Source organism: Cynocephalus volans, chromosome 8 (assembly GCF_027409185.1).
Source record: "Cynocephalus volans isolate mCynVol1 chromosome 8, mCynVol1.pri, whole genome shotgun sequence".
Taxonomy (NCBI): Eukaryota; Metazoa; Chordata; class Mammalia; order Dermoptera; family Cynocephalidae; genus Cynocephalus; species Cynocephalus volans.
The window spans coordinates 15,085,519-15,373,876 of record NC_084467.1 but is presented as its reverse complement, the minus strand read 5'-3'; the positions used below and the strand labels follow the sequence as shown (position 1 = coordinate 15,373,876).

The following is a 288,358-nucleotide window of genomic DNA, read 5'->3' as shown; positions in this document are numbered from 1 at the left end:
AAGAATTCCAACAAACTTGGAATAATTAGGGCAACTAGTGTGGACGTTAATGCACAACATAAAATCTCTTTATACTGGCACCATTGCTCATTCACCATAAAGCAGAACTCACTGGGTGACAAGTCCCACCCACACGCATGGAGATGTTTACTGTCACGTTTGTAAATATGAACAGACACTCCAGTACCACCAGAAATGTGGATAAACACACAAAATGGAGGAGGCCAGCATAATCAAATAAAAGGGATTGGGGGGAGGGATGACCCAGAAAAAATAAATGTAACTTAGGGAACAGAAGATAATTTTTTTAAGTCTTTAATTGCTACTCTCAGAAAGACTCAAGAAAATATCGCATCTATAAAATGACAACAGGAAGTTATGTTAAAACAGTCATTGGATACCAAGAAAGAGCTCTTAGAAATTTTTTTTTAAAAAATGATGATTGCTGAAATTTTGAAAATATCAAGGAAAAGTTGGAAGAAAATTCTCAGAAAGTAGATGAAAAAGACTATAAAAGAGAAAATGTAATGAAAAAGAGAAGAGACTCAGAGGATCGATCCGAGAAGTCCAACAGTCAACTGATAGGAAATCCAAAAAGAGAGAAGAAAGCAAAGGAAATTGTCAAAGAAACATGAGAATTTCCCAGAGCAGAAGACTAAGCCCTCAGGTTGAACAACCCCACTGAGTGCCTAGCAAAACAGATGGGGAAAAGATTCATGGCCAGCCACATCACTGTAGAATTTTAGAACACTACAGGTGAAGAAAGGAACCGAAAAGCTTCCAGAGATAGGGGTGGAAATAGAAAAGTTATCTTCAGAGGAAAAAGAATCAGCTTGGCATCAGACTTACCATCATCACCCCCGGATGGTAGAAGGCAACAGAGAAATAACTTCCAAGTCCTAAGAGAAATTGCTTTTAGTCTAGAGCAGGGGTCAGCAAACTTTTTCTGTAAAGAACCTCTGTCACGGCTACTCAACTTTGCCAACATAGTATGACAGCAACCATAGAGCATATGTAATGAATGTGCATGGTTGTGTCCCAATAAAACTTCATTTACAAAAACAAGCTGCCTGCAGGATTTGGTCCATGGGCCAGTTTGCCAAGCCCTGATCGAGCATCATACATTCAGTGAAAATATGACGCAGCCAAGTTATTTTGGGACATGGAAGGACTTAGAAGTTTGTCTTTTTTTTTTTTTTCATAGAAAACTATCTGAGTCCACCAGCATAAGGTAAGCTAAGGTGAAGACGTGAAATCCAAAATCATTGGATCCAATCCACAAAGATAATAAAAAAGACGTCCCAGAATGAATAGTAGCTGTGCCTGATGGAAATCTAATGCCAGTCTGAGTCTCCTTTTAATTCAGAGAGGACATCCTGACAGAGCGCAGCCGACTGGACCCTAAGGATGAGGTCCTGTACATCCACGTAATTACCTCCAAATCACCAAGGCTTCAGTGGGTTGCCTGCCCATTTTAGTTCTGATGACTCCGTCCTGGGTCAGCCTGTGCTCTGAGATGTGCTACCTCATCCACGATGACTACGCCCATTCTGCCCCTGGTGATCGCTGCCTCCTGGCTGTGCCAACCTGGGCATCCCTCAACCCTACTGAAAGAATTTCAGCTGCAGCCCCTCCCACCAGCATCCTTGGCCAAGAAAGAGAAGTCCAGAACAAGCTTTTTAAAAATTATTATGCTCCCTTCACCAACCTGGTTCTCAAAGTGAGGGTAATAAGAGAAGAATCTGGGCCCCCTCAGGGGGATAGTGAGAGGGTGGGTGAGATAGAAACGATCAGGAGTTCATGCTCTTAAACATTGTTTCACTCCTTCCTCCACATTAATGTGCTGGAGTCTGGCTTTCCGTGACATGTGATGAATTCACCAGCCCAAGAAACCGTAGACCCACAGGGGCTGCCCAAATTAGCACACGGAATTGCAGGATCTTGGGCCAGGGCACCCATAAGTAATAAAGTTAACCTGACCCAAAATTTTATTCTTGGTGGGGGAGTCTCAACATCTATTCCCACAATTTCTTCCCAGATTTTTGATAATGTAAATCCGCAAATTCTTCAATTCTTTCTGGTTTTATTCTAAAAATCCTAAGCTTAAGCTCACCATTTATTCACACATGCATTATTCATCAAATACTTAAGTGCCTACTTGGTGCCCAGTGTTGTTCCAGCACCAGGGGCAGAGCAGTGAACAAGACAGAGTTTCTTCCCTCAAGGAATCCACATTCTATTAAGGGTGAACAAAAGAAATAAACGAAGAAAGGTGACATGTAATATGTCAGGTGGTGCCAGGGATGATAAGTATTTCCCTCTTTAATTAACTTAATATTGTCAAAGCAAACATCTCATCATGAGGCCTCCCCATTGTTGTATGTCAGCATCACCCAGACCTCTAAACTTTGCCCTTGGTGGGCAGATGGCTGTTCAATGACTGTGGGTGCGTACCATGGACAGCTAGTGTGCCACATCACAGTCCCATCTTTGCCCAGTAACCTACCGCAGATTCCCATTTCCCTCAGGGCCTATTGTCAGCAACCCTCATCCCAGCACCAATTTCCATATCAGTTAAAGTTCTTTGGTTGCAGACTACTGGGACATATTCCGGCTAACTAAAGCCAAAAAGAAATTTGGTGAAAGGAAGTGGAATAACTCATGAAACAGAAGGAAGAGCCTATCCGTAGGCCTTGGAAAGAGCAGGACCCAAGGAGTCTCAGTAGTAAGACGTCATGAGTAGTCTCTTTAAAGGACACTAAGGACAGAATGGCTCTGCTCCAGCTGCCTTAAGCTAGAGCATCACTCTGCTGAAGATACAGAGTCCCAGGAGAGAGTCTGATTGGCTGGCTTGGGTCATGTGCCTGCCTTTGGGGGTGGGGCCTCATTGTGACTGGCAGTTACAACAGGATCATATAGAATGAGGGATTTTCACAAAGGAAAAGTGGGGTGATGATATCAAAGGAGGGGAAAAGGGTTACTGAGCAGGGGCAAGCAAAGATGTCCACAGGACTTCTGAACATGTGGGTCTCTGTACCCACAGCTCCTACTACTTTTCCTTCCTTGACCATCAGCTGAACCCTGTTCATCCTTCTGGGGCCAGTTCAGGTGACAGCTCCTCTGCACGTCTCCTTGAAGGGCCTCCAGGAAGAATTACTGGTCCTCCCCTCTGTGACTCTGTTATAGACAGTCACACTTGCTTACCTGTGCCCACTGGGATCAGCGCTGAGTCTTTTCATCTTTTCAATCAACACAGTGTTGGAAACAGAAGTGTTTGCTAAATTGAAGGTGTTAAATTCTTTTCTCTCTCTTTAAGGACTTGGTAACTATTAATTTGCACCTGTTTTGAGCATCTCCAGGCAACACTGAGGTGTTTGCTGCTGTTCTGGCAGTTTCTCTACGATTTTTGGCAGTTCATTTATTTGTGTCATAAGATTTGCTGGGAGCACCTGGGCTGGCTTGCTTTGTTTTTGAGATTTGCTCTTTGTTTTTGAATCTTATCTTGCTGGTTTTTCGTCCTATGATTGTCATTTCTCTTTGTTTAAGGGAATTCAATTGTTCATTTTGTGTTCTGGCTGACAGAGAGACACCCTGGGCAATACTCTTGCTATGCTGATTTCCTGGATATCACTTATATATCTTCCAAAAACTTATGACAGCAAAATTTGTATCCCTAGATTAACACTCCAAGGCTTAGAGCAAATGTCTCCAGAATTGCCTAAATTCAGTGGAGGTTCTTCTGGATTTTTCTCTGGGAATAGTTTCAGCTCCACAATTTTATTGAACTGGTTTGAATTTGTTTTTTTCTCCCCAACCTCACGATAGTGGGTTCTTTCCCTCATCCCACCTCCAATTTAATAGGCATTTCTGGATTTACTGCAGGTGGTTCTAGAAAGGCCCTTGTTTCTGGAAACACAGTAGTGAAAGGAACATGCTCTGATCGCTTCTGCAGTATCCATTCACCCTCTTAACATGTTCCTAACAGAACCCGGATTTTGGTTAGGGGAACCACCTCTTCCATATTGCATAGCAATTGTGCAATTGGATAAAATATGCCCCTTCCCCAGATCCAAGGGTGGGCCCTGAAGGATAACTCAATCAGCTTCCCTCTTATACTCTTTGCAACAAAGATTGGGCTAGGTTGGTCATATCAAAAAAAAGTCAAAGGGAGTGGAGGTGAAGATGGCGGAAGAGGAGATCTGCCTGCCGCTCTTCCGCCACGAGTAGAAGCAGCCTGAGGCCCACGCCAGATGCAGCTGTAGCAGAATCGGTGCAAAGGAATAGCTTCGAAAGGGTGTCTTTACCCTGCTGAGAACCGGGAATCTTGCCCCAATCCACGCGCATGACCCACAGGTGCGCCGCAACCGGCGTCGCAGCCGCAGCCACAGACGTGGAAACATGGAGGCCTGAGCTGGTGTGTGTCACCCCAGGCTGCAGCGGTGACCATGGCTTCTGACACCCACCCGCCGGTCCCTGGAGCTGGAAGCGAATCAACCCGTGGCGAGACAGAGAGACGTCCAGCGGGAGAGGCAGAAGCTCCATGGAGACCACACGCCCTGCAGGGCCGCCACTACGTGATCCAACAGGTAGGCTTCACTGCCGCCACCCAGCTTCATTCCCAGCCCAGCCCAGTGCACACAGAGCGGGGAGACGTCCTGCAGGGGAGGCGGGAACTCCACAGGGTCCACGTTGCTGCCACGCAATCCAGCAGCAGGTAGGCTTCACCACTGCCACCCGGCTCCATCCCAAGCCCGGCCTAGTGTGCACAGAGCAGGGAGACATCCTGCAGGGGAAGGGGAAGCTCTGCAGAGACCACACGCTCTGCGGTGCCTCGGTGCATCCCAGCAGCCCAGACCAGAGCGCATGGAACAGGGAATCACTGAGCTAGCAGATACCAAATTGGCAACCACAGCAACATCTTAGTCAGTCAATAGTGTCATACCTGTGGACTGTGAAACCCCCTGCCACAATGAATAAACATCAAAGAAAAGATACCAGAAATATGAAAAATCAAGAAAGTACACCACCAAAAGTTAATAAATCTCAAGCTCTAGATCCTATAGAACAAGAAGCCCTTGAAATGACTGACAAGGAATTTCGAGTGATAATTCTAAGGAAACTGAATGAGATACAAGAAAACTCAGCTAGACATCATGATGAAATGAGGAAAAGTATACAGGACCTAAAAGAGGAAATGTACAAGGAAATAAATGCCCTGAAAAAAAATGTAGCAGAACTTGCCAAACTGAAGAAGTTATTCAGCAAAATAAAAAACACAACGGACAGCTTAACCAACAGGCTTGTGGAAGTTGAAGAGAGAACCTCTGAACTTGAAGATGGGCTGTTTGAAATAACACAAGCAGACAAAAAAAAGAAAAAAGAATGAAAGGCATTGAAGAAAATCTGAGAGAGATATCAGACAACCTTAAGCACTCAAATATCCGAGTCATGGGTATTCCAGAAGGGGAGGAAAATGGAGATTCCATTGAAAACATATTCAAAAAAATAGTGGCAGAAAACTTCCCAGGTATAGGAAAAATCACAGATCTTCAGATCCAGGAAGCTCAATGATCTCCTAACGTATTCAACCCAAAAAGGTCTTCTCCAAGACATGTTATAGTCAAATTGGCAAAACCCAAAGACAAAGAGAGAGTCTTAAAAGCTGCAAGAGAGAAGCGTCAAATCACCTACAAGGGAGCCCCAATCAGGCTAACATCAGACTTTTCATCACAAACCCTAAAAGCTAGAAAGGAATGGGATGATATTTTCAAAATACTAAAAGACAGAGATTGCCAGCCAAGAATACTCTACCCTGCAAGGCTATCCTTCCGAAATGAGGGGCAAATAGTATATTTCTCAGACAAACAAAAACTGCAGGAGTTCACCACCACACAACCACCCTTACAAGAAATTCTCAAGGGAGTTCTGGGTTTGGTTCCTGAAAAATAACTACCACTGCCATAAAAACCCAAGAAAAATCAAAACCCACTAGTATAATAAAAATGGCATTCATGAAGAGAAAACAAACAAACAAAAAGGCTATCTACAACCTAAGGAACCAGCAAACACAGAAAACAAACACTAAATCAGAAAGCAGGGAACAAAAGACACCTAAGACAACCAAACAACAATCAACAAAATGCTAGGAATAAATCAACACTATTCAATAACAACTCTTAATGTAAAAGGCTTAAATTCCCCAATCAAAAGACACAGACTGGCTGACTGGATTAAAAAGGAGGACCCAACTATATGCTGCCTACAAGAGACCCACCTCACCCCTAAAGACTCACATAGACTAAGAGTGAAAGGATGGAAAAAGATTTACCATGCAAACAGAAAAGAAAAACGAGCTGGAGTAGCTATTCTTATATCTGACAAAGTAGACTTTAAACTAAAAACCATAAAAAGAGACAATGAGGGACACTATGTAATGATGAAAGGACTGATCCATGAAGAAGACATAACGATCATAAATATGTACTCACCCAATGTTGGAGCTGCCAGATTTATAAAACAAACTCTATTAGACCTAAAGAAGGAAATAGACACTAATACCATAATAGCAGGGGACCAGAACACCCCACTGTCATTATTAGACAGATCTTCTAGGCAAAGAATCAGCAGAGAAACACAAGATCTAAACAATACTCTAGACCAATTGGACTTGGCAGATATCTACAGAACATTCCATCCAACAACCTCAGAATATTCATTCTTCTCATCAGCACATGGATCATTCTCCAGGATAGATCACATATTAGGTCACAAATCAAGTCTCAACAAATTCAAAAAAATTGGAATTATCTCATGTATTTTCTCAGACCACAATGGATTAAAACCAGAAATCATTAACAAACAAAACTCTGGAAACTATACAAACACATGGAAATTAAACAGCATTCTACTTAATGACATATGGGTCCAAGAAGAAATCAAGCAGGAAATCAAAAAATTTATTGAAACTAATGAAAATAATGATACATCATATCAAAACCTGTGGAATACTGCAAAAGCAGTATTAAGGGGGAAATTTATTTCATTAAATGCTCACCTCAGAAGAATGGAAAGATGGCAAGTGAGCAACCTAACACTTCACCTTAAAGATCTAGAAAAACAAGAACAATGCAAACCTAAAGTTAACAGACGGAAAGAAATCATTAAGATCAGAGCAGAACTTAATGAAATTGAAACCCAAAAAACAGTACAAAAGATCAATGAATCAAAAAGTTGGTTTTTTGAAAAGATAAATAAAATTGACAAACCATTAGCATGACTAACAAAAAAAAAGAAGAGAGAAGACTCAAATAACAAAAATTAGAAATGAAAAAGGTGATATTTCAACGGATTCATCTGAAATACAAGGAATCATTCGAGACAACCATAAACAACTATACGCCAACAAGTTTGAAAATCTGGAGGAAATGGATAAATTTCTGGACACACACAAGCTCCCAAAACTGAGCCATGAAGATATAGAAAATCTGAACAGACCAATAACAATAAAGGAGATTGAAGCTGTTATCAGAAAACTCCCAACAAAGAAAAGCCCAGGACCAGATGGATTCACAGCAGAATTTCAAAGAGGAATTGACGCTGATTCTTTACAAACTATTCCAAAAGATTGAAACAGACGCAAGTCTCCCAAACTCTTTCTATGAAGCAAACATCATCCTGATACCAAAACCAGGTAAAGATATAACCAAAAAAGAAAACTACAGGCCGATATCCTTGATGAATATAGATGCAAAAATCCTCACTAAAATACTAGCAAACAGAATACAGCAACACATACATAAAATTATTCACCACGATCAAGTGGGATTCATCCCAGGGATGCAAGGTTGGTTCAACATAAGCAAATCAATAAATGTGATACACCATATTAATAAAATCAAACACAAGGACCATATGATCATCTCTATAGATGCTGAAAAGGCATTTGATAAAATTCAAACCTCATTCATGACAAAGACCCTCTATAAGTTAGGTATAGATGGAAAGTATCTCAACATAATCAAAGCCATATATGATAAACCCACCGCCAATATCATCCTGAATGGGGAAAAGCTGAAAGCTTTTCCTTTAAGAACAGGAACTAGACAAGGATGCCCACTCTCACCACTCCTATTCAACATAGTGTTGGAAGTACTAGCCAGAGCAATCAGAGAAGAGAAGGAAATAAAGGGCATACAGATTGGAAAAGATAAAGTCAAACTGTCCCTGTTTGCAGATGACATGATCCTATATATCAAACAGCCTAAAGCCTCTACAAAAAAATTCTTGGAGTTGATAAATGATTTCAGCACAGTAGCAGGATACAAAATCAACACACAAAAATCAGTAGCATTTCTATTCTCCAATAGTGAACATGCAGAAAGAAAAATCAAGAAAGCCTGCCCATTTACAATAGCCACCAAAAAAATAAAATACTAAGAATTGAGTTAACCAAGGATGTGAAAAATCTCTATAATGAGAACTACAAACCACTGCTGAGAGAAATTAGAGAGGATACAAGAAGATGGAAAGATATCCCATGCTCTTGGATTGGAAGAATCAACATAGTGAAAATGTCCATACTACCCAAAGTGATATACAAATTCAATGCAATCCCCATCAAAATTCCAATGACATTTTTCTCAGAAATGGAAAGAACTATCCAGACATTTATATGGAATGACAAAAGACCACGCATAGCCAAAGCAATGCTGAGCAAAAAAAATAAAGCTGGAGGCATAACACTACCTGACTTTAAACTATACTACAAAGCTATAATAACCAAAACAGTATGGTACTGGCATAAAAACAGACACACTGATCAATGGAATAGAATAGAGAATCCAGAAATCAACCCACACACCTACAGCTATCTGATCTTTGACAAAGGCACCAAGCCTATACACTGGGGAAGAGACTGCCTCTTTAGCAAATGGTGCTGAGAGAACTGGATATCCATATGCAGGAGAATGAAACTAGACCCACACCTTTCACCATACACTAAAGTCAACTCAAAATGGATTAAAGAATTAAATATAAACCCTGAAACAATAAAACTTCTTAAAGAAAACATAGGAGAGACACTTCAGGAAATAGGACTGGACACAGACTTCATGAATACGACCCCAAAAGCACGGGCAACCAAAGGAAAAATAAACAAATGGGATTATATCAAACTAAAGAGCTTCTGCACAGCAAAAGAAACAATTAACAGAGTTAAAAGACAACCAACAGAGTGGGAGAAAATATTTGCAAAATATACATCTGACAAAGGATTAATATCCAGAATATATAAGGAACTCAAACAACTTTACAAGAAAAAACAAGCAACCCAATTAAAAAATGGGCAAAAGAGCTAAGTAGGCATTTCTCTAAGGAAGATATACAAATGGCCAACAGACATATGAAAAAATGCTCAACATCACTCAGCATCCAGGAAATGCAAATCAAAACCACACTGAGATACCATCTAACCCCAGTTAGGATGGCTAAAATCCAAAAGACTATGAACGATAAATGCTAGTGAGGTTGTGGAGAAAAAGGAACTCTCATCCATTGTTGGTGGGAATGCAAAATGGTGCAGCCTCTATGGAAAATGGTATGGAGGTTTCTCAAACAATTGCAGATAGATCTGCCATATGACACAGCTATCCCACTTCTGGGAATATACCCAGAGGAATGGAAATCATCAAGTCGAAGGGATACCTGTTCCCCAGTGTTCATCGCAGCACTCTTTACAATAGCCAAGAGTTGGAACCAGCCCAAATGTCCATCATCAGATGAGTGGATACGGAAAATGTGGTACATCTACACAATGGAATACTACTCAGCTATAAAAACGAATGAAATACTGCCATTTGCAACAACATAGATGGACCTTGAGAGAATTATATTAAGTGAAACAAGTCAGGCACAGAAAGAGAAATACCACATGTTCTCACTTATTGGTGGGAGCTAAAAATAAATAAATAAATTCACACACACACACACACACACACACACACACAAACGGGGGAGGGGGGGAGACATAACAAGTACATTTCCTTGAAGTTGATACGACAAGCAAAGAGAAAGGACATTGTTGGGAGGGAGGGGGGAGAGGGAGGAGGGAGGGAGGTTTCAGTGATGGGGAGCAATAATCAACCACATTGTATATCGACAAAATAAAATTAAGAAAAATAAATAAATAAATAAATAAATAAAGCAAAACTGTATGACTTTTGAAAGACAACATAGGAGAAAAATCTTCATAACATTTAGGTAGGCAAAGATTTCTTAAGCAGGAAACAAAGAGCACAAATTATTAAATAAAAAAATTGGTAAATTACATTCAGATTAAAAATTTGTTCTCATTAAAAGAAACCATTAAGAGATTTAGAAAGGCAGCACAGAATTTAAAAAAAAAAAAAAAAAAAAACGCCAAAGACTTTCGTGCAGTGACTGGGAAGTTGTGTCTCCTCTGTTTCCTCCAGTGTGAGTGAGGCAGCAGGAGGCCTTGTGGCACAGGCAGCCCTCTTCCAACCGTGAGAGAAGCCAGCCTCAGAACAAAGTTGATAGTGGGAGAGTGCAGGATAGAAAGAACTGCAAAGGAAACAGAGCCAGAGCCGTGATTCAGCCACACCTGAAATCTATTGTACCTCCAGAATCTTCGTTGACTGGAGCCAACGGGACATTTCATTATTTAATGTAGGAAAATTGGTTCTTTTGTTACTTGCAATGGAAACACCAATATATAAAGATACATTGTCATAGGGCCGACCCTGTGGTGCACTCGGGAGAGCGCAGCGCTGGGAGTGCAGCGGCGGTCCTGCCGCAGGTTCGGATCCTATATAGGGATGGCCGGTGCACTCACTGGCTGAGCGCGGTGCAGCTGGTCACAAAAACAAAACAAAACAAAACAAAAAAAGATACATTGTCATATAAAAAGTCACTTAACAAATACATGTATCTTCTTTCCTTTACTCATTCAGCAAACATTACCGGGCACTTATTATGTGCTAAGCATGGGAGATACAATGATAGCTTAGAATCTGCAGAGAGAGCTAATATAATAGTCATCAAATTTTTTTTAATGCTCATAAACTATGATGAGTGCTATGAGGGAAAAGAACAGGATGCCTTAGGAGCATGAAATAGATTTCTGTGGCAGAGACAACAAAGATTCCTTGGTTATTGGGAGAGTATTACTAGCATGAACACAGCAGACCAGGTAGGAACTACAGTTCCCAGTGTCCTTTGCATCTGAGTGAAGTCACATGATTAGTTCTTACTAGTGGAACGTGAGAAGTGATGGCTATGGCTTCCAGGCTGAAATGGCTGCAAAATAGATGTGTCCTCGCCACCTTCTCTCTTCTCCTGTTTGCTGGTGGATGTCAGTGTGACTTTGGAAGCCACAAGCTGATGATGGAAAAGCCTTCATCAACCTGGATCCCTGAAAGCCTGCATGGGAAATGGCCCCCTCCCCCATCTCTACCCTTGCCAACCCTCACTGTACTGTTCCATGAAAGAGAAATAAGTGTGTGTTAAGTCACTGAAGCTTGGGGCATTGTGATAGCCACAGCATGATCTTAACTGATAGGACTTCTTTGATGAAGTGATGTTAGTGCTGAGATGGGAAGGAGTGTGCTGGGTGAAAAGCAGAGCATGGGGCACAGCATTCCAGGCAGCTGTGCCAGGCCAGGAAGGAGCATGGTGCATAGGAGGATTTAAAAGAAAGCGGGTGTGTACAACTACCACGTGTCATGCACTGTGCTGGGCAAGTCGCTGAACCACTCCCCAGCATCTGTGCAGCAGTGTGGCTCCCTTCCTCTCTGCTTGCCTTTTGCCTCGGCAGTTACTCTTTTTGAGGGCTTGATGGGTTACTTAACGATTTTCAGATATACTTTATGTGTGTGCATGTACCAAGCACTGAGTGTGCATTAATCTCAGAGAGGCTAACTTACTCAAGGTCAAAGGACTTGGAAGTGGCAGAACTGGGACTTGAACTCAGGTCTGTTTGTCCACATTTTGTGCATGTTATCATGGTATGTCAATGTATGGCATATTACCTCCTGCTATTGGCTGTCTGTAAATATGGGGATTCATAAAAGTCTTGGAATATATCCCCTGGAAATATACCCAACATAGGTGTATTTGATTTAATTGGAAGCAAAGCAAATCAACATATTTACTGGCTGCCTATTAATTGCAAAGCCTTGTGCTCAATGTGAAGAGGAAACAAAGAAACAGAGAGGCAGGAGACCCAAATTCTACCTCCCACTCAGCCACTAACTCCCCGAGTGGCTTTCAGCAAATTTCTGTCTCTCTCTAGGCCTGTTTTCCACTTATACACTGTGAGGGGTTTGGATGACATGATCTCAAAGGCCTCTTCAGGCCTGATGCACCAAAGGCCTGTAAATAGAAGCCAGTTCTCACTTTGACAAAGCATGTTTCACTGCCCTGCTCCTTTGATGCTGCCTAATAACCCCCTGTACTTCTCTGCTTGTAGCTTCATCCCCTCATCCACTGGTTCCCATGGAATGACAGGAAGATCGATTGTGATTTTTGCTTTGTGATGGTTCCTGTTCAGTGTGATGGCCTCTCTCACATCCATTCTACCTTCATTCCTTGTATGGAAAAAGGGGACGGGACAGACCCCAAGTCCAGTCTCAGGAGGTAGGTTCTGATTAGGGTCAGCCATGAGGGGCTTACCACCTTCTTTGCCATCTTGACTGGCCCTGGTAGTCCAGATCTAAGCCAACCAGCACTTGCCATTTGCCCAAGCACTGGGATTGGACCAGTCAGAACAGGATCTAAGACGAGCCAGTTAGGGCTCTTGTTGAGGGCTGAGGGAGAAGTCTCTCTCCTGAATGAGAACAAGGAAGCAGGTAGCCCCAGGAAGACACTGGCTGCTGCTCATATCACTACCATAAGCAAAACCAAATTCAGAATAAAGAAGACAAATCCAGCACATGGAAGAGAGCAGAGGCAAGTGGAGGATTCCAGAGAAGTTGAACCTGAGTCTTGATCAAACCTTGCCTGAAGGTTTGACTCTGATTCACTTACTTGAGCCAAAATTCTTTCTAATATTTAAACCATTCTTTTTTTTTTTTTTTCCTGCTCCTTACAATCATTAGAAAGTAAGGTCTGAGAAAACAAGTGAACTGTCTTGCCTGCCCAGTACCCAGAACAACACCTCACACACAGTAAGTGCTCAATAATATTTACTGAATGAATGAATAAGGGGAAAGTAAGCTGACTGGTGCTGTTAATGACATGGGCGTTAGGAGCCCCTCATGTCTAAACACAGGGCTACCTCTATGAAACATTGTTCCTGCCATCACGATGCTTCTAGGGTAATCATGGTGAGAAATGTCCTCACCCATCCCGTGCCAAAGGATGGACACAGAGACACGAGGTACAGCAAAGCCAGACTTTAATAACAGCCTTGCAAGGCCAGGTGCCCGCGAATGGGACAGGCACATGGGAAAGGGCTGCAGCAAGCAATTTATTCCCTAGGATGTAAGTCCCTCCCCCCAGTTCCTCATTGTCTGAGAGTACCACGGGGTGCACAATCTTCTCAGATGACACCTAAGATTTATTACCCCAATTTATTACCCCCCTGTAAGAAATTTCTTTGTCTGAGGGCTCAGGACAAGCCCACGAAAAAGGCCCGCTTGAGCCCTGTGAAGAGAGAAATACCAGGGAATGAAGAAAACAATGGGGGCTAGCAACAAATTACCTTCTCAAGGAGAGCCTAATCTGTTCAGCAACCCTCCCAGAATGGGCTGGACCAGTCAGACAACCTTCGGGCTGGGCCTGAATCAGTTAAAACACCCTCAGATCAGTCATTTCTGAAAATGAATCCCTTAGATTATTTTCTTACAATCATCAACATGTGTATAAGTCAGGGGTTGGCAAACCACAGCCCCTGGCCCAAATCCAGCCTGCTACCTGTTTTTACAAATAAAGTTTTATTGGAACATGGTTATGCCCTTTGTTTGCATATTGTCTATGGCTGCTCTTAAGCTACAAGGGCAGAGCTGAGTAGCACAACAGTAGTACGATACGGCTCATAAAGGCTTAAAACATGTACTATCTGGTCATTTACAGAAGTCTGGAACCCCCGGTATAAGTCATTTTGAAGCTATCCCTGAAGACAGTGCCTTTCCTATCAGTCTTGGATAAATTGCTTAATGGCCACAAATTTCTCCCATGCCAGTATCTAGGCTCCTTTGCAATATGACTTTGTCACTCCTCCCCTTCAGAGGTGGAATCTATTTTTCCAGCCCCTTGCAACTGGACTGGCTTTGAGACTTGCTATAACCAATCAAATGTGGCAGAAAGTGTTATCGTAGTGGGTTCTAGGACATGGGCTTCAAGAGGTGAGGCTGCTTCTGCCTTTGTGCTCTTGGAATGCCCAGAAGCCCCAGTAAGGAAGCCAGGCACGCCAAGAGGAGGATGAGTTGTCACATCTCTCATCCTAGAGGAGGAAGAGCAGGAAGGTGCCCCAGTCCACAGCTGCACCAACCACCAGACATGGGAGTGAGATCATCTTGGCCCTTCCAGCCCAACTGGCCCTCTAGCTAATGACAGCCGCCTGAGCAAGTCCAGGAGGCACCGGCAAAGGAACCACACCACCAACCCCCAGAATTGCTGTTGCTTTAAGCCACTGTGTTTTGGGATGGCTTATCACCAGCGACAGACAACTAGCACCCAGCCTCTTTCAAGTCTAGGATCTCCTTGCTGAGAATCCCACCAGGGCCAGGGCCATGGTGCGAGTGTGACGTAGAACTGCCTGGGCTCCTGCAGGTTCTCGCGTGCTATCCTCTCCCCTCGCAGGTGAGGAAGCAGAGGCCCAGGGGTGCATGCGCCAGCAGAGAGCCGGTAATCTCATCTCCCACCTCCCCATATGGGATTCTTCCTCCACCCTGTGTCTCAAGCTCCCTGGATTCTGAAGAAGTGGCTTCCCTGTGTATCTGGTAAAGTCAGATGACAGGTTCCAGGAAGAGAAGAAGCTTGCAGAGTTGAAGGAAATCCAGGCCAGGAACCAAAGAAGCCCCAAGGGTTGGGTTCTAAGTGCCCAGGTGCAGGACAGAGCTGCAGGCCTGGGAAGACCCAGGCAAAAATGGGCAGAGGAGGCAGCTGAGATCGGCTTCAGTCATCCGTGGAACTAGACACCAACATCCAGGACCCTGGACCTTGGGAGCATTAGAACGAGCAGAGGGCATCAGGCCTGTCCCTAAACTCACCACTGGGAGGAGCATGGAGCCACAGCATCTGACCCTGGCTTCTGACCCATCCTGTGAACTTGGTAGCCATGTGGCCTTGGCAGGTTACTTCCTCAGAAGGACTGAGCTCAATTTCATCATCTGTAAAACAGAAATACAGTACCCACTTCGCGGGGTCATGGTGAAGGTTAAGTGTAGAGTTCCTAGTACAATGTGGGAGGTGCTATAAGATAGTGGTGATCACTGCCACCAGCACCACCCCGGATGCAGGCAAGAGGAGGTCATGCCCTAGGCCCCCTGCTATGTGGCCTCCTCTAGGGACCCCGTATGTCACACACACACAAACACTAAATTTATTGAAAGGCCCATGAGTGCCTCTGTGCCCTTACCAGCACTCAGCCCCAGGACGGTGCAATCCCCAACCTTAAAAATTCGCTGTAGTGACTAACGCCACTCAGGCCCCCGGTGGACCACTTCCTCACATCTCTTGCTCTGTCTGTGTCCTAAAAACAAAAGGCAACTGCATGAAAATATCATGAAAGCTGGTGGACTGTGCTGTTGCCACATCGGCAAGGGACACTGCTTCACAGAGAGGATGTGAGTAGCAGGAGCACTTGGGGATTAATTCATTCGTGGGATCCTTTCTTCCAAAAAGTGTGAATGCACTAGGTTCTTGCATAACAAAGTATCACTTTCCGCAAGCTCCAAACATCCATTTTCTTCTGTCTGTTTCCAATCCACAGGTCTGGAGGTGCTGGTGACTTAAGGGGGTATTCACCAGGGTTTCTCAGGTGACTAAAGAGCATATGGCAATATCAAACAACGCCTATTACTCATAAATGTATTTAATGGAGGTCTACACATAATGTGTCATGATAGTAACTCACTACATTGAACACTCGAATTGTGAACAGCTTTATTTTTATCAAAATATTTGGCAAGATGTGATTCAATTTCAACAAAAAACTTAAAAAGTCAACTTTATCCAAATAATTTTATTTACAATTTTTTATATTCTCTTGCTATCATTTGTGTTTTGCCTTTTCATTTTAACAGAGCATTTAAAATATTTTCAAAGAAAAATATCTTTTCGAAAACATATATTAAATAATTTTAAGTTTTTGTCTTTAGATTCACTTTGTCTCTTAAAAAATATAGTTAGATTTTGTACACCTAAAATGCAATTACATTTTTAAAAAGTCATCATTACTGTCAGAGAAACACAAGTTATATGAAAACTTGATTATAACATGATTGGGGATTTTGCTGAAATGAAAACAAGAAAAACAAATTTTATGAAATAAGTCTGTAATAATTTAGGAAAGACATATGTCTTTATTTTATAACACATTCAAACATTGCCAGCCCATCAACAGAACACACAGACATAAGATATAATAACCAAACTCAATCAACTTGGACATATATCTGAATTTCAGTCATATAAAAACTGTGGCTTTCCATATATTCTTTATTTTGTGGTTAGGAAAATATATTTAGATAGAAGGAAAAAACGTGCTTTATTTCCCAGTTTGTCAGCTTGATTGATAACTTTTCAATCTTAAGACACACGGCTTGAGGGCCCCACATGGTCTCCTGCCCCAGGCCCCACAAATGTTAGGGGCGAGCCCAACCACCCAACTAGAACAGGTTCTTAAAGCCCCTGAGAAAGGAGGATTTCCAAGAAGAAAGGGGCTTTGTGGGGGAGGTCCCAAAATCTGTGTTACCTGGTATTCCTGCTGCTGACAGCACCAGCAATAGTAATAACCATCACACTTCACAGGCTCCTATTCTGAGCACACTGCAGGTGTTATTAACTTTCCCAGCAACGTTAGGAGATGGACACTGTCATTATCCCCATCACACAAGGGAAGAAACAGGGACTGCGGGAGGTTAGGTCACTTGCCCAAGAGTACCCAGTTAGCCAGTGGTAAAGCCAGGCTGCCTGATCCCAGAGTCCATAGTGTCATCTCAACCATGAGGCTATGTCACTCGGGAGCAAAGGAGCCCCTCACAGTGGCCTACACATCCCCGCAGACACACACGCACCTATACTCACAAGCATCCCAGCAAAACTCACAGGTGCTCAGGCTGCCTGTACCTGCCGATGGTGGGCACTTGCTCTTCTGGCCTCCCCGCCCACACTGGCCTCCCTCCACTGTCCTCACCTCCTCTCTGGGCTTGGTGAAGGGGGGTGCCCCTATAGACTCATCACCCCACCCCAGGCTCCACTGCCCCGGTCACCTGATGCGTGGGGAGCACCAGGGGCCGCGCCATCCTCGACTCTGCAGATCCCTGCCCATCGGTCTTCTTCCTTGCTGGAGTCCCTCCTATCCGTTCTCCTCTCAGCAGCCAGGACCGTCTTTTCCAAACACAGACATGAGGAGATCATCTCTTTGCTTAAAACCTCACACTGGCATTCCATTTCTCCCTGGATAAAGACCAACCAAGCCCAGGTATACCATTTCACGAGGACGTTGGTGACTTTGTAAAAGATGACAACAGACTCACGCCATGGATTCTTGTCCTATACTCTCCATTATGGGTGGGAGAACCCAACTGTGTGACAACACCTGTACAAAGCCTATTCCCAGTGGAGGGACAAATCTACCTGGCCTTTGGCTGCCCACTGAGTCTCCCTACTATAAGGGAGCAATACCCCCAGGCCTTCACCTCCATTCTGCAGACTCTAGGCCACCTACTCACCAGGCTCAAGCAAAGGCTTATGTGGGGCAAATGAGAGGTTGAGGTCCCAAAGTCAGCTTCCCAGCAAATCATGCTCTTCCAGGCCCACCCACCACTAGCCTCAGCTTCCTTTCAGCCTTCCCTGGCTGCCACCTCCCTCGGACCACAGGGCCTTTGCACAAGCTGTCCCTCTATTTAAACTCTTTCTCCTTCCCTCTTCACCTAGTTAACTTCTTGAGATCCCTGCTCAGTCATTTCTTCCACAGAGAAGCCCTCCCTGACCCCCTGCCCAGATCAGATGCCCCGTGAAACACTCTCATAGTTGTGGAACTTTCTGTCAAGCTACTTTTCCCTATTTATAAGTATCCATTCAGTATGTAATAATATCTAACATCTGACATCTGTCTCCCCCACTGGACTATAAGCTCCATGAGGGCAGGAACCACACTTGGTATTGCTGTCCAGTGTATCCCCAGCACATAACGGGTCCTCAATATAGATTATTGGCTGAAAAAGCAGTTAATCCTTCCAGTAATAAGTTATCTCACCTCGTTCAGAGAGGTCTGTAGGATCCTTAAAGCTCCAAGGGCAGCCACACAGGCTGTGTGACAAGAAGTGATGTGACGAAGCAGATTAGGGCTCTCAGCACGGCACCTGCAGCAGTGTGGGAACTTATTGTATGGTGGTCATTTGTTTTGCCATTTTTATGGTTAGGATGATGATGATGATGATGATGACAATGATGACAATGATGACTTCTAAGACAGGTCTACACCTAGAGAAAGAAGACACTGCTGAGAGGCTGGCTCTGTTTCCTCCACTTACCTCTACCCAACACACTCCATTCTGAAAGTTAAAATAAATAATCGCATCGAAATGCTGGGAGCCCTGGCCCAGCTGCGTGTCGTGCCCCAGTGAGTGTCTGATCTGGGACAGCAGCTGCCTCCTCTGTGGCCAGGTCAGGGAGGAGGAAAGGAGGGACCTGATGTTTATGGGTTCCTCTTATGGGCAAGGCCTCCTGCAAAAGGCTTTACACAGTTCATTTCCTTTTCATCTGGTCTGCGATCCTGGAAGGTCAGTCTAATTATCTCCATTTTATGGATGACGAAGCTGGGCTCAGAGAGGTGACGGGACTGGACGAGATCACACAGCCCCTAAGTGGAGTAGCTAACACTCGAGTCCTGGTCTTGCTGGTGCTTTCCACCACATGGTGCCGATGGCGTGAAAACCATGAAACCAACTACCCCTCCCGAATGTCTGAAACTGTCCTCCAAGTCCAAGTCCTACCAACACCCAGCTTCAACCCTCAGCTGGGAGCACCTCCATCCAGAAGCCTGCCTGGCTTTCCCTGCCTGGCTCTGGCCCTACAGTCCTCAGTGAGGGCCCTGTATTGGCCAGGCCAGGATTCAAAATGGGTCACAAAAGGGATCATCTCAGGAACCTGGCCCTTCCTGGGAAACACCCCTTAAGCCGCCTGCCACAGGAATGGCTGTGGACCAGACCTCCCCGGAAATCAAAGCTAATTTTCAGTTGTTTAGGAGGTAGGTCCTCAGTGACTCACTGTTTGGGCTCTCATCACCCAGGCCAGGAGCCAGGGGCTGCCAGGAGGTGCCCTCATTAACATCAAAAGGAAACAGTGAACAGAAGTCTCCCTTCTCAGGAGACCATGAGTCACAGCTGCTGGATGATCCTGGGCAGGTGGGTTCCCCTCTCTGGGCCCTTCTTCCCCCAGGTCTTCTGTAAAGTGGGTGAGAGCCAGCGTGAGAGTCCCAGGAATTGTCAGCAGGAACTGAATGCGAGGGGCAGGAGCAGGTGTTTACTGGGCTTTTCTCTTATGTTAAAACCTTTCATCCCAAATCACTGCCCAGGGATTCCTGCCCCTCAGTCCTCCCTTCCCTACTCCAAGGTGACACCTCCCCAGGGACTCTATCCTCTGCCTGGGTGGGGTCAGGAAATTTGTGTCGGGATTCCTTCTTCGCTGCGGTGTGAGATCCAGCCTCAGAATGTCCAGTCTCCTCTCCCGGAAAGGAGGCTGACACCAGGCCCCAAATCAGCTCCTGATACCTGAGGATGGTCAAGCTCACGGCCACAACATGATCTTTGTCATGGGTCCTTTCCTTCATATAAAAATACGTTAAAAATTAAATTTTATGACTGCATTGATATGAAGACAAATATAATCCAGGCTGGATTACACTCATTTTTCTGATTTTACAAGAAATTAAAACATTTTGGGGAGACCCTGTAAGTATCATGGGTGTTAGGGACTGCACTTCCCATGCCTGATGGATCAATTGGCCCTGGTTAACCTGGTTAACCCTGGTTAAGCCCTTTGGGCTGTCTGGGCTCAAATTCAAGCTCAGCACTTACACTCGTGCCTCAGTTTCCTCTTCTGTACAATGGGGATGCTTGTAGCGCTGGTGTCTTAGGGCCCTTTGAGGCTTGTTGCAGCCATGCTTGTGGGAGGCTTGGTGCTTGCCTGGCACACAGTAGGCACTCACTGAGCTCACACAGCTTGGTTGCATTTGGGCTTCCCATGCTCTTGTGAAGGAGGCAAGGTGGGATGCCTTCTATCCCCATAATACAGACTGGAAAACTGAGGTTCCAAGTAAGGGAAAAGACCTGCCCCAGGCCACGTAATAAGTGGTGGAACCAGGACTCCCAGGCCACAGATCCAGCAGCTCCCAGGCCTTGAATGTCGATGGAAATTGATAGTCAAGTTATCCCACTCACAGCCCAGAAACAGGGAGAGCAGGGGAGGGGAGCTGCAGGCCAGGGCAGGGGCATCTTGCCTCTGGTTTTGCCAGAGCGGAAACTCGGAAACAGGACAGACTTGGCCTTGGCATTCCCAGGCCATGAGAACTGCTGTTTCTCAGCCTCCCTGGGCTTCAGTCGCTGCATCAGTGAAGTAGGGATTAGGAAAAGCTACCAAGGATGAAAAGCACTGGCACAGCCCCGGTTCACAGGTCAGTCAACGGCAGGTGGTATGATGATTTTTGGAAAAGGGTAGGTGATGGGAAGGGCATGAGGAGAAAGAGCCACAAGATTGCCCCCCACTGCCCACACTGCCTGGAAGTAGAGCCACAGGCCCCAGCTGGCCCCTCCCCCGGGGGCTTGGCCACAGTGTCAGATCTGAAAGAATCATTACATCACTGGGCACTTAGGGGTTAATGATGGGGAGTGGACAGGACCTGGGTATTTAACTAATTGGGAGGCGCCCTGAGATCACAGGCGCCCCTGCACGCTTCCTCCTGCTGCGGCAGCTCCTCTGCCCCCTGCTCACCTCCCCTCCCCCAGGATGAAGCCTCCCCCTGTCCTGACCTTCCTTTGCCTCCTGGGTAAGTGACCTTCATGACTTCAGCCTTCACCGCCCCCCCACCCCAACCCCGTCTGACAACCCTGAACTCCCTGGATGCCCCTGAGGCTGGCCCTGCAGAGGGCGTGATGGGTACCAAATGCTGAAGGTCACCCCCTTCCTGCCACCAGGGTGATCCTGAGGCCAGTTCTGCCTGAGCCAGCAGTGGCGGGAGGAGAGGAGGAGAATGCAGCGTGGGGGGCGGGGGCATGGGAGAGGGGCTGGCAGGGATCCCAAACAGCACACACAGGGCTCCCTCACCACCCTGGCTTCCAATTTGGGCTCCAATTTGCGGCCATGAGCAGCTGCCCCGTTGCTGAATCAGGATCCAGAGGAACTCGGGGAGGTCCATGGAGGTGGTTAGGAAACATGTCTAGTGGCATCTGATGAGACTTGCAGGGGGCAGAGCGCTCCTGGCACAGACAGAGGCTGACGCCTGGGGAGATGATGGAGATCCCTTGGGAGGGATTTGAAGAGCCAATGGGGAGCCCCCAGCAGGGGTGAGCATGTGATATACCAGGAGACAGTGGAGGGGAGTGGGACGGCCATTGGGTGGGCTGACATGCTGGGGGTGAGGACTAGGGGATTAAGGTGCAAAGGATCTCACTGGTGATATTATGACTTCCTATCATGACTGTGATTCGGAGTGGGGTGCTTTGGGGAAGTGAGCTTAACTGGACAATTGGACAGGTGTCTGGAATCAGATTCAAGGGGACCTCAGGGGAAGGTAGCTGCAGAAGGTGGGGCCTTGAGGGATCTGGTGGCCTCCCTGCAGTGGCCCTGGCTGGCGGGAACCTGGTCCAGTTTGGGTTGATGATTGAGAAGATGACGGGGAAGCCGGCGCTGCAGTACAATGACTACGGCTGCTACTGCGGCATCGGCGGCTCCCACTGGCCGGTGGACCCAACCGACTGGTGAGGTCCAGCAGGGGGACCTTCCTGGGGGATGGAGGAGCTGGAGGGAGCGTCCTGCAAGGAGGGAGGATCTGGGCACCTAGAACGTGGGGGCTGACCTCTCCTTTGAGCACCCTTGGGCCCTGGGCCCCCGGTCCAGCCTGTAGGCTCACAGGCCCCTGCAGGTCGACTGTGACCCTCACAGGTGCTGCCACGCCCACGACTGCTGCTACGGGCGTCTGGAGAAGCTGGGCTGTGACCCCAAAATGGAGAAGTATATTTTCTCTATCAATGAGCATAGCATCTTCTGTGGTAAGTGGACAGCCCTGGAGTGACCTGAACACCCGAAAGGGAGGGAGTGGCAGCTTAAGACAGGAACCCCCTCCTGATGGTGACCTTGGGCCTCATTGGAGCCAGAGCCTGGGCTGGAGGTATGGGGTTTTCCACCATCACGGAACAGTGGAGAGGCCCAGATGCCCACCTGCGCCGGCGCTTGCAAAGCCTGTGCCCATCAGTGCAGCCCCTGCTCCTGACTCAGCCCCGGGCGCTTCCTCCCCACCCACAGCCACAGCTACCTCCCAGCTCCAGCCTCTAGAGAGAGAAGCAGACCCCCCTCCACCCCCTGCCCCCCAATGAGTCAGAGCGCCAGGAGCTGGACTCACACACTCCTCCCCAGGGCCTGGGCAGGAGCTAAAGGTGAGGTCCTTAGGACACAGCAAGCTGGAACTTTGATTTGGGACAGCAGACCCTGTTCCCAAAGGCTGGTTCCCCCCAGTAGGGTGTCACCTGGGCCCATTTGCTCAACTTTGCCACATCTGATGCCCACTTGGACCAATTAGTTTCCCCCCGGTCCCCAGCCCGGGGAAGCAGCCCAAACCAAGTGAGAGTGCGGAGGGAGCCCAGAGCAGGGAAGCAAGCAGCCTGGAGAGATGGAAGGGCTCAGCAGGTGTGGGGTGCAGGGAGCAACCTGGGAGGTCAGAGGAGAAGACACAGTCAGATCTCTAAGGTCTGTCCAGGGGAGGGGCAGAGCCAGGAGCAGAACTACCCAGGCAGAGTTGGCTCACAGTTTCTTGCTCCTGCAGCCACCCACTCAGCAGGACAGCTTTGTCAGGTAGTGAGTTCCCTGTGACTGGGGTTCATGCAAGGCCAGGAGGGCACTGAGAGGATAAGTGAGGGGAGGAGTCAGGTGGGTGGGGACACAAGCTCTGGATTCTACGCAGGGCTTCACCTACCCACTCTGTGACTTTGTGCAAGTGACATAACCCCTGGAAAGCCTCTACTTCCTCATCTATAAAACACAGGTAATCACGCCCACTTCCCCAGCTCAGTCCATCCAGCTCCCAGCACGAACCCCCTAAAGAGGCTAACTGACACCACATTAAGCCCCTTCCAGCTCTTAGTTTTGCTGAAATAGCAGACACGGACTGAACCTTGATGGGAAATGAAGGCTGACCTGGACTGAGGTGTGAGATATACTCATGGGGACAAAAGGAGCCAGAGCCCCAGAGTCAGCTGCAGCAGGGAGAGGAGGAAGATGGGCCCCCTGTGCCCACCGAGGTGATGCCAGCCAGGGTGGATGTATGCCAGCCAGGGTGGCTGACTCCCACACTGGGCATGGGCAGAAACATGGGCTCTGTCCACTCCAGTGGGGACAGGCAGAGGGCCCTGAGCAAACCCCAAGCTTTGGTCTCAGTGGCCTCCCTCCTGGGCACAGGCTGTGCTGGGGCACACACATGCCACCTGGGATTGAGCTGCTGTCATTTCACAGCTTCCCTCTCTGCTTGGTGGCTGCAATCCACCATCAGTGAAAAGGAGTTGCCTGGAAACCCCCTGGGCTGGGGCAAGTGACAGTGCACCAGATGGCCTCCCTGGGGCAGGAGAGGGCCAAGGGCGAAGGAGGGACAAATGGGCCTTCCCAGTGTCCTGGGCAGCAGTGTGCCCTGCCCTTGTCTCTCACCTATTCCTGAAACACCCCCTATGAGCATGGGCTCCCATCAGAATAGGGTTGAGAATGTGGACCAGGAGCTGTCCCATCAGTGTCTGAGTGTGAGAGTCCTGAGCCTCCATGGTCCCTGACTCACCTTGTCCCATCCAGCCGGCAAAACCGCCTGCCAGTGGCAGACTTGCGAGTGTGACAAGAGGGCTGCACTCTGCTTTCGCCAAAACCTGGACACCTACGACCGCAAATATGCCCATTACCCCAACAAGCTGTGCACCGGACCCACCCCACCCTGCTAAGGCTGTGCTCAGCCTCCTCCCGCGTGGGGCTGTTGAGTCCCAGGCCTGGGGAACACTGGCACCAAAGGCCCACCCTCTGGAAAACTGCTTTCCTGCAAACCCATCCTTCCCTCAGAGTCCCATACCATGGCCTTGGCCATCACCAGCTTCCCAGGCCACACCAGGAAGAGCCCTGCCCCAGGAGCACAGGACCCTCCAGCACCCAGAAGACTATAAGCCACCCCTGGGATCTCAGTTCCACTTCTGAATAAGTGAATAATGCTTATCTATAATTCTAATATTCTTTGATTATCAGATTCTATCATTCTAGAATTTAATTAGTTTAGTTTCATTCTTTCATTCATTCGTATTTTTTGAGCAACTGCCATGTGCCAGCAACGTACGAAGCACTGGGATACAGTAGGAACAAATCTGATGTGGGTGGCCCTGCCTACCATTTCAAAGTTAAGTCCTTTTAATTTTCCATAAGAGTGAGTTTCTGTGATTCTCTTCTAACATTGTACAATCTTATCCAAAACAATAATGGCAATCTCTAGAAGGGATAATTCTGGCCATTAGGCTTAATGTGAGAAGCATGAAAAATACCAACCTAAAAGTATTGTCCCTGCTATGTCATCAGGCTTCCAAATCCCTCAGATCGGTTAAGGCAGAAAAGCAGCTATAGATCACCTTATCCAACCCCCTTCTCTGACAGACAGGCATCTGGGGGCCAGAGAGGGGACATTCCACCTGAGGGGGTATCCTCACCCCAGGCCTTTCATTTCTTCATGAAGTTGGCATCAGCCACTGACACTCTGGTGTGGCCACGTTAACCAGACCTTCTAGTTGTCATCTTGGAAAGAACAGAGTGCCAGGGCAAGTCAGCTGTGAGGACGCACAGCTGGGTCAAGCTCCTGATCCAGGGACAGGAGGAAAGTGTTCAACATCATGAACCGACTCCGACCTCCCAACTCTGGAGCCATGAAGAATTTAACACACCGAAGGATTCCCACTCCGGAAGCAAAACACTCGGGCAGATTTTACTCCTCAGTACAGATGTGATATCTCCATTCTCTATAAGATGCTAATGCAATCTACAGGCTTGGGACGAGCCTAATCAATGAAACAATGCACCGCACAGGGCGAAGCTCACAGCAGACGCTCAGTAAGTGTTCACTGCCTTCGTCTTTTCCATGGCGCGTGTACAACACTGAGGACTTTGAGGGCAGGAGGGAGCGCGAGGAAATCAAAGGGATGCTTCATCGTGAACTTTAAAAGAAAGGCGGTAGGCGTGTGCAATTTGCTGATGTAACTGACTCAGATCCTCAGCAAAGAATCCCCAGAAGACCATGTCTTAAAGCAAAAATGGACTGTGTAGGGGAAGAGTGTGACCCTCACTTGTCGGGAAAAGTGGTCCTCAGGCGCCCTCTGGTGTCCACATTGTTCAAGGAGGTTGTAAGGCCTTCTTTGATCCTCTCTAGGCGTATTTATTATTGAAAATGCCAGGGGACCAATTTCACTAGCCCAGAAGCACACTTTGTCCACCTGATGAAGGGAAATCCAGGTTTAAGCCAAATTTGGGTTTCGCCGAGTGGTGCTGCTGCAGAAATAGAAAGCATAGGAAGAAGTTGTTGATTTGGATGGGATGGACAGAGGTTAGGTTCTGGGCATAATGGATTCAAGGTACCAATGGGACAAGTACCTGGTGATCTTATAGTTGTATAACTGACCAACAAAGTGAAAACTGGAAGTTAGGGACAAGACTCCAGTGCAGCCTGTTGTGATCCCTGGCGCCCTCTTCTCCATCTATCCCCCCCACCCCCCCCCAACCAAGGCTGTGAGCCCTTTGGCCACAGACCTGTCTTGTCCTTTGCTTTCCCAGGGCTCAATAAATATTCGATGAATGAATCAAGGGGTCTGTCTAAATTCCATTTGCATGTGTGTGTATCTATAGTACAAACACTTGATTTCCAGCTTCAGACTTGTGAAAAGGATTGAAAAAAGGAAAGGAGACCCCTGAACTTGAAGTCAGAGGTTTGAGGTACAGACCTTTGCTCTGCAGCTCAGCAGCAGCAGGTGTGCTTAAGTGCCTCGCTACTCAGCGCAGCCCATGGCAGCAGCAGCAGCACCAGGGACCTTGTTAGACAAGCACAATCATGGACCTGACCCCAGACCTGCTGAATCAGAATCTATAAGTTAACAAGACTCCAGGTGATTCGTGTGCACTTAAAATCTACGTGCTAATCAATGGTCACATGCTCAGTCTCTGCATCTGTGAAGTGGAATGATGACATTTCCCTGGCTTGGTGGTTGCTGTGAGGTTTAAGTTAGCATGAATAAAAGTACACAAATAATGCCTAGCACAAAATGTGCATTCATATTCTATGGATAAATGAATGACAGTCATAACAACAATAATAGCTAACATTTATTAAGCACTTAGCATTTACCAGGTACTGTTCTAAATTTATGCATACTAATTCATTGAATGTATGAATGAGGCAAGGGGGCTACATCAGGGCTGGGGAGGGGACACTGTTACCTAAATGTTTCATAGCTTGCTTCTCCAATTTTGATAACAGGATTTGAATTGTTTTTGCTTTTGTTTCTACTTAACCCCTAACAAAAGCTATGCATGAAACACTCAGTTAAATAATTTGTAGAATAAGTGATTAGAAATCACATTGAAATTCCTGAGTTAACTGAATGAAGAATCTGATTATGATTTCATGGACATTTGTCTGCTTCTTGGGTGTTTTTTGCAGTGTCACCACTGGAAAGCTGCATACTTTATTAAAGTTCATTGTTTCCTTCAAAAAGTTTTATACAAACTTTGCAATAAGTTCTATACAAACTTTGCTTCTGGATGCTGGAAAAAGAAACCAATCAGATATGGTCAACTGGCAGACAGACATCAGTTCTACACTGGTGAGGACTGTGACAGAGCTCAGAAGAGTATCAGGACCAATGGTTCTTAAGCCCTTCATCCTTCATCCTGTCTTCACCCTATCCACATATGCCAGCTTCTGTTTCCCACAGCTTGATTTCTGTCATGTCACTCCTCTGCCCTTGAACCATCTGTGGCTCCCCATTGTTTTTGGTGGCTGGCAGGTACTGGGATCCGAACCCTTAACCTTGGTGTTATCAGCACCATGCTGTAAGCAGGTGAGCTCACCAGCCAGTCCCTCGTGGCTCCCCATTGTCCACCAGCCCCTGATATTCAATGTTTGATATCATCTGCTTTTCCAGACTTTTATCTAGCCATACCTATTTAACTATGTTCTTCATCGCTCCCAAGACATGCCTACTGCTTCCCGCCTTCACACCTTTATGTAATAGCTTCCCTCTACCTGAAAGCTTCCCTGTTCACAGGCTCATCACTATGCTAAAATCCATGTGCTTTAAGTGCATCTCAGCTGCCACCTTCTCCATGATGCTTTTCCAGCTAGAGCAGATTTCACCCTCCTCTCACTGTCCATGTGCTTTTACCTGTCCTAGCACTGCTTACCCCAGTTATTTGGGTTCTTGTAAGGTAGAAGAAAACTTTCCTGGGTTCAAATCCTGCCTTTACTACCAATCTGTGACCTTGAGCCGGTTATTTATTCCTTAGTGTGTAAACTATCAGCTTTGTGGGCTGGTTTTAAGGTATAAATGGGACAAGGAACTCAAAGTGCCTGCCTGGTGCATTACAGATGCTCTGTCTATGCTAGGCCATGTTCCATATTTTTTGCTGCCCCTTTTGCATTCATCACACAGTAAATGCTAAATAAGTACCTGTGCAGCTGAATCCATGGGCACAGGATAATGGGAATTATTTTAGAGAAGTGGCATCATACATATGATAAATACTACACTGATTTATTTGAATAGCCTCTTGGCTCACTACCATCTGAGTGCTCTGCATTTATCTAAATGGACACCTGTTTGAAAATCATGAACCTTTGGTGCCCCTGAGCTGATGTCCCCCAGAGTCAAAGAGGTAAAGCTGGCTGATGAGATGGTGCAGGGCCACTATCTGTAATGTTCCCAGGTCAGAATGCTCACAGAGGCCAATTCCAGACACCGGAATTGCAGTCAGGCTGGGCTCAGTACACCTGATCTTTAGAATTCATTCAGCAAGCACTACATTACTTCTCCAGGAGCAAAAGGCACACAAGAAGTATTCGAAGAAAGAAGTTCTGAGTCTTTCTCCAAACTAATTCCATATTATTAATAAATTCTGTCCTAAACACCTGGAACATCCCCCTCCAGGGTTTTGCTTATGCGGGTCCTCCCTCTTTCTGCATCCTGTCTCCCCTTTCATGCCTGGTCTACGTATCACTTCCTCCACCAAGCCTTCCTTGATTTCTCTGCTGACAGATACACAGTTACACTTTCATTCCTGGACTGGAAGCTTTCTGAGGTCAGGGTCCATGCCTGTTTCAATGCCAGAAATAAAGACCCATACACAGTGGAGGTTCGGTAAATGTTGGATGGATTCTTGGATATTTGGATGGGTGAATGAATTGAATAAAAACTGAATTACCTCAAAATGCACAAGTCCCTCTACCATAGGGAGGTTCAGACAAGTTTCTCCAAGAAAGAGGGAAATGTTTCCTCCTGTCAAGGCAGAATCTATGAAGGGGCAGGACTGGTCTTCATCCTTTTCAATCAAAAAAGTTCTAAATCTGCATCTCTATGGTCTGAGAGTGCCCATGCCAGCAGTCCAGCCAAAACCATTTGGAGCAGAGCATGTTAATTATATTGCACCCCAAGCCACGCCTACTGTGCCTTAGTGGGAAAGGGAAAGTGCAAGAGAAAGGCTGAGCGCTTGTGGGGGTGCCCTGCTGACGGTAACTCTGAACTCCTGCGTTTTCAACCGGGCTTTCTCTGAAGCAACCACAGCAGTTACCAGGAAACACACAAGCACAACCACTTCTCCTGCCTGGTCTGAGAATACTTCTCTGTCCTTAAAGACTCATCCAGTCTCCAGACAGGACCTCACAGCTCACCTAGCCCAACTGCTTCCTGGGCAGGAAGCCCCTGTAAGCCTTAGCAAGTGGCCACCTGGCCCCAGCTGAATCCCTAAATAAAATTAAGGAGGCCACAAAAGTTTTTCAGTGGGGGGCAGCACATAAATTGGGACATCACTTTGGTCCCTAGCAGGATCTTTCTGAGAGAACCTCAGTTGGGTTAGCAGGGTCTGGAATCTGGGCCTCACAGGTTCAGGAACCAGATGTTTATCCACCCAGAGATGACCAATGGGTCTCTCAGTTGTGGATTGAGGCTAAAATCACACAGGAAGACAGTTTAAGTGACCATGGGAGAATTTCCTTGTCAGTAGCTGAAATAGTCTCTTCTTTTGTCCAGGGAACCATCCTACTCCAGACTCTTTTGGTACCAAGGTACCAGGGCACCAATTCAGAAGGCTGCTCCTTGAGTATAAAATTAAGAACAAGAGTGAGAGTCTCAAGGTCAAAATCATGAGGACACAGTAAGGTCTGGTGAGCCATCCCCTGTCACCTCTCGAATGACTGACCAGGGCTGGGGGCACTGAGGGATTCCCCTGCTCCCTCTGGTTTTCTGTGGCCACTGTCCTCCTTCCCCTCTGTGTACCTCTTCTAGTTGAGTCCGTGTCCCAGTCACTGTCCACGTGTGCCTGGGAGAGTAAGTCTCCTTCCAGAATGGGGTCAAACCAACCCTCAGAATTCTAGAGGAACCAAGGTGGCAGCTGACAAACAATTGCTCCATATTTAGACAACTCTAAGTTATCAGAGATGTTCTTAAACATCAGGCAGAAATCTTAAATGCTCAGTTTTTTAAAAAATGGCTCTGCTAGTGTGTGCAGTGGCTGTTCTCACCTGCCCCAATGCTAAAATCTGCTGTTTTAAGCTCAGTCAAATCCTAAATCACTAAACAACTAAAACAATCAATCCAACACACACAATGTTCCATGCAAAGGTCTCTAAAATAGACATTTCCCAGCATGCTCTCTTGATATCTCTCGTCCACGCAAACAGTGGTCAGATATTGATAAAAACATGAAACTTTGTTTTTTAACTAGAATTTATTGGTATACAAAACTCCATTTCATAGATAAAGTGGCACATCTTTGCAGCTTCTATTGCACCAAGTATTGAAGATAAAAACAAAAAAGAAGAAACATTTGGTTTTGAAAACACTGCAAATAGCCAAGTACAGTACTTTGGTAAATAAAAAATAAAATGGTTCACATAAACACAATCTGTGGAAAGAAAAATTCTACAGGAAAGGAATGACAGACACCAGACAATGGTCACATTTCTCACCATCCAGCTCCATAGATAAGGCAAGACTTGCTAAGTCTATGGATCATGACCCCATGGAGGTCTTAAAGTATCTCCAGACTGAAGCTAGAACATGTATAGTGCAATTAGAAAAAAGAGAAGGCCCCTTCTCTACAGACACACTCCCTCCTTCATAGAGGGGACTGAGGCAAGCACACCAGCACTTCTATATCAGAAAGGAAGCAGGCAGATGTCAAGTCTGACTCCTGGCTCTTTTCTTTTCTATAAGCTTAGCGCTGGTGAAGGATGCTGGAAGAGGAGCCGGGGAGGCCAAGGGTCCTTCCTGCCATGGAAGATGAACCATAACAGTGGAAAGATGTGGAGACTCACACCAGCATTGCTCAAGTTTTGGTCAAGGGACCTGCCAGGGGATCAAACCACAGGCTGAGGTCTGTGACTGAGTTCACATGATTGTCATGGACGGCCAGCACCAGGGACCTGCCGGATGCTGACATGCAAAGGACTGGAGCTAGACCGTCGAGGTTCCATCCACTGATCATTACTTGCCAGGGTGATCAGCACAGTGAGCAGAAGCAGCTCTGCTTCACGGGTATGCCTTGCCTAAAATAAATTCACTACGCAAAAGTTCCTGCTTTTATGAAAAGATATTCTTTACACTGGTACCAGCCCCTTGTCAAGCAACTCTGCGAGGATCCCGAACATTTTAATTGAGCTACAAAGTAGCCCTAAAGAGACTAGTTCAATAGAGAGACTCTAGAGCGCAACAGCTCAGAACAAACAGTTAAGAGCCTGCGGTGTTTCAAGGGAATTTTACCTCAGGACAGGAGAAGACCAAGCCATCCACAGACACGGCTCTTTCCTGTGAACCCCGCCTCAGTGGGGCACAGTGAGTTACACGCTGTACACGCACCTGCAGACTGGTGCTCGGTATTATCTCCACTTTCCAGAAATGACCGATTTTCCCATTTCTACTATGTGACGGCAGACTTGTTATAATTTAAATATGCCATCTAGATCTTCAATTCGATGATGTCAATGGAAAAATGCAATTTGCTTTAGAGTCAGAAAAATACACCTTGTCAAAAGTGCCATTATTAAATCGCCTCAGAACAACTGTGAGAAGGCCCCAGAGTTTTAGCAACACCTGTTCTGAAAGCTGAGATGAATGAAAGTATAAATAATGAGAACGGCAAGACAGGAAAAGTACATCAGACTCTGAACCTAAAGATCTGATAGACAGAGCCTTGAGGTAAAAAGTGAAGAACTATGCATCTACCCAAAACAGGAGAGAGAGGGCCACCAGTGAGACACACCAAAGTCAAAGAGCTCCATTGTCCTCCCACCTGCAAAGATCCCTTGCTCAGAGTGACTTTTAGTCAACTCTGACGAGGAATACAAGCTTCCTTTTACCAACGGGCTACTTGAGTTGAGCATTTCACAGAGGTAAACTGATAGCATTCTATGTTGACCCAGTAAAACCCAGGCAGAGTCTAGAGAGTTTCTCAGAATGAGAGAAATTGCACATTGACTACAGGGATTCATACGAGTACAGTTCAATGCCAAGGTCCATCTGATACCACCTACAGAACACGTGAGCAGCTCTCTGCCCAACTGAACATGGCCCTCCTCCCACCCCCCGACAATCATCTTCACATTGTAAAAGTTCCCCAGTGAAACAGGGCCACGCACTGTAAATCATCCACTTGAAGGTTCCCTCTAAGCCCAGCTCTAGCTGCCCCACAAAGGAGACTCCACTTCACAAGCCCTCAGAAGCCAGATGGGGTTGAAAGTGTCTTTAGAGCTTATAAAAGAAATTACAGATGACTAGAACTAACACTTAAGGTTCTTCTCTCTGCCACAATTTCTCAACTAGAATTTGCTCCTGATAGCATTATTAAAAAATTAAATATACACATACATTCTATCTTTCTAATATCTCCTGGTGACAACTATATTATCTAGAAGTCGTGGTTCTATGTTGTTTAATATAGCTACTTCTCTAGTTCAAAGCTGTTGCCACGAAAATTTTATTTCTTATTTTCACCTTTAAAAAATTCTTTTTTAAAACCCATAAAACCTTTATGTACAGTTTACAAGACCAGTAAGCAGCTATGGACCACTGCTCCCTCCCCATTTTTCTCCTGGCCTCACTACAAACTGAGATGATCGCATGTAACACAAATCTCTACCAGCAAGGACATAACACAGAGGCTGAGACAGATTCAGTTCCTAATATAGAGTTCACATAAGTAACTGTATTAGGGTAACAGTTACTGGCAATAGTCATCCCAGGACTAATCATACTGGGCCTCCATTTTGGCTGCCAATGAAGTAATTTTCAAGTGCCCACTCTAAGGCAACTAAGTATATGAATTCCATCTACCTCACACTTCAGTGAGACTGAGGCAGTAAAGCCTGAACTCAAACACTTAGCTAAAGATATCACTGAAGTTGAATGCATGTACCCCATTCCTAATAAAACAGTAAACAGATCAATTGTAACTAGAAAGCTGTGAAACGGTAATAAATTACTGAAGCCATTTGATGAGTTTTTAAAACCACTGTATTATACCCCAGAAATGCTGAAGCCTACTATCAGAATTAGGTAATTTATAAATAAATGCTCCCAATACTCTTTAATAACTTTTTAGCAGCATCTAAAACTTTTAACACCCAATAGGGTTCAAGGCCACCTTCATCAACCAAGTAAATAAAGCAGTTCTACTACTTCTGACAATGGGTCTCCCTTCAGCTACTTGTGACCCCAGACTCAGGTTCTGATACACAGTCTTGATCTTTCTGAGAGGATCTGGTCTTATGCACTCACACAGTGCAAAGACAAGAAAGAGTGTTCATTCAGAAAAGCTCAGCCAGTCAGGAATCTGCCCAGAGTTGAAAGCCAAGGGAACACTAGATTCTAACGCATTGGATCCCATCCCTTAGAGTGAGTCAAGCAACAGAGACCCTTCACTTGTTTGGACTGAGTACTGGAGCTTCAAACTCAGGACTCTGAGACGTGGAAAGAAAAACTGCTAAATATTACAATGTTCTATACCCAGGAGGAAGCCCAAACCACGATGTCCTGGGAGCAATTCCAAGAAACTACCGATACTCCAACCACAAAAAGTCAAAGTCAAACAAATGAAAAAGTAAAACATATCATTAAAACTGATGACAGCAAACAGCCTGCTGATAGAGACAATTCACTGAATCCAGGGCCTACCCAGACAATGATATGTCTATATATGTCAAAACTTTTATAGTTTTCTCTTCACCTCTGAATTTTTATAATCTTGAAGTTTGAGGAGAGTGGGAAACAACTAATAATTTACCTTTTGATATTATTTGTCTAAATTTGATATTATTAGTTTCCCAAAAGGCAAAGACTGTCCAAGATTGGCTACCTCACACATTACAGTTTTAAAGTTCACATCCACCCAATTCGGTTTTAAGAATAACATCTCTCCACTGCCCAAATCTGTCTATTTCACAACTGTGGATCATTCAAAGGCCTTAGCCAAAGTACATTCTCTTCTCTTCTGGTCTAACCTAAGTCACTGACAACTTCTGGCAGGTGCTGGAAAGCTTTCCCAACACTGAAATCCCAAACAGGGAAAAAGAAATGAATGAAAATATTATGGGATTTCATTTCTACAATACTTAGAAAATTTAGCAACCTATGAGGTCAAGTTACCATTTATTTCTCGGAAGCATCTTTCTAAGTCTAGAACAGTAGGGTAGAAAATGCAGTTATTTAAAATGAGAACATGAAAAACCTTAGATACACATATTCTTCCAGTTGTCCTATAACAGCAAGTAACTCTTTAGACTCTTCCTAGGCAAAAACCCAGGAATCCCCTGATTTCTCCCTTTACAGCTACAATTTCTGCTCTACAATCAGAATTCCAGAATTATATTAAAAAAACAGTCTTCCCATTATCAACGGACAAGTACTAAAAACACTGTAGACCTTCCAGCCAAGCCCAGACCTAATTAACAGTCAGGTGCATTTATCTTATGGCTTGAGTGCAAATGAACCAGCAACACCTGTATCCCATCTGAAATAACATCAGGATCAGGAAGGAGAGAAATGTAGTTTAATTTCCACCCTGACTATAGATCACAACCCTCGTATCATATTACCTTGGGAAAACACTTCCTGAATCATTTTCTGAGTAAGTTGTATTAGAAGAAAATTAAACCTAAACACATTCCTGAGTTGGAGATCATTTATAAACTACCCTATATGTTAGTATCAGTTTGAAAATGAAAAAGAAACTAAGAAAACTTGTCATTCTGAATTTCTTACAATTACTCTAAACTACTTCATGAACAATTACAGCAAAACTCACCCCAAGTATAAGGGAAAGATCCCAGGGTCACCGAACTCTGATTTTCAAGGCAAATAAAGCCACACTTAAAAGGATTTTCCTGACCTAACTGTCCATTCCTCAAACTCAGTATTTTCAGTTTGTATTACAGAATATGAATGGCTTCACTGTACTTTCATAAAAAACACATCACTAACAAAACTTTGAACAAAAAAGAGGCAGCCTGAAGGAAACTAACTCGGTGGGAGTGCTTGTGTGTGGGTTTTATTGGTTGTGTTTCGTTGTGTAAAAAGGACGGCCTCACTGGAAGCCTGGTGTGCGGCGCTCCACTTTCCATCTGCTTCTCACGGCTCCCGGGAGGCCAGAGTCAGATGTTGAGAGCAGCAAAGGTCTTCACCAAGGTGACCTGCGTGTTCGCATCTGCTTCGCTCCTGTTGTTGTCCCGGTGGCTGCTCCTACTCTCCAGGGCTTTGTGACGATGTCTCTCCTCCTGTCGTTTCTTCTTCTCCAGCCGCTGCTGCTCTCTCCTCTGTCTGTTTGTGATCTGAAAGAGAAGACTGCTGTGGTGAGCCAGCCAGGACAGTTGTCTCAAGCTGCCGCCTGCTGGAAAGAAATGCTGGGCTGACAGATGCAAAGGGCACAGAATGCTTTTCAGCAAGAACAGAGAAAACTGGCCTAAAAGACCAAAAATGATTTACTTTCTATTACTGCTCAAATTTACATTTAAATTTATATCCCCTTGCTGAACTAGCAAACAAAATCAATTCCATTCTCCTCATAAACCAACTCAAAATGACCTAAAAAAAAAAAAAAAAGACCCCTGGTTCAGCAAGAAATAACACTCAAACATGCCAGAGGACACCTTTCTCTACATAATTTAATGCCCCAGATAATTCTAACAAAATTCTCGGAGGCTTATTACCTGTGGCTTTTTACATTAGGTGGCATTTGGAGCTCAGAACTCTTTGATGAAAGTCGTAAAATGAATTCCAAATTCAGTAAATGAATGGTGTCACATATTACTTATGGGACTGGAGGGGAGGCGGTAGGGAGGGAGATGTACCTCTCTGGGAAGCACTTGACGATTTACCAAAGCCCTAAAAAGATTAATATATCCATACCCTTTAGCCTGTTAATTCCTCTTCTGGAACTCTGTCCAAGAAAATAATGCAAAACACAAAGATTTGTAAACAAAGTTGTACACTGTAGATGATGGCATTCATATAAACGGTAGATTAGCATGGGAAGGACCACAAGTACAGTAATGTTAGGTGAGAAAAGGAGGCTTTGTTCACGGAGGACGATTTCAGGGTACACTTCCTTCCAACTGTCACTACGTACACCAAACAGGACAAGCGAGGTCTTCATTCTGCCTCTTTGATATACCTTTATGCATGCCCCACATTCTCCACAACAACTACCTCTATAAATCAAAAGGAGAATACACACTAAAATGAATTTCAAGTTCCCAGAACTTCCACAGAATTACAGCAGCCCACCATTTGCCCTTTTGACCCCATCCTTCATACCTTTGGGACTTGGTTTTTATTTGCTTTGTTTTCTTCACTAGGGCTGGCCCGCGCCTTATTGTTTTCAGTCTTGCCTTCATTTAAGCCCTGATTTCCAAAGATTCTGGAGCCACTGCCACCCTCATCCCATAAAGGGCCACACTGCTTCGCCACTCGGCCACTCGGCTCGAGATTCTCCTCTGCATCTTCCAAAGAAAGATATTTTGATTAAAATTGGGAACCTAAGGGAGTTATACAATGTGATTACTATGTTAACTGACTCCAAAATTACCTGGGTCCCTAGGTCACTACATTTGGGAAGCAAGTTTCCTTGAGACAAAATTCTAATTTTCAAGTCAATACAGCAGGAAATATAGGGGGAAAATGATCAGTAAAATTTAGAAGATAAATTTTAAAATAACCTGTTGACCAGCCTTATGATTAGCTTCCCACCAGCAGAGTGCTTTATTAGATAAGCCACTTTTTAGCATGAATTTTCAGGGGGAAATCTTTCATTCGCACACAAAATCCATAAAAGAAATGGACTCTAAAGCTGTGCTATCCAGTACAGTAGCCATTAGCCACATATGGCTATTACATTTAAATTAATTAAAATTAAATAAAACGTAACGTGGCTCCCCAGTCTCAATATCCACACGTCAAGTACACACCATACTGAAAAGTAAAGACACTGTACAGTGCTGTTTAAAGTCACTAAGACCAAGTTACTTACAGCTTTCTAAGAAGGCACAGCAAATATATAAAATAGATAATAAAATACCCAATCACATGGAGAACTATAATGCCAGGAACAGTATCGGGTACATAATACCTGGCATTAAATGTTTACTGATAACATTTAAATAAATGACTTGAGAAATTAACAGAATGTTACATCTTTTTTCCTTCCTCTGAGTCACAAAATAAAACTCAGTTCAAGTAACAAAAAATTCTGAATTATCACCAGTTGATAGATGTTAGTAATCTCAATATTTCCATCATAAAAAAAAAAAAAAAAGATTTCTCTCTCCATTTTATTTCAGTTATCATTTTGGTTTTCTAAGGGGATTGTTATTTCCAAAAGGATAGTCTTCCCTGACACCCTCCATCTCTCCAACACTGGGTTAGGTGGCCTTCTCAGGCACTACCTAGCACCCTGAACCCCCACTCCATTACGTACTATTATGTCACTTTACCTGTCTCCACTATCCCTCACCCACCCCCCAAAATATACTCTCCCAGAGGCAGGGCCAGGATCTACTTAAAAATGCTTGCATATGAAAGGTGCTCAGTAAACAATTGCCGAATGAACTGAATAAATGACAATACAATTACTACCTGTGACTTGATTAAAAATAAATATTTGGAAAAATCACCAACATAATCATTTTGAAGGCTTATAGATATCAGTCATGGACTTACTATTTCCTTTCCCTTGGTTCATCTGAAGCATGGCAATTATTGCAGAATCAATATTATAATTTTCAGCTTCCAGGTTCTGAACTATTAAATTAAAATCCTATCCAAAAAAAAGAAAAACACTTCAAACTCTGCATATATTTTTCTACCTAGCTCTACTTTACGATCTGATAACACAAGACAAAATAATGAGAATTGACATAAGGTTTCAAAACCTTTTCCATTTAGAAAATGTCAATTTTCAATAAGGTTGGTCACCTGAAATAACCGTTTAATATACGTTTATAAAAGAAGTCCCTGTATAAAAATGCACTTTTACTAGTGCAAGCACTAGTCAGACAAAATTAAATCCACATACTTCTTTAGGATTTTGAGCAGTAGGGGGTAAAGTCTGGCAAACAAGAGGGAAACGAATAAACAGCTCTCATTAAGTCATATCACATAACCTAGTCAAAGTACAAATCTCACGGACTTATTTTGGTCCATCAGGTGTTGGCATGCTAGCGTGCTGGTACAAAACTCGCCAGTAAACTGGGCAAAGCAACACCTGTTTATAAATCATTGTTGCATGACACAAATACTAACTGAACATCCAGTTGCATTGCAAACTTTCTGGACAGCGTCTTCTACTTCATCTCTCAGGTCGTCTTCAAAGTCAACTCCCTTTGTCTTCATCTTTTCTCTTTTACTTGATTCACCTTGACGAAGCATCTGAAACTAAAGGAAATACAGAATAATAATCACGGAACTCTAGCAAACTATGTTCAGAATCTTCAACATAGGAAGACACTAATCTCAAAACATTCAATTATATGGGGGAAAGATTCTAGAAACAATCTTAAGACAACAGCAATGACTGGGCCAAATGTCACTCACACATTGAGATTCCAGGCCACAACAGAAGAATTAAAAAGAAAGGCCCAAGAGATGGGATGAATTGCTCAGTAAGAACAGCATTAGAGCTCTTATGGTTTCTAGATACCTACATTTTGGCAAAGACTGCTGACTCTGATTTGTCTCAGCTGATTTTCAAAGCTGTGAGCTTGGCAACAGAAGAGGACCCTCTACACTTACACCTAATCAGCTTTTGCAGAACAATGCTTGTCTTGAAGAAACATACATACAACTTTCATCGGTTCCCAGGCCCTATTTGCTCATCATAAAGCTTTAGGGTCCTGAAGCTCCTGTCCCAAAGGTATGAAGGATGGGGTCATCTTAACCTTGGGTGCATACCACCACACTCAAGGGAAACTGTCAATCCGAATTCTAAAGCCACAAAGATCAGTTCACTTTGACTCCAGGAGGACTTTCCAACCTGAGCCTAAATCAGAAAAGCTAAAATCATGCCTCTGTGGCTATTCAACCACCATCTCCTCCTGCTTCCCATTAATACAGGGAAATGGGTAAGTAGGCAAAGACATTTCTATTTTTTGCACATAAAAATATAAATAGAGTGCAGCAATGTGCAGTATATGCCTTAGAATGTTAATACAAAGCAATCTATTATAAAATTATACCCTAACAATATGGCAATGAATATCAACAAGAGTCTCCAACCCAATAATTTCACAGCTTTGGAATTTAGCCAAAGGAAATAATGTCAAATATAGAAAGGATTTAGGTAAAAGTGCTCATAACAGTCTTACTTATAGTGGTGAACAACTGGAAACAACCTAAAGGTTTTACAGTATAGGTACGGTTAAATAGCGTACATCCATAGAATGACATCTTCATTCCCATTAAAGTAAGGAACACAATAAGGATTTTCACTTTCACCATTATTAACATACAACATTTTGGAGGTAATAGCCAGTGCAATTAGCCAAAATTATTAAAAGTATAAAATTAAAAAGAAAAAAAAGTAATCATTTTTTGCAGATGACATAATTCTATACCTGAAAAAAACCCAACAGAATTAAGAAAAAAACTACCATGAACAGAAAGAATTCTGGCAAATCATATATTTGATAAGAAACTAGTATCCAGAATATCTGAAGAACTCTTACAACTCAAAAACAAAAAGACAACCAAATTTGAAAATAGGCAAAGGACTTGAATAGACATTTCTCCAAAGATACACAAACAGCCAAAAAGCATATTGAAAGATGTTCAACATCATTAGTCATTAAGAAAATGCAAATCAAAACCACAAGATACTAGGATGACCATAAAAAAAGAGAAAGAAAAATAACAAGTGTTGGAGAAAATGCAGAGAAAGTGGGACCCTCACATATTGCTGGTACAGCTGTTGAAGAAAACAATTTGGCAGTTCCTCAATAAGTTAAATTTAGAATTACCATATGACCCGGCAATTCCACTACTAGGTCTATCCCAAAAGATGGAAAACAACCACTCAAACCAATACTGTCCACAAATACTCACAGCAGCACTATTCCCAATAGCCAAAAGGTGGGAACAACTTACATTCATCCCTTTATGATGAATGGATACACAAAATGTGATATATCCACACAATGGATTATTATTCAGCCTAAAACAGAATAAAGTACTGATGTACGCTACAACATGGATGAATATTGAAAATGTTATGCTAAGAGAAAGAAGCCAAGATAGTAAAGGTCACATAATTGTATGATTCATTCATATGAAATGTCCTAAATAGGTAAATCTATAGAGACGGAAGGCAGATCAGAGGTGGCTGGGGGAGAAGGGAAATAGGGAGTGATGGGGTTTTCTTTGGGGATAATAAAAATGTTTGAGAGCTAGACAGAGGAAGTGTTTGCACAACACTGCCGGGGTACTGAGTGCCAGTGAATTGTGTACTTTAAAATGGTTAATTTTATGTTATCTGAATTTTATTTAAAAAATTTTTTTTAAAAGAATTCTATAGGATATCTGTAGTTAACATTTTGTTAATAGCCCTCAAATACAAATGATAACCAGCTAGGAAATATAAAGGAAAAAAGATCTTTTCCTTACAATAGGAACAAAAATCATAAAACACTTAAGAATAAACGCAACAAAAAAATAGACAAGACCTATATGAAGAAAATGTTCCTACGGACTGCACAAAAAAGTCAAACAAATAAAAAAGCTTACCAGGTTCTTGGCTAGGAAGACTCAACATCATAAAGATGTCAGTTTTTCCTTAAATAAATCTATTAATTTAATGAGACCCCAATTTTTAAAAAAACAAAAGAATTACTTTTTAATTAGACATACTGATTCTACAATTTTTTTTGAAAGAGTATATAGGAAATTGTAAGAAAGAAAATTAATATGAGTGAAAAATTCAACCATGTTTTAAAACATACTCTTATAACACAATGAGGTATCAACACATGAACAGACAAATCAGTGGAACAGAACCAAATATCTAGAAATAGACCCAAATACACATGGGAATTTACTATATGGAAGAAAAAAGTGGCATTTTAAATCAGTGGAGAAAAGATGTGTAATGAATAAATGGTTTGAGTACAAGTAGATAACCATAAGGAAAACACAGAGGATTCATTCATACCCATAAATAAATATAAATTCCAAACAGAGCCAAGATTTAATTAAAACAAACAAACAAACAAAAACTATGAAAGTACTAGAATAAATTACTGGAGAAGTCTTTTCAACCTCAGAGTGGGAAAGACCTTCCTAGTTATGACCCAAAACCCAAAAGGCATAAGAAAATATTGATAAATTTAACCATATAAAAAATCTAAAATTCTTTCACAGCAAAGACCACAGGAGAAAGAGCAAAAAGACAAATGACTGTGAAAAAATATTTACAATTCATATCACGAACAGAGGCTGAGTTCCCTAATATATAAAAAGCTCCTACAAATCATTAAGACAACTTAATAGGAAGAAATGGTGGGCAAAGAAAATGAATAAAGTTCACAAAAAGGAAATACAGATACATGTTAAAGATGGAGAAAGATGTGTACAGTGACTAATAAGAGAAATGCAAGTCAAAACGATGTTAATTTTTTCCCTGACATAACTTGGTAACATGATGTGTCGGCGAACATAAGCAAGAGTGTAAATTGGTAAAACCTTCGCAGAAAGTGATTCGGCAACACCTGTCAAAATCCGTTGATGGAGCAAGGACTTTTAGGAATTTATACCATAGACACACACATATGAAAAGAAGGAATGCATAAGACACTGCACTTTGTAATAGCAAAAGTTTGAAAGCTACCCAAAAGTCCATCGATAAGGGACTGGTCAAACATGTTATAATGCAACCATACAACAGAATATTATGCAGCCTTTAAAAAAGATATAGGAAGTGCCTTATGTACTGCTAAAAACTGAACTCTTAAGACACATTAAATTTAAAAAGCACAGTGCAGGAGGTATGTGTAGGAAATGTAAGATGCTACCAGTGGGGTGGGGAGAGTATAAAAACAGCAAAAGTGGAATACATGCACATACACATATTTTCTTGATATGTAAAATATCTTTAGAAGATTTTTTGATATACTGATACCACTGATTGCATCTAGGGAGAGGAACAGTGTGGCTAAAGGGTAAGAGACTGACTTTTGGGTGTACATCGTCATATATTTTGAATTCTGACCCATGGACAAATATGACCTACTCAAGAAATAAAATTGTTTAAAAAATGATGGCTTCAGAAACTGTAAAAACATGAGAAAAGCCTTATGCAATAATGTTAATTTTAAAAAGCAGGAAACAAAGCTATATAAATAATACAATCCCAACCATTTTTTAATGCATTAAATGACTGAAAGGAAATCTACCAAAACACTAAACGAAATTTTTATACCCAGGTAGCTGACTTGGTGTTCCTTTTATTTTCTTCTTTACCTTTTCTATAGTTTCCAAATTTCAGATAAGACACATGGATTAATTTCAAAACATAAAGGTAATTTTTAAAATGTATATTTTTATATGCATATAATAATAGCTCTTAGCTGTTAAGGAAAGAAAAAGAATGACAAGCAATATTATCTGTCACTTTCACCTAAGCTAAAAAATAAAAGATATTTAAAAATCAAGTCTACATATTTTTAAAGCCAATTCTCCAGGGGGGAAAAAAAAATAAAAATCACTGGTTTATAGCTCCAGGGCATACAGCTCTCATCCTGCTTTCTGTAGGGCTAACAATACAGAAGAAAACCAAGGCCTCACTCACATCAGTCTGGAGATGGGCGGGAGCTTCTGAATTGTCATTGATCCTCCGAACGCTGTCATAGTGTTCTCCATACCGATATGCAATGTGTAACTCCCTCCCATTGCTTTTATCTGTACCACGAATCTGCACACAAAAGAAAGGAAGATGCCAATGAGGATTTGGACAGTGTCAACTTCTGGAGAGAAAACACTTGCCTAGTCTGCCCAGGAAGCCCAGTCAATAGGCTCTACATAGACACTAATAGGGAATATGACTGGGATATGTCATAAGCAATTTCTGAATTATCTTCCTTCCACCCCTGTATGCTACAATGTGCTTACTTCATATGTAACTATATGGCAATAAATCCATATGAAAACACATTCAAAAACCAGGGGCAGATTTACAATGAGATTAAATAAGTTTAAGTTTCAGGAGTTTTTAGTACCTCTTAGCAGATCCAGATTTGTTGAGCTTGAAGATTAAACAATTTGGGGGCCCTCTTTGGGAAAAAGAATGCAAAATTACAAATATAAAATTGCTGGAACCTCCCCCAAGACCTTGAAAGGAAGCCATACAAATGAGGGGCCTAACATATTCATTAGCTTTACAGTAAATCCACCCCTATTGTTAAAACAAAAATAGCATTTCCCATCAATTTCCACATAATGAGAAATATTATCAACAACAAACCTAAAATCTCCCATTTACATCAATTTCAAAACAAAATTATATATAGTAAAGCAGTACTACTGCACTGTACACCTTGGAAACATCATTCACAAGGTACTCTATGTGAATGGTACCCCCAGAGAACAACACAAGAATGGGGTTCCTTGGAGTCATGCACTATAAAAGCCCTAGGGTCTGGTCTGTGTACATCCCCAAAAAACCACCATCTCCACAGAAATTCTAAAGAAATTCTGACTCTGTCCCTTAGAAAGCCCAGTACTGTCTCTCTGTTGAAATTCCAAAACATCAGCATCTCCTTGTTTTTGTTGAAAGACACAGGTAGTAAGATACTACCATTAATTTAAGCACTATCTGTGATCTTAAAACACAGCAAAAACCATGGAACAAACAGGAACCACACAGGTCTAGACATCAGAACAGTGGGAGTTTTCTCCAGGAGAATATCTAGGTCTACTGCAGACAGTCTAGTTTGGAAACATACAAAATAGAGATAGCACCATTTGTCTCCCAGTACTCTTCTACTGGGAAAGGAAATGGTTTATTAGAGTCTTTGAATGACATAATCCCTAAAGCATTTACATACTTAATAATAATTATTATTATAATAATACACATCATGAATAGAAAAAAATAACTGCAAAAATAGTCACCAAATTGTTAACTGTGATTTTCATGGGGAGATTACAAAGGACTTTCTCTTTCTACATTATAAACATCTAGATTGTTCACAGGAGCACACATTCCATTTGTAACCAGGAAAAAAAATGTAGGTTTCAGTATCTCCATGTTCTAAGTATAAGCCAACTCATTATTAATGCTCTTACCCATGACAGCAGCAACCAAAACAGTTTCAATTCTTAAATTTATAAGAAGCGTCACTGGGGTGGGGGCACATAGGGGAGATCCAATAGAAATAAAATACATTTACTTAAAATATATATATATATACTTCCAATGTTCAGCAATTTACAAGAGAGAACACTACAGAAATAAATTTGAAAAAAAAATTCTAACTATGCAGAATTATCTTCCACAACTACCTAAGTAATCAAGAAACATTAAAAAAAAAAAAAAGAAAGAAAGAAAGAAAATCAATGGAGGAAAAGGTGGGCAATAGTTACTGAGTTGGCACTGAGTATTTTCCTTCAAGATTAGGGTTATTATGCTCTATATTCGAATGATTTTGATGACTTCTGCTAAACAGTATAAGTTTAATGACAAAAAATTGGAACAAAGGGGTAACCAGTATTCTTGACTCAAAGATCATCCTTAGGAAGAGAAAGTCCACTGAAAATATAATAGCTTTACTTGGTGCCACTATCTGGCAATACTGACCAAAGAACACACACAGATATTGTTTCACTCTTTCTTATTATTTCCCTGTAAGACAAAATTCTTCACCAACCCATAGACTATCTAATAATTTTGTTAAAAGAACATTGTGCCAGACACAAAAGGCTGCATACTTCCATTTATATGACATTCTGGAAAGGCAAAACTGTAAGAGACAAATCAGATTGTGGTTATAAGAGGCTAGGGATGGGGAGAGGAGACTAGTGACTACAAAGGGCATTAGGTTAACTTTTGCAGTAGTGGAACTATTCTGTATGTTGACAGTGGTGATGGTTACATGACTGTGTGCGTCAAAACAGAATTGTACACCTGAAAGGGGTGAATTTTGCTATATGTAAATTTTATCTCTATAAACCTGACCTTTTTTTTTTTTTTTTTTATGAGCAGGCTATAAGCAATTTACAAAGGAGTTTATGCAGGAGGCATATGAAAAAAGTCATTTTCACCTTTATAATGATATAAAAGTATAGGGAGACATAAGTGTGTATATATTCATATGCATAGATGTGTTTAAGATGTGTGTAAAAACATCTTTCCAGTTGTGCATGCATGTTTGTACAGCTAAGTATATGTGTGTGAATGACAAGAATACACACTAAAATGTCAACAGCAATAATTTCTGGGTAGTGTGACTCTGGGTGATTTTTACATGCTTTTATGGGCTTTTCTGAATTTTCAAACTTTTCTACAATTAACACATTTTAACTTTCTAATTTAAAAAAGTTAGAAATGGGGGAGAAGAAGTGAGGGAATAGAAATCACATGTCCAATCTTTCGGAGCTGATATACAAAGTGACAAGCAGAACTCTGAATTCGAGGAGGAAGAGTAAGGAGGTGGTAGCCTGTACATACTTTCAGACTGACCTTTGATCTTCCATACTCCAGAACATTTGGTTTGATGGACTGCTTGGTAGATTAGATTAATTTAGGATGCCAAAGTCAAAGAAAGGTGAAAAGAGTTGGATGGACAGCTACTTCACAACAGGAAAAAGAAAGAACTAGATGGCTTAATAATGTGTCTGTCACCCTACAGCACAAACTTAGCAGGAAACCCATTGGAACCATTACAGTATAGCCGAGCAAAGCACAGAAATACAGCTTGACATCCTAGGCCATGAAATAAATTTTCCTGTTCAGAACATACTTTTCAGCAATGGCAATTATGATGAATTTGGTCTGTTTCCCTCCCCTAAAAAGCACAAAAAGCCGCCAGTGGAGAGTGCAGTTTGCTCACATGAGGTTTTATTTAAACATGTGAGGCAACAACAGACTGTTAGGGATGAGTAGACTGGAACAGGCATGTCCAAGGAGGTGAAATGCAGCCCCTGCCGCCAGCCAGTCATGGAGCCAGCCCAACACCCTGCCCGCAATCAGATCCTGGAGGTCTTGAGAGATGGCTGGGCCAGCCCCACCCCTGCCCACAACCAGATCCTAGAAACCACGTGTATTCTTAGGAGTGTGTGACATCCGCTCATGTCCTTCACCCAATTTCTGCTCTAATCCATTTTTAAGAGTTCTTTTTGCAATAAGGATGTTAATCTTTGTGTGTTTAAAAAAAAAAAAAAGTAGAGAGTAGAATAATGGTTACCAGGGGCTGGGAGGGGTGGAGATGGGGGAGAAGATTAGGAGTGAACAGATCAGCACAAAACTATGCTATCTACCCTAAGTGAATCATTGTGCAGGATATGCATGTATTGAAGCAACATACTGAACCCCACAAAAACAAATATAAATAAAATTGAATTAAAAAAAATTTTTTTTAAGGTGCACAAATACTTATGGGAATGGGCATACTTCAAAACTAGAATTTGTATGCACCAATCTTTTATATTCTCACTTAGATATTTTCATGAAATTACCTAAAGTATTTCCATATTAGGCTCTCTGTCTCCAAATTATACATTTAACTGATTCAGTAACATTTACAGCATTTTTAAAGATTTCTGAATTATACTCCAGCCTCCCTTTGTACATGGCATAGGGATTAATTCCAAACCACAAGATTCCTGTCATTAGGCTCCCAGTCCAAGTTACTTTATACAGTTCAATATTGCAGGTCAAGCACCATCATGTTAGGATATCCCCAAAGCTAATTTATAAATAAGAGCTTAAGATAAATTCTTCAACAGGTGACCTACCTGCCACAATGGGGCATTAAGTTGATGAATCACCACATTCAATTGATGATTTCTTGCAAAGGCTACAATTGCATCATTGCCAGCAAAAGTACCAGGCTTTGCCAAACTGGCCACTGCATGGAGATAAGAAAGAAAAATGGAGTCTTTATAGTGGAAAACTCCAAATGCAAACATGGATTGGTATTTATTTAATTCCAAATAATGAGAAAAAAGAGTATACATCTGAAAAGTCCATTTAGTTTGTCAGAGTCTAGAAATTCAGCTGGTTGAACAATACAAACTGCTACTCATAAGGGCACTAATCATTCATCAAAAAAAGGATCCATTGGGGAGGGAGAAGGGAGGGAGGTTTTGGTGATGGGGAGCAATAATCAGCTACAATGTATATCGACAAAATAAAATTTTAAAAAAATAAAAATAAAAAAAAAAATTAAAAAAAAAAAGGATCCATTTAATCATTTCTTCAATAAATATTTGCTGAGTATTTCCTATATGCCTAACCATATAAGAGACACTGGAAATGTAATAATAAACACAGTTATCATAACACCTTGCTTTAATAAATGCTTATTATATATGTGTCAAGCACTACTCTACTCACTTCTCATAGATTATCACTTTTAATTTTCAAAATAACCCTCTAAAGAAGCATTATTATGCATGCCATTTTATAGATGAGGAAACTGAGGTGCAGAATAGTCACCACTGTGCCCAAGGTCACAGAGCCAGTACTCAGTGGAACTCAGATTTCACCCAGGCAGCCTAACTTCGAGCCCTGGCTCTTGGCCATTCCATCAGTTTGCCTTCCAGGAGTTTACAACCAGTGGGGGGAGGCAAACAACGAAAAGATGAAGACAGGCAGATGCATAAGCTGAGAAGGGGATATATAGTAAAGAATTTGGCTTCTATCCCCAGCTCCTGGGAGGTGATCACTAAACTTCTGGAATTTCCAAAGGTGACAGGAGTCTTCGTTACTCATGGTGGTCCCCTCCACCACACTTGATCCTAGCCATGTGCTATAAGTCCCTTTCCATTTAAACAAGCAATCAACAACCCTCCCCCCCCCCCAAAAAAAAAAAAACCACTCTGGACACCAAAGTTGGGATGAGCCTCCCTGGTTGATAATACTCTGTGTGTACTGTGTACTTTCACACACAAGATGCCAGGAGAATAATATGTCCTGAGGACTACAAAAGTTTCATGTTAGAAACCTTACCAGACTGCCCTATGTGTCTCTTCCTTTGGCTAATTTTGATGTGTCCTTTTCCTGTAATAAATTGTAACTGTTAATATGATAGCTCTCAGTGAGTTTTGCAAGTCTTTCTGGCAAATTATCAAACCTGAGGGTAGTTTTGGGAAACTCCAAACTTGCAGATGGTGTCAGAAGTGAAGAAGTCTTACAAGGACTGCAACCTCAAACTCTGCAGTTTGGCTGACTCCAGGTTGTGAGCATAAGCCAGTGTGGTAGTGGGGATGGGAGGTAAAGTGTATCAGATAAACTTCTCAACTGACACAACTAAGCTGATACCCAAAGGACAAGCAGCAGTTAGAGGAGAAATGGAGATGATGTTCCAAGTAGAGGCAAAAGAGAGACTATGGACTACGCAGTATGGTGGGAACTTAGAATGCTGAGACAGTGTGGAGGGAGTGAAAAAATGTGGAGAGAAATTTCAAGAAATGAGGGTAGAGAAATAAAATCACAGACCACAAGGGCTGAAGAGTTTGAACTCTATCTTGAGGTCACTGGGAAGCCGCCAACAGGTTTTAGATAGAGGAAAAACACATTTAGATCACCATTCTGGCTGCAATATGGAAAACAGACTGAAGAGGTCAAGAGACAATGAAACCAGTACAAACAGTACTGAGGAAATCCAAGCAAATGTCCACAGAGGCCGGGTTTTATGAGGGAGTAGCAGTGAGAGAAAAACTACCGAGGCAGCAGTGACAAGAGTAGTGAATGACTGGTTATAACGAGGGAGGGGGGTGAACATTAAGAATACTCAGGTTTCTGATCTGAATATTTGTATAATCAGGGAGAAACAGGTTGTCAATTCTCTGAAGTCACAGTCTGAAGGAAAAGAAGAATCTTAAAGGTACAGCCAGATGGAAGTGTACCCGGGTCCTCAACAGTTCAGTGCGCCATTCATTTACTCATTCAACAAATACTTTATGAATGCCTATCAGATGCCAGATGCTGACACATTGAGAAACAAAGACAGAGTCCCTGCCCTCACGAATCTCAGAGAATAACCAGACAGACAGACAATAAAAACAGGTAACTATGTTAAGAGTGACAAATACAGCAAGTCTGGCCTTCAACTGACACACAAGGAGCATGGGCAGACTTCTAGGTTACTTCTCATTTCTGCTCTGGCAGTCAAAGCCACTTCTCACGCTGATGCTCAGATTCTTACGCAGCACCAACCATCAGGCATGCACAGTGACATTTCAAGAAAACACCTATCCACGGTACATCTAAAGGGATCATCATGTTGGCAACTGAAGATTTGGATTCTCTGTCCTGCCACACCCCCAAACACATGACCTTCACTCAAGATGTTCAAAGTGGAATTTCACATCACAAACTAAAACCCATTTCACCCAAAATGATACTTTAACTGAATCAATGACACAATTCATTTTATACAGCACTAAATTATAAAATTTGTTCTATTATACACACTCATATACATTTAATTTGTAAACTGCTGACTATGTATAAACTGTGTCTATCTGCTAGACAAAAAGTGATTATTGGAAGAGGGACCACTAGAACTCAGTGCCTAGTATAAACTACCCAGTGTAAGTTTTGCTGCTGTGTGTCTGGTGCCTAATGAATGAGTTCTTTCCTAGTGAGAGATGCAAAAGGCTTTGGGATCACTAAGAGCCTCCTTCCCAAATGTACTCCTGCTGCCCTCTGTCTTGCTAACAGTACAGCTACCTAGCCACTCCCCAAATAGAAACTTCAGAATCACCTTGTCTCCTTCCTCTCCCCTCCTCATCTCCAATGAGTCCTGTCAATTTACTGGCAAACTGTGCCCTGGTGGGCCCTACTCATTATCCTCAGTAGCTCCCTTGGTGGAGACTCTCCTTTTCTCTCATCTGGCCAATGTGGAGAGCCTTCTAACTAGTCCTTCCCTTCTCAGTCTCTCTCCCCATCCATTCTCAACACAGCCTCCAGTGTTAGCTCTCTAAAACCCAGAAACGATTCCATCTCTCTCCTGATAAGAGACTGATATGAGCCCTGTGATGAAAATGCTATTTGTAAAACAAATACATCAGCACCTGCCATAGTAGATCCTCAGTAAACATTTGTTGAAATTAAAGTTTAAAAGCTCATATTTTCTTACTAGATTTGTGCCTATTAAATAGAAACTAAAATCACTAACTGACTTGCCTCAAAGAATACAGGTTGTTTTTGAGTTTTTGGTGAGAATTTAACATGACTTTATTGACTTTTCTGTTTATAAACATAACACACAATCATTTAAAAGACAGAAAAATCTCTGGCTATCACATCTTGGGCATGAGCGGTGATGGACAGCTTTGTACCCCATGAATATTCATAACCAATAAAAAATAAATAAACAGTAATATAAACAGAAGCCAATCTAAAATATCCGTAGTCTCACTGTATTAGTCTGTTTTGTGTTCCTTATAACAAAATACCTGAAACTGGGTGATTTATAAAGAAAAACAACATTTATTGCTTACAGTTTCTGAAACTAAGAAGTCCAATGTCCATCTGAGGGTGGTGACAGTGACCCAGGGGTCTCACATTGCAAGATGGTGGAAGCAGAGAGAAAGAGAGACAGAATCTCCTCTTCTTTTAAAGCCCTGAGAACCATGCCCTTGACCACCATTTTTAATCCATTCACTAGGGCATGGTCCTACAATCCAATCACCTCTTCAAGGCCCCAACTTTACAATTACCATAACAGGATTTCCCATCCTCTTAACAGTCACAATGGGGGCCAAGTTTCTAATACATAAAACTTGGAGGACACAATTCAAGCTTCAATGAGTTTTGGGGGGACATAATTCAATCCACTACATTCCGCCCCTGGCCCCTCCAAAACTCATGTGGAAATTTGATCCCCAACGTGGCAGTCTTGGAAAGTGATTGAGTCATGGGAGTGGATCCCTCATAAATGGATTAATGCTCTCCCTGGAGGAGGGGAGATTAATGAGTGAGTTCTCGCTCTATTAGTTCCTGCGAGAGCTTGTTGTTTTAAAAGACCCTGGCGCCTTCTTTCTTTATCTTGCTTCCTCTCTCACCATGTGATCTGCTTGTACCCACCAGCTGCCTGCTGCTTTTCCGCCATGAGTAGAAGCAGCCTGAGGCCCGTGCCAGATGCAGCTGTCCCAGAATCGTAAGCCAAATAAACTTCTTTCCTTTATAAATCACCCAGTTCTGTGTGTTCTGTTATAAGCAACACAAAACGGACTAATATACCCACCATCCCCAGATGGCTAATACTTCAGAGCTTATTTTAATTTTATCTAATCTTCACAAAAATCCTATGAGATAGATGCTTTTATTATCTCCCTTTTATAAAAGAAGTTTAAAGAAAGCAAGTGATTTCTGAAAAATAAGTGTAGCTAAGAATTAACCACAAAATGTCAGTATCATTCCAGATTTTTCCTACTGTTTCTGTGTGTGTAAACCTTTTAAAAATGGTATCAGTATACACATACTATTTTCCAGCCTGATTCTCCCATCCTACTGAATAGGAAGCCATGAATAGCGTTTCAAGTCAATCAACATCATCATTTTTATTAAGGGCAAATACATCTTGATCTATTGATTCCCAACTGCCTAGCATGCCACCTACTACAGAGTAAGCAAATTAATATTTGTTGAACAAGTGAATGCCATAATTTATATAAACAAACCCTGTCTTGGAGAGTGGGGGATGCAGATGGACTTAATTACCCAATGCATTACTCCTGAAGGATCCAGTGTCCCACGGTGAACCTACCATGCTTCTCAAAAGGAATGTCATCTTCTACAAATGGTTCAAAATCTTCCCGCTGCTTTATCATGTAGTCCACTGTTTCTTGTCGGTGCTTCAGATGATTTCGTGAGTGTCCCTCCAATTGATCACCAAGAGCTCTGAACAGGCAATTGCTGTCAAAACAAAAGTGTTGGTCAAGACTTTTCAAAAGCGAACTTGGTTCATCTAAAACAATGATGCTTTGTGCCAGGCCATCTCATAGAAATCTTTTATGTACAGGAGAGGTAAAGCTTCAACTCCTAACAGGCCAGTACTCCTCCCAAACCCTGCAGGGAGAGCACTAGGGCAGATATTCAACCACATTACCTTCTTGAGAGGCAACAACTGTTACCCACTTACCAGCTGGGCCTCAGCCATTTCAACAAGAGGAGTTGGTGATACACTAACCACCAGACCTTATAGGCCATTCCACACCTAAGGGCTATGATTCCCAGATCCCCTTCCAAAATGATGTCATAGCTGCTGCCTCTCTTTTGAAACAAGTTTCACTACAGCTGCCCAGCTACGTAACTATCCATTTACCAAAGAGTACCCAAAAGATGGCAATTTGTCAAGCTCCCAGCACAAGTCAATACCCTGTTTGAGTCCTAAGAACATAGTGGAGAAAGCCACAAGCAGGAAAGCACTTGGACGACAAACAGTTGTACTACAGAAAGACGCTTCTCCCCTTGCCACCTCAGCTGTCACCCTTGGCCCAATGATGCCATTGTTATTCCTGCCAAATGAAAACCTTAAACACTGTACTTTGTTTATATTAAATTAAAATGCTGGCAATAAACTAATAGAGTTATCTTTACCTTCAAATCCCTCAAAAACTTCTAAAATTCCAAACTGTATCACAAACACAGAGACCCAGATACACAGAGACTGAAACAAGACAAACACAATCTGGTATCCTCAAAACTAAGGAAATAAAACCATTCTGGAGCCAAACAGTTGCCCAGTTTCAAACCAAACTGTTTACTCTTCCAAATGAAAAACCATGATATTCTAATTCCAAAATATAAACTCATCACTTTCAGAAGGATTTCAGACCTAAATGTGGAGAAAAAGGTTTTTGTTTTTCAACTCAGAAAAGTGAGTTTTCAATAGGAAGTTATAGAAAGAAAGGAATCTAAAGTATAATGTATAAGGATTTATACTTATTTATTTATTTATTTATTTTGCAGGGGAGAGGGAGAATGTAAGACAGATTCTATAAATTAGAAACTAAAAAGCTCTGCATCAGTCTGGGACAAGATTTTAGTAGGAGCTGGAATATAGGGTTCTATACACTAGACTGAGGTGTCTGTTGCTAAAATCTTAACAATGGCAGTCTTTTTTCAACCCTAGGAAAAAAAGGAAGCTATGGATAAAACGTTTTTAATTTTAAGCTTTTCTCTCAAACTTTTCTGAAACCTTTACCATGTGCCACCACTAGCCTATTCTTAAATCTAGTTTAAGAGGTGTAACTTAGTACAAAATGCGTATTTAGTTATTTTACATTTAACATGTTCACAGTATTGTAACATGCTTGCTAAGAATTTTTAGTAACATGGGCAAATGTTCTCCATATAAGCAAAAAAGTAGGTTTAAAACTGTATACACTAGGGGCCGGCCCGTGGCTCACTCGGGAGAGTGTGGTGCTGATAACACCAAGGCCACGGGTTAAGATCCCCTTACCGGTCATCTTTAAAAAAAAAAAAAAAAAAAAAACTGTATACACTGCACACACACAAATGTATGCAAAGAAAAAACACGGAAACCACTTAAACAGTTCTCACAATGTGCCAGGAACTGTTCTAAACACTTTACATGTATGAAATGTGCTTAGTCCTCACAACTCTGAGACAGGTACTGTTACTGCCCCCAAGAGTAATTTGTCCAGGGTCACAAAACTAGTAGGTGGTGGACCCAGAATTACAACCCAGGCAATTCAGCTCTAGCATGCACCCTCACTCAAATGTCAACACCAAAATGTCAGCAGTAGTTATCTCTAGATAATAGAATTAGGAGTTAATTGTTAAGTCTATTTTAATATACTTTTCTATATTTACCAAACTTTCTCTGAGCCCACTAAAAACAAGTCAAGAATGACTGAAATCACTTCTTTTTCTGATAGGGTTACAAGGTAGTGACACAGGAAATATGAGAAACACTACAGTGACCTAGGTTCCCTTAGGGAACCCAGCAAGAACACTCAAGATACTCGAGAACAAAGCACTAGTGCCCAAAGGACCTCTAAGGAGATCTGGGCTGTTTCCTGTGTCCATACCCTCACCAGAGCACTACAGCAGAGCTTCTCAGCTTCCAGACTACTGACATTTGGGGATAATTCCTTATTGGGGAGGCTGCCCTGTGCACTGTAGGATGTTTAGGAGCATACTTGGCCTCTACCCACTAGCTGCCAGCATACTACCACCTCCCTCCCCACTGGTTGTGACAACCAAAAATGGCTCCAAACACTGCCAAATGTCCCCTGGGGGGCAAATAATCATCCCCACTTGAGAACCGCTGCCCTTTAGGGATATCTGTCAGGACTTGAGTTTGAGTTTACGAAAAACAGCCAATTACATAAGCAGCATGTGAGGGTTTTGAGTGCTCAATAATTCAGAATGAGACAATACCGTAATCCAGATGCCAAAAAAAAAAAAAAAAAAAGAATGGGCTCTTAGCCTGCAGTAAGAGTAGTAAACGTGCAGAAAAAGGAGGGGGTGAGGGGTTGTTCTATTCTTTGAAGTCAAACCACAGCTAGAGTACTGGGTACCACTCTCAAAGTCTGATCCCTGACTAGGAACATCAGCATCACCTCAGAACTTAGAAATGAAAATTCTGGGGCCCCACCCCTACTGAATCAGACACTCTGGGGCTGGGCCCAGCAATTTAGTCCTTCCAGGAGTTTTAACTAGCACTCCAGGTGAGGCTGTTACGTGGCTAACGTTTGAGAAACACTAGTCTAGAATCTAGACTCTAAATCAGCAGTTCTCAATTATGGCTGTACATTAGAATCACCTGTGGAACTTTTAAAACCACTGTAGCTGATCCAGGGGAAAGCGTAGGTGCTACATTTTTTCAAAAGTTCCTCCCAGGTGATTCTAACCAGGGTTGAAAACCAATGAGCTAAGCACAAAAGACAGGGCTGCTCTACAGGTGATAATGGGCACTAATGGATAATTAGACACGATGATTTGTGAATACCTTTCCACCACTAAGATTCTATGACGTTAAAAACAAAATAAAAATAAAACTACTTGTTTGTGAAAGGGATAAATAGCTAAAATTAGTGACTCTTCAATGTTTTAATTTTAAAACACTACTAACTGGTAATGTAATTAAAATACAACTGGACATTGATCAGAGTACTAATATTGTACTGTCTAATCCAATTACAGATTCTTTTTACACTTATAGCCAGTCATATTTTTAAGGACATCGAGGTTAGATTGTTTCTTTCCTGTTTTGAAAATGAATCCAGTTTATGTGGGTGCATCCTCCAGACAGCAGGCCAAGTACAAGGTGGTCCATGACTCATTACAAAACCCCACAAGTAGCTCCCTTTTAATCTATGCTAAACTGACAACACATGGAAAGGCTACATTAGAGGACACAAGCTAATTCATCCTCAAGCCCCCATAGGTTCCAGAACGCTACAAGTACCATTTTGCCAGCAATGAACATGCCTATAGCCCGATGCTATCTTAGGCATTGCAATCACACCAAAATGGAAAGAGGGAAAACTGGAGACTATCGATTTTTTTTTTTATAGTACCATAACCATTATATTTTACCCTGAGAGTACTTAAATATTAATAAAGAATCTGTTGATACCTGCCAATCCATCACATACACAGGAAACACCATCTGTTGTAGTAATAAAGCCTGTCATTGTCACATTTAAAAGGGCCATGTAAAGCTACACGACTACGTCAATTGTATTGTTAAAGCAATAGCTATGCTAATTGTATGGCTAGGCATTGTAGGGTTACAGCAATTCATAACTAAAGCCAAAACGTTTCATTATTTTAGTTATACTAAGTTTCCATTTGTATTTTCAGGGCTAGGGCTCAGACCCTTCAAACCCATTGTACAGACTGGGTCACCAGACCTCTCACATGCCAGGTTGGGTCATAGACCTCTCACATGCAGGTCCATACTAGGTAATTGGAAAGATCCCGGGAGCCACTGGCAGACTACACGAGTTCAGTCCTCAACAGTAGCAGTAGAAGCAGCAGTGGCCTCTTGGAGGGTCCCGGGGGCACTGACAACAACAGCTTGCAGCAACAGCCTCCAGCAGCAGTAGCGGCCTCCCTGGGGCATATCAGAGGCGGGGGACACCCTAGATCAGAGCCACTCCTCCTTTATTCTTAAGTCCATAACCCAGGACACTTGGGCACACATGCACAGTTACATTAGACAATAACCAAGGAACACCTGGGTGCATGTGCATATTTACATCAAATGCTCAGCAAGATTCCAAACATCTGAAGGGCGCTGACCATTTTCCTATATTTTCCCAACAGGCCACAATACTAAAGAGGGTTGAACCATCTCATTTACCCTGTCCACCTCATGGTACCCAGGTGAAGAACTTGTGAACAGAAGGGGGTTACCTTCATGGAGCCCCACAAAAGGAAATATTATCATTTTATCTAGCATTATCCAAAGAATAGGGACCTCAGAAGTGAGAGACAGGGAGCTGACAGGTTAGCTGAATTGGTTAGAGCGCAGCCTTAGAACACCAAGGTCAGGGGTTCAGATGCCCATACCCACCAGCCACATTACAAAAAAAGAAAAGTAAGACACACACGGATTTCAGTCAAGCTGGCCTCTGCAGCTTCATGGTCCCTTAATTCTACTCTGTACCCTATATTCCTGTCATCCTAAACAACTTGCAGATCTCCCCAAAACAATGTGTTCCTGTGCCTTTGCATATACTACTCTTCAGACTGGAATGTTCTCTTGGCATACTCCTATTGGTCCTTCATGACCCAGAGTATGACCTCCTCTGAGAGGCATCTAGAACAGTGTATTCGATGAATATTTACTGAGTGAATGAGAAGGCCTTCCTGACCACTTCAGGGAGTGTTGGCCACTTCCTTTTCAATTGTACCACTATAATCAGTCACTGTCACTAAGACTACATCAAACTGTATTTTAATTATCTATATCATCTGTTGTCAAAGTGTGGTCCAGAGAACCAGGGAGGTGGGAAGTTCTCTGAGATCCTTTCCGGGTACCCATGAGTTCAAAACTAAGATGTTATTTACCTTTTTCATTCTCATTCTCTCATAAGTGTACAGTGTAGTTTTCCAGAGGCTACCTGATATATGATGTTATCACTCTGATAACTAATGGAATGTGTCTGTGTAGTCTTGTGTTTTAAAAATTTGTTTTGCTTTCTAATATAGTAAATACTGATAGCTATAACCCATATAAACAAAAGCTCTCTCGGTTCCTCTGTAATTTTTAAGATTGCAAAGAGGTCCTAAGACCAAAATGTCTGAGACCAACTGCTATGTTTCTCCCTTACTAAACTATAAGCTCCTTAAGGACCTTAGTCATAAATGTATTCCCAGCACCTTACTCAAGCAATGTGTGCTGAATTAACTAAAGAAGTAGGCTTTCTTTGGGGGGAGTGGGGGAGGGGATAGACAGTACCCCCCCCCCAAAGTTTCCCTACCCTTATGAAAGCCCCCTCAAGATTGTGCAATTCCGTGTGCTCTGATTCCTGCTCATAAGCAACGTTCTGTTGAGTACTTCAGTGTCCTGGACACTGTGACATTGAAAACATGCCTCATACAGCAGACCCAAGCAATCCAATCATTTGCAAGCAACAGCCCCACCCCCAATTCCACTGTATTCAACCAGTATTTTGATTTATACAGCAGTGTCTTGTGCTTATGCTTGGGCTACCTGGCCTCCCTTATATTTCTATCGTTTACTCAGCAAAACTGTACTGAATGCCTGCTGTGTACCAGGCACGGTGCTAGAAGATGGTGAATAATGGCAATCAAGCTCTAACAGCACCCTATGCACATACATCAAGGCAGGAGAGTGTGGTGAACTCTTTTTGAACAGACAGAAATCCAATTTGCTTGAAGCATTGAGCATATACTGTCTAGGAAAGGTGGGAAAAGTAAATTCGAGCAAGTTCATAAAGTCTTAATCAATAAATTACAATGTAGCGTGGAATCAAAAAAACATGTTCTTCCACAATATCTAAGGAGATTCTGTATGCTCTTGAGTTTCATCTTATTCTTCCCTCTGCCTGTCCTGAGCAGTCAAATAAAGGGAGGAAAAAAAACAAGAGCCAGGCTGTGATTAACATCACCTCTGTCAGAGTGACACACCTGGCAATGAGACCTCCTTTTGCCTGCTCCTGCCATGGGGATGCTAACTGTTCTCCTTCCCTGTCCCCTCCTCTTTTCCTTCTTCCAATCATGCTCCCGGATCCATATCCCCTTTCTTGAAGCTACTTTTCCTTCCCTTCCCTCATTCTGGCCCCCACTTATTTATCCCGTGTCCCCTAAAAACGCTGGACCTGGATTCCTGCCCAAGCCCCAAGCAAGCTTGGTAAAGCACCTTTGCTTACAGAGAAGAAACTGAGGCCCATGAAGTAAGACTCAGAGACGCTGCTTTCGGCTCAGTTAACAACAGGCCCTCCCAGACCTAAGTTCACGAATGTTAAAGGGGACAGTACCCAACGGTAAGGACTCAAAGATGACAAAGCGTCATACCAAGTGGGGATCACGCCTCTTTCTATGTATCTTATCGGCATTATGACCGCTCTTCGAAGGACTGGCTCGACCTCAGGTCTCAGCTTACATGTCACCTTTCAGAGAGACCTTCCCAGCCACCAATCCAAAGTGGGCCAGTGTCCGTTCTCAGGACCCACTTTCTACGTCCCTCGCGCGCTGCCACGACTAGGACCATCTGGGGTCACCGCGAGCGTCCGGGGCCGAGGGGCCTCGCCCGCTTCGCTCGCCGCTGGCCCCCCGCCCTCAGAGCAGCGGCTGGCTCGCAAGAGACGCTCGGGACGCCCGAATGAACGGACGGACGGGAGCGGGCGACGGTCGCCAGGCCATGGCCGGCGCGTCCCCCGGCGCCGCCTCCCGCGCTCCCGGCCCGCCTCACCCGTCCCCCGGCACCTCCCGCAGCTTCAGCCCCAGGGCCTGCAGCTGGTTGGCGAAGCTGACGAACTCCTCCTCGCCGCCGCCGCCGCCGCCGGACTCTGGCCGGTTCCGCCGCTCCTTGGCCAGGGCCCGGCGCGCCGCCCGCTCGTCCCGCTTGCGTTCGGCCTCGGCTTTCCGGCTGCCGCTGCCCGGCCGGCTCTTCGCCGCCTGCTTTCGGGACATGGCCTCGGCCCCGCGGCCCGCAGCGACAAGAGCGAAAGCCGCAGGACCGCCGAGCGGCCGCCCCCGGGGCCGAGAAGGCAAAGCGGCGCGGGCGACGGAGCCCCGGAGACGGCAACGCGGCCACCGCGCCTGCGCTGGGCACCCCGGTCACGTGACGGGACTCCGCGCCCCCTCCTCCTCCGGGAGGGGCTCGGCGGGCAGGCATCATAGAGAGAGGCGGGGAGAGCTAGAGAAGCACCCATCTTTCTCTCTTCTAGTCTTCCCCCTAGCGGTGGGTGGTACTCACGTGAGGAGCAGAGACGGAAGCTGGAAAAGGTCAAGGAGAGAATCGGGGTATGTTAGTGGAAGAGTGGAAGATGACAGCAGCAGCAAAAGTTAGAAAAGGCAGGAAACTGATAAAAACTTAACTCTAGCTGTGAGCCTCCGGTTGGGATAGGCACTTTTACGTAGCTCATTCTTGTTTGATTATCCCCATATTACAGGAAACTGAACCCGAGAGATGAAGTAATTGCAAGATCACACAGCTGAGAGGCAGACCTATGTCCTGGCCCCAAAGCCCACACACTGTTTATTTAATCCTGCCCTTCGCCGTCTCTCCACCTTCCCTCGTAACTCAAGGGAGAGGTAGCCCCTCTGTCCAAGATTACAGGCTGCTCTAGTCATCTTGACTCCATTCTAGGGTGACCAACCTGGATTTGCCTGAACTAAGGGTTTTCCTGGGGTGCAGGACTTTCGGTTTTAAAACTGAGACAGTCCTGGGAAAATCGGGATGGTTGGTCACCCTAATCCACACGCACATGCTCTGGAACCTAACTCCATCAGCAACCCCTCTTCTCCTTCATCCTGGCTCCTCTTGCTTACCCCTCTCTCTTCCCACAGTAATGCTGCTTTTTCCTCCTTTTAGACCCTCTAACAGTCTCTTTCACCAGCTCTAGGAATGTTCCTAATGTTTCTACCTTCAATAATCTTATTTTCTCATTCTAACTACAAGTTTTTCTTTGGCAATAGCCTCCCCTTCCTCAGTTTCAATTTAGCATCTCTACTTACCATCCATATGCAAATAACTGTCACTTCAGGTCCTGTATTAGGTGCCAGGTGTAACACTGAACCAGAGAGACATGACGATTGTCCTCAGGGAGCCCAGAGTCCAGCGGGGGTTATAAGCAAGGACCGAGAAATTTCAATACTGCAGGACAAATGTTATCAGGAGGAGGTACAGGTTGCCATGGGGAAAAAGTGAGAAGTGGAATGAAAAATGCAAAAAGGCTCCCCAGAAGATCTGAGTTCTAAGCTGAAGCTTAAGGATGAGTTGAACTTGGCCAGACGAAAAAAGTTCACAGCAGAGGGGGTTGTGTCTCTGACACCAGAGCTCAGTTTTGAGGAACAGAAGAGAGTTCAATCTGACAAGAGAACAGGACTTGAGCCATGAGGTAGGAAATGGAAGGAAGGGCCAGATCTGGCAGGATCTTGCAGGCCATTGGAAAACATTTAATCTCCCTAGCTTCCTTTTCCTCATCTGTAAAATGGGAATAATGACGGTGAACACCAAATGCAATTGTAGTGATAATAATGATCAACTTTCATGGTGTTTACTGTGTGCCAGGCTCTATTCTAATAGCTTTATAAATACTATCTTATCTAGTCATTACAACAACCCAATGAAATATGTACCATATTTATCTCGACTTTATAGATGAGAAAACTGAGGTGCAGAGAAGTTAAGTAGCTCGCCCAAAGTCACACAGCTAGCACATGGCAAAGCCAGGATTTGCAGCCAGGCCACCTGATTCTGGAGTGTCCTTAACCACTGTATTATTCTACACATGTAACTTTTCATAAACTGCAAAATACTCTACACAGTACATGAATTGATTTCATTATTAACTTCCTTACACTTCCCATATTTGTTGCTGATAGTCTTTCTACCATCTGTCTCATATGGCTATCGTCTGATTTTCTATTTAACTCTCTCTGCATTAACGTGGATCGCAAAGATTTAGAGCCTGATAGGCCTGCATTTCTGTCCCAGTTTCACCTTAGGTAGATATTTAATTTTGAACCTCAGTTCTCTATTTTGTAAAATGATAATAACATAAGAATGGAAGGGAGAGTTGTAAAGATTGAATAAAAAGGTAAAGCCCTGAGCATGCAGTAAATACCCACTTAATGACGTTATTTGAATTATTCTTCTGATTGTGGAAATCTGATGGGCTCAGGAGCCAAGACTGACATTCCAAAGTTCAGAAACCAGGGAAGAAGAGTTTGTCACCACCAAACATGTGGAAATGCAGAATGCAAACGTGCTGAGAGAAATGCAAACGCTTGCCTTTCTTGCAAAAATCTTTGCTTGCATAAGCCCTTAGCCTTTCAGCCCATGCGTAGAATTTTGAATGAGTTAGTTTCTCTTCTCTCAGCAGAGGCCTGTGTTAGACAGTGTCTCTCTTTACATACAAATCAATACTGCTTATAAATTATATCTAAAGGCCAAAGGGAAGGAGTACTTGTGAATAGAATAAATGCTCTGCCAGCTTCACCAGAGTTAACTAAAAGACTCATCAAACCTCATTGGGTAGCATTTAGTACAAATTAGTAAAAAGTGTGGCTAACAAAATTTTAGTGAAGAAATGCAGCTTTAGGACTTTCAAGAACATACCATCAAGGGTGTGGATAAATGAGAACGCTTACACACTGCTTTGGGGAGGTAAATTATTCTAGCCACTTTGGAGGGCAATTCAGCTGTATTTGGTATCATTTTATACGCCCATTGCCTACATCTCATTATCTCTCCTAAAAATAGAAATACCACATCTCGTTATGTATCCTAGAGCAAATCCTGTGCATATGCACTAGGATATATGTCCAAGGATGTTTAACATAACTGTGTAAAAACACATAGTTAGGTACAACCTAAATATCCATCAATAGGAAGATGGCTTCTTAAATTATGGAACAGCCATCTATGAAATACTATTTAACAGTTTAAAAGAATGAGGTGGAGAGGAAACAAGGTAGGTCCCAATGAATTCCCATGGATGGCTCGCCTAGGCATGTGGTGGAATGAAACAGCATGTGGTCGAATGAAACAGCATGTGGCAGAATGATCCATTCTGTGTAGCCTCTATGTAAAACATAATGACAACATAAAACAAAATGGAAGAACTATATGTTTTCTACACATATAGATGCCTGCTTAAATATGTAGAAAATTGTCAGGAAAGATACATACCAAATTGATAAGAGCAAGGAGGAAGAAAAGAGTGAAAGCAACCTTATCTTTATTTTATATGTATTTTTAAAACAAGGGTGGTGTGTTCATGTAGCATGTGCATAATTAAATTAATAGCATCATTTTTACTCGACTAACAAAATCTATTCTTTCCTTCAAACTAAAGTCCTATAGAGTTCTTTTTGGGGACCTGTCTTATCAGCTAACACAATTGTGTAATAAACGTTGCTTTCCCCTAGAAATGGATATTTCCAAAGTCTTTAAGAGTTCTCAGCATCTTGCTCTCTTGCTCCTCACACAAATCACCCCTGATCAATCTTGATTTTATTGTTCATTAGCTCTTCTCATGTGGACAGGTTTCTCTAACAAAATTAAATGTCAGCTCAGCCACGTTCCAACTGTCACAGATCATTACTAGAATTTGAATTGATGATAGATAGTTCACTCTACTCGATGGACATAGGGGACATATGTAAACATCACATAATCAGTCAGGACAAAGAGCATCCCCGCACCCCCCCCCCCTCCCACCACCACCCAGACTCACTCTGAGAATGAACCTGGCACAGGATGGGTGCTCTTGCAGGGTCTCTGAGAAGGACGAGTTCAGGGTGGGGAGTCTCTGGTACCAAGGCCAGGTCTTTAAGTTTGTCATTTGTAGCTAATGTTGTGAGAATGCAACATGGTATGATTATCTTCTGTGACAGTCTCCTCGTGTTGGAGTGAGCAGGACTGAAGCCACGTTGGAGCCTAAAACCACCTGGGCCATGGGAAAATTTTAAAAGACAGAGGTTTTTGTTTCCTCCTCTCTTTCTTCCTATTGCCTAACTTTCTCATCTTGCTTGCTAGTAGAAGAACAAGGCTTTTGGAAGCTAATCAAGACCTTGCAAAACTAACTTTTTTTTTTTTTTTTTTTTTTTTTGGTGGCTTGCAGAGTTCTGGGAACAGATGTCTGCAAGTTGACTGTGGGTGCTAGCAAGGAATCAAAATCCTGCAGGACCTTAAGATAACGTCAAGGGCAAGAACAGAAACCAAATGGAACCTTGGTGAGAATGTGCATGTGGTCCCTTCCAGGCCCCCTCATCTTCCTGCTTTTCACTCCCCTCTTCTCACCCCTTGAAACCTGTCAGTAAATCTGAGCTTGGGAGAGGTTAGGCCTGAATAAAGCTGCCTTCCCTTTTCACCAGCACTTGACTTTTGAGTCGCTTATTTCTGTTTGGAGGCAGACTTGGGTTCGGTAACACGAATAGGCCATGGGGAAGAATGTCATTCAACAAAAATCTCTCTCTCCTGTTGTTCTGTGTTTCTGCTGCTGCTGTTGTTAATGTTGTTGTTGTTGGGGGCACATGTGTTTGCATATGCACACGCACTTGGAGCGTTGTGACTCCTGTGTCTTTTTCTGTTTGTGGATCCTGAAGGTGGCTGGTCACCCTCTGTGTGCCTCTGTCTGTCCCACTTTCCCTCTCTGGCTTTGTCCTCTTTCTCTGGATCTCCAGTGCCTCTTTTGTCTCACCCACTTAGCACACGGTAGGCCAAAAATAAAGAGTTTTGGAGTGGTCATCTGGAGAATGAGAAAACAGTCCTGCTGCTTCTCCAAATCATTCCAAGGTATTGATATCACAACCTAGCAAAGCACCTCATACCATAAATGTTAGTCCTCTTCTTTTTCTCTCCCTTACTTCTTTTTTTTCTACCTTCCCACTGCCCATTCTCTCCACTTTCCATCAGATGGCTGTAAAACCGAAATATACTACATACACTAAATTATCTATATACGTAAAATGAAGAGTTTAATATCCTCTATTGTTACTTTTTCTAGCAACTACAAAGTTGCTAGCAACCTACCACAAAAGAACATTTTACATTGCTCTCAAGGGGAACGAATAAAAGACATGAGTTTTTGTCTGTATGTGTCCCTCACTGAATTTTATCAATGGCCCTTAATGGGGAAAAATGGTCATAGGGTGCAAGTGGGAGAGTCATTCAATGAAGCTGCAGAATTTATCTTTACAGCTCTGTAGCAATTTGCTTGGTGTCCCTGTGCCAAAGATCCTAATTGCCCACAGTGTTTGTTGTAATCGCCATCCTGTATAAACTAACTACCTACAACTGCAATCTCAGCACCTATGCCAGGCCGGCCCTGTGGCGCAAGTGAACTAACCAGGCAGGCAAAGGGAAGTGGAGGTCTGTTCCGTTGGACACACAAGAGGGCAGCAGAAAGACATGTTTTGTGATTTGGGGATTGATTGCTGTCAACTTGACTTTCCAGCAAGTCTAAAGGAATTGAAGGCTTGTAGACCAGAAAAGGACATTGGAAATGATCTTAGTCCAACTCTGCTATTTTATAGATGGAGAGACTGAGGCCCCAAGGAGTTAAGTGGGGTCTGTTGGTCACATGAGCTGGTTAGGAGCAGAGAACACAGCCCTCCCATCATCCCACACCAGTGCCGTTCTGTACTACCACTCCTCCAGCCCCTTCCCCAAGGTGAACTCAACAACTTTCTCTCTTTTCTCTCAAAAATGCCCATGGAGATTATTCTGATATGAAAAATATATTTTCATGATTGAAAATGCAAGAAGACATTAAAGGATAAAAAAAAGAAAACAAAATCACCCGTATTCCCACTCTCAACAATAATAATTTTTCCCATTTTGGTATATTGGGTTGAACCATATGAAATTGCTGATATTTGACCATTTTTAACCTACAAAACTGACAATTTCGTGTGGTTTAACCTAATATTTCCTCCCACCTTTTCTCCATGATGAACATAGAACCATTTTTAAATACACAACTGAGATGGTACTATATGTATATATGTGTGTGTGTGTCTTTAAAACCTGCTTTTTAAATGAAATATTAGCAATTACACATATGTATAGAGAATAATGCCATGTGCACTCGTATGCCTAACACTCTTTTTTTTTTTTTTTTTTTTTTTTTTTAAAGATGACCGGTAAGGGGATCTTAACCCTTGACTTGGTGTTGTGAGCACCACGCTCAGCCAGTGAGCGAACCGGCCATCCGTATATGGGATCCGAACCCGGGGCCTTGGTGTTATCAGCACCGCACTCTCCCGAGTGAGCCACGGGCCGGCCCTGCCTAACACTCTTCTCTTCAGAAATAAAATGTCACATATACAATGTCTCTATGTCTCGACTCCCCTCACCAACAGAAACCCCCTCCCTGTCACCTTGAAGTGACATGCCCTTGGTGTTTGTCACACCTAAGTGTGTATCAATAAACAATATGAAGTATTGTTTGGCATTTTTAACTGTATATAAATGAGATCAAAGTGGGAGTATCTTCTGTGACTTTTATTCTTTACTAAACATTATGTATTTTTTGGAATTTATCCATGTGGATAAACACAGCTTTTGTTCACTCGTTTTTGATTTTTTGCTGTTAAATATTCAGATTTTCTATCTCTCTCTCCACTAGACAGTTCTCCTCCATGGTGGGGACTCTGTCTCAGTTATCCATGGCACTCAAGAGGCCCCATAAGCAGGTGTTGAGCGGAATGGACAAGTGCAGGAAGTGAAAAGCTGAGAACCACCGTGCTAGAAAAGCCTGGACTCTTCTGCTGGGTACTCAAGGCAGACAGCACTCCCATGTATGGGAGAGGCAGACATCAGCCAAACATTTCATGGTCCTGTCACCTCTCAAGTGCCAGACCTTGGGTGCTAGGGCATCCCATCCAGAACTTCAGGAGAGGGCGGGAGCATCAGGAAAAGCTTCCAGGGGATCCAGAATCCATTTCTGAAAGATGATTAGGTCCCTTTCACGATGACAACCAAAAGCCCACCTTTTTAGGTAAAGGCATTTACATGTTCTCAGGATCCTTTGGTTATACAAGGATATGTCAAAAACTTCATGAAAGTATTTGTAATATCTTTCAATTCTATTTTCCACTAACTTTTTGAAGTACTCTCATACTTATAAAACCAAGTTTTCCAGACCATTAAAATGTATGATTGGCAGGAAATGGCATTGCTGGAGGCTTAAAACATAGACATCCAAAATTGCAATTCCTTTAGTAGTAAAAATCTACCTACCCCTGATGTGTTTAAAGTTTACCTGTGGAAGGCTTGGTCCTGGTCCGGTGATGAGAGCCCTGTTGCACTTGCTGTGAGAAAGGTAAGGGGATCCAAACGCTTGACCTTGGTGTTATAATTCTCTAACCAACTGAGAACTTCAAAGAGTTTTTGTTTATGTGGATTATAGCTATCAATATTTACCATTTTAGAAATCAAAACAGAAGTTTCAAGAAAGTTATTAATTCATTTCAAAATAATACACTAATTACATGTTCACATAAACAGCATTTCTATTTAATAATAAAAATTATGGAGAATGAAATAAATAAAAATAAAGTTTGCCTGTAACTAAACTATAAGATACAGGCATAATAGTATCAATGAAGTAGCAATGAAGCATAGTGGCAAGAGGTTTGGGGCTCTGAAATCAGATGGAACTCTGATTCCAGAATCCTGGCTATTCCACTCTGGGTTTTTTTGTTGTCATTTGTATGTTTTTTAAATTTATTTTATTTATTGAATCAAGATTGATTATACATATTTTGGGGGTTCAACACTGAGATATGTTGATCAAATCAATATTACTAGCATATATATTGTTACAAATCTTAATTATTCTTTATGTCCCTTGTCCAATTTCTCCCCATCCCCCTTTCCCTCCCCCCTCCCCCCTCTAATTACCCTAGATTTCCTCTCTCCTGAAAGAATAATGGTTACTCTGTTGATTTGTTGCCTAGATGATCTGTCCAATGCTGAGGGGTGTGATCAGGACCCCCAATATCATCATAGAGCAGATGCTTCTTCTGTCACTCTGAAATTGGCTTTGTGGAAAGAGACATCCTCTTCTACTCTTTATCTCTGCGGGTGACTCTTATTGTGTCAATGCACTCCAGTGATTGGCGGACCATCAGTGTGGTGGTTGGAGCGTCTAGTCACTTTCAGGGCACTGGCTATTCCACTTTCTAAACGTGGGACCCTGTGTAAATTATATCACCTTGTTCAATGTCTGCCTCTTCATCTGCAAAATAGATACTAAAGCCTACCTTGCAAGTTGTTGGGTGTAAACTGCCTGGTATACAGTGTGTATCCTGTAAGTGGGAGCAATTCATGTTAGCAGGCTGGGTTGACAGGGAACTGCCTTTGAGTATTGAAGATGGACATGGTTGTTGAGAAAGAATGAACTCTTCATAGTCGTGAAAACCCTGCATCTCACCATGACTGCTGCTGCAAGTCACTGGTCCTGTGTAGCAGCTGGGAATCTCTGTTCTCAGCTCCCCCTCAAGAACTTGCCTGTCCTGTGAAGAAGACATATCTCCCAACATCCCAGGAGGCTGCTTCAGTTCCTTGTCCATTTCACTTCTTGAAGGAGAGGGGGGGAATAAAAGGATATGTACTAGTGAAGTTCAGGAGAGACCCAGACCTAGAAATAGGATCTTTCAAAAAGTGGAAGGTTCCCAAGCCCACCCTAAAGTCCCCATGAAATTTCCAGATGCGAAAGCATAAACTCACAAGCATCCTGAAAGGAGGGGAAATCTGGTGTTTCCTCCACCTGCCACTCCCCAGGCAAACACCTCTATTTTTTTCAGTTAGAAGAAAAAAGAATGGACCCCCTTGGAGTAAATCTATTCAAAGAAACGTGCATTTAAATTTTGTATTTACAGTTAATCACAATATCACACACACATATACACACACTTTATTTAAATTTGCCTTTATTTTAACTTACGCAGTAAAGCTGCTGGGATTTCTCCACTTTGCTGGTGAAAAATAAACCATGCTTCAAAAAAGTGCACACCATTTTACTCAATGCCTAGTCTCAAAAATAATTATTCCAGCATTTACAAGGGTCTTCAAAAAGTTCATGGAAGGATTTGCATTATCTCTCAATTCTACTTTTCCACGAACTTTTTGAAGTAGCCTCACATTATCATGGGGAAAGTGATAGACAAACTAAATGTCCACCACTAGGGGATTTTTCAAATAAACTAGGATGTTGCCATACCATAGAAAAATCATTAACTATTCAAAATAGGAGGTGATAGAGTAAATGAGACAGAATAATGTATACACTGTGTTATTGGGTGAAAAAAGAAGTGTGCAAAGAGGAAAGCCTCCCATTGCTGTAGAAAGACAGACACACAGAATGAAAGAATATATATAAAAGTGGTGAGATGATTAGGCTCTAATCAACTTTGGACTCCAGCAAATGGAAGTGATTTTTACTTTGTTTGCATTTTTGCATGTTTGTATTTTTCTAAATTTCAGACATTGTATATTTAGTACAATGGTAATAAGAAAAGTATCCCAAAGAGATGTGAGCAGCCCTTAGAACACCTGGTTCTTTGTTCTAAGCCTGTTCCCTAAACTTCCCTCAGCACCAGAACTCACACGGCCGAGGCTGGAGCAACCTCTCATGGGGAAACGTCAAATATTTCACTCTCTAGCAGCCAACCCTGACTTTGATTCATGCCAAGTATGTCGCTTGTGACAACATCTAAGCATATTCATTGGTACCAGGAATTGGTACTGCTGCCATACTCATGGGCTTGGCTTGCCCAGAAAGAAAATAGGAAAGTACAAACTCAGATGTTTTTAAGAAAAACGTTGAGGACTGCTCCTTGGGGACCCTCTACTCATGCTTACAACTGTGACATTGGCATTGCTGTGGCATCAGGAATTTGAGATGGGCTGGCCATCGTGTAGGTGGCTGGGTCACTTTAATTATAGGCTAAAGAAAGCTATCAGCACTTTGCTATGAACCTAGAACCTGCTTTGCTTCCTTCTAATTGAGACAGAAAGGACAAAGCCACCTGTGCCATTGTGAGTTCAGTCTCTACTCTATATTGTTTGTACTTGTCAGGAGTTTTGCAGTCGTGAAATTGTAGCCAGGCTGGTCTCCTTCCTGAATGATGGTAGTTTACAGAGCTGGTGAGAGCAATGCATTTGGGAACAGGTCAACTGATAATGTAAAAGTGTCAAAATAAGTCATATGACATGCCCTTCCCCAACACACATTTGAGTACTCTCTCCAGCTTTAACATCAACACCTACAGGAAGCCTTCCAGGGTTTCACAAGCTACCCTTAGACCAAGGACTACCGTCTCTCTATCCCTAGATCAGTTCCTGACACTTGAGAGTCTATGAATGAATGAGTAAATGAATACGTGACTGATATGTGAATGAATGAATGTAAAAGTTAATAAATGAATGCATCTGCCACAACAGCACTTTGTAGATATACCTTCTCATTTATTTCACAAAAAATTACTGAGGATTTACTCTGTGCTGGGTTCTGTGATACCAAAGTGAAAAAGACAGATAAGGTCCCTGCTTTCAGGGAGTTTATATTCTAACCATGGAGATAGTCAATACACAAGAAAACAGATGTGTGCACATGATTTCAGATGGTGAGAGCACTATGAAGAAAACACACCAGGGCATATAAAAAGAATGTTACATACCCTGGGGGTGCACTGTGGTTGGAAGATAAGGGGAGCAGGGAAGGCCTTTTGAGAAGGTGGCACTTGAGCTCTGCCTTGAATAACTGTGAAAGCACTTCTTGGGGCAAGTCCAATGTCACCTTTCTCTTGAGTGGGAGGAGGGGGCTATGTCTTATTCATCACTGTGAGCCAACAGGACACAGTGACAAGCACAAGGGATTTGCAACAAGACTATCTGGGTTCAAATCCTGCCTCCACCACTTAATAGCTATGAACTTTGGGTAAGTTACTTAAGTATTGGAGCATCAGCTTTCCCATCCAAAAATGGGGAGGATAATGATAATAATACTAATAACCTAATACCTTTATAAAAGAGATGGCTAGCTGTCCATCAAAAATGCATGCTTCCCCTTCCATAGTGCAAAGTTGTTGCTAAAAGGCAGCTGCCTACCCTGGATTCCACTTTCCAGCCCTCTTGCACCCAGATGCAGACATGGGATGAGTTTTTGCCACTGGGATGTGAGCAGAAGTAACGTGTGTCACTTCCAGGCCTGGATCCCTGAGTCCCCACATGGAGGAAAACCATCCATTAACTAGGAACACCCTCATTGGACTTTTAAGTGAGAGAAAAACCAACTTCTATTGTAGTAAGCCTCTGAAATTTTAGGGTTTTTGAAATTTTATCATCTAGTATTACACTATTTAATACAACCTTAAAGTGTGAAAATTGAATGATGTGCCATGCAGTGTCTAGTCAAAGTGGCCACCAGTGGTTGCTTGCAGAAAATAACTGAGTACAAGGCTTTGAATCCTTTTAAATCAGCCTCATGAGATTCTGACCCCCTGGCCCCTCTCACCTTTCCAGAAGGGGATGGTTTTTATTGAACCAGGTATTTATTTCTGGGAAGGTTAGTGACTATAGAAAGAGGAACAATAGGCTAGAATCACTAAGAGTCCCTGCGACCTTGCAGACTTTCCTTGCAGACTTTTGTGTCATGAAGAGACACTGATTTGCCTGGGGATACAAGAAGAGAGAATCTGCACAGCAAAGTAATCTCTCTTTCTTTGAGCCCAGAGTTTGCAGCTGAGCTTGAAAATCAAGAGCTTCCCCCAGGATTTAAAACATCCTTTCTCTCTCTCCTTCCTCTTCCTCTAGGTCAGTTCTGCTATGATGAGGTCTTTGCAAGCCTCTTAGTTCACAGGCATCTAAGAGGGAAGAAGAGAACTATATGCTTCTTGTTTTCATCCACTTGAAAAAGAAATAATAAATATAAAGCTCTTAGCACAGCAAATGGCACATCATAGGAATTCAACAGATGGGCCTCCTTTAGCTCACTCTATGCTCACCATCAGCTATGACATGATCGATAGCTTGTCTCAGCCCATAGTCAAAATGACCCAACTGGTGTTAATTAACCTCACCAGACAAATAAGAAAACAGAGGCTCGGGGAGGTCCAATATGTAGCATTACTGTGTTGATAAATATCTGGTACACAAGTTTTATCTAATTTAATTCTCACAACCATATAGAGAATGCATAACATTGGTATTATTATCCCCACTTTGTAGATGAGAAAACTGAGGCTCAAATTATGTAGGTAACTTTCATTCTTTGACAAACATGTTTGAGTCCTTTGTGTGCCGGGCTCCGTGCTGGTGTTCTGGGGAACCACAATGAGCAACCCAGACATATTCCTTGCTCTCACAGAGCTCACAGTCTGATGTGAGAGACAGATAAAGAGGCAATTTCACGTATGATGAGTTAAAAGATCCAAGCAAGCCCAGGATGTTATGGGAGCAAAGAGCTGGGGCCATCTAAGTCAGAACTGGGGAGAGGAGGAGAGACTGAAGTATTTTAATTTACATTAGGTATAAAATAAAATATGACTGGTGGATAGGATTTAGCTAAAATGGGTGAAAGAAAGTGAGCTGAAATGCCGGGTACTGTTCAAGCTTTATTAAAGGAAGAAAATCTGCTGGGCTGTGGTCAAAGTAGCAGACAGCCCAGGGCTGCCCTGAAAAGGGGAAAGCACCAGGTGTTGGGAGTGGTAGAGCTTATATAGTGTGCCAAGGGCTGGCTGATACCATCAAGGAGGGTCATTATGCTAATGGGGTTTGGGGTGGAGAACTGCATCCTTGCAGAAGCAAAAGGGGTTTCTGGAGTCAGGAGGCTTCTCCTAAAGGAAGAGGGGGAGGGAAAGGTAGGGGGGAGGGATGGGGAGGGGGGAGGGGGGTGGGCGGTACCATTTTGTACTTGGGCTTGTCTAAAGTGGCACTGGTTATGTTGCAGATCTATTAATGAGCACCATGAAAGAACATTCCAAGAATAGGGAACCACTGGGGAAGCTTCATCCTCGGTATCCAAGTGTGAATTTCTGTTTATTCTGTCTGGGAATTATTGGGCTTCTTGTGTCTGTGAAGAGACGTGTCCTTATCCATGGAAAATTTTTAATCGGTACCTTCAGATATAACCTGTGCTCCATTCTCTTTCTCCTTCGGGACTCTAATTAATGTTAAATTAGACCTTCTATATCACTTACCTCTCCTACATTTCCTACCTTTTTCACTCCCTGTGCTTTATTCTGGAGATTTTCTTTTGACCTGTTTCATAGTTCAGTGCTATTAATTCTTTCTTTAGCTGTGTCTAATATAACATTAAAAACCATCCATTGCATTCTTAGTTTTGGTTCTTATATTTTTCAGTTCTAGAATTTCTATTCAGTTCCTTTTTTAAGTCTGTTATATCAATTTTTATTACTTTTCTGTTTCCTGACTAAATCTTCCAGCTTTGTTTGTTTCTCCTTGAATGTAGTAAGTGTAATTGTTTTATTATTGGTTTCTGATCAGTCTAACAATAGTAGTCCTTATGGATCTGTTTCTGTTGTCAGTTGTTTCTGTTGACTCTTGCTCATGGTGTCTTGTCTTTTCATATGCCTAAATATCTTTCATTGCTTATTGGATATTGTATTTTTAAACTTATTTGTTAAAATAATTTGAGGCCTGGAATGATGTTTTGTTCTTCCAAAGAGGATTTTCACTAGCTTATGTCAAACACTTGAGGCTGCTAACCATCCTGGACTATTCAGCTAGATTCAAAAGATTGAGGTTTTCTGGGTCACCCCCATAACTCAAAGACCAGCTGCAGTCCAAGCAAGAGCTGGTTCACTTCCATTTTACCCTTCATCCCAGGTATAGCCTTGCTGAGTGTCAACTAAAGATAGGAATGGTCTACCAGAATCCCTGCCCTTCATGGGATTCAAAATCCTACTTTAATTCCCTCTCAGATCTCTAACTCTGAGAGACTGCCAAAAGTGCACCTCAATCTTTCAGCTGCCTATTTGATATGAGCAAATGTTAGTGGGCAAACGTGACCCTGAGTGTGGAGCTCATCTCTCTGGGGTCTTGTCTTTCCCTGCATCTCAGCCAGTATTCGTCACTGTCTTGTTAGCCACCACTGGGTCACATGGCCATGCCTAGAAAGAAGAGAACCTGTTTGTTATTTTTTAGTCTGGGAATATTGCCACCCAAAGAAAATTTGTTACGAAGTGGAGAATGGGTATTGGGCAGTCATCAAAGTACGTCTACTGAAAAGCTAATGAAGCTTAAGCTTCAGGATATCTTGTTTGTCAGGCCCCATCCAAAGCCCTATACCTAATTTTACATACTTAGTTTTATATTCTTTTTCTTAATTTCCTCCCCGCCCCCAAATTTCAAAAATTTCAGGTTCCACAAAACCTGCATCTACCCGTAGGCATGTAGCAGTGCCTGCACACATGCCAAAGCCCACATTCTACTCATTACTTTGAATTTTTCTGGTTGTAGTGGGAGACAGGGTGAAAAGTATGGTAGATTGCCCAAGTCAAGTACACGCTGCCAAGAGATTCCTCCAGGATTCACAGTTATGCTTTTTTCAACTGGGATAAGGATCTGGGAAACAGTGTTATTCTAATAAAATAATTATTATTATTATAATTTTTTAAAGTGCCAACTACATGCCAGGCACTATGCTAGTAGCTTTCCCATATGTTTTTTCAATTAATTCTTACTACAACTCTTTGTGGCTCATAAGGGTTGATAATTGTCCAAGGTCACAAGGTCTGCAAGTGGCCAAATTAGGATATTAACTTAATATTACACTTTCCCATGCTTTCCACTACACTATGGCTAAATGTTTCATAAGGGCTTTGGACCCTTGTAAGATTGCAAGATTTAGCAAATTATTAAGTATTATTTTTGTTTATATGAAATTCAAATTTAACTGGCTGTCCTGTATTTAGTCTGGCAACCCCACCTTTTACAGGTAGTTACTAGTGCCATAAAATGAGGAGTGCATAAACTCTGTGTACATATATTTCAAAAGTTACACAAGATAAAGTACGTAGAGTTCCTGGATCTCAAAGAGGCTTAACCCCTTGATGCTGGGCGTCAAGAAGTCTAGGGTTGTAGTCCTGGCTGGATGACGAGGAAAGTCATTCTCTCTGTCTGGGCTCAGCTTCCCCTTCTGTAAGATTAGGCTGCTCTGACCATCACTCAGGATCCTGCAACGTCAGTGTCCTCTGGCAGCCTGTCAACTCCGTCATTTCCACATGTGAAGAAAGGGACTTTTCCTGCCAGGAAAGGCTCCTCAGCTGGGGTTTCCCTTTGGCTGCTTTCAGAGACTAGGATTACTTTGGTTGTTGCTGGCGACCACATGGTGAAAAGCTGGACTGTCTTCAGCTGCAATGAAACCACAGCCGAGTTTCTGAAAACTGTGTTCTGCTCGCATTTACTTCCGCAAGACGCTCTGCCTAAAAAGAGGAGATGAGGGTTCATGATCCCATAAGTTTGGGAAATGATATAATACCTACCCCCATGCGTTCCTCGGCAATTCAAACCCATGCGTTTGTGTAAGAAGAAATGCAGTAGTGAGTCCTGTTCAATTTGACTCACACCCCCGCATTCTCCAGGCCTTCCCAGTGGAACTTCTGGTTTGCAAAACATCCCACACCATGGTGCTTTCATGGGACTTGCTTTGTGACAGTGAGCTGCAAGAACTCGAGTGGCCGGGGTGCCACAGGTCTCGACCATGTCCCCCCTCCTCCTCCCACCCTATTTTCTTCCCCTTTTTCCTCTCCCCCTCCCTCCCAACTGCTCCACAACAATATCTTAGAATGTTAAAAAAAATTTAATTAATTAATTAATTTTTTAAAAAGAAAGAACTCAGGCTGATGTTGGTATGGTATGTCTAAGATAACAGTCAATACTGAGCCCCTACTCCAGGGTTAAGTGACCATAAATCAGATGAACTTGGAATTCAGAGAAATCCAGCATAGCTTTTCTTTTAACACTTAACTTGTTTGCTATATGAAAACAGATGCATTATTATTATTATTATTATCATAATTAGCTCCCACATATGAGTGAGAACCTACGGTATTTCTCTTTCTGTGCCTGGCTTACTTTGCTAAGTGAAATAAGCCAGGCACAGAAAAAGAAATACTGCAGGTAGACTTGGATCCAGAGAAGGAAGGTATGAATGAATCCCTGTTCTACCACTCCCAGCTGTGTGACCTTGGGCACATGCCCTAACCATCCTGAATCTTGGATTCCATACCTAACACTTGTATGTGGGAACTAAAAATAATAATAATAAATAATTAATTAACAATAAATCTAACTTTTAGAAGGAGAGAGTAGAACTGTGGTTACTAGAGGTGGGTAAGGGGAGGGGAAGAGGGGATAGTGGGAGGTTGGTTAATAGACACAAAATTACATGTAGATATGAAAAATAAATTCTACTGGTGTATAGTCAAGCTAGGCATCTATCATTAACAATAATTTACTGCATCTTATCAAATAGCTAGAAGAGAGGAGATCGAATGTTCACATCACAAAGAAATGATTAAGTATTGTAATGATGAATATGCTAACTACCCTGATGTGATCATCACACATTGTATACACATATTGAAATATAACTCTGTACCTCATAAACATATATAATCAATGTTTTAATAAAAAAAGGAAGAAAGAAAGAAAATGGATGGAGAACCTGGGAACTGCATAAGGCAATCAAGTGCAGTTAGGCACGGAACATAGACTTGGACCCAGCTGTGTGACCCAGCTGTGTGACCTTGGGCACGTGCCTTAACCTTCCTGAATCTTAGATTCCATACCTAACACTCAGCAACAGTGATACCTCCCACATAAGAGTAAACGAGGTACTATATGAGAATGCCTTGCAGACATCTGACCCTTAGAGGTGTTCATTGTATGTCTATTAATCCGAGCAAGTTGAAAAAAAGAAACAGAAGTATCCCCATATTGGTAAGATTAGAAATGACTGGGATCACAGCCAGGCATGGAGAATTGATGGGGGACAGACACAGGATGTCCTCATATGCATAGGGCAAGGCAGATCAAAGAAAGGAAAGTTAAAGAAGCAAAATATGGGCAAATGGGACAGCATGGGGCCCAACTAAGGCCTCCCAGGACACAAGAAAGAGCCATGAAAGACCCATTCATGGGTCAGGTTTCTCTTTGGGCTCCAGCAAATTAGACAATACCTACCTTCTTCACTGTCAAATGTGAGGATAAAATGAGATTTTATATGTGACAGGGTTTTATTGGACTCTTGTAAAGTATTAAGTATAGATAAGATTTAAAAGTAAGAAACAGAAAGATTGTATGTGAATCAAAGTCAGTGTTTATGTCATAGATGATCATTGAACTCCCTAACAATCAGGTATAAGAATGCTCATTCTCTAAATCAGCTAATGAGCTCCATCTGCCTGGCTGCTGGAAATTCCATCTCAGTCACGTTTTGGGTGGCCTTCCTTTCTCTGGGCCTGTGCACAAGTCCTTGGGAACTTGCGCAGCCTAAAAGACGCAGGGAGAGACCCTCTCTGATCGTTAACCCACACTGGACTCTGCTAGGTCCGTCATCCTAGCTGACCTTGAAGGTGGCATTTCTGCTGCCTTGGAGCCAAGCCTGAGCACAGGACATCTTTGCCCAGACCAGTGGTGTCTGTGACTGGGTTCAAAACTCCCTCAGTGGGGAGTAGAACTCTTGGGCAGAGGAAGGAGGAGCCTCTGATTTAAGGGGGCCTGGAAACTCCTGCTCCTGGCCAACTTCTTGGGATGAGAGAGCAAAGATTGTCTACCATTATGAGAATAAAAATACAAATTAATGTCTCAGGAAATTATAACATAGATACAAGTAGTATGTTCTTCACACTCAAAGTATGATTTAAGGTTAGCTTGGATTGAGTTCTATTTTATTTTAGATCTATGTTCTTATTTTTAGTAAGAGATCCATTTGGTTTTCAAGCAAACTGTGCCTCTGGCAGAAAACTCGCACTATCAACCACATGCTCTGACCTAAATCCCACCGACAACTGGATGAAGGTCTCCCCAATGTCTGGCTCAATTGTTTTAGGAAGCAAATACATGTCTTGAAGATAAATGGGTAATGCTAATTTTGTAGGGTAAAGACAGTCCCCACAGAAGATTCACAAAGAAAGGAAAATATTCCAAGCCCTACCCCTCGTACCCTCACACCCTCACTCTGGCATTCTTTCTCACATTTGGAAAATATTCTCTCTCTCTCTTTCCTCCTCTTTTCAGTCGTGGCTGTTTATCTTAGAGCACATGATCACCATCAAAGATAAACCAAACACCCCTGATGATTTCTTCTGTGATGCAGAAGAAAGCCTGGGGCCCAGACTACAAATTAGGACTTGACTCTGAGATGGAAATAAATCTGCTTGAGATCTCTGTGCAGAGGAGTGTGGCTTGATTGCTGCTGAAATGGCTTTATGCTTTTCTATGAGAGAGAAGGAAAATCAAGGTGTTGGAAGAGAGAGAGAAGGTGGGTATCAGGCCTCACCATCAGCTTCGCATAAGCACAGCCATGTCATCCTCTTCCTCACCCTGACACCTCCCTTTCTCTTAAGGAAAGTGCTTTCTGAGAAAAACCGGCTTTTGTGCAAAACAGAATCTTGTACAGAACAGGAAAACCGCAGAGCTGTTGCGAAGTGCTGAATGCTCAGAATAGCTACCAAACCCCTTCCCCTAATTCAAGCCCTCTAAAAACCTCTATTAGTCTGTATGGAAGCTGGAACTGATCTTTCAGTCTCCCCTCCAGGTTCGCTAGAAATAAATTCCCTGATGTGGTGAGCGTTTGGCTCTGAGTCCTTTGATCCCTTCGTCTCGCCGACCTAACACTGGGTAGAGATTGTTCTCAGGAAAAACACTAATACTCTGTATTGTCGAAGCTGGCAACAAACTCGCCATCCAGTGTGGCTCAGAGGAAAATGCAAATGCATAGAAAAAGGTCTGAAAGTGAACACCAAACTGACAAAAAAAAGCTACCCCTACAGAGGGGACTGGGATTGGGGCCAAGGAGAAGTTGGTAAATATGATTAAGGAGAAGTTAGGCTTCCCTGTAGTGTATTAAATATTATAATGAATATATATTCATGCAGTACTTGTGTAATTAAAATTAATGTTTAAAAGTTTATCTAAAAAAGCAAATAGGTAAGATTTGAAGACAAATTCTGGATTTGAGACTTGCCTTTTCCACTTGGAGATGTTTAGCCATTCTTTATTGAACGATTTTTATATACCAGACACCGAGTGTTGCAAAGATGAATAGAAAGAGCTACTGTCCTAAAATTTAGGATCACAACTAATCTAAGTCTCAATTTACTTGTTTCTACAGTGGGTATGATCATTTCTACTTCACAGGATTGTCAAGAATATGAAGTGAAAGTATAGAGATAGGTCCTATTAACTGTAACATACAAATGCTCAGTACATGTTTATTGCAAGCCTTACTCAAAAGAAGGTTTGAAGCAGTAACTTATTAACTCCTTTCTCTTTTTAAAAAATTTGATAACCTTTTGAAACAATCACAAATTTACCAAAGTGTTAGAATGGGGTACTGATAAATATTTAACAATTGTCTGTCCAGGGCAAAAATGGCCTGAATTGTAACATTTGCCAGTTTCCATGGTGTAAACACTCCTTCCCATCACAGGAAATTTCAAGCTGTCGCGGAATGCAGAGTTGGGAAGATATAAGCATAACTGGTTCCAGCACGCCATTGACAAAAAGAACTTTTTTTCCTGAACCATTTGAGAGTAAGTTGCCAATCTGGTACATCATCTCCAAATACTATAGTATGTATTTTCCACAAACAGTGACATTCCACAATTCCATACAACCACAATAATCCAAAGCAAACAAACAAAAATCAGAAAATTAACACTCTCTAATCCAGAGACCCCATGTAAATCTCACCAATTGTCCCCAAAATATCCTTTATAGCAAAAAGATCCAGTTCAGAATCACATATTGCATTTAGTTGTAAAGTCTCTTTAGAACACTTAAAACTGGAGCAGTTCCTCCGTTTTTCCTTGACTCTCATGACCCCAACATTTTTGAAGAATGATGTTTGTTTTTATTAAAGTCTGCCAGGCTTTTCCACTGTGAAGTTATTCTTTTTCCTTTTGTAATCAGTAAGTATTGTGTAGAAAGGTACTTTGAAACTATGTAAATACCCCGTTCCTTGTGACATTTTCAACTGACTCCTTTATTAATTTATATCTATATAGACTCATGGTCTCCTATTTTATTCCATGAGGTTGAGGCTGTTATTACCATCACTTATTTTGACACCAAATTATCCCTGATTTGGACAGTGGGACATAACTCTTTGAGCACTTCCTTACTTTGTGGCACAACGTGTTTCAGATTTATCCTGTATTGCCTCCGCTCCAGCCTTGGAATCAGCCATTTTTCTGAGATGTCCTAGTTCCTTGGACTCCAGAATAGTATTTAGAACGAAGATCTGGGCTGGATAGTTGTGCTTATTGCTGTGGGGATGTCACAGCTCCCAGGCCACAGTGGACAGAGATAAGAAATGTATATCTACATTTACTGCTACATCCACCCATCTACATACATTGAAAGACGTAAGTTCACACCCAGACCTTCAATTCCAATCAGAATCACAGTTACTTCGAGTTTTCTCCCTTTCTGTACTTGTATTTTACTTCTCCAATAGTGAAAAATTAAGTCCATTTTTTAATACTTTTAAAAAATTTTTAATTTATCAATCTACAATGTAGTTGATTTTCATGTCCCTTTACCAAGTCCATTTTTTAAATTGAGATATAATTCGTATACCATAAAATTCAATTATTTGATGTGTACAATTCTGGGTTTTGGTACATTTGCAAGATTATGTAACCGTCACCATCTAGAATATTTTTGTCACCCCAAAAAGAAACCCTGAACAGTCACTTCCCAAATCCCTTCTCCCTAATCCACTGATCCCCCAGCATCCATAATCCGTCTTCTGACTCTATGTATTTGCCTATTCTGGACATTATAAATGGGATCATACAATATGTGGCCTTTTGTGGCTGCCTTTCTTCCCTTAGTATAATGTTTTCAGATTTATCCATGTGGTAGCATGCGCATACTTCATTCATTTTTATAGCTGAATAATATTCTATTTTATGATTATATGACATTTTGTTTATTCATTCATCAGTTGACAGACATGGGTTGTTTCCAATTTTTGGCTCTCATGAATAAAGCTTCTATGAGCATCCATATTCAAGTTTTTATATGGACATATGTTTTCAGTTCTCTTGAGTACACGTCTAGGAATGGAATTGCTGAGTCATATGGTAATTCTATGTTTAACTTTTTGAGGAATTGTTAAAATGTTTCCCAAAGTGATAGCATGATTTTACTTTCCCACCAGGAATATATGAGGTTTCCAATCACTCCACACTTTCCCCAGAACCTGTTATTGCCTGTCTCTTTGATTACAGTCATTTTAGTGGGTGTAAAGTGATATCTCATTGTGGTTTTGGTTTGCATTTCTCTAATGACTAATTGTACTGAGCATTTTTTTATGTGTTTATTGGTCATTTATATATCTTCTTTGGAGAAATGTTCGTTCAAATTCTTTACTCATTTTTTAATTGAGTTATTTATCTTTTACAGCTGAATTGTAAGAGTTTGTTATATATTCTGGATACTAGGCCCTTATCATATGTAGAATTTACAAATATTTTCTTCCATTCTCTGGGTTGTCTTCACTTTTGTGAGTATCTTTGAAGCACAAAAGTTTTTAATTTTGATGAAGTCATTTTATCTATTTTTTCTTCAGTTGCTTGTCCTTTAATGTGTCATATCTTAGAAACCATTACCTAATCCAAGGTCATGAAGACTTACACCTATGTTTCCCTCTAGGAATGATATGATTTTAACTTTTATATTTTGGTAATTGATCCATTTTAAGTTAATTTTGGAATATGGTATCCAACTTCATTCTTTTGCATGTGGATATCTAATTGTTCCAGCCCCATTTGTTGAAGAGACTATTATTATTCCATTAAGTTGTTTTAGCAACATTGACAAAAATCAGTTGACATAAATGCATTGCTTATTTCTGGACTTTCAATTCTATTCAATTACTCTGTAGGTCTATTCTTATACCAGTGCCACATACTTTACTGTACCTTACTGAAGGTTACTGTAGCTTTGGAGTAAGTTTTGAAACTGTGAACTGTGTCTTCCAGCTTCATTCTTCTATATCAAAATAGTGTTAGCTATTCTGAGTCCCTTGAATTTTCATGTGAATTTTAAGACCAGTTTGTCATTTTCTGGAAAAAAAAAAAAAAAAAAGCCAGCTAGGTTTTTGATAGGAATTGCTTTGAATTGGTAGATTAATTTGGGGAATATTGACATTTTAACAATATTAAGTCTTTCAATCCATAAACACAGGATACCTTTCTATTTATTTAGATTTACTTTAATTTCTTTCAACCGTGTTTCGTAGTTTTCAGAATAAACATTTTGCACGTCTTCTGTTAAATTTATTCCTAAGTATTTTATTCTTGTGATGCTATTGCAAATAAAATTATTTTCTCATTTCATTTTTGTATTATTTCTTTCTAATGTATAAAAATAGAATTGATTTTTATGTATTGATCTTATAACCTGAGTCTTGCTGAACTCACTCATTAGCTCTAATGTGTTGGGGGGACTGCGGTATATGCCTCGGGATAGTCTATATAAAAGATTATGTCATCTGCAAATAAAAATAGTTTCACTTCTTCCTTCTTAATCTGAATGCTTGCTTGCGTGCGTGTGTGCGTGCATATGTGTGTGCGCATACGTTCTTTCTTTCTTTCTACCTAACTGCCCTGTTTAGAACTTCCAGGATAATGTTGAATAGAAACAGCAATAGTGGACATCTTTGTCTTTCTCCTCATCTTAGGGAGAGAGCTTTCAATCTTTCACTATCAAGTATGACCCTATCTCTGGCTTTTTCATAGATGACCTTTATCAAGTTTAGGAAGTTCCCTTCTATTCCTAGTCTCTTGGGTGTTTTGATTATAAAACTGTATTGGGTTTTGCAAAATGCTTTTTCTGAAGCTATTGAGATGATCATGTGGTTTATGTCCTTTTCTATTAAAATGGTGTGTCCCATTAATTGATTTTTGTATGTTGAACCAACCTTGCATTCCTGGCATAAATTCCACCTGGTTACAGTGTGTAATCCTTTTTATATACTGCTGAACTCAGTTTAATATTTGTTTGTTGAGGATTTTTGCATTTATATTCATAAGGAATATTGGCCTGTAGTTTACTTTTGTTTTGCTTTGCTTTGCTTGTAATGCCTTTGTCTGGTTTGGGTATTCAGTAATACTGGCCTCAAAATATGAGTTGGGAAGTAGTCCCTCCCCATCTATTTTTTGGATGAGTTTGTGAAGGATTGGTGTTAACTCTTCTTTAAACATTTGATAGAATTCATCAGCAAAGCTATCTGATTCTAGGCTTTTCTTTGTGAGAAGTTTTTTGATTACTAATTTAATCTCCTTGCCTGTTATAGGTCTATTCAGGTTTTCTATTTCTTCTTGAGTCAGTTTGGTAACACGTATCTTTCCAGGAGATTGTCCATTTCACCTAAGTTACCTAATTTTTTGGTATACAATTGTTCATAGTGTAATGCATTTTATTTCTGTGAGGTCAATAGTAATGTCTCCTTTTTAATTCATTGTTTTAGTAATTTAGGTCTTCTCTCTTTTTATCTTGGACAGTCCAGCTAAGGTTTGTCAATTCTGTTGATCTTGTCAATGAAACCTCTGTTGGTTTCATTGATTTTTTTTGTATTGTTTTTCTATCCTCTATTTCATTTACTTCCACTCTAATTTTTATTATTTCCTTCCTTCTCCTTTTTTTTGGGTTTAGTTTCTTCCCTCTCATCCTGCTCCTTGTCCTCATCTCCATCTTCTTCCTCCTCTTCTTTTGCTTCTTGAAGTAGAAGTTTAGGTTATTGATTTGAGATCTTTCTTCCTGTTTAATATAGATGTTTGCAGCTATAAATTTCCCTCTAATGGCTGCTTTAGATACATACTATCAGTTTTAGTATGGTGTGGTTTTGTTTTCATTCATCCCAAACTATCTCATTTCTCCTGTAATTTTTTTTGACTCATTGGTTATTTAGGAATGTGCTGTTTAATTACCACATTGTTGTGAATTTCCTAAATTTTCTTCTATTATTGATTTCTAATTTTATTCCATTGTGGTCAGAGAACATAACTTATATGATATCAATCCTTTTAAATTTATTCAGACTTGTTTTATGGCCTAGCATATGGTCTATTCTAGAAAATATTTCATGTGACCCTGAGAAGAATATACATTCTGTTGTTCTTGGGTGGAGGTTTCCATGGGTATGGTTTGGTCTAATTGCTTTTTAGTGCTATTCAAATCTTCTATTTCCTTGTTGATGTTCTGTCTATTTATTCCATTCATTATTGAAAGTGGGACTTTGAAGTCTTCAATTATCATTGTTGGATTGTCTATTTCTCCCTTCAGTTCTGACAGTTTTTGCTTCCTGCATTTTGGGGCTCTGTTGTTATTGCATATATGTTTATAATTGTTATAACTTCTTATTAGATTGACCCTTTTATCTTTATAAAATATCCCTTTTCTCTAGTAAAAATAGTTGTATTAAACTCTAATTGGTCTGATATTAATATAGCCATTCTAGCTCTATTTTATTTACTATTTTATGATACATTTTTCCATTTTTCCATCCTTTTACCATCAATCTATTTGTGTCCTTGAATCTAAATTGAATCTCTTATAGACCACATATTGTTGGATTATATTTTTTATCCAGTCCTTCAGTTTCTACTTTTTACTTGGAGTACTTAATCAATTTACATTTAATGTAGTTACTGATAATGTAGGATTTACATCTGCCATTTTGCTATTTGTTTTCTATGTGCCATGTCTTTTTTGTTTCTCTATTCCTCTATTACTACTTTCTTTTGTGTTAAGTAGATATTTTCAGTGTAATGTTTTAACTCCCTTGTCATTTCTTTCACTATATATATTTAGTTATTTTCTTAGCAGTTGCCCTAGAGACTACAATTAACATCACAATTTATTATCACCTAGTTCAGATTAATACTAACATTATGCACATCAACACAAACTTATAATTATTTATGCAGTTATCTTTTAAATCAGATTAGAGAAAAAAGAGTTACAAATAAAAAATTCAATTTTATTGCCATTTATTTTTACCTATGTAACTACCTTTACTGGTGTTCTTTATTTCTTTATGTGAATTCAAGTATCAGTGTACTTTCTTTTCAGCCTGAAGGATTCCCTTTGGTATTTTTGTAAGGGAGGTCTACCAGAGATGAATTCACTGAATTTTTGTTTTGTTTGTTTAATCTGGGAATGTCTTAATTTCTCCTTCAGGTTTGAAGGATAGTTTTGCTGGGCATAGAATTCTTGCTTACCAAGTCTTTTTCTCCCAGTACTTGAAACGTACTGTACATTGCATTGCCTTCTGGCCTCCATGGTTTCTAATGAGAAATCAGATGTCAGTATTTGTTGAAGATTCTTTATATTTGATGAAGAGAATCTCTCTTGCTGCTTTCAAGATTTCTCTCTGTATTTGGCTTTTGAAAAATTGATTATGATGTGTCTAGGTGTAAAACTCTGAGTTTTTCCTTGTTGGAATTCACTGAGTTTCTTAGATGTGTAGATTATAGTTTTTCATCAAATTTGGAAAATTGTTTTTTCAAAAAATTTTTTATGCCCCTTTCTTCTTTTTCCTTCTGGGACTCCCATTATTCATATATTGGTAATTTTATGATATCCCACAGCTCTCTGAGGATCTATTCTTTTTTCTTTCTGTTTCTATAACTGGATAATCTCAACTGATCTATTATCAAGTTCACTGATTCTTTCTTTCACCTGCTCAAATCTGCTATTGAGCCTCTCTCGTGAATTTTTCATTTCAGTTAGTATACTTTCTAGTGCTGGGATTTTTATTTCGTTCTTTTTTATAATCTCTACCTTTATATTTATATTCTCTATTTGGTAACACATTGTTCTAATGCTTTTCTCTATTTCTTTAGTCATGTTTTCCTTTAGTTCTTTGATTATATTTTAAATAGTTGATTTAAAGTCTTTGTCTATTAAGTTCAACATCTGGGATTTTTTCAGGGAAGGATTCTATTTTTTTTTTTTTCCTACCTTTTTTTTCCCATCTGGCCTTGTATGGGCCATACTTTCTTTTTTATTTGTATGTCTCATAAATTTTTGTTGAAATCTGGACATTTTAAATAACATAATATTGCAATTCTGGGTATTGAATTGCTCTGCCTCTCCAGGATTTGTTGTTGTTGTGGCTGTTTTTCATTGTTACTGCTTGTTTTGTTATTACTGTTTATTTTGTGACTTTTCTGGGCCAATTCTGTGAAGTCGGTATTCTTTGTTGTGTGTGGTCATTGAAGTCTTTCCTTGGTAAGCTTAGTGGTCAGCCAATAATTGGACAGAGATTTCCTTAAACACCAGGAACTTATAAGTCTCTCAGTCTTTGCCAAGGAGCTCTGTGTGTGTGCTCGGGCATGCCTTCAACATTCAGCCAGATAGCTGACAAATCTTAGTTGTCATCTTCTTAGTCTTCATTTCCTGCTTGTGCAGAGCCTCAAGGCCAGACAGAAATAAGAACTTAGGGTCTTCCCAGGTTATTCCTGAGCACATGCATAGCCCTTAGTGTGCTCACAGCCTTATACATGCATGTGGTTTTCAGATTCCCAGTAATATGTCAGAGCTTTTCATAGCCTTTATGAATATCTCATTCTCCAGTTTTTCCTTTTAAGCTTTTTGATTAGTCTATTATTTCCACCAACTTTTGTCTACTACCACAGGCAACCACAAAGTTAAATAATTCCCTCTGAATGTCTCTGACAAATGCCTCTGGAGAAAAGGCTTTTCACACTGGACTAACTCCAAGTCAGGACAAATAAAGACAGCCTTGCAAATGGGGTCTTCCAGTAAACCACCAGACTAGTCAAATAATGACAATTCTCTGAGAATGACACTTTGAAGGAGTTCCAACCCCATTGTGTCCCCTCCAGTGGCTGCCTGCCTGCAGGTTTTCATTTTCCATTATGGGCTGTTGGTTTTCATCACTACCACGGAGCCAGAGAGTGGGTGATGGCAATAGCATGAGTTAAAAGTTAAAATACAATTGAGCTTGCTGTTCTCACTAAGATTCAGCAGTTTTTCTTGAATAAATGCTCCCTATATTGCTGTAAGCCATTGGCCAGTTTCCAGAGTTCTGAAAAAGTTTATTCTCACTATTTTTGTCTGCTTTCTTCTTTGTTTTATGGAGGAGAGATTTTACAGAGGTCCTTACTCTGACATTTTCACTGACCTTATCTTGGTCCCATGATTTTTAATATATTTACTTATGTGATTGATCCCCATATGTCACAAATCTCCCATGTATGACCCCACCTCAACCCTGTGCAGATGTCCTACCCATCCTACTCAGGCTCTGATATCCCATGCTGGGATGTCCTTTTCACCCTGCTGGGCTCTGACACCACACTCTCAGTCACCGTCACACAGACACCCTCCTCCCCTTGGGCTCTGATAACACACGCCAGGTTATACCTTGCACAGATGCCCTCCTCCCCATGCTGGACTTTTTGTGCCAGGCTGCTTGTGTGTGTCAACACCCTCCCTTCCCCACTTCAAGCCATTGCAGCTTTCCACCCCACCCTCTACCAGTGCAAATGCCTGCTTTGCTCTGCCCCACCTAATGGTTTTAGGACTAAATTGTTCAGGAAGAGAAAGGAAAGGGAAACAGTTTTCTTTTTTAGACAAGGAAACTAAGAGTTGGAGTAGCTAATGAATTGTTCAAGGACACACAATAAGTGAGGGCAGGGTCAGGAATAGATCCAGATCAACTAACTCAATAATTCTATTTCTTTCCTTTATAATAGCTAAAAACAATGACTATTATTGATTGAACACTTTCAGGTCATTCAGATCTCAGCTTAACTGTCACTTCCTGAGCCCACCCAATCTAAACAGCCACTCGGTCACTTATGACCATATCACCCTGTTTTAATTCTCTTTATTACCTTCATCACTAACTGACATTTTTCTTTACTTGTTGACTTATTTATCTCCAAGCTCCAAGAGCAGGGACTGTGTCTTGTTCATCACTGTGTCCTCAATACCTATCCCAATGGCTGCTTCATAGTTGGTGCTCAATATATATATTTGTTGGATAAATGAACAAACCATGTGCTAGTTGTCATGAGAGAGGACCAAAGAGGTTAAGTAATTTTTCTAAGGTTACATGCTAGCAATGGCTATATTAGTTAGATTAAGTTTCTGCAAGTGGCAGTAACAGAATCCCAAATTTTAACTAGGCACCATGTTTGCTAGATAAAAACTATATTTCCCACTCTGCTTTGCAGCTAAGTGTGGCCATATGATTAAGCTCTGGTCAATAGGATGTAAATGCAATTGGTCTGTCCAGCTTCTGAGAAGCATCCTTAATGGGAGACCCAGTGCTCTTTTACTTCCCCTTTTCTCCTTTCTGCAGGCTGGAATGCAGACCTGGACAGCCATCTTGGAGTATGAGGTGAACTCGGGAATGGCAGCCACTCAAGGTAGGGCAAGAAGATAGGAGCCTAGATCTTTGACCCTGAGGAGTGCCATACCAGCCCTGGATCACCAACTGAGTCTCTGTGGGATAGAAAAATGAACACTCTTATGGACTGAATTGTGTCCCCCCAAAATCCATATGTTGAAGCCCTAACCTCCAATGTGACTATAATTGGAGACAGATTTTTTAAAGAGGCAATTAAGGTTAAATGAGGTCATAAGGGTGAGTCCCTGATCACATAAAACTGGTGTCCTCATAAGAAGAGGAAGAGACACCAGAGCCGTCTCTCTTTCTGTGTGCACAGAGGACAGACCATGTGAGGACACAGCAAGAAGGTGGCCATCTGCAAGCCAGGGAGAGAGACCTCCCGGAAACCAACACTGAGTGGTACCTTGATCTTGAACTTCTAGCCTCCAGAACCATGAGAAAATTAATTGCTGTTGTTTAAGGCATCCAGTCTGTAGTACTTCGTAATGGCAGCCCTAACAAACTAATACAGCTTCTCTATCTTGTCTAATTCCTTGTCATTTCGCATTTTGCCCCCAAGGAGGGTGATGGCTGTTCGACAGCCAAAGGAAAATGTGGTCTACCACAGAGATACATATAGCTAGCTATAGACTAATTGTTCACCAACAAATATTTATTAAGTACCTACTAGGTGCCCAGCTCTAGGCATTTAAGATATGTGAGTGGACCAACAAGACAATGATTCCTGCCCTCTGAGTAGGCAACAAGTAGATTGAGTTTTGTGGGGACAGGGGAGGAACAAGAGTTTAGTCTTGAACAAGCTGAGTTTGGGATGTCAGTCAAACACCCCAGTGGGCACAGGAATGGACAATCAAAAGTAAATATAATAAATACAGGAATTATATAGTATGTTGAAGGTGATGACTATGAGGGGGAAACCTAGAGAAGGTTAAGTGGGACGGGAGTCTGGGGTGGAGAAGAAAGTTTGTTCTAATAAGTGGGGTAGTCAGCGTAGGGTTCGTTGACTAGATGACACTTAAACAAAAACTTGAAAGGTACCTGGGGGAGCAGCGTTTCAGGCCGAGGGAAGAGCTAAAACAAAGGCCCTGAGTTTGAAGTAGGGAACAGTGTGCAGAAATGTGGCAAGAAGGGAGAAAACAAGGGCTGGCCAATTAGCTCAGTTGGTTACAGCATGGTGTTGATAACAGCAAGGTCCAGGGTTCGATCCCTGTACCAGCCAGCCTACAGGAAAAAAAAAAAAGATAAAACACAAGAGAGGCAAAAAAAAAAAAACTATGAGCCAGATAGTAAAGCAATATTGTAAAAAGAAGAGAGAAAACAGTGGAAGATAAGGTCAGCGAGATAATAGGGCCAGCTCCCTTACAGCCTTGTAGACCATTGTGGGGACTTTGGCTTTTATTTAGAGTGACCTTAGGGGGGTCCTGCCCCATGCCCAGGAGGAAGGAATGCTGCACAGAGAGGCCAAGAAATTGAACAAACAGGCTTGCTGGGTTTCCCCACCCATTCTGTTAGGGTTAGATCATACCCTTTTTGTCCAATCACATTTCTACATGGTTGTCCATGCTTCAATCAGACTTTCATAATGAAGCTTCCATAAAAACCCAAAGAACAAGGTTTGGGAAGCTTCCACATAGCTGCATACTTGGAAGTTCTTGGAGGAATTTTCCCAGGGAGACCATAGAAACCCCACCCCCTCCCCTCACCCCTTGCCCTATGCATCTGAATCCTCTGTCATAACCTTTATAGTAAACCAGTAATCGTAAGTATTTCCCTGAGTTCTGTGAGCTGCTCTAGCAAATTAATCGAACCCAAAGAGGGGCTCATGGGAACCCTGATTTATAGTCAGTCAGTCAGAAGCACAAGTAAAATAAACTGGGGCTTGTGACGGGCATAGGAAGTGGGGGGCAGTCTTGGGGACTGAGCCCTCAGCCTGTGGGATCTGATACTATCTCCAAGTAGATAGTGCTGGAGTTGAATTAGAGGACACCCAGGTGGTGTACACTGGAGAATTGTTTGGTGTGCAGGGCAGGGTGGGGGCACAGGGAAACCACATATTTGATCACAGAAGCCTTCTGTGTTGATTGTTGCTGAGTAAGTGTGTAGCAAAAACACCTTGGTTTGCTTATTCCGACATATATGCAAACTGCTGTCCAAAGTATACAAAGAACTCTAGAAACTCAACAATTAAAAAAAAAAGAACAATCGTATTGAAAAATGGGCCAAAGATCTCAACAGACACCTCACTAAAGAAGGTATACAGGACTGGTCGGTTAGCTCAGTTTGTTAGCACACAGTGTTATAACACCGAGGTCAAGGGTTCCAATCCCTGTACCAGGCAGCTGCCAAAAAAAAAAAAAAAAGCAGAAGATATATGGATGGCAAATAAGCCTATGAACAGATGCTCCACCTCATATGCTATCAGGGAATTGCAAATTAAAACAATGATATATCACTACACACCTATTAAAATGGCTAAGACCAGCACACTGACAACTCCAAGTGCTGCTGAGGACGTGAAGTGCCATAGATTGGATGCCCCCCTACCCCCAGCCTCACTGAAGCTTAAATCCCCCTAGTAATTGCTGAGAGTGGGAAATCCTATTACAGCAATTGAAAGTTGGGGCCTTGAAGAGGTGATTAGATTGTAGGACCCCACTATAGTGAATGGATTGATGATGGTGGTCAGGGGTGTGGTTCTGAGGACTTTAAAAGGAAAGCACATGAGGAACTCTCTCTCTCTGCTCTGCCATTTTCTGCTATGTGAGACTCCTGGGTCACCGCCGCCACTGCCAAGACCCTCACCAGATGTGTTCCCTGAACTGTGGACTTCCCAGCCTTCAAAACTGGGATAAATTTCATTTTCTTTATGAATTACCCATTTCCAAGTATTTTATTATAAACAACAGAAATGGACAAATAATGCATGGAGTAATGGGATCTCTCATTCACTGGTGGGGATGCGAAATGGTACAGCCACTTTGGAAGACAGTTTGCTGGTTTCTTACACAACTAAACATACTCTTCCCACATGATCCAGCAATTGTGCCCCTTGGTATTTACCCAAAGGAGCTGAAAACCTATGTCCACACAAAAATCTGCCTATAGATGTTCTTTGTGGCTTTATTCATAATTGCCCAAACTTGGAAGCCACCAAGATGTCCTTGAGCAGGTGAATGAATAAACTGGTACACCCAGATGATGGAATATTATTCAGCGCTAAAAAGAAATGATCTATCAAGCCATGAAAAGACCTGGAGGAAACTTCAATGCATCTTACTAAGCAAAAGAAGCCTATCTGCAAATGCTACATGCTGTCTAATTCCCACTGTGTGAAGTCCTGGAAAAGGCAGAGCTATGAAGACAGTAAAAGATGAGAGGTTGCCAGCGGTTGGTGAGAGGGGGCTGAGCAGGTGAAGCACAAAGGATTTTTATGGCAGTGAAACTACTCTGTATGACCCTACAGTCGTGGATGCATGTCATTCTACATTCGTCCAAACCCACAGAATATACAGCACCAAGAGTGAACCCTACTGTAAACTATGGACTTTGGATGATAATGGTGCGTCAGTGTAGGTTCATCAGTTGTAATAAATGTACCACTCTGGTGAGGCATGTTGATAACAGTGGAGGCTGTGCATGTGTGGGGGCAGGGGGCATCTGGGAAATCTCTGTACCTTCTTCTTAATTTGGTTATAAACCTAAAACTGCTCTTACAAATAAAGTCTTGTTTAAGGGAGGGGGAAGGCTGCCAGTAGATTGGATTTTGTGGGGATTTGGGGGAGATCAGAAATTCAGGTTTAGACGTGTTGAGTTTGAGATGTCAATCAGACATCCAAGGGGAGATGTAGGCAGTTGGATATACAAATCTGGAGCTCAGGAGCAAGCTTCAGGGCTGGAGACATAAATTTGGGGGTTGTTGGCATATAGGTGATACATAAACCATGAGATGGATGAGATTCCCAAGGAAGTGAGTGCAGGAGAAGTGAAGAGGACCAGGGCCTGAGACCCAGGACACTCCAACAAGAATAAGTCAGGGAGATAAGGAAGATCAACCAAGTTGACTGAGAAGAAGTCACTGGTGAGATAAGAGAAAAAGATAGTGTCCTGGGAGTCAAGCAAAGAGAGGAGGGAGTGGTAAAGAGGGCAAAGGCTGCTCCTGGTCCATATGGAAATTAAGGACGAAGGATTGCCCATTGGATTTAGCAACACGGAGCCTTGGTGAAATGGTGGGGATGAAAGCCTGACTCAGCAGGCTTAAAGGACAAGAGGACTGTATACCTAAAATGTGTGTTTCAGTGTATATATCTTCTGCCTCAAATTTTTTTTTTTAAAAAAACTGTAAACAAATATTACATATGAGGGTACTTCAAAAGTTCATGGAATAATCGTATTATCTGTCAGTGTTTGGGTACTAAAGGGAATGAGCTAGAAGGATAGGAAGTGGTGGGTAGAGAGTTGGACGTATGAAATTGATATAGTGGCTTATTGACACCAAAAAAAAGTGATCGTGGCAGCAAGGGGCTGAGGTCGAGTGGAGGTCAAGATCATTGGAGGAGAGGTGGTCAAGAACTGAGAGGCCTGGGGCTTGGAAGGATCATCCATGCATGAAATCATCACAAACTAAGGCTGGAGTCAGGGGAGAAAGCCATAGTGAAACAGGCAATGAAGGAGAATGAGCCAGAAGTTAGCAGAAGACAGTGACAATGAGGGGAGGTGGGACGTACAAGCTGATGGCATGAGGGTCAAAGCTGAGGGCTATAGGAGGCGGGGAGGAGGAAGGATCTGTACGTGGCAATAAGAGGCGAGGAGGACACCTGCCCCACCTCGGGCCCCACGGTACAAGGTCTGCAGGAGGAAAGCAGCCACCTCTAGAGAGGGCAGCAAGCCAAGCAGGTTCCTGTGAGAGCCAGAGAGTGAAGGGAACTCCTGGAAAGAGGTCAAGAGGGAGGGTGACAATCGACCATGAACTCCAGCGGGCACAGTGGAAGGTTGTCGGAGTCCTAGAGGTTGTTGCCAAACATCAGGATAAAGGGCCTGACAAAGTGAGTCCTGGAGGCTCAAGGCAGATCATGGTGGTGAGGCTGGAGGGATAGGGAGGACGGGGCATGTGGGGCTCCCTCTTTGCCCCTGAGGGTACATGATCACTCTCATGCCTTGTGGCCAAGGGAGGATTTAACTCAGAGTGCTGTGCTCCATGCTGACCCCCTTGAGAAAACTGCTCCCAGCGGGGAGGCAGGGTTATACCAAGCATGGTCCCCTCTTCACCCCAGATAACAGGGGTAGAAGACCCAGGGCAGGGAGATCTCAGCCTCATTCGAGGCTTCCTCTGGACCCTGAATAATACAGAAAAGCTACCATGGTGAGAAACTCTTATGCGTGAAGCACTGTGCTAGGTGCTTGACACACATTATCTCCAAGCCTCATGCAATTCTGTAAAGTAGACAATATTATCCCCTTCTTACAGGTGAAGAAACTGAGGTCAGGAGAACAGCCAAACAGAGATGGGGAGCAGCCTTATCAAGGAGGCAGTGTGGTGTAGTGGTTAGAATGTCGGCTCAGGAGCCAGACTCCCTGGATTGCATCAGGATGCCACTTACTAGTCATGTTATTGAACTTAATCCCTCTGTGATTAAGTTTTCTCACCCATAGAGTAGAAATCATATTAATTTCCTAGGCATGATATGAGTCAGACCACCTATGGACTTCTCAGTCACATGAGCCAACAAATGCCCTTTCTTTGAGTTGAATTTTCTGGCTCTTCTGACCAAAAGACTCCAGACACAAACACTACTTTGATCTCTTCTAGGCAGATGAGGAAACCAAAAATCAGTAAGGTTAATTTGGTTGCTCAAAGAGGCACAGCTAAGATTTGAACACAGGTCTTTCTGACATGCCAGTCTACCCAAAAACTGCCTTCCCACCCTCCCCTCAAAGACCATGTGCTCAGGACCCTCTATTATTTCTAGTTATGTGTCTTCCTTCCAGGGGGACTCTGCAAAGGCAAGAACTGGACATTTTGGAGAAAAGAGAGGCCACTTTGGCAGCCTCTTGACCTTGGGCAGATCTACCCTAAAGAGTAGTTTAATAGATCACAGGCCATGCTTGGGAGTACTAATTTTCACATGGTCCAGTGGTCCAGATCCCAGGTTTGTGCTCTCAGGAATGTGGCAAGCAGAGGACAGGTGGACAGACGTTCTCAAATAGCACATGTTGTCTCAATGCATTAGTATTCAGGACAGCATGAGTCAAAGGAGGTGGAAGCCCAGGGGTTTACTCTTGAGAAAGCCAGAGGATGCCAGGTTACATGCACACCTTCTGCCTACCCCCATCTCACTTTCCTATATCTTCCAATTCTTCCCCTAATTTTCTTTTCTTCTTTTTTTCTACCTTTACTTCTTCCACAATTGGAAACCATTGGAATTGTTTACAAGAAATATATACAAGTGAAATATAAATACAAAAATTGAACATCAGACATCAGGACCAGGTAAACCATAAACTAGAATAGGAAGTATAGACTAAGGGGTTGGGGATGGAATGGAGCAGCACATGCCAAGTGTGATATTTCACACTTAATTATGGTGGAGCTTCCTGGTGGCCAAAGCAAAAATAGGAAACAGAGTCAATTATGTAGTTCGGAATATCTGAGTAGTGTGGATGTACACAATCTGCCACCAGAGGAAGCAAAAAGCCTTTTCCAGCACTTAGCCCCAAAAGAAAATTTTCACATGGTATATATTGGCCACACTAAATGCCATCGTAAACAATGTTCCTGGCCATGTTCTTGAATGTAAATCAGTAACAGGTTTCATAACCCTATTTTTTGGAGCATCCTTTGGAGAAAGCCAACAGAATAGCCCCAAAATACAGCCATCAAATCAGATGGGTTGACCATCTGGTAGTTTAAGATGACAGTGTCTGACGAGACCCTGACTTCAGGTGTTCTGATGTGTCAGCAGAAGGAGGATCCATCTACTCTCATGATTAAATAAATGCAGCTCCTCCTAAAACTCCTCTTTTTCAGGGCTCAACTCTTAGTCCAAACAAATGGTGGGGCAGGGAGGAAGTGACAGACTAACAGGTACAAAACTGTGCTATCTACCCTAAGGGAATCATTGTGCAGTATATGCATGTATTGAAGCAACACACTGTACCCCACAAATATGTACAAGTAAATGTAAAAAATTTTAATTTTTTAAAAATAAAAATAAAAATAATTCCTTTTTTAAAAACTAAATTTGTTATTAAAAGTCTAATGACAAAAAAAAAAAGCAAAAAACAAACATACACATGGAGGATGAGGGAAAGAGGTACAGAAGGTGAAGGTAAAGACATCTCTCAACGTGCAAGATAATCCATCTCCACCAAGTGGGGCCAGGTGTGCCCCACTAGGGGCCTGGAGCAGGTGCAAAGGTGGGGCTCCCTTTGCCCACCAGCTTAGCCTCTTGGAGTAGGAGCAGTTAAGAATGGGATCTTCAAGAAATGCTAGATGTGTCCCAGGAGTTGGTCAGAAACCAAGAGACCAATCAGAAGAAGGTCAAAGAAATTCAAGCCAAAGTCTGAACCAGAGCTTAGCCAAAGAGATAGGGGTGGGAGAACAAGAAAGTTGAAAGATAGAAGTGAGAAATGAATCTAGACCCCAGAATCATTCCAAATTCAAAGAAAATGTGGTCTTCGGGGTTTGTTATCAGATTTCTACAGCCTTAAGGGTAGATGCACCGAAATAATTTTGAACCAGACAAAAGTGGTTTCTTGTATTGCTCATTAGCTGATAGTTCCAACCTTCATGGCTAACTCAGTTTCATAAACTACTCAGCATAGATCCAAGTTTGGGACCTGACCAAGTCAAAGAGGCAGATAGAGAAGATAACACACATATTGCAACTTTGAAAGGGCCAAAAATGAAAAGCGCATGTCCAAGGATGTTCATCCCAGGACTGTTGATAACAATGAAAAACTGAAACAACCTAAATATTCAACTCATGGGAATCAATGAATTAAGATATGATACATTCATATGATAGAATACTATACAACCTTCATGAATGATTGAGAATTTGTTTATGAATATGGAAAGAGATGTACTGATAAACTATTAAGTAAAAATATAGATTACCAAAACATAAATTGTAGGTTCCCATTTTAGTTGGGAGAAATAACATATCCGTGGAGATGCACAGAAAAAAGTCTGAAAGCAAATACCCAAAGTTAAAACTCACTGTCTGTGGGCTGTGAGATCACTGATTACTGATGGCTTTTCTTTTTATTCATCACTAATTCTGGTTTGATGGTTTGGATTTTGTTTTTGTTTTTGTTTTTTGGCGGGGGGGGGGAGATTCAATCAACATAGATTTTCTTACATAATTATTTTTAAAAAGCAGGAAAATAAAACAAGGTACAGTTTCCAACTTCCCACAGTTCAGGCCTGAGGCATTCACTGTCTTTCTTGCATTATCATTATTTTCTTATTATTGTCATTTTGGTTCCAGATCCCATTCCTCTGTCTCCCTCGAAATCCACACTCAGACACACATATTCTTTCAGGTGATGGGGGTATAGATGGTGGAGTTCTTGGAAGCACAGAGGTGAGAATTCTATGACAAGACTGTGACCTAAGACTGTTGCTAGCCAGCCCAGGGTGAGGAGGAGCAGGGAGCAATGGGGCATTTGGCTGGGACCTGGATCTCTGCAGCCACTGGAGTGTGGGGTAAAAGTGGGCTGACCAAGGACAGAGGCCAGTGATGAAGTGACAGTTTGATCTCATGACTCATGACATTGCTGCTCCCTGACTCCTTTCCCAGTGAACTGGATGTAAGGCCTGAAGCTCAGATCAGAAATGTCTTCGGAAGGGCGTGGGTCTGTGGTTATGTTCGTGGTGTAATTTCCAAGTGATCCCTCTTGACAAAACTGGCTCCAGCTTCCCCACTTGCAGCTGGGCGTGAAATTATACCCACACTCGAGGATGTGCTTCTCAAACTTGAGTCTACATAACCCCTGGAAGCCACTAGATAGAAGAAACAGCATTTCAAATGAAAAAAAAAAAAAAAAAGAGTTTTACTGAAAATTAATGAGTTCATATTGTACAGCAATTAAAACAGACAAATGCATTTTTTTTTTTTTTTCTAAAAGATGACCGGTAAGGGGATCTTAACCCTGGACTTGGTGTTGTCAGCACCACGCTCACCCAGTGAGCCAACCGGCCGTCCCTATGTGGGATCCGAACCCGTGGCCTTGGTGTTATCAGCACCACACTCTACCGGGTGAGCCACGGGCCAGCCCAGACAGACAAATACATTTTATTTGGAGATTTGGAAGGGTTCATTTACGTTTGGGGATTCTAATGTTACAACAAGCACAAATATTACATGAAGTGGAAGGTGAAACCTAGATGAATTTAACATTTTAAGGCTCCAGAGACATTTTCTATGTCCTCCGGGATAGATCTGCTTCAGGCTCTGCCCCAGACCCTGCCCACATTCACTTCTCTTTAAGAAGCACTGGCTGAACAGATCACCAAAGTGTCTTATCTGGCGTCTCTGGAAGGATCGATAACACTCAGATCGGTTACAACTCGAGGTGCATAAGTTAGCAAGCCTCCCCCGAGCAGGTCTTAATGGCGGTGGGGGGACTGAAGTGATCTTCTGTATTTTCCTGAGCTGTTATTGTTTCCATTTTATCATATTAAAAACCCAGCTTCAATGAAGTTGAAATTCTTGCCCAAGGCCACCCAGCTAGTAAAGGAACAGGAGCCGTATTTCCAGCTATAAAGTCAGTGCAAATAATAATAAAGGTAAGGCACCTTTAAGAAACAAAGTTGTTCCCAAACAGAGATGGTAGAATGAGGACATGAGAGGAGACCGTGTTAACTGCAGTCATTTCTCAGGGGTAGTAGGAAAATGAACTTTCGCGTTCTACTTTACATATTTACAAATACTGTAATATTTGGATTGTTGCAAGCAATATGTTTTGTTTTGTTTTTTAACTCATTGTTTTGGCATTAACAACCAATATGGTTTCTTAATGGTGGTTGCCCAACAAGTCAAAAGGTTATTTTTGAGACACTAACCCCCAAAAACTTTCCTTGGTCTGATGTTAACCTCACCCAGCTACCTTCTAATAATTTGGCTTCCCAGGGAGCTGGCTAGTAGAGATGAGGGCACTGGCCAAGCTGAGATATCTGTGTTGTCCATCTGCTTTGTATTTCTTGTTATAGGTAAATGTGGCTCAACAAGTTTGTTCTCTTCCCATCTGAAACCCTTCCTAGGGTCTAGCAAACAGAAGGAAACGTTATATAATGCAAGTCAGAGCAGAGGAAAAAAACAGTCTCTTAGCATAGTAACATACAGGCATTAGGTCACCCTTGGCTGTGTACAAAGTCTGATTGTCGCATCAACGCCTGACCTTTTGTCAGAGAGCAAGTAAGGCCGTCTTTTCTTCTTCATCCATTGCTGTGTTACTCAGAAGTGTTTCACTTGCAAGAGACAGAAATCTAATTTGAACCGACCTAAGAATAAAAATCAGGTAGATTTTATAGGCTAACGCAGTTGAAAAATCCAAAGATAGACCCCTGGCTTCAGGCACAGTTGGATCCAGGTATTCAGACAATGTCATCGGGCCTTTGAGTGACTCTTTCCTCATCTGTCTTTTGCTGACTTTACCCTTGGGCAGGTTCTTTGCACGCTGTGGTCCTGGCAGCTCCAGGGTTCTATCCTCCAGTTTGGAAACCCAGCAGAAAGAAAAACTTCTCTCTAAGAGTTCCAACAGAAGTCCCAGAATTTCATCTCATTGGCTTGGTTAAGGTCACACGTCTCTGCCCAAACCGATCGCTGCAGCCAGCAGGGTGATAGATGCTGACTGGTCTGCCCTGATTCACATCAGCTCTGTCCTCCCACAGAGCCTGAGTAGGAGACCAATCCCACCAGAGCCACACAGAATGACAGTGGAGAGTGGCAGTGGCCCAAAATGAAAACAGGCCACTGTTACCCCAAAAAAGGAAACAGATGCTGGACATGGGGGAGAAAATGATGCCCAGTGCTAGATCTGAGGCCCCCTTCAGCTTGATCTGGGGAAAACATGATGTAAGGAAGTAACTGTCAAGTTGAAGGTTGAGGAGAAGAAATGGGATGGCATGGTGTGGTGACTGGGCTTCAGAGACAGAGGGGGAGGGGTGACGCAAGCACTGTTCTCCAAAGGAGAAAGCCTCGGTCAGGCTGGCAACTCCAGGACAGAGGGTGGCTCACAGCAGCTCTCCTAGGGTGAGGGTGATACAGGATGTGCTCAGTTTCCCTGGGCTCAGGCTTCAGGACACATCTCTGGGTTTCCAGCCACTCCCTGAGGTCTCCAGCCCCCTCCTCTAGGCCCTCCCCTGGAGGAAAGTCACTGTTGCCAGTTAGACCAATTTTCAGCACCAGCTTGGGGAAAATGAGACCACAAGGGGCTGGCTTATGAAAATCCAATGGCTGAGCATGCTCAATGGGGATCACAGAACATTCTTGAATATGTCTGGTGCATGTGACAGTATTTGACCAATGAACATGCTCCAGGAAGAGACCGACTGAACATGTACAAGACTAAATATTACATAACTGGGACCACCCCCTTAACTGAATATTCATTAGATAGAGAAACTATAAAAGCTGAATTCCAGCCAAAGGGATTCAGGGCTGTTTCTCACTTTTCTTGAGGCAACCCGCACTTGGCTAGCTGAGCTGTGCGTGCTTTACTTCGTATCAAACTTACTTTCAGCCAGCGGCTGCTCACTCTCTTTAGCCAGCCTGCATTCCATACTGAACTTTAAGTGTTTTTCTTGCTTTTGTGTTAGACTTGGCGTGGGCCCTGCTCAGTGTCTGGAGCTGTGCCGCACTCTCTCTGTGGAACCGGTATTTCTTATCTGTTACACTAAACCTGTTCTCACTGTCTACTGTGACTCTGCCCTTGAATCCTCTCCTGTGGTGCAGTCAAGAACCTGATAAGAGGACGGGGTGGGTTGAGGCTGACTATTGGGCCCCCCGGACCCTACCTCCGACATCAAAGGGAAGAGCCAAATCAGGAGAGCTGCACTCTGCGTGGCCCTCGACAGGTGGCGTGAGCAGCCGAGGACCCCTCAGCATGTCCTCCTGGATTCACAGGGACAGGATATGATATTTTTGGTGGGGGGACATGGATATGCCACCCCACCCTTGTGACATTCAGGGAAAGGTAAGAGGGTCACATTTGCTTCTCTGCCATGCTGTTGGTGCTGCCAGTTCCACAGGATTCCTGGCAGCTTGTGCCAGCTGCCTAGAGGCTGATTGTGCCCACACGAGCTGATGAGCTTGAGGTTCACGAGACTGGGAACCCGACCTTGGACACTGGTAGATTTTACGAGGTCCTGCCCCTGTGGAAGTCTGCTTGGCAGGCAGCAGGCCAGCCTGCCCTGATCACACCTCATCCTTGCTTCCAGGACTTCTTTACAGGACTGAACCAAGATTCCAGGAAATCCCTGGCACAGGGCTTGGCTCAGAGTAGGCCCAAATAAATGGCAGCTGTCCTTATTACCACTGGGTACACATCATGCCTAGCACACAACAAACGGCACCTATTGTTAGGCACGTGAAGTGCAGAGCGGGGCATCGATGAGATGCTCGGGAATCAGTACGGAACTGAGCACAGCAGCAGGTACTACTTACCTGTGGGCTGTTTTTGTTTTTGTTTTTCTGTGTTTAGCTGGGCTTTCTCCTCTTCCACTCAGAAGAAATTTCTCATCGCTTCTGTCTTCTTCAGAAGGCCATGTGCTTGCAAATGTGCTCAAAGTACAAGCAAACTTTTTCCCACTGATGCTGACATCCAAGAGATGGATCTAAGACCCATCTGTGGTGGCGTTTCTCAAAGTGGGGTCCCCCAGTCTACCTATATCAGAATCAGGAGGATGTTTGTTAACTGTGTGGATTTCAGATCCCATCCAGACCTGTTGAATCCGCATTTTAAAAGGGCTGGGCCGGAGTGGGAGAGATTCTGATGCATCCCACAGACTCATGAGCCATGGTCCTGTGGGCACTTACCAGGCACCTGGCCCCAGCAGGAAAGTCCTGATTCTAGGCCCTGCCCCCTTTGGCTCTTTTATCAGGCAATTCAAAGTCTCTAAGCCCACAAGTTACTGATTAACCCTAGGTTTCAAGAAAATAAATAATAATAACTGTAGGGACAATATAAGCCAAGAAACAAGCTGGGCAGCCCTGGGAGAAAGTAGTGCCAGACAGCTATTGTCAACGCGCCTGGCAAGAGTGAAAAGGAGGCTCGAAATGTCCAGCACAGAGTCAGCCTCCATCCAAGTCCCTGTCAATGTCCAGGTGCTGAGCAGCCGCGTGCCACAGGTTCCCGTGCCCAGAATGGCCTGTGATCAGGGCCCACAGCAGCCCCAGCCCATGTCTACAGGAGCCACCGCCACCGCCACAGTGGACCCCCCTGGGAACAATCATGGCTCTGTGGAGGGTGACCTGGAGTGCCTGGTGTGTCGGGAGTGCTACACCTGTGCCCGGTGGCCCAAGCTGCTGGGCTGCCAGCACGCCTTCTGCACAGTCTGCCTGAAGCTCCTGCTATGTGTGCAGGACGACATCTGGTCCATCACCTGCCCGTTGTGCCGCATGGTCACCGCTGTCCCCGGGGGTCTCATCTGCAGCCTGCAGGACCAGGAGGTGGTAGTGGGGCGGCTGGCCCAGCCACGCCCGGAGGTGCAGCTCTGTCCTCAGGGGTTGGTGGATCCTGCCACCTCAGCCACAGTGTACCCCAACTTGGCAGGAGGGAATGGGCAGGACACGGTGAGTGCCAACCGCGTGGCAGCCCGGCGCCTGGCCGCACACCTGTTCCTGCTGGTCTTGCTCATTGTCCTCATCCTGCCCTTCATCTACCCGGGTGTCATCAGGTGGCTGCTCTCCTTCATCCTCGCCCTGGCCCTGCTGATGTCCATCCTCTTCTGCTGCCACCCCAGCAGCCAGGGCAGCCGCCAGTCCTGGTCCAGGACTCTCTTCTGCAGAGAGCAGAAACCCAGCCAGATCTCTTCCATTGCCTGAGGGCCCTCTGCCCAGGGAGCCCCTGCAGCCCTCTGCCTCTTGGATTCCATGACTTTCACAATGAACAGGGTAAGCAGCTCTGAACCCAAGACTGGCTCCATTGGGAGATTACATGCCAGCTGCACGCTCAAGCCAAAGCCAGAATGACCATCATGGGTCAAGGACTACATGACTGGACAATAAGCTTATGCCAGCCATTGGCATAGTACAGATAAACTATTTGGGGAATGGGACAGGGAGGAGGCACAAACTACTCGAATGTGACAAGAGGGGCCTCCTGCTCCTCTCATTCCAGTGCTCCTGGTTTTCTGTATGTAACTTCAAGAAAGAATTACAATATTGACCCTGTTGCAGAACAAATAGAACCAGAGCTCCTTTTTTTTTTTTTTTTTGGCAATTTAGTTAGCTAGTTTGGTTTGTTTTTTGTGTTTGGTTTGGTTTGGTTTTGGTTTATTTTGTTTTTTGTGTTTGGGGCAGTTTGTTCACGTCTGGCTGTTACACATTTTTCCTCCTAGGAAGTCGGAGCCCACGGGAAATCCTCCTGTGCTTTCTCCAGTGCTGCCCATCTCATGCCCACCCCCAGCACACCAAAGGTCCTGGTGGTCTGGGTCTCCCATGGAGTTGACTGCAGGGTTGGAGGGAGAGAGCCCGTGTGGACAGATGGTACTTCTGATGCTGCAGGGGGAGTCACACATTTAGCTGGCAGAGTAGGGGAGGGGTGGGTAGACTGGGGTGGGAATCGCGCCCAGCATGCCCACCAGGATTTCCCAGCTGTGTGCCATCAGAGCCTGACTTAACAGAAAATCTTGGGGTTATGAGGACTGCCCCCCACACACGGCAGGTACAGCTGCCTGTGTGATGCACAGTCCACACTGTGGAACTGGATCTCTGTGGGCGTGGCTTTCCATGTTATTGCATCTCAAGTTCCATGTGAGCTTTTGTCATAAAGATAAAAGGCCCCATAAATGCAACAGTCCTCATCAATAACCCCACCCTTCCCACCTCATTCTGAGAGTCACAATCATCTGAAAGTCTTTTGGGTCTTCTCTTGACCATTTCTGCTTCTTAATGTAAGGGAGGCATCTGCCAGAGGGTATGACTTTCCACGGTTGTGAGGGTCAGGGCTCTCCCAGGAATCTCTGAGGGAGTGCAGGGGCATGGAGGGTGGAAAATGGCCCATTATTTCCTTGCAAAGGCCCCATAATAGAGAAATAAACTTGAAACCTCAGAGGGGCTCACCGGGCACGGTTCATTGTCCTTCCCTGTTCTGCCCCCTTTCCTCCTGGTGTGATGACAGTTACACTGTGCCTTTTGTCAGGGAGGGATGAGAAAACTCTGCCACTGGAGCATGGGGGGTTAACCCCAGATCCGTGGCTGTGTGTTGTGGAGCAAGGTCTTTTGCCACTCTGGGCTTCATTTTCCCCCAAATGAGCTAGTTGGACTGAATTATTTCTAAAAACCCCTGAAGTCCCAAGAGCTGCTGGGCCCCAGAACAATAGATATGGTTCATATCCCATGTAGACCCATACAGAGAGAAATCAAAATATGCGTATGTAACTAGCTGGTCCTAAAATCTGGATGCCTTCTGTTTTTCTTAGAAGGTATTTCCAGGGCAACTCTGACGGCCGTGCCACTGGTGTAGGTATGCATGCACCCATGCTTTTGAGCTAGGCCAAGAGGGCCCAAAGAACACCCTGTCTCCCAAGGCTCAGTAGATGAAGAGGATGGCCAGCATTTCCTGAGCTGGCCTCAGGCATGTGCAGTTTGGGATGGCTGCCCCTAGGACAGGGAAAGAACATTCTCTCCCCACTCACTCCTCCACTCCCATTTTACCTAGTTCTTGGACACTTCACTAAGAAGAAAACCTCCACCAAGGTTTCAGTTGCTAATGATAGCACCTTTTCTACCATAATAATGGTGGGTGCATGTTTATTCAATACATGCCAAGCATTGCATTGACTGCTTTATATGCATTGTCTACTTGACTCTTCATAACAACCTTATGAAGTAGAGAACATTATTACCCCTCTCTTACAGAGGAGAAGACTGAGGATCAGAGAGGTGAATTCACCTGCCTAAGGTTGCACAGCCAGTCAATACCAGAGCTCCCTGGGGAATGAACCCAGGGCTCTTTCTGCCTCATCAAGCTGCCTCCTTTGTGTGCAGCTCCAAAACAACCAGGAGGCTGATCACCACTTGTGGTCATGTGAGAGCTTCCATGGAGGACAGGCAACCAAGTTCAGGAGCCTCCAAATTCCAAGGTCAGGAGATCAGAGAGGCCAGAGAATTCCAGAACCCATCATCTATGCTAAAGGAAAGAAAAGAGAATGATAAAAGTGGGATGGATCTCCTGTAGACTTTTACCACCCAGCTCCAGCCTCCCCTGCAGGGGGCTATGCTGGCAGGAACACTGGAGTCCCAGGTTTGAGACTCCACGTGTCCCATCCTTGCCCTTAAGCAAGTCGCTTTACTTCCCTGAACCTCATGAGGTTCCCTATAACAATGAGCCTCCTGTCATCATTCCTGGCACATGGTAGGCCCCCAACCAATGTGCCCTCTGTGCACCTGGGCAAAGGTGTCTGACACTGCTATCACCACTCCCTTTGAAGCCTAGCTGGTCCCAATCTTCTTCTGGCCCCTGGCAGTGTGGGGGCAGAGAGCACCAGAGGCCAGAATCAGCCCAGGCTGGCCTGGAAGGGAGCAGAGGTAGAAGAAACCAGAGAACCAGCCCAGGGTTCAAAGCCAAGCTCTGCCCCAGCGTGTGACAGGAGGAAGTCACACTTACTAAGCTGTCTGAGCCTTCTTTTGCTCACCTGTAAGGTGGGGGAGGATGGCACACATTCCAGGGCCTTTGTGAGGATTCAAGGTGTTACTGGATGAGAATCCAGTGTCCTGGCAGGAACTGCCTTTATCATCAATCACCGACCCCCTTGAGTGAATGGGGCCTGTTCAGCGTAATAGCAGCAGGAGGCTGGCCTTGACGATGGAGTGGAGAAACCAGTCCAGAGCGGGGAGCATTATCCAGGGCAGGCCATTCCGGTGGAGATGCTTGTGCTTACATCCTAAGAGGAAGTCCTGAAGATGGAGAGGAACTGTAGGGCAAGGCCACATTCCATCCCCATCCGACCCATCTCCCTGTTCAGTGCCCTTGGCGTCAGACATATCTGGTTTGAATTCCAGCTTCGCCACTTATGAGTCATCTTATCTCCCTGAATCTCAGGTTGTTTACCCATGAAACAGAGGTTATAATATATATCTCATAGGGTTGCTAGGGGATTAGTAAAATAATCCATGGTTGTGCACTTAGGAACATAAGGAAGTAAAGAAGAGGGGGAGGAAGAAAGAGAAAGAGAAAGAGATGGAATTGAGTTCTAGAAAGCCCTAGCAGGAGAACAGACTCATTTATTAAAGCCTGGGCGCTAGAATTTATCTCCTCCGTTATCAGCTTCAGCACCAGCTGCATTCTCAACATCAATCTAATAACAATAACCGCTGACATTATTTGAATTCACTGTGCAAAGTGCATTACATATATTATGACATATGCTGTAAAGCAGGTACTATTATTTCTGCCACATTACCAGTGGGGACACTGAGGCACAGAGAGGTTAAGTAACTTGCTCAAGATTACACAGTGAGGCGAAGAGTAGATTGCAGGAGTCTAATCCAGAGCTTGGGTTTGAGTCACGTTGCTGTACCAGATGAAACATTCCTGGCACACCACTAGTGCTCAAGGTATATGGGCCCTCTATCCCTAAGGGTAAAGAATTAGGAAGAGCCGGCATGCCCTCGTTTGGTTATAGCTTCAGGATTTAGTGGGTGCTTGGGGCGCAGTGTTGTGGGAGCCCACCTGTCCTCTCCCCCACAGCCACTTCCTTACCTCACTTTGTAGTCCTTATTCATTGCTGAGGCTCCCTGTTCATTGTTGGAACCTCTTTTCCAATGACTGCAGGAAGTTTTCAGCCTTCGCTAAAACAATTAATTCTTTGTGGCAAAACAGAGTGTTTCTAGAAATGAAGGAATTTCCTGTAATTTCTCCGACTGTGGGAACAGCATAGGGTACTTTATTAGTCCGTTTATGTTGCTTATAACAAAATACCTGAAACTGGGTGATTTATAAAGAAAATGAAATTTATTGCTTACAGTTTCTGAGGCTGGGAAGTCCAAAGTCCATCTGGTGGTGGCAACAGTGACCCAGGGGTCTTACATTGCAAGATGGTGTAAACAGAGACAGCAGAGAGAGAGACAGACAGACAGACTCTCCTCCTCTTTTAAAGCCCTCAGAACCACACCCCTGACCGCCATTTCTAATCCATTCACTACTGCAGGGTCCTACAATCCAATCACATCTTCGAGTCGCCACCTTTCCATCACCATAATAGGATTTCCCACCCTCTTAAAAGTCACAGTGGGGGCTAAGTTTCTAGTACATAAAACTTGGGGGACACAATTCAAGCTTCAGTGAGTTTTGGGGGGACATAATTCAATCCACTACAGGCACATTGAAAACAAAAAACAACAACAACAACAACAAAAAAAAAACAACACCCCAGATCCAAGCCCTTGAATCTTCCCAGAGATGTTTTTAGGAACTTTATGTTCTCTGAGTATCTTGAAATCACTTTTATAAAGCGGAGGAGGGGGAGCTGTGTGTATCTCTGGGGTCAGTACAGAGCTCTCTGAAGAATCCAAAACACCATTCAATAAATATTTGTTGAGGGTGTGTTCTGTGCCAGGTACTGAACACGGTATTCAATCTTATTGGATGAGGAAGGAAAACTAATACATGCCGAGTACCTGCTATGGGTTGAATTTTGTCCCCCAAAAAAGATATGCTGGGGTTCTGACCTTCAATACCTCAAAATGTGACCTTATTTGGAAACAGGGTTGTTACAGAGGTAATCAATTTAAAATGAGGTCATTAGCGTGGGTCTTAATCCAGGGTAACTGGTGTCATTATAAAAAGGGGAAATGTGGACAGACAGACCTGCACAGAGGGAAGATGTGAAGACACACAGCAGGAACGCTGTGTGACAGTAAAGACAGGGATCGGGTGATGTGTCTACAAGCCAAAGGATGCCAAAGGTCGCCAGCAAACCACGAGGAGCAAGGGCAGAGGCCTGGAACAGAGTATCCCTCATCGCCCTCAGAAGAACCAACCCTGTTGACACCTTGAGCTCAGACTTCTGGCCTCCAGAACTGTGTGAGACCAGACATTTCTATGGTTGCAGCCACTCCATTTGTGGCACTTGCTATGGCAACCCTGGCAAACCAATATAGCACCTATTCTGTGCCTGTGCTTACACTGTGCCCATTAAGCTGGGCTACTTCGAATTCAGCTAAATAACTTGCCCAGAATCTTACCCTGTCAGGCTCAACATCAAGTCTGATTGACTCCCAAGACTAGGTCTTACTTTCTTCTCCCATTTTGTGGATGGGAAATTGAGGCTTCTGTAATTTCCACCAAAATATCTAATATGTCATAGCTAGAGTTGGAATCAGAGCTTACAGTTCCTAAATTACCTTTAGTCTTTGCAACAACCATGTGAGAATTGCCGAATTATTACCCCCTTGTCACATATTGAAGAGTGAAAACCCAGGGTGCGAAGGCATTTGCCCAAGGTCACATGCAAGTGGATGAGGTACCAAAATTTGCACTGACTCTTTTGGACTCCAAAGCTCCGTCCGCACTTCCCAGTGCTCCACGCTGCTCTCAGCACCCTGCACTAAGAAGCAGGCAAGCCTGTCTTTCAGGACACTTGAGGTATCCACCACAAGAGCCTGTGTTCAAAGAAGACAGGACTATATAGGTGGGCAATTGTCTTCTATTTTTTCTTTGACTGTCTTGTATTCAGCTGCCCCTACTCCCCCATCTCCCTTACCGAGGAAACTGCCCTCTGCCCCGTGTCTAATCTTGTTGAAGGGAGAGTTCCACCAGCAACCACTGCACCAGTGGGGGCCCCTGATTCTTCCTCTTCCCACCGCCCTGTTTCACCTGAGGCTGTCACATGCTCCAAGTCATTCCAGTCAGATGCTCTTTTCCAGAACTTTGAATGTGGAGCTAGTGGTGCAAGGAGGAACAAATGTCAGCAGCAACAGACCAGATAATCCCCACAGCTCTGGCCCTTCAGCCTCTGATTGACACAGTGAAGCCTCAGGTTCCTTCCCTAGAATTATTATTTACTTATTCATTTTTGTCTTCGAATAGCCAGAATCAGTTTCTGTTGCTTGCAACCAATATCTCTGACCTAATACAGGAGCTGTCCAGGACTCTAGCTGCTGAAAAATCCCACCATGAGCCCCAGCCCTTCCAGACCGGGCAAGATGCAACAGCACGGGCCAGGTAGCCAGCAGCCTTCACACACATATCCCCACCCCCATGAGAGCCAGCCTGACCTTGTGGTGAGGCTGCCCTGGTGTCAGGCCCAGGAGGGAGGTGCCTGAGTCCACTCTGCCCAGTGGTGGGAGTACCCTTGTATTGTGCTGGGCATTTAACACATCATCTCATTGAGTCAACACAAAACCCTTCTTCAGGTAGGAAACAGAAGCATAGAGAATGTCAGTTACTTGCCTGAGTGGCAGAGCTAGGAATTGAAACCTGAGGACTTCCTTAATCACTGCACCTACCACCCGCCTCCCAGACCAGCTCTTTTCCTTCCTTCCTCACCTTCCCCCACCCCCATTAGAATGAGCCATGGAAAAGAGCAGGGCCCTCAGTCAGGACAGATCTGAGCTCAAAACCAATTTCCACCATTTACTCTCTGTGTGTTCTTAGGTATAGTATATGCCTTCCCTGAACCCCAGTTTTTCCTTGTTTGGACAGATCCTCAAACAAAGGAAAATGTTGTTTGCAAAAGAATGAGGGGCTTGGGCAGACAGATAATAGTTGGTCACCCTGCAGAGAACCTATGAGAGCAGCAGGTATGTGAGCCAATCCCCACTCCTACAGCCTGATTAGAGGTGAACCATCTACCTGATCGGGGCTCTCCTAGGGGGGCCTGCCTCATCCCACCCAATCTCAGTCCAAGTGGGTTCTGGTGGTAATAATACCATATTAGCCTTTCGGTGGGGAAGGATGTATCCCAAACCTGCCAAACAGAGCATCACACCCCCTGGCTACAGGGTTTGGTTCAAGGCTAAGCTAATGACAGCTCTACCCAGGAATCTCGCTAGCGCTATGTGGAGGAAGTGTTCTCTCTGCCAGAGTTGCTAAGCTGGTAGAATGTTCATCTAGGCTTTCTGGCGATCATCTTTCCACCCCATGGGGAGGATTTTCCTATGGGTGAAGCCAACCCAGAGGAAAGCAGAGTCCAGTGATAGAGGTTTCTGATCATATTATTTGAGCACCTAGATCTGGCCACGCCTGAAACCTGACTTTCCTCTGGACTTCTCAGTGGATACACAAGCTAATAAATTCCCTTTCTTTGTTTAAACCATTTTGAGCTGGTTGTTTCAGTTGCAAGCTAAGGAGGCCTGACTCATGTGTGGGTACTGAGTTACAAGGTCATGTGGAATGAAAGCTGGGCAGCCAATACGGAGCCATGTGCATGCCCAAGGTAGGACTCTGGATGACAGAGAGACTAATGAATCTGACCCATAGAGGCAGACATTTGGGAGGCCACATGGTCTTGGAGAGGCAAAGAGAGAGGCCTCAGGTCCTGACTCACAAATCACCAGTCGCAGTGAGGGCTGGCTGTTTGCCATTCCTGTCCTCCTTCTCCATGAGATCCTGCAATTTTTAAAAAATATTCCTCCCTTTAAATGAGCTAGCTACCCAGAGAATTTTGATAGATACCTCCCATCCCTTCCCCAACACAGGACCTGGTGCACAGTGGGGCCTCTGTTGAATGTAAAATGGAAGAGTCTCTCCAGGCAGGACATGGTACATTGAGACAGGACATGGGATGTGAAGCCCTAGGGAAAGCATGAGGGAGGGAGTGCGGGAACCCAGGGCAAGCCTCAGGAAGGATAGGCAAACCGGCTGGGCCTTGAAGCAAGGGTTTGATTTGAATAGCCAGAAAGAACAGGGAGAATGAGGCATTTCAGCAGCAGGAATAGTGGGAAAAAACGTCAAGGCTGGAAAGCAAACCACATATGTGGGGGCAGAGAGTGGACCAGTCTGAGTAGGGGATGTGTCAGGGGAGCAGAGTACACCGCCTGGGCCTGATCGTCGGGGTCCTGTATGCCTGGCTGGTGAGGTCCACTATGCACATGGAGGGCTTGGCGTGGGTGTGCTCAGAGTTCCCCAGCAGCCCCAAAACTCTGAAAATGCAGTAGCAGACCCTTGCTGGCAGACCCTGAGGTGCATGAAAAAGACGTGTCTACTGGAGGCGAACATGGTGGGGAGTGGGAGTCCAGGGGAGAAAGTGCCAAGAGTTCTGGGCAGTCACTCTACCTTGGATACCAAACCAACTCCCTCGGTGTTTTCCTTCTAGACTCTGGTCTCCAACAGCATCCATCCCTGTGTGACAGGGATGCAGGACAGTTTCAAATGGTACTAATAGTGATATTCATTCATTCATTCATTCATTCGATAAATACTTATTGAGTACCTACCATATACTAGGCATTGGGTTAGGTCCTAGAGAGACAAGGGTCAACAGGACGGAAGCCCTCTGGCCTCACTGACCTTACACTGGGCAGACACTGAGGGCTGCCTGCTCAACAGCCCTTCCACCCTCTGCCCTAAGAGAAATCTGATTTTGTCTGGGCAGCAATATGTCCAACCAACGCTGGCAGGAACAATCTCTGTTCTGGGCCCATCATCTAGAGGGCTCCACTCTGGCCCTCATCCAGTCATGCTCATCTCAATGGAGAGGAGTCTCCAAGGCCAAGAGAATGTCCCCCTGATCCCCCCTCTGGGTACCTGGTACCCCCAACTTCCTTGTCCCAGCAGCCCAGGGCCACTTCCAGCCCGCAGGAGTAAGGGTGCAGCTGGTATGCACACTCCTGGGTTCAAGGAGTGGCCAAGAGGCAGCTGTTTGTGGCCTGGATGTATGGCTGGAGCGTCCACACACCTGTGTGTGGTTTGGGATGGAGCTGAGGATGGGAAGGGAAGGAAAGCGGGCAGTGAGCCAGGGGCCACAGAGGGCACGGGACTCCAAAGAGCTAAAGGATTCTAAATTCAAACCTGGTCTTCCAGGTGATTTTGAAGGTGTATCTGTCAAGGTGGGAGGTTAAGACATGTTTCACTGATCATTTTGTGCTCTTGCCCTGAGCTCCACAAATGTTAGGACTGGCCTGTTCCCACCCACAGGGTCCGAGCCAATCCCCTGTGCCAGACCTTTGCTTTCCCAGACTCCTTTGCAGCCAGGGGTGGCTGTGGGATCCAGACCTGATACCAGCAAGGGCACTTCTGGGAAATGAAGGAAGGCTCATGAGGAGAGCCCCCTTTTCTCTCTTCTTTCCTGCTTTTGAACAAATGCTGAAGGATATGACGCTCACAGCCGAGGGAGCCATCCTGAACCACAGGATGACAGAGTGAAGGACAAAGCCAATGTGCTGAGGGCGATCAGAGAAGGGAAGAGCCAATGATGGCTGGCATCGTCAGCGTCATTGATCTGAGACTCACAGTCAACACATGACTGTGTTGGTCAGTGTTTGAGACTCACAGCAGTGACTGGCCAGCCTAATGGAAACATGCATTCTAATGACTAGTGAAAGACACCAGTCTGGCCACCTCACGAGGAGGATCCTCCTATAGGCGAAGCCATCCCAGAGGAAACTAAGAATTATTTTGCCAGATCAGCATATCACTTTTACTTCCCCCCCCCAAATCATCTCACTTTGTTTAATGTTTTAAAAGGAGATATATCACTGCCATCAACAAAATCCATGATCATTTGCCATTACAGAGAGTAGTAAGAATATATAAATGAAATCAATACTGAAAATAAATTTTAAAAAATAGGTAACACTACATGCGATGGGGTATCCTAGATTGGATTCTGGGACAGTAAAAGGACATAGTGGAAAAACTGGTAAATAATGTCTATACTTCAAAAAGGGTAATGCATCAATACTGGTTCTCAGCCTTGACAAATGTATCACGGTTATATGATTTGCTAACACTGGAGGAGACAGGATGAAGGGTACATGATTCTTAGATAAGAACTCTCCATACTCTGCAACTTTTCTGTCAACCTAAAAGGCTTCCAAAACACAAGTTTGCTAAATAAATAAATAACAATGATTCAATCCTAAAACAATATTTTATTTATTTATTTATTTTACTATTATTTTATTTTATTTTATTTTTTGACTAGTAAGGGGATCTTAACCCTTGACTTGGTGTTGTCAGCACCACGCTCTCCCAAGTGAGCTAACCAGCCATCCCTATACATAGGATCCAAACCCATGGCCTTGGTGTTATCAGCACCACACTCTCCCAAGTGGGCCATGGGCCGGCCCCCTAAAACAATATTTTAGCTAGGCAAAGGCTGTGAGCTGAGGCCTGTTTTCCCTTCATTAAAAAGGAAGAGTAGCAAATGTTGGAGGAGCTCTGGACATGCAACAGCATCAAACTGTGTTCTCAACAAAATAAAGATTGAAAGAAATAACTTTCTCACTGTGTGATTCAAGGTGATTTGATGAAAGTTCTTGTACCAGCTAAAGGCATCTCACATACCATCAGTGATATGGATCTCACACACTAGAAAATATCAGACTGGGGGCAAAGCATTCATAGATAAGAAACAGGTCGAGGTCATCACCCAGGGCTCCGTGTAAGAGATAAGGCAGGGCACTATAAAATTATTACCTAACCCATGAGAACAATGAGGAAAAAATATTAACCCGAATGGCTTTAACGCCAAAACCCTGCCACTTAGCCCTGCCAATTCCAATTGAGGGTCTAATTAACACAAAGTTGTTCAGTTCTATGGGTCAAAGATGCCATACACTCAGCAATGTAACATCCACAATTGCCTTCCCCTGAGGGAGTGTTCAGTCCCTCCCCATGGGGGCCCTGCTTATTTATGAGTGTGGTTAGGAAATACATGACCATAAATGGCTTTCTGGATCATTCAGTCTCAAGTTCAGCACAACAGCATCATAAGGATGATCTAGGGGAAGGAATGTGGGGCTGCCTTCAGTGACATCACTCCCAGGACTCAGTTCCAGTCAACAAACCCCAGGCCAGGCCAGGCCCCGCCTAGGTCTTAGAAGCACAGACCTCAGTGAGACATAGCAAAAGAGGCTTCTCCTACTGGTGATCCATCATTCACAGCTCATCTAAATATCTTTGAACCTTATCCATATTTTGGCCTAGAGAGGGGCGGGATAGCAGAATCAGCCAGACCTGAGTTCAAATCCTGGATCTTCTACTTTGTAGCTCAGTGACAGTGGCCAAGTTATTTACCTCTCTGAGCCTCGGTTCCTTCTTGTGGAGCTAATATAGTATATACTGCACAGGATTAAATGATACAAAGTATGTATGCAAAGCATGTAAAGCCAGCCACAAGGACAGTATTCCCTAAAGAGTATTCATGGTTATTTCTATAATTTCTGGAAGAACTGAATCCAAAAATTTAGTTGTTCCAAACCTGACTGATCATCAAAATCACCAGGAGAGTTTGTTAAAAATACAAATTCCTAGGCTCTCATACCCCTGAGAAATTCTAAATTGGGTAGGTCTGGGACAGGAACCAATAACCTCTGCCTCCATTATATATTTTTATAATGCCTAGCCCATAGTAGCTATTCAACAAATACAGGCACCTTCCCCAGCCTGGGCTACACAGCAGCCTCTGTGCACTCTTGCCCCTCTGTCCTCCACAGGTAAACAGTGGGATCCTTTTAAAAGGTTAGATCATGTCAATTCAGTGCCTAAAACCCTCTGCAACTCTCCATCCATAGTCCTTACAGAGTAGACAAGGCCCTACATCAGTGATTCCTGACCCTAGGAACACATTAAAAATACCTGGTGGTCTTGTGAAAAATACCTACGCCTGGGCCAATCCTACACCAATGGAATCAGAATCTCTGGGGGTGGGGCCCAAGTAGTACTACTTGATAAATTACAGGATACCCAGTTGTGTTTGAATTTCAGAATCACAACGAGTAATTATTTAGTATGTGTATGACCTGTGCAATATTGGGACATACTCATATTAAAAAATTATTCCCCGTACCGGCCAGCTGCCAAAAAAGAAAAAATGTACTCGTTGTGTATCTGAAATTCAAATATGACAGAGTATCCTGTATTTTTGTTTGATAAATCTGGCAACCCTAGGCCCAAGCATCAGCATTTTTAAAAAGCTCAAGGTGACATGGCCCCCGCTACCTCTCCGACGTCATCTCGCCTACCGCTCTTCCCCAGCTCTCTCCACTCCGGTCTCCTGCCTTTTCCTTAAATGTGCCAACCACACTCCCACCTCAACGCCTTTGCAGTTGCTGGGTGTGCCCTGGATGCTCTGCCCCCATAACCGATGGCTTCCTGTCACCTCAAAGGTCACCAGCAAGTGCTCCCTGACCACCTTATCCCTCCCTGCTTTACTTTTCTTTATAACACTTATCACCACCTAATGGATTGATATCTCTTTGTTTATTGCCCATCTCCCCTCTTCCTATCCCCCCAACTGGAATGATTTTGCTGAAAAGACTTTGGTTCTTTCCCTCGCCGTATCTGCAACGCCTAGAACCCCACCCACCAGTTACTCAATAAATTCCGAGTGAATTAGCCAATGGTTATTAAAAGGTTTCCCCTTCCAACAAAACCCCCTAAACATTCCTTTCGGGGAGAGTTGATAAGACATCTTATTAGAAGTATCTTTACAGAGAATATTAGCAGCTAATTTTTATCATGTATCCTGGGTGCCAATCACTGTTCAAAGCACTTTAACTATACATACTCACTTAATCCTCACAACAACTCTTGAAGGTTGTGGGAGCTATAATTATCCTGATTTTACAGATGAGGCAACTAAATTCTTAAATGGCCAATACCAAACCTAAAAAAAATATCTCGAAGGCATACACCAAAAGGGGCGAACATATTTTCTCCACCTTTCCTACCTGTAGCCTTGATTGTGGGATTAGGGCCTATGTGCAGTGGGGTGACTGGGATGATGGTGGGTGGTGGGCAACAGCTCCAACCGGCCCAATATCTGGAGGCAAGTGTGTTCAACACAGGGTCTCTAACCCAATCAGAGACAGGACAAAGCCACTGCGCACAGCAGCGCCTGGTCCCACAAAGCCAACCTGGTTGGAAGGGGCAGGCAGACATTATGTGAAGAAGAGGCTGGAAATTTTCTGTGGTCATCCACTTCAATATGGTCATTATTCCATCTTGACAAGGCCCACATGCTCAGATATAACACCTTATGCCTCCGAAGCCTGCACTATAGACCCATTAGTAACCTTATAGGTGTGTAGCGCTGCTCTTCTCGGCTGCTAATTGGCCAGTGGGGAGATGGGGAGATGGGGAGACAGAGGCTAGCGCATTCCACAAGGTGCATGAGTCACAGGCTCTGGGCAGGAACGCAGGCCTCTGATTCCTGTCCAGTACCTTTTCTACCATAGTACTAGGCTGTCTTCAGCCAGAGAAATAGCAATCGCCTTTGAGGTCTCAATGATTCATGTTGCTGCTCTGACACTCATTAGCTCTGTGGCTTCTGCACTGCCCTGACCTAAACCTCAGTTTTCTCCTCTGCAGAATGGGAGTGATGAGAATTCATAGCGTTGCTAGGTAACAAGAGGAACAAGATCCATTCATTCATTCATTAAGTGATTCTGAGCACCTACAGAGTGCTAGACACAATCCCTGGTGCTGAGCACACACAGGAGAGGACAAGGTAGCCAAGACCCCCACTCATCATATACTTCATGGTTGGAAAGATTTCAATGGTCTCTTCTCTGCCAGCCCTCCTTTCGCCAGGCTGAAAGGCAATCTTTGATTCCACCCTCTGGAGTGTACTCTCTGAGGGAGGGACACATCTTGTTCCCTGCTGTATTTCCAGGGCCTAAACAGTGCACACACTGGCATACAGTAGGTGCTTGATAAATATTTGGTGAATGAATAAATGGATGCCCCCAAAGCTTAAAGGGGTTTCATATTTGCTGCAGTGAAATGAACACTGAGTTAGGAAAAAGGGAACTAATGTATTGACTCCTACTTTAGGTTAGGTAGTCTCCAGATCAAGACCCGGGTTCTAGTCCAGCTCTACGCCTAACTCCCTGTGTGACCTCCGGGCAGGGCAGAGAAGGGACACTGTGCAGGCCAACTCTGTGCCAAACACAGGGGCAGGCTCTGGAGTCAGGTACTCAGGTTCTTACCCTCTTCTTCCTAGCGGGTGGTCTTGGGGAAATCGCTTCTCTCTGAGCCTCAGTTTACCGAACTGTAAAATCCACTCAAAAGTTAGTTGCAGTGATCCTTCCTTCCAATAACTACAGACAGCAGGGTGAAGACATGGCACGCCTGTAAGAGGAGGGGCCTGGGCTTTTCTCCAGAGTCGACTGTAAGCGCCCAGGGCTGTAGTGGCAGGGAGAGGGGGTGAGGGGCGCCTGGACGCGCAAGGGGAGGCATAGTGACCTTGGCCAAGACCCTTTCCTCTCCGGCCCAAACCAGCGTCCTCACTTATCGAGGACGCGGCGGGGGGACCTCTACAGGCTCAGAGCTTTTCTCTCCTGGGGCTTTTAAATTCTAGTGGGGGAGGCAGACCATAAACTGCCAAACAGGAAAATGAACAAAATAATTTCGTAGAGGGATAATGCCGTGATTAATTTAAATTTTAATGCCGTGATTAAAATACAACAGGACTGGACGCCTAATGTGTGATTTCATAGCCCTTAGAACAGTATCTGGCACATAGTAGGTGCTCAGTAAATTTTTCAATGACTGAATGTGCTGGGCGATCAGAGAAGATTCACAGATGCCATCCCAAATAGAAACCAGAATGGAAAGCCGGAAAGAGAAACGAGAAAAGGTAGGTCTGGGGACAGAAAGTCCCAGGCTCGGAGCCTCCAGTGCCCCGGCGCTGAGACTGGACTACACAGCGTCAGAGAAACCGAAAGAATCGAGGCGATCACGGGTGTGTCAATGCTCTGTCAGTTTCAAGGTGGTGCGTGCCCGTGCGGGGAGGCTGTTTAACTTCACATAACCTGATTTCGAAGATTCCCACCCAAGTCGCCTTTGGGGCCCTGCGCTCTCGGGCCCTCGGGCCCGGCTCTTGGCGAGCAGCCTCTGCAGAGTCCCACCCTGGAGGGCCCGTCCCCGCGCCTCGCTGCTTCCGGGAGGGCGCACGTGCCTCCTGATGCCAGCCCCTCTGTCGCGGTGGGCGGCGGCGGTGGCACGAGCCGCGCTCCCGACGCGGGGCCGCACGGCCGGCAGCCACCAGGCGCGCTCCAGGCGGGAGGCGCAGGCGGCGGGACCGGCCGGAGCAGGCGCGGGGCGGCCGGGCCGGAGCGAGGCCGCGGGCGGGAGGGGAGGGCGGGGCGGGGCGGGAGGGAAGGGGAGGGCGGGGCGGGCGGGAGGAGCCACCGCCGCCTGCGCCACCGCCGCCGCCGCCTCCAGGTAAGGGGGCAGGGGAGCCGCCAGATCGCGGTAGCGCTCACCCCGCCGGGCCACTCCCCGCCGCCGGCCCCACGCGGGGACTTCCCGGAGCTAGTCCGGCCCCGCGGGCCCTTTGCCCTCCACGCGTGCGGGGCACCGGACCCACCAGGAAGTGCCCGCGCGCTGCCCCGGCGCTGGCTGTTCTGGGTCAAGCCTGCCCGGTGGTGGGTGGTTTCTTTTCAGAGCCGGAAGTGCTGTTGGAAACTATGGAGGGCGGCAAATAGGGAAACTGAGGCCGAGCGGAGCACCCAGGCTTCTCCCGCCTCCCAGCTCGGGGCTCTGAGCCTGTAGAGGTCCCCCCGCCGCGTCCTCGATAAGTGAGGACGCTGGTCTGGGCCGGAGAGGAAAGGGTCTTGGCCAAGGTCACTGTGCCTCCCCTTGTGCGTCAAGGCGCCCCTCACCCCCTCTACCTGCCCCTACAGCCCTGGGCGCTTACAGTCGACTCTGGAGAAAAGCCCAGGCCCCTCCTCTTACAGGCGGGCCATGTCTTCCCCCTGCTGTCTGTAGTTATTGGAAGGAAGGATTACTGCAACTAACTTTTGAGTGGATTTTACAGTTCGGTAAACTGAGGCTCAGAGAGAAGCGATTTCCCCAAGACCACACCGCTAGGAAGAAGAGGGTAAGAACCTGAGTACCCGACTCCAGAGCCTGCCCCTGTGTTTGGCACAGAGTTGGCCTGCACAATGTCCCTTCTCTGCCCTGCCCAGAGGTCACACAGGGAGTTAGGCGTAGAGCTGGACTAGAACCCGGGTCTTGATCTGGAGACTGCCTAACCTAAAGTAGGAGTCAACACATTAGTTCTCTTTTTCCTAACTCAGTGTTCATTTCACTACAGCAAATATGAAACCCCTTTAAGCTTTGGGGGCATCCATTCATTCATTCACCAAATATTTATCCAGCACCTACTGTATGCCAGTGTGTGCACTGTTTAGGCCCTGGAAATACAGCAGGGAACAAGATGTGTCCCTTTCTCAGAGAATACACTTCAGAGGGTGGAATCAAAGATTGCCTTTCAGCCTGGCGAAAGGAGGGCTGGCAGAGAAGAGACCATTGAAATCTTTCCAACCAGGTATATAACGAGGGCAGAAGGAGATGGGACCTTAGGGTGTGGTGTCAGAACAGCCTGAAGCCCTCTGAGCTATCAGCCCTCATGGGCCTCATTCAAGATCTTTCTGCCAGCCTGAGTTTTCCCACCCAGGATTTGGGGGGCAGGGGTAGGTGGCTAGAATGTTTCAAAGGAAGCCCTGCACTAACCTCAGAGCCTGGAGAGCAGGGCTGGAAACCTGGCACTGCTACTTCCTAGCTGTGTGACCTAGGGTATGTCACTCCACCTCTCTGGGCCTCTGTTTCCTTATACAGCAGGTATCATAATACCTCCTAGCATTGATGAAACTGTCAAAGTGCTTCATAAATGGTAAGGCACAATCCAAAGTGTGGCCTCTATCAGAGGCTTTGCCAAATCAGAAGGTAGGAAGGGCATGTTTATTTAGAGCTTATTTTGATTATTATTTATCTCATGACTGTTGATAACCTAGTATCACTACCAATAAAGACATGTAAGAGGTAGATGGGGGTGAGGAGGCTGAGGCTCCCTGCCCTGGTCCAGAAGTGGAATGCTCGTGTCACAGCATTTCACTTTTTACAACCCCTGCAGCCTCACATGCAGCATCATACAGAGGCAGGCTCACGTGCTAGCTTTAACTGAAGAGTCGGGCAAGTTACGTGACCTCTCTGTGCCTCAATTTTCTCATTTGTAAAATACCTGTCTCTAAGGTTGTCCTGAGGATTAAAGGAGCTGAAGCCACAAAGGGTCTTGTGCAGTGTCTGGCACTGTGGGAGCCTTTTTAGTTTTTAGGCCAATGTCCAAATAGTGGTCATACAGGCACAGTTGACTGATTAAGTTAGCTCAGTGCATAGCTCAGCGTGTAGCTCTCACAAGGGGTCCAGGCTGGAGAATGTCTCAGAAGGCTCAAACCATCCTTCCCTATACTGATGCCACTGGGCTATGAAGGCTGAACTGGCCACCCTGGCTGGCCAGTGAGGGACTGGAGAAATACCACCAGGTGGTTTATCATTGTGTCCTGTTAGGACATGCATGTTTTGTAAACACTGCTGTACATTATATATAGGACTGTTGATGAGGAGCAGGGCCTTGCTTCCTTGAATGTGTGAGCAGGCAGAAGGGGGCTTGAGGGGAATGCAATCCACTTGCCACTTTGCTGTCCTGCACTCGGCAGCCAGCCCCATCCGATTGTGCCACCTCTGCTTAAAACCCTGCTGTGGCTTCCCGTTTTCTTAGAGAAAGAGCAGAAACCTTTAATATGGACTAGAAGGCCCTGCACCTACACCTGGTCTGTACCTCCGGCAGCATTTTGGAGCACTTTATCAATAGCCCTCTGGGCCCCAGGCATGCTGCCCTCCCTCCTCGGGGCCTTTGCACATGCTCTGCTAGGCCACTCCTCCTCCCTGGCTTCCTTTTCTCTGGTTAACACCTCCTCATTCTGATTGTAGCCCTACCCAGACTTGCATTCCAAATGCCCCAAGCTACAAGATGTCCCCAAGAATGTCAGCAGTTAATCACAGGTGGAATTATACGCTCATCACTGGGATTAATTTCTGCCTCTACCCTATATACCACTCCAACTGTAACCCCCATGACTGGGTCTGAATTTGCTCAGTAGGTGCTTACTAATGAAATCTGTCTTCAGGGAGGACCTCTCAAGCAAATTGGGGACCTCGCTTTATATGAAATTGTATTGTCCTTTATCACAAAAGTATGCTGAGGTCATTTCTCAGTTGTGGGAGAGACATTCATTCATTCATTCACTCATTCATTCAATTAGCACATAGAGGGATTAAGCACCTCCTCTGCTGGGTGCTGCTCTAGGATACATCAGAGAACATGACACAAAGGCCACTGCCCTCATGGAGCTTTCTCTAGTGAGAAATAAACAAATAAACCTGTAATGCTTTGTCAGGTGATGGTTAATTTAGTAAAGAAAAATCACGCAGGGTTGGGTGGGAAGCTGGAAATGGGGGGGGGGGGAGGCGGGGCTGGCTGTTTTGGACCTGAATGAACAGCCAAAGTACTGATGCCCTGACTCTTCTGGTCAGGGAGAAAGGCATATAGCAACCAGCTGTTATGGCTGAGAAGAGATGGGGGGGGCCCCAGATGAAGCCTTGCGTATCAGAGGTGGAGGCCCCACAGCTAGACAAATCCAGGAAGGCATGTGGCAGCCCCCAAGCCCCCTTAGGTTTGAAGTCACTCAGGCCCTGGGGAAGCATCCTAAGACTGCCACATGCCAGTTGTGTGACCTCCACGTCTGTGAGCCTCAGTTTCCTCATCTGTACAATGGGGACGGTTATCTCTCATAAAGTTATTGTAAGGCTAAAATGGAATCATGAGAGCAAGCCTGCAGAAATCTTAGCTGATTTTATTATTAAACTGTGCTTTTGAAAAAGAGCACCACTTGGACATGGGGACCAGACTCAGAACAGCATGGGCTGAGGCCCGAGGTGGGAATCTCAGCATGGGCTGGAGGCAATGGAGTTCACCTTCAAGGAAAACGAAGTAGGAAAGTCTGGTTAGGCCCATCCCAGGGGATTGAGGGCTGGCTGAGAAGAGGGGTATTACCCTGTGGACAGAGGGGAGCTAGTGAGATTTATCAGATTTGGTGGTTTTCAAATTGTGCTTGAAATCTTTTTGACCACCTCAGGGTGTGAACAAGACCAAAGAGAAGCAAAGAATCATCTTAGTTAAGGTGGCTGGTCTGTGGGCTGTGACCCAGCCACATGTTTAAGTACCACATTACTCGTCCAGTGACCTTGACCTTAATATCTCAGGGCCTCTCCATCCCCATCTGTAAAATGGAGATAATGGCACCTGCCTTGTGGGATTGTTGGGAGGTGACGAGATGATATCTAGAAAGGGCTGGCACGTGGTTAATATTTACTAAGCATTTACTGTTACAATGTTTTTAATTTTTTAACTTCTTATTTGTGATAAAATATACATACCAGAAAATTTACCATCTTAACAATTTTAAGTGTATAATTCAGTAATGTTAAGGATATTCACATCATTGTGCAACAAATCTCAAGAACTTTTCGGTTTGCAAACCTGAAACTCCATAGCATTCAGCAGCAGCTCCTACTCTCTGTCTCTGTGAATTTGACTACTCCTGATACCTCATATAAGGGGAATAATACAGTATTTGTCTTTTTGTGACTGGCTTATTCCATCATGTCTTCAAGGATCATTCATGTTATGTGTCAGAATGTCCTTCTTTTTTGAAGGCTGACTAATGTTCCACTGTGTGTCTGTACCACATTGTGTTTATCCATTCCTCCGTCTATGGGCATTTAGGTTGCTTCCACCTTTGGCTATTGCAAATAATGCTGCGGTGAACATGAGTGTGCAAATATCTTTTTGAGACCCTGCTTTATCGCTTCTCGGCCTTTTGGCTAAGATCAAGTGTTGAGACCCTGCTTTCAATTCTTTTGGATATATGCCCAGAAGCAGTATTGCAGGATCCTTTACTGTTCTAATTTGAAGATGGGGTGTTGAGGGCTCCCCACTGTATCTCCTCTTGCCCACCAGGGTAAGAGAAGTCCCTGGGGCCCTGGGGCACAGTTTGAAAACCCATGCGTCAAATGAACCGCTGCAGACTTTGTCATGTTCCCCCTTCCTTCCCAGGCAAATTTGCCTCTTGAATTATTTTTTAATTATCCCAAGTGGAAACCAGGATTCATTCAACAAATGTTTGTAAATGTCTACTATGCTTATATGTGGACAGAGAGAGAGAGATGATAAGTAATAAATGCAAACAAGAAAATGCTATAGTATGTTGGACAGTGGCAGGTTCTATGGACAGAGCCAAGCAGCCGGGTAAAAGGGGCTGGGATGGGAGGCTGGGATGGGGGGGTTTCACTGAGGTTTGTGATTTGAGCAAACACGGGAAGGAGGTGAGGGAGTCGGCCATGCAGTGACCTGGGGGAAGAGCATTCCTGGCAGAGGGAACAGCCATGAGTTGGGAGTGTGCCTGGTGGGTCAAGGAGCAGCGGGGAGCAGCAACAGTGAGGGGGAGGGAAGGGAAGGAGGGCAGAGGGGCCACGGGGGCCAGATTGACTGTGGGTGAGAAGGGAGTCATCGGAGGGTTTGGAGCAGAGGAGAGACGTGATCTGAGTTCCGTTTGAGATGGAACTGTCTGGATGCTGGATGGTGAATTGCTAGGGGTGAGGGCAGGAAGAAGCAAGAGACTGGTGAGGAGGCTCCTGCCATGAGCCATGTGAGACACGATGGTGAGTTGTACCAGGGTGCTAGCAGGGAAGTAATGGCTGGCCACGACATCCTGCATCCTCTAGGCTGCTGAAATGAGGGTGGGACAGGAACTTTCCTTCCATGCCAACATCTCTTTTTTCTACTAGTCTATAATGTGAATGTCCAAAAATCCTCTGGGTTCTATGTTGGAACCGTTGCCACGGAGACCTCCTGAGAAGCCTCATTACCTCTGGCTTCCAATTTGACTTCCAGAGAGAGGAAGAATGGAGAGTAGAAAGGAGAATGGAAGAATAGAGATAGAATGAATGGATTTCCCTCTTAAAATGCTGGAGGGAAGAGGGGATAGACTGGGTCTGCCTAGAATCCTCCCTTCTAGGAGCATCTCAAGAGTGTCTTGTTTGGGGGGTCTGTGTGTATGTGTGTGTGCATTTTACCTTTTTACCTTTCAGCTGCAATCTTTACAGTTTCTGGCCAAAGGATAGTGCTGTAGCTCTATGTGTTGTAAAGGATTTCTTCAGCCAAATGCTTTGCCTTCTCCTTGGCTCCAGAACAGTTAGTCTTCAGTCTTCCCCTGACACTGTAGCAGTCCCTCTATTAATCCTTATGTTATTGCACTGCAGAATTATTTAAAAATTCAACTGTGACCAGAAAAGAGAGGAAGAGAACTATCCCTCACCCCACCCCCCAACACACACACAAACACATTCATATCAACTTTGGCCTTGACTTTCACTGACTGCTGCAATGGGACAAAAGGCCACAGCTGTCTGGCATGTAAATAAAAACAAGAAGTTCATTCTTGCATGTGATCATCTAAAGGCCCAGGTCATGCAGTTTTAAGGACAATTTAAAGGAATTTCAAGGATGACATTGACCATATTCAATTTTCTCCTCGGTGCTGACTGTAGAATTTTTCATCTCCTTAAGAAGAAATCTCTCTGTACCATTTATGGTACTAGTCAACAAATATTCATTGAGTACCCACTGTGGGTGCTTATGGAACTGAGGACAGATATTTGTGGAATGACTCACTATTCTAACTTCTGACAAAAATGACTCAGTCAGCATTTTGTTTGGTGCTGAATAATGTGACTGGCTAGACAAAAGTCATAATTGTAGAGCACCAGAATGAGGTCTCATTCCAGAATAAGCCCTATCCATCCCGGGTCTGGGCTTTGCCATCTAGCTATGGGCATGGGTTTGCCCTGGTTGTTCTCACTCTGCATATGTTGTTTCCTGAGAGTTTGTGCTCTTCTAAGTCTTTCTTGGACTTCCTTGCTGTTGTCACAGTGCTCCTCCCCCCATCTGAGACTCCTGAGCCCCAGGGTGCTGCTGGACCAGCCCTGTGCACATTAGATGACCCCAGAGTACAGAGGTAGTGCTGGCCCTGACCAGCAGGGTCTTTTTCTCACTGCAAGAATCCAGCACTCTCTCTTGGAATCAGCTGAGCTTCTCAGACACACTCGAGACTCTCAGTTTAACTTCAGATCAAGGGGTGGAGGTACCCGAGAACTAGTATACACAGTTCAGGTGGTACATCCCCACCCCATAGCTGTCACCACACTTGCTCAGCTAGAATAGTCTAGGGGCCCAGCACATCCAACTAGACAATTCATAGAGTTGAAACATGTACCCCTCCATCCCACCATCACAGGTAGCTGAGAACTAACTCTGTGTGTTGCACCAACCCTTGTCCATTTTGTTACTAACAAGACCTGTTCGTCAAATGAATGGGACTTAACTATAACTCTCAGCCCCCCTGGCTTGTCTGGGCCACATGGGGCCAGGGCTTTCTTAGATGAAACACTCACCTTCTAAGGCTCAAGAGGCAGAATTGTTGTTTTCAATTAAAGTTACTTTTTTCCATTATAAAAGTACCAATAAGCTCATAACAGAAAATACTAAAAATACTGAAAAATAGAACGCAAACCAGTCACCTCTAATCCTTCATCCCCACCACCAAGAGCCAATGATCATGAACATTTTGATGTCATTCCTTCTGATCTTTTTGCTATGTGAAACATTTCTTAAAAACTGGAATCATATTGTGTATCCAGTGGTATGCTGGAAAACCACCTCACTAGAAAAAAAAATCCCTGATTTATAGCATTTGCCAATTCCTGTGGTGTAAATACTCCCACTGTGCCAATTTCAGGTTACCAGCATCACTGGACGCAGAGTTGGGAGGAGAGGCACAGAATTGGTTCTCACCAGCCAGTATGAGCTGGCTTCAGCACACCATGTTGTAATTTTAAATTATATCTATTTTCTTCTCATTTTAAAATCAATACTTACTCATTATTGAGGATTCACAAAACAAACATATAAAGAAAAAAATTAAAATCATCCAGAATCCAACCCCCTTCCTTTAGAGTCAGCCACTGTCAGCATCCTGGTGCATGTCCAACAGTCCCCTCTCTATGGATAGAGACATATACAAAACAATGTTCTAGAGAGTTCAAAAGCAATACATATTTATGGCAGAAAATTTAGGAAATACAGGAAGGTCTCTGATATCTCCTATTTCAGAGATCATTTTGGAAGATGTTTTTCCAGTCACTTTTCTTATCTGTACCTTTTTGATATGATTGGACTCATAATTTGAATATCCTAGTCTTTAGACACAATACAGGCACATTCTCATGCCCCAGAGGAAGGTGACGTCCAGGGTGCAGTGGGGGGAATCCCTTTTCTCACCCATCATAAGGGTCAGAGAAAAGCATGAGTTTATTTAATCAAAGTTTTATGTGACACAGGAGCCTTCCGAATAAAGACCCAAAGATACAGGGGAAAACTATTCATTTTTATGCTTAGTTTCGATGAAGGGTAGACAGCAGTGTAGAAATATAACTGGACAAAAAGGGTCTGATCTAATGCTAACAGACTGAAAAGAGAAACCCAGCAAAGCCTGTTCAGATTCTTCTTGGCCTCTCTGCTGTAGCATTTCTTCCGCCCTGGCATGAGGCAGGACCCCTCTGGAATGAGGGTCTTAGGACCTGCTGTTGGTTGGACAGGGTAGGTCAGAGAATTTCTTTATGGCCAGCTCCTAGACAGAAAGGTGGGGGGCATTGAAAGTAACACTTCTAGTTTTTATGGCTGGCTTTGGGGAAATGGGGCTTCTAGTTTCTGTGACCCACCTGGAGGAAGAGGAACTCTGGTTTCTGTGACTCACTTTGGGAGAGAATATGAGGCGGGAGACAGATGAGCAGAAGGTCAGAGGGACCTTGATTCTGAGGCTGCCCCTGAGGCCATCCAGTGTCCTTTAATTCAAAGTATTCAGCATGCCAAAGCGCCATACTCTGGTGTAACATTTTCTGAGCCCCAACAAGGGGAAGGACATCATCACTGATAACTTATTAAAAGCCCCACTGAGAGTTTAAGAGGCAAAAAATAACATTCCTGCTCCCTGGTATTGAAAATGGCCATAAGGATGAAGCTCAAATTATTTGATGTTTTGGGGGCTGGTTTGGGGCTGTGGGACATCCCTGGGTAGTTCCAGAAGCTTGGCCCCTGTTCGTGTCCCTTTCTCGTGTGATGCATCATTGGAGTGTGAGAGCAGGAGTGCCCTTAGGGAGAGAAAGAGCCAGGAAAATCCAGCTCTTGCTTAAGCCTAAAAACTAGTTCATTCATTCATTCATATAACCGGTGTTTTCTGAGCCCCCACTCCTGGTTGGGCACCGGGATACAGATGTGAAGGAGATACGGTGCCTGCCCTCTGGTGTGCCTCCCGGGCAAATCTCGGAGCTGGATGCAGTAAGGACAGCTCAGGTACAAAATGTTAGAACAGGGACATTAAGTGAGATGATCCATGTAGGGCTGTGCCTGGCACATGGTGAGTGCTCAGTACGTGGTAGCTGCCTGCTGCCCTGCTCAGACAGGCGTCCCAGGGAGGGGAGTGAAGGAAAGCACATCTCAGGAGCCTGGGCTAACCAGCGGCTCCCTCTCTCCCATGGGTGTCCTCCAGCTCCCAGGCCCTGTGGACCCACAGGCTGGTTTTTCTGGTTTGCTCCCCCAGGGCAATTTGCATATTTCTCTGAAGAACCATCAAGAAGCTGAACAGCCCGTCATTGGACTTAGAGAGAGGGGAGGCCCACGGCTGTTTCTCGAAATCTGGGTAAGTATTATTTAAGGTTTCTCTTTCTTCAGAACCCTCATCATTATTTAAAATATCTTATTTCCAAGATTACCTATTTGTCCGTGTCCCTCACTGGAATGTAATCTCTCTGATGGGGGGGTCTTTGTCTGTCTTAGTCATCGATGTAGAAGGTGCAATACCTGTTTATTAAATTAGTTAACTAGTTAAGAGATTTTTTTTACACTTTACTTAGACCTTGAGAAAAGGTCTTTAAAATTCTACAGAGATAATCCCACTGCTTTATATTTTTTTAATTTTTTATTGTAAAATAATTACAGACTCACAGAAGTTGCAAATATAGTACCGAGAGGTCCTATGTACCACCCCTGCTCAGCTCCCCACATGGCCATGGCCCTTACAATTAAGTCTAAACCCCTTACCTGGCTGGCAGGTTAGCTTAGCTGGTTACAGCGCAGCTTTGTAATACCAAGGTCATGGTATTACAGATCCCCAAACAGGCCAGCCACCAAAAAAAATACATAAACTCCTTACCCAGACAACTTGGCTGTGCATAGTGGTGACCTTGGCAGCTTCTACTCCAACGTCATTTCTCCCCCACCCCTCCAGGCCTACTCATTGTCCAGGCCCTGGCTACACTGAGCATCTTTTGGGTTCTTCAGAAGCATCATCTCTCTTCTACCTCTGGGTCTTGCCATGTACTGTCCCCTCGGCCCAGAACATGCCCTTCCTACCCACCCCACCCCTGTCTGGCTCACTCCTATTTATTCTTCAGGTCTCAGCTTAACTGTCACCTCCAGGAAGGCAGACTGGGTTCAGGGTCCCCTCTTTGTATCCAACTGTCTCTTGTGTTTCCCCCTTTGTGACATTTGTCCCACTGGTTTTTCATCATCTAATTCACTTGTCTGTCTCTACCACCGGACTGTTTCCTCTGCTGGAATACCCTCTCCCATCCATCGAGGGACTGTCTCCCTGACTTCCTTTGGGCTCTGCCAGAATGACACCTTTCCTCCAGAATGACACCTTTAGTCCACACACAGTAGTTACCCCCTCCTACCCCCTCACTTCATATCCCCCTCACCCCGCCTAATTGTTCTTCCTGATGACTACTTCCTGACCGAATGTTTGCTTATTTATTTAGTGGGCTGTTGAGGGCATGGATCCTGCAGCCAGACCTCCTGAGTGTGAGTCTTGGTTCCACCACTTATTAGCTCTGTGACCCTGACCAACTTCCTTAGGTTATTTTATCATTATGCACTGTATTATTGCCTGTCTCCCCCCCAGAATGTAAGCCCCTTGAGAGCAGAGAATTTGTCACTTTTGTCCCCGATCTGCTCCAAGGCCCAGAACAGGGCATCCTACATCATACACCTTTCTTCATTCATCCAGCAAGTATTTGTTGAAGGCCTATAGCAATCCAGAGGTACAGCCTGAAAAAACAAGAAGCAGCTTACATTCTATTTGTAAGGTAAACCAATCAATTCAAAATATTATTTTAGATAGGAACAAGTAGTATTAAAATACTACTTATTTTAATACCGGGATAGCAGGGCAGAGGTACTCTTGCCTGGGTGGTAGGGAAGGTCTCTCAGAGGAGGTGACATTCAGGCTGAGGCCAGAATGAAGTGAAGGTCAGGGGAAGGGTGTTCCAGGCAAAGACCAGGATGGGGGAAGGACTAACTTGCATATTTAACAGCAGAGAGACAGCCAGTGTGGCTGTGGTATAGTAAATAAGGCGGGCGTGGGGGCACTAGATGGAGTTCACAGGCAGCAGGGACCAGATCGTACAGGCCTTTGTAGACCATCATACAGGAATTGGGATTTATCCTGCTGTGATGCAAAGCCTTTGGAGGCTTTTCAACAGGGGAGTGGCATGATTGGTACATGTGACAAAAAGCCCACTTGGGCTACTGTATACAGAATGCAGTGTAGGGGATCAAGAGTGTATTGCGTTGAATGAATGAGTGAATTTGGCCCGAGCTGAGCTTTTTGTGCCTAAAGTACATCCCCACTTCCCTGCAGTTAGAAGCCTGTTTATTCTTGAGCTAAGACCTGATGTGAGGCTCCCCAGTTACCACCCCAATAAAATAGCATCTTGGGCTCCTCTGGGTAATGAGGTGCAATTAGCGCAGCCTCCAAATGGCAGGTAGAGTTGGTTAAATGTAGTGGAAATCATTAAGACGGCTGACATCATGGCTGGGTGCTGCCCTCTGTTCCTGGTTTGTGCCGTCACTGTTTGTCCACCACCATGGTCTGGGCTGATCCTCTGAGCCAGGAAAATCCACTGAGAATCTCAAACTTGGATTCCTGGAGCAACCATTGAGGCCGGTCTTGCTGGGTGACTTTGGGAAAGGTCTTAACCTCTCTGGGCCTCAATTTCTCCATCTGAAATAAGGGAGAGATGTTCCCTGTGCTGGTGTCAAGGAGAGAGCTCGAGGTTTGGAGTCAAAAGTCTGCTTTGGATCTCATCACTTACTTACTGTGTAACTTTGAAAAAATAGCTTGGCCTTTCTGAGCCTGCTCCCCAGTTGTAGGAGGTAATCGTGATGATTCACGTCCTACTCAACTTTACATGATAGTTGTGAGAATGAAACAGATTGGAAGGCACTTTGCAAACCATTACATGCTGTAAAAATGCGGGTTTGTTGCTTTTAACTACCTCAGGGTTGTTTTGAAAGCAAAAGAAATATTAGTCGTGGACAGACTTTTAAATAACTCCTCTACAGAAGTAATATTTTGAGAACAGAAATTTTTATTGCTCAGCTAGATGGGATCAAACTTATAGACCAAGAATAGTCTGGAGTGTGGTTATTAGACTAGAAAGCTCTCAGCAGTATGACAAGGATTTAATACAGAGGTGTTGGCCAAGAGCTCTGGCTTTGGGCTCTCTCGGTGTGCCGTTTACTGGCTGTGTGACCTAGGCCCAGTTACTTTCCTCTGAGCCTGTGTCCTCATTTGCAACTTGGACACTATGGTCGCACCTGCCTGCAGAGTTGGCTGAGACACTCCTGTTAAAATTGCAGCCCCAGTGCCCAGCACCTGAAGACAGCTCAGTGAAATTAGGTCTTATTATTTATTGTGCCTTTTATGAGCCAGGCACTGTGCTTAGCATCTTGTTTGTTGATTTTATGCATTTATTTCCATAACAAACATTTGTATAGTATGAGCCCTGTGCCAGGCTCTGGTCTAAGCACTTTACAAATACCGATGACCCACATGGGCTACGTCATTTACTGCTAACACAGCTCTTCCATTCAGGTACTGTATGGTCTCATGTAGGTGAGGAAATCTAAGTGCAGGGAGGTTGATCTGCCCGAGTCATACCTCTTGGATGGAGGTGCTTGGATTCATGCCCATGTCTGTCTGCTCCTGAGCCTGCGTTCATGTCCTTCACTCCCTGTAGTCGAGGCTGGCACCTTCTTTGTCCCCTTACTTGTGGTCACCTCCAGGGCCCTTCCTGCTCCTTGGATGCCTGCCTTGGCTTGTCTCTCCTCTCCTCTCTCCCCACTTTCTCTTCCCTTTCCTTCTCCCCTATCTCCCCCTGGGGAGACCTCCTTTCCTTCTTCCTTCCTTTCATTGAGGTACACCACACACAAGTGCACAAATCTTACAGCTCAGTTCATTGTTAAACGTATTTACACCCATGTAACCACCACCCAGGACTAGATAGAGAACATTTCCATCCCCCCAAAGCCTCTCTTGCACCCTTTCTGAGCCAGTGCTCCCTCCCCCAGGTAACCTCTCTTCTAACTTCTTTCACCATACATTGGGTTTACCTGTCCTTCAACTTCATATAAGCAGAATTCTGCAGGATGTCGTCTCCTTGAATGGCTTTCTGCATCTCATTTTGTCTGTGAGATTCATTCATGCTGTAGTTAGCTGGAATTCATTCTTTTTCATTGCTGTGTAATGTTCCATGGTGTGAATATGACACCGTTTATCCATTCTACTGTGAGGGACATGCAGGTTGTTACTAGTTTGGGGCTATTGCGAATGAAGCTGCTATGAACTTTCATGTGCGTGTCTTTCAGTGGACGTAAGCCCTCATTTCTCAGGAATGGAATTGGGGGCGCCTAGGGAAAGTCTATGTTTAGCATTAATAGATACTGCCAAACCATTCTCCAAATGATTGTACCAACTTACACTCCCATCAGCAGCATGGAAATTTCTATGTGCTCTTTCTCCTCACCAGCACTTGGTATTGTCGGTCTTTTTAGTTCTAGCCACTCTGACAGGTGAGTGGAAGTATCTCACTGGGGTTTTAATTAACATTTTTCTGATGACTAGTGATGTTGAACACCTTGTCATATACTTGTTGGCCATTGCAATCTCTTTATGAAGAATCTATTCAAGTCTTTCACTCATGTTTTAATTTAATTTCTTTCTTTTTCTTAATGATTTGTAGAAGTCATTTATATGCTATGAGCACAAATCCTTTCTTGGTATATGTATTATAAACCTCTCCTTTTGCCCCAGTATGTATGGTGTGTGTTTTCACAGTCTTAAAGGAAATGAATAGAAGTTCTTCATTTTATTGAAGCCCAATTATTGGACTTTCTTTTATGGTTTATCATTTTTGTGTCCTGTTTTAGTAACCTTTGCCTACCCCAGGAAGCATGTCTCAACTGGAATTTTTTCCTGCAGGCCGGGAATGGCCACATGGAACAGGTTGGCCGAGCCAGCTGTGGAGGGGCAGCCGCCTCTGCCCACAGGCCGGGAGCTGACTGAGGCCAACCGCTTTGCCTATGCCGCCCTCTGTGGCATCTCCCTGTCCCAGCTATTTCCAGAACCTGAGCAAAGGTGAGTTCTTTTGTCTCACAGAGGGAAGACCATGCTGCTTCAGGGAGACTATTAATAACTGCCCAGGGACCTGCCTGGTATTATAGGACAATACCTAGTCATTGTCCTTGCCTTTAAGGAACTCACAATCGGGTAGGGATGTAAGACATCCCCTCATTCAGTTATTCACTCATTTATACCTTCACCAAGCATTTTTTTTTAGCACCTACTGTGTGCCAGGCACAATTCGAAGTACACAGAGGGTATATGTGATTAACACAAATGAGAGTGATGCCCTACCTTCCCTCAAGTAGACACAGTTGAGTAGGGGGATAAGATCTTTACTCACTCGTGAAACATGCATTTGTTGAGCAGCTACTATGTGCTCGGTGTCATGCATGGCCCTATGGAGGAAACAAAGCAGAGTAAGGACTGGCTCCTGTCCCCAAGGTGCTTACGTCTCAGCAAGGTCACCCACGTGGCTGATTGTAGGAACAGACAGACACAGAAGAGTAAGTGCCCTGATGGGTTGAAACAGGGTGTCATGGGAGCCGAAGAACAACAAGTTTAATGACAGTGTTATATTTAATGTCTGTCATTGCCGATATCTACCATGTGTGTGTTTCAATCACGTATTCGGAGTCAGAATAGCAGAATTGTCAAGAGCATGGGCTGTGGCTTAAAGGATTCAAGAGGGCAGGGTTTGGAGGCAGGAGGAGACCAGTTAGGAGGCTGAAGGGGGAACTGGGTCAGTGAGTGACGAGGGGACGAAAGGCACAGATGGGACAGACTTTTCTCAGGGAGAATGGAGTCGACTTGAGAACAGGTTGAATGTTGGGGGTGGGGCAGAGGGAGGATCTCACTATGGCTCCAAAGGTTTAGGCAGGGAGAAGACCTAGGAGGACAAAGATATTACTAGGACAGGAAGCAATGGGCTGGGGGCTGGAGATAAGTGTCTGCAGTGTTTTTGAGACACCCATCCCCTACTCTCACTCAGTAGTCTTGTGCATGCGAGTAAACTTCCCTCATGCCTTGGGTCTTAGCCATTTGGGGTTTTGGAGTTTTATTTATCTTTGTCTCTCTACTAGACTGAACACTTGAGCACATTCACCTTCTTGAGGGTCACCTCCGGGAACCCTTACCTCACCTGCCCCCCAGACAGGGGTGTTCCTCCACCTGTATGCCCAGTGACCCTTCGCAGCAACCACCACACTGCCCTGGAACTCTTCCCGTACTCACCACCCCTCCTGTTTGAGCTCCTGGAGGGCAGGAACTGCCTTGTTCATCCCTGAGTCTTCAGTGCCTTGCCCACAGCTCAGTGTAGCAGACACTCGACAAAGGTTCATGAAAAGAAGGTGCGGATAAATGCTGGCTTTATTAGCAAGGAGACATCCCGTAAGCGTTGGACTCAGATCCAGATTCAAATTCTAACTCTTACCACTTTCCAGTTGTATGTGACCTTGGCAGATTATTTAACTTCCCTAAGCATCAGTCTCTTCATCTGTAGAATGGGGCTAATAATACCCACCCTACAGGGTGCTTTCGAGAATTAAATGAGATGATGTAGGTAAGGCACACATCACAGTGCCAGGCCCATAGTAGGTGCTTCATAAATGGTAGTGGTTGCTTGCTGACTCTGTGACTTACTTCTTTGCCCCAGTGTACTCATCCGGAAAATGAAGATACTACTGGAACTTACTCCTACCAGTCAGGGTGTTTTTGACTGCAAATAACAAAATGTGATACTAAAACAGATTTAAACAACAGGAGATTTATTTTTTTTACTTAAGCAGAAATCCAAAGGTAGATAGTTCCACAGATGATTTCGTGCCTCAAAAGGCCTTTGGGTTGGCTTCTCTGCAGTTCTCTTGGCCTTTCCCTCCTGATCACAAAATAGCTGCTGCAGCTCCATCCATCACACCCTCAAAGGACAAGGCCCAAGGCAGGAGGGAGGAGACGGCAGGGAGTCTCCTCAAGTCTCTCATCAGGGAGCAGCTCTTTCCCAGAATACTCAGAAAAGTCTTCCTTTTGTGTCACTGGCCAGATCCAGTCGCATGCCCAAGCCTCAGCTGTAAGAGAGCCTAGGAAAAACTAAAGGCATTTGCCCTTTGCAACCTCCACCATGGGAGATTAGTTTTGCTGGCCTGGAAGAAATAGCCAGTATTGTCTGCAACAGCTTCAGAGAGGGTACTTGTAGGAGGGTACATGTCGATGACCCCTGCAGAGCCTGGCACAGAGCTCCTGCCAAACAAATGTTGTGTGCTCTCATTATTAATAATGAAACCCCTACCTGATAAACCAGCACATAGCCAGGGAAGAGCTCTGTGTACTTCGTTTCCATAAACAAATATTTATGAACCTGGGCTGTGTTCCAGGCACCACCCAGGAGGGCACATAGGGAAGGAAGTTATTGCCCTGTGTCCCCCCCCCACCCCCACCCCACGTCCAAGTCTTGTTCTAAGCACAGGCAGTTGTTGCCTAGCCATAAGCACCTGCCTTGGGGTGTTTCCTTCTTGAATGTTCCCGATTCATTATGCTAGTTTTTTCCTTGTGGTTGGTCTCAGTTTTTTGAGGCACAAAACATTTTTTTTTTAATCTCAGTCTTTTATTTATTTTTATTTATTTATTATTTTGGGGGGTGGCTGGCCAGTATGGGGAACCGAAACCTTGATCTTGGCATTACAAGGCTGTGTCCTAACCAACTGAGCTAACTGGCCAGACTAAAACCCCAATCTTTTTATTTTTATTTTTATTTTTTTTCACAGTGGAGCAAAGCTTTATTATAAGTGCATCAATTGCAGGAAAGTCTTCATGAAGACACAAATCCACACTTGTTCAGCATGTGAGTGTTCACACTGGAGAAAATCCTTATGATTGCAGTGATTTGGGGAAATCTTTTGGCCACAAGTACAGCCTCATCAAACATCAGTAATTCACACTTAGGCAAAGTCTTTTGAGTGCATCGAATGTGGGAAATTCTTTAGTTGTATCTCTGACTTTATTTCACACCAGAGGGTTCACACTGGCAAAAGGGCTTTTGTGTGCAGTAAATGTGGGAAAGACTTCATCAGAACCTCCTACCTTGTTTGGCACCAAAAAGTTCACACTGGGGAAAGGCCACATGAATACAGTGAATGTGGGAAAGCCTTGAGTTCCCACCTCATTTGGCACCGGAAAATTCATGGTGCGAGAAGGCTTTAGAAGTGCTTTCAACACCACAGGACTCACCAATCAGTTGTTGAACCTCGTATACCTGAACCTTCACTCAAGGGAGGTAACTTATAAGTGCCAGGTGTGTGGGAAGCTTTCAGGAGCTATGTTGCACGCTCTGACCTGCTCAGGTTCCTTTTTAGAGTTACGTCACCGTCAGTACCTATAGCTGAAACATCTACCAGCTTAGTCACCCCAACATCCTCAGGGAAGGCAAAACTTTGTACTTTCTCTCCAATTTCTGGAAGGACTCATGAGAAACCTGAGTTCAGTGGGGGTCCTCCTTTCCTCCTCTCTTACTGGTATAAGAGGACATGACCCATCTTTAGCCAAGAGGACCTGAGCTTTGTTCTGCTGGTAGCTTACAGAGGTTTACTTTCTTCATGGACATTGTAGGTCTCACATGATACTTGTGATAGATTTTTCCAGCCTCCAAGTCACCCAGCCTGGGAAAGCACTTGCCTCATGTTGCTCTGGTGAAAGCTCAATCTTTTGAAAGCCTAGATATGCTGTTGGTTTCAATAAACATCTTTAGAAACCACTCTGGTGGTTTGGGGACATAAAAGCAAACCTCTAAAATATTTATTTCTTATTCATGCTGTAAACATCTCTGATGCTGTTTCCTACAATTAATTCTATTAATTAAACATGGGGTAGAGCTGAGGTTGGAAAACTTCTACCAAAGGCTACATATTTTAAGTTTGCAGGCCAGGGAGTCTCTGTCACAGTTACTCAGCTTTGCTGCTGTAACCCAAAAGCTGCCGGAGAGAGTGTGTAAAGGAATGGGTGTAGCTGGGTTCCAGTAAAACTTTATTTACAAATCTGGGCTGCAAGCTGGGTTTGGCCCCTGAGCTACAAGTTCGCTAACCCCTGGTGAATGCAAGGAGCTTTGGACTAGGAGTCAGGAAGCCTGGATTCCAGATGAGGCTTTGCCACTTCCCTACTGTGAGACCCTGGATACCTGCAGCCCAGCTGCTACATCCGTGAAGTGGGGTCAGATGAAAGGGGATGTGTGATGCCCCTGCTTAGTGGGTGTCCAGTGCATTGTGAATGCTCAGTAATGTGAGCACTGGGGAGGGGCAGTCTCTGCAGGGAGTGAGCATGGCCTTTGGGGTCTGAGAGATGTAGGTTTGAACCTGGAGCTGTCACTTAACCTTCTGGATCTGGGTTTCCTTATCTCTTGAATGGGGATAAAATAGCACCTCCCTCCCTGGTGGGGTTGCGGTGAGAAGTAACCAACGGTGTGTATAAAGCATTCAGCACAGAGACTGATAGATAGTTGCTCTGCAGTTGTTATCTGTGACATTGGTGCTGTTGATTTTCATGTATTTCAACTTGACCACCGACCATATTAGTAGTAATTATCAAGCCCTGCCTATCTAAAGGCCTACTCATTAGTTGATAAATTGCTGTCCTGGCACTTTATACATAACTAGTTACTCCGTCGAACAACCCTATGAAATATGAGGGGACTTCAAAAAGCTTGTGGAAAAATTGCATTAAAGGATGAAAATAAAAAATATAAACTTTATTTCTGAACATAAGCTCCATTAAGTTGAAGATACTTTTGTAAGGGGTGATACCAGCCATTTAGTCCATCCCTAAAGAACTGAGGGTCCTGGGAATTTAACCATGTCAATGAGTCTTTTTTACATTATTAAAGGAAAAACGGGTGCCCTTTAAAGATTACTTGAGGGCCGAGCCCGTGGCGCACTCGGTAGAGTGCTGCGCTGGGAGCGCGGCGACGCTCCCGCCGCGGGTTCGGATCCTATATAGGAATGACCGGTGCACTCACTGGTTGAGTGCCGGTCACGAAAAAACGACAAAAAAAAAAAAAAAAGATTACTTGAGATTAGGAAACAAAAAGAAGTCAGAAGGAGCCAAATCAGGACTGTAAGGTGGACAGCTAATGATTTCCCATCCAAACTCTCACAAAATTCCCCTTGTTTGACAGGAGGAATGAGCAGGAACATTGTCATGGTGGTGAAGGACTCTCTGGTGAAGCTTCCCCAGGCATTTTTCTACTAAAGCTTTGGCTAACTTTCTTCAGACACTCTCATAATAAGCAGATGTTCTCATTCTTCAACCCTCCAGAAAGTCAACAAGCAAAATGCCTTGAGCATTCCAAAGAAGTGTTGCCATGATCTTTGCTCTTTTTTTGCACCTCTCGGTAGCCACAGCTTTGCTTGTGCTTTGTCTTCAGGACGGTACTGGTAAAGCCATGTATCATTTCCTGTTACAAGTCTTCGAAGAAATGCTTCAGAATCTCAATCCCACTTGTTTAAAATTTCCATTGAGAGCTCTGCTCCTGTCTGCAGGTGATCTGGGCACAACAGTTCTGGCAGCCATCAAGTGGAAAGATTGCTCAACGGTCAGAATCGTGTAAGCTGAACCAGTTGAGATGTCTGTGGGGTTGGCTGTTGTTTCTGCTGCTAATCCTCAGTCCTCTTCCATTAGGGCATGAGCAAGATTAATTTTTTTCCTCACAAACTGATGTGATGTTCTGCCACTACAGGCTTCACCTTCAACATCTTCTTGTCCCTTCTTAAAACAAGTTGTCCATTTGTAAGCTGCTGATGTCTTTGGGGCATTGTCTCCATGAACTTTTTGTAAAGCATCAAGGATTCCACCATTCTTCCACCCAAGCTCCATCATAAATTTGATGTTTATTCTTGCTTCAATTCTAACGGAATTCTTACTGCTGTGATAGGGGCTCTTTTAAAACTGATGTCTTATCCTTCTTAGTGCCTCAAACTAGATCCTGGTCAGACGTGTTGTAAGTCACTACAAGTTTATTTTGGTGCAAAAAAAATCTGCAATCCATGCATAGCTTTCTCATAATACACACTTTCCATGAACACTTTGAAGACCCCTTCGTAGGTTTCATCATTCTTGCCACTGCTTTACAGATAGAGAAACTGAGGCACAGAGAAGTGAAGTAACTTGTCCAAGGTCACACAACTAGTGGCAGAAGTAGGATTTGAGCCAGAGTCTGTGCTCTTTCCCCCTGCTCTTTTTTATGAGATGCTCCTTTGCATCCAAGACTTTCTTCATGGACAGCAGTGCCAGGCATGCTTGGTCCTGAGCCCTTTCTGCATCTAAATTTACCCCTAAGTAACATGCAATTCACTTAGTCATCCCCTGCCCCCCACATGCACCCATACACCACCAGCATAATCCCAGGAGACTGCAGTGGGGTAAATTATAATAACTGTAATAGTAGTAGCTAACATTTATTGAGGGTTTACCAGTACCAGGCACTGTTACCATGTGATTTAATTTTCCCAACTAATCTGTGAGGCACCTGCATTTTACAGCAGAGGAAAATGAAGCTAAGAGAAGTGACACAAGGACACAAAGCCAGTCAACAAGGGAGCCAGGCCTCCCCCAAGCAGCTGGACTACAGAGTCTGACTCTTAATCCTGTTCCCCACCACCTCCCTTTGTTACCTTGTACATGAAAATAGTGATGCTAGCCAACATTAGCTGAACATCTATTACATGCCAAGCCCTGCTCTGGGTGCTTTATATGTATCATCTCATTTAATCCTCAACCAACCTTGTGAAGTTAGTCTCCTAAACCCATTTTGCAGATAAGGACACTGAGGCACAGAAAGGTCAAGTTTCTTTTCCAAGGTGCTGTGCCTCTCAGATCCCCCTTCAGGAATGAAGGAACCCCTGCCCCCACTGCTACCTCCACCCCGGCTGCCAGGAGGACTGCAGGCACAGCCCTGAGCTGTCTGTCCCCTTTGGGACCTACCTCAGCTGAAGAGAGCCACCTTGGCCCAGGCTCTGCTCCCTCCCTGTAGTACCTGCGTCCAGTGACTGGCCCGACCCTCTCATCCCACTGGGGGCAACTCCAGAGGGTCACCGAATCTTCAGAACCCCCAAAGCGTGTGCTGAGGCTTCCCTTGCAGCTACATCACTGCTCAGCTGCACCCTCTGCCCAGCCCTGCTTCCTGCCTTCCCTCCCACAGGTGTTGGTCTCCAGGGGAGCCCTAATAATCTCCATTTCAGAGCAGCTTCCCAGCACCCAACCATAACAGTAGAGAGGATTTGGAGCTGAGCTCTTCACCAGTCCCATCAGCAGCCCTGGCCTTGGAGGGCTCTCCACTTGGGCTTTGGCAGCAACAGCTCTAAGGAATGGGGTGGGTGGGCTGCATGGTGCAAGGGCTGGGGGACTCCTGAGGTCGCCCCCAGCACCAGGGAGCTCTGCTTGCTTCTGGGAAGCCTGCGCCACTCCATCTGGTCACAGTCCCTACAGAGTGCAGGACACGGTGCTGGAACCCCAAGGCAGTGTGGTTTGCACCTCCTAATTGACCCCCCTGCTCTATATACCCCCGCCCACCCATCACCCACCTCCCTCTCACATCACAGAGGGTGGCTCTGCATCAGAAATCTGACATAGACACTGTCGAAGTCCCCAAATGCCCTGTGCTCCCTGTGTCTCAACTCAAGAGGTTCCTTCTTTTCTAGAGCAGCACCCCCCACCAGGGGACTCCTGCACGACCCCACTCAAATGCCTGCTGTGGACAGAGACCCCCAGTGGCAGTGCACATCCTCTTCACTTCCTCCACTTCTGCAGTGGCTGACTTTTTTCCAGAAAGCACCTCCTTGGTGATTTCCAAGAGCAGCAACTTAACTCCTCTGAGAAGCCTCTCCTGGTCACTGCCCATCACCTCTACAGGTGGATTTGGGGTTCCCTCTCTGGGCTGCATAGGGCTTGATTCCTGCCTCTGCCCTGGCGTATCACAGATCGCACGGTACCAGGATCCTTCAGTCACGTGTGTGACTCCGCCGCTGAGTCCTCATTAGAGACCGCGTCTCTTCAGCTTTGATTCTCAGTCCCCAGCATAGCCCAGGCCCAGGGCACAGGGTCAGTAACTGCCCGGTGCTTTCATCCCTGTGGCTTATCAGCCACTTTGGTAAAAGTTTTGGTGGGACAAGAAACTAAAATCCCCATCACCTACAATTAGGTTTCGACTCTGCATTTCACGGATCACAGTGGTGTGTGTGCCGGCTGTTCACACCTGTGGCCACAGCTCATCTCAACTTGCCAGTGGCCTTAGGAGGCCGAGTTCCGAGAAGCCCCAGGATCTAAGGCATATCTCTCTTTCAGCTCCTTCTGCACGGAGTTTGTGGCGGGCCTGGTGAAGTGGCTGGAGTTGTCCGAAGCCGTCTTGCCAACCATGACTGCTTTTGCCAGCGGCCTGGGGGGCGAGGGAACAGACGTGTTTGCTCAGATTTTATTGAAGGACCCCATCTTGAAGGGCGACCCATCCATGATCACGCAGGTATGCCTCACATGGGTGGCGGCTGCCAGGGACAGTAGAGCAAATCCTTTCCTTCCAAAACCACTCTGAAAATTGTTTCTAGTGGGGTGGGGTGGTTGAAAGATAAAACGTTGCATTATAATATCATATTAGGATGCTGATCATGGCTGATGTTAAATTATCATTATTGAATATTTACTATCAACTCAATGTTCATATACTGCATATTATGTGCTAGTACCCTTTACTAAAATTAACATTTTATTCTCAAAGGAACTTTATAAGGTAGGTAGTCTGATCAACCCCCATTTTAGAGATGAGAAAAACTGAGGCACAGAGAGAGTAAGTAACTTGCCCAAGGTCACACAGCTGATAAGTGGCAAGGCCAGGATTTAAACGATGGCTGTCAAACTCCAGAGCTGTGTTCTACTAAACTATGATGCCTCTTTTCAGAATCAGCAGCTTTGCTGTGTGCCCTGGGGCATGTCACTCACCTGTTCTGTGTGCAGTTCAAGCAGACAAAAGCTTATGGCACGGGCTACTGGTGGGCAAGTGTGTAGATTTAAAACAGCTCCTTCCCCTCCTTTGCAAGTATTTCACCACCTGAAGTTCTCGCATATTTATTTACTTCTTTGCTTACTTGTGCATTATTTGGCTCACCACTAGAGTATAGGGCGGAGGTTTTTTGTCTGTCTTGATCTCCCACTTGGCAGGAGTCAATAGATATTTGTCCAATAAGTTGGCTGATTGCACGTCAACGTATCACTGATTCCTGTTACCTTTTCCCACAGGATCTTCTGAGCTTCTCACTCAAGGATGGTAAGTGATTTTCTAAGCTCTGGAAATTGTGGGTGCCCATCTTTGCCCTCAGCCAGTGAAGCCAGTGATGGGTGCTGCCGCCTGTGACCAGGTGCCCCGTGGCCTTTTTGGCACGAGCAAGGAAAGGGAGCCAGTATCATCGGTGAGCTGGTGAGCTCTTCGTGCCAAGCGCTGTGCAGTGCTTCTTAGCATTTATGTCATTTGTTCCTCACAGTGGCCCTGTGTTTACCTCCTAAGTAGCTCTTGAATCTGGCCCCTTCCCCATCTCCACCCAGCACCCTGGTCTAAGCCACTGTCACCCCTCCTGGATGTCAGCAGGAGTCTCCTCGCTGGTCTTCCACCACCACCGCGGCCAGCAGTCTGCTTGCCACCCTGCCACTTGAGTGCTCTTTCCCAGTCCCTGCTGACCATGCTCTCTCCCTGCATAAAACCCACTGGCAGCTCCCACTGCCCTCAGGAGAAACACCAACCCCTCAGACGGGGTTCTCGAGGCCCTAGTGGGCTGGCCCCTGCCCCTGCCTCCAGCCTCATCCATTGATACAGCCACCCCGCTCAGTGTGGCTCTGACCATCCCAGCCCCCTTGCAGCTCCCGAGAGCACAGTGCTTTCTGCACCGTGGGTCTTTACACATGCCCTGCCCCAACTGGAGAACTCTCTCCCCCCCTTGCCTCCTTACCTGCTACTTTCCCTTCATCCCTCATTCTGTCATCACTTCCCTGGGGAAAGCTTCCTGGCCTCCTGACTGGGACCCTCCCTGGCACCGTGCCGACCACGGTTGCAGTTGTACACCCTGTGATGCTATGCAATAACTGGCTTCCCCACCAGACCACAGGCCCCAGGCGGGCAGGGTCTGTGTCTGGGGTTGTTCATTTCCAGGGCCTAACACAGCACCTGGCACATAGCACACACTCAGTAAATATCTGGTGAATAAATTAATAAGATAGATCTTATTGTCCCATTTCATGGATAAAGAAATCGGCTCAGAGAGGTTAAGCAATTTACCCAAAGTTGCACAGTAAATGGCAATGTGGAATTCCACCTGTGTTAGTGTCCTAGGGCTGCCGTAACAAGTCACTACAAACTGGGTAGCTTAAAACAACAGAAATTCATTCTCTCACGGTTCTGTGGTCCAGAAGTCTAAAATCAAGGTGTCAACAGGGTCACGCTCCCTCTGAAAGTGGTAGGGGAGAATCGTTTGTGCTCTTTCAGCTCTGATAGCTCCAAGCATGGCTGGGCTTGTGGCTGCGTCACTTCAGTCTTTGCCTTCGTCTTCCTGTGGCCTTCTCTCCCTTCTTCTCTCCTCTGTGTCTCTTTTTTTGTTTTTCTATATATTTTTTGGAAACATAGTTGATTATACGTATCTGTGAGGTACAGTGTTGACTATCAATACCTGTGTGCAATATATGATACTCGAATCAGGATAATTACTATATTTATCATTACACAGTGTAATCATTTTTTGTAGCCCTTTACCAATTTCTCACTAACCCCTCCTCCCCCTCCCCCTTTCCCACCCCCAGTGGTCTCAGTTCCATTCTCTCCTTTTGAAAGTTCAACAAAGTATGGTGATTGTTGTCTCTTTCTTTCTTTCTTTTTTTGTTCATTTACTTTTTTTAGCTCCCACTTATGAATGAGGACATGCAGTATTTTTCTGTCTGTGCCTGACTTATTTCACTTAACACAATTTTCTCTAAGTTCATCCATGTTGCTGCAAATAGCAAAATTTCATTCTTTTTTATGGCAGAGTAGTATTCCATTGTGTATATATACCAAATTTTCCTTATCCAGTCATCTATCAATGGACATTTAGGGTGGTTCCAAATCTTGGCTATTGCAAATAGAGCTGCAATAAACATGGGAGTACAACATGATGATTTCCGCTCCTTGAGGTATATACCCAACACTTGAATTGCTGGATCGTGTGGCAGTTCTATATGTAGTTGTTTGAGGAACCTCCATCCTGTTTTCCATAATGGCTTCCAGTACATGCTGTTTTGGTTATTATAGCTTTGTGGTATAATTTGAAGTCAGGTAGTGTTATGCCTCCAACTTTGCTTTTTTGCTCAGGATTGCTTTGGCTATTTGTGGTCTTTTGTTTATCCATATGAATCTTAGGATTGTTTTTTCTGTTTCTGTGAGGAATGTCATTGGTATTTTGATGGGGATTGCATTGAATCCGTAGATCGCTTTTGGTAGTGTGGACATTTTCACAATGTTTATTCTTCCAATCCAAGAGCATGGAATGTCTTTGCATCTTTTTGTGTTCATTTTAACTTCCTTCAGCAGTGATTTGTAGTTCTCTTTGTAGAGATCTTTCACCTCCTTGGATAAATTGATTCCTAGGTATTTTAATTTTTTGGTGAATATTGCAAATGAGCTTGCTTTCTTGATTTCTTTTTCTGCTAGTTCATTATTGGGATATACAAACACTACTGATTTTTGTGTGTTGATTTTGAATCTTGCAACTTTACTGAAATCATTTATCAGCTCTAAGAGTTTTTTAGTAGAGTCTTTAGGTTTTACTATATATAGGGTCATATAATCTATAAACACGGACAGTTTGACTTCATCTTTTCCATGGATGCCCTTTATTTTTTTCTCTTGCCTGATTGCTCTGGCTAATACTTCCAATACTATGTTAAATAGGAATGGTGACAGTGGGCATCTTTGTCTTGTTCCTGTTCTTAAGGAAAAGCCTTTGGCTTTTTAGCTCCTTTCCTCATTTTTTAATTGGCTTACTTGTTCAATATTTAAGCTTTCAGCTTTTCCCCGTTCAGGATGATATTGGTGGTGGGTTTGTCATATGTGGCTTTTATTGTGTTGAGATGCTTGCCTTCTATACCTAATTTTCTGATAGTCTTTATCATGAAGGATGTTGAATCTTGTCAAATGCTTTTTCTGCTTCTACTGAGACAATCATATGGTTTTTGTCCTCGATTTTGTTGATGTGGTGTATCACATTTATTGACTTATGTACAGTGAACTATCCTTGCCTTCCTGGGGTGAATCCCAATTGATCATGATGTGTAATTTTTTTGATGTGCTGCTGGATTCTGATTGCTAATATTTTGTTGAGGATTTTTGTGTCTGTGTTCATCAGAGATATTGGCCTGTAGTTTTCTGTTTTTTGTTGTATCTTTGTGAGATTTTAGTATCAGGGTAATGCTGGCCTCATAGAATGAGTTTGGGAGATGGCCTGTTTCAATTTTTTGGAATAGTTTGAAGGCAATTGGTATTAATTCCTTTTAAAGGTCTGGTAGAATTCAGCAGTAAAGCCATCTAATCCTGGGCTTTTCTTTGTTGGGATACTGTTGATTACTGCTTCAATCTCATTGCTTGTTATTGGTCTGTTCGGGTTTTCTATTTCTTCTTGGTTCAGCCTGGTAGTTTGTATGTATCCAGAAATTTATCCATTTCCTCCAAGTTTTCAAATTTGTTGGAGTACAGTTGTATATAATAGTCTCTAATGATTCTTTGTATTTCCGTGGAATTGGTTGTAATGTCTCCTTTTCCATTTCTGATTTTTGTTATTTGGGTCTTCTTTTTTTGTTGTTCACTAATGGTTTTGTCTATTTTGTTTGTCTTCTCAAAAAACTAACTTTTTGTTTCATTGATCTTTCATATCATTTTTTGGGTCTCTATTTCATTTAGTCCTGCTCTGATCTTATTATTTCCTTACATCTACCGATTTGGAGATTGGATTGTTCTTGTTTTTCTCATTCTTTGAGGTGTAGTATTAGGTAGTTTATTTGAAATCTTTCTATTCTGATGTAAGCATTTATTGCAATAAGCCTCCCTGTTAGTACTGCTTTTGTAATATTTCACAGGTTTTGATATGATGTGTCTTCATTTTCATTCATTTTGAAAATTTTTTTATTTCCTCCATAATTTCTTTTTGGACCCATAGGTCATTCAGGAGCATATTGTTTAATTTACATTTTTTTGTGTAGTTTCCAGAGTTTCACTTGTTCTTGATTTCTAGTTTTAATCTGTTGTGATCTAAAAAGGTACTTGAAATGATTTCAATTTTTTAAAATTTTTTGAGACTTGATTTGTGACCTAACATATGGTCTATCTTACTGTATTAGTCCATTTCTATTGCTTATAACAAAATACCTGGAACTGGGTAATTTGTAAAGAAACAATATTTATTGCTTACAGTTTTGGAGGCTGGGAAATCCAAAGTGCAGGGAACACATCTGGTGAGGGCCTTGTTCATGGTGACAGTGACACAGGAGTCTCACATGCAGAATCTGGTGGAGCAGAGAGAGAGACTAACCTCCTCACTCACTCTCTTTTCAAAGCCACCAGAACCACTCCCATTCCAAGAACAGATCAATCCATACTAGGGTACAGTTGTCACAATCCAATCACCTCTTCAAGGCCCCACCTTTCTATTGCCATAGTAGGATTTCTTACCCTTTTAACAGCCAGAGTGGGGATGAAGCTTCTAATACATAAAACTTGGGGGACACAATTCAATCCATATCACCTTAAGAATGTTCCACATGCTGATGAAAAGAATGTATATTCTGTAGTTGTTGCATGAAATGTTCTGTAGATATCTGCCAGGTCCAATTAGTCTAAAGCTTAGTGTAAATCCTGTGTTTCTCTGTTGATTTGTTGCCTAGATGGTCTTTCCAATGCTGAGAGAGGGGTGTTCAGGTCCCGTACTGTTATCATATTGGGGTCTGTTTCTTTCTTTAGGTCTAACAGTGTTTATATATCTGGGTGCTCTGGTGTTGGGTGCATATATATTTATGATTGTTATGTCTTCTTGCTGGATAGATCCCTTTATACAGTGGCCTCTTTGTCTCTTTTGGTGGTTTTTGGTTTAAAGTCTATTTTATCTGATATAAGAATAGCTACTCCTCATTTTTGGTTTCCATTAGCATAGTATATCTTCTTCCATCCCTTTGCTATTAGTCTGTGTGTGTCTTTACAGGTGAGGTGAGACTCTTGAAGACATCGTATAGTTGAGTCTAGCTTTTTAATCCGTCTGTGTATTTTGAGTGGGGAGTTTAATCCATTTACTTTTAGAGTTGTTATTGAAAGGTGTTGTCTTACTCCTGGCATTTTATCAATTTTGGTTGCATGTGTTAAATATCTTTTGTTCCTTTCTTCCCCTTTTATCATTTGTCTTTGATATTTTTTGGTTTTTTGAGATAGTAAGGTTTAGTTATTTTCTCTTTCTCATTTGCATTTTTGTTCTCCCAGTGGGTTTTGTTCTTTCTTGCATATTTGTGGTACTGAATATCATTTTTTGGATTCCAGATGCAGGACTCCCTTGAAGATGTCTTGTAGGGTTGGTCGTGTGATGGTGAACTCCCACAGTTTTTGTTTGGAAAAATATACTATTTCTCCCTCATTTCTAAAGGATAGCCTTGCTGAGTATAGTACTCTTGGCTGGCAGTTTTTTTCTTTTAGTATTTAGAATATATCATCCCATTTTCTTCTGGTGTATAGAGTTTCTGTTTAGAAGTCTGCTGGTAGTCTGATGGGAGCTCCCTTATAGGTCACTTAACACTTTTTCTTGCTGCTTTTAGGATTCTCTCTTTGTCTTTGAGCTTGCCAGTTTGACTATAATGTGTCTCAGAGAGGATCTTTTTGGATTGAATATGTTTGGGGATCTTTGAGTCTTCTGTATCTTAAGGTCCATGTCTCTCCCTATACCTGGGTAGTTTTCTGTTATTATTTTGGTGAATAGGTTTTCCATGCCTTTCCCTTTCTCCTCCCCTTCAGGGGTACCCATGATTTAGATGTTTGTATGCTTAAGAGAGAATGCTAACTCTCTTAGATTTTCTTTTTTTTTAATTCTTTGTTCTTTTTTTATCTGCCTGGGTTATTCAAAAAGAACATCTTTGAGATCAGAAATTCTTTCTTCTGCTTGCTCTAACCTGTTTCTTAAGTTCTTGGTTGTGTTTTCATTTTGTTGAATGAATCCTTCAGTTCCAGGAGTTCTGCTACATTCTTTCTTAAGGTATTAATCTCTTTGTAAATTTCCTCTTTCTTATCCTGGATATTTTTTCTCATTTCATTATGTTGTCTTAGTCTTCTCATATCTCAGTGAGTTTCCTTAAGATTGTTTCTTGGAATTCCTTCTCAAGGGATTCCTGCTATGTAGGGTCTGATATTTGAGAATTTCTGTATTCTTTTGGTGGTGTCCTATTCTTGGGTTTTTGTATTTCTAGTATTTCTACATTGATGTCCGGTTATCTGGTAGAGCAGCTGCTTCTTCTATTACTCTAGAGTACACTTTGAGGAGAGAGACTTCCTCTTCTTTTTCCAGCCTCCACTGGTGACTCTCTTGTGTCAATACAGTTGAGTGGTTGGTGGGCCACCTGCATGGTAGCCATGGCTACTACTGTGGCAGCAAGCCACCCTGTGGCAGCAGTAGCTGTGGTGCACCACCCATGTGGAAGAAGTGTTTGTGGTGTGCTCCTGCCTTCTCTCAGGTGGGGGGCTGCCTGTGGCTCCTGCCTAGGTCCCCAGACATGCACCTGTCTTCTGTATTCTGTTGAGCAGCGGAGGCTGCCTGCAGCCCCTCCTCTGTGTGTCTCTTACAAGGACACTTATATAGGAGGATCTCATCTTGAGATTTAACTTAATCACATTTGCAGAGACCTTTTTCAAAATAAGGTTACATTCACAGTTTCCAGGATATGGCTATATCTCTTGGAGGGCCACCATTCCACCCACTATACCACCCCAGGGTGTTTTCCATTAAACCACTATACAAGCTGCCTCATGTGCACTTTTCCACCTTCCCAGCCCCCATCCAACTTCTTCCCATCTCCTCTTCTGCCTGGGCTCCACTATTATTGCATATGTGGCTGCTTATATTTTCTAAACTGGGGAGAGGTTTGGGCACAAAGACTTCTGATGTTTATTCTGACAGCAATCAGGGGGAGGGAACACAAAATGGAAAATGAAATCCCTAACAACCTCTAAACCATGTAACAGAGAAACTTGAGCCTGGCTCCCCTTTGGATTCCTGCTAGTGGGAGGAGGAGGAAGAGCAGGAGTACAGGCAGGAAAGAGCCACTGAGGAAGGGTAGTGGGCAGCAGTGCAGTGGTGGTGGGGCCTGGGGCCAGTGAGGAGGCTTTGGTGAGCTGGACCAGGGAGGAGAGCAGGATGGATTTCAGCTGGGCAGGTGTGAGGCCCCACAGCAACCTCAATGGGGGCAGCAGAAAGAGTCGGAGTAGGGGCTGCCCCAGGGGTCATTCTGAGAAAGAGACAGCAGAATTGTTGAGTAGATTAGGGGATGGAGGAGCGAGGACTCAGAAGTGACATCTCAACTCTGGAATTCCAGTTGCCCTATGCCAGCTGCAAGGGCGTCAGGCTTCTGTCTCCAGAATCTTGACATTTATCTCCAGTGACTCTTTTATGGAAGGTGGTGAGCAGAGACCCTGAAAGAGTAGGGAGCTGGGACTTCCTCAAGCCCTCACAACAGGTCCTATGAACTGTTTTCTCATGCTTGCTTGCTAAGAAATGTCTGTTTAGTACAATTACTGTCTGCTGGAGTGGCAGAGCATGTAGGTCACACTACTTTCGGCTTCTTGTTATGAAAATAATAAATCTCCTTTACTTTTTTAAAAAAGGACTCCTACCCCCTTGCTACTCCCAGTGTGATTCCTGGACCAACAGCATCGGTGTCCCTGGGAGCTTTGTTAGAAATGCAGAATCTCAGGTCCCACCCAGCCCCGCAGAGTCCGATTCTGTGTGTTAACCAAGAGCCTGGGCAATTCCCACGCACTTACAGTCTGAAAAGTGCTGCTCTAAGGCGCACCTGCAAAGTATAATTTGGGAACTACTCTATCTAAAGAAAATATTTTAACTCCATATGTTAGAGCTGAATGGGACTTCAGGGGGTGATTTGGGTGCGCCTCTGCTTTCAGGCCAGCAGGATATTCAGTAACAGTTCTGTTTAGCAGAGGAGGCAAGTGGCAGGCCTCCAAGGGAGTGGTGGAATCAGCCTGGGGACACAGCGTTCACAGCATATTCTGTCTACACACCCTGAAGCTTACATTCTCAGGGCTGTGCAATCTCAGGAGTGCTCACATATTTCATGAAAGAGTGATTATATCACTTTTTTTAACCAAAGTAAAGGAAGAATAATAACGTCTGATCCTCTTGGGCTCTCTTGGAGAGAGAGGTCAAGTTTGCATGGTCATCTGGGGCTCGAGTTGCTGTAGAGCAGGGCAGCAGCACCTCAGCACATGGAATCTAATTTTATGATCATTGTAGCAACAAAGCCACCCTCTGCTGAGGACTTGCTATGTGCCAGGCATGGTGCTAAGGGCTTGTGCAGTTAACCCTCTCAGCTGCCAGTGAGGTGGTTAAGACTCCCATTTTGCAGACCTGACACACTTGCATGATCAGTTTTACAGGTGGAGAGATTAAGGCCCAGAGAGGGCAAGGGGTTTTCCTGGAGACACACAGTGGCAGAGGTAGACTGGGAGTCAGAAGTAGGTGTCCGGTCCCCTGGGCCAGCACTTTGTCCCATCGCCTCTTCATTAGGTAGCAGGAGAAGCTGCCCTTGCTGCTGAGTCTCCGGAACTTTCTCTGTTTCCTCACCCAGACAGTCATGTACATCCTGCTGTCACTTCCTGCCCCTCCACTTGCAAACCACAAACCATCCCGAGCACACGTGGGCACCTAGAACACCTTAACTTACCCCTGTCTGCTGTGATTGACCTTGGAACTGCCTCTTGCAGAATAACTGAGTGCGTTTAAAACAGCCTGTCTTAGGTCATTGTCTGGTGCTTCATGCCCGCCCAGGGACATTCTCGTAGGCAGCATCTAAACCAGCATTGCCTTTTACATTTCTGTTGAGAATAACCACCACTTATGAGGCACTTATTCAATGCTAGTGCCCTTCCCTGTCCCTTGTCAATCATTGTTTCAGTTTACCCTCACAGCTGTCCTTTAAGGTGGGTGTTCCCACTTAACAGATGAGCATACTGAGGCTCAAAGAGGTGACGTAACTTGCCTGAGCTGGGAAGTGGCAGAGAGTGACACTCTAAAACAAGTGCTGTTAACCAGAACCTTAGCAGACTTTACCCACGAGGATAGGGGAATATGAAGGCATCCGTACAGGAATATAATAATATCTCATGTCTAAATAATACCAGTCTCTGATAAGATCTTCAGGTTGCCTTGGGTTTGTCTGATAGCCCCACCAGGTGCCAGCAGCTAAGAACAGAACAGCTTCAGTGGCACAGCGGGACCATGGTGGGAACAGGTGCTAGGGCTCAAAACGTTCCCAGAGGTCAGAGGTATGTAGACCTAGACCACCCTCTCATCATATAGATGAGGAAACTGAGGCCCAGAGAGGGGAGTAGCTTGCTAACTGTTGTCATGTCTGACCACTTTAACCATACTAACAAATAACCAAAGACCAAGAATGCAGAGCCCTTTGGGGGTCAGCCTGCCTAGGTGTTAAAAATTCAAGCTGTACCCTTAGAACTGTGTGACACGTGTCCTGTATGTAGGAAGAGCGTAAATGTTGAGGACTCTACCAGGCAAACCCAAGCCCTGAGGCCTCTGCAAGCAACAGATTAGCAGTGACAGCCAGCTCCATGACCAGTGGACATTCTAAAGACCACACCTGAACCAGGAATGTGGTAGTCTTCATACCATATCTGTAAATTGTATCAACCAAAAAAAATAGTAGATGGATTTAGGAATCACATAAGAAACCCCAACCCGTAATATTAGTGAAATGAGTGCTTCTCTTCTCTAAATTTAAAGTTAGTATCTATAGATGGAATTGTATCTACAGCCAAATGCTTCTTATTCCTGAATTGAGAGTGATAATTTTAAAGTGTGAAACTTAATTGTATGGGTTTCCCCCCACCTGAGTAGAGTCAGTTCTTTAAAGTCTAGCTAGGGCCCTGCTATCTGTCAGGTTGCTTTATGATAGATGTTTCCACCTCCTTCTCCAATCTCTACCCCACCATTAGTGTATTTTACAGTAAATACAGTGGAATCAGAAAAAAAATCAAGCTCTACCTTGGCAAATTACTGAATGGCTCTGTGCCTCAGTTTCCTTAGTATCCAATGAGAATAACGGTAGTCTTTACCTTGTAGATAGCAGTGAGGATGACATGAGATAATTAAGGTAAAGTGCCCTGCATGGAGCTGGCATACAGGAAGCAGGCTGTGGGTGTTGCTGTGGTGATGGTGGTTAAGGACAAAATGGGAAAGCCCAGGGAATCAGGAAACCGGATTCTCATCCTGTCTCTGAGACTCTTGTTGTGTGACTTTGATCAAGTCACTTATCCTCTCTAAACTGCAATTTCAAATATAAATAAGGGTCAAGAGCCAGATCCTTCTTAAAAATAAATAATTTTTTTAAACTGCTTTGGTTCTAAGGATCATGTAAGTACAAGGTTGGAGTCATAGATGAGCCAGTTGTCCAAGTCCTTTTCCACAAGCTTCAGGAGGGCAGGGCCCTTGTCTGGCCTGTTTACCATCATATCCCAGCATCTACAACACTAACAGCCACAGCCACATGGTGCGAGGGAGGGAGGAAGGGAGGGGTGGATGGGTGGATGGATGGGTAGATGGATGGATGGGTGGATGGGTGGATGGGTGGATGGGTGGATGGGTGGGTGGGTGGATGGGTGGGCGGATGGGTGGGCGGATGGATGGATGGATGGATGGGTAGATGGATGGATGGGTGGATGGGTGGATGGGTGGATGGGTGGGTGGATGGATGGATGGGTGGATGGGTGGGTGGGCGGATGGGTGGGCGGATGGGTGGGCGGATGGATGGATGGGTGGATGGATGGGTGGATGGATGGATGGGTGGATGGGTGGATGGGTGGATGGGTGGATGGGTGGGTGGGTGGATGGGTGGGTGGGTGGATGGGTGGGCGGATGGGTGGGCGGATGGGTGGGCGGATGTGTGGATGGATGGATGGATGGATGGATGGATGGGCAGATGGATGGATGGATGGATGGATGGGTGGATGGATGGATGGGTGGGTGGGTGGGTGGATGGGTGGGTGGATGGGTGGATGGATGGGTGGATGGGTGGATGGGTGGATGGATGGGTGGATGGGCTTTCTTTAGAGAAAAAACTTAGCTACTGAGCAGGATGGTTTGTCTGACTGTCTTTCTTCTGCAGAGATTGATGGGGTGAGAGCACAGAGCAGAGGAGGGGGCTGTCTGTGCTGTTGAGTTTCTCCCTGTGTGTGAGGTGGGCTTATTAGTTATAGAATCAGCCCAGGAAATCAACACAAAAAGCTGCCTTCCTCAGAACTTCCTGGAAGGATGACCTTTACTGACAGTTTTGGGATCTTAGTCACAGGATCATGCCATATTGGCAGCTGGGTGGAATTTTTTGTGTGCGCTGATCATTTTCTTCTCCTCATCTCGTAGTGACCTGTTAAGCTCTTTGCCCACATGACTGAAAAAATAAGTCTTTTATATGATGAAGGTTAAACTGAATCTGAGCTGATAACTTTCTCAACCTTGGCAGTATTGACATTTGGGGTGGATAATTCTTTGGGTGCGCTGTCCTGCCCGTTGTAGGATGTCTAGTGACACCCTTGGCCTCTACCTATTAGATGCCAGTAGCACTTCCTGAGTTGTGGGAACCAAAAATGTCTCCAGACATTGCCGTATGTCCTCTAGGGGGCAAAACCAAAAATTTGGCCATTTCAAGTGGGGCCAGTTTATTTGCATTTAGTAATTTTTATAAGTTTCTAGTTATTCTTCTAGGCTCCCTTCATAGATTGTGAATTATTATATAGTATTTAATTCTCAGATAACTGCTGTGGTAGGTACTGTTATCCCCACTTACAGGGGAGAAAATTAAAGCTCAGGGGGTTGGGTGAGTAGCCCAGGGTTATGTTTTAAAGTAAATTTCAAAATTCCATTTAAGACAAAGTGAATCTCACTGTGAGCTCTGTACTGGTGCTTGGGAAGCTTAAACTGAATCGTGATTTTTGCTCTCTGTACTTGAGTCCAAAGGGAAGATCAATTCTGGGCCATGGAACGTGAGGAGGTGCATGCACGTGAGGCACAGCAACCTTCACCTCAAACCCGGCCCAAGTTACTGCCCTGGTCTTTATTACCGGAGTGCAAACCCTACCTCCCTGATGAATCAGAAGGCTTTGAGATGTTAGTCTTTGGTGATGGTGAAATGCAAGTATTGTTACCTGGTTGGTGGGTTCTCCGTCAGCATCCTTGGGATTCGTACAATTTACTATCAGTATCGAAACAGCCTGGTTCATCCATTTGGCAAGTAAGAACTGAACGCCTACTGTGTGTGCCTGGCCCTGTGCAAGGCACTGGGAATAATTCTAAGAGCTGATATTCATGGAGTGCCCACCGTATGTCAGGGTCTGAGCTAAGTGCTTTTTGTACGGGTTCTAATTCGTTTAAACCCCGTAACAACCCTAGGAAGTAGGTGCTAGTACTGTCCCCATTTTACAGAAGGGGAAACTGCAGCATAGAGAATGAAATAACCTGCCCAAGGTCAGGCAGCTGGAAAGTGACGGGTCAGGATTTGAACCCAGGTAGTGCGGCTCCAGAGTCTACCTGGTAACTGCTCTTCTGCTTCCCACATGGAGATAAATTGAGACCTCATCCCTGTCACTGACGTTAAGAGGGTTTGATGATACAGTGTGGTTTTTCCTTCATATAAAAAATTCACTTAGGGTTAAAATGGGGATAAGTCACAAATATTCTAGAATAAATGCTTGATTAGAAAAGGTGGTAAACCGAGGGATGGTGGCCGGTGGGGAGGAGAGGTAAGCAGTTGTGTGGGCGTGGCCTGTGAGGTGTGTCCTCAGACCCCAGGGAGAAGAGGGACGAGGAGCCCCTCTCCTGACACGGCAGCAGGCAGCTCACAGCCTCGCCCCTGCCTCCCCTGCTCAGAGAGTGGCTTCTTAGCCCTGCTTACCAGAGCAGATGGAAGAAACATGACTGTTTACCATAGGAAGAGTAGTGTCAGCTGCCATTTACTGAGTACTTACTGTGTCCCGGGCGCTGTCCAGACTCACCACGTGCATCCTTTTATTGCACCTCAGCAAAAGCTATGTTAAAAAGGCATTCTTGTTCCCATTTTACAGATGAAGAAACTGAGGCTCGGAGAACTTAAGAGACTTACCTGAAGCTTTTTACCTAGTAGGTAGTCAGATGAACATTCAAACCCAGGTCTCTGTGACAAAGGCTGAAGTTTTTGCCTCTGGGTTCCTTTTCTTTATTCCCTTCCAATGGTAAGGGGTAGATCATGATCTCTCTCCAAAGGTCAGGGCTGTCCCTGAGGCTCTCCCAGCAGGCACAAGGTCAGCTCCAGGCCCACCATCCTGGCTCCATACTCAGAGGTGGAGCCATTACAAAGAACAGAGCTAGTTCCATCCTGACAGCAAGAGGCTATAGGGAAGGCAGCCTGGGGATGCACCTGGCATTTAGTGCCAAGCTCCAGGTGCTGCCCATCCTTTTATGCCCAGGACGGTGCTGGATAATGAAGTGCAAAGTGTAGTAGCTTCTGTGTTGAGAGAGGCCAGCAGGGGAAGGAGCCCAGAGTGTGGGTTCCAGCTCTGAATCGGTTATGAACACATGGCTCCAAATCTGTTATGAAGCTCTGGACATGCCGCTTGCTCCTCCTGAACCAAGTGGACCAGTTGCGCTCCAAGGGCTCCCACAGTGTGGTTGTATGTCTGGGGTGGGCACCAGGGCTGTCCCACAGTTCTGCGTGGCTGGCACACTTCTGCCCCCTGGTGGCAGAGCCAAGATTCCTGGGGCCCCCACCCCCCGACTTTCTGAAAAACAAGTCACCCGGGTGATGTGTCACTTTTAGGTGCACCTGTGGCCCATGGCCTAGGGCTGTCCTGGGATTATATGTATACCCCATGTGCACAGAAGACAGAATTAACAGCTGGCCATTTGGGGTTCTCTTGGAGCCCCAAACTCAATCAAGAGTAGGGAATTTGCCTTTTAAAGACAACCACAGTGGAATGGGCAGAAATGTTGGTATCAGATCATCCTGGATGGTGATCCCAACTCCACCGCTCTTGACCTTGAGATAGTTATGAAACTATCTCTGCACATAAGCCATTCTGACCATCTCAGACTGGGAGGAGGTCATTGCAGGAAGAGAGCCAGCTCTGCTTCAGAATCACCAGGGGGGCTTGTTAAAACTACACGTTCCTGAGCCCCACCCCATACCTCCTGTGCGTGGGGCTGGAACCCGAATTTTCCTGAGCTCCCTTGTGACCTTTATGCTCCCTAAAGTTAAAGAACCACTGTCCCATTGTGAGTCCCAAGACTCCACGTCACCATGACACTTTGGGGCTATTTCAAGTCCATTTGACCTTGGACTTTTGAAGGTTCTTCCCTATAAGGCTGACCCTTAGATCGCTGAACTGGAGAGGTCCACAGGAGACCAGCTCCTCCAGCCTCAGTCCTTCAGGTTGGTTTTCAAAAGCACTGGCCCAGGCACTGGACAGGAATTGAGCAGGTCTCAGGAGCAGTGTGGGGGATGGTGCAGTCCCAGCACCCAGTGCTGTGCAAGGGGCTCAGGGGCATCTGTGGCTAGACTGCCCACTTCACTTCCCACCCGCTGGGCAAAACTGGGTGAGTAAGCTCTGTGCACCTCCTTTCCTCTTTGAGCTACTAACAGTACCCGCCTCCTTGCATGGTTGTGAGGATTCAGTAAACCAATACCTGAGAGGATGTGGCACTGAATCTGACCTAGAGAGAGCAGTAGATAAATGAAGCCTCCAGATTAATATGATTATTCATCGTAGGATGTTCCTGCCCAAAGGAAATAGAAAACTCATCTAGCATGATCACCCTCTCCTATTTTGGACCTCTCCCAACAGGGCTCCTTTCATTCGTGCATTCATTTCTGCAAATGGTCCATTATAGCTCATAGAAAGATTATTAAACCTCTGCCTTGTTTCAGGCCCAGGCCTAGGTGCTAGGGACACACAGTGAATTTGGAGCTTATATTCTGGAGGGGGAAACAGACAATAACGAAATAGGCAAATAAAAAAAAGTAGTTTTAAATGGTGATAAGAAGAAGAGATAATTCATGGTAAAAGAATAGAAAGCAGGGGAGTGGAGTCAGGGAGGGCTTCTCTGAAGAGGTGACATTTGAGGATGGAATTGAGTGAGAGCAGATCTAGGAGAGAATGCTCCAGGCATTGTCAAAACTCTGGCATTTGAGAGTAACTCACTGCTGTAAGAGAAGACCCCACCCAGAGGAGGAGGGAGGCCTTGACCAGTTAATCCACCCTCTTCCCCTTACCTCCTGGGGGATCTGGACTTGGAGGCTACTGGCTATGGGGAGTAAGTCTCAGGTGGAGGTAGGAAGCAGGAAGAGGTCTTTTGTGTGGCTTGGAGCAGGTGGGCACAGCAGAACCCGGGCAGGCAAGGGGAACTTCAGTCAGTTAATGAGCCAGCACATCTTAGTTGCGTACCTGTTAACTGCTAAGCATCGTCCCAGGCACTGGGAGACAGCAAGGGACCAGGAAAAGTGTCCTGCCCTTGTGGGACTGACCTGCTGGGGACAGCCAGACAATAACCCTATCCACAGATGTGACAGTGATAGGGGACAGGGTAATTGGGACAGGGTGACTGGGGGACAAGCTTCCCAGGTAGTGAGGACAGCCACCACGAAGGCCCTGAGGCAGGCATGAGCTTGTCTTCTTGGCAGGACAGGTGCTGGTGCATGAAGCAGGAAGGGGTAGAAGGTGAGCTGGGAGAGGGTGGCAGGAAGGGACCAGATAATGTAGTCTTCAGACTAGAGGGAGAAATGTGGATTTTATTCTAAGTGCATTGGGGAGCCATCAGAGAGTTTTAAGCCAGGGAGGGAACACAGTCAGACTGATGATTTCAAAGGATGCCACTGGCTGCTGTGTGGCAAATGGGGCAAGAGCAGAAGATGAGAAACCCGTGAGATGGCCGGTGGTCGAAGAGTGGTGGCAGTCACTGTGGCGGTGGCAGCGATGGCAGCAGAGATGGAGCAAAGTGGTCAGACCCGGGATCTGTTTTGGAGGTGCAGCTGTCAGCATTAGCTGGTGGATTGGATGTCAGGATGGGAGAATGAAAAGACTCAAGGACAAAGCTCAAGCTTTTGGCCCCTAGGTGGTTGGGGTGCACAATAGACAGGCCCTCCAGGGGTGAGCTGGCCACCTGGCAAGATGGCAGTAGAACTAAGACCAGAGAGCTCCAGCATCCTAGGTAGCCCGGGACTCATGCCCCTATCCCACTATTCTTTCGGAGAGGAGATTCTCTCCTAGAGCCTCCAGAAAGAACACATCTTAAACCATCTGCCTTAAATAGAAACAGAACCTCAGCTCTGAGACCAGCAGTCCAGCCACCAAGGTCCTCAAATGACCCTCACACAAGGCTGAGATACAGAGCCCCATGCCTGAGATTAGCATGGAAATGTTAATCACCTATGCACCTGGCAACCTGTATTCTAGAAGGTGAATCACTGCAGCCTTGACCGATGGAGTTTGTATTAGCGACTAATTATAATTGCCACCAATTAATCATCATGGAGCAAGGAACTCCTTTGTCCTTGGAGCTTTAATTGACCTAGTAACCCCAAAAAACAACATGCTGTTGTCTGTTCCCTGGCACGCAGACTGTTTGTCATCCAGGAGGTGGCAAAGGGCAGTTGGGCAGATGCCAGCAGACCCAGGAGACCATGGCTTGCTCTGAGGAAGGACCCTGTGTCAAGGAAGGAACTGATTTCTTTTGCAGATGCTGAAACCTCAAACTTGAAGACTTCAGGGGCTATGCCATGTTGAACAGTCCCTCACGTGGAAACCTGAGGCCAGGGAAAGGAGAGTCTCATATACCAGGACTCAGGAAACCTTATTTTTGACAAGCGTCTCAGATAATCCTGATGGGCAGCTGGATTTGGGAACTAGCATTTTAGACAACTCTCAGGGCCCATACACACAAGGAAGGTTGGTGCAGAGTAGCTGAATGCTGAGTCCTTGTGACTTTCTCTCTGTCAGAATGATCCCATTTGGAAGCCTGTCATAGTACTTGAGTCATATAGAATGTGTGACCTAAAAGTCAGAACAGTTTATTCATTTGTTCATTCACTGACTAAACATTGAGCTCCTACTATGTGCCATGCCCCAGGTAGGTGCCTGGGGTTGGATATACAGATGAGCAAACTTATAGTCTGTTAAACGGATACAGACAAGTGCAATAAAACAGGAAAGATGCTGAGAAGGAGGCCTGCATAAGGGACTGCAGACCCCTGAAGGAAGGAGTGATCCAGAGAGGGGTCAGAGAGGAGGTAATGTTTGAGCCACTTCTCGGGGGAAAATAAAAGTTCAAGGCTTAGGTGATAGACAGAATAGTGGCCTCCCCAAAGATGTCCCCATCCTGATCCCTGAAACCTGTGAATATGTTACATGGCAAAAGAGACTTCGTAGATGTGATTAAGTTCACATCTTGAGATGGGGGGATTATCCTAGACTATCCAGGTAGGCCCAGTGTAATCACATTATAAGAGGAAAACAGGAAGATCTAAGTCACAGTAAGAGATGTGGCCCCTGGAGCAGAGTTGGAGTGATTGGAGAGAGGCGCCATGAGTTAGGGACTGCAGGCAGCCTCTAGAAGCTGGAAAAGGCAAGGAAACACATTCTCTCCCAGAGCCTTCAGAAGGAACATAGTCTTGCTGACACCCTGATTTCAGGATATCTGGCCTCCAAACTGTCAGATAATAAATTTGTGTTGTCTTAAGCCACTAAGTCTGGTAATTTGTTAACAGCAGCCATAGGAAACAAATACAGCCGACTTGGCATGAAGCTCTGTTTTAAGTGATTTATGTTTATTATGCCAGAAAACTCTAGATCAAAGAGGTTAGGTGGTCCAAGTCCCCTTAGATAGCAAGTAGCAGATGGGGGATTAAAACTGAGACTGTCCGATTTGAGAGATGCTCTCTTAGCCACTGGAAGGCAGAGACTTTCTTCGCTGGCATCCGGCAAAATTAAAGGCACACAGGTGCGACACAGCCTGGCATGCCGGGGACCAAGGGAGGGTGTTGAGGAAGGGTGGGAGATGATGAGAGATGACCCCCACATGCCAGGCTACCAGGCATGGAATGGGTTCTGTAGACAGAGATGTGATGGAAGCGGAGGAGCCAGTGAAGATTTGCTTGGCGTGGGCCACTGAAGAGGTGCCGAGGGCCTGAGCCAGCCAGGCGCTGTGGATGTGAAGAAACGAGATACAGTAGAGACGTTGTTAGATAAAATCGAACAGACTCAGAGGCATTGCATGTGAGGGATGAGGGACAGGGAGGACCACAGGGGCTCCCCGTCCCCTGGCTTGGGTGGCTGGGTGGTGGTGTGTTCTGAGGTCACCCAAGAGGAGACCCAGAGAGTTCTTATGCCATTCTGGGGCCCATTGTCTGGCAGACGGGTTGGGATTTGACAGCTTAGGCTGGGAATAGAATCTGGGGCACTTTGCATAGGATCCTGTCTACTCTTGTGCTGCCTGAAGACACGAGTCCTTTCATCAGGGTTGGTTCATTTTACCCCTTTCAGATCCCCCATTCCTTCCCAACCAGATGTTAACATAGTCTAACAAACTGCTGGGCTATATATAAAGTTTAGACGGACACTTTTGGTTAAATTTTGATAGGTTAATTTTTCCAGGTATAAAGTTAACCCAAGTTTATTATAGATAATTTTGAAAAAAAAAAAAATCATATGTGACATATTTCCTTCACTTTTTTTTCTTATGCAGTGTTTTGTTTTGTTTTGTTTTTTCTTAGTTGGGACCCTATGGCATATCAAGTCAATCTTCTACTCATTTTTAAAATGTATTTCATTGCATAAACATTTCTTTTTCAAACGTTATTACAAACTTTTCTTGGGAATCATTTTTTATGGCCTCACAGTTTTCCCACCGGATGGGAAATTCTCTGATGTTATAAATTCTCTGATGTTAACTAATTCTCTGATGTTATAAATCTCCAGATTGTGTCCAATTTCATGTTTTAAATGCAGCAGTAGCACCTCTGTTCATTAAATATTGTCTGTATTTAGGGTTGTTTTCTTAAAATTAGAATTCCAGAAATGGAATTCCTGGGGCAAAGGAGAAGCACATTTTTTTTTTTAAGTTTTTAATACATATTGTCAAGTTGACCTTAAGAATGTCTATACCAGTGTGTGCTCCCACCGGCAGTGTCTTTTAAGTCATTTTTGGTACCCATTTTTATCATCTCCTTAATAGCTGTGGGGTTTAAAAAACTGATCTTTGCTCACTTGGCTGATAAGAAATACCAGTTTGCTTTTGATTAGCATTTTTAAGAGTTGTGTCGTATTCTGTCCAGGAAGCTGTGCTGTTGTTTCATTGGGTCGCTCCCGTGGGTTTGTGCATTGAGGATGTTTCCAGCGTTTGGTTTTTGTCAATTGCACTCTGTTAACATCTCTGTGTGTAAATCCTAAACTGATTCTTTGCCTGTGTTGTTTCTCTCTTTTGAGGGCGCTATGATGCCCGGGCCAGAGTCCTCGTTTGCCACATAACCTCCCTGCTCCAAATGCCATTGGAAGAACTAGATTTCCTTGAAGAGACGTTTCTTGAAAGCCTGAAGGAAACCAAAGAAGAGGAATCTGAGTAAGAGAGCCCGGCAACCCCTGTCAGGGACTGAGGAATTCCACTTGCGTTCACCTCGCAGATCACAGAGCCCCTTTCTGCCCCCATTAAGAGGTGGTACGGTAAGGTAGAAGGATCGCTGGATGAAGGGTCCCAGCTGTGTGGCCTTAGCAAGTCACTCACTCTCTCTGGGCCTCAGTCCCCATTTGGAAGAAGAGGGGATTGAATGGATGATTGCTAAGAGCTGTGAATCTGTGACTTTAATATCCCGTGGCCCTGTGAATCTGTGACTTTAATATCCTGTTCCACCTCAGACTATTGTGACACCATGTCCATGGGCCCGAGTATCTGGGTTCAGATCCCACGTCTGACCCCCACCTGCTGTTTGACCTTGGGCAGATGGCCTACCTGTAAGCTGCAGTATTCTTATCTGTAAAATGGGAATAAAGCTAGCACCCTCCCAGAGTCACTGGGAAAAATGAGTGCGATCATATTGTAAAATGCTTGGCCCAGGGATGTCATGTAGCAAGTGTCAGTAGACATGAGGCCTCCCTCCCCCCACATGCTCCTGTATCCATCAGCCGTAGAGTGCCTTTGCTATCTATATACGGTCAAGAGTACATAGAAGAAAGTAATCCTGGTAATAGCCAGAGCTCAGCTCTTTGCAATACACCTTATACAGGATCTAATCCCATAGCAATAAATCAATCCTAGTTCACAGCCTTATTACAGGCTCCTGGCACCTGTCACGTCTCCCCAGCTCTGGGTTTTGTTTAGCTGCAATGGCTTTCTTTGAGCAGCCAGGTTGCACCAGAATAGCTGAGCTGGGAATTTAATCCTCAAGCCAAGTTCAGAGCCAGAGCCACCCTCGTGCCTGGGTTTGAGAGGCAAAGGGAAGGGGTGTTTCCTTGAGAAAGGAGGAAACTTGGTCTGTTGAAATAACCTGAAAACGTACTTGTTTTGACTCGCAGTAAAGGAATATCTGGACCCAGACCAATTACCGCCATCATAGGGGCTGCCCGGGTTCTTTGGATATATTAGAAATTTGTAGGGTCTTTTGTGCTTTGAAATTAAGGAAATTCTCAGTTATTGTTTGGAAATCTTAATAACACAAAGAAATATATTACCAAGAGGATTTGTTCTTATAATACTGGTAATGCCAGATCAGGGAAGATGTCAACCAGAAGTCCTAACACAGCCCAGCTCTGCCACCGGCCAGCCTTTGCAATCTTGGGCAAGTTACTTAACTTCTTTGGGCCTCAGTTTCCTCACCTGCAAAATGGGGATGACAGTGTTTTTGTTTGTTTATTGTATTTTTTGGTGGCTGGCCGGTAAGGGGATCTAAACCCTTGACCTGGGTGTTATAACACTGTGCTCTAACCAGCTAACTGGCCAGCCAAAATGGGAATGAAGCTAGCACCCTCCTCATAGGATTCTTGTGGTGCTCAAATGAGTTCATACACGTAAAGTGCTTCAAGAAGGCCTGGGTCAGAATAACTAGTCCATAAATACCATTACATGCTGCTGTTAACAGTGTTATTACACTCGTGTCATTATTATATATAGATCCTTTCCCCAGAAAAATTCTTGACATGTGTAATTATTTATTCAATTTTAGGGACTTTGCACAACCCTCAGATTCTATCCATGGTCTACGGAAGGATCTGAGACATGGGGAAAGCGTAGCCACTGTTCAGGGGACCTGGTTCTCAGTTTGATTCCGCTACGAACTCTCTGCGTGGCCTCCGGCACGTTGCTTTCCCTCTCTGGGCACCAGCATCAGTTTTCACCTGTACTTAGGGAATCAAATTGTATGTAGATTGCTTTTAACTGTAAGGCTTTGTGTTTCTGGGAGGTAAGCTCATCACTGACACTCTGAGGCGATCCTTTGCAGTTGGGGTTCAGGGTGCAATGTACCACCCCTCTGATCTTGGGTCCCCCATTTGAGCCCTGAAGCCATCCACGCTGCCCTCACTTTTTTAATGACTTCACCACTCTGTGCCTCAGTTTCTTCATCTCTAACATGGGGGTAATGATAGATCTGCATCATAGGGTTGTTGAGAGGATTAAGTTAGTTAACACATATCAAAAGCTTGGAGCAGCTCCTGGCACATCGTAGGGTCTGAGTAAATCTTAGCTAATGTGCTGCTGGAGGTTGATACAGCATTGTCAACATCTGACTTTTATTGAGTGCCTACTAGATGCAGGACAAGATGCCACCTCTTTTGATCCTCATAACAATTCCCTAGGGTTTCACACGTAAAGAAACAAATCAGAAGATGACATAATTCACCCGAGGTCACATGCCAGTCAGCGGCATCATCTGATTCAACCACCATATGCAGTCTGAATGTCACTTACCGTATCCCTCAAGGCCTGCTTCACAATCCCAGGTTCCCCTGCTAATTCTGAAGAAAGCTGTAAAGATGATACAAAAGACAGACCTTGTCTGTCAACCTGAGAAAGTGATTTAAAAAAAAAAAAAAAAAAGGTGGTGGTGGTGAGGACAGGGAACACCCTCTCATGGGAGATAAGATGGCCGTGAGTGAAATTATTTTGGGGTCCATGAGACGGGCAGTAGAGGTGTCTTGCTCTTCACGAGGCATCTTTGGCTCCAGCCTGAGATTTGGCCCAAATCTGCAGTGTGGCTTCGTTCTCCGTCTTTGGGAGGCTGACGTGGAACACCAATTCAAGTTCATTTCTGGCTTTCCAGAATGTGATGAGTGTGGGATTATCTGATAGTTTGGGTTGCCACCATGTCTAATCAGTGGGCAAAGTCAGTCCTAGGAACAAGGCTGTCATTTGGATGTCGTGGTCTCTGAATTTTCACTTCCAGGGAAAAAGGAAGGAAGCATTCATTACACATGTGAGTCAGAGCTAAATCGCCCCTTGTGCTTTAGGTGTTGAAATCTAATCAGGTAATTGAAGTAATTGCAGGAGTAGAATGCTGTGATAATTAACACCTGGACAAGCTATTCATTTTATGTACAAAACAATTATTAAGAACATGCAAATACTTAAATGAATAGGGAAGTAGATTGGCCATTCAAATAAATGTTTAGGAATGAAAGCCTTAACTAAGTAACTTTAGGAAAAATATCTTCTTTTTGAATCAAAAAGTGTTTATAAACATTTAAATAATAATACAAAGCAGAATACTGGAGATTAGAGCTTATCATCCATCTAATCTATGTAAAATTGATTGATATACTAGCAGTCATGCATTTACATAAAACAGCCTGAAAGGACTGTATTTACTTTTTAGGTATTTTATTCCATTTAGGCCATGAGTCTTCCATCAAACTCAGCGGAAAAGTGTCATAGATGTGCAGATGTCGCAGGAACAATCTAGAAGCAGATGATGCCGAGAAACGTCAGTGGCATTAACTCAAGAATTTGACTATGTTCTTAATAATAAGTCTGTAGTAATCATGAACATTTTTTAACATTTCCAATTTGTCCTAATATCCTAGAGTTTCCATTTTGATGGCTATTAGCCTCTATTCTGCATATTCTCATTTAGCCAAAAATATCCACTCTGTGCCCCTCTGGTTTTCCTAGATGTGGACAGTGAACGGCAGGCTTTATCTCTGCAGCAAAGTGATCACCTCCAATCCTGTTGGAATAATTAGGCTCTGTTCAAGAACATTTTCTGAGCAACCCCCAGGTTCCAAGCCTAGGGCAAGCTGCTGAGGGGGAAGAGCTGGAAATGGCTTGGTCTGTGCCCTGAAGGTTTATCCCAGTGATTTGCAACCTTGAGATACACAGAATCCCTGTAGAACCTTGTTGCAGATTCAGATCCTCACCCTCACGCCCAGAGATTCTGGCCGGGGAAGCTTCATTTTTAGCAGGTCGCCTTCTTGATACAGATGCCCACCCTTTGAAAATCACTGGTCTAGAATTCCAGGATATGGTAGAAGAGTGTTTGAGGGGCCCAGAGTCAGGGCATTTTAGCAACCTTGGGGCTTAGGGCAGCCTTCCTGGAGGAGGCGTCACTCATCAGCTAACTCTTAACAGACGAATAATGTTGAACCAGGCACAGGAAGGTGAGAAGGTCCCTGGTGGCCAAGGGCCAGAAGGCACACGGGTACTGAGGCGTAGGGCAGGGTGCCTGCAAGCAGATCAGTGTTCCTGGAGGGTAAAGTGTAAGTTAGGGAGTGATGAGAGATGAAACTGCAGAAGGAGGCAGGGGCCAGGACACAGAGGGCCTGAGTGTCATGCTGGGGAGGTGACACCATCCCGAAGGCAGGAGAGAGGGAGGCAGGCAGTCCAGGTTATCTTCTCCTGCTGGACTTGGGGTGCTATCTCCTCACCCTTCCATGGGCGTTTAACATGTACATTTCCTAGGTGAGAAAATCGAGGCTCAGAATAGTTGGATGACGCAGCAAGATCATGGCAGAGCTAGGTTCAAACACCTCATCCCCAATTTCCAGACTATTTCCCAGTCGGTGTTTGTTGAATCAAGATACTGCTGACTCACAGAGCCATGTCGCCTGTCCCGTTGTGTGTTCCTGTTGCATGCTGTCAGTAGCTTGAATTTTTTTCTCAGGCTTTGAACTCTGCCGAAAACTGATAACTTTCCAGCCTTACAGTCTGAACTGAATTAAGAGTCGATTCAGGGTTAAAGCAATTAAGGGTCAAAGTATATCCCAGCCTGTGTTTAGGAGGAAATAATTTAATAACAAAAGGAATGAAAACAGCAACGAATGTGGAACAATTAGTCTGCCCATCACTGTGTGTGGATCGTCTCATTTAGTCCTCACAGTACCCCTGGGAATTAAGTACTATTATCCCCATCTGTTGAATGAGGAAACTCAGACATGACAAGTAATTTGTGCATGTCACAAAGTTAGTAAGTGGAGGATACATCAGGATAGGCTAGATTTTGCCGTTGTGACAAATGACCTCTGAATCTCAATGGCTTAACAGCATCGAAGGTGTATTGTTCATACTGCACGTCCATGGCACAGTGGCTGTGGCTTTAGTCCACACTGTCTTGGTTCTGGGTCCCAGGGCGGGATAACTGAGTATTCGGTGAAGGTCATATAGTCTACCACAGCAGCAGAGGTAGGAGCCAGGCCTGTGTTTACAGGGTTCGAATCCTGACATCAGACCCCCTCGCTTTTATCCCCGTCCTGCCTTCTACTTTGCTGGAATCATATAGTTCAGCCTCATTCCACGACGCTGATGACATGACTTTTAATCATGGAAAACCAGCGCCCGTGGTGTGCACAGAGATTTTTATCATTGATTTCCACTTCCCTGTGAGAAGTGCTGTGCTTTACCCCCAGGAGGTACTTAGGAAAACAGTGTGCTGAAGTGAGCTGGCAGGGATGCAAAAAGCAGGGCAGATCCCCACATGCCCACCTCAAGTCCCATTTCTTGTAGATGTCTGGAGACTGAGCTGTTTCTTAATGTATGGTTCATGAGGAAGGGGATGGGAAGGGAACAGGTATCAGCTGAGCCGTACACTGTTCTGCTCACAGATACACAGCACCCAGAGTGCCAGCACTATCTGTAGTTTTTTGAGAAACCGCCTTACTGTTTTTCATAATTGCTGTTCTATTTACATTCCCACCAGCGATGTGTAAGAGTTCCCCTTTCTCCACATCCTCGCCAGCTTTTGTCATTTTCGGTCTTTTGGATGATAGCCATTCTAGATATATACAATGATCATGGGTCAATTAAGAGACAAGTAGATTAGAGCTTACCAGAAACGGGGGGGGGGGGGTTGGGTGGGTAATGAGAAGTGATTGCTTAATGGGTCTAGAGTCTACGTTTAGAATGACGAGTAAGTTTTGGAAATAGATAGACGTAGTGGTTACACAGTATTGTGAATGTAATTAATTCCACACAATTGCATGTTTAAAAATGCTTAAAATGGCAATCCTTGTGTATGTTTTACCGCAATTTTTTTTTAAATGGGGAAAAAATATATACCAGGGTACTTCAAAGAGTTGGTGGGAAAATAGAATTAAAAGATAATGTGAATCTTTCCATGAACTTTTTGAAGCACCCTCATACACTGATGACATTGAAACAACCTATAAAAACAGATAGAACTAATCTAAGCTGTTAGGAGTGGGGACAGTGGTCACTCTTGGGAGGAGTGACTAGAAAGGACCGCAAGAGGGTTTCAGGGGTGCAGATGCTGCTCAGTTTGTTGATCTGGCAGTTGCTGTTTAGTTTGTGCAAATTCATCCAGTTCTACACTTCTGTGTATGTCTCAAACTTCAAAAAAAAAAAGTTTTAAATAAAGCAACAAAATGAATCATAAAAAAAAGTGCCAGCACATTGCCCATTCTCAGTAAACATTTATTGATTGAATAGATAAAGAAGTGAATTTAATCTTTACAGAAAAGCAACCTTATGAGGTCAATGTTATTATCCCCATTTCACAAAAGAGGAAACTGAGGCTCAGGGAGATGCAGTGTCATCATAACCACAGCCATGATTTTGTTTGGCACTTTCGGTGTGCCGACCATGGTGCTAAATGCCTGACGGTCTCTTAATTGACCCCACAGCCCTTAACTCATTTATAATATGGGGACAATAATAATTCCACTTCTTAAGATAAAGTCAGGGGAAGAGCCAAGCATGGTAACTGGCACAGAGGAAGTGCTCTATAAATAGTAACCTTATATTATCAGCCTCATTTGCTATCACTCGCACTGAGCTACTGTCCAAACTCCAGCAGTTCAGAGTCCACACTGGGTGACCGCTCCGTCCCGCCCTCGCCTCCCACCCTGCTCCTGAGCACCTGAAAGTGGCTGAACATCCGACAGGAAAATTGGGCTTCGTGATTCCTGAGCACCCACAACGACGCTCAGGATTCACCTGACCCCAATTCACTCTAAATGTTTTCCTTTTGCCATTTTATAGTGTTTCAATTTCAAGGCTGAATGAGTCTCACTATTGCTCCAAGGCCAAGGTCTCCCATGCAGATATTCCTCTAACACATCTTTCAAATGATCGTTCTGAAGGAAATTGGTTTCCAAATGTCCCAGAGGGAGGTGGGGTCATGGGGCAGGGTGAGGAGGAGGGAGGGAAGCGGGGAGGGGATGGAGTCTGTGACCCTGTTTTGTACTCGTTCCGGGTCCATCTGTTTAAAGATATTTTTTATGCTTCTCTTACTATTACTATCATTTTTTTTTTTTTTTTTTTTTTTTTGTCTTTTCATTATTCAAATCGCAACCCTGTTAGGATGGATTTGTTGGGTAAGTAGCACATCCTACACACTGAGATTCCCTGTCTGGGTTTTGGAATGTTTCCAGCTGTTTTAAACCATGGATGGGCCGAGGGTGACTGCCGTACCTTACTCTGCATGACAGAGTACCTCAGGCAGCATTGACCCCAACGGGGTTGGTGAGGCGGGGAGGTCTCAAGGGATCCTGGGCACAGCTGGACCCAGAGACCAACCTCTTCTCTCCCAGAATGGCCGAGGCATCCCGGAAGAAGAAAGAAAATCGGAGGAAGTGGAAGCGTTATCTCCTAATAGGCCTGGCGACTGTCGGAGGCGGGACAGTGATCGGTAAGGCCAGCTGGAGATGGTGGCACGTGGGCCAGAGCCGTGCGGAGGGAGAGTGGAGAGTGCAGGGGGATCGGCAGGGAGGTGGCCACTGGCACGTGGTAGGTGCTCAGTAAATGTCCTCATTAGCACTGTTAGAAGCTTCCATGGAAGGAAGTGGGCAGCTGATGGGGTAAGAACCCATCAAGCCACGTCCTCACTCCCACCTTTACCCACCGTGGGCTGCTTTCCCTGCAGGTGTGACCGGGGGTCTAGCTGCCCCCCTTGTTGCTGCTGGAGCCGCGACAATCATTGGCAGTGCCGGGGCAGCAGCTCTGGGCTCGGTGGCCGGCATAGCTGTCATGACCTCGCTCTTCGGTGCAGCTGGAGCTGGCTTGACAGGTAAGGTTCAAAAAGAATGGTGAGTGGGGAGGGGTTTTCACCCAGGTGGCCCATCTGCTAGAGGATACACTCAGATGCCCACCACTGGGGGCTCCCTGGAAAACAGAGTGGCTGTCTCTCACTCTGGGGCCCAGCCCTGCCAGAACTTGCAGCAGGTTTCACAGAGAGCTGGGCCAGTAGCTCAGCATGGGTCAGGGTAAGGGCCAAGTTGGAAAAACTGGCTTTTTCTTCATGCACCTTGTGTGTTCTTCCTGAGACAGACTCTGATCGCACCTGCTTCCACCGTCCAGCAGTTCCCAGGCATGCCATCTCAGAGAGGCCTAGGCTCCCTTGTGTTTAGAGAGAACATGGCCCCCTTCATTTGCCAGCATTACCTGGGGCAGTTTTGCCCAATCCTATGCATCAACAGCCCCTCCAGTCACACACAGAGCGTCCTGTTCAATTTCCCAAGTAGAGAGAGCATCGCTGCCCACATTGAGAAATCTTGGTCCATTGGATCCACTTTTACTGAAAGGAATTTATTATAGCCCTGAAGTGTGTGGGCAGGAAACGAGATACAGAACCACCCAAGTCAGCATGGAGCAGCGTTTAAGATCCTGGGCTTGGAATTCAAACACCAGCTCTGCCACTCTGGGGCTGGCCAGCCGTGGGCTGCTTTTTAACTCTCTTCTGTAATAGGGGACAATAATGGCACCTACCTTAATGCGTTCAAGAATGAAATGCATTTGTCGAAGGGCAGGCACGCAGTCGGTGTTTACTGTGTGAGTGTGTGAGCACAGACAGCCGCTCTGACCAATGTTCCCAGGACCCCAGTCACCTCCATTCTCCTTCTCATGTCTGGGGCTTTAGGATACAAGATGAAGAAGCGTGTCGGGGCCATTGAAGAGTTCACATTCCTGCCTCTGACGGAGGGCAGGCAGCTGCACATCACCATCGCTGTCACCGGGTGGCTTGCGTCTGGCCAATACCGTGAGCACCAGAAATAGAGAAGGATGTGGAGGCGGGTGGGCGTTGGCTGAGCTGGGCCTGCTGCTGTGGGCCAGACCCTGGGTTAGGTTCTTGCCTGCCTGTGTCTCTAGGGAGTGTGCATGGGGAGCCCCATTTTGCAGAGGAGGAAACCGAGGCTTAGAGAGGTCAGGTGACTTTATCTCACATCCATCCACCCACCCATTCACCTATATCTATCCATCCACCTATCCATCCACCCATCCATCCAGCAGTATTTATAGAGTACTGTACTTACTAGGTGCCAGCCACTGAGCCAGGCCCTGGGAATGCAGCACAGTCATGGCCTCTGCTCCCATGGAACATACGGTTCAAGACAGAAGACAGACCAAGTAATTACAGGGCAGCATTATGGATGGCCCAATAGGTGAAGCACAGGGTGTTTCTGGGGAAGGTTCCTGGAGGAAGTGACATTCAGGCTAAGGGCTGGCTGGAAGTTAGCCTGGCAAAGAAGGAGCAAAAAGCATATAGCCAGCAAAGGGGCAGCATGTGCAAAGGCCCAGTGGTGCAGAAGAACCAGAAAGAACACAGGACGCTGCAGCAGGGAGCCAGAAGGCAGGAGCGCAGGCAGGGCCAGCATGTGAGCTATGGCACAGAGTTCAAATTTGTCCTCAGAGCGAGTGGAAGATAGCAAAGGACTTTAAACATGTGGGTAAGGGATCTGTCTTAGCCATGTGACCTCCAGCAAGTGACCTAACTTCTCTGTACCTGAGCTACTTCTACTTCATTTCTAAAGTGGAACAAATTATTCCTGCCTTTTAGGGTTGCCACGAAGATGAAATTAACCTAGATAATGCATGGAAGACACCTGGTTTCTACTTGGCATTCCACAAACATGACTCTCCTTTGCTGTTCTAATTTGAACATGCATGTTTTAGGGGATTCTAACCAGGATGGCATTGAGGACTCACACGCAGTCCACTTCCTGCCTGGCTCACTTCTGCAAGTGCCCAGTGTGGGGCTCGACAAATAGTTCATTGCTTAGAGAGAGGGCAGGGTGAGCCAGGGAATCCTGAACATCCCAACCCAATCACCAGGCACACATGCCAAGCAAATGATAGAGAATAAAGCAGGTGAGAAAATGTTGAGAGGTGTTACCAAGCATGTTGGTGTGTGACCGCCAGGCCTCATCCCCACACAGAAGGTCTCTAATCTTAACTGACACCTGGCTCCTGTCTAAACTGAGTCAGGCCTTCTGCCCGCACAGTAAGAACTAGAAATGTGCAGCCTCCTTGCTCCTGCCATCTACCCTCTGAGGCATGGGCTGGTCTTATCCTGATTTGTTGAAGAGGAAACCTGGAGAGGCTGTGGGGCAGTGAGTGGCAGGTGCAGGATTCGAACCCAGGTCTCCTGGCCCAAAGTTGAGGGTTTCTTTTCTTTTCATTACACCCACCATTCTACAGGCAGGAAGGAACAGGAGCAAGAGTCTAAGAAAAGGAATTCGCAATTCTGACCAGTATGGAAAGCAAATCCCTTATCTTTGTTTTACCCCCATTTGCTCAGTTGGCTCCAGGTCAAAAGTCAGGTTCATCTGGGGTCAAGGAAATAGTCTTCTTTGTTCTCCAGCAGTCTAGGACAGTGTGGTACCCAAGCAGAGGGGTGGTTAAAAGAAATATAACCAAACTAGAGAAAGTTCAGGAGGAAAAAAAGTCACCCATTGCTGTCTCCTTGACCGCCAGGAAAGAAGCCTCTCTGTCATCACTGGTTGGCATGGACATGTAATGGGAACAGCTGGACTTTCTTCAGCCCACCCTTTTTAATCATGATTATGTATAATAATGATAACAGCTTTGTAGCCAACCGCTGGCCATGAGCCAGGTGCTCACCCATGCACCTTGCATGCAGCAGCTCACTAGTTCCCTAGCACCCCCATTTTACAGATGAGGAAACTGAGGCTGATAAGGGCTGCCCAGGGTCACCCAGCTGGTCAGCAGCAGGGGCAGGATTCACCCCATTCTGTCTGGCTCCACAGCTCATGTTCTTTGTCAGCACTTTACAGTTCATATAACGCTTTTCATGCAGTGTCTCACCTGACCCCCACCACACCCGGTGGGCAACATGCCTTCCTGTGAGTAACGCAGGCAGGAAGCTGCCGAGCTGGGTCCAGAGCCCGGGTCACATCACGTCGAGCCCAAACTCCCCCCATTCTGCACCTGCTGCCTCTCTCAGGGCTGGCTGCCACCTTATCCATAATTAGAGGCCATTGATCCCTGAGTTGTTGCAGAGCTGAGTCAGGTCCCTGCAGAGGGAGACAGAGCCACCGCATGGTTGTCTTTGTGTCAACAGAGCACCCTGCTGGTGAGGATGAGGGCTTTGGGTCAGGAAGGAGGAGGCGTGTAGTTGATGTTCAAAACCTGAAGGCTCTAGGAAGTTGGCTGCACCCACCCATTCATTCATCGTGTTTGTGTGAGTGCTTACTATGCACCGCATGACCAGGCTTTGGGATTGTGGTGCTGGGCAGAACAGACTGTAGGAGAGACATACGTCCAACAAGGATGCAGAAATAAACGTGTAATTACAGACTGTGATGAGAACTTAGGATGAGAAAGTGCAGGAGCTTTTGCCCTGTCAGAAGGGCCGGGAATCCTTCCCTGTGCACTTCCTGTGATTGAACTGGAATCTCAAGGACAAGTAAGAGTGAACTGGGGGAACTGATGTAAGATCCAGGAGCTATTGGAGGGTTTTAGGCAGGGTGGGAGGAGATTTCTGTTTTGAAAAGGTCATTTGAGCCACAGGCAGAAATGGATGGAGGCCAGACGGGGGCCCTCTGAGCTCCTATCTGAAGGCAGAGGGTGGAGGCAGGCAGTCCGGGTGATCCTTTCCTGCTCGACATTGGCACTGTGGGGTGCTGACTCATCATCCTTCCACGGGTCATTTAACACTTACATTTCCTAGGTGAGAAACTGAGGCTCAGAAAAAGAGCTGGGCTCAAGTGCCTCTTCCCCCACTTGCCAGACTATTCCCAGTTGGTGCTTGTTGAATCAACATGCTGCTGACTCACAGAGCTTGTCCTGTTACATGTTCTGGTCCCATAGCATGTTTTGTCCCATTGCATGTTCTTGTCCCATTGCATGTTCCTATTGTATGTTGTCAGCAGCTTAATGCCGGAAGTACTGCAGGGTAAGAGAAAATAATACTCTACATAGATAGTAGTTCAAACACTTAATTCTTACCACTACCCTATGACGGGAGATAGATATTAATCTCACTTCCCAGATAAGCAGAGTGAGGTTCAAGGTGGGAGAGTAATGTGCCCAAGGTCAGCCAGCTATGAACGAATGCAGGAGGCTGGGATTTGGACTCCTGCCTGCTGACCCTGGGGCACAGTGCTCCATCTGCCCTGTGACAGCAGCTGCTCACTAGCAGGTGGGCCTTTTGTCCTCCCCACAAGGATGAGTGTTCCCCTGTCGCTGCCTGTCTGGAGTAGTGGGGTGAGATGTCCTCTACCACAGACAGGAGAGACCCCACCTACCTGTGTTCTCCCCAGGCACCTTCAGTGCCCCATGGGCTGCCCTGTCCCGTAGCCGTGAACAGTATTGCCTGGCCTGGGAGGCCAAGTACCTGATGGAGCTTGGCAACGCCCTGGAGACCATCCTCAGTGGTCTTGCCAACATGGTGGCTCAGGAGGCCCTGAAGTACACAGTGTTATCTGGTAAGGTCCCCCTCCCCCTGTCCACAACATGCCCACTGCTCCCATTCCCCAGGGGTACCATGTGGTACCACATCTTTGCATCCCCCAGGAAGCCAGGCACTTTGTTGGGCCCTAGGAACACAGAGAGGCGAAGGCTTCATTCCCGTCTGTAGCCAATCACATCATGTATCAGTTAGCTATTGCCGCATAACAAGCCACCCCAAAACTGAGTGCCTTAAAATAACAGTCATGTAACATAATAGTCCAGGAATTGTGAGGCTGGAGTTAATTGATCTTAGCTGGGCCTGCTCATGCATCTGTGAGTCAGCCAACTCTCCACTGTCTGGGCTAGCCTTGTCTGGGCAGCTCGGGCAACTCTGCTCTGCCCCATCAGTCTCCCATCCTGATGGGAACAGCAGGCTAGCCCATACCAGTGGCAGAAGTGCAAGAGAAACTAGCCCCAATGCACAAGTCCAGTCCAAGCCTCGCATCTACTAACATCTTGTTGACTATGGCTGAGGCTAGGGAATATAGGCGGGGGGGGGGGATGGGCATTACACAGTTGGAAGGCAAAGTGGGAGGATACGTTGGGGGGCGTGGCAGATTTCGGATTTTGCACATGACAAGTGCTTGAGCAGAAGAGATTTAATCCATGTGTCAGAAATGCATGAGCTTCCATTTTCCTTGCTATTTAGCAGTTTGACAACATTTGGGAAACTCGCAGATTCCAAGGTAGAGACTCTGCATGTGTTCACTCGAGCATCCTTTAGCCAGTCACTTTCCTAGAAAGCACCCCCCCCCCCCGATACACTCCCTTCATCTCTGATATTCCACTTCCCCAGGCATTGTGGCTGCCCTGACCTGGCCAGCCTCACTCCTCACTGTCGCCAATGTCATCGACAACCCCTGGGGGGTGTGTCTCCATCGATCTGCAGAGGTTGGCAAGCACCTGGCCCACATCCTGCTCTCCCGGCAGCAGGTACCTGGGAACGGTGGGTGGGGGCAAGAGGGGAATTGAGGGGGCTGACTTATGCACCGATGTCAGCCTTAGAGGCCAGTCCACTTCTTTGCTGCACCTCCAGTCCGCGTGATGCAAGAGTCCTAGGATGGGCCATTAAGAATTATAGACTGTGCATCTCTAGCATGTACTTGGTAAGGACTGAATAACAGGCATCTGCAAGTACAAACAAGGTGGGGGGACTCGAGCAAAAGTGAAAGAGGCTCCTATGTATCAACTCTTTCTTTTTTTTTTTTTTGGCAGCTGGCCAGTACAGGGAACCAAGCCCTTGACCTTGTTGTTACAAGGGCCCACTCTAACCAACTGAGCTAACTGGCCAGCTCCTCCCATGTATCAACTCTTAATTAAAGAATTTAGTAATAACGGTTGTGCCCATTTGTGCAACATTTCAGTAGAAACCTCTGACTCGGTTTGCAGTGAAGTCAATAGAGTGAAAGAGACCCCATGCCTCAGTTGGCCACAGATGGAATTCCTACATGCTGGTGGCCGGGTGACCCTCCCTAGAAGTTAAGCTACCATGGGAGGAAATCTTCAGTGGTATAAATAGCCTGTAAAATGGTTAGGAAGAGAAATCATCAAAATGCTTTTAAAATTTGAACCCAGTAGAGATGTACTTATCAAGGAAATGAAACTGTCCCCTTCAAAATAAACTTAAGTAAATGGAGACCAAGGTTTGAGAAATAGTACTAGAGATGACTGTATTGTTAGCATTCATTTCGGCTACAAGTGTGAGAAAGCCCAGATAACAGTGGCTTAAGCAAAGGAGAAGTTTGTTTTTCCTGGAAAAGCCTAGGAAGGCTGTCCCACACTCGAGTGCTGTGTGCCATCGGGTGGAGGCCCTGGTTCCTTCCACCTGTTCCTCTGCTGTATGTGGTCTTGACCTCATGGTCCAAGATGGCAGCATCTGAGCCCCAGGTAGCAGGGAAAAGGCCAAAGAAGAAAGAACACAGGCCTTACAAAAGCTGGGAAACATAGTCTTTATTCTGAAGGCAACGAACCCAGCTGAAATTCACATACTATGGGAAAAAGGGAGAATGGATATTGAGGGGCAACTAGCAGTTTCTGCCACCATAGGTAAGTTGCTTGAGAAACTAATAACCCCCATCCAATCCCTGTATCTTTGAAAAAGAAATAAAGATGTCTTCTGGCATATCTGGCGATAAGGCAAAGACCAAAGTGGAGTAGGCTAAACAGGATGGAAGTTTATTCTCTCCTGTGGAATGGTCGGTGTCAGCATCCAGAGCAAGATGATGTGTGTTAGTTTCCTATTGGACATCCTTGGGGCGGGGGACACCATTCTTACTCCCACATGGGTGGCTTCATAGTTCTGGGATCCCAGTATGGCTCCTCATCCTGAGCACGTGGCTCTCCTCGTGGTCCAGGACAGATCTTCCAGCATTGCACGTGCACTCAGACAGTCGGAGGTAGGAACGTGGAAGTGAAGAGCATACCTAGATGTCACAGCCATGGCCTGTCTTCAGTCCTGGGTGGCCAGGACTCAGTCCTGTGGCCACCTCCAGCTGCAGAGGAGTTAGGGAAGCAGACTGGCTGGGTAACTGTGTGCCCAGTAAAACTCAGGAGTTTTATTACTAAAAGAGAGAGTGGGGGGTGGATATAGGGAGATGACTAACAGTTTGTGCCACAAAGTTCCTGCAGAATTTGAATACTGTTTAATGGAAGATTTTCTAATGTGGTAAATGGACGGGAGGGTGGGGAGGTGAGGGGGTATGTGTATCGGCGTAAAAATAAGGAAAAGGAATAGATGGGTAAAACTGGACTGGGCCTCCAGAGTTCATCCGCTCCTTCCCTCTCCTCCCGTGTAGAACTTATACCCAAATACTCCAGATAACTTTCTTTTTCTTTAAAGCCTTCCTGTAGTAACAAATTGCCTTTTCTACAAGTTCTTGAGTCAGAAAATTCCTCTATACATCTGACTTACTACCTTATCTTGTCACTCAAAGCCAATATTTTGTGTCCCACTTTCCTATCTAGACACAGAACAGTTGTCCCTCCATATCACTTTTTGCCTTTTTGTCCATTACACCTGGGGGTACCTTCTGCCTCATCTCCCCAGTTCCAGAAGGTGTCCAGGTCAGTGCACTCACTTGACACAAGGCAGAAGAGTCCAAGAGAAAGAGCTTTTGTAAATGACTAGTCTTCTCTCCTGGGGAAGAAGAGTCAAGGCCTGGATAATGGTTTGAGATGAAAGGGATTAACCCAGCCAGAGGCGGCCTTTTGGCCTTGGAGGAAGCCAGTTCCAGCAGCAGGTGCACTCCTGCGTAAATGAGGGCCCTGACACTCCTGATTAAGACATCAGAGCTCAGGCCGAAATAGCAAATGCATGATTCATTAAGTGAGAGGCAGGCAGGAAAAAGTATGCAAAGGCTGCCCTTGTCAGGGCTAATGTTTTGCTAGAACTGGCTGTATCCCTTCCAGACACCTGTATCCTTTATCCCCCAGGGTCAGCGACCTGTCACCTTGATTGGCTTCAGCCTGGGGGCCAGAGTCATCTACTTCTGTCTGCAAGAGATGGCTCAGGAGAAAGGTGAGTCCAGCATATTGTCACAGACAAAATCCCTTCCCAAGTTTGTCCTCCAAGCCAGAGGTTCCAGGCCAGGGATCACAAGCCTTGCAAAGTGTGTTCCCAGTGTTTAGAAATAATAGTTAAAAGTTAAAAATAGTTTAAAAATAGGAAAAAAAAAGTTCTACCTTTTGGAAAATAGTTTATTGTTTCTATACATAAATTAGAGTGAGTGTGAGACAGACAGTCCTGTAAGAATGACCCTGACCCTTGTGTTCTGATGTGTGTTCCCAAGTGGGTGTGAAAGGGACGAGAAGTCCACAATCAAAGCCTGCAATCAAGGTGTTGGCAGGATCTACTCTGAAGGCTGTAGGGAAGGATCCTCCCCGATTCTTCCAGCTTCTGGTGGCTGCCCACGCGTTCCTGGGCGTTCCTTGGCTTGTAGACACGTCACTCCAATCTCTGCCTCCGTCTTCACATGGCTCTCTCTTGAATGTCTTCCCTTCCCTTCTCTTCTAAGGACAGTGTCATTGGATGTAGGACCCACTATAATCCAGGATGGTCTCAAGAGCCTTAACTTAAGTACATCTGCAAAGACCCTTTTTCCAAATAAAGTCTCATTCACAGGTTCTGGGTGGACATATCCTCTGGGGGGTACCACCATGGAACCTGCTACGGTGTGTCATGCCTCCAGTGTCATCCCTTCTGTGTTGAGGTAGCAGAAAGCTTGCGGGCTGCTGCCCCTGGCCTCGGGTGGGTGAGGTCTCCAGGGGGAGTGAGTTGCAGAGCCCGGGGCATGCGGGGTGGTCTGCTGTTCCTGGGACATGGACTTGCCTCCCTCCTGGTGAAACATAGCAGCAGCAGGACTCTGAAGGCGTGAAAAGGAACTGAGGGAGTTCTCCTGAGCCTGAGATCAGAGGATGGATGGGAGGGAAGGGACGGGGGTTATGGGCAACATTCTCACTCAGGATTTCACTGACTGCATCCCTGAGCCTCAGTTTCCCCATTTATTAAGTTGAGTCAAGGACACCCATCTCATGGGGTTGTTTTGAGGAGCAAGTGAGGTGCCCCACACAATATTGCTGCAAATTTTGAAACAGTGACTAGAGTCAGCTCAAGGATGTCATTTGCAAGATTCTGTCAGTTTCCGCCAGCTCGAGGCCACTCCTCAAGATGACCCCAGCCACTCTCCTTGGTCAGCCCAAGCATGTGGCACCATTGATGCACAATTGCTAGCGAGCAAGAAAGGGTGGGAATGTCTGCCACTGGGGAACCTGAAGACGTCAGAGATTCAGGGGCTGACGGCTGTTACTTCTCAGAGGGCCCTGGGGAGACCCCGGGGCTTAGGGGCACAGCTGCTTCCTGTTCTTGATCTTCTGCTGAAATGTTTCCCACCATCACCACAGACCCAGGACAAGAGCTGTTTTCCTGGTTATGAGGTGGGGTGGACCTGCTGTCCTTGGCCTTGACTGTGGAAGGGCCAGGCTCCTGTGCATGTGATCTGTGGTGGGCCCCACCAGCCTCTCTGCACTCTCCTATCCTCTGCTCCCTCGTAGCTTCCAGCAGCCGCAGCCTCCTTCTTCCCCTGGTTTGTTCTCATCAGTGAAAGCAACAGGACAGAAGGGAGGCACCTCTGTCCTATTTCCAATAGTTCTGGGTAACCTGGGCCCACCATGCAACAGGCCTGGGGAGCAAGCCCTGGGTCATGTTCACCAGGAAAATCCAGGCTGGGGTCAGCAGTCAGGCAAAACTACCAAGGAAGCAGGGGTGAGTTTGGGTAAAGATGAGTTTCCACTTCTACCATGGAGGACACTGTCCCTTCCCTTTCTGTATACGTTCCCCTCCCAGGCATCAGCAGAGGCAGAGCAGGTTAATAAGACATCCCTCACCCGCTTTTCCTGCTGTCCCTGCCTCAGAGAATCTACCTAGGACCCCCTGGCCTGCTGGGAGGAACTCCCCAATACCCACAATGGCTCTCCAGCCTCAGCTCATCAACCCCTTCAGTAAAGGGCTTATCGAGCTGCAGCAACCCCATTGCCTCCTACTGCATAATGACATTTTCTGTATTCCTACTGCTTTGTGCAAATGATAACTATATTGTCAGAATCTCTCAGCAAAAATGGGAAGACAGTACTTCTCACACAGTAAAACAGGATCTTTGTGATAAAAATGTGTGGGTTACAAAGAGGCAGGATGGATGTATCCATCAGCTGTTGCTGCAGTGATTGATGCTGCATAATTCACTCCAGCCCAAAACTCAGAGGCTTATGACAATAGAGATTTTCATGCTCAGGATCTCCAGGGCATCTGTGGCTCGGCTGATCTAAGCTGGGCTGTGTTTCCAGCTGTAAGGTTGGCGGGCTTGGCTCCAGGCTGTGGCTGGGCTCGGGTGTGCTCCATGTGTGTATGTCCTGGCGAGGGTGAAGAAACAGCAGCTACCCACGGCACACTCTTCTTATGCTAAGTCACTAGAGTGCCAGAGCCAGGCAGACCTCGCTTGCACTTCTAAGACCTCTGCTTGTATCACGTTCGTTGACATTCCGTTGCCATTATCTATTGCTGCAAAACCACCTCTCCAAGCGCAGTGGCTTAAAACAGCAATACCTGGTTATTACTCCCAATTCTGTGGCTTGAGTAGGCAGTTCTTCTCCTTTCTCACCAGGGCTCACTCGTGCACTTGCAGTCAGAGCAGGACCACCAGGAAGGTCCCACTTGATCTCAACCACATGTCTGGTCATTGGTGCTGTCGGTGGCACAGACACTCCACCCCGCTCTAAATCTGCTCCTCCTGGGGAGGGCTTTGAAAAGTTGCCATCCTCTGTGCCATCGCCCTTTTGCTCCTTTCTTAGTCCTCTTTCCCCCAGCCCATGGAGCAAACCATCTGCCTGGAGTGACATCATTACCTGGAGTGACATGATCTTATTAATAGAACCGATTCTGCATTTAGAGGAGAAGGCATGTCTCTGCCTCCAGTTAGCATAAATTACATGTTAACTTCAGATCTTTCACACAAGCCAAGGCTTTAGTTCCCCTGCTGAACAAATTGGATTAATTACCATTAGTCATTTGTCCGTGGTAATAAGAAGTGAAGTCACCAATCAGCTGCCTTCAGAAAATGAGGCTGGCAACTGACAAGAGGGAAGAGGGAAGAATGTGGCTTCTCAGTGGGATGTTCCAGCACCACGGCCTTGTGTGTGATGGCTCCCAGAGCAGCTTCTTTCTGGCGTCTTTTCTGGTCACTGGACTTGGCTCCTGGCTTTACCATCGACTAGCTCTGGGGCTTTGAGCCAGTCACTTAACCTCTCTGAGCCTCAGCTTCCTCAAATGAATATGGAGCTTTGCACATGTATTAGTGCATTTCTGTTGCTTGTGGCAAAATACATGGAACTGGGTAATTTGTAAGAAAACAAAATTTATTCCTTACAGTTTTAGAGGCTGGGAAGTCCAAAGTCCAGGGAACACATCTGGTGAGGGTCTTCTTTGGTGGTGGCTTTACAGCAATGCAGGGGTCTCACCTGGAGAAAATGGTGGAGCACAAACCCACCTCTAGCCCAGTCCCCTCACCTCTCTGAACTCCAGCTGACTTGTGTGAAATAGTAATGTGATAATAGTATTGACATCAAGGTTGTTGTGAGGATTACATTATATTCAATGGTGTATATATGAGGGTACTTCAAAAAGTGATTGGGAAATAGAATTAAAAGATAATAATAAATCTTTCCATGAATGTTTTGAAGCACCCTGGTAAATGCTGGCCTGTAATAAGGGTCCAGTAATCCATACTGAGCATTTATCATACACTAGGGACTGTCCTAAGCTTGGTAAGTGGGAGCTGGCACAGAGCAGTATAATTCCCCACCCCCTATGGATGGCATGGCCGTGGACCTAGTGGAGGAAAAGTTGGTCTCCCACAACGGTCAGGGTCTGCAATTCCTATCCCTTCTTATCGCCACCCCCACCTTCTGCCTCCATCTCAACAACCCCCCTCCCAAGTCCTTGCCTTGTGTTACTGATGGGGCATCTTCAAGTCTCCAGCTGGCCGTGATCCTGAATGAATTCTTCACCCTTTGCCTGGAGCTGCTGTTTCACATCTAATTCATTCCAGCTCGGCTGTCTGGTTTCAGGCAGACCTACTGGTTTAACACCCAATTAATCTACACACTGAGGAGACTGTCTCCTAATTGCAGGAAAGCTGTCATTATCTGAGTTAGAAGATGTAAAGGAGGAATTACTCTAATGCATTTCAATCCACTAATTGTTTTCTGGAGCCCCTTGAGAGCTAGTAATGAAATGTAGCAATAAATCCCAGCATCACCCAGAGCACCTTTAGCCAGCATCCCCATCCCCACCCCTGCCTAACAGCAGCTCGTCCTTCCTTCCCTTTCCCCAGGAAAAGCTGCTACAGAAATAACTGTCTCTACAGTTTCCTCTCCCTTTTCAGGTGATGCTGCAAACAGCAGAGGTTGCTACTCTGGGGATCTGCCACCATTCACAGGGTGCCCCCCACAGCCTGGCCTGGCCATCCCTCAAGCTCAACATGGTCAGCTTCCTTTCAAATAGGTGTCAAGACTGAAAGCCCTTTGAGGGAGAGGATCATGTCTGATGGGCCTCTGTGCCTCCTGTACCCAGGATAAAGCCAGCAGAGAGTATGTGCTCCATGAGTGAATTGAACTTGAAGTCTACTGTTATAAGTTTTCATAGTGTATCAGTCAGGATATGCTAGGTTATGCTGCAGTGACAAGCATCCCCAAAATCTCAGAGGTATAACACAACAAAAATTCGTGTCTCACTCATGCTACCTGTCCACTCTGGGTAAGCAGGGGGCTCTGATCATTGTAGTCACTCAGAAACCCAGGTCAAAGGAGGTGCCACTTCAACATCTGAGTCCTCAGTAGAGGTCAGAGAATATGGTGATTGAGTCATGCCCTGGCTCTTAAAACACCGTCACCTGGAAGTAACACATGTCGCTGTCACTCACGTTTCAACAGCCAAAGCAAGGCACGTGGACATTCCTAACATAAAGGAGGTATTCCTACCATGTGCTCAGAAGGCAGAGAGCTGGAACTGTTTGGGGAACAGTGCCAGTAACAGCCACACACACCTTATTCTTATATCCACTTTGGGGGCCTCCTGGTTCCATAAAAATAACAGTAGCAGGTTCCATTTCCCAAACACATACCAGAACCTCACGCTCAATTCACAGCCAAAAGACCATGGTTGGGTTCTGGCCTCTGTAATTAATCCTCAGCCAAGACACTGAGCCTCACAGGGGAAAAATGGGGACTTTCCTCTCTTCCCCTGCTTTGCCTCACAGGAGCATGTTCCAGCATGGAAGGCAGAAGTACACCTTGATGGGAAGTTAGAGTGGCACAGGCCCTGAGGGTGCTTAGGGGAGAGCCCAATGATTGCTGGGACTGGGAGCCCTGGAGCTCACACAGACAGAGGTAGAAACGGCACCCAGCCTAGTACCCACCAAAGGAACACAGCCAAGGCCTGTGGGAAGCCTTGGGTCCAGCCTGGTAGGGAGCAGGGCCCAGGCAGGTCCCAGCCAAAGCTCTTGGTTCATTTGACAGCAGTTGGCTCCAGACCCTGTCCAGTGCCCAGAGAATCAGAGGAGATGACCCGGTGAAAATGCCTCAAAAACATGGACCAGCCCACAAATGGGAATGACTATAATGTAATAGTTATATCAATAGCAGCAATGGCTGCCATCTGTGAAGGCCCAGCTCTCTGCCTGGTTTTTTGTTTTGTTTTTTGGTTTTGGGGGGAGTTTTTTTGGTGGCTGGCCAGTAAGGGGATCTGAACCCTTGACCTTGGTGTTATCAGCACCATGCTGTAACCAAGTGAGCTAACAGGCCAGGCCTCTCTGCCTGGTTTTTTGCAGAGTTTTATGTCCATTCTCTTCAATCCTCACAACCTCACATGAGGCAGGTAGTTCTGCCCCCATTTTTCAGATGAGAAGAGTGAGATTTAGAGAAAGGTGGAGTAGCTTGCCCTAGAACTAGGGTTTGAATGTATCTTTTTCCAATTCCAAAACTCCTATTTTATCTTACCATTTTATTTCGGCCCCTGCTTGTTGGATGTCTTCACTCAAAGCAGTATCCCAGATCTGACCTTCCAAACAGAACTGCTCAAAATCAAATTCACTCCATTGGCTCATCTTTCTTAAGCAGGTAATGTGTGCTGGGCCCTGCGCTGGACTTTGGGGAGATAGCAGCAAGTATAGCGCCCATATCCTCATGGAGCTTACAGTCTGCTGAAATAAACTGCCCTCCAGGAGACATGAGTTGGGGTCTTGCAGAGTGAAAGTGGGCAATGATGCTTGTCAATCATCCAGCGGAGCACCTGGCACATAGTAGGTGCTTTGTAAAGGGAGCTCTTACTCTTCTTCTACACCAAGTTCTAGGGCAGCTGCCTGGTTGAGGCTGATATCCCTTTTCCTGCACATCTGCCCTTAAGTGGAGATCATTATCTTCACCGCTCAAAACCCGTGAGCACTTGGCTTAGGAAACAGAAGGAGTCACAGAAGCCAGTTCCCAGGATGCAGAGGCAGATGCTGAACAAGGCTTCCAGCCCCCTCCGCTCCTGCCACCCTCCCACGGCCCCAGGCAGGCAGTTTGGGTTTGCAGAAACACAGCAGGGCTGGTCCGAACTCTGTCGTGCGTCAGCCTAGAGGTCTGTAAGGCATCTGCAGAGCATTCTCCATCTGTTATTCAGATTCTCCGACCAGCCTTGCCACATGTTCAGATGTGCCCAGGCTGAGAGGAAAGGACTGATTCCCTACAGGAATCCTTTGCCTTCTGGATAAGTATTTTAAAAGCTTCGTGTAGCCGAGGAAGCTTCTCTTCAGACAGAAATAAGCCCAGATTCAACTAGGGCTTACTGAGCTCCCTACAAAGTGTTTGCATGACCGAGTGATTCTTTTATATCATCATCATCATCATCTGCCCAGTTGACAATTATTGGGCACTTACTATGTGCCAGACACAGCTAAACACTACGTGACTTATTTAGTCCTTGCAATAATCCTTTGAGGTTTTAATTATCCCCATTTTACAGATGAGGAAACTGAGGCTTACAGAGGTGAAGTAACTAAGCCATGGTTACTGGACTGGTAATGAGTAAGCTGAAAGTTGGTTTCACAATGGCTGACCCATATTCTTAATCACGGTTTGATATTCAGTCCTTACAGCAACCGAAGGTAAAGGTTGTTTATCTCCATTTTACATCTAGGGAAGTAGAGCTCAGTGTGAGGCAAAGCAGTTTGCCCAGGTGGGTCCATTAGGATTTTTTGGTTGCACGTCCCTGAGATTTCCGTCAACTGCCCTGTCTTCAGCCATACCCAGAGCTCCCCTCCATGCAAGAAGGAAACCTGGGAGTTCAGGGCAACTCCTGTCTCCTTAGGTCCAGGCATCCTGTGCCTTTATGCCTGTTCTCACTGTCCAGAATGCTCCCCACCCACCCAACCCCACACATGGAGTCAGCTCAGACAGTCCTTTAAACTGGCTCAAAAATCTCCTCCTCCATATTCCACGTGGAAGGAAGACTCAGGCTCAGATTTAGAAGCACTTAGAAAAGTCGCTTCTTGCAAAAAGGTATAAACTTCACCAAAAAAAAAAGGCTACCTGGTTAGTTCAGTTGGTTAGAACCCAGCCTTATAACACCAAGGTCACGGATTCGGATCCCTGTACCCATCAGCCACAAAAAAAAAAAAAAGTGTAAACTAGTCAGACTTCAGAAGGTCTGGCTTGGCAAATTAAACACACACACAAGTACTTAAAGGGAAAATACACACACTCTGTCACTAGATTGCTGAGTTTTCATTAGTCTGTTCTCGGTGGGAAAACAGCCAGTTTCTCAGGAGGTCATTGAATCTACACGGGACATGCAGTATCTTCAGACATCAGTGTTCCAAACGCTGGGGACAAAGTCGCTCTCATTAGGGAGTGGGCAGCTTATGGGAAATGCTCATCTATTTGGGGAACTAGACTGGACAACGTGGCCCTGTTCTTTTTTCTTTATCTCAGAGGGCAAAGTGTGGATTTGCTTTTGGTTTTGGTGTTTGTCACGATGGGATGGGACGTACAGGCTGATGCCTAATGGCAACAGTTTTATTAACTCAGATCCTCACAACACCCTCATGAGGTATTATTCAGCCCATTTTACAGAATTGCAGACCAGAAGACTGAGACTCAGAGAGCTGAGGGAATTTGCCCAAAGTCAGAGCTGGAAGATGGCAGAGCTGGGGTTCACACCCAGAGCTGTCCCCGACCTGGTCGTGTCTGGCCACCTCCCCACTCCCTCCCTCAGGGCCTCGCTCATCTCTGTTTCCACACTCTCTGCACTGTATGTTGCGTCTGTTTACAGGTCTCTGTCCCCTACTAGAGGGTGGCCGGCTCAGGGCAGGCATTGTTAGTTTTTCACCTCTGTTCCACCAGCTCCAGGCTCAGGTCTTGGCACAGAGGCGGTGCCCCATACACGTGGGTAGCTGATTCATTCATGAGGGACATGAAGGCAGCCATGAAGTTTGTGTGAGTGCTGCCTGCAGAGGACCATGCCTAAGGCCTTTGGGTAGGGAAAGGCTTTGCCTTGGCAAAGTGGACACCACAGCCCACGAGACCAGGACCAACTTGTTGACCTGTTGCCCGAGCCTCCCAGTGGCCTAGCACACTCAGGCCTTTCTGTTCCAGACTTCCTGGTAGGCATAATTAGCCAGCACATGGTCACCCCGTGCAATGATCCTGCCCACTCAAAACCAAGACAAAAGGTGCACCTGCCAAATGGTTGTGCCTCTGGGTAGGAAATGAACATAGCCAGAATTCCAAGAGAAGAACAATCCCCCTCCAGTGGTGGTCCATCTCCCATCCAAAGGCATGAATTTGCTTTGGGAGAGACCAACCCTCTGACCAAGGGTATTTTGGGCCCCAGCAGGTGGCAGGGGTAGGGGTGGTCGTGCCTGCTGCCGGAAAGAACCACCATGTGAGTACTCGCCGAGGGACTCTGGGCCCCAGATCATAATGGATTGTTCATCTTTTCTATGTATGTGCTTTAAATGGAATTCAAAAATTAAGTAGTTGGAACGTAAACTTGATTCGAACTGACTCATAATAGCTGGCTGTGCCAAGAAATGGCCACATGAACCAAGAAATCAATTTCTGCTTCAGTTTATTTGTGCATTTATTCTCTGCATTCCAAAAGCACTTGAAGGGAATTAAAGGCTTTACATATTGCCTCTGCCCAGTGGGGCTGTCCTTGCAGTTGCTGAGAGATCACGAGCTTGAGCCAGCTTGCCTGTGGGTATATTCATTCCACAAATTAAAGCCTGCAGGGCCTGCTGCACTCTGGGCACTGGGGTCCATTAGCTAAGTCAATCCTGTCCCCCACCCTCACCCTACTTCTCCATCTGTAAGCTGGCTCAATTTGATCACTTGTCCTAGTGTCTCCAAGATGCAAGGGATCATAGCAACCAGTTGAGAATGACAGGAAAGAAGGAACACTGGACTTAAGAGTCTAGAAACCTGAGTTCAAATTCCAACTCTGCTTGTTATTGCCTGAGTGCCCTTCGGCAAGTCACTTAACCTCTCTGAGCTTCAAACTAATTAGAAAATTAGGATATTGATGCCTTTCGGGGTTATTCTTGGATTTAATAACTACCATTTATTGAACCCTTACTGTATGCCAGGTGATATGCTAAGGGCTTTGCCTATTTTGTCTTATTTAATATACAAACAACTCTCAGATGTATGTATTGATATTCCCATTTTGCCTATGAAGAGGTTGAGGGCAGGGACTGTGTCCATTTTGCTGTCCCCTTGGTCACCAGCACCTGGCACTTGGCCCAGGGAAGAGGTGTAATAATTTACGTATAGTGGGCCTGGGATTCGCCGCCAGCCTGTCTGACCACATAGCTGACCTTTCAATAAGGTGGATGGGACGGCTGTACAGTGCTCGGCACATAGTAGGCCCTTTGTACATAAGTGTTCCTTTCCCCCTCCCTCTACTACTTTATCCAAATGGATTTTTCCAAGACTGTAGTTCTCACTGCCTCTGAGCTCATTAATACAACAGTAGCGTCTTCAGACCAACTAGCAGCTCTAGGAGAGGACTGAGTCAGCAGAATGTGGCACTCATTTAATCTCAGCTTTAATCTAGCCTAAAGGCTGCCCAGTCCCTGTGGTCTTTCCGAGTCTTGGCCAAAGATTATGCCAACTCCTTTTGAAAGGCATTTGCTTCCTCTAAGGGATACAGACACCCTTGACCTTAGCAGTTGCCACCTGCTGAAATGCATTAGATCATACCCTGAATGTGGTTGTCTCAGTTATGTAAAGAAGACAGGAATTTAGGGGCTTGCTCTGGCCTCACCTCTGGGGCCTGGCTTCTCTGCTCCACCATTAGTCCACAGGGCACAGTCACCAGTTGACTGATTCACGTTCCTCTCAGAAATTGGCCACAAGGCCACATTGCCTGCAAAATAAATCAGCTTAGCTTCCAGGGCCCCAGGTCAGAGCTGGAAGAGCCTTCTGAAATCACCTTGTCCAACACCTCCATTTTGCAGGCGAGGAAAAAGAAACCAAGAGAGTATGTGCTCTGAAAATTAGTGATGATTGGCATTCACGTTGGAAGTTTGGTTCTGTTAGGACTGCCTCATATGACTATGGGAACACAGGAATGTCTAAATTCCGGCCCTGGAAATAACCCCCTCTCCCCCACAGGGTTCCCAAGAGAGATGAGCACATGAACTCTAGCTGCATGATGACCTGGGTACCTACCACTTTAACACTATCTGGGCTGCCCCTGGCAGCCCCAAGGAAGAAGCTGTGCTTGGTCACATGGCAGGCTCAGCCACCCGAAAGCTCCAGTCCTGATCTGGGGACCTGTGGCATCCTGCCAGCAGCATGGAGGAAGACAAAGGAGAGAGGGAGACAAAGAGGGGCCATCCCCAACATGGGATGAATACAGAGCCAGAGAGACAGAAGGTGTCCCTGCCTGCCCTGAGGGACGTGGCTAGCTCAGGAGAGGGAGCAGAGCCTGCAGTCTGGCTTCCTGATGTATTGCAACCTGCCTACTAGTACACGTGGCCAGCAGTGTCCTTGTACTTGACTAATCAGACCAGCACCCCCTCTTCTCTTAGGGGCATTAGTGGGAGACCTGGGGAAAAAGTGGGCAGCGAGATGCACTGGCATAAAAGGAGGAGAAGCTGAGAATCCCACTGTTCCTGCAGCTGAGACTGGATGGAACCCAAGTCCCCTTGCTCCAGGGCCAGAGCTTGTGCCATACATCCGGCCACCTGCAGACCATCAGCAGTGCATGGAGCCAGTTGTACAAAAGTCCCCGGGGGTTCTTTATTCCAGGACTTTATCTCCCTCACCTGTCTTTCCTACCACCTGGTCTAACCATTTGTACTAACTATAAAGTATAGCAGAATGTGGACTGGGTTAAGTAAAAAGTCTGCTAATAATTACCAGAAGGTCCCAGTTCTTCATGCCACAGGGTTAAGACCATGGGCTCAGGGTCGGAAAGCCCTGTGTTCAAATACTTGCTCCACCACTTACTAACATATGACCCTGTGCGAGTTACATAAGTTCTCTAAACCTTCCTCATTAGCTAAATTGATTGCAGGATAGCCGCCTCATAAGGATAAATAGAATGGCACGTCTGAAGCACCTTGCACAGAGCCCAGCACATAGTACATGCTCAGTGATTGGCTAGGATCATCATGCAGTTGGCAGTTTGCAGTCTTGAGAGCATTAGAGTACAGTTTAATTGTAATTTGATGATCCAGAAGGCACTTCAGGAGCATGATATTGGGGGCTGGCTGGTTAGTTCAGTTGGTTAGAGTGTGGCGCTGGTAACACCAAGGTCCAGGGTCCCATCCCTGTACCGGCCGGTGACCCCCCCCCCCCAAAAAAAAGAAAAAAAAGCATCATCTTGGAATCAGTATGATGGGCCTCATTTCACTCTTTCATCCCATGAACATCTGAGATTGCGGACTCGGGGCTCCAAGGGATGTTTGAAATCATCTGGTTCAAATCTCCGTACTATACAGGACCCCTTGACCTCCTCCGTCAGAGGGGCCTACCAGCTTCTGCTTAATTGCTTCTAATGACAGGAAACTTACTACTCTGCCAGGAGTAGTAAATTAGGAACTGATCAATTTAATCTGCGAGTCAATTGCTTGTAGATTGTAGAGCATCGGGCCCTGTGCAAAGGTTGTTGGGGTTTGAATGTGGGATGAGGAAAGAGACATCACCCAGGGAGGCCTCTGGCACCCCAGACAAAGCCCAAGGGCTGCAGGACCTGGGTGGCCAATGTGTCCTAAGGTCTGGTCCTGCGCTTTTCCGAAACATGATTTTATCCATTTTGTAGCCAGAACAAACGCACAAGAGATGGTGTTGAAAACTGAATGCTACTTCCTTGAGAGTCACCAATAACTGTCCCCCTCAAGCAGGTGGAGCAGATGCCACACTCCCTGCCCAAGCTCAAGGGAGACAGAGTCTCTGCCAGAGTTTCTGTGGCAAGCACAGGGATACACAAAGAATAGTCTCTGGGAGTGTGTCTCCTCCTGGCCAAGTGAGCCCTGATAGCCATTTCTAGTTTCCTTCTCTAGATCCCCCCTCTAGTTTCCTTCCTCCGGGGCCTCCCTCTCAGAATTTTGCATAAACATGTTCTGCGCATGAGTCTCAGACAGAGACTTGATAATAATGGAAGGATCCAGACCCTCTGCAGTGAAAGTGCATACCTCTGCGGTTGGGACAAATTCCAGCTGGGGAAGAAAACACCCCAAAGTCTCCTTAACTTACATGTTAATTAATCTTCTCAGTTCACAGTGTACTGTAATGGAAACTGGGTTTTTTCCTTGTATCTAAGATTTCCACCATCATCAAGCCTTCTCAGCCAGTACTGTGAAAACTGTTGTCTTTTAGAAAATTGCCGGGCCTGTTTTGCAGAGCAGGAGATAAAAAGGTCCCTGCCAGTGGGTTAGTGCTTTAATACTTAGTGCTTTAATGACAGAGTCTGAGTTTTGGGGCCTCTGTTTCTGCCACCCCAGCACGGATGTCCCCATGTGAACTCCGACCTTTGAGGTTTCTAGTCTGTTCTTCATTACTCCTTATTTCTTCTATCTTTTGTTCACCGTTTACTCAGACATCTATTTATTTGTTTATTTACGCAAAGCCCCATCTTCCTCAAAGGATTTGCAGGATGTTTCAGGAAATACAGCTTTAGCAACAATTTATGGATGAATATAAAACGTCAGGGCCAGAAAAAAAACAAACGTGAATAGAAGGTGAACAGGAAGATCCAATGCCGGGGAGCCAGACCTGGATCTGAATTCCAGCTCTGTCACTTACTAGGTGAGCAAATAGATGCCATGTACTTAGTCTCGATGCCTCAGTCTTCTTACCTGAGAAATAAGTCCAGTATTACTTTCTTCCTAGAATAATTAAAAGGATGAAGTGGGATAATATATGTAAAGCCCTTAGCAGGATGGCTAGTAGATAGAAGGTGTTCAGTAGCCACTATTTTTGTTTTAGGAGCTGAGCACTCTGGTTCAGAGTTAATGGGCCACCAGAGCCTCAGATATCTCCGCCTTTGGCTAGCTAGAAAGGTCAGGGCCAGGGGTTACAAACCTGGAGCTGGGAGGAGAACATCATGGTTGGGAATAATCTTTCTAAGGAATCTGCCTGCTTGTACAGAGATGTGTCTGGAAGGCTGCAGTAGGGACTCCTTCAGAAACAGGTTGGAGAGAATTCTCTCTTCAACTTTGGTGAGCACCTGGGTGCTTGGAAGACTTAATTAGGCGACAAGTCTCCAGTTGGATTTTTTGTTTGGGTGCTGGGGAATGAGGCTTCATGGGACTGTTGTACCTGGGTTGTGGGCTCAGCAAGCAATGGGTGGTGTGATTTTTAGTCCTGCCACATTCCTCAGAGAAGTCTTATGGAGAAAAGCTGCTCATCTCCAAAATAAGAAACCATTGTTCCAAAGAGAGGAAGGGAACTGGTATGTGTTGAGCACCTACTGTATGCCAGGTAGGAGCAGATACCATCTTGATCTATTTCCCAGTTGCCTTGGAAGGTGTAGGCATCGTTGCACCTGGAACATGTGTTCCATTTGACATTCCTAAAGATGGGGAGCCCAAAGCCCAGGGAGTTTAGGTGACTTGTCCAAGGGCACACAGCCAGTAATTAGCAAACTCAGCATTCTAATTCAGGTGTGTCTGGCTCTAAACCATTTCCTGTTAACCCTTCTTCTATACTGCCTCTGTGACAAGCTTGCCACCCTCAAGGAGCCTATAACCTGGTGTTGGGATAGGGCTCAGAGACCCTTCAAACCCACAGACTAGGTCACAGACCCCTCATGTGCAGGTCGCAAGCTAGGTAATTGGCAAAGACCCTGGGAGCTGTTGGCAGATGACACGAGCTCAGACCTCAGCTTCCTCAGCAGCAGCTTCCAGCAGCTGCTTCCCACTCTCATGTTTCCATCTCTGGGACCGCAGGGAGGGACAGGTGCATTGGGATGTGGTCAGCCCACCCCTTGCAAGGCACTCTCTTTCTCTCTAACCAGAATGGCATTCAAGGAAGCTCCTGGGGCAGGGTTCTGCCCTGGAGACACCTGGAGCTTGTGTGGTCACCACAGCACCACCTTGTGGTGGCTTTCAGGGGGTGTGTGCTTCCTGTGGCCCAGCCTCCTCCAAGCCTAGCCCGGGGTGAGTTTCCAGAAGGTGCTTGCTGGGGAGGGTCTACTTATGGCCTTTCATTGAGGGCTTGTGCAAACTCGGCAGCCGCTCCTACTTCCTGAAAAATTCCCATGCACCAGTTATATCCTTCTGGTTTTCATTTTACTCGATAAGCATTTATTAGGCTCCCAAGATACAAAGAGGGGAAGGAACTAATATTTATCAAGTACCTGCTGTTGACAGGTGTTTCCAAACATCATCTCATGGAACTTTCCCAACAGTCCTGCAAGTTTGGGATTCTTGAGTCATTTTCCACAGCCGGTCAGCCCAGGGCGGGCATCAAACCCCTGCTCGCCTGTTATTAGAGGTGACACTAAGCCTGGCTGGACTTTCTAGCTGCAGCTGCCCAAAACATGCCATTGTTTCAGTGACCTTTTTTCCCCAGATAAAAGTTAAGAGAAAATGGTCTGACCGGGTATTTTCTTTTTGTAAGAAAAGACAAAGAAATAAAAATTAGATCCCATTAATGGCAAGTCTTTTTTTTTTCAGTGGCCAAAACTATACAAAATCAGGGTCATGTAGCCCTGTTTTCTCATAGATGGAATATATTTTGAGAATTCTACAGCATCCCCAAAGTAACTGGGAAGCCCCTGCCATGTGGCCAGCCAGCTGGGGAAAATCACTGGTAGAGATGAGAAAGACCAACAATCAGGTTCATGATCCTCACAAAATAAGTAAGTTACAATTATGAGACATAAAACATTGAAAATAAATTGAAGAAGTAAGACACTGAAAAATGGAATAGGTAGATTTGAAATATAATCAAGTGAAACTTCTAGAAACGAAACAGCAGACTCATTGCAATACATCCTTTACTGGATGAGTTAAACAGCAGATTAAACAAAGCTAAAGAGAAAACAGACTGGAAGATTGATTTGAAGAAATTACCCACCGTGCATCATGGAGAGATAAAGAGATGGAAAACAGGAAAGAAAAATTGAAGTTCAACAATTGTGTAATACTCATATAAATTCCAAAAATACAATTTATTAGCTGATAATTTTCCAGAATTGATTCCTGAGATTCCAGGAGCAGGAGTCATGAGCAGGATAAATATTTTATACCTAAACACATCATAGTGAAATTGCAAAACTCCAAAGATAAAGAGATTTTTTTTTTTTAAAAAAAGGATTATTTACAAAGAAAGCTCAACTAGACTGATAAGAGACTAATTAAAGCAACAATTGGAGCCAAAAGAGAGAGAGAAAGAACTGTCAACCTAAAATTCCCTATCTAGCTAAACTATCATTCAAGATTGAGGACAAAATAAAAATCTTTTTAGACAAAAATGGATCAAGTTACTTCTCACAGACCCTTGCTGAAATATCTGCTCAAAGATCTATTTCAAAAAGCAGTGACAATTACTGTGGTCTCTCTAGAGTAATCTAGAGACTCTAGCACAGCACCTGCGACCCAGGACAAGGCTGGTTCAACAGTAGTGCCTTTGTCGTAACTGGGTAAAAGCCTCCAGACCCTGCCCTGCTCCTGTGACCCCTGGCCCCCTAGATTTGTCGTTGGTGTGCGATCTTAAATTTGATCAGCACTTTAATACCCCACCTTGACCTCGCCTAAAGGATTCTGCCTGGGCTCACTCTTCCATTTCTAAATTTGGATCTTGTCTTAGCTCAGGAATCCCAAAATCACATCCCCAAAAACCAGCCTTTTGTGAACGGCCTGGCATCATTCCTACTTGGTGTTTTCCCCACCCTTTCCCCTTCTCACTAGGTAAAATTTGAAGAAACTTTCATCCGACATTGGTATCATCAGGGATTTTTAACCTCTTGCTCATTACACACGAGTTATCAGTACTTTGCAGTGTTTCAAATATATCGTGTACATCTCTGGTAGACTTATTGCAAAAATGGCCATAATTTTTCACTCCTCCCTATATCCACACCCTTTGTAATGTGACCTTGAAGCTCTTCCCATCAAGAAGTAGAGTCTATTTCCTTTGAATCTGGACATTGGCCAATAGAAGGTACAGAAAATGATATCATGCCATTTTCTTTCTTTCTTTTTTTTTCTTTTATTGAATCATAATTGATTATACATATCTCTGGGATTCCATGTTGACATATGTTGATCAAATCAATATTACTAGTATGTATATTGTTACAAATCATACTTATTCTTTATGCCCCTCGTCCAATCTCTCCCCATCCCTCTCCCCCTCCCCCCTCCCACCACGATAACCCAAGATTTCTTCTCTCCTGAAAGAATAATGGTTACTCTGTTGATTTGTTGCCTAGATGATCTGTCCAGTGCTGAGAGGTGTGTTCAGGTCCCCCAATATTATCATAGAGCAGATGCTGCTTCTGTCACTCTGGAATGGGCTTTGTGGAGAGACACATCCTCTGCTTTTCTTTGGTCTCTGCTGGTGACTCTCCTTGTGTCAATACACTCCAGTGGTTGGTGGACCATCTGTGTGGTGACTGTGATGTCTAGCCACTTTCGTGGCAGCCGTGGTTACTGTGGTGGCTGTGGTGAGCCACCCACATAGAGGTGATGTTTTGGGCATTCTCCTTGGTGCTGGTAGTGTGCCTGGTTGTGGAGGGGTCCAGTCCCCGTCTCCATACCCTGGGTCCTCGGGCGGGACCCCAAGGTACTGGCGGTGTGCCTGGTTGTTGGGGGGGGGGTCTGGTCCCTGGCTCCATACCTCAGGTCCCCTGGTGGGCCCTGAGGCACTGGTGGTGTGCTTGGACCCGAACTAATTTTTTGTCCTTTGCTTACTTCTAAAGTGGGGGAAGTTCCTGTGGGAACCAGTACTTGAGCTGTGTGGTTGAGCTAGATTGCTGCTTTGCTGCTGTTTCCCTAGGGAAGACTTTTTGTGCAGCTCAGGGTTTAATGGTTGACCTTATAGGTACTTCCAGCTCTCCCGAGATTTGGTACACCAGGGTTGTGTAGACACTCTGATCTGCGCCTGAATCTTTTCATCAAACTGCACACCATGCAATTCTGCATTCCCAACTAGTCTCCTCTGAGTGGTCCTACACTGATTGGGGGGCAGATCAGCTGTCCTTGCTGTGTCCCAGTGTTCTCCCAGTGGGCCTGTCTCCCCCACCACCTGTGCTCCAAATACTTCCTATGGGACAGGCTGTGCTCCCATCCCTTGTGATGACCGGCCTCTGAGTGGCTCCTTGTCTTATGTGGGTCCACGGGAATCCTTTTAGTGGTATTGCTGGCCTGGGGGCCACCAAGGCCCTCTTCTCCCCTCCTGCCTCCAAGAAATTACATACAAGGGGTACAGCTGCGGCTTCTGCCAGCTCCTGCTCCATGTGCTCAGCAGCTCCAGCCTTAAAGCAGTCACGGCCCAAAACGCTCCAAGCAGTTTTTTGTTTCTCTCATCGTGGCTTCTTCCCCTTCATGAACTCCGTAGGTCTCTCCTCCTCTTCCCCTAAGCTCCAGCAGCCCCATCTTGGCTGTTGTTACATTTTTATAGTTGTAAATTGGTTGATTTGTGGGAGAGAATGACGCCGGGGACTATCTGTTCTACCATCTTGACCAGAACCCACAACATGCCATTTTCCAGCCTAGGTCTCAGGAGGCTCCACTCTCTCCTAGAAACTTGCCACTGCCATAAGACTGAGCCCAGGCTAGCCCACTGGAGGACGTGGGACTACACAGAGTGAAGCTGAGTCATCCCAGCCAGCCCTCAGCTTACCCACCAGCTGGCCACAGACACATGAGTGAGCCCCATGGGATTAGCTATGCTATGCATGGATAACCTTAGCAGAACTGCCCAGCCACTTGGTAGGCTCATAAGAAATAATCAGTGATTATTTTAAGCCACTGAGTCTTGGGATGCTTTGTTACACAACAGTGGCTAACTGATGGAACAGGTGTGACATTTTATTTATATATTTATACAAGGGTACTTCAAAAAGTTTATGAAAAAATTCATATTATTTTTTAATTCTATTTTTCTACAAGCTTTTTGAAGTACCCTTGTATATATAATGAAACTGCTTGTTCTAGACTAGCTCACAGCCTGCAGCTTACCAGCAGCTATATTTTAAGTTATATCAACTCTGTAAATTAACCTTTCTGATGGGAAAGTCAAGTTCACGTGTCAGGGTGTGAGCCAATGGTCACAACTCTCCACCAAAAAAAAGAAAGTGTGTCGTGTTTCCCGCAGGCCCCTTTTCTTTTTCTTACCAATATCTGTTCACCCACCTCTGGTTTGTCGTATGTGCCAGAGATTACTAAAGCAAAAGGTCACATACCCTAGGCCTGGTGCACATGTCTGGATATTAATCTTCTAGCGAATTTTAGCCTGCTAGAGTGTCTCTTGAATCAACCAAATTAGAAATGTTAATCTTTGCAGGTGTGTGTGTTCTGTTTTTAATATACAATTTTGGAAGATGTCACAGTTGTCAAAGGACATATATTTGGACTGAAGATTATATTTGATTGCAAAGAGAGGTGGGAAGGGACAGTGGGAGAGAAAAGGCAGGAATAACCAAATTCCACTATGCCATTTACTTACTGTGTGACCTTGGACAAATTACTTAGTTTCTCTAAGGCTGGGCTTTCCCATTATAAAATGGGAGTAGTGGCCATGCCTAGCTCCTAGGATCACTGTGAGGAGTGAATGAATAATAGACGTATAAAGCCCTTAGTCCCCAGACTCTCCTGAAGTACGCTCTCTGTGTGTTTATCATGTGGGTGACCTGATGATGAAGAAGAGGAGGAGGGGGATTAAGAAATAGAATTCCAGAACTCTGTTTTTTTAAAAAAAATGTTTAAACCTTTGCAGCAAAGTCTTTCTCTCTAATTTCATTCCTTGCCTCTATGAAGTTAGGCCAACCTTACTGCCCCTGATGTTTGCAAGATAAAACCAAGGCAAAAGAATTTGTCAATGTGCTCACACAGATTCATTTAAACATCCTGACCCTTGAGTCCCTAAACTCCTTCTTGGCTATAAATTGTGTCGGGGCTGTCACTGGATGCCAGCTGAAATGCAGAGCAGACTGTCACTCGGTCTGCTGGCTCTTTCATCTCCACGATAGCAGACATCACAGTTGATGTGATTTATTTCCTTTCTGTGGAATTGTTTCCACCAGTTGCTTTATCCTCAGACAAACCCAGCTTTCGTCCCCCAGGTGGCAGTGAGGAGAGGTCAGGCAGTGCAGATTAATTTTCAGGGTCCCAGGATGCCAGTAATAGCCTTATCACTTTGCATGGCCAAATGAAAGAGATGGGAATCGAAGAAGAGAGATGAAGCCTCAGGCATCCCCTTAAAGAATTCATCCCAAATCCTGATAATATGTCCAGACGGACTCCTTTAAATGATTCTTTCCAGTGTGGACCTCATTCCATTTGGGGAGGGGGTCCGGTCAGTGCCACCCTTTCTCCTTCCTTGGTCTCCCTCATCCCGTAGTCGCCTCTCTGCATGTTTATCACGTGCACGTGAGTCTGTCTTTGCAATGGGTTTCCTATGTTGTAGATGCATTTCCTTCAAAGTCTGTTTTCTGGACTCGCACTTGGGAGATAATTTCCTCCTCCTTTTCCCACCTTATCACTCCCTGCACACACGAACCCCTGCCAGGAGAGAGAAAATCCTCCCTTTTTCCTCCTCAAATTTGAGATCCTTTGGTCTTTGCAGCCCAGGAGAATCTCATTATCGACAACGTGCCAGGCATGTGGGAGTGCGGGATGAAACTGGCCAGCCGTTTGATGAGATTTCTATGTAAATCCTGAAGCAGGCTGTTTCCAAAGAATGCAAAAGCTCTGCACAGGTTTGCCTCACTTTCAGGAAGCCCAGCACATGGAAAAGGCAAGATGACAAAGGTCGACGGGGGTCATTCCTGTCAGCAAAGGGCCCCCTCACTGTACAAAAGGGTGCTCCGTGGGGCTCTTGGAAAGAGCCGGGCCCCACTTGGTACATTTTAAGAGGGTTTACTTTTGCAGAAACTCGGCTTATAAGCAACGTGCAAGACCAAGACTATAGGGTAAGCTAAAGTTCGCACTGTGAAGAAGCTGTTCATTCTCAGCTCTTCATTATTGTTACTGTGATTTTTGAAAAGCTAAGCTCATCTGCAGACTGCTAGCAGTGCCACGTGGTTGAAGTGCTGTCTCAGGAATCCAGTGTGAACCACTGGAAGCGTGATGAGAGCAGGTGACCAGATATAATGGATTTATCTGAATTATGATGGATAAAAGAAGATGAGGATCAGTGCCCAACGTGTGAATGTACTTAATGCTACTGAACTGCACACTTAAAAACGATTACTATGAAAATTTATGTGAAGTGTATTTTACCACGATTGCAAATTTAAAAACAAAAGAGTAAACGAGGAAGTGTTTAACCATAGTTCCAGCTCTTCTGCTGCTTCTGTCCAGAAGCTCTCCTCTGAAGGGGACCGATGGCACAGGTCACTATCAGCATCTGCCAGGCCTCCCATTTCCTACCCCTGCTGAACTCCCAGAACAGTGCCTGCAATTAGTGGCTGGCTGGAAACAGATGCGTTGGCTGTAAGTGGCCAGGCCCTCTCCAAAGATAACATTACATACATACCATATCTACATGATTGCCAAGTTGATGGTCTGTGTGGGAAACGGAGTGGAGTAGACACCACTGACCAAGCCATGTGCCGGACACTGCCCTGTGCACATAACCTCACACCAGTCCTGGGAAATCAGTATTATCATACTCTCTCCATTTTACAGATGAGGAAACTGAGGCTCCAAGTTATTAAAGAACTGATCTCAATGCATACAGTGGCACAACCAGGATTCAAACCCAATTCCTCCTGTGACAAAGGTCAGGCCACTGGACTAGTGATTCCCAACCTTTTTGAGCACATGGGCCTTTCCTAATGGTGACATTTTCAGAGACTACACGTGGTCATAGTCATACTGTCAGTGTCTACAGATTGAGAAAATATGTAATGACCAAGTTACTCTAAATCCTGTTAGTCCCAACAGCATCTACAAACAGTCTTCAAATCATGATACTTGATTTTTGAGACATATGAGCATTTAAGTGGCCGATAGTGGTTGGTGCCCGTGTGGTTTCTTAGGCCCTCAGAACTACTCTAGATCTTTGCCCTGGAGATTGGGCACCCCTGAGTTGTGCCCTGAATCAGCTGAAAGATCTGGCGACCCTAAGCCTTTTTTTTTAATGTAGGTTAGGACTACATAATAGGGATTCCATAACACAGCTGATGCTGGATACTTCTTGGAAGGGTTACCATGAGCCTTTGGATCACATTGTCTTAGGCTGGGGGAGGCGGCGGAAGTAGTGTTAGCTTTTGGAAAGCCCATTTGTTATTCCTACCCATTGAAGACTGCAGTCAGTCACAGTACCATCAGTTCCCCAGAGAAGAGCTCTAGAAACAAGCAGTTGAGGAGCTGAGAACAGTGGTTAAATGCTCCTGCGTGTACTTTTAGCAAAGTTAGCATCTTTCATTTGCTTTTATCCAGTCTTCAGAGATCCCCAAGTATAGCTGCTGGGAAGAAGTTGTGCCAGGAGGGAAAAAAGAAAAAAAAAAAAGAAAACACTTCTTGCATTTATTCTTTTGGGGGGGGCACTGGCCGATAGGGGGACCTGAACCCATGACCGTGGGGTTGTAAGGCTGAACTCTAACCGGCTGAGCTAACTTGCCAGGACTGCATTTATTCTCCACCTGAAGGTTCATAGTATTGACTCCTTGCTTTCTTTCATCCACAAATACATATTGAGTACCATGTCAATGCCAGGCACTATTTTAGACACGAGGGATTCAACAAAGAGCTCAAAAAACAGTCCCAGCCCTGTGGAGCTTACATTCTAGTAGGAAACAGACTATGAATAGGATTTTAAAAAATAGGTAGTAAGTCCAGTTGTTGTAAGTGCTGTGGAGAAGGGACAGGGCACTTGGTAGGAGTGGAGGTTGCATTGTCCTCTCCTGTGGGTGACAGTTAAGCAGAGAGTTAGGAGGTGAAGGAGTGAGGCATGAGCATGTCCAGGGGAAGAGCCTTCAGCAAGAAGGAACAGCAAGGGCAAAGGCCTGGCACATTCTGGAATAGCAATGTCAGTGTGGCTGGAGCAGAGTGAGGGGAAGAGAAGGGAAGGTCATGTAGGATTTCAAGGGCCATCGCAATGACTTTGACTTTGACTCCATGAGAGATGGGTCCCACGGGAGGGTTCTGAGTACAGGAATGACATAATCTGACTTTACTGCACTGTAATATACATACCACAAGATCTAGCCATTTTAGGGGCACAATTCAATGACTTTTAGTAAACGTACAGAGTTGTGCAACCATCACCATAGCCCAATTTTAGAACATTTTCATCACCTTAAAAAGACACCTCATATCTATGATTTACATTTTAAAAAGATCGCTTTGGCTACTGTGTCAAGAATGAAAATGAGAGGTAGAAGGAAAGAAAGAATTGGAAAGAAATGTTTTTCACTGCACATGTGAATGACAAAAAGTTCTAAGAGTGGAGGGGTAAAGACATGACTCATTAAGCTTTTCTTTTCTAACTACTGGAGGTTTGGAGCCTCCTTAATGCTAAAGACATAACGGGATGAAAGCCCTCCAGCTCTCACAGTAAAGGTAGGATATCAGTAGCATTCAGAGAACTATTTTTAAAATGAGAAATTCAAGCATAAAAGCTCTATGTGTCTGTGACTCCTGAATTTGAAGATGTTCCCTGCCCTCTTTTATGTAAAAAGCCTGAATATTTATAAAGCTGTAGGACTATCTTAGTACCTGAAAAATTCCAAAGAGGAAGAGCAGATGGCATAAGGAAGAATAAATCCCAAACATTTTTCAGCAAATTCATTGTCCCTGCAGCAAGAAGGTGGTTAGGTCTTCCCATATTAGTTATTATTAAAATGTTAAATTCCAGTTTCTTTTGTTGGTCTTGAAAAGTAGGGGCATTCTGCACTGAATCCACATCATGATCTGAAGGATCACCCGTCCCTATGGAAGGGGCCCGCTTGACACTAAAGCAGTACCCAAGTGAGGATTTTCTATATTTTACCTAGAAGGCTGTAATCTTCTAGGATTATAAGCTTTTGGACCAAACAGTGAATTTTGATGATTTTTACCTTTCCAGCAGCTACCACAGTCGGTCAGGTGGTGATGGGCTCTGACCTGCCATCTAGGATTCTAGCTTGGGTGGGTCTAAGGTGATGCTTGCCGATTTCTTTTAGCTAACACCTGTGCATTACTGCCACGTAGCTTCTCTCCAGGTTTACAACAGTGCAGAGAGCAAATCCTCTTTAAAACATAAGAACACATCTGAGCCTGGCAACAGGGAAGGTGGCAGGGGAGCAGTCTGGTTAAGGCAGCTGCCAGCAGGCTTCTGGCAGAGATGGGTAAACGCCCACCCTGACTTGGTTTGGCTGCACCATTTTATGAGGTTCAACTACTAGTCCCAGCTCAAGGTCACAGGCAACCACCTTTTTTGCTTTTCCTAGAAGTTTTCCATTGATCCTAACAGTTGCTCAGGAATGCTGCTATTACCACTGCTGGCCACAAGAGGTCCCAGCCCTCCCAGCATCAGCACCACGGCTGAAAAGTGGTCCCCAGCCCTCCAGTAGGATACAGTTGGGCCTGGAAGACACCCTGAATGGACCACCCCCAGAGAGAGCTGCTGAGCTCCAGGGTTAGCCCTGGGTCCACAGCCTTGGACATTCTGGGAGCAACAATACCCACAGTTGATCATGTTGCATGTTGTTGTTACTGCAAATAGCAGAGAGAATGGCCCCAGGGAGCTGGCAGCTCTGTGTAGCTTGGGTGCTAATCTCAGCTTTGTCCTCACTGGCTGTGTGACCTTGGGCCAACCGCATTCCCTCTCTGATCCTGTTTCCTCTTCTGGCAAGGGAAGGGGTTGGAATGAAATTTCATTGCTCTCTAAGGGCCCTTTCAGCAACAGCCTTGCCAGCAACATAAGCATCTGAAATACCCCTTATGTGTATATGTGAGTCATCCTTACTATAGAGCACAAGCTTCCAACTTACTGAAATTTGAAATCCTTTTACCAGATTATCATCAGCCTGGAAAAGGAGTGAAATCAGAATTCTGTGCCATGGAGTCTTTTAATATCAGAGCCAGAGGAGAACTCAGAGAGCTTGGTACTTACTGCAAGGGTTCTCAAACTCTTGTCAGCCTGGACCCCTTTATTCAGACGAACTCTAACGTGGAAGCCCAAATGGAAAACAGTTAGATGCACTCTGGTTAGAAACCAGAGCCCAGAGAGAGAAAGCCACCTGTCCTGTGTCACTCAGTTAGAGGATAGCAGAACTGGGAAAGCTGTCCCATTTGGGCACATTCCCCAGGAATGACAGCATGTAGATTCCCAAAATGTGCAGGAACTCAGAATCATAAGAAAAAGCCACAGGTGGGGAGGCAGGGGGGAGGACAGGGGACATGCTAACTTCCACTGTGTGTCCACATGCCAGGTTTTCTCCCACACCGTGACTTCATCCTCATAAAGACCCTACAAGGTAATATCATTATCCTCTTTAAGTTAAGTGACTTGGCTCACATAGCTCAGAAGTGGCTAAGGTGGGATTTGAACCCAAAGTCAAAGCCCATGGCTTTCCTGGTGAACAGAAGTTTACTCACTCACACATTCATTCATTCATTCAGATCTTTATTGGGCATCAGGTGTGTACCAAGTGCTGCTCTAGGTCCTGCCACACAGCTGTGAACAAGGCAGCTGGAGTACCCACGCTCATTGAGCCTCGATGTTAGAGGAGGAGACAGATGGTAACAAATGATGTGTCACGAAACGAGAAATAAGGCAGAGGAAGGGGATAGTGACAGAGTGAGGGGCACATGTGCACCTCTTTTTTGTCTATAGCAGTGTTTCTCAAAGCGTGTGTGATCTACACACGCCCACCTGTGAACCGTTAGTTTCTAGTCTGCAACGAGATAAAAGAAATGCTGTTTCTCTGTTTCTGTACTTACAGGACAAATGGTCCATGGGCCAGCCCTGGCCCGTGGACTGCACTTGGAATAGCCCTGGCCTAGTGTATTTCAGAGTCATTAGATCAGAGCAGCTGTCGAGTGCACTCCCTGCCCCCAGGACCCATTTTCCCCCATCTCCTCTTCACCCCTCTCTTCCTGCCAGGCTGCCCAGACCCCAGGGAACCTGTTGCAGAGGAAAGTAGTGGTATCTCCCACCTGGCATGTGTGATGATGATGCAGGGCCTGTTAGTCTCTTCTAAAGGAAAACATCCCATCCAAGTCCACAGCTGGCATGAGCTTCATGGATGGTGGAAAGAGACCTGGGTTCCAACTTGGACTGTGGCACTTACTACCCGTGTGGTCTTTGATTTTCCTTAACTCTAAATAGGGATAATGATGCTTTGCAGGAATAGATCAAGCATATGAGGGGCTTGACCCAGGGTCTGTAACTCAATAAGTGGAAGCCCCCCTTACTGTGCACGTGAGTGTGTGTGTGCATGCCTGTGCATGTGCACATGTGTACGTGTGTGCGCATGTGTGTGTCCATGTGCATATGTGTGCATGTGTATGTGACAATTGTCTTCTCCACTGCTGTTGGAGAGTTCCTCCCAGGACCCACTGTGGCCAGGGACATTGACAGCATTTTCTGGGGACTCTCACCAGATTGCCAAGGGATCATCGAAGATGTTGTCCTGCTGGGTGCACCCGTGGAAGGAGAAGCCAAGCACTGGGAGCCTCTCCGGAAGGTCGTGTCTGGGAGGATTATCAACGGCTATTGCAGGTCTGTCCAAACTTTGCACCAGAGGGGAGGTGACACTTCCCGAGCACCTAAGATGCCCAGGCCCCAGTCAGGCACTGGCCCTGTTAGGAGTAAGGCCCAGGCCAGGTGTTCTGATCTGGGAAGCATCCACCTCTGTAGGATTATTGACAACAGAGGGAAGATCCTGAAAGGATGTCCCTGCATTAGGCCTGAGGCCAGCTTGCAGAATGACAGGAGAGGCCAGGGTGGCTCAGCATGATTGGAGCTGGGGTAGGGGGTCAGGGGCGTGGGTAAGTGGACATAAGACTGAAAAACAAAGATTAGGCCCCCCATGGGAGATCTTTGAATGAGGACTAAGGAGTCAGTCTTCGGCAGTGGGGGAAGCAGGTGGCGGGGGTCTTAGACTGAGCTTTCAGGGCACTGCTTCGAGCAGGGCAGGGGATAGAACAGGAAGCTGATGATGATGCAGGAGCCAGTACCCAGAAAGGTGACAGTCCCCCCAGCAAGGTGGGTGGCCTGCAAAAGTGGAGGGCTAGGAGGTTGGGAAGGAAGCAACCCATGTTTGGAGTTGGAAGAGGAGGACATGAGGGGGGTTAGCCAAGTTGCGACCCAGACTTTGTGGAAGGAGGGAAGACAGAGCCCACCCTGAGCTCTCAGGAGATTGACCTGAGAATTGACACCATGTCTGTTCAACCTCTGGATGAAGCAAAGGACAGGGTGACAGTGTTTAAGAGCGCAGGATTCAAAATCACACAGACCCGGGTCAATGCTGGCCTCGGTTTCTCCATCAGTAAAGGAGGGATCATAGTAGCAATGCCCCCCAAGGTTGGGATGCTGGTGGAATGATTTGCAGAGCTGCAGATTTTATGTACGTGCTTTGTGAATGACGGGTGGTGGTACCATATTCTGTGATCTTCATCATCAATCACTTGGGATTTTCATTCAACAAACTTTTAGTGAGCACCAATCCCATGCTAGACATCGTGGTGGGGCTACCACAGGGGACAAGACCCAGCTCCAGCCACATGCAACCTAGCATCTACCAGGGCAGATAGGCAGGAAAACAGACAGCTCCAGCCAGGCACACGATTGCTTGTTGGTGACACCAAATTCCAAGAAGCTCTGAAAACTGAAGGCTTTTTTCTCCAAGTGTAGTGCAAACCCTTTTAGTGACAAACTTGCAACTCTGGGCTTTACTTCGCCCACTGTGCTTACAGGCTGAGTGACGAGGGGGCGCCACCCCAAACCTTGCTGGAGTATTTTGTGATACACAAAGTGCAAGCCAGATCACCTTTGTAAACCAAAACATTCTGGATTCTGAAACCCATCAGGCCCCGAGGATTTCACATAAGGGACCCATATTTTGGAATCATTGCCACAAAAGCACAGGAGGCTGACCAAGCCATCCAGAGATGGTGACATCCTAAACCCAGATCCAAAGGACAAGTTTTGAGTTTGCGAAACAGTAACGTTGGGTGATTGGTTGTTGGGGGCGGGGGCGAAAAAGGAAGAAAAATGACTCCACGGCTTTGATGGGAGGTGACTGACTCCATTAACACAACTTAAGAAAATAACATTTAAAAAAATAAAGAGGAAGGACTTGCTGGGGAAGCGGCTGATTGTTTTGGGTTATGAGCATGAATTTTGCAGCAGGCACCTGGAAAGGCAGCACTAGAAATCAGAGAGAAATTAGAACTGGAGGGAGGGCCAGTGAGCCCATCAGCCTGGGAGACCGCTGAAGACAGGGGGACGGGACAGGTGAGGTTATTTGAAAGGCAAAGTGTGGAGAAAGAGGAGGGAGCTGGATTCCCAGTTCTAAGGAATCTATTTCTGGGTGGGAGGGGGAAGAGCCTCCAGCCGAAGGTTAGAGGCAACTCAGAAGCATCCAGCAAACTGTGTAGCTGAGACAAGATGAGAGACGTTGACATCTAAAGGAAAGGACACCTCTGGAAATTCAGTTATTTTTTTAAGAACTAGAAACGCAGTCATGCAGCAGTGGGGGAGGGGAAGGAGATAACAAGGATTAGACTCACCACCTGCCAGACCCTGCCTTTGTTGTTATTATCTCCTTTCATCTTCCCCAAAACCCTGTGGTGTTCATATTATTAATCCCATTTTATAGATGAGGAAACTGAGGCTCAGAGAGGTTAAGTCACCTGTTCCGGGTCATGCCAGAACCAGAATATGTATCTCAAGACTGATTTCTCTGGAAGAGACCATTGGGCCTCTGTGAGAGTTTCCCTCCCTTCCAGGACACAGTTTCTATAGAATGTTTGAGTTAGTAAAACTATTTGCATTCAGCAGATTTTTATTGAGTGCCTATTATGTGCTAGGTCCTGGGGACTTCTTTAGTCTTCTCCAAACCAGAACAGTCTCCCCACCTCATTCTATTCTCCCTGACCTTGAGCAAAACAGACGAAAATCCCTGCCCTTCTGGAGATTACATTCAGATTTTACTTGTCAAGAGTTTACGACACTGCCAATACACCATATGAGTGGGTAACCTACAATCTGAATCATACATGGTAAAATGTTCATCCCATACAATATTTTTCTGCTAGCTTTCTACCATTGCTAGTAAGTAGTATATGCTCAGGAGGCCAGTTAACTTTAATTTTGATCTAAGCCCAACCCTCCAAAGTTAAATGGAATTGATTTTGGAGGTCTTTATCATTTTGATAATTTAGCCCACAGCAATAACCTAGCAGCTGAGTAGTTCAAAGCTAAAGGTGATTTTTAGCCATAGATAGAGAACATTAACCAGGACACAGGAGTTCAATCAGTTTGGCTCTATCACTCATACTGTAACCTAAATTCTTAGAATCAGGATATAGTAAAAAGAACAAAGAAACAAAAGACAAAGAACTATAATATATAAAGAGCTCACGCAAATCAATAAGAAAAAAATCTAATAAGAAAATAGCCAAAGGATATATACGCACAAACTCATAGAATAAATACAGTCAATAAGCTTTTGAAAAGATGTCCAACCTCATCATTAATGAAATAAATGCAGGCTAAAATCAGTAAGCTACTATTTATCACCCATCAGATTATCAAATATTTAAAACATAAATAGCATTTAGTGCTGGTGAAGATGTGGGAAAATGAGCAGTGTCATACACTGTTGGTGGCAGCTGGATTTAGTAAATTCTTTCAGAGGACAGTTGGCAGAATCTATCAAAATTTTTAATTTTCTGACACCGCATATTTTGACTTCTAAGATTCCATGATACAGAATCCTCACACCCATGCACAGAGATGGATGTGCTAAGGGATCACTGCAGCTTCATTTATAATTAAAATTTTAAAACAACCTAAATGTCTATAAATAGGAAATAGTTAAGGGGGAAGAAAGCTAGCGCCACAGTTTATTCTGTGATTCTATTCAGGAGGGAAGAAGTTTCTGCATGTACATGCATATGTCTCTGTATGTCTACAAATGGACGGTAAGGCCTAGAAGAATCATACACACTGATCACAGTGGCCACCCCTAAGGAGTGGACAGAGATTGAAGGTAGTATCTAACACAAACTTTGATTTTTTTTTTTAAAGTAAGGGTAGTTTTATTTTGGCAGCTGACCGGTATGGGGATCCGAACCTGTGACTTTGGTGTTATAAGGCTGCACTCTAACAAAGTGAGCTAACCAGCCAGCCCAGGGATAGTTTTAAAAAGAAGGAAATGAATGGACAAAGACTTTGATGTCAGACAGTTCTGAGTTAAAATCTTGGCTCTGCCATTTACCTTTTGGGTGGCTTGAAACAAACAACTTCCCTGAATCTCAGTATCGTTGCCTATAAAACAGGAATAACAGTCCCTCCCGCACAGGGGTTCTGGGAAGATGGAGTGGTGTTATGAAGGAAAAGGGCTGACACTTAGGAGGTGCCCAATAAATGATAGCAGTCGTAATATTTATTACTGGGCATACTCACGTAGCACACGGTTTTTTGATCCTTTTCATACTCAGCAAAGGAAAAGAATTAAAATTGCATGCGTGCAGTATGAAAGCAGTAGGATCTTATTAAACCCATCTGTTCTGTTGTGATCTGGAGGCTAAGGAGCTTGGATTTCAATTATTTTACAAGACCCTGGGCCATCTCTCTGTAGAGAGAGAGTAGGAGGGGAGAGGGTGTGCACAGACTGAAACAGCAACTGTGGTTCCTTGGTTAAATTAGACACCAACCAGGAGTTCAGATTCTCGGCCCCCAAAGGCCTTTTAGTTGCTGTAAACCTTCTTAACCGTGGCAGAGGGGGACTCAGGCCAACACTACCGAACTGTATACATTTATACAGATGTAATTTACATTCATGAGGCTCTCGGCAAATCCATTCACTTGGGCTTTTCACAAGCCCCGCTGGAAGCTAGCTGGGCCAAGTAGTTGCTCCCAGTTGCACCCCTGAGGAAATGCAGCTCAGAGAGGGCAAGTGACTGGCCCAAGGTCCCACAGGCAGAGACAGAATGTGAACTCAGATGTCCCACTCCATGACGAGAGGGTTGTATTCTGAGTTCCCAGAGGGACTCCTTATAGCCCAGGGACAAGAGGCCACTCTCTGGTCTCTGCTGTAGGTACCACGTGGGGAGGGGGTGATAGGAGAAGGTGCGGGGTGAGTGAGCAGAGGCGGGAACCCAGGGTCCGGTAGGTCGTGGGGTTTGTGTATCGGCATCCCCAGCAGGGCCTGTGAAAGTGAGGCTTGCTGAGCCCTGCCCCAGGGAGCTCCTGGTCCAGACGACTGAGACACCATCCTGCCCTCGAGGCACTGTCTGCCCAGGAAAGAAGACACAGGACCGACATATGGGGGGACTCGTGGTGAACATCACAAAAGGAGCAAGTACCAGGCCCACAAGGGGCAAAGGATTCATAGCATCAGGTGGAGGGGCTCAGGGGCACTCCCTGGAGGAGGTGACGTCCAAGCTGAATTTTGAAAGGATGTTGTAGGAGCCCATCAGAGATTGGAACATAGGCCAAGCAGAAGAGAGGCCACACCACACATGAAGGGCCAGAGTGGGAGCTAATGATCCTAGCCGAGGCTCCCTGCACACCTGTGTGTACAGGTACCATCTCAGGTACTGCTCCCACCAAGCCATGGTCAGCTGGGTGTTTGGGGAGGCCACAGTGGCTGGAGAGAGATGAAGGCAGAGCAGGAAGGGGATGACATGTCATTTGTCCATGGGGGCAGGGAGGGGGGTGCTTGATCTCAGGGCTGGAGCAGAAGGGACAGGTATTTGGGGGGAGGGGGTGTAAGAGTCAACAGGACTCTGTGGTAGGTTGGTCATGGGTGGGAGCTACCTAAGACATTGGTTTCTGCTCAAGGGACTGGGCAGATGATAGTGGGGAAGGAGTCGGGGGGCTGATGAGCTCAGTTTGGGACACAGCAGGAGAGTCTGTAGAGGGCCCCTCAGCTCTGGGCCCAGGTCCTTCTAGGGGCTTCTGGAGTAGTACCCACACATGCACCCATGTGGTCAGAGACCACCGAGGGTCAGAACTGGGAGGGACCCAGAGAGCACCCCCACACCTTGGTCACACAGCAGGTCACATAGGCAGGGCCAGGATGCAGGCCAGGCCTCCTGACTCTCAGATATTCCCATCCCACGCTGCAGTGAGGGAGGGCTTGTCTTTCAAACAAACAAATGTACAAAAATGATGGACTGCCATGCAAACCAGAGTCAGAATGAGTCTAAATGAAAGACGGCCAGATGTGCCAAGTTGGGCCTGAGTATAGGTCACAGGAAAAGAGCAGAAACTTGCATGTGCATGGCCTTGCTGAGTAGCAAGGCTCAGTGCATGGCTCCTGGCACAAAGGCCAGGGGTTCGAGAGGGAAGGCTGTCTCGGACCCTCAGATCATGTCCTCCACAGACAGTGCTTGTTGCTTGCACCTGAAGAAATGGGCGGCAGAGAGTCCCAGGTTATTTTCTCTGGATCGCGTATTGGGTGGGTGCAGGGCGTGGGGTACACAGCACCCATGAACGTGGAGGAGTGTCCTCCGGGCTGTGACCTGCCTGGCAGCACCCTTGCCTCCTCTAGATGGCTGAGGGCAGGAGAACCTGCAGGCTGGGCCGGGCCTGTCTTCAGAAAGCAGAGCTGGTCCCTCCAGCTGACATACAGATGGGCCATCTAGACCCCAGAGTCCCACCCTACCTGCACTGGTCCCCTCCTCCAGGCAGACCTCCACTGACTTTTTTCTTTTGCCAGGGAGCCCTAGCCAACCACCTCTCCCTAGCTGGAAGCAGCTCTCCCGAGATACTTGCTGGCTTGTCAAGAACTTTATCCAATTTATTCATTCATTCACTCATTCATTCAACAGATATTCATCTATTGCATGACAGACACCATTCTTGGCTGGGGGACCCAGCAGGGAACACAAAAGACAGTGTCATGGAGCTTCCCTGGCGCTCGTGCAAAGGCCTGGCCCTCGGAGCCGGGCTCCAAAGCTGTCAGCCACCGTTGCTTTCAGCATCGTTGCTCTGCACTGTGCAGCCAGGGGCTTTGGGTTCCTGCAGAAGCTCCAGTCCCACCAAGGCTTCCCTGAGAGGCAGGCAGGGCCCATCCTGTTCTCGAATGTCCCAAGGCTACTGTTCACTCCCTTCCCCACTCCCCGCCCGCAGGGGAGACTGGCTGCTGAGTTTCGTGTACCGCACGTCCTCGGTGCAGCTTCGCGTGGCCGGCCTGCAGCCTGTGCTGCTGCAGGACAGGAGGGTGGAGAACGTGGACCTGTCCTCGGTGGTGAGTACCAACCAGCCTGGTCCTTCCAGGTCTCTGTGCCTGCTTCAGCCCAGTGACCCCCAGCCCCTGGAGACAGTGACTCCAGCCCATTCTGCCCTGGAAGAAGGAGAGTATAGAATTTGCTTGGGCAGGGTGGCTCCTCTTTACCAGGCACCTTCCTTGTGTGGGGCTTTGTCACCTTGCCCTCTACACATGATGGCTAATCCTCACTTGTCCTCTGGGGCAGGCATTGTTATCCCCATTTCACAGATTAGGAAACCAGGGCTTAGAAGAGTTCCTATCACACAACTAGCAGTTAACAGGATTGGATTTGAACCTCCAAAGCCCCCACATTACTACCTTCCCCCAAGTCCCTTGTTCTCCCCCAAGAAATCCTCCTACTCCTCCACCCCAGGTCCCTTGTCAGGACTGTTTCTCCCAGAAAGAACCAGAGCAACCAGAGGCTGCAGATAGAGGGCTTCCGGCTAGACCAAAATCAAAAGCACCTGATTGGCAGGCTGTGAAAGCTGCGTTCTTCTGGGGAGCGTGTTTAAAGTGCAGATCCTAAGGCCCACTGCCCAGATCTTCTAAATCAGTCTCTAGGGGCAGAGCCCATGAGTCTGCATTTTAAACACACTCCCTGAGGATTCCTGTGCATCGAAGATGAGGCTAGGCTGCAGGTGCAGATAGTTAAAAAGAACTCTTGCAGGGAATGAGGAGGGGGCCTGCCTGGGAAGCCACACAAACCCAATTTGAGTTTCCAGGTTACCTTTTAGGCTTGAAGGGACCTCATCCACCTGCAACACACCTATCATAGGGAGTTAATAGCTTCATGTGTGGACACTCTCTCTATACCCGGCTCTGTCCCTAAGCCTTTTATAGGCATTGGTATCCCATTGTACAGATGAGGACACTGAGGCTTAGTGAGACTAAGGGACTTGCCCAGGGTCTCTCCGCCAGAACATGGCAGAGCAGGACACAAGCCCAGGTCTGCAGCCGATGGACATAGCCCTGGCCTGGGTAGATAGGGAGGAGCAACAAGCCACAGTTACGCCACAGGCAGATGTCAGCCAGTGAAAACCCTTGCCATGCGAGGGGCCCATGGGAACGAGAACTCTGGTTTCCAATTATTAGATTGTTGGCTGCCATTTATCAAGTGCCACGTGCTTCCCAAGTGTAACCCAGTTTCCAAATAACAGTAGTTGGAGCAGTGCCAGCAGACAGCCCAGCCCCCTCCCTGGGCATCAGAAAAATCCCCTGGGGGGAGGGACACTCTGGAGGACTCTGGCTTCTCCCCTAGCATCAACAGCTGCCCACCCCAGCCACCCCTGTGGCTATGCCTTGATGGCAATTGAAGCTGGGCACCGTGACCTACCCCCTCCCGCCCCTAGCATGACTAATACTGGGCTGCATGTTTATTGCAACTTGACTGAGCGTTTGACCACAACAGGGAAATTCTAGCACAAAATCAGGCACTGCTGCTCCTGAAGTTCATGGGCCATGTCCTTGCCCGGAGGTCACCTAGGCCACTCACTCATCTTGCCACCTTGTTGCTGGGGCCGATTCATCCTCACTGTGACTTCATCCCCCAGACTCCCAGGATCCTAACACACAAGTCTTCACCCACCCAAGGAACACAAATGAAGCAGCCCCGTGCCTTCCTAACTGGGAGCTCCGGGGGCTAGTGTAGGCCTAAGAATAAGAGAAGTTTCTAAACTCACCCACTCATGAAAACTGGCCGCTCCTTGTTTAAAGAGTCTTCACAGGACAGGTAGGAGCTTCTACAGGAAGCCTTTCAGGTCATCTTTACCGCTGGCACACTTGACTCCTATGATGCAAACCTCACAGCATCTTCATATCGTAGGTACTAGGCATCCCCAAGTCACAGCATCTTCATATCGTAGGTACTAGGCATCCCCAAGTCAAAGACTGGAAAACTGAGATGCGTGGGAATGTACTCGCCACCAGAGTCGTAGATCTGGACTCTGACGCAGGTCCAGAGCCCGTGTGGGCCACCTCCTGCGGGAATGGGGAAGCTGGGTCACATGGCAGGAAGCCACAGGACTCGGAGCTGATGATTCCTGACCCGTGTGCAGGGCTCTCTGTCCCATTTGGGGGTGCCTGGGTCCTGAATGGGGAAGGGGGGACAGTGGCTTTGTGCCTCACCACCCCGAGTCTCCCTCTGCCTAGGAAATCGAAAGTAGAAAGGAATAGCTGAAAATTCCTTTTTAACGGAAGTTCCTTTTCATGCCACAAAGCCCTCCCAAGATCCAGTTTCTGCCCCGGCAAGCCCAGGATGGGACATGGTGGGAAGAGTACAGCTGCTGGCACCACAGAGGCCTGGCTTAGGATTCTGGTTCTGCCACTGGCTTACTGGCTGCGTGACATTGGGCCAGTCACTTAACATCTCTGTGCCTCCGTTTTGACAATGCATATAAGATGCTTGGTGCATAATAGGTCCTCATTTAATACCGTTTCCTTCCTCTCCTGCCCCTGCCTCTACCTTTAGTTCTTTCCCCTTTGAGACCAGCAGCTTTGGAGATTCTCTCTCTCCTCAGACTGTCTGCATGGCAGCTCCCCAGCTCCTGCCTAATACTAGCTCTTTATCACATTAGGAGCACATCAGGAAAAGCAGGGCTCTCCTCTTCTGCGTAATGAGAGGTAATCAGCACTGCCTTTGTGCTGCCCTTCTGTTTTCCTTGAAAACCCTCACCTGAGGAGAGGTCGCTGGCAAAAGGTTTCCAGTGCCACTGTTGGGGGAAGCACTGGCACCCTCTGCTCTGAGCAGAGACCTGCAGGACCTGTCTTCTCCCTGGTGGGTGGACATGGCAGGGCCCTTAGTGAATTATCCTGTCACAGGCAGGGGGCATCACAAGGGATGAACAAAGCAGCCAAAGGCCAAGTGCCCTCCTGCCCTTCAGTCTCTCCTGCGTGGGGACTGGGTTACAACGGGCAGGGACTCTGCCACCCCAGGAACCAACTGGTGAGGCTTCTGCAGGGTAGAGACCCAGCCTAGGGCAAGACTCTTCATGTCCCAAAGGGAATGCCGGCCGGCCTCTAGAAATTAGCAAAGGGCTAGGCACAAAGCAGACACTCAATAAGAAGAACAATAGCCAACACGTGCCAGGCACAGCTCTGCCTGCCTTACAGAGATATGTCATCTGATCTTCACAGCAGTCCATGAAGGCATAATAACCCGTTGTACAGGTGGGGAAACTGAGTCTGCAGGAGGTGACACAACCTGAATGCTAGAGCCCAATGAGCCCGGGAAACCACTTCAGAGCCTGGACTCTCAACCACTGTACTTCTGCTGCCTACATTCATACATCTCTGTGGCTGTCCAATAGTGACCTCAAACTTTATGGCAATAAGCCTATTGTGTGTATGAATCCTCACAACCAGACCATGTGGTGCAGGTATCTTTATTAGCCCCACTTTACAGATGAGGAAACTGAGGCCTGAGAGGTGAAGGAACCCAAAAGGGCCTGATAGTCTTGGAAGGAAGTGTTGGGGCAGGCAGAGGTGGGTGGTGGCAGCCTCAGTTTGACCAAGTCGAGGTGTCTTGCAAGGCAGGGAACAGGAAGTGCTGGGGCCCATTCACACCTGCGTGCATCTGGTAACTGCTGAGTCCCCACGATGTGTGGGGCTAGTTGTGGGGAGCACAGGTGAGTTAGAAGCAGTCCTTGCTCTGCGTGAGCCTATGGTCTATCAGTGAACATGAACTAGTGAGCAGATGATAATGACAGGCTTTACTGAGTGCTGTCACAGGGTATCCACAGAGGCTATGGAGCCCTAGGAGTGTCCCTAACCAGCATGGGAAGTCAAGGAACACCCCTCCGCACCAGTGACATCCAGCCTGTATCCAGGCAGCTGGCCGATTTCAATCAAGACAGCCAGGGAGATAGTCATGGGCTGAAATCTTCACCCAGCATCAGCCACATCAGAACTTTCCACCACTAAAGAGAGATGCTTTTCCCACCCACCTCGCCCCTGCTCTGTCATCCCCTCCCACTGACTATGCAATTGGAGCTCTGCCAGTGACTTCTCCCCACTAGCTCTTTGCAGAATAGCAGCTCCAGGACTAGGGTTAGCTGAGACCTGGACCAAGTTGTAGTCGAGGGCCAGAGCTGCATGTTCTAGGACAGCTGCATGTTTGAAATTCCATCTGGAATCTCAGCTGCAGCCAGTGGCCACAAACACCTCCCTTCCTGGCCTGTTTCTATCTAGCCCTGGTACCAGCCCTTCACCAACTTTAAAAAGGTGTAGGGAGGCAGCGCTTGTTTTTCTCTGTGGGTGTGAAGTTTCCACTGGCTGGAATTCAGATGTGATGGCTGGAGCTTGAGCAGCCATCTTGGGCTCCCACATGGATCAGCCTGGCTAACTCCCTACCCTCTATCCCCACTTCCAAGGAAACTAAGGTAAGGGAACTCATATTTATGGAGCACCTATTATGGGCCAGGCACTGTGCTTCGTGGTTTGTGTATTATTTCTTCCCATCAACCCCTTGAGGTGGGTGTCACTAACTCACATTGGGCAGCATCTCTGCGAGAGTGTTTTGAATCATATATGAAACATAATAGTAAAGAATTGCGTGTACTGGGTTCCTACGAAGTGCCAGGCCCTTGAATTCTTTGCAGCAGACATTCAAGGTCATGATCCAAGGGCTGGCTGGTTAGCTCAGTTGGTTAAAGCACAGCCTTATATCACCAAGGTCACGGGTTCAGATCCCAGTACCAGCTAGCCACCAAAAAAAAAAAAAAAAAATCAAGATCATGATCCTCATTTCACAGATGGGAATGGTGTGGTTCAGGAAACTGTAAGGACTAATCCAGTTACTAGTAAGAGACAGAGCCAAGGCTGGGACCTCAGTTTCTCAGATTCCAAACTTGGGTTCTTTCTAGTGCCACACAGTCACTAAATCTGCATCCTGCTGCAAAAGGGCACCAACCCCACCTTGACCTCCATCCTGAACCAGGGACCTAAAAAGCCACTTATAGGTGTGGATACACTTGTATATTTTCACTGAAAGTCGTTTAAAAGCTTTTGTAAGGAAAGGAAAAAGAAGTAGGTAGGTTCTGTTGGTGAAAAAAATAACAAAACTGTTCAGGGAATTTTTCTTTTTGTGTTCTTGAGAAATCATTTGAATAAGCCAGTGCAATCTGTGATTCAAATGGAAATTCAGACGTTAACAGCATCATGGAATCTTTGTGTTGTTTCCTAAGATTCCCTACAAGAGCCTCCCCGGTGTTTTCCTTTCTCCTTTAAATAAAAGCCTTCCCCTTCAGCCTTAAACATGTTCTGTTTTGCGCCTGCCTTTGGCACTAAAGCAGGCCCCCTAGACTGGCTGGGGAGAACTCAAGGCTCCCTTTAGGGGCAGATCTGAGCTCAGCAGTCTCCACACGCAGCATCTCCAGCACAGCACACAGCTTTGCTCTTCATGTGCTGTGTGTCATTAAGCAAACCACTGTCCCTCTCTGGGCTACACTTTCCTCATCTGTAAAATAAGAATGAATTTTCACATCTCTTCTTCCCAACTGATTTCCTATGAAGAGAGCAGGCTTTAGAAACAGGTCTGGATTCAAATCCCAGCTCTGATGTGGTCTAGCTGTGTGACCTTGGACAAGTCACTTTACCTCTCTGTGGCTCAATTCTTTCATCTATAGTTAACAGCCGATACCTGTCAAAGGAGGGTATCCAGTGTGCTTATTTGCTACAGTGTATTGAGGACCTAACTTTTCGCTCGCTAACACATCCGAACACAAAAACAGAGATATCTTGCTCTCTGAGGAAGCAGGTGGGCCCATCTGAGTTCTTGGCCCTGGTCTTAGTTAACATTAGCCCATATAACAAAGGCCTTGCTCTGTGTCTTAAACACAGGAGGGTTGATCCTATCATGTAAAAGAAGCCAGAGTAGGTGGTTTAGGGCTGGGTGCCAGCTCCACAGTCTTCAGGGGGCAAAATTCCCTCTCTCTTGCTGCTTGCTCTGCCATCTTTAATGGGCCAGCTCATGGCCCAAGGTGGCTGCACAAGCTCTGGTCATCCCATCTGAGTTCCAGCCAGCAGGAAAGAGGATATGGGGGGAGAATAGTGCTTGCTCCTCCTTGTAAAGAGAATTCCAAGGAGCACCACATGACACTACTGCCTCATCTCATAGGCCAGAACTTGTCACAGTACTCCTAGCTGCAAGGGAGGCTGGGGAGTGTGCCCAACTGTGATTGGAGCTCTTGTGTCTAAGGGAGAAGTGGGAGAGTGAACTGCAGACATTCTTCGCAGTCTGTGCCTTAGCTTTATTCCAATTTGGGGGCTTTTCCTGGGGGAATCATCACAGCTGCAGTGTGGTATAACTACTCTTACTGTCCCCATTTTACAGCTGAGGCACCTGACAGGGGGACAGGAGATTCTGCCCAAGGTCCCCCAACTAGTGAGCAGCAGACACCCCCACACGCACCAGCTGTAGCCTGAAGCTGCAGGCAAAGAATGAGAACTCCTACCCCAACTTTCTGTCAGGAGATTCCCTTCCTGCCCCCAGAGGACACAGATATTTTAGAGAAACTTCCTTCATCTTTATTTAATGAATTCCAAAATGGCTTTGAACCTAGAGTCTTCCCACCCCACCCAGGATTTGAGAGGCCTTGAGAGTCAGAGTCACAGGACTGGCGATTGGTTGGCTGAGGATGCTGAGGGCGAGGGGGAGGCCCAGAAGCTTAACTTGGGGCCCTGGGGAGGGCTGAGCTCTGCCCACCCACTGTGGACCTCATCACTGTCCTCCTGCAGGTCAGCGGCCACCTGGACTACGCCAAGCAGATGGACGTCATCCTGAAGGCCGTGGGCATCCGCACCAAGCCAGGCTGGGACAAGAAGGGGCTCTTGCTGGCCCCAGGCAGCCTGCCCCAAGAGGTGCCTCCCCAGGCAGCAGCCACCGCCACCTCATCGGGCAAGACCACCCACCAGGATGATGGGCAGACCCAGAGTCCTGCACCTGGAGACACCCCCACAGTGACCATGTCTACTGATTCCAGCCAAGCGCAGGTGCTAGCGGGGCTGGACCAGTCTGAAGGGGCCTCCCTTCCTGCTGCTGTCAGCCCTGCTGAGAGCCCCCAGATCTGCAGCCATGGCATGAGCCTCAACCCACTGGGCTGCCCTGACTGTGCCCATGAGGCCCAGGGGCCCTGCCCAGGGCTGGACTGACCCCAGCAGAGGACCTGAGCTGTCTTCCCAGATTTCAATATGCAGCTGTCTCTTACACCCCTTCAGCTTCCTCACATGAGCTCTGAAGGTGTGGGATCTATCTCCACAAGGGTCTTTCCTAAATGGAAGGAAAAGGAATTGGAAGGAAGGGGTATTTGGGGGAGAAAACATTCCCTCCCTGGGGAAGCAAGGCCAGAGACCTGCAATGTCAACCAAGCACAGTTCGGAGCCCTGGGACTCTAAACCAGCCATGAGCTTTCTGCCACAGCTGAGGGGACTTGCCATTCATCAAGAGGTCCAGACGGCTCTCCAGGGCCCGAGGCTCCCACACCACCTCTCCCCTGGCTTCAGTAAAGCCAGGTTTCTGCCTTCTCTTCCAGCCACACTTGAGGCCGCCTGCCCACAGGCACCACCAACTGGCACCTACAGAGCAGGCGCAGCTGGGGGGGGGGGCTTACTCTCCTTGCTGTTAGCAGATCCAGTCAGATCTGCCGCACACATTTGTGCAGGCTGTGCACTGCACAGGTACAGGGGCATCAGTCACAGAGACAGGATGTGAGTGGCACCCCCCAAAGTTGTGCAGCACGGTGGCCCTGGATATCATTGTAACAGAGCATGGTGAATAAATGCTTAATAAGCATTCAGTGTGGCTGGAAACTGGGTCTGGTGACAAGAATAAATTACACAGGGAAGGATTTCCTGTAGCAGGAACAGGGGTGATAGCAACAGTACCGTGTACCTGCACCGATCATCTCAGTTGACCTTCACAGCAATCCTAAGTCCTCATATGTTCTTCATTTTATGCTTGGGGAAAGTGAGGCACAGAGAGAGAAGGTAACCTGCTGAAGGTCTCACAGCTGGGCAGGAATGAAGCGAAGCCCCAAAGCCCAGTCAGTCAGACTCCGGAGCCAAGCCCTTAGCCTCTGCATCTGCATCCATGGGAGCCGCCTTCTTTGTTCCTTCCACTGTCCCCGAATGACAGGACAGATGGGGAAATCAAGGCCCGGGCAGAAGTACTGACAAGCTCTGAGGGAGGTGGGAGGAGAGCAGGATAAATTCGAGCCATTGAATATTGAGCGGGATCACTGTTCAGGGGTATGCTTATTTGTTTTTTCATTCCAGGAATATTCGTACAACTCCTGCTGCTATTAATCCAAACTGCTCGTGTCACACATGGGAAACTGAGGCTCGGAAAGGGGAAATGATTATGCTGGGGTCCCAGGGCAAATTAGGGGCAGAGTCTGACACAAAACCCAGGACACCTATGCCCAGGGTCTCTTCCTACAACACCAGCTGCTTCTCAAGCCCCGAGTGACCCCTCCATTGAATCCAGTCCACACCGCAGTCAGTCACTCCCTCCAACTAGTGTTTATTGGGAGTCCCCTCAGGCAGGCCTGGGGGCACAGGGCAAGCCCCAGCAAGCACCATGGCCCATCCGTGGCCAGTAGCCAGGGCTGGAGTTGAGTCTGATCAGCACCACGGAGAGCAGCCCCGGGAGCTTGGGTTAATGGAACTTGGGGTTGGTGGGGAGGGGGTGGCTTTAAGAAAAACCTCAGGCTGAAAAGAGACCTAAGGCAGATAAAACCATGGGCACCAAGGATTCCCCCATCCCCTGCCCCAAAAAAACAAAGGCCCTGTGCCAGAGTCCACCTGCCTGCCTGGTGGCCCCAGCCCACACCAAGGACAGCTGCTCTTCAACTCTGTTCGGCTTACCCAAGTGGCCAACATTCCCATTCCCCTCACTGACCCCAGGGAAGGCCAGAAGGGGTGGAGCAGGGGGCTGGTTTTACCCCCTGACAACTGTTTCCTTTTAGGTCTGAGGAAGCCCATAGTAGAGGAAAACCCATCCCTGAGGCTGAACACAAAGCTGCTGTGTGCCCCTTTGCCCCCAGGAGAGAGAGTGGCAGCCTGGGAGCCAGCTAGTTGACCTGCAGGATAGAGGACTCACCCAGCATCCGGAACTAGGAGTTGCGGACCCATAGCCAGGTCATAGGAATCTGAGTTGGGACTGAAAAGAAGGAGGAAGAAAATGGACAAAGAAACAGCAGGAACAAATAGCCCTTCCTGGCCCAGAGCTAGAGGCCAGGGGACTAGGTGGCCAGGATGATAATGAAAATGTACCACTTACTGACCACCTCCTGGGTGCTGGGCCCTCTGCACATTGTCCTAATTCTCAAGACAACCCTCGAGGTAGACGTTGTTACCCCATTTTACACCTGGAATAACTGAGACTCAGGTTGCATAACCTATGCCAGACCCCAGAGCTAGTGAATAGAGCAGAGATTCAAATTTATGCCTGCCTGACTCCCAGGCTCAGGTGCTTTTCTGTGCTAGCAAATCATTCTCAGGGTTAAGATCATCTAAGCCAGCACATCTCACACTGTTTGCACATGATTCACCTGGGGATCTTGTCAACACGCAACTCTGATTTGGCAGGTCTGGGATGGGACAGAGGTATGCATTTTTAACAAACTCCCAGAAGGTGATGGTAATGTTGATGGTTCATGGACTGTGTTCTGAGTAGCACTAATCCATGTCTGCAGACAGAGGCATCCCCTCCTGTCCAGCCTGATGCAATGGGCAGAGGACATGATTGTTTTCACCCTTATCTGAACCAAGAGGTCTTTCTCCCAACATCCAGTCTTCCAGCCATCCTCTACATACACCACAAGTTACACTCCACAATGGTGCAGCCTGTAGAAAACTAATCAGAGCCAGCTATTACCGTCCAGGTTAGGGGCCTGGAGCAGCAGCAGGGGCTGACTCAGTGTACCCGCTGGTACATTGCAGCCTCCTGGCCTCAAGGACTTGGTTCCACCCAGTGCAGCTCCCTGCCGGCCAGCTCCAAGCCCGGGTCAGTTCATAGGAGAACCAAGTGGACGCAGCTGCAGCTTGGGCTCCATGGGATCAATGTCAAAGAAGTTGACCACAGCAGCGGCCCTGGTAGGCAGTGGGGGATCCCAGGTGGCCTCTCCAGGCAGCAGCAGCTGGGCCGTGAGCTGCAGGCCTGAGGAGCCACCTGAGCCTGAGTCCAAATCTGAGTCCGGTGGCAGGGGCAGTGGCAGCACATGCTGCAGGCTCAGGCCGGGCCGGGCGCCGCTGTGTGACGTGCGCATGGAGGGCGAGGCGAGGCTGGCCTGGCGCTCCTGGGGACAGCTGGGGCATGGCAGGAGCCTGCCCAGGGCCCGCTTGAAGTCCCGCATGAAGAGTGGGTAGATGATGGGGTTCATGGTGCTGTTACAGTAGCCCAGCCACGTGAGGACATCGAAGAGGCCTGGGGAGATGCAGTCACACACGGCCTAGAGGGATGCTGTATGTCACACTGGGCCCCAGGGTGGGGACACGGAGCACCCCACCCAACATGGATGGAACAGACCCACACAAATATGTGCACCAGGAGAGGCAGCCCTCCTCCTCACCCCACCCCCTGTGCCTGGGCTGGGGTAGGGTTCGAGACCTCCCCAGCAAGGCCTGAACTCACCTGCCCCCAGCTGTGGCATTACCTGGGCTATGTTGGCCACAAAGAATGGCAGCCAGGTCACAAAGAACATGCCCAGCAGGATGCCCAGTGTCAGGCTGGCCTTCAAGGCCTTCCTGCTGTGCTTGATGGCCAGACGCCTGCTGTCAGCCGACTCCACCCCTGGGCGTGGGGTCCTGGGTACCTGCGGAAAGGAAGGCCACAGGAGTCAGCTGAGAAAGAGCCCCAGTCTGACCCTGATCCTAGCCACAGACTAAGCCTTAATCCTAATTCTAGACTGAGCCCTAGTGACAGCAATAAACTGAGCTGTGATCCTTGACTGAGCCCCAACTAGAGTCCTTGACTGAGGCCTGACCCTGGCTCCAGACCAAGCACCAACATCAGTGATAAACTAAGCCCCGATAATGGTCCCAGACTGAACCCTGACCCTGACTCCTGACCAAATCCTCACATCAGCAATTTACTAAGCTCTGATCATGGTCCCAGAATGAACCTTGACCCTGGCTCCAGACCAAGCCCTGACATCAGCAATAAACTAAGCCCTGACACCTACCATAGGGCCCTACATAACAAAGGTCTCAAACTGAGCCTCCCCCATGGACCTAGACTGAGCCCTGATCCTGGGCCAACACTGAGCTCTTTCCCCAGCAATAGACCGAGCCCTGACCCTGACCCAGAGTTTCACAAGGAGCTCTAGGAAGTGCAATGAGGCAGAGCAACACGACCCCAAGCACAAATCAGATGGCTCAGAAGAACAACCATCCTTGCAAACACAACACTCAACACAGGCCCACACACATTACAGCGAACCCTAGCACCTTCCAAAGACTTCAGCACTACAAGAATCAGTGGCAATTGAACAGTACTTGAAAAAAGAGGGCCTGTTACTGTCCTGGGCTTGGCAATTTCTTTGTATATGAATTCTCTTCATATTTTGGAGAAATGGTTTTGCCTGTGCAATTACCCTCATGCTCCACAAAATAGAAGTGCTTTTTATGAGAATGTGTGCACAAAGCAAATGTTTCCAATGAAGTCTCTCACAAATTACTGGGGAGGCTACTGACCTTGGCACTTTACAACTCAGTTACATTGTGGGCTGGCAGGCATCTGCATTCTCAAAAGTGGACTGCAAGAGGAGCGTGGAGGAAGGGAGGAGAAGAAAGAAGCTGCTCCCCAGCAGCCACTGAAAGGAGGACATGGGCACTGGGAGGTTAGAATTTGACTATGCAAACTGGCAACCAGCAGTCCCAAAACATTAAAAGGCTCTCTGAACTGGGTGATCTTTTAGCCCAGCAGTTCTCTTAACTTTTTTTTTTTTTTTTTTTTTTTTTAAAAAAAAGATGACCGGTAAGGGGATCTTAACCCTTGACTTGGTGTTGTCAGCACCACGCTCAGCCAGTGAGCGAACCGGCCATCCGTATATGGGATCCGAACCTGGGGCCTTGGTGTTATCAGCACCGCACTCTCCCGAGTGAGCCACGGGCCGGCCCTCTCTTAACTTTTTTTTAACTTCATGAGTTCTTTTAAAAATCTAATGACATCTACAAAAACTTCTCCCAGAAAATAAAAGGCTTATAAATGTTTACACACACACACACACACACACACACACACACACACACACACACACACACACACACACACAGTTTAGTTCTTGAAGCAGCCAGAGGTGGGTTGAGTACGGGGGAATGAAAAGGTCAGAAGGAGGCAGGAAAGGAACCAGATTCCCAGCAACCTTCTGCAGATGGAAAGGGGGCAGAGGAGGCAAAGCCAAGATGTGTCAACCCCAGGGAGCACCAGGGCCAACGTCCCCCACCCTACTCCCATGCGCATGAGCTCTCCTACCAGCCCCTGCTCTCCCCTTCCAGCTCCACCAGGCATCCAGAGTTGGTGTCTTTGTCCATGGTGCTGAAACCCCCACTATGTACTTTCTATTGGAGCAAGGGTTCTAATTCGGGGGACGGGGGGGCAACAGGGGAAGACAAACCACATGGTAAGTCCTGCCCCTCAATGTGTTTACCCAGGTGAAATCTAGTTATACAAATATCAAGGACAACATTCCAGCCAGCCGCCAAAAGTGTGTGTGTGTGTGTGTGTGTGTGTGTGTGTGTGTGTGTGTGTGTGTGTGTGTGTGTGTGTGTGTGTGTGTGTACACATCAAGGAAAAATTTACAAAGAGCATCCTAAGAAACACCCTCAATTTCTCCCCTCTGTCTTGCTGGGGCAGCATTGTACACAGCCAAAAGCTGGACTTTTAAAACAAAGCATCTGCCTTCAAATTATGACTCTACCACTTACTCACTCTGTGATCTTGAAAGAGCCTCTGTTTCCACATCTGTAAAATGGGAGAAATGGTACTCAGCCCACAGAGTCGCTGTGAGCCGTGGATAGTAAATGCATGCATGCACCTGACATAGAGTAAGTGCTGAGTACATGGTAGCCACGATGCTGGTCCAGCGACATGTGTATGAGTTTGGGGTGATTCTGAGCACCCTCAGGGCCCTGTCCTTCTGCCACCAGCTCTGGCCTCCCCAAAGCAGCACAGACATCAGGGCCAACGCTCTGACTCCCCATGCTGCAGCTCGGGCTCTACAACAGAGGATGCTGTCCTCACCACCCCCCACATACACAAGCCTGCTCTGAAGTCTGGTCCCAAGTCAGCAAGGAAGAGACAGAGTGTCCACTTTTCTTTCTTCTCTTCTACTGTTCTCTCCTCCAGAGTGCACTCCACGTGGCCCCACCACAGTCAACCTGGAAGAAGACGCTCCTGCTTCCCCAAAAGGATCTCCTAAGACCTGTCATGCCTTCAAATCACCACCATCAATGGGCGTAGACAACATGGGGAGGGAGGAGGCATTGTCTCCAGGAGGCCCCACTCATGCAGGTGTCCCCTGCCCCTGGGGGTGGGGGGGGGACAAGAGGCAGCCCTGATCTTGTCAGAGCTCTAGGGCACCAGAGAACTAAGGCAGTGGGTGGGATATCTTGGGGGCAGTCATCAGGGAGCTTCAGAGAAGAGGGTGATGATAAGCCGAGATTCCCTTCCAAGTCTCCCTAGGAACAACCCCAGGTTTTTCTTTCTCCTCTTCTCCCCAAAGAGTTGACCCAAGAACACAGGCAAGAGGGAAGAGAGAAGGAAACTGAGGCCCAGAGAGGGTAGAGGACCTTCCCACAGTCATACTATGCCAGTGCAAGGCTTCAAACCAAAGCCCAGTGACCCCAAATCCCCATTATCATCCCCATTTATTGAGCACTTACTACACATCAGCATTTGATATTAATTACTCAATCTTTACGACAGGTAGGTGTTATTATCCCCATTTTGCAGATGAGACAACTGAGGCTCAAAGAGGCAAAATGACTTGCCAGGAGTCACACAGCAAGTAAGAGTGGTCAGGGCTTCAGTCATTTCCAGCCCCAGAAACTGCACTCTTCCCTAGGCTGCTTCCACACTCAGGGATGGCATCCACGGGCTCAGTGAGGGTGCGGTTACAGAATCCCCACCACTGTGGCCAAGAGGCCCTCATGGAGCAGAAGCCAGTGGCACCCACCAGCTCACGCCCTGGGGTCTGGCTGCTGCCACTTCACCCTTCCGACTCCTTCTGCACTGCAACCACCTCGCAGCGCCCTGTGGCCACACTCTGTCATCTGCGCGTCCCTTATACGTGTCGTGGCATGTGTCGCTGTCAGAGGGCAGCTGCCTGGAGCACAACCTGGCAGTGCCCTTCCAGCCAGCAGTTCCCTTACAGATCCTCATATCCAGCAAACACATGTACACATACCTGAACACTTGGCATATACAAGAATGTGCACCACAGCACTATTCGTGATGGGGAAAAATTGGAAACAGACTAAATGTCCATGAAAAGAAGAGTGATTAAAGTAAACCATGGTACGTTCCCACTACAGAATACTACTCAGATGTTTGAAAAGGGTGAATTGGTCAAATGGAAAGCTCACCAGGGTATATTATTAAGTGATAATGACAAGATAAAAAGCAATAGATACAGCATGACTTCATTTGTTTAAAAAAAAATACACAAAACAACACACTGTTTTTTTGGCAGCTGGCTGGTACAGGGATCCGAACCCTTCACCTGGGTGTTATAACACCGCACTCTAACCAGCTGAGCTAACCGGCAAGCCCCATGCTAAGTTTCTTTAGGTACCTAAACAAATGTGTAAACACACAGAAAAATAATTGGAAGGACATACCTAAATTATGAGTATCAGTGGGTGTGGAGGGTGATTAGACAGAATTCAGGAGGCCTTTTACTTTATTTCTATTGTTAAATTTTTATTTTAAGGTGTACTTATGTATTCCCTTGTGGAATTTAGAATGTTTACAATAATCTAATCCTAGTGTGAGGGTTACAAGACAGGATCTGGAGCCAGACTGCCTGCTGTCAAGTCCCGGCTCTCTTACTAACTTGCTGAGTGACCCTGAGCAAGTTACTTCACCTCTCGGTGCCTCATTTCTGTATAATGGCAATTATAAGGGCATCTAGCTCATAGGATTGTATTCAGGTGACATAAGACAATATAGTGAAAGTGATTAGAACAGTGCCTGGCACATGGTAAGTGCCACGTAAGTGTTAGCTATCGTGTTGTTGCTGTTCATTATTATTATTACCCGGCTCAGCCATCTGATAACAGTGATGCTGCTGCTGGTGGCAGCAATGGTGACTTCTTCCCCCCTAGAAAGCCTCGAAGGGGTGAGCTCCCCAGAACCTACGTTTCACCACCAACAGGAAAAGAGAGGAACGAAGATTTGTTGGGCACCTACTATGTGCCAGGTACTTTACTTATATTATTGGCACTTCAAACAGCATCACATGATAAATATCCTTACCCCTGGGGTACAGGGAGGTGAAGTGACCTGTTTCAGGTCATCCAGTTGTGATGGAAAAGAGGCAGGATGTGAACCATGATCAGCCAGTCACCCCAGCTCCTGCTCCAGCCCTGGCTGCACCGGGCTGCCTCGCTCCGAGCAGCAGCCAAGCTCGGCGCTGCCGCCCTGCCAGCCTCTCCCGGCTGGGCCCCCGCCGCCCCCTCGCAGATATTCCTGTGATCACATCCTCCTCTGAGGAGGATGGACAGACTTGGAAGGGAAGATGGATCCCTAAGACAGAATGACGCATAGCTGGGCGAGGCAGGGTGAAAGACGGGGAGGAGGAGAAAGTGATGGGAGAGGAGCGGGCGGAGAGGGGGGCTGCAGAAGGAAGGGAGTGGGAGGGCTGGCCCGTTAGCCCCACCGGTCACAGCCTGGTGCTGACAACACCAGGGTCCAGGGCTCGAGCCCTGTACCAGCCTGCCGAAAAAAAGAAAGAAGGAAAAACAGGAAAAACAGGAAGAAGAGAATATGGAGAGAGGGGTAGGTAGGAGAGGGGGAAAGAGGAGGAAGATGGGGACAGGGTTATGGACCCCAGAGCACGGAAATCCCTGCAGATGCCACCTCAGCTGGGCACCCACCTTCCACTCACACACACTCTCACCCACACACACACACACGCACTCACACTCACACACTCACACACACACGCACTCACACGCACTCACACTCACACACGCACTCACACACACTCACACATACACTCACACGCACTCACACACACACACGCACACATGCACTCACACACACTCACACATACACTCACACGCACTCCCACACACTCTCACCCACACTCTCACCCACACACTCACACACACACACTCACACTCACACTCACACGCACTCACACACATACACATGCACACTCACACACTCACCCCCACACACGCACACTCACACACGCACTCACATGCGCACTCACACGCACTCACACACACGCGCACTCACACACACTCACACACTCACACATGCGCACTCACACACACTCATACACACACACTCACACATGCACACTCACACACAGTCACACACACACACACTCACAGTCACACACACTCACATACACTCACACACATTCACACGCACTCACACACACGCGCATACACGCACACTCACACGCATGCACTCACACACACTCATACACAGTCACACTCACACATACATACACACACGCACTCACACGCACTCACATACTCACACAGTCACATAGTCACACACACACTCAAACATACACACACTCACAGTCACACACACACTCACATACAAACACACACATGCACTCACACTCACAGTCACATACACAGTCACACACACTCACACATACACACACACGCACTCACATACTCACAGTCACACACACGCTCACACGCTCACACACACTTGCACTGACACACACATACACATGCACTCACACTCAGTCACATACACTCGCACTCACGCTCTCACACACACTCGCTGACACACTCTCACACTCACACTCTCACACACACGCACTCACACTCACACACCCCTGCCCTGACAGCAGCTCACTGTGACCCCACTGCTCCCCATGTCCCTTGCTCCAGCCCTGGCCTACAGCCCTGCCTCAGCTCTAAGCATGTGACCCTTTCTCCCAGCCCCTGGGGCAGCCGGGAAGAAACCACTAAGCCAGTTAGTGGCCTTTTTAAGTTTCTGTAAATGCATAAATAAGCATATGTAGGAGATGGGGGTAGGTAAAATGCTGAAGGCTGACCAGGACTTAGGGACTGTGCCCAGATCCCTACCCTCTGTGCAGAAGCTAGAGGCTGGGTTGGGGAAGGCAGCGAAGCACTGAGTAGGGCTGAGCACAGGAGGAAAGGAGCTAACGTGCCCCAAGCTTGATTCTCTCTCATCAGTTCCTTTAGGTCCAGGCATCAAGAGAGCCTCCACCTCCATGCTGGGAACTGCTGGTCTCTGGGACAGGCCAACTCGGGTGGGAGGACAGGGGTCATGACCCAGGAGGTCAGAGTAGAGGCAGCATCCCAGAAGCAAATTCCCAAATTGCAAGCAACTCTCCAGGCATGCAGAAGCCTTACTTAGGAGCCAAGTGGTTTTGGAAGCAAGGACAGTGGTAGAGTCTGACACTTTGCAATCAAACCAAAAGAACGGGCTTTCCAGAAAGTGGGAGGAATTAGAATAGACACGTTGCTGGCCTGAGAGGCCCAGTGGCCATTCTGCCTCAGAGGTAAGGTGCTCCCTAAATGACCCATGAAGAGTCCTCCCAGCTTTTCATTTTAGGGCTCATCGTGACTGCTTTAGTCTCCAAGCGTACATGGTGAATAACAGAGGATCGCCACATGAGGCACCTCTCTTACAAGCTTCGTAATCCTCATCACGGTGGTGTTTCACGATCAATATCTGTCTCCCCAACTAGAACACAGATTCCCGTTCATCACCACACCCCCAGCCTAGAACAGCTCCTGCACACAGTAGGCACTCAATACATGTTACCAAGCAAATTAATTCATGTAATAAAAAGCTAGGGATCGTCACCTACAAAAAATGATTCTGAAAGCAGTGATAGAAAATGCAGCAATGTGACCAGAGATGTCACCGCGAGCTCTCCGAAGCACTGTGTTCACTTCTCTCCGTCCATTAGTATGTACTGAGTACCTACTATGTGCCAGGTGCTGTCTTAGCTACTGGGAACAGAGCAGAAAATAAAAAAAGACAAGTTCTCACCCTCATAGAGCTTACATTCTAGTAAGGAGGAGTAATAAATTTTTTTTTTAATAGGTAAGAATATGACAGGTGGTAGTAAGTGCTGCTGAGAGAGAGAACTCAGGAAATTAGGGCTGGAGAGGACCTAGGGAGGGTGGCACTTGCAACTGAACGGAGGCCGGAAGGAAGTGATGGGAGTTAGGGGGAGAACCATGTGGAAATATGAGGAAAGGCCACTCCAAGCAGAAGGACCAACAAGTGCAAAGGTCCTGAGGCAGGAATGTGCTTGGTGTGTTCAAGGAACAGCAAAGAGACCAGTGTGGCTGAGCAAGAAAGAGCAAAGGGGGATGGTGGGAGGAGAGCAGGCCAGAGACAAAGCAGAGGAGCACGTGACTGAGATGTGAGGTTACTGGAGCAGAGAATGATCTGACAGCCCTTGCATTTTAAAGGGATCCCTCTAGTGGCTGTACAAGGTTGAAAAGGGAGCAAGAGTGGATCAGGAAGCCAATTGGGAGATCACTACAACTACCCGGGCATCAGAGGAAGGGGCAGCAGAGCTTGGACGTGTTCTGAAGGTGGAGATAAGAGGACTGGATGTGGAGTGTGAGAAAAAGAGAGGCGTCCAAGCTGCCTCCACAGTTCCAGAAGAATGGAGCTGCCATTAATTACCATAAGGAAGACCACGAGGGAAGTAGGTCTGAGACCTGGAAAATCCAGAGTTCTGCTTGGGACACATTAAGTAAGCAGCCCAGGCTGGAAGTCAACAGCGTGTAGGTGGCATTTTCAGTCGTGAGACAAGATGAGATCACTAAGGGAGCGAATGTGGAAAAAGAGCAAGGACATCCCAGGGGTGAGTCCCAAGTATGCCATGTCTAGGGACGGATCAGGAGGACCCCACAGAGGAGACCAGAAGGCACAGTCAGAGAAATAAAGGGACACTGTGTGGTATCCCCAAACACAGTATTTCAAGAGAGTGTCACTGCCCACGGGCAGCACATCAGCTCAGACCGAGACTTTGGCATCAGCTAGATCTGAACCTGGACCTCACTTACCAGCTGTGAACCCTGGGCAAGTCACCTCTCCTCTCTCAGAACCTCAGTTTACCCATCTGTCAAACAGAGATGACGGCAGTACTTGCTTCATTGGGTGTTTGGAGGATTATTAAGCTTAGCTTGGTGCCTCGTGCAGAGTGAATATTCCAAGACCGTGGAGCTGCAGTTAGCACCTGCAGGGAGACTCCTGTCCTGAGGCCAGATCCTGACATGGGTTTTCTCTTTATCTTGAGCACAAGGGGGAGTCACTGAAGGATTTGAAGAAGGAGAGTGACATGATCACTTTTTTAAAATGTCTCTGGCTCCTGTGCAGAGAAATGAATAGTAGTGGTCTGGAGTGGAAGCAGGGGGAGTCAGCAGGTGTCTATCAAAGGTTGCCAGATAAGAAGTGACAGTGGCTTGGATCAGGGAGGTGGCAGTGGAGACGGCACCTGTTTAGGAGGCAGCACCAACAGGCTCATTAATGAATGGCATGAGCATGGGAGAGAAAAATGGTTCGTAAGTTTCTGGCATGTGATGCCATGATGGGGCAGGCTGGAGGAGGGGCGGAGCAGGAGAGATGGGCCACCCTAAATTCCCTGTTACATGCTGCCTTGGAGAGGCCGGCCCCACATTCCGATGAAGCTGTCGAGCAGCCAGTCAGGCACTGAGTCTGGAGCTCAGAAGAAAGGTGGGAGCTGGGAATGGCCACGTGGAGGTCATCAGAAGTGTTTACTAAGTGCTGGATGCCCAGGGGGCACCCAGTGGTTGCTCGTTCCTCTCTATCCCACAAGCCCGGGTCTCCCTGAGCACCCCGGATACCTGCAATGACTCCAAGGCCTGGCCGGCCATGCCGGTGCTGAGGCAGGCCACCTGCACGGCCTGCTTGCGGGCAGCCAGCAGGATCCTGCAGTAGGTGAAGCAGATAGCACCCGAGGGCAGGAAGAAGGTGAGGCCCGACGCCACGAGGACGAAGGGCAGGCTGGCCAGCAGGCGGCACTGGCCGGGGTCGGGTGCCCGCGCGCTGCCCAGCTCATGCCAGCCCAGCAGCAGGGGCAGGAAGGAGGCCAGCGCAGCGAGGCCCCAGGCGCCCAGGACGAGCGCCAGGGCACGCGGGGGTGTCATGCGCAGCTTGTACCGCAGCGGCGACAGGATGAGCAGGTAGCGGTCCAGGCTGATGAGGCAGAGGTTGAGGATGGAGGCGCTGCAGCACATCACGTCGAAGGCGGCCCAGAGCAGGCAGAGGCGGCGCGCCAGCACCCAGCGCCCGTACAGCGCGTTCAGCATGGCCGGCGGCATCACCACCAGCCCCACCATCAGGTCCGACGTGAAGAGCGACACCAGGAAGAAGTTGGACGTGTTGCGCAGCGCCGGCTGCGTGCAGATGAGCGCGATGAGCAGCGAGTTGGCCGCCGCCGTCAGCGCGATGACCACGCACAGCGCGGCCGCCACCCAGCCGCTGCCTGCGGGGACCGACGGCGGCCCCGACCCCCAGGCCGGGGTGCTGGTGTTGGTGGGGCCCGGCTCTGGGACCATGGGGACGGCGGGCGGAGGGTGAGGGGCCTGGCGGAGCGGACGGACGGGCTTGCCGGGGAGAACAGAATCCCCAGCGCCACCGAGGGGGCGGGTGGGAGGTAGGGACGGGAGCCTAGGTCAGTGGACAGTGACCAGAAGAGGACGCACAGGGGTTGTACGGGTGCCCCCGGGGATGGGGCAGGGACACCTGGAGCCAATGGCTAGGAAGTTGGGGGAGAGGCACTCGATGAGCCAAGCCCCCTATAGGGAGCGGCGGAAAGTTAGGCGCCGGTTGGATGCGCGCCCTTGGGTGCGAGCAGAGACCCTGGAGGGGGCGGGCGGCAAGACAGGGGCCGGGGGGGCAAAGCCCCGGGGAGCGGGAGCGGGAAGCGAATGGGCGCTGTCCAGCCGGGGCCAGCTCCCGACGGTGGGGGGCGGGGGGCGCTAGGTCGGGAGCCGCAGCGCTTTGGGTCGCAGGGTGGGGACCCGGAGACCGGAGCAAAGCCCCGGGCGGGGAAAGCAGGTCTCAGCCGGCGCAGAGGCGCCCCGGGATCCGGCGCACACGGCCCCTGCGGCACGCGGGAGGACGCCGGGCCGAGCAGGCCCCGCGGGGAGAGGAGGGCAGCGCCACGCCTCCACCCCTCCCCGCCCGGCCGCAGGGTCGCCGGGTCGCCGGGTCGCCGTCCGCCCGCGCTCGGTACCTGGGGCGCTCCGCGCTGCTCGGCTGCCGGCGACTGCGGCTGCCGCCGCGGGGCTGGGAGAGCAAGAGGCGGCTGTGGGCCGGGCTGGCGGCCGGCGGGGGGCTCCCGAGCCCGGGAGGCGCCGCGAAGGACCCGCGCGGGCGGAGGAGCAGGCGGGTGCTTCCAGCCGCGCGCGATCCCCGTGCCGTGGAGCGTGCGCCCCGCCCCGCGGTGGGCGGGGAGAGCCGAGCCCCAGCCTCGCAGGCGGGTGGGGTCCCGGTACCCCAGGCCTGTACAGAGCTGTGGCAGCCCCTACGGTCCCGCAGGTACCTCCGCAACCCGCACGTGGCGGTGGCGCAGACGGAACTCTGAGAAGGGGGTCTGTGACCTGCCTTTATCCAGGGACTGCCCCCCATCGGGGGTCTGCCCACCCGCAGAGGGGGTCACCGCTCTTTCATGAGGAGCCAGGAGTTGGGTAATGTTGAGCAAATCGCTTGATACCCTTCCTGGCCTCAGTTGCTGTGCCCGTAGAATGGGTCGATAATTTCTAGTATTCTTCATCTTTAGCTGAGCAGCGGGCTACCCCTCGCCAGGGTCTTTCAAGCAGAAACCGTCCCATTCCCCAACAGCGCCAGGTACTAAGGATGAATGAAGTCCCTGACCTGTTGGCGCTCACAGTCTATCAGCGTAAACAGATTTGGGAATTCCCAAGCCAGGTGGGATAGAGTCACTGCAGGCAGAGGGGTGGGGTGTGTCGTCCCCTCGGCGCAACTTCCCAACGTCTCTCTCCCCTCTGGCTGAGAAGAGTCTACCTAACACTGCTGTGCAGATTAATACTGCGGATTCCATTCATTCATTCAACAAATATTTATTGAACACCCACTAGGTGTCAGGCACTGCTCTGACCAATCAGGACACTACAGTGACCAAAACGAAGAACCCCACTTTCAAGAGTTTACCTGCTAGTGGAAGGATATAGATAATAAACAATGAGCACAATAAACATATAAAGTTAATTGGAAAGTGATCGTTGCTATAGAAAAAAAGGAAATGTAGTAGAAAGAGGATCTAGAGTTGGCAGCGTGTCTTTTTCCTCTCCACAGAAACAGAAAAATAATTCCTCCCACATTTAAGGGTCCTGCTGTGTTCCAGGGACTTTCTTATATTATTCCTATTTCAACCTCTGTAATTATTTATTCCTACTCCTACAATAATGCTGAGAGATAAGTGTTAAACTGGGGTTCAGAGAGGCCAAGGGCGTCATCCAAGATCACCAGCAGCGAGTGGCCAAGTGGGAGCTGAAACACGGGTATGCCAACACTCATGGCAGAGGGAGCCCATTACAGAGGTCAGAAACCTCCCACCAAACCTCAGACCCTGCAGCACCCCCACCCACCCCAGCTTCTGTTTGGCACTCAGAGCCCTAATCTGCCCACCAGTGGATCAGCAGGTGGGGAAGGCCTGCTCTCCCTCCCCGACAGCACACTGCACCACTGTGATGATTTCTGCCATGCCCCAGGGAACAGGATGCAGTACACCAAGCCTGAGAGTCAGAAAGCCAGGGCTTGGGATCCCAGCTCCACGGCTTACCGGGTCTGTGAACTTAGGGCCAGCAGCTCCAGCTCCTTGGTCACCATTTTCTTCTCTACAATAGTTACCAGGACAATACAGCCCCCACCTCATAGGGTCATTGAGGGGATGGCACCAGTGTATTCTGTAAACCTTATGGTACTACGTCAGTATTAGGTGTTGGCTGCAGTGTTCTCACGTGCACAACGATAATGCACTCAGCTCGGTGGTGGCTCCTTCAGCCCAGGGATTCCTGATGTGAGCGACAGAAACCCCAGGAGGTGCTGTGTAGAACGATTTTGGAGCCCCGTGACCAGGGTTCATAATCCTGATTCTGCCACTTGCTCTGTGATGCTGGCAAGGTCCCTTAAAATCCCTGAAATTGGGATAGTGGGTAGGTGAATGGGACGAGTATTTAAACTATTTTGCACAGAGGAGGTGCCTGATAAATTATAGCTTTGTAAAAATTGGTATGTAAAGAGATGGAATATTATCCCTCTGTTTTTGCCTTTTCTGTAAAGTTTGATATCTTTTACTTTTAAAAAAAGACCTAAAGAAAACATAACAATTTTAACATTTGTTCATTCTGGGTGATAGGTTCATGGACGTTTGTTATATCATGATCTGTATGCTATGACTAAAAAAAAAAATTTTTTTAAAGATTGGGCCAGGGTCATGATGCCACCTTGTGGCCACACTGTTATCTTGAACTCGAGACCTTTTCAGAAGCTCTGTGTATGCTCCTGTATTTGTCATTTCAATGGTGACATGATAAAGTCCTAGTCTTCCTTAACATTCCAGGGTAGAGAGGGACGTTAAGGATGCTCAGCTTTTGCTTGATTACTTCTAGCCACGGGTGCTTCCTCCCTCGAAGACACAGCTTGTGCCACAATGGGACAGCTGAGTCTTAGGAAGTCCTCTGCTCCAAACCTCCATGTCTATGGGTACATAGAGGACCAGGAAAAGCTCCTCACTGCAGAGATGGAGAAATAGAGGTCCCAGGGAGGTTGCAAGGGCTGCCCAAAGCTGCTCTTGCAGAAAGTGTCGATCAACTGACTAAACGCCGTGAAGGCAGGGATTTTGTCCATTTTGTTCACTGCTGTGTCTCTGGCACAGATTAGCCCTCAATAAATATCTGTTCAGCGAATTCATAAATGAACAAAACGATCGGCCCAACCACCTGCAGTTGTGGGCCATTCATTCTCAATGATAATAACAGCTGACACTCTGGAGACCTTACTAAACGCCAGGCACTGTTCCAAGCTCTAAACGTGCATCGACTCATGTAATGCTCACCACGGCCCAGAAAGTGAGGTAAGTGTGATTATTCCCATTTTACATGCAGGAAAAGCGAGCCTCAGAGCTCTTATGGGACTTGCTCAAGATGAGTTAGAAAGTGGCTCGGCCAGGACTTGAACTCAAGCAGCCCGGATTTCAGCAGAGGCTTGGAGCAGGGAGGAAAACCAGTTGAGAGTTGGTTCCCTATAGGCAAACAAGGCAGGGAAGCCGGTACTAACGACCTAGCCATCGGAGGGGGACCTGCGTTGACAGTGCCGGTGTCAGTGTTAAACCCTCCTGAAGATTTTAAGCCCCTCCACCCTTGTGGGGGGGGCAGGGCGGGGGCTGCAATTTTTCCCCAGGTGCTCTTGGTGGTTCAGTTGGAGCTTGGTGGTGAGAAAAATCGGAAGTCTCTACCCTCACATGTCACCCCCTGGCGAGCTGGCCCAGCTAGCGACACTTCTCAATCAGACATCGCTCAAATCGGGCTCCTCCCACTCGCTGGGCCCACATCCAATCAGCAGCGCCTGTCCCGTGTGGCCCCGCCCCCTGGCTCAGCCCCGCCCCTCCAACCCCACTGCTCCCCCCCCAAAACCCCCACTGGCCCCCGTCATCTCCTTCCCCGGACCGTGGCAGTCACCCCTGCCGGTCTCCTGCCTCCCCCTCCTCCCACCCGTTTTAGTCACAGAAACCCAGCTCTGCGCCGACACCTCCAGGGGTCCTTGCTGCAAAGTGAGGTCTGAACTCGGGCTGGCATTCCAGGCCCGCCACCAGCCACTCAAACGCTTTCCTGCTTTACTCCCAACCAGTCCCTTACTTTCTCCGTGTGTCCGTGAATGTATTCCCCGCCTTGTTCCAGACACAGGGTGGAGACAGCTCCTCACCAAGACTGCCACCAAGACAGTGCTCAGGTCCAAATCCACCAGGGCCCAGAGGCTCAGCACCAAGGACATGGGATGCCATACTTATTGCCAGTATTTTGAGTTCATGTGGGTCTTCTATGCTTCCAAGCCTGAGTTTCCCACTCTGTAAAAGTCCTCCCTGTGGACTGGTTGAATGATAAATGAGTACTGGTATCCCCAAGCTTGGTGTGGGCTCTGGGACAGATTGCCTAGGTCCCAGTACTGTTGATGACATGTCCTAACTGCACAACCCTGGGAAAATGACTTATGCCCTCTGCTCTTAAGATGCCTCCTCTATAAAATGAGGGCAATATCTACATCACTGGGCAGTGGTAAGGATCAAGCGAGTTAATTTACATGCAGTACTTAACACAGTGACCAACCTTGCACGTGAATTTGTAACTAATACTTTTGACCCTTTCCCCATCTCCTGGGGGCCAGGCCAGGCTGAGACCTAGGCAAAGGCTGATGCTGGGTCACCGTGAGGGTGGAGAGATGGCGTGGGGCAAGCCCAAGGGACCCAGGGTCAAAAATCCATGAAGTCCAGTTCTGGAGGCCCATCCAAGGTGGATGCAAGGCCAGAAACGGGCCCCCAAGGGACGAGGTGGGAGCTGGGGAGACAGAGGCTCAAGAGTCAGGGGTGCCTGGACAGGGAAGTGAGAGGGCCACAAGGGACCTGTGGGTCTGCCCAGCACTCCACCGCCTTAGCCTTGGCTCCCCTCCCCCAGGGCCCTGCTGCCTGGGTCAGCAGAGCCACCAATGAGGAAGAGAACACAGGCAATGAATGAATTTATTCATGGGAAGACTCAGGGTCCCTCGGGGAGACCATCTACTGGTTACAAGCTCCAGAAGCTCTCGTAGGAACAGCCGTGAGGGCTGGAGTGCCCCCAGGTGGGGGTGGGGGCTGGCAGCCACCTGGGACACAGAGGAGCAGACACAGGCAGTTCTGGGGGCTGACTTATGTCACTGCCCACCTGCTCTGCCCTTCCCCCAGGGCCCCACAGCCCTCTAGGGTTAAAGTGCAGCTGGGAGGGAAGAGGTGTGCGAATTGCAGAGCTGGAGAGAGCCCGAGTGAACACTGGCCTCCCACACAAGCCTCGTTCCTCCTCGTCCTGAAGGCTCAGCCAGAGTCCATCCCACCCAGGTCCCTCCTTGGAAACTCCAGGTGAGGGAGTCACCCTCCTGTACCCCACCTGTCAGATATTTAGAAAGAGCTTCCCCAAGAGAGCAGGGCTGGCCCCATCAGCTGAAAGGCCTAGAACTTGGAGGGCAGTGGGAGGTGCTAAGATTTCTAAGAAGGAGATGAGGGAGGGATGCTCTTCTTCAGTGATGGTCTGGGGGATCACCCCACTCCCCCTGGCTCGGGAAGACTCCTTCCTCCCACCCTCCAGTCAAGCCAAGGAAGCCCGAGAAAGGCCCAGAGAGCCTGGCTGCAGCTCGAGTGCCATGAGTCAGCAGGGTCCTGCCCAGGCCTGACTCCCAACCACTGCATTGAGGGAGGGCCCCTTCAGTGCCACCGGGAAGATGCTTCCCCAGCACAGGGATGGGGTGGGAGACTTTTGGGGAAACCAGTGGGGCTGGACCTTCCTGCTTCTGCCAATGATCTTCCTAGCCCAGCCCCTCCTTCAAGGATGATGCCGGAAAGGTGCCTCCCCTCCCTCAGGGCCCCAACTGCACCATCCGCACCCCCAGTGTTCTGCCCCCCGCCAGGGCCTGTGTGGGCCTTAGCCGGGTTCCTGCCAGCTTGGATGGCCTCACCCCCACCTCAGCAGCTTAGCCAACTTCCTCCCCCTCCCGAGGGCACATTTCTGAAAGGCAGAAAGGAAGAGACCCCCCCCTCAAAAAAAGAGCCCTGCAGACCTCTGCTTCTGCCCCCCACTCTTGAATATATTAAATTGTGCAGCTTGGCTCCAACCCCTCCCTTTCAGATCTCCATGGCAACTGGGCAGCATTCCAAGTCCAAGTCTGAATCCAAGTCCATCCAGTGCCAAAGGGGGGCTCCAGCCTCTCCCCCCACTCTGCCCCAGAGGGTGAGACCCAACATTCCACAGGGGAGTGAGAGGGGAGGAAGCATTGGGGGGCTTCAGTCCTCCGCCCCCTCTTCCTCGGCATTAGGGGGTCCAGGGGGATCCTCAGGCTCAGGGGTCTGCCCACCAGGGTGGGGATGGGGGTGGGGGTGGGGGTGATGGCCAGGCTGGGAGCCCGGCCCGTCCTCGCCCTGCACATAGACGCTCAGGCCCTCGTGACTGGGCTCCTTGCCGCAGGCCTGGCAGCTGCAGTGCAAGATCTTCTCCACCAGCTTGTCCACCCTGGGCACCTCATCGTGGCCGGGGCACTCCAAGGTTACCTGGGGAGGGCAGGAGAGAAGGGGGGGATGTTTCCAAAGACTTGGGGCAGGTGGGGAGGCCCCAAGAGTCACACTGCCTCATGGACCGAGAATCCCCAAGCCCACCTGTGATCCCCAGTTAGCTCTGTGGGCCCATCTAAGAGTGTGAGGGGACTGAGCCCCTGGGGGAGCCACCTAAAACCTCTCCTCACACCCAGTCCTGCCACCTTCCTATCCATTCCCACCCCAGCCAGAAGGCACCCTGGGGGGAAAATAAATGTGGCCTGCCCCTGCTTAAAATTCCCCTTAGTGCTCCCCACTGCATTTGCGGAAACATCCTGACCCTTCCTAAGGCCACCAAGGACCTTCAGGCTGCCCCTGAAGCTGACCTTCAGCTGACCTCTCCACCCCTGACCTCACACCACTCCCACTAGCTCTGTGCTATCTGATCTGCCTCAGATTTTGTACATGCTGCTCCCTCTGCCTGGAAGTTTCTAACCCAAACTGTCCCCCTCCCACTTGCCCTAAACTCTACCCAGTTGACTTTTACTCAACCTTTAGGGCTGAGTTCAGGCATCACTTCCTCAAAAAAGCCCCATCCCAAACCCCCAGCCCAGCTGAGGTTCACCCTGTAGGGCCCGTCAGCATCTTGCCCTTCTCTTAATGTCACCCTTCCTCCCTCCCTCCCTTTCTTTTCTTTCCCCCCTTTCTTCCACGGAGCACCTACTCCATGCCAGTTCTGGGGACACAAGGACAGGCATGGTCCTTCAAGGGACTCAGAGTCCAGTGAGGGAAACAGACTTGTCAAAATCATCCAGATGCAGGTAGAAAACTGAGGATGTGACAGATGCTCAAAGCAGAGGCAAGCAGTGCGCTGAGAGTCGAAGGTTCAGGGAGTTGACCCAGCCAGGGGGTCTGGAAAGGAGCCCTGAGTAAGTGACGCTTCAGCCAAGAGCGGGAGAATGAACAGAAGTCAACTAGGCGAAGGGGAGGAGGAGGACAGAATTCCAAGCAGGGAAAAGAGCATGTGCAAAGGCCCTGTGGTGGGAGCGAGCAGATCAGGTGCGGGGGGCCAACAGGAGATGAGCTGGTGGCAAGTGTCAAGAATAAGGAAGGTGGGAGGCAAGATGAAGTTGGAGACAGACCACGCTGGACCTGAGGGACATGGCAAAGGTTTTGGTCTCAGCCTATCACAACAGGAAGCCACTATAAGGATTTTAGTGCATGAGTGACATCAGAGCGGAGCTTCAGAAAGATCCCCTGTCCTGTACAAGTTGGTGTCAGACTTGTAAGACATCACACGTCAAGGACGATGTCTGTATCCCCAGCATAAGCCCCTACCCTGAATCCAGTGGGGCCTTACTAAGGACTTGTGGCCACCTGCTGTGACGCAGGAGAGTGGGCCAGGGCAGGCTCTGGGCAGAGGCCAGACTGGGGCAGAGCAGCCAGTACTCACAATCTCCCACATGGACTGGGCCGGCATGCAGGAGTCGCAGTGCACCAGGGACTCTGTGGACTGTGGGAAGGTGTTGGGGACGCTGTAGCTGAAGCACTGTCCTAGGCACGCCCTGTGGGATGAGAGGTCAGCGTGCCTGTGTCACTGCAGAGGAGGCAGGGCTGGGCAGCCCTGGTCCTCTGCCTCCCTCCTGGGTGCCTGTCCTCACCTCCCACCCACCCCCTGGGGCCCACCTGTTCTGGATGGACTTGGCCTCACAGCCGCTGTGGCCCACAATCTGGGTGATGTTCTTGGCTTCGCACCAGGCGCTCTTGTCCGGGAACAGTGCCAGCTTGTTGATGGGCGGGGGGGCAGCCAACAGCATGGCAGGGAGGACAGCCCCCACCAGGACCTGCAGCATCATGCCCGTGGCCTCCAGAGCCCTGGAACTGAGCACAGGTGGCAAGTGAGGCCTAGCAGGGCCTGGGCGGCTGGGCAGGGGACTGGGGGGTTTTACAAACAGGGGCTCTGGCATGTGACTCCTGGGCTGAAATCCTAGCTCTACCACTTACTAACCAAGTACAACCTTAGACAAGTTATTTCTCCTGACTGAACCTCAAAAATGGGGCTGTTAATAGCATCAGCAGCAGATGGGTAGCATGAAGATTAAATGAGGTATTATATGAAAAGCCCTCATCACAAAGCCTAGCAGATAATACACACTCCGTATGTTAGTTATTTTTATGACTTAGCCATGTAGCCTTGAGCAAGTGACATTTTATCTCTGTGCCTCGGTTTCTTCATCTAAAAAAGGCGTGTGCATGGCAAAGGATGCTGCAGTTACGAAACAGGGCACTAATTATCCAAGCACATGTCGCGTGCGGACCAATCATTAGCTCCCTTCCCAGTAGGATGTTGTAGGTCCTCCAGGGAAGCACACAAAAAATCGTCCATGCAATGCCTCCCCTTCAGTATGTCTCCTGGAAAGCCACTGCCACAGTGTTCAGGATTCTGACGAAAGGAGAGCGAACCTCGATCTTCGTGTTGCGGTGAATTCTGGCTGGACCCAGGCAAAAAAAACTAACTCTGAACCAGATGGTATTTCTTTCTAGGATGCCCCACCTCAGCCTCGAGCCCACTCAGATTCTACACACATCATTATCCCCCGCCCCATCCTAGCTCCTGAATTGAGCTGGAGACAGTCAAAGCCACATACTCGACCATCTGTCAATTCCCCTGCTACAGAAGGAAGGAGCAAGACACTAGGACAATACCAGAACTTGACAGAAGATGGCGCTGCAGGGCAGAGTCTGTGTCTAACTGATTCGGCTCAGAGGGGACTCCTGAAGTTCCCCAACTTTATCATTCTTTCCACCTCAAAGAATGAGGAAGGGGCTCCAGAGAGATTAGGAAATGAGGACAGTGGCTGTAAGGGGTCCCCAACCCTCCTGAGGACAGGACAGGGAAAGGGCACAGGACCCACACATGCTAGGTGACCCTGCACACTCAGGCCAAAGTTTCCCCACCTGTAAAATGAGTGAGATGACATGGACCAGTGATTTGCAAACCTAATCGATCATCAGAATTCCCTGGAACTTGTGAACTGAAAGCTCTGGGGTGGGGTGGGACTCTGCACTTTTAACAAGCTTCCCGGGGTTCTGCTGTGCAGCTGGGCTGGAGAACCAGTCCAGCTCGGACAGTCCCCAGAGGCGCCTGGGTGAGACTGAATCAGGAAGAGGGGCCAGGTCCTACTGATCCCACAGAAACCCAGCGCCAGAGGTTGGGATGGCTTGGGACTGGGCACCCCATTCAGAACAATCACACCCTGGGCCCACTTTCTGCAGAAAGTGGGTGGGGATGGCAGAGGCAGGTAATTTGGGGGTGGGGGGGTCTTGCCTGCTCCTGCAGTGAACATCTCAGAGGGCTGGTGGAGCAGGGCTCCCAGGGAGGGCCCGGGACAGCCTGCAGGGCTGCACCCCTCTATAGCACCCTGCTCTCCATCCAGCCAAGTTCCCCTCAGCTCCTACCCTTCTCCCTGCAGGTTTCCATCTTGCTGGACCCTATTACCTGGATGACCCCCACTCCCAGCCCTGTGGGGAGAGAGAGCAGCTGAGGTGAGAGTGGACAGTCAGCCCCATCCCAAATGAGCCTGTCATAAGCCAGGCTGTCAACCACATATTTATGGTCTCGCTCACAAGATCGACAGCAAAGCCCATGTTTCCAGTACAACCGCAGCCTAGCAAAATAAGACTTGCTCCTAACTGGCAACTCAACTGATTTTTCATAAAACTTAGCAACCAGGAGGCTTCCTCACCCCTGACATGTCCTCTGTTCTCCCTAGGGAATCAGCCTCTGAGTCAGGGTCTGGCCACAGTACCCAAAAGAGGGCCGGGAACTCCCTGGCCTTCCGTAGGCTGGACAGGCCCCCTGTAGACCTCAGAGAGGTCCAGGGACTTTTGTCCTATACCTGACCCCATGTGCTTCCTTGGAAACAACAGGCCAGATGGGGCCAGAGAGGGAGCAACTAGGACAGGGAGTGATGCTAAGGATTGTGTAGGATTTGGAATTGAAAATGGGTTGTAATGAAAGTAGACTGGAGACGATTGCGCAGGTCTGACTTGGACTTGGAATTAGGTGAGGTTAGAATTGAGGCTATAGGTCAGGACCAGGTTAAAGTTGAGTAGAGCTGACAATGGGTTGAGGATAATAACAAGTTTTATTGGGAGATAGGATAATGGTGAGTTTTTTGGTGCAGTCACTTGGCCCAGAGATCAGAGACTGGTAATTAGGATCAGGTTGTGGCAGAAGTTGAGAAAGAAGATAAACTGAGGCAGAAGGCCACCTCCCTTATGTCCCTCCTTCTCCAATGCCCAGCTGATCATAAGAGCCAGCTGTGCCCACAGAGGGGCGCTGTAACCCAACCCGCCAGGCCAGGGCACTGGGGCCACACTCGGCTTCCAGCACACTGCCAGGGCTCCCACCGGAAGCATGGGCCCTGAGGTCTCCACTGTTAGAATTCCAGCCCTCCCACCTGGGAACTGTGCGACTTGCACAAAGTTCACGTCTCAGAACCTGCCTTCCTCAACCCTGAAATGGGGAATGTAGCACCTTCCTTGGAGAAGACCTGGGAGAGTTAAATGAAAACACCCAGCACCCAGTTGGCACCCATTAAGGCCAGTTCTCTTTCCTGGAGGGATCATGGGAAAGGCTGGGCAGGCATCAGAGCCAAGGCTGGGCTGGAACAGGAGGCCGCAAGGATGCCAGGCAGAGTCTCACCCACACCCAGCCCCGCCCCGCAGAGCCCAGGCTGCCCCCAACCCTGCGGTGGGATCTTCGCTAGCAGTTTTTATTTTTTTGTTGGTTTATGCTTTTTTTGTTTTTTCAAGCAGCAACTCAGCTCATTTTTTTTTAAGCTAATTTTTTTCTCAGCTTTTTTTTTTTTAAGTCGTACTTTCCTTGCTGAGCCTTGAGAACCTCACCCAGATTCTCCACTCTTCCTCCCCGCCCTGAAGGTCACACAGCGAGTCACGGGACTCCAAGAAAGTCAGAGCAGAAAGGGGAGTCAGAGATCCCCCAGCTAACCCCCCTTGCTTTGCAAAGGGGTTGTCCCAAGGCCCCCCAGGAAGTCAGGCAAAACACTGCCCTTCCCCGGGCCATTCTGTTCCCTGCAGTTCAACACTCACTCACTGAGCACCTGCTAGGAGGGCAGGGGGAGAGGCAAGGGGGAGGGCAGGGAGCTGGGGTCCCGGGCCCTATGTCCATTCAGAGCCCAGATCTGAACCGAGACTGGAACCTGGACAGGCTCGCAGATGAAAAGGTTCACCAAAAGAAAGAAGCAAGAAACAGAGGAAGAAGAGAAGGTGTCCAGGGACTCCAGGGAATGGAATCTGCAGTTGGGATGAGGCCTGGGGCTCCCTGCCGCTGCCCTGGTGGACTGTGCCTCTCAGTCCTACCAGCACTCGGGCATTCAGCCACTGCCTAGGGTGGGAAAGTTGGGAGACCTACAGTCCAGAGTTCAAATCCCACCCCCGAATCCCCACAGATGATGGCACAACTTTGGCAGGCCCTGGCTCCTCAGAGCCTCAGGAAAGGTTTGACACTGTCCTTCCCTCAAGGTTGTCGTGAGGATCACACGTCCTCAGCACAGGCGGGTGCCTTCCCACCCCCACTTCCAAATCCAAGCACTCCAGTTCTCAGTGGCCTCTTGCAAACGCCTGACAAGATGTGGGCCACCACCCACACAGAAAGGAAGTTCCCCAGGGGAGTGACACCGGCTGGCCCACTTTGGCACTGTGGAAACTGAGGCACAGGTCATGGAAGTGACCCACCCCCATCTCCCACGCCGGGAAGACAGTAGTGAACACACACTCGGCAGACCTGCCCTGGTGACTTCCCAGAACCTGGTTCACAAGGTCCCTCAGGAAGGCCAGGCAGGGGAAGCAGCACAACCAGGCTTCAGGGCCAGCCTTTGGGGCCTCTGCACACCTACCTGGCATCTTCCCCGAGACATCAGCCCAGCCCTGGACAGTCTGACCTCACAGGTCTGGAGCGTGGCCTGGGCATCTGTACATGGTCCCCACATGATTCTGAGGCCCCCCAGGAAAGGGTCCCCCATAATAGCACCAATGACGGCCCCCCACACACACCTGGATTCTAGTGCCTACCAGAGCATAGTATCCTAAAGGCACCTGAGGGGCCTAGATTTTAAAAGAACACCCCCTCCTGCTCCCATCCACTGTGAAATCCTTTGTAGAGCAAAGGGTCTATTCTGTATAACAAGTGAACACTCTCCATTTCCTCTTTTGGGTAAATCTGAATATTCAGGATCACTCAAGGCCAAGTACACCAGGATTTTCAAGGTAGAGTGCATCCACTCACCTCCGGTCTCTCTCACACACAAACACACACAAGCAGGTGTACCCCAAACCCACGTGGGCCTCAAACATATGCATTAAACATGCATACCCACCCAAGCATGTGCACACACACACCCACCACCCCGCCCAGGCCTTTGCTGTTGCATCCCCAGCCTGGTGCCAGCCTGGCGCGGGAGTGCTGCAGGGCAGGGGCGGCACCTCCCGGGTGGAAAGGCGAGCCTCCCCCTCCCCAGCTTCAGCTCCTGCTTCCATAACCTCCTCTGGGAACCTCTCCCACATTTGGCCCCAACTGACTCCTGACTCGGATAGATGTTTCTAACTGTGGGCTCAGCATTCAGGCGACATCACAATATGCACAATAAGCACGTGGGGGTTGTGGCCGGTTGTTTCTCAAACTTCTCCTCCCTCTCCCTCCTTTCCTGCTCCCCCAACAACACACACTGAGGGCAGGGTCTGGGTCTCCCCCTCCAGTCTCCACAACTATGTTCAAAGTGGGGGGTAGCATTAGCACCCATGTCACAGGCAGCTGTGAGAATTAAACTGCAGAGTACATAGAAAGCTCTGGAGAGGCTGCCCGTCACAGGGTACATCCTCTGTACATGTCACCCTCTCCGCTAGCCTGGAGTCCCCCGGGGCCTCTCATCCTTCCTGGCCTCTGCCGGCTCCCTTCTGCCCCTCACTCCTACTGGATCCTGAGTGGGTCCTGAGTGTTTCACAATCTGGGGTGCCATCTGCCTGATGAAACTAGATTTGGGGGAATCCTGGAGGTGAAACTTAAGCATCTGAAACAATTGTTGGAGAAGGGTTTTATAAACTTTCAAATGCTGCCCCTGCCCAACACACTCACTTGCCAGGGCAGGAGCTGAGAGGAAGATCCCAACACACTCTAACCCTTGGGCCACAGACAAGACAGGGTCCTGGGTCCTGGGGAGAGCAGCCCCCGTAGGATCCAATCTCGAGCAAACAGGCTGTGCCCGGCTGCCAGGCTGAGCATGCTGCTGGGTGCAGAGGGTGTGGCATTTGCGGCCACAGCCCTAGGCTTGGGGATCGGCAAGGGCAGGGCAGTTGCTCCAGGTCTTGGAATGAGTACAGGGACTTCCTTGAATGGAGCAACTGAAAATGCCTCTCTGTGGGTCGGCAAGGCAGAGTCAGCCCAGCAGGGTTTCCTGGGCCCACTGTGGGATCCCAGGATGAGGGTTCGCCAAAGGCCACCCATTGGCTCACTGTGTGCGTGGAGGCAGGACAGTCTAATGGTTACAGATCAAGCCACTGACCATCTGCTTCACGTCCCATGTGCCACCTGTAAAGTGCGCAGTACAGCCCGGGAATGTCCATTTTAGCAGATTCCCTCAGGAGGAGTCTGGCTCCAGCATGTCGCTTAAGGCCACTGTGATTCCATGACTCCAGTCTCACAGCAGGGTGGCTGAGCAGAGCATGCACCAACTGTCCAGTGGGTGGACACACAGGGCCAAGCCCATGCCACCCAGGCCTGCCTGCCTCTGCCAGACAGCTTCACCTTCCAGCCCTGGCTATCTCTATGCCAGCCCTCCAACCCCGTCCATAGCACTCCTGCCCGCAGACCCTCCTGCCTACAGACCCAAAGCAGTCTCCAAACAAATCCATCCATGCTAATGAGCTGCTGCAGGGCTGGCCTGCACATCTGCTCAACAGAAGTCCCACTGCAGACCTCACCAACAACCCTGCCCGCTCCAGCAGCCTCCGACCCTTGGGGTTGGGGTGGAAGGAGCTAAACTCAGTCTGAAATTTCACTTTTAAATAATGAGGCCATATCCCGGGCTCATGGACAGCACCTACTCCTTCGTCCACCCCTCCAACACACAGGCCCAGGAGAGAGGTCCAGCTTGCAGGGGTGGGTGGAGAGGGGTAGGGGTCACCAAGGAAACGCCCCAGCCTTGCCTTTTCTTTGGCCCCAACTCAAGGCAAACCACGCCCAAGCAGCCCCAGCATCTGGGGGACTCTCAGGAGGCCGGTGGTTTCACAGTAACAAAGCGTGAGGGGCTCCTTGTTGACAAATTGCTTCCCCACCAGCCCCCTTCCGCCGTCGCCCAGACTTTGGCCTCTAGTCCTGACCTCTGTTTTGCCGGGATGTCCCTAGTTTCAGGCTGGTGGCTCCAGCTGGGCGAGGGCCTCAGAAAGCCTGGAAATGTGGCCTCTCCCCTGATGCCCGCCAACCCCCCGGCCTCGCCAAGGCAGGCAGCTGCCCCCTTCACTGCGGCTTGTAAAAGACCAGAAGCGCCCCGCCCCAGGAGCGGGCGGGCAGGTGGCCGGCGGCGGGGCCCTGTCGTCCGGACTGGCTCGCGGGGGTGGAATTCTTAGGAAAACGGAGCCCCCGGAAAGGCTGGCTCTCCCTGCCCCAGACTCAATTCCGGAGGGATGACCCAGGCCAGGCCCCGGGGGCAGGCGGCAGGGAGGGGGGGGGACCCTCGGCGGGTCTCGGGGACATTCATGAACGCCCCAGGGGGAGGGGGCCGGGCCTCCGACACGGGGGGACTGTCCGAATTGGAGGGTGGGGGGGTCAGGGGGACACCGAGCAAGCCTCCCACCGAGGGCAGCGCGGAGAGGCAGAGAGAAAGAAAACACGAGGGCAGAGACACAAGCCCGGGGACACTGGGGACGGAGGCACAAGGGGGGACAGAGAGAGCGACCGAACAGAGGAGGAGGGGGCGGAAACAGCGACGGAGGGACAGACGGACAGATGGGGAGACACACACGCAGAGCCAGGGCCCCGGGGGAGGCGGCGCCGCCCCCTCCTCCTCCTCTCCGGGCCGCAGAGACCGCGGCGGAGACACCGGCCCCCGGGGCGAGTCTGCGGCCGGGCTCGGGCGCGGCGCTGCCCCCGCGGCCGAAGCCTCTGGAAGCCGGGCGGCCGCCCGCGTGCCGGCCCAGGCGGGACTTACCGCGCGCGCCCGCCGGGGGGTGCGGAGCCGAGTGCGGGCGCGTGGGGGGTGGCGGGCCCGGGCGCCCCCGGAGGCGGCTCGGCGAGGCGGCCGGCAGGGCGGGCGGGCGGCGGCCCCGCGAGGCTCGGCTGGGCTGCGCTGCGCGCCGTCTGCGGCCCCGGGCGGGCGCGCGGTGCGGGGGAGCGGCGAGCCGGGCGGCTCCGACGTCAGGGGTGTCTCCGCTCCAAATAGGGAGCGAGGGCGGGGGCAGCCGAGGGGAGGGACGCGGAAAAGAAAGAGCGGGCGGGCGCGCGCGGCCGCTCCCTCCGGGGCGCAGGAGGGGGCGCCGCGGCCGCCGGGGCCCCGGACCCTGTCCCCGCCCGCGAGCCCCGGGCCGGGCCCCGGCGCGCTCCGACGGCGCAGCGGAGCGGCCGGGACGGGGGACGCAGCAGCGAGCTGGGCGTCCCGACTCGTCCCAACGCGCCCTCGCCGGGCGTCTCTGCGCTTCCACTTCTCTCCGCCTGACTGTTCCCGAGACGGGACTGTCAGGCCGTGCCAGCCTCGGGGGGGGGACAAAGATGGAGATGTCCTTTTTGTGGGCACCGGGCATTGCAGTCTTGCCCCGGGAGTGGGGCGCTCCCGCCACCGAGTCCCGGCACCAGGAATCCGTCCTCGCTCCGCGGTTCTGCGGTGCGCCCACCCTATCCGCTCCTGGATTCAGGTCCGCGCTGTTTGTCACTCGACCTCCGCCCGATCGGCTCCAGGATCCTGGCTTAGGCACCCTGAGAAGGACTTAAGAGCCCCAGGAAGGACTGTTCGGGACTAGAACGCCAGAAAATGGACTCGCTTCTCTGGCTCCTAAGAAGCGTGGACCACCTGGCCCAGCGTCCAGCCTCACCTGGCGTGAGGGGGGGGTCCTATCTCATCAGTGGGCATCTAGGTGGATTGCGGTAGTGCTCTCTCTGTTCTGTGTGCCCAGAGGAGTGAGAAAATAGCTTTGCTCCTTGAAACTGGTAGCCCAGGGACACCATGTGGGATGCAATGGTGGGACTTGGTGATTTTGCTTTATATCTTAGTTATCTGTGTCTATGTATTTTACCCAGCGTGATTGGAAGCTCCCACGTGGACACAGCCTTGTTCATCTGATGTCCTGAGGTTGCCAAGCATCCTGGTGGCTCCTAGTGGCCTGCTGGTAGCTCCGTGGTGTACTCCAGCCTACCAGCAGTCTCCAAACCACATGTATCTTCGTGCCTCTAGCTGTAGCTTTTGCTGTTCCCTCTGCCTGGGGTTCCCTTCCCCTCCTTTCATCCCCTGGTGAATGCATTTTTCAAGCAGCAGATTGGAAAGACTTCCCACGACCCTCAGGTAGCAGCACAGGCTCCCCTCTCCTTCAGGTGTGATCCTGGAGCATGGTATACACACTGTACCTCTGTTGATGCTAATTTCCCTCTAGAAGAGCTGTGTACATCTCTTTCCTCCATTAGACCACAAGTTCCTTGAGGTTGGGGATCACATGTTTATTTCAGTGTCCCCAGTGCTTATAAGGTAGGTCCAGAGGAGATACACAATATATTTGGCTGAATGAAATAATTATTATCCCCTATTGATATAGCACAGGTAAGTCTTTCGTAATGGTAACTGTAATAATAGCTCACATGCATTGAGCACCTTACTATGTTCCTGGTCCCATTCTAGGCACTTTCCACTCTCATAATAAATCTATGAAATAAATAGTATTGTCATCCCCATTTTCTAAGTGCAAAAACCAAGAGAATGGTTAAGTAACGCGCCTGAAGTCACACAGTAAGAAGCAATGTCTGTTGCATGACCACGTACCACAGAAACCAGCCTTGCTACGTTGTACACAGTAGGCACTCAGGAAATATTTACTGTTTTGCAACCAAAGCTTACTGCCACCATTCTCAGGGTGGATTCTGGGCAGGGTGGGGAGTGGACATCCGCATTTTGTAAGAACCCACTCCCACACTGCAGGAAGCTAATTGTGTAGCCCGGTGAGCTTGACAGATCACGAGGAGTCAGGAGTTAGAAGACATGACTCCTGTTCGACAGTGCAGACTACCACCCTCAAACACAGGGAGGTTCTAGAACAATCTCAACCGCTAATCAAGGACATGGGGTTTGGAGTTGAGTCACATCTGTCTGGTGAAGGCTCAGGAGGGCTACAATGCGGGCATGGGGACTGCAGGTGACTTGTTAACATAGTCTCTACCAACAGATACCATTTTGTGTCAGGCATTATGCTAAGTCCTATGTCTGCTTTGTCTCATCTAATCCTTACCACATTCCCATCATGGTTCCCATTTTACAGGTGAGAAAAATTGAGGCACCAAAAAGTGTGTTACCTGTCCAAGACACATTGCTGGTAACTGACAGAGCCTGGACTTGAACCCAGACCTGTCAACTCCAAAGCCCATACTCCTGTGCCCACCACACCCTCTTGGCCACCTCAGTGCCCCTCCCCATCAGGCTGCAGTGGGGATGCTGCACCAATGGGACCAAGGGTAGTGAGTCTGCAGTAGGAAAGGCAGAACCTGTCACGTCAGAGTCTCCAAGCTCGAGGAGATGCACCTGGTTGGCAGCGGTGTTCCAGCTGTCCCAACAGGCCTGGCTGGCACAGGGCATGGGCCTGAGGCCAGAGCCTGCTGGCCCTGGGCCAGCCTCTTGGGGCCGAGGTAATGTGGGGCCCAGAGCTGGGGCTGAGAGCTGAAAGCCCCTCTCCCCAGCTCATTAGCAAACATCTGGGCTCAGAAAAATGACCGACCTGGAATGTGACTGGGCTGTGGGGAGCTGCTCCCTCCCTGAGTCCCGGGAATGTGAGCTCCCTCCCGCAGGGCACAAGCTCGGGCCAGCTGTTTCCTCTAATCCTGTCAGTCTGGCCTCGACAGGGGGTCCGAGCCTCTGCACTCTCACTGGAGAAAGAGCATGAAAGCAAGCAAAAGGCCTTCCTTTCCAATCCGGCCTACTGGATCAGAGGGTTCGTACACAGTTTCTCCCTCCTCTTCAAGATAAAGACCGACAGTGTCCGCACTACCAGGTGTAGAGCTGGGAGGGTCTAGAGTCTCCCTGCCTGGGTTCGATTCTTCTCCATCATCTACTGACTATTGGACTCTGCAAGTCATTTCACATCTGGGCCTTGGTTTCTTTATCTGTAAAATGCAGTTAGTAATGGTATGTGCTACAGAGTTGTTGCCAGGATTCATTTACTCTACAAATTTGTTGTGCCTACTATGTGCCAGGCAGGCACAGAGGTGCTGGGGATACAACAGTGGACTGGAACAAATGAGGTCCCAGCCTTTCAAGAAGCTTATGTTCTGCAACAGGGAGGCAGAGAGTGTATCGAATGGATTGTGCATAATCAAAGTGTTATGAAGGAAGGAAGCCAGAGGGGGTGATGTGGGGGGGGAGCGATGACATTATTGAGAAGCCGCGGAAGACATCTTAAAGAGGTGACATTTACAGTGAGGTTACCATGAGAAGGAGCCAGCATTCTCATCATATCTCCTAATCAAGGAGATAAATGGATGCAAAGTGCTGGGCACTGTTCCTGGAAAATAGCACATGCTCCATAAAATGAAAGCTATTTTAGGGAGGTTCACATTTATAGTGCAGGAGAGGTGCTGGACTCAGATTCCCCGCGTCAAATCCAGGCTTTAGCACAAAGCTTCCTCATCTTACTCAAATGATGCACTTTCTGAGCCTCGGTTTCCTCATCTGGAAAATAAGAACTTTAATAGTACCCATCCCCAGGACTGCTGTGAGAATTCACTGAGACACCTCCATGAAGCACAGACCCTGGCACATGCTCAACTCCCAGGATGTGGTAGCTACCATTATTGTTCCTGTATTAGCTTTTCCCATAGTGGAAAAGGATTCTCACAAGTTCACCCCACAAATTAGTGGCATATCCAGGACCAGAACCTGATGTTCAGACTTTCAGCCCATCCCCCTGGGATGTGTCCTCTTGCCTCTTCCTCCTGTCGCTGGTGGGCTCAGAGGAAGGAGAAGGTGACAATACACTCTGGGTCTGTCCTCCAAGGGCTGCTGAGGGTGTGGGAAGTGAGGCCTAGGCCCGGACTGGAGAGCAGGAATGAGGATCCAAGGGGAGGGTCCTTGGCACCATGGAAAAATTTTAAATGCTCTTTGTAGGTAGGGTGGTAGACCAAGAATCAAGAAGAGGGATTGAGTGCTAAGAATGGGGGAGGTGAGGGGACAAAAGAGGGTCCAAGATGAAAACTAAATTCCAGGAATTCTGAAGTGGAAATTTAAATCCGAGTCTGTCTGACTCTAGTGACTGTCCTTCTTCCATTTCCAAGAGGCAGTACAGCATGGTAGTTATGGCTACTGCTTTATCTGCAAAAATGAACATACTGATGTGGCCTAAATGCCAGGGATGGGACAGACGCCCAAGGCTGAAAGGGAGAAAGCCTGTCCTCAGCCAATCACTTTGCCCCCTCTTGTTTTCCTCTTTTTTCCCCATTATGCCTCACACCCCATGGTGCCGATTTCTATGGCTGGGGTTGTCTGACCCCACAGTACGAGCCACAGCCTCGTGATAGCACCAGAGCTGGGCTCCTAGGAACGGGCCTGGTGCGTGGAATTCCTCTATGAAACCAACTGTCAACACCCTATTGCCCAAGGTAAACACCAAAAGCAAGGTTGTCCTGGAGGGCTGGCAGGCTGGCAGGCAGGCAGGCGGCAGGGAGGAGAAGCATTCAGATCTCTTAATCATTCAGGCTAGAAACTAGGCAAATCAATTCTTTTACAATGTCACTTCTCCAGTTTTTTTCTTACTTTGTTCTGCTTCTTGGCTCCCCGTGGCCTGAACATATCCACAGTAAGGAGAAGAATTTTTCCCCCTCCTCAAGAGTTGGTCCTTCTAAGCATATTTAATATCCCACAGAACAGCATTTATTTCTTAAGGTTTTTGTGTTTCAGATGAACTCATTGAAAAATTCCCTTTTGAGGAATAGGGGGGTTGAAGAAAAAGGCAGGCACGAAAGAATATCAACTGTATGTCTGTCCACCCCTTCTACTAGAGAACCAGCCTCCAACCGCGTGCACAAATATACATAGCATGCCATGTCTGTTCTCCGTGAACCTGGCCTCCTGGCCACAGGGATGAGACCAGAGCGGGCACCAGAGCTGGGCCTATCAAATTCTCTCTCCGAAGAATTTGAACTGAGAGGCATAGCGCCATGGCGGGGAACCGATCCCATTAAGGGCAGACTTCTAGAGAACTCTGGCTGCTGAAGAGGCTGACAAGGGCTTGGTTCTCGCCTGTGGGTCCTTGATGTGCACCTTTTCCTTGGGTTCTGTGAGCTTCTCCAGTATCTTACAATCTCAAGCTGATTTGAAGGAGTTTGTTTCTTGCCTCCTAAAAAGTCTTGACTAAAACAACATGGTTTTTGGACTACTAAGTGTCTGCCACAGTTCAAGACACTAGAGATAGGGTAAGGCCTAAGAGCTGCCCTCTAAGGGAAAAGGACAGGTACACAAATAATGGGAAGTAGTGGAGCAAGGAAAGAAACTGTTTGGCCATGAGGGCCACAGGAGTTCACAGAAGGGAAGAATCCCAGAGGGCTGACATGGCTAGAGAAGGCTCTGCTGGAGGATGCAGGATTTGAGCTGGGGCCTGAGATCCAAGCAGGACTGGGTCAAGTCTAGAAAGCAGTCCATGCTAAGAAAGAAGAAGATCTGAAAAAGGGATTTGCATTTGACAAATACGTGGCCCTCAGACCTCTATACCACCATAGTAGACACCATTAACATAACACTTTCTTGACTGGCCCATAAACAGCTTCAGAATCCTTCTTAACACAGCTCCTCTAGGCAGTCACCACCAAGTGGATACTTTGGCTTGTGAGATTAAATTTGTTTGAATGCATTTGTTGCCCCTAGGAAAGTGTGTTTTGTAAATAAATACCTAGTTTAGTTTGCTTGAAATAGAGTTAATATGCTAATATTCAGTTACTCTGCAAATATTTATTGAGTGCCTACTATGTGCCAGGTTCTGTTCAGGTGCTAAGAATACAGCAGTAAACAAAACCAATAAAAACCTCTGTCCTCAGGGAGCTTACATTTTAATGGGAGGAGACAGACAGGGAGAAGGGAAGGGGGACAGTCTAAACATTACTATATGCCAGGCACTGTTCAAGGGGCTTTTCATATATTCATTATTTTTCATAATAACCTTTTGAGATAGTTATTATCATCATCATTCCCATTTACAGATTTGAAAACTGAGGCATGGACAGAATAAATAACTTCTGAAGCCCTATAGCTAGTAAGTGACAGGACTGGAATTCCAACCCCACAAATCTGGCTCCAGAGCCCCTGTCCTACTCCATATGGTGGGAGGTGGAGACAGGAGCTAGATGGCGGAGGGCCTTGAATACCCAGCTAAGAAATCTGGACTATATATTCTGTGCATATTAGGGGGCTACTGAACAGAAACCAGCATGCATAAAACAGTGTTCAGACTGGTAGGAGGAGGGATGGCCAGTTAGCTCAGTTGGTTAGAGTGCACCAAGGTCATAGGTTCGAATCTTGCTACTGGCCAGCCACAAAAAAAACAACAAAGCCAGACTGTTAGGATGGGGAGAGGCTGAAGGAGGCTGGGAGGCCATTTGGAGGACTTGCAGAGATTCTGGCCAGGTGAAAGAAATTCCTCAAGGCTCCCCATCCCTGACTGAAGTGAGACTCTACAGATAACCAATCCAGGCCAAAAGGAATTTTATGGCTGATTTGGGGGCCGAGGGAGAGGTGTCAAGAAACCTTAATAGATGTGGCTGCTGACTGACATATCTATGCTTTATGTTCTGTGATTCTATCTCCTAGACTTCAAATGATATCTAAATGGATTAAGGAAAGATCTATAATCATCTTTATATTCCTGGATAGGAGAGCTTCTCCTGGTAAACCAGGAAGACTTGGGCTTTATTCACCAAGTCCACCACAGGGAGAAGTGGAAGTAAGGTCTGGAACAGCGGTGACATTTTAATTCTGTGGCATAAAGATTCTACCACCACATGATATCACAATTGATATACCTCCAGTTTAGATGGGGGATGATTCTTTTCATCATAATTTATTATAAAATTGATACTATGAAATAATATTCTTTAGCTGGCTATTTCACTTTTCTCCTGAATAACAGAGTGCCTGTCCTCACATCTGTATTGTATGGCAGGAAGGGACAGAGATCATTACAATCATCTTACAATGAGGCCCAGAAAGATCAAGTGACTTTCTCATGATTACATAGCGACCCAGGGAAGCCCAGATGAGAACAGAGTATGCTCTATAGTAAGAATTTGGGGAAGCCTTTCTTCTGACTGAAAGTCACTGACCCATGGAAATGATCAGTCAGGGCCACCCACTTAAAAAGCAAGTTAATTTAGGGGGTTTAAAAATATAGAAAACATTAAACTCAATCACCTAAGTGAAAAGTAGTAAGGATGAAACTATTTTATAATTGTAAGACAGCAGAGAAGATAGAAGGCAAGAAATGACAGAAACTGGAAGATATGTGTAGACAAAGACTACGAGAGACCAGAGAACACACACACACTGACCAGCTCTCATAGAATCACAGCACATTTACATTCTCATACGTACACCGGGAGCCATGCAGACCTAATGCATAAATCCTGCTCTTTAAAAATCACATTCATAGCAAGATTTCTCACTGTTAGATAAGGGAGTTACAAACATAGAAGGTGGGAAGGCTAGACTAAACCCTAGATTTTGGACTTAAAGGCAGCAATATGAACTCAGTGTCACACACACACACTCTCTCTCTCTCTCTCTCTTCCTGGCTTTGTCTTCTGAGAGGCTGACAAAGCCATTGGTGTGTCTAACCATCAACACAATAGCAACAAGCACACCTAGAGATCTTGGTTTCTAACTACCATTCTTCACTAAAAGGAAGCAGGGCTTCTTTGAGGAAAAGCTGATTCCAAGGCTGGGGTAAGGCAAGTACAAGAAGAGTTTGGAATATCTTGTGCTCAAAGGATGGAGTGTGGATATGTCTGCCAGAAGGATACAGGAACCCGCTTGAAAGAGCTCCTCCTGGACAAATCTGGACAATTTGAGCAATAAATATTAATAGTAATGGATTATACTGAACTGAATAAAGTGAGAATCCATGAGTCCACACTGATATAAATAAATGAATAAAGAAATGGGAGAGAAGGGGAGGTTCTTCCTCATAAGAAGGAAAAATGAATTTAGAAAATCATCAATGGATGCTTTACAGTCTCAAAACTATCTCCCCACAATTTACTTATTAATTACAAAGAGAAAAATAATAAATTTACAGTGGGGAAACCAGGCAAACACCACCTTAACCAAGTGAATGAAGTTAACATCACTAATATTGGGACAAATGGACATCAGGTGCCTCCTGATGTTATGCACTGAAAAGAACCCATCGTTACCTCTGCCAAAATTGCAAAGTTTGAATCTATTCATGAGGAAATATCAGACAAACCCAAACAGAACCTGGGAAACGTTCTACAAAATCACTGGTTTGTATGCTTCAAAAATGTCAAGGTCAAGAAAAAGAAAGGCTGATGAACTGTTCAGGATTAAAGAAAGAGACTCGACAACTAAATAAAATAAATGCACGATCCTGAACTGGAGGGAAATAACTACACAATATATCACTTCAACAATTTGAATAAAATTTCATAAAATTTGATAAAATTTGAATATGCACTATGGATTAGATATATTATTGTATCAATGTTAATTTCCTGATTTTGATCATGGTAGTATGGTTATTTAAGATAATGTCCTTATTCTTAGACAACATACATTGGAATATATATGGGCACAATATCTCCAATTCACTCTCAAATGGCTCAGAAATACTGTGCATGTGCACACACACCGAACGATAAAGAAAATGGGGGAAAATGTGAACAACTGGTAAACGTGGGTAAAAGGTACAAAGGAGTTCTTTGTATTGTTTTCACTTTTCTGTTAAGTGTAAAATTATACCAAAATTAAAAGTTACAAAAATTTAACCCCTTAAAAGTAAAACATAAAGGTAGTAAATATTACTAGTATATACTATAAATGGATTTTCTTTTTCTACCTAGTGATGGGTACATTTTACTGTTTATAAACTGTCTCAAAAAATTCTAATTAAAAAGCATACAGTTTTTAAGATGCATAGGCCATTAAAACGTCATGATGCTTTATTATATTTGCAAGGATTTAGCAAAACTCATCAGTAACACGGACCTGAAGCTCTGATTGACAATTATGTTTCTGATTAATAAACAGAAATAATTTTCTTAAATACAGCTGATTTCAAATTAGATCAATTTATCAATTTAAATTTAATGAAACTGGCTCTGATCAATTTCAACTAATTTAAGTATGTCGAATCAGGTTTAAACTGGATCAAACCAGTTTGATATGACCCGTCCCAATTTAAACAGCTTTTGGCCAGCATAGAGAGTAGCTAAGAGTCTCGGCTCTGGAATCAGGTTCAAATCCCACCTGCATCACCTATTACCTTGGGCAAAATTCATCCTTCCAAAATCTGTTTCTTCATCTATAAAATGAGGATAATAGTGCTTCTCTCATAGGACAGTTATAAAAATTAAGTGTTATGATATATGTAAAGCCTTAGAACAGTAACTGGCACACAGCATTTACCCAATAAATATTATCTATTATTATGTATGCATTTGAGGTGATCAAAATAAGATCCGTCTGGCTCAAACTGGCCAGACCAGGAATAAAGAAAGATGACTTGATTGACAGTTGATAATGAGCTCTTTTTTTCTATCCCTACTTTCTTCCCTATTAAAGATTCATGACCTGCCCACACCTCCTCCAAGAATTCTTGACCTCTCCTTCCCCCTTGTACACCTTCTGGCTCTCAACTCCTTAAGTGAGGATCAAGCAATTGAGCCAATTATCCTGAATGCAAGTGCTCAGCAACAGTCATGTTTCCTACCAGGCCGGAAGCTCCTTGAGAAGTTCTCAGGTTCCCATTCTATTTCTTCAGCGTCTTTTTCCCTCCATCCCCTCCTAACCTAACACTGAGACCCTGTGCTCACTGAAGAACTCTGACTTTTAAAAAAGTGAGGATGGAGTTCAGGAGAGAAGCCACAGTGGCCTTACTCATACATATCTCAATGGAGTAGAGCAAGAATAAGTGACACTAATACGAAGATGCACAGTGTTTTCCAACACTTTTTAGGATTTTTTTATTACCAGGAACTCATTTGAGACACTCATTCTCTCCCTCAGATCTTGCTAATTTCAATCCTAAATGCCAACTCCTTGAACTCAAGGATTATGCCTTCTTTCTGTCCTAGAACAGACCCCTGACGACATACCGCTAATACCATATACTCTAAACACTTTTGTTAGCACATATATTTGACCTTCAAAGCCTACAGGACAGGACTTATCTTCCCCCTTACAGATGAGAACACTGAAGTTTGAAGAAGTTAAGGATACTCCTCGTGATCACATGGCATGTAAGAAGTGGAATAGGGACCTGGATCCAGGTCCTCTAACTCCCAAGCCTATGGTCTTCCTGCTTTACAGCCCTGCCTCTCCCTCGTTCCCTGTCCACCCTCTACTGCTATAACAGTTATCACTAACTCTCGCGCTTGTTACATGCAGAGGTCACGCATTGAACATGGGACTTCTCCCCTGCTCCTGTCCAGGTTTTGTTTACCCCAACACCACATCCTATGATGTCCAAGGCGAAGTGGAGCTTGCAGCACACAAAGAAAAAAATGGTGATAGCTTCCATATGAGCTTATTATTCTAAACTTAACATCTCCTTTTGGTACTTAGAATTTCCACGTTCTCCCTTCCACCCTCTTTGCATTTATGTAATGTAATTAGAAAACATGCAACAGGGAACCATTTGTGTCTTGGTACCATTCAGGATGAAGGCTGTCCCAGACCCATGGAGTAACATCCTTGTGGAAATATTCTGCAGAGTTTATTTGGACAGGTTCAAAAATAGTCCCTCAACAATACAGTCAGACTGAACCACGACAAGAAAAATGCAACTATGGCTTGGTTACATAAAAAAAAAAAAAAAAAAAAAAAAAGTAAACATTGAGGTTTGGGAAAACTAAAAGCAAACCTACACAGTCATCTTCATTCCCAAGCCCTGCATTTCCGACAAGCAGATTTTCAAGACTGCATCCGTGGATCTTTTGAAACGGATGAGAAGATAACACTCACTAAAGGAGACAGCTCAACAGCGTGTTGAGGCCATTTCTCAGAACAAAGGCATACTTCTGCATAAAGCAAATGCAGCCTGATAAAGGCTCCCGCAGTGGGTGCTTGGAATGCCAGAGGCGTCCACCTAAATGAGTTCAAAATACATATTGTTCTGAGCCAAATTACACAGTGTCAAGTTCAGACTGTATGTATTTATATATGTTGGCAGAATAGGCCACTTTTGGGGCGCCACAGCTTTATCCTAGTATCCTGTGCCCAGCTGGGTTCCCATCACTCTCTCTTCAAACCCATGAATTTCGTTGTATTTGGTTCCAGAAGGGCAGACAAGAAGCAAAGTCAGTTTCACAACCCCACAAGGGAACAGGGCCCCAGAGGACTTGAATTTCTAACGAAACTTAAAGGAGAACAGAATGGATGCCTTTGCCAACAAGCTGGAACTGTCTGAAGGTTGATTTGAGATGGGGGCAGGGAGTGGGGACAAGATCAGGCATTGTGCTTTTGGGCCAGTCTCTGTTAAGAGTTTCAAGGCAGGAATACAAAGTACTCTGGAACTAAAGCAAATAGTCAATGCTTCCTTTGGCTGGCCTTTGCCCAGAACTAATCCCTCACAGAGCTGACCAATTTCTCAAAGCACTTAAGTGGTGCTTTAAAGGTACTGGGCAAAGGGATCCACCCAAATAAATGCCTAAACCTAACAACTAATGGGATAAAGAAGCTTGGTTCCAATGTTCCTCTCCACTACATATTTTTCTGACGTATCAAGAGAATTAGTGGGCACACTGTGTTTTCTCTTTGTCTTCTTTGGAAGGGTACCTGTTATTTTTCTTTCTGCCTGAATGAAGATGGGAAAATGGTGGAAAAATTGGAGAGGGAAATACTAACTTTTAAAGCAAACACGGAGAAGACAAGTGGAAGGGATGAAAATGGTTGCATGGCTGTTTTCCTTTTAATTGCATGGGTCACCTTGATCATGGAATGAAGAGGCCCAAGTGAAAAACAGCTGAGTGGCTATGGCAAGCTGTACCCATGACTTACAATCCTGGGCTCAGCCCATCTTTGGGCTTTAGATGACCCAAAGACACAAACAAGTCCAGAGAGCAGAGGAGCCTGAATAGTTTTCAGGGCAGAATGCCACTACTGCCTGTTCAGGTCCAGAGCCTGGCACACCTTTCTGGAAAGGGGAGTGAGGTGAAGGATGAGGGAGGGGGGTATCTGCTAGCCTGAACCTATTCCTTACAGCACTTGTAAGAACTAAAGTCTAATCAATGTTCCAGAACTGGGGTCAGACATAAGCTCTGCCTTGGAGCCCAGCTCATCCCTCCACATCTCTCCCTTGCCCCTGCACACTCTGGTTATATTGAATTACTTCGAGTTTCCCGGCTACAATATGCACTTCCATGTTTCTGAGCCTTCACAGAGCTACTTCCCTTCTCTTCCTTGTCTGTCTGAAATGCCCCGGTCAACTTCAAGTCTCAGTCCATGTATTCCGTCCTCTGCGAGGCATCCCAAGGAGACTAGCTTCTCCTTTTCCTCTGTTCTCACTGTACCTTGTCTACGCCCCACCTCCCTGTTAGAACAATTCTTTTTCAGAGTCACAAGCATTTCTATGTCTATTTCCATCAGACTCTAAGCTCCCTAAAAGCAGGGGTCTGTCTTTCTACCCATTTATCTCTGCTGCCCACAACAGTACCTAACTCATAGTATATACTCAATCAACGTTTACAGGATAAAGTGGCAAGAGGGATCAAGCTCTGCCCATCTTAATCTTATAAAGAGAGAAATAAGATATGAAAGCCTGAGCTCTGGAGTTCTGTAAATTTTCAGAAGAAATTGCTAAAATATTATTCTTGTGTCCAGACTACCTGGTTCAAATGAAACCACAGGAACAAACTCACAGAGGGGCATTACAAGTGGTCCTGTTGTTCTCAAACTCAGCTGCTATATGAAAATAAAACCTACCCCAAACGTGGCCATCCAGTACTGAAGACTGGACTGTGTCAAGCTCCATGAAGCTGCAGGACTTCACATCAATGGAATGAGCATTCATACCCTGTTAACACGGCAGCTGTTTGACCTCAGTGCAGAAGGCACAGCTGAGACATGCCCTGCCAGGTCCACTGGTAAGAACAACACACAGATTGTAAAGAGCTGCTACAGCAAGGAAAAGCTCCTCAAGACATTGGTCATCTTCATCAGACTGCATGGCAGCAATCTCCAACCTCCTCCAATGTGTGAGGTGGGAGCAGTTGTGAAAACTACACATCCAGGAACAATGGGGAGGAATGCACATGGCTGGGGTTTCACGAGCGGCTCTCGGAGAGGTCGTGACCAGGCGGTGACAGCTGCTGGCAGTTCAAACATAGCCCTCCTCATGCTCAGAGACCAAGGCAAAGAAACAAAGGCCATGCACTGGGTCTCTTATTTTTGTTTAATTTATTTCTTTTAAGACCACCTCCTTACAACTGCCAGAGAGAAAATACAAAACAAGAAACAGACTTGGTTTCAAATACATAAACAGTGTGCTGGAGTTTAAAGCATTACTGATAACATTGTTACAGAAGAGTGTCAGCTTACTCCAGGGCACTTCAGTATTCCTGAGGAATAAACATAATTTCTCTTTTCTTCCCACTGGGATGTTCTCAGGTGTAAGTCACTGCTCCTGCTCCTGTAAAGCAATGACACTTAGGTTAGAATTCTGCTGACAGCATTTTGACAAGCTTCTCTAATTGCCGCTTCAGGTCATACCCAAGGCACCAACGGGGCCCAAACCTTACCACACTGTTTGCTTTAAAACTGTCTCACAAAAGGGCTGGTTCCCCCAATCTTAGAGGGAGAAGAATGGGAAAGGAGCAGAATAGGGCTAAACAATCAGTATACCTGGATAACTGTAGTCCTAAAACCTATCTAAAGGATCACAGGTGAGTGGAAAGAGCATGACCTGAATCAAACAGCCTACTAATTATCTGATCTCTGGGAAGTTTCTTAACCCCAGTAAGATTCTGTCTTCTCATCTGCTGAATGAGGAGGATATTAACACTTCTCTCACAAATCCACGTGGAGGTCTAGAGAGAAAAAAATATAAAGCACCTAGGATAGTCCACAGGGCATAGCAGGCACTCAACAAGCAGTTGTCATAATACGACTAAACAGAATGAAGGATGACAACATGGAGGCACAGACTCAAGTTCATATAAAGTTACAAGGCCACTTTGGAGCAGCACACACAAGGCTGTAAAAAAAATGTAACAATATTTTCCACAGTAACTCCCAGTCATTAAGTAGATAATATGCATATAACCACTCCTGAGCCATCATCCATGACAACTCAGTCTAGAACAATGGAAACATTTTAAACTATTAAAAGACCTCAAGCTCCTCTCCCTGCTCCTTTCTATTCTCCCACAAACTCAACTTTGCTGGTGCCAGGAAAGTGAAGAGGTAGGAACAGTGGAAACGGCCTGTCGTCAGCTTTGGTGCCATGCAGCTGTGCCTCTTCTTGCACTGTCCCTCTGATGACCTCACCCTTGCTCTGGTGCACAAAGGTTCATTAACATGAGCTCTCCCTGCTCCCATTCTCTGTCTAGCACACATGGGTTGGTTGGAAGGCAGCTGACAGAGTGTAAGCAGGCTCTATCGTGGAGGCCGCTGAGTGGTGATGCGATACCGTTTTTAATCTGAGATTTGGTGACCTTGTTGCTACAGCTCTTGACCAGAATTAGGACATGGATTTGTACCACATTTTCCACTCTACTTGTTATTATGGTGGAACAATGGACAACAATCACCCTTTCTCAGTTGGCCTCAACTATAACAACCAGTGTTTCTATTTTCAAAGCACCTGGCAGCTTAAAAAAATCATTTTCACATTTACTTTTCACAACAACCCTATAGTAGAAATTATCACCCTCATTTTATGCATGGAAATCAGAAGCTCAGAAATGTAACAACTCTTGATTACAAAGGAAGTGACTGGCTTGCACCCAGGTCTTCTAGCTTCTGTGCTCTTTCCACTACCCTCCGCTTGCTGCCCAGACCACAGTGATTCTAGCTCAAGGGTAACCTGGAAAGCAAGGATTCTATGCATTCAGGGAATGTGAAGTTCTTTGTTGAAGGTTGTGTTGCTACGAAGGTTATGCCTTAGCAAACCTTAGGCCATTAACACTTAAACCTAATAGAATATATAATTTACTTCATTCATTCATTTTACTTTTATTTGAGTGCCTACTTCGTTTCAGGGCTTGAAGATACAAAAATAAATACCACCTCTATCCTTGAGCACCCAGCCTCCCATGATCCTGTCACTTAAACCCCCTGGTAACCAATCATTTAAAGTAGACAAAGGGAAAGGCTGCTACACACAAAAACTTTAGAAAGCAGGCTACCCTCTTCCCTTTTGAGGCATGAGTAATAATTTTCCAGCCTGTTTGAATCATTAAAAATCCACTAGGGATGCCCAAATAAAGAAGAAAAAAATGCACCTGAAGAGAAGGACTTTGGTAGGATCATGTGGGACTTACAGTCAAGACTGTCTTCTTCAATAAAAAAGTGGACTAATGGCTGAGTCCCAGGAGTGTTCAGGTTCAGCTTGAGTATGTGTGAAATGTTCACAGGGCACTCTCAGATCTTAAATGGAAATTGCTACTTCCAATAGTTAACACAAATCTACCACTGATGATAAACTTTCAGGCAGGTTTGTCAATTCCAGTCAGCTAATAATGAGTATATACATGAATGTACATATGCACCTGAAGGCAGGGAGACTTTCAGCACCAAAGCAACATCAACATCACTAAAGGCCAAAGAGCAATTAGGAGCTCAGTGATGCCACAATGACACACAGTTTATTCATTATATACACTCTAAAGAATTCTTCAGGGGCTCAGGAGAAACCTCTTTTTCTTCTGAAAGAAAGAGAAATATCAATTCTGTACATACTTTGACATATTTTCCGTGTAGAAGATATGGAGCCTGGAAATCATGCTGACAGTTGGAACAGGCCATTCCCAGTCCCATGCCAGAACCAAAGGCTAATGGCCACATTCTTCCTAGTGAGCAGAAAAAGGAAAATCCCAATAGGGAGCCATTAGAAGAAGATAAAACCCCTCACCCCTTAAATACTTTTGCTTAGGGTTCAATGAATATTCAACATGTACCAGACTGAAGATTATAACATACCATACATTTTTGTCAATATTTCATCAGCGGCCAGAAAAAGGGAGGTGGGGTGTGTGTAATTAGTAAAATTATTAATTTAGCAAATATTTACTAAGTACTTATGCTGCTAGGTTCGAGGAAAATAAGTGGTACAATATGAAAACAGTAGACACAGTTGACTCTTCTAACTTTTCTGTATCAGTTCTAATCATTTGCTCAGTTTAACTAATTTCTCTACCTTATTAGAAGTAATAATATGTTTCAGTAAAGTGCCTGAATTTTTTAAAATATGAAGGAATTTCACCAATATTTACATACTTCTGATTATAGCAAGTTATGGGGTTTACTTAACCCAACCTGTAAATGATTATTTCATGTCAGCACTATGTGTTAATTATGATTCTCTAGTTATGTATCTCCTGCCAGTTCTTCATGGGAAGAGGTCAAAGTGACCTCTTTGGCTTCCATTCAGTATCTAAACCTCCAGAAGTTCTTCCACAAAATGAAAGAGATATTGCCTACCCTTTGCTTAGAAGAATTTTTGGCCAAGAAGCATGTGTATTTCTGGTCCACTTGTTTTTATTACCAGCAGGACTCTCATTTTCAAGTTCCTTTAGAAAAAATTATAATTAATTACAAATATCTGAGCATTTAGATTTGGCCAAATGACTCACTGGCATAAAGTACAGGCTTTTGAAATGATATCATATTTAAGATATCAGGCACCCTGACTCAGTGCCCAAGGGGAATGCTGGAGATGCCCAACCCATTTTGACCTCTTTCGAGTCAACATTCTTTGTCTAACTCATTTTACAATGGCCTACCTGACCCCATAAATGGATGGGTTGGCAGCTTCTAGATGTGTCTTCAGGAAGTATCCCTGCTATGCATATGTATACACTATGACACTGTGCTGAAAGGTTACAAGAGTCACACTTACTTTTAAAGAAGGTAAGTGAGAAAACAACTCCTAGTCCAAAACCAGTACCTACAAAGTGGGAGAAAAAACACGTCAAATCTCATAATAGTAACTTTACAAAGATTAACATTTCTCAAATGTGAACATCATAAAACAGTTTCTTCATGATTTCATAGACAGTAAATTTTCTCATCTCCAACCTAATAGATACCTTTGGTCTCCTGCCCACAATAGGAAATAAAAACTTTATTCCCCATTCTTATTAGACAAGTTGTAGTGGGGACAGGTGGGGGTCAAGCCAAGTGACTGTTCTAGAGCAGAACTTCTCTGCACTGCTCGCAAGTAGCCTCCAGCATCCTGGGTTCTCCTACCGAGCTTGCACAGGGCCACAGCCAAAACATCAGATAAACAGTGCCAACAGGAAGTTCTCCTTGTCACCTCAGCATTTTGCATGTTGGCTACTTTTTGAGGAAGACAGAAAGGAGTGATCCAGAACAATTCCTAAGGGTTGTGCTATCTCACAAGTCAGAACACCCAGACAGAGGGAAAGCACATCCCTCAAGAGCCCCAAATGTGGAGATTAATCCTCTCATTTCACTCATAGAGCACTTTTAATGACCAGCTTTTGAAATAAAACACAAACACAACCTATTTTAGTGGTCTGTAGAAAAAAAATTTTTAAATACCTAATTTTAAACCAAACTTCATGGAATCCAAGCTTGGAAAAGGAACGTTCTGGTTTTTTGTTTTTTTAAAAGACCAAATATATATATTACTTTGCCCTGTCCAATAGACCTTGTGTTAGGTTCTGTTTGGGTGTCCAACTTTAAAATGTAATATCTGAAAATACATCATCCTAATTTTCATATAATTTAATAAAATAGAAAACTAGTCAGTTTACAGACCCCAATCAAAATTGACATAATGAAAAGAGAAAGGAACTAACATTTGAGTATTTCCCATGAGTACCCAACATTCTCTCCCCTCACCCCCCAACATTCTCTTTTAAACCAAACAACTACCTACTATGGTATTATGTCGCATTTTCCACATACAGAAAATAACGTACCCAAGGATACTCTTTAGTTAGTTGGAAAACAGTAAACTGGTCTCAAGTCTGCCAGGCTCCAATGCCACTGTACCCACTATGTCCAGTCATCGATTTCCCCTACAATTTCAACCCCTAAACAATCACTACCTCCCAAGGAAAATTACAGTGTCAAGATTTCTACTGCCAGTGAAGTAAGGTATAGTCAAAAAAACCAACTGTGCTTCCCATGCAACAGCGCAGAACACTAGACAACCATGGTAGTAACAAGTCTACACAAAGTCAAAGGAGCTTGTTCAGATTCATTCTCAGACTAATCCTGCCACACATGTCACAGACAAGTCTACCAGTAGGCATGATTCAAGAACTTCAGAGAAATGGGAACCATCGATATTGACACTTCTTGGCAAGAATCTGCTGTTGCTTGGTTTATAAAACGGCACAGGTTCAATTTCAAGGCGAATGGCCTCACCCCTTGCAGCTGGAAGATGAGTAAGACAGTAAATTGGTACTAGAAAATGAGGTAAAGGATTTGGACTGGCTTACAGATTCCAAACCAGGCAACGGGATGAGGGGGTAGGCCAGTAAAAACATAATGGCTTACAATCAGAGCTTTTGCTCTTCTCCATCTGGAGGCAATTTTTTGGCAAAGAAATCAAAAGCCCAAAAGGAAACTATTTCAGCATTTTTCTTGTCCCTCTGACTCCATGCCTGTCTCTTCTATTTTCCCCAAGGAAAGAAAGCTCTCTGATGCTCAACTTTTCCTAGTAGCAGACCAAGAATGATGCTAAAGTACACTGCTACCAGTATCATTCAATCAAAAAGATGAAAAATGTTTCCACATCAGTTCATAGAAAATCTTTAATCTCTAGAATTTAGACATATGCCCAACCACTCGGTTTTGCTCCTGTTGGAGGCATTCATCTGCAGGTATAACTATGAAATCAAAATCACGATCAGACTAACCAAAAGGAGGAGTTATCAAGCAACATGCCCTGTGATGTTCGTTAAAGTGGACTGCCATATCTTCAGTTCTTAATTGTGATTTTTTTCCCTGTTTCTATATTTTTAAGACACAAAGTAACAAGACTATTCTCTCCAAAAAAATTATTCAGAAAATGACTTAATTGCAATGTTTTACTTAAAGTTAGCTATCTCAGTTACTTAAGAGATAGACAATGGTGGAACTGCTGATGAGTTTTACAGATTCAAGTTCTCACATGCTCAGCTCTCTTTTAAAAGGCAACATGTTGCTTCAAAGAAAAGTCCCACCTGATCAGGGGACACCAACACTGCAGCTGTTTCCACTAAAGACTGGCACCTCTAGGCCAGGTTTAAACTTCGTAACAATAAAACATGAAAGGTTTGTCTTACAATAAAAACAAACCAACATGGAAAAGAGAAGAGTTTTCTCTGCCTTTGGCAACATTTTTTTGCTGGTGGTGTTGCATGACAAGTTCTTTTGGGGGAAAAAAGCCAAAGGAAAAAGAACAAAGCATTTTTCACCTTCCCTGGAAGAAATATTTAACTATGAATACATTTATATAACTTTTCCTCCCCACAACTCAAGCCTGCTCTCAAAAGTCCATGCTTTCTGAAATGACTAATAACCCTAAAGTAAAGAAATACCTGATTATATGTACACATCTTCCTCATTCATGGCAAAGTCCAGTTACGGGGCGAGGAGGCGGGGTGGCAAGGAAAACAAAGCACAAGAGAGGAGGCTTATGGAATTGACATTAGGCATAGAGCCCATGCTCTGAAACCATTTCATTTGGAGAGGAAAAAGAATTGGCACGTTCTTTCAAAAAGAAATTACTCCAAATCAATCTAACTACACGATTTAATGCATGCTTAGTGCCCAAAAGTACATCATAAAACTGGCTAGTAGATAAACACACATTTTTAGGAAGGAGCAATTCCTTAACAGTTCATCTGATAGATACTATTTTAATAACAGAATACAGAACTCTGCTCCCACTAACTATATATACAATATTGTCTTATCTTATGCCTAAATGGATTTTATTACAAATTTAAAAGGATAACAAGCAAGGATGGTACACTGGTATACACCTTTCTAAAAGCTTTTGGTTTCTGAAGTAGGGGGAAATATGTGTTGATGGCCATTACAGTTATGGACAATTTCTAGTTACTCAATGCAACTTTATTTTACATTTAGAAAAATCTTTGCTTTCACCATGCCACAGATCATAAAGTTTTACTTCACTGCAAATAATTAGAAGCAAACATAATCAGCAGGAATTAACAAGTAGGCTATATAATCTGATTGCAGTCTTGGGGTAGAAATGTATTTTGGATGTTAACCCCTAAAAAGAACACGTTGGGGCAATACATGCTCCTGCAGAATCAACTTAGCAAAAGTTGCAGTTGCCAATGGACTTTCAATTAAGGAAGAACAACCCATTGTTTGGAGAGGAACAGAGAAAACAAAAACAAACAAAAAAAAAAACTTGCAGAAATTCACTTTGAAACATTTCTATAAACGATCACAGGGGAAAAAAGACCATATATCCATTTCAATTATCAATACCTTATTATATGGTAATTAAGACCTCACTCCAGCTTACATTTAACATTTTAAACAAGGCTCCTATATTCATAAGCCTAAGGTACAGTTAGTGCTAAACTTTAATCTATATCTACAAATTAAAATTGCAAAGCAACTCCATTTTATTTTGTATAATTTACATCAAGATGTATGAGCAAAAACTTAAGTGCCATATTCAACTGGCAGTTCATGAATATGAGAAACTACTCGAATTACCAGCAAGTCCTTAAGATCCTAGAAGCATTGTGCCAAACAATCTCTTCATTCTAAAATGTCTAAAAGAAAAGATACAGCTTACAAAATATGAGCGATGTACTCTCCTGCTGAGTGGATTGGAAGGAGCACTGATGTTTGCAGCAAGACAGGCCTGGTTCAGACCGCTGCTCCAGCCCTTACCATATAGCTCTGACCTCAGGTCAATTACTTAACCTCACCCAGCTTCAATCTGCTCAGCTGCAGAGTGAAAAAAACCTTACAGAGTTGCTGTATTAGGAAAATGGAAAGTCTCTAGCAGTATCTGACATAGAGCTCAATAAGTGGAAGTAAATTCTGTCATCTCCCTGATAAAACTCAAAAGACGTCAAAGTGTAATGTAATAGTTAATCCTCTATTAAAATTCACCTCACTGGCTATGGGTGAGCCACAGCTGAAAATCAGAACCGGTTTTTTCCTGCTCTTTGTGTAGTTGACTATACTTCATTGGCATTAGCAATTGTTTATACGAAAACATCAGGTTTTGATATAAATTTTTTAAAATACAGGATTCCTTCAGACATTGCCGAACTAGACCATTTTGCTTTAAAATGTAATAAAGATTCTCCTAGAGTTGTCTTGTGTTTAATAAAGCTATATTTATGCTTCAAACATGGATTAATATCAAATTGACCTATTTATAACAGGCTTGCTTTCCTGTTCAATCATGTTTCTAACAACAGTGCTACAATCATCAAATGCATTTATTATGACAGAACAAACAAGAATGTGCTTTTATAGAAAAGGACCCTTGGGACTGAGTTTAGTGAGAATTACATTTCCAAGAAACATTCCTGATTTATGAAAGATGCTCAGGGCCCAATTTATGAGGAAAAAAATAGTTTTAAGTCAGCTCAAACCGTGTTACTTAATCCTTTGAGGCAAAGACAGATTGTCCCAGGTGTCCATGTGTAAATGCCAAGTCATGTGAATTAACCATGAGAGTGTGCCAGACCAAAGACCCAGAGATGGTAAATGTAGTCTATGTTAATCAGCTTCTCAAAAGTCAATACTGCTGCAGGGCATATAAGAAACAGACTAAGAAGGTGGCTATTTTATAAGACCTTAACCTTCCTGTAGCTATCCAGACTTGACAGAGGCTAAAACATCTGTAGGAATTCCTTGGGTGGACATCAATTACCAGGATTCCGATCAGAACAAGCAAACCAGTCAGCAGAAAGAAGTAAAGATATGGAAGGTAAATGTGGAAGTCATTACTGGTGTGCTCTGCTTCAAGAAAAGCCAAACTCACAAAAGGGTCCTTTTAAATGAGTGTGGATAGCACATGATTCAACTTTCAGAACTCTGACTACCATACAACTTTCAAGAATGCCTAAAACAAGAAAAACAGTTGTAGACATCTTACTGAAATACAATTAGTTAATTTATATGTGGGTATAGTAAGCAGGAAAATGAGAAGAAACTCTGAAGATTAATTACTAAAAGGAGACTGGGAAAAAAAGATGTGGAATTATTACTAAGCATAGATAAATAAACACAATAAAAGACTCGTATAACATTTGGGGAGCACTTTGGATATACTAACAGTTATAGAGTGTCAAGCACTGTACCACATTATGAGGTTTATTATGATCCCATCTTACAGAAAAGGAAACAATTTAGAGTGATTAACTGACTTATGCAAGTACACACAACTAAAAAAATGGAATTCAACCCAGGCTACTTGAGTCCAAAGTCATGGCTCTTTCCTACACAAAGGGTTAAACCTCATGGCGGTCAGCACAGCAGCAGGGTGACTAGTCTATTGTTACATATGACAACAAAGTGTTTTTCTGGATTGTAACACTATGTATGGGTAATTTATGACTATGTTATTCTTCAGTCCCTCAAAAAGACAACAGAAACTACAGAGGTTTGATTTATCAGGAGTGGTAACAGAAACACAAAATTACTTAGAATCAATGAGAAATAGTCAACAAATCAAGAGAGGAAACACTTTCCTCTGTGCATTTGCTGGAGATAAAATGAATCCAAATGGGCTGAGGCCTACTATAAACTGCTCAAAAGGGTATTTTCCAGCAAGTTCCTTCTTTCCTAACATCTCCAATATTTCTAGCTTCTCCTCATCTCTATCCGTAACTGGATTTTCATCCTTATGAAACTAAACATAAGAATGAGGTATACATCCTTATAGCTATTGTATTGTTGCCTATTCCTGTGACTCAAATGAAAAATTCAATGGAAAAACAAGAATAATTTCTTTCCCTTGCACACATTGACTTGATCACCATTTATTAGCATTTATTCTGTAAAAGGCACTGGAGAAAAATTTCTTTATCCTTGGGGAACATCAGTCAAGTATATAGTGTTTATTCTTTGAAAAATGGGAAGTGTTGCACCGTGGTTATGCTTCGTCTATAAGCCAGAGTTTGGGGGGATGGCAACACACTCCACCCAGCGGCAGCAATGCAGGGCTGTGCAGGGAAATGAGGAGTGGCCCAGACTGGCTGAAGCTTGAGGCATGTCCAGGAGAACAGCAGGAGATAAGGCTAGAGAGCAATCTTGGGCCATTCTGCCGAAGGCATTAGAAGCTGGGCCAAGGAGTCTACACAGCATTTCATTCAGTAAGCAGTGCGCTTCCCTGAAGAGTGTTTAAAGAGGAATAACATCACTGAAGCTATGCTTTAGGAAGATTCATCTGACTAAAGTGTGTAGGATTGCTCGGAAAGGAAGAGATATTTTGCTGCCAGAATTTATAGGACTTAACAATTGATTAAGTGTGTATATGTGTATCTGGGGTTTTAGCGGGGAGGGTGCAGCGGGGGAAGGCTGTTAAAGAAAATACTGAAAACTTCTACCTGAATAACAATAAAAATGGTGATGCTATTTATAAGACATCAAATAACCTTTTAATACCAAATTCCCTTAATCAGTCGAAAACAGAACTTGATTTATAAAAATTTCTATGTTGTTTTCAGGAATACCATACAATAGCAAATAAAGGTAAGGGCATTCACTAAGCATTTATGCTCCAGGATTAAATTTTCCTATATAACTGGCCCATTAGCTCAGTTGGTTAGAGCACAGCCTTATGAACACTAAGGTCACAGGTTCAGATCCCCCTACCCACCAGCTGCAAAAAACAAACCAAATAAAATTCTTATCTAATCCTCACAATAAACTTCTTTCATGAGCCCCCTTTTATAGATGAAGAAACTGAGGCATGGAAACGCTAAGCAACTTGCCTTGAATCACAAATCTGGCACTGGATGCCAGGCAGCCTGACTCCAGACGCCCGGCCGTTCATCACGACGTTATAGTGCTTCCAGTGTGTCCTCCTCGCAGACAGGTGAAGCTATTGTAATAAATTAGTTTTGCACTCACCGAAGGAAACTAAACACTTTCCAAAACTCATTCTGGCCAACACTACATGTGGGCATTTCCTAGATTATACAAATGGAGTACCTACTGTGTTCCAGGCCCTATGCCAGGCCCTGGGGAATAATAAGCAATAATAATACTAAGTTTACTGTCTAGTGTTGGAGCCAACTGCTAATTAGAAACACAGAGTACAAGGTATAATGACTGAAACAGAATGTACTAGAAGCACTGAGAGATCCCCAAACCATCCTGGAGGGTTAGAGAAAGAAGGGGGAGGGATGGTGACAAGAGAAATGGGCTACAAGGAGCTCCTTGTTGCCAAATTAGTAAGTGTGAGGTAGGAGATAAACCAAGACAGGCTTTTATGCCATATAAAGGATCATGGCCTCTATCCTATAAGCAATAGAGAAGCAAGAAAAGGAATTAAGTATAGAGGCAATGTATCAGATGCATACTTTACACAGTTCACTTCCAGCAGCAATGAGGATGAATCTGAAGAAGGCTCCATCAAAGATGAAGACGTCCCTTAGCAAGAAGCCATTGCTAACAAGGCCCAGACTTCAGATTCTCTCTTCTATGCTCATCGGACTAAAAATGTTACCTTACATGCTCTCTCAACAGCCCTCCCTCTACCTTTCCTGTATTCCACACTAGGCAGAAATGAAAGAGATGGTATTAAAGGTAGGCCGTACAGGTTGAAGCAAGTCTTTGACCAGGACTAGGAACTTCTGAGGAGTAGAAGTGACCACACCTAACGACGACTGGTAGGTAAGGGATCCATAGATAAGGGTATAGTGGACAAAGATAAATGGACATAGACAAGAGGTCAAATATTTTTAAGGTATACCAATGGTTTTATACATAAGATACTGTTGGTACAAATGATGAATATTCCAAATCAGCATTTACAAAGGTGTTGGAGGGACTTGCCTGAATGTCAGGGCCTTCTGTGAGTAAGCAACTTCTTTGCTCTTCAAATCAGGCTCTAATAAGGCACCAAAGACTATAAGACTGGGAAACAGCATGCTGCTGCCTTTATATTCCAGTCATATTCTATAGTCTTTCTTAAAAGCTCCACTGCTCTAGCAAGCTCCATAATAAACCTCTCCAAATAACTGGACTTACACACATTAAGAAACCAAGAATTTACTTCTGGTGAAACGAGTAAAGAAAAAAGTCTTCTAAAGTAGAAGTTATGAGCTGAAATAAAATAAATTTCAAGTTGCAGCTGGAATAAGGAGAAAAATAAATTATGACTTTTCAATGGTCACCAACAATCTTTTCTGTGAATACATAAGATTAGTAGCACTTATTCTAGTGTCAAGACAAAATACATGATTGGGACAGTAAAACATTTTTGCTTCTAATCAGAATGGGATATTTATGATCTCACAAGTTCAGGGCTTGTCATATACAGAACTATGCTGAAATGGTTAAAAAAAAATTCCTACAACTAATGGATTTCAATTTAGTCATCTGAAATGATGCCAAGAAACTGGCAGCTTTCTTAGGACTATCTTCCTAGTTAAAAAGTGAATTATGCTGCTTAAATCATATGCTTCAGTTAATCATTTAAAATCTATCAAACAGGAATTTTGAGTGTTTTATATGTGCGGGTTCCAACAAACAATCAGAAACATTTGTTCAAACTTGTAAACATTTGTCAAAGTAAGGTAAGTCTACAAATCTGTCAACAATTATGTCAGAGCACTACAATATTATAAATTATCCTAAGCATTCTAATGGTTTAGGTTGGATAAAGAAAACTGAAGTATAAGAGCCCTGGATTTTAATTCCTCCCAAATACACTGTTAACTATTACTCAAATAGTTTTAACATTCTACCTGAAGGTACATAACTGAAGTGACTTGGAAAGTATACCTAATTGTAAACAAGCACCTGGGGCACACTGCGATCTGCCAGCCCACGTGTCCTCTTGCCTCGTCCCAGCAATCTACTCATTTCCCTGTTACCCATCGATATCAACCCATTGCCTCCTATTACCACCTTCTCACCTATCTAGAGACTTACTTAACCAAGAGACTCTTCCAATATTTTTTCTAATTTGTACTCAAGTTTATTCTTTATTTCCTGTTCCTTTCATGCTGTCTTAAGAGCATTTTTTTTGGGGGGGGGGGGGGTGGCCAGTACAGAGATTCAAACTCTTGACCTTGATGTTATGACACTGCACTCAAACTGAGCTAACCTGACAACCCAATAAGTTAAATTATTAACTGTTAACAGTCACCATCTAGATTCCAACAGACTTTCACTTTACGAACACAGTTCTTTTGTCCCTTTTGTTTTACAAGCATGCATTTGGTTAAAAAAAAAAAAAACTAAGAATTAAGGACTATGCATTCTTTAAAGTCGTTTTAATTATTGGGTTTTTTCCTCTTTTTTTCCCTTCACTTCATTTCCCATCTTGTTTTCCATTGCTGAAAGCATATGTGCATATAGATGTATAAATATATGACCCTGTGCTGTGTATTAATCTGAAAAGGGTGTGTCTAGAAAGTCAGAATTTTGGGGTAGTTCCACTTGTCTAGGACAGGGTTTCTCAATCTCAATACTATTGACATTTGGGGCTGAATAATTCTTTGTGGGGGGACTGTCCTGTGCACCACAGGATGTTTAGCAGCATCCCTGGCCTTTACCCACTAGATGTCAGGAGCACTCCCATTTCCCCTCCCCGCACTATGACAATCAAACACATTTCCAGACATTGCCAAATGTCCCCAGGGTGGGGGAGGGAATCACCATTCCCCATTGAGAACCACTGGTCTAGGGGTTTACAATTTACAAAATGCTTTCACATTAATTATCTCATCCTGGGCCTTGTCAAAACTATGTAGGGACTGGCATCCCAAAGTCACTTGGTTCTAGGCCACTCTTCCTTTCACTATTCCACACTGCTTCTGCAGCTAAAGGAGATTAACATTGAAGGCCCCCAGCTTCCTCATTCTTACAGTGAAAGGCTGAGCTAAATCAGTAGTTTTCACAATTTCCTTCCTTTTTCCCTTCTTTTCCCTTCTTTCCTCCGAAGCAGAGAAGACCTCTCTTTTGTCCAGAGAAACATTCAATAAATAAAAACTAAGCTGCTATTTGAGGAGTCCAAGTAGCATCTAGGTCCTACCTTCTGAACCCCATCCTTATCTCAGAGGGGCCTCACAAACTCTAGAACTCTATACAGCACATCTTGAAAACTGGTGATTAATAAACTCCCTGTTTGTTACAAGACTCAAGTTTCTAGACAGACATCTGTTAGGGATGGTCTCTGCTATAATCATAAGTACTGAAAGAGGAACCAGCCACTTTCAGTAGTAATAGTACCTTAAACCACGCTCCAAACTAAGTTACATAGGTCAGTGGTAGAGGGTAGAAACAGGGAGATCTATGTGTGTGTGCACCAAGTGTGTGGGACTCCGACGGTTGGAAAAATCCAGGAGAAGATACAGCTGGGATCAGAAGACCAGTAAAGCAGCAGTCTCATGGACAAATTTGTCCAGTATCCAGGACACAGCAAGAAATGGGTTCCAAACAAATCATTCTACCTGAATGACCCTAGGGAACAAGTCTCAACTTCCCTAGGGATCAACTTTCTAATCTGTGAAACCAGAGGGGTGAAATAAATTAGTGGTTATCAGCTCTTTTTTTGTCTCCCAAAGCAATGCAATTTTATTTACCAAATAAAATGTTACATAGAAAATAAATGTGCTCACAAAAACCAGCTCAAAGTGGAGGTGCTTTAGCGGGGCAGGGGGCACAGGAGGCCTGACTAGAAACCCAGAAATCCACTTGTTCAGCCTTGCCTCACTTTCCTCTCAGGTACCTACTCCCACCCAGTGCAACCCGAGGTACTTTCAAAGACAGTTAAAAATCACTGGAGCAAATGAATCCCTAAGGTTCCTTTCAGTTCTAGAGTTCTACCATTCTATGAGTATATGAATCCACAGAGGTTATTTCAACTAGGGCCATCCAAGAAAACACCAATGAGACATCATACCCACCAAGAGCAAATCCCATTAACCTGTCAACCTACGAGAAACTTCATTAATGGATGCCAAAGTATTTCACAACTGGTGAAAAGTTTAAAGAAACACGTTCACTTTACTAAACAAAACTAGACTTATTTATTTAAAGATGTTTCATAATCCTCAACTACAGGAATTGGCTAAACTCAGTAAATAGTTTTTTTGAACAAAAACTGTCTTCATTTGTGTATTTTCTTAATTATAAAAACAGCAAAGTTAATGATCCTTCCCGACAAGCATCATTATCATTACCTAGAGATAATTTAGACTAAATTTATTGTTTATCATTCCATTTATATAAATGGGATCATATATCACACATGATATTCTGCAACTTGCTTTTCTCACTTCACAATGGGACACCTTTCTGTGACAGTACATGTCTTCTAAAAACATTTTATCTAAAATATTACATAAAGTTGCACAATTAAGTTTCCACTCCATGAATTTTCAGACTCAACACACCCAATGTTACCAGCAACCAGAGCAAGAAACAGAAGACTACCAGCTTCTTTAGAGGCTTGTCTCATGCTCCCTTAGTCAACTCTCTCCATGCAAGGATAACCATATTCTGACTTCTAACAACAGAGTAGTTTTGCCTGTTTTCAAACTTTGTTTCAATGGAATCACACAGTAAGTACTTTGGCCCAACACTTTTGTGAATGATTGTAGTTTGTTCATTATTATACTATTCCATTACACTAATGTACCACAATTTACTTACCGATTTTTTTGATAGGCATTTGGGCAGTTTCCAGTTTGGTGCTAAACAGTATTCTACGAACATTCTAGTCTAAGTCATTTGGTGAACATATGTATGCATATACCAAGGCATGGATGGAACTGCTGGGTCATAGGGTACACCTATGGTTAGCTTTAGTAGATACTGCCAGTTTTCCAAAGTGGTTGCACCAATTCATACTCCCACAAGCAGTGTCTAAAAGCAGTGTCTGAATTAAGGCTGCTCTATATCCTCACCACACTTGGAATTTTTCATTCTTTTTGTTTTCATTTTATTTTTCATTTTTTCATCTACCATCTGGTGAATGCTTTGGTTTTAAATAACTTTTTGAGGTGTAATTTACGTACAATAAACTGTACCCATTTAAAGTATATAATTCAATGAGTTTTGACAGATACATATACTTGTGAAACTACCACCAAAATCAAGAAACGGAACACTGCTGTCACCCCCGAAGTTTCCTTGTGCTCCTTTGCAGTCCATTCCTCTCTCCATCCTTTGCCCCCAGCAGCACTTACCTTTCTGAAGCTATAGATTGGTTTGTTTTTTCTAGAATTTTATATATAAATGGAATCATATAGTATGTACTCTTTTGTATCTAACTTCTTTCATTCAACAAAATGATGCTGAAATGTATCGATGTGGCTGTATATATCAGTAGTTAGTTCCTTTTTATTATGAATATTCCACTCTAAGAATAGTACACATTTTGTTTATCCATTCATCAGTTGATGGACACCTGGGCTGTTTTCAATTTCAGGGTATTATGAATAAAGCTGCTATGAACATTCATATACAAGTCTTTGTGACAAGTTTTCTTCTCTCTTGGGAAGCAGAAGAATGGCTAGATAATATGTGTAACTTTATAAGAAACTGCCAAAGCAGTTCTACCATTTTACATTCCCATCAACAGTATACAAGAGTTCCAGTTGCTCCACATCTTAGTCAACCCTAAGTATTCTAGTTCTTTTTAATTTCAGCTATTTTAATTAGTGTGTAGGGAGGGGTATCTCCTGATTTCAATTTGCATTTCCCTAAAGACCATTGTTGTTAAGCATCTTTTCATGTGCTTATTTACCATTAGTATAACTTCTTAAGTCTTTTCAAACATTTTATCCATGGGTTGTCTGTCTTCTCATGATTAAATTTAAGAGTTCTTTATATATTCCGGAAGCAAGTCCTTTATCAGATACATATGTTACAAGTCTTTTCTCATATTCCATGGCTTGCCTTTTTGTTCTCTTAAAGGTGTCATTCAAAGAGCAAAAATTTTTAACTTTTATCAAATCTAGTACATCACTTTTTTCTTTGTAATTTTTGCTTTTTGCCACCTAAGAAAACTTTTCCGATGCCAAAGTCAAAGTTTTTCCCCTATGTTTTCTTCTAGAAGTTTTATAGTTTTAGTTTTTACATTTAGGTCTATTATGATCCTCTCAAGTGAGGTTCATTTTTTTTCTATATATGAATACCCAGTTGCTCTAGCACAATTTGCTGAAAAGACCTTCCTTTCCCCATTAAATTGCCTCTGTTGAAAATGAATTGACCATATATTTATGGGTCTATTTCTGGACTCTATCCTATTCTACTGATTTCTATGTTTATCCCTTTTTCAAAATATCACACTGTCTTGTAAGCTTTACAATAAGTCTTGAAGTCAGGTAATATAAGTCCTCTAACTTTGTTCTTTTTAAAAATTGCTTTGGCTATTTTGGTCTTTGGATTTTTATTATTTTTTTTTTTTTTTTTTTTTTTTTTGGTGGCTGGCCAGTACAGAGATTGAACCCTGGACCTTGGTGCTATCAGCACCACGCTCTAACCAACTGAGCTAACTGGCCAGCCCTATTTTGGATTGTTTACATTTTCATATAGATTTTAAAATCAGCTTCTCAATTTCTATAAACTTCTTTGAGCATTATTTTTCTTGCTTGAAAAATAGAGATGTTATAAACTTCCTCACTGAGTTGCTGGGAAGTAAAAAAGGGATAATATATTAGTGTACCAAATATGGTGGCACATTAACAGGCATTCAATTAATGTTAGCTTTCTCTCTCTTTTCCTTTAAATAAACAGGATCCAATCTAGCAATGCCCTAACATTTCACTAGTGGGTCAATGGCCATATAAAAATATTTCCACACCAAACGACTTTTATAAGTAAATATTTGTATTTTTACTTGGATTCAGTACTGAAATGCACTTGCCAAAGAAAGCAATTCAGCATATTTACTAATAAACTGTTTGAGGCCACATTTTAGGAAAGCATAAAACCACAGCCAGAATAAAAATTTAAATATGTTTTCAAGTTCCCTATAGTGCCTAGTTACATTATTCTGTAATACTAACAGAAAATTCTCCTCTAGCAAGATCACGATGTTCCATTATTCATATTGCTGCCACAAATGAAAAAAGTATTTTTGTTCACATCGTTTAGAATACATAAAATGAACAAAATAGGGCTACCAATTCAACAATTAACATGTACCAATTTGAAACCCAAACCAATAAACAACCCAAAACCTTTGAAGTATTTTAGTTTAGCCTAATTGATGTAACTCCATGAAATGGAAAGGTATCAGTTTGCAAACACAGGCTACCAAAAGGCAATTTTTGGTGAGCCACCAACGCTTTGTGGTAACCCACATTTATCAGATGAACTGATACTTAAAGAAAAACAATAATTTGCTTTTTTTTTCCATGACTTTATTCAATGGCCTCTTTATTCAATTCTCTTTTTAATGTTAAAGTATTTTTTAACACTAAAATGGCTTTAAACAAGTTAACTATACTTAATTGATTATCAGATGAATACACAAAATCTGCTGGATAATTCCAAGGCAGGTCAGCTGCTAAGTCACTTATGTCTTACTTTCTTAACAACGAAGGAACAAGGCCAGATTCTTTCTTTTCATGAAGATCAATGCATGGCAAATCAATAACTTTCATCTCTGCTGACTGAAGTATGAAATGGCACTGGCATATAACCAGTGACCTATCTCAACACACACTAGAAAGTAATAAACGCAAGATGTTGCTTGGGCTCCGCTCCTGCCCCCCCTATTTGTCAACAGCAAAACCATTCCCATTTGGCACCCCCCGACTCCTCCCACTCCTGAGCCTGCATTTCAAGTTCTGTAAATACTACCTCTGTATTGACACCATTATACCTGTCTCCACTCCTGCTTCCATCTTGGGCCTCCTCTCATCGGCTCATCTCATCTTTGGCATAATTTTGCAATAACATATTAACCCATCTCCTTGCCTTCATTCTGGTCCTCTCCAGTTCATTCTCATCTACTTCACTGATATCTTCAAAATCAGAAATTCAACCATGTCACTCTTCAGCTTAACATTCAAAGAATTTCCTCAAATGCTAAACATAGAGTTGCCACACAACCCAGCAATTCCACTCCTAGGTACATACCCAAGAGAAATGAAAACATACGTCCACATAAAAATTTGTTGTGTACTTGGTTACAGCAGCATTATTCGTAACAGTCAAAAGTGTATTAACAACCTAAATGGCCATCAACTGATAAATGGATAAACAAAATGTGGTACAGCCATACCACAGAATATTATTTGGTAACAAAAAAGAATGAAGTACAGGGCCGGCCCGTGGCTCACTCGGGAGAGTGTGGTGCTGATAACACCAAGGCCATGGGTTCAGATCCCTATATAGGGATGGCCGGTTCGCTCACTTGGGAGAGCGTGGTGCTGACAACACCAAGTCGAGGGTTAAGATCCCCTTACTGGTCATCTTTCGGGGGAAAAAAAAAACGAATGAAGTACTGATGCATGCCACAACATAGATGAACCTTGAAAACATTACACTAAGTGAAAGAAGCCAGACGCAAAAGACTACATATTGTATAATTCCATTTATGTGAAATGTCCAGAATAGGAAATTCCACAAACAGAAAGTAGATTAGTGGTTGCTTGGGGTTAGGGTGAGGGATTGGGAATGGGGAATGGGAACAACTGTATTGGGGTTTCTTTAGAGGGAAATTTAAAATATTCTAAAATCAGATGTGGTGATAGTTGCACAATTCTGTGAATATACCAAAATTGTACACTTATATAGGAGAATTTACGGTATGTTGAATATGTCTCAATAAAGCAGTTTGAGAAAAAGACCAGTATGTTTATATTGGTTTCTGGAAGTTAGTTCTATATTGCATAACAGAATCTATTTCTATGTCCAAGTTCACCTGAAAACATCATGATATAACAATCTCTACAGATATATTTTAAAAAACTAAAAAACCAATGGCTTCACCATTGCCTTTACGATGAAATCCAAACTTCTTAGCATGTAGTAAGCCCTCAGTTAACTCCCTCCACCCTTTCTTCCTTTCCTGCCTCATCTTTTGCCCCTCCCCACATAAGCCCTTTGACCCCCCCCCCAGGATAAAACCTCCTGCATTAACATGCAGTAGCTACTAGCGTGGGCTCTGGAAGGCAGATGGAACGGTGGTCAGCTCCGCCCCGCCCCCTGCGCCTTTGTAGCTGTGGCTATGATATTAGAGAAGCAACTCAGCACCGTGAGCTTCCATTTTCTCACTGTAAAAAGTGGGGGAAATATCCCACAAGGCTATGAGGATTAAAGAGATAATGCATGTAAAACATAACATGCTTCCCACAGTGCCTGGCACATGGTAAAGTGCTCAGTAAATGGTAATCATTCTCATCATTCCCTGAAGGAGCCAAAGTCTCTCCTCTAGGACACTGGACAGATTTGGGGGCCTGAAATGCTGTCCTCCACCTGGTCCACCTATTAAACTGTCTACATATTCTCCGGATAGAGCTCAAATGTCACTTCCTCCTTTTCACATTCCTCAAGGAAGTAAGCCCCTCAAGGGCAGGACCAGTGCCTATTCATCCATGCGCCACCCCTTGCCAAGGCTTGCTATAATGCCAGGTATTAAATTGTTTTGAGAAACATGCACTAACAATTACTATTACATACATAAACTGGAATATTGTCAGGCTTCTATACCATCCACAATAACCAAGATCAGAGTAAATATGTTCATTATTTAAACTCATGATCTCTACACTTTGTTTACATGTCTGCAGTTAAATATTTATTAAGTACAGGCAATGTCCTAACTCCTCTACAGAGATTATCTCATTTTATCCTTACTTGCAACAACCCTTTGAGGCAATTACTATCATTTTATAGAGGAGGAAACAGAGGCACAGAGAGGTACTTATTGGCATACAGTCACGCGTCACTTAACAACAAGAATACATTCTGAGAAATTCATCATTAGGTAATTTTGTCATTGTGTGACATCACAGAGTGTAATTACACAAACCTTGACAGTATGGCCAACCATGCACTAAGGCTATACGGTATATAGATAGCCTATTGCTCTTAAGTGACAAATCTGTATAGCATGTTACTATACTGAATACTGTAGGCAATTGTAACACAATGGTATTTGTGTTTGTAATCTAAACATAGAAAAGGTACAGTAAAAATATGGTATTATAATCCTAAGGGACCACCATTGTATATACAGTCTGCTGTTGATTGAAACATCTTATGTGGCAAATGACTTTTTATTTCTGATGGAAAACACTGGGAAAAGAAAAACAAAAAGCCTGTGTATGCTGCCATAGTTCATTGAACTGAATACATTCTAGGGCTGCTCACAAATGTCCATGACTTGCATTTTTCCTTGTTACTAAGATAATGTTGTGATTGATAGACCTGGCTTGCAAGGACAGCTTTTTTCATGAAAGTATTACAGCCTTGGGCAACCCCTTCCCCAACCATGACATCTCCTTTCCCTCTTTTAGAATAAACTAGAATACTTATTTGCAAGCTGCAGGAAAAAAGAAAAGAATATACTAGAATTCCTGGCCAATACATAGATTAGTAAAACCAGATATTCCTTACTCTGGTCTCATAGTGGCAGCAAAATGGGAAGGAAAAGGGACACAGCCAATTTTAAAGCTTTCCAAGTCACATTAGGGAATTTCAGGACCACCATATAAATCTAGGAAGCACTGGGATTAGATTTTCCTCAAAGCATCCTCCTGCAAATCTGCACTCTGAGGCCTGCTCACTGTCACACAGACAACATCAACTTGGTCATGAGGTCCACAGCCTGCCAAGTATAAGACTTCAGCATTCAAGAGGGAGTTGTAACAGGACTCTAAGGGCAATGACAGAGCTTCCATGACCCACACCTGCAAGGCTCAGAAATTCTCAAACCTCAGGGAACACTCTGGAAATCTTGTAACTGTGATTTTCTCATCTCCTAAAATCTTATTTTCCCTGGGAAGTAGAAAACAGACATAACCTCCCTTCCAATCCAGAGAGATAAGCCCAGGCTGAAAGAATCAGCCCTGTGGAGACCAGAACTATTAAGCCTACTACATTGGTAAGACATAGCACTATGGCTTCTAGTCTCATTAACAATGTGTGACTTATTCATGCTCATGGGTACATGCAAGACAAATTACTCAGTACATACAAGGAAAATAAATGGCACAGCCCTTGAACTGAGTGGAAAAAGAAAACCAGAGCATTCAATAAATCTGATAAAACTTAAAAATAAATCCATAAAATTAGCAAAAACCATTAATGACGCATTCACATAAAACTAACGGAACATGCCATTCAAAAAATGTAATATTCTTCACTCCTTTTTAATTTCCTGCAATAAGGCTTTGGCAATACCGCTTAAACCAACATCACCCTCTACTTGTTTAAACACAAAAATGCTCTCTGGTTTATGTTTCTCGGTTGAATACTCCCAAATATTTCTAATACTACTTTATTATTAAGATCTACTGAGGATAATTTACATCCCCAGATGAAATAAAAAGTTGGTAAAAGTCCCAAATGTACAAGGACATATGATCAAACATGTGAACTGGCAGAAATTCATATGAAATCAACCTTACTTGGACTTTTTCATTTAAATGCTAATTCATTTGGTTAATAAATATACTCTGAATAGCAAATATAGGAAGAGAGCACAGTCTACAAAATTCTCAACAATATATATCATTCACTTAACAATAATTATTGTATGCCTCTTCTACATCAGGGGCTAGGGGATCAACAATGAACAAAACAGTCTCTGTTGCAGCAACATGGATGAATTTCGAGAAAATTATGTTAAGTGAAATAACCCAGGCATAGAAAGAAAAACACCACATGTCCTTGCTCATAAGTGGGAGTTTAAAAAATGAAAAAGAAATAAAAAAAGAAAAAAAGATACAATCACAATCATTGGTTGAACTTTCAAAAGGAGAGAACAGAACTGAGGCCACCAGAGGTGGGAAAGCGGGAGGGAGAGGGGAGGTTAATAAGAAATTGGTAAAGGGCCATGAAAACAGATTACAGTGTATAATGTTGAATATACTGATTACCCTGATTTGAGCATCACATATTGCACATAGGTATTGACAGTCAACACTGTATGTACTCCACAGATATGTACAATCTATCATGTTTCAATAAATAAAAACAAATAAAAAACAGTCTCTGGTTCTGATGAAGTTCACATTCTAGTGAGGAGGAATAATCAAGTAAAGAAAAAAACTGCAAATTTCAGATAGTGATCTGTGCAAATAGGACAACTAGGAACTTCTTAAATGATGACAGGGTTACTGGGAAACAAAAAAGATACATTAATCTCAGACTTCATAGAGGAAGGAGGCAATGCATTTGGGTGGCAGGAATAAGAACAGAGGCCAAAGAGAAGGGTAAAAATGTTAGGGGGAGAAAAGAAAAGAAAGGAACAAGGGCCGGAAGAAGAGAGGAAAGGAGAGACAGGGATGTGTAGCAAACAAGGGTCCATTATGTCTACCACTCAGTGGCCCCTTCCCAAAATCAAGCAGGCATATTTGTTTTGTTTTGTTTTGTTTGTTTTTGGGTCCACGGGCTTAATTTATCAGGTCAAATCATATTAGAAATTACAACACTATTTGACAAAAGATAAATAGATATTTTAAAACCAGAATTAACAGTTAACTAGAACCGCTTTTCTTAAGACAGTAAAGGAGGAAAGGATATTCATAAAAAAAAAAATTATCTCTTCCTACAGGACAAAATCATATAAGAAGTTTCTATTAAGATATTATTCAAGGGTCAGAGTAAGAAGATCCTCGAAGAATACTTTTTTTTTTTTTTTTTTTAACAAAACCGCTGCCTAAAGTACTCACTTAAGTGAGCTATTTAACTCGGCTGTATAAACACAGCAATTAAAATAGTCATCTTTCAGCAAACTGGTGGGAAAATAAGGAAAACACTTTAGTATAACACAAGCAAACAGAGAAGAGCTCACAAAAGTTGCTGTCCATTTACCGTGGCCTGCCTTCAATCTCTGCCGAGCCAGAGTATGAAATTATAAAGATGAAGCCGAAAGCCTGCATTGGCCCTTTCTTCCCTGCCTACATCTTCCACTAACCCTCTTATATATTTTAGGACAGGCTGCTGTTCCAAGTCTCCATCTCCATTTTGACGCACCAGAAAAGCAAGCAACCTTGCTACCTACAGGACTAAGAAGAAACACTCAAAGACCATTCAGACTAAAGCCTCCCTTGCCTCGTCTCTTACACCTTTTGCCTAAGCCCATTACTCAAGAGATGACACCATCGAATTCTTGACTCATCTTCTCCCTCAAAAACTGAAACTCCCTTCTCAACTTCTCCATTATCATTCTCAAACTCAACTATGTAAGAAGAGACCAAAACCATGACTTTTTTCTCACTGTAGTCTCACTCTCTCCTGCCACCTGACATAATCAGTTACTAAGTCACATGTTATTTAGTGTGAATGAGGTTCACACGCACCTCTTCTGTCTTACTTCCAAATTCTGACCAATGATTTAGCACTTACACAGGTTCTAACCCCAGAACCATCTTTACAAGAAATGAAGATGAGGCAAAGTTAGCTAGCTGGAGAGAAGATAAAGAAAACAGCATTTATTGAGTTCCTACTATATACCTGGCACTGTGCTGGTCTAGGAGGTGGGTATTACTATCTCCATTGTGTAAATGGGGATAGTTTGAATGGTATACTTGAAATTTCTCAAATATACCCATTCCTTTCCAGTCTAACAGTTCAAACTTTTATCATTTCACATTCACAGTGACATTGACGGCTTCAATAAATATTTGTTGCTAACAACCATCCCATGACTCTCCACCAACATAAGTACAGGGAGCCCTGGAAGCAACAGATTTTAAGACAGAGGTGTTGAATATACACATGCATGTGAAAAAATTAAAGGCAAGGGGCCGGCCCATGGCTCACTTGGGAGAGTGTGGTGCTGATAACACCAAGGCCATGGGTTTGGATCCCTATATAGGGATGGCCAGTTAGCTCACTTGGGAGAGCATGGTGCTGACAACATCAAGTCAAGGGTTAAGATCGCCTTACTGATCATCTTTAAAAAAAAAAAAAAAAAAAAGTTAAAGGCAGCTCAAACGCCTTCAAGATAAAGTGGAACCTCTCTAAGACATTTCACAATTCTGACTCCACCCAAACCAGCACTCTTTTCTTTAGGGAGTAGGGGCACTGCAATTAGAATGCCTGCGTTCTAACCCCAGTTCCTCCACTTCTAGCTACTTAACCTCCTCTATAAAAGCTCAACTTGGATTCTGCTCAAGTTCTCCCATCCTCCCTGACTTCAAGTCCACACCATTCCACAAGGTCAGCTGAAGGCACATGTCCCTTGCAAACTTATTGGATGACCTCAGTCCATCCCTCCACTTACTTGATTTACAATAGCTTTACAGCAAAGACTCTGAATCACTCATTTTAACTTTCATCTGTAATACTCCATTACCTTGCCTCATTTAATTAGTCCATGTGTATGCCCCACCCCACCAATGTCCTACCCATGAATGACAATACTCACTGCTTCAGGTGGTCATCAGTGGCACAATATTAATATCAACAATTATTACTACCACCATTTACTGAATATATAATAAGTGCCAGACACTGTTTTAAATATCTTCTAACTAGTAACTAATAAGTTATGTATTTTTCTTTCCTTTAGCTTTCTTAATCCTTTTCAGGTAAATCTCTTTCTCCTCATTTCATAGTTGAGGCAGAGTCCTTACTCAAAGCCAAAAAAAAAAAAACCAGTGATGACGGGGGTATAGAGTGAGAGAGAGGGATTCAAATTCAGCTCTACCTCCAAAGCTCATTCTGTTTAGTACTTACTTTGGTCATTCCATATTTAGGTGTTAAATCTTCTCTGCTAGAGTTGGCGGGTTAGCTCAGTTGGTTAGAGCTGGTGCTGATAACACCAAGGCCCAGGGTTCATCCCTGTACCAGACAGCCACCAAAAATAAATAAATAAAATAAATAAATCTTCTCTGCTAAATGTGAGCTGTTAATAACAAAAACTGCAATTTTTGGGTCACTCCCAGAATAATCCATTCCTAATAAAGTGATCCACACTCAAGCTTTTATATAAACTAACTCTTCTAATGTTTCCAACAATTCTACAAGATAGTAACAATTATTACTGCCAATTTACAAATGAGGAAACAGGAAGAAAGAGATTAAATAACTTGCCCCAAGTCACACAGCTGATAAGTGCTGAATTCGAGGGAGAAATGGTAACTGTGATGAATTCCTTCATTTACTGACTCATTCTCAATTTTTATTAAGCACTCTTCTAGGGGCTGGGGATACGGCAGCGAATAAACTAGAAAACATCCCTGCTGTCATGGTGTAGACCATCTTATTTCTTTCGCAGTATTTTCACCCAAGGACACAATGCTAAATCCTTTTAAATACCCTAAGACTTCCATACAAAAATATCATATTTGGATAATAAAAATTAGTATCAAAGAAACAGCATAGGACTTGAAGCCAGAAAACCTGGGTTAAATTCCCAACTTTGCCATTTGTTAGCAGTGTGACTCTGGGCAAATCCCTTTACCTGACTCTCCATTTCATAACCTATAAAAAGATTATATGGGAGATAATAAGTTGCGCACCTAACACAATGCAGACACGATATACGCTCAATCAACCTTTCCCTCTCTCCTCTCTTTCCCCCCCTCCCGCCCCCACCAATTCAGTGACTTGATAATTTGTGTCGTTATGGAACACATGTTAAAAGAGCACGCGGAATAACATTAAGGACTGAAAAGTGACCATCTTCTTACTTTGCAGGGCAATTCTCACTCCAGATCATCATCACTGTGTCTACAATTTCAAACCCCCGTCTACTGATTCAGATAAATCAAGTGGCAAGTCGGGAATGACAGCAATTGACATCAGGGCCTGACAGTGTCTATAACATGCTCCCGACGACCTTCTCCAGAAAGCACTTTTGTTTCAGCTGGGGAGTAACGTGGCCTCCTGACGAGGTCCCACGCCCCACGACGGGAGATGTGGCACCAGGGAGGAGAATTCAGGGGCTCTGGCACGAGGGTGTGCCCTGCAAATGTTTTCCACTCCAAGAGCTCAGCGAGTCCCCTACCACCTGCCAACCCTACGACCACCTCCTCGGGGCTGCAACTTCCCCCTTTCTACCCCGGGCGGCCACCCAGGCTCCTCCGGCACGCGTCCCCCGCCGCCCCAGCGACCTCCAGCCGGGACTCGGGCGGCTCGCCCCGGCCTGAGGGGCCGGAACAGGCCGGGCGGCCTGACCTCCCGCGGAGCTTCCCTTCCGCCCTCCTGGCCAGCGGAGCCTGGAGCTGGCTGCTCGGCTCCGGGCCGGGTTTGCCAGGGACGAGAAGCCCCTTACCTATCTTCACGACCGCATCCGCCAAGCACCGGTCCCACTTCCTGCCGAGCTCGGACTCCGACATGTTCCCCACCGCAGCGCCAGCTTTCCTTTCGGCCGGCCCAGGCGCCCCGACTCATGGCAAATCTCGCGAGAGCCGGCCGTGGTTCCCAGGCCCGGAAGGCCGGCGCCGGCACTACTGATATCGCGAGATGTTCCGATTGCTTCCGTCTCTGCCAGTTTTTTCAATTGTTCGTCATGGTGACGGGGTCTCCTGGAGGCCCGAGGTGACCCTGACCTTGGAGCTGAGCCTAAGAGTTGCGAGCCTGACAGTTTCTTAGGCGGCTTCCAGAGCCCTGTCGAGAAGGCTTTGCCTCCGCACCGACTCCCGACACTGGCCCTTGATTTATTCAGTCATTCACTTGATTCATTCATTCATTCACTTTCTCACCTGCACTTTTTCTACTCACCCACTCATTCACCCGTTTATTGGAATTCGCGACCGCACCACTAATACAGAAACTGCTCTGTCAAAGGTCACCTGCTGCCAAATCAA

The 288,358-nt window shown here is 45.7% G+C and overlaps 7 protein-coding genes across 10 annotated transcripts; 3 read left to right on the top strand and 4 right to left on the bottom strand.

Annotated features, from left to right (window-relative positions):
* Positions 1 to 21,189: 21,189 nt before the first annotated feature.
* PLA2G2E (phospholipase A2 group IIE) lies at positions 21,190 to 24,377 on the top strand. The gene is made up of 4 exons (XM_063103650.1): positions 21,190 to 21,229; positions 22,022 to 22,160; positions 22,345 to 22,451; positions 24,235 to 24,377. Exons 1-4 carry the CDS (start codon positions 21,190 to 21,192, stop codon positions 24,375 to 24,377), a joined length of 429 nt encoding a protein of 142 aa, XP_062959720.1.
* Positions 24,378 to 30,383: 6,006 nt separating this feature from the next.
* On the bottom strand, positions 30,384 to 59,630 carry OTUD3 (OTU deubiquitinase 3). Its single transcript, XM_063105426.1, has 8 exons — positions 59,294 to 59,630; positions 52,145 to 52,293; positions 47,163 to 47,275; positions 43,000 to 43,122; positions 38,466 to 38,597; positions 37,884 to 37,980; positions 36,483 to 36,667; positions 30,384 to 35,497 (listed from the first exon to the last, which is right to left on the bottom strand). The coding sequence occupies exons 1-8, from the start codon at positions 59,512 to 59,514 to the stop codon at positions 35,321 to 35,323; spliced, it is 1,197 nt and encodes a 398-aa protein (XP_062961496.1). The 5' UTR covers positions 59,515 to 59,630; the 3' UTR covers positions 30,384 to 35,320.
* Positions 59,631 to 101,572: 41,942 nt separating this feature from the next.
* RNF186 (ring finger protein 186) lies at positions 101,573 to 102,253 on the top strand. Its single transcript, XM_063104052.1, has one exon. The coding sequence runs from the start codon at positions 101,573 to 101,575 to the stop codon at positions 102,251 to 102,253; it is 681 nt and encodes a 226-aa protein (XP_062960122.1).
* Positions 102,254 to 117,702: 15,449 nt separating this feature from the next.
* On the top strand, positions 117,703 to 217,834 carry TMCO4 (transmembrane and coiled-coil domains 4). Of its 4 annotated transcripts, none has more exons than XM_063105138.1 (15): positions 117,703 to 117,764; positions 127,100 to 127,198; positions 131,822 to 131,977; positions 140,285 to 140,459; positions 141,230 to 141,257; positions 160,734 to 160,866; positions 168,279 to 168,376; positions 168,611 to 168,754; positions 169,604 to 169,723; positions 173,247 to 173,411; positions 174,233 to 174,369; positions 176,869 to 176,953; positions 203,238 to 203,355; positions 209,941 to 210,058; positions 216,812 to 217,834. In XM_063105138.1, exons 3-15 carry the CDS (start codon positions 131,829 to 131,831, stop codon positions 217,223 to 217,225), a joined length of 1,884 nt encoding a protein of 627 aa, XP_062961208.1. In that variant the 5' UTR covers positions 117,703 to 117,764; positions 127,100 to 127,198; positions 131,822 to 131,828; the 3' UTR covers positions 217,226 to 217,834. The 4 variants fall into 4 exon arrangements, with proteins under 4 accessions (XP_062961208.1, XP_062961207.1, XP_062961209.1 ...); XM_063105137.1 differs by lacking the exon at positions 117,703 to 117,764 and adding an exon at positions 118,344 to 118,422; XM_063105139.1 differs by lacking the exons at positions 117,703 to 117,764; positions 173,247 to 173,411 and adding an exon at positions 118,344 to 118,422.
* A 2,246-nt stretch (positions 217,835 to 220,080) lies between these two features.
* Positions 220,081 to 230,836, bottom strand: HTR6 (5-hydroxytryptamine receptor 6). Its single transcript, XM_063105141.1, has 3 exons — positions 230,123 to 230,836; positions 220,729 to 220,887; positions 220,081 to 220,524 (listed from the first exon to the last, which is right to left on the bottom strand). The coding sequence occupies exons 1-3, from the start codon at positions 230,834 to 230,836 to the stop codon at positions 220,081 to 220,083; spliced, it is 1,317 nt and encodes a 438-aa protein (XP_062961211.1).
* A 5,180-nt stretch (positions 230,837 to 236,016) lies between these two features.
* NBL1 (NBL1, DAN family BMP antagonist) lies at positions 236,017 to 246,909 on the bottom strand. The gene is made up of 4 exons (XM_063104834.1): positions 246,801 to 246,909; positions 239,260 to 239,454; positions 239,027 to 239,138; positions 236,017 to 237,591 (listed from the first exon to the last, which is right to left on the bottom strand). The coding sequence occupies exons 2-4, from the start codon at positions 239,427 to 239,429 to the stop codon at positions 237,328 to 237,330; spliced, it is 546 nt and encodes a 181-aa protein (XP_062960904.1). The 5' UTR covers positions 239,430 to 239,454; positions 246,801 to 246,909; the 3' UTR covers positions 236,017 to 237,327.
* Positions 246,910 to 260,442: 13,533 nt separating this feature from the next.
* MICOS10 (mitochondrial contact site and cristae organizing system subunit 10) lies at positions 260,443 to 287,964 on the bottom strand. Its single transcript, XM_063106725.1, has 4 exons — positions 287,824 to 287,964; positions 264,121 to 264,168; positions 262,962 to 263,071; positions 260,443 to 260,691 (listed from the first exon to the last, which is right to left on the bottom strand). The coding sequence occupies exons 1-4, from the start codon at positions 287,885 to 287,887 to the stop codon at positions 260,677 to 260,679; spliced, it is 237 nt and encodes a 78-aa protein (XP_062962795.1). The 5' UTR covers positions 287,888 to 287,964; the 3' UTR covers positions 260,443 to 260,676.
* Positions 287,965 to 288,358: the final 394 nt, after the last annotated feature.

Bases quoted from the DNA above. Each gene is read 5' to 3' on its own strand.
- RNF186 (XM_063104052.1), top strand. From the start codon at position 101,573: ATGGCCTGTGATCAGGGCCCACAGCAGCCCCAGCCCATGTCTACAGGA.
- PLA2G2E (XM_063103650.1), top strand. From the start codon at position 21,190: ATGAAGCCTCCCCCTGTCCTGACCTTCCTTTGCCTCCTGG. The intron at 21,230-22,021 runs GTAAGTGACCTT...GCCTCCCTGCAG, and splicing joins GACCTTCCTTTGCCTCCTGG to TGGCCCTGGCTGGCGGGAAC. The intron at 22,161-22,344 runs GTGAGGTCCAGC...TGACCCTCACAG, and splicing joins CCGGTGGACCCAACCGACTG to GTGCTGCCACGCCCACGACT.
- MICOS10 (XM_063106725.1), bottom strand. From the start codon at position 287,887: ATGTCGGAGTCCGAGCTCGGCAGGAAGTGGGACCGGTGCTTGGCGGAT. The intron at 264,169-287,823 runs GTAAGGGGCTTC...CCCACTTTGTAG, and splicing joins GGATGCGGTCGTGAAGATAG to GTACTGGTTTTGGACTAGGA. The intron at 263,072-264,120 runs GTAAGTGTGACT...TCTGCTCACTAG, and splicing joins CTCACTTACCTTCTTTAAAA to GAAGAATGTGGCCATTAGCC.
- NBL1 (XM_063104834.1), bottom strand. From the start codon at position 239,429: ATGATGCTGCAGGTCCTGGTGGGGGCTGTCCTCCCTGCCATGCTGTTG. The intron at 239,139-239,259 runs GTGGGCCCCAGG...CTCATCCCACAG, and splicing joins GCCAAGTCCATCCAGAACAG to GGCGTGCCTAGGACAGTGCT. The intron at 237,592-239,026 runs GTGAGTACTGGC...TGCCCTCCCCAG, and splicing joins CCCAGTCCATGTGGGAGATT to GTAACCTTGGAGTGCCCCGG.
- HTR6 (XM_063105141.1), bottom strand. From the start codon at position 230,836: ATGGTCCCAGAGCCGGGCCCCACCAACACCAGCACCCCGGCCTGGGGG. The intron at 220,888-230,122 runs GTATCCGGGGTG...TCCTTTCCGCAG, and splicing joins AGGCCTTGGAGTCATTGCAG to GTACCCAGGACCCCACGCCC. The intron at 220,525-220,728 runs GTAATGCCACAG...GCATCCCTCTAG, and splicing joins TTGTGGCCAACATAGCCCAG to GCCGTGTGTGACTGCATCTC.
- OTUD3 (XM_063105426.1), bottom strand. From the start codon at position 59,514: ATGTCCCGAAAGCAGGCGGCGAAGAGCCGGCCGGGCAGCGGCAGCCGG. The intron at 47,276-52,144 runs GTAGGTTCACCG...ATCTCCATGCAG, and splicing joins CATTCCTTTTGAGAAGCATG to TGGCCAGTTTGGCAAAGCCT. The intron at 36,668-37,883 runs GTAAGTCCATGA...TTTCTTTGGAAG, and splicing joins GAACCAAGGGAAAGGAAATA to ATGCAGAGGAGAATCTCGAG.
- TMCO4 (XM_063105138.1), top strand. From the start codon at position 131,829: ATGGCCACATGGAACAGGTTGGCCGAGCCAGCTGTGGAGGGGCAGCCG. The intron at 131,978-140,284 runs GTGAGTTCTTTT...TCTCTCTTTCAG, and splicing joins TTTCCAGAACCTGAGCAAAG to CTCCTTCTGCACGGAGTTTG. The intron at 140,460-141,229 runs GTATGCCTCACA...CTTTTCCCACAG, and splicing joins ACCCATCCATGATCACGCAG to GATCTTCTGAGCTTCTCACT.